General features: G+C 49.2%; 1 protein-coding gene across 3 annotated transcripts; it reads right to left on the bottom strand.

Moving 5' to 3' along the window:
* Positions 1 to 69,681: 69,681 nt before the first annotated feature.
* Positions 69,682 to 252,952, bottom strand: LOC146869446 (E3 ubiquitin-protein ligase TRIM39-like). Of its 3 annotated transcripts, XM_085599843.1 has the most exons (11): positions 252,497 to 252,944; positions 208,256 to 208,351; positions 195,995 to 196,225; positions 185,759 to 185,781; positions 181,458 to 181,642; positions 177,076 to 177,102; positions 134,350 to 134,531; positions 76,518 to 76,603; positions 74,564 to 74,706; positions 73,845 to 73,896; positions 69,682 to 70,601 (listed from the first exon to the last, which is right to left on the bottom strand). In XM_085599843.1, the coding sequence occupies exons 1-11, from the start codon at positions 252,908 to 252,910 to the stop codon at positions 70,454 to 70,456; spliced, it is 1,587 nt and encodes a 528-aa protein (XP_085455969.1). In that variant the 5' UTR covers positions 252,911 to 252,944; the 3' UTR covers positions 69,682 to 70,453. The 3 variants fall into 3 exon arrangements, with proteins under 3 accessions (XP_085455969.1, XP_085455972.1, XP_085455971.1); XM_085599846.1 differs by lacking the exon at positions 195,995 to 196,225 and having other exon boundaries at positions 252,497 to 252,952; XM_085599845.1 differs by lacking the exons at positions 69,682 to 70,601; positions 73,845 to 73,896; positions 74,564 to 74,706; positions 76,518 to 76,603 and having other exon boundaries at positions 132,376 to 134,531.
* Positions 252,953 to 288,358: the final 35,406 nt, after the last annotated feature.

Here is a 288,358-nt window from a genome sequence, read left to right as displayed (position 1 = left end):
TTTGACGCGGCATTACAGACACAGGAGTTCTTGGAATATGAATTCGTTCATCCTGCTCCTCTGACTTTGCGCCCGCTCAAGGATTACCATTGTGTCATTTACACGGACGGGTCTGCGCAACCCGCTACTGGATCAAAGCACGCCTATTCAGCGGCCTGCGCAATTGTAGTCGGTACTTTCGTGAATGGCGAGTTCCAATCTGATGTCGTGCATACGCAGTCATTGGGTGATTGTACCGCACAGTTAGCAGAGCTTCGGGCTCTGGTGCTTGCACTGGAGTTTGCTGATCCTCGGGTCACTACTCTTATAGTGAGTGACTCGTTCTATTGTGTTCAAACATACAACGACAATCTACATTTTTGGACTCAAAATGACTGTCGTGATTCCAAAGGTAGCACAGTAAAGCATAAAACGCTTTGGGTTCGAGTGGCAGAACTTAAAGAACGTCTGCCCCTCGTGAATGTAATTCACACTCTTGGTCACCAACGTGTTGGTGTCCATGCTGTCGGTAACAGTCTGGCTGACGAGGCAGCAAAAACCGCAGTGGCGACATACTTAGTAGCAGCAGTTACAAGATCCAAAAGTAAGATCGATGATGACATCTTGGCAGCTATTGCTGCTACGGAGACAGGGAAAAACTTCCCAAGAGGTTTCCCTTCTCGCTACCATTATCGCTTAAGTCCTGATAATGTCCCATTAGTGAGGATTAACGACGCTGGTGACAGATTGATTCCCAACGCGGACTGCAGACCATCTCTGATATCAGCGGCCCACGAGGCCATGGCGTCCGCGCATGCCGGCGTTGCGACTACTGTATCTTTATTACAGCAACGTTACTGGTGGTACGGCTTATACAAACAAGCGCGCACATATGTTCTTAATTGTGACATTTGCCAGCAGATAAAACCTTCATCTGCAGCGCGTCCACCACAAACGCAGATGTATATATCTAATAAACCACTTGCGTGCGTTTATTTAGATCATTGCGGTCCTTTTACCTCTGATACTGCGTACAAGTACATCTTGGTTGCAGTGGATTCGTGCACACGTTTTCTGTGGGTGTGGCCACAAAGGAGTGCTGATGCCCGTACTGTCCTCAAGGATTTGCGTGTCTTTATTGGAAGTTTTGCATGTGGTACCCTTCATTCTGACCAGGGCCCTGCGTTTGCCTCTAAGGCGTACAAAGAAGCCATGAGAAGATTGGGGGTCCAAGTCAAATTTTCGTCTCCATACCGGCCTGAGGGCAACAGTGTTGTGGAGCGAATGAACTGTGACTTAAAGCAATCTTTGACAGCTAGGGTTTTAGGTACTGGCCGGAACTGGCTAGCCCACTTGTATGACGTGCAACGTACACTTAATAATCTCCCTAGAAGGTCTCTGGGTGGGCGGACCCCGTACATGATGCTCTTTGGCATACGAATATTTGTCCCGGACCTTGATGGTCTAGACATGGCGGCAGCCGCCGCGCCTTTTGACCTAGATGATCACTGGGCTGTATTGCAGACTCTTCAAGAAGCCATAGACACTCTAGCAAAGGAACACGTACCCTCTACTTCTGAAGCTGCACTCCAGATTCCGGTAGTCGGCTGGCTACCTCGAGTTGGTGATCTGGTCCGTGAGAAGGTGGAGAACCGTATAGATCAGCTTAGTGGAATCACATACAGGATCGAACTTTTCACTTACCTTATATGGACTTACAGTTCATGCCCTTGGTTCCGTTCTATCTGACTTGAACTCTGCGTTCTTGACAATGCGCCCCTAGTGGTTAGTGGTCCGATCAAGCGGGGGTGTAGTGATGATTGATATCTTCCTATGTACAATGCTAAGTTAGCACAACCGCGTCAGCTGTTAGAAAGCCATCTTGCCGCTTCTGTTGCTTTTGCACGCGACACTGTTGTTACATGTCATTCATTTGAGAAATGCTTACTCGACTTTGCTTCACATTAGAACTATCTGTTGTTTAACATCCTTAACAGTGAGCAGTGACCTTGGTCTGTACATTGTGTAAAGAGCTAGTCTGGGTCACTAGACGGTGCGTGTTGTTGTGTGCAGGTTGATCGTCCCACTATGTAGTCATAACATGCACGCAGCTGCAGATACCTGAAAGACGAGTGCCTTTAATATCACAGTGCAGCATGTTTTAGAGTCATTCGGAAGAAGACCTGTTGCAGGAGAGAGCCTAGCTGATTCTGTGATGTGATTCCACTAAGCTGATCTATACGGTATGGGGTCCCCCATTCAAGCCTAGAGACCTTCTATTAGTCTAATAATAGCCTATTAGTTTACTAGAGAAAGGAGGGTGGCTGATTTCCACTGTCATTTTATTATGATTGCTCCTTTCATTTTCTATGGTATTGTAACAATGCTGATGGTTCTGATCTTGACCATTTGTCTGCTTATGTTAGCCAAAGTGCTGCATCTTAGGACGCGAGGTTTATAAAATAAACTCTTTAAACTTTACCGTGTCTTTGTTATTCTGTTGTGGACTGATATAAGAATACGAACAGGTATTTCTGATTCCCACCAATCCTGTGAATATCCTAAGTCGCTTGTTCTGGGTTGTGTATACATTGGGACCGCCGAGCTAAATCTCGGATAACGAATGGGACATTGATGCTGGTCTGAATAAGGGGTTCTGGGTTCTGAGGGGAGTTTTTGGTACACCACAATTCTCTGAGGTCCTGGTTTCCTGTGCATAGTTCTGTGCATAAGCAGAATCCCTGCAACAATATATCCCATCGCACCCAACCCTTTCTGTGTTGTGACTGTCTAGTGAGTATGCACAGAGAGTAGCTGTCACCCAGCCCAGACATGTATTGAAGTAAGGCTGCAGGCACACAGAGTAAAGCTAAGTGTAGAGAAATGTCCACTTTCTAAAAGTGGCATTTCTAGAATGGTAATGTTAAATCCAACGTTATCACTAAAGAGGACTTATCACCACCATTCCATAGAAATTAAACATGAAGTAGCTACTCATTTCCAATCAGGAATTACAGATTTAAAGGTATTTTAAGGAATCCCCAATTCTAGTCTATGGCAGGAGTAGGCCTCACAGCAGTGAAAACAAATATACCTGTAAAACTTATAAGTATGTGTCATGCCCATTTAGTTACACAGCACCGTGCCCTCGGGATCACTTAGTGCCTACCCTAGGTGTGACTTATCTGTCATTAAATGGAAGCTTGGCAAGTGGTTTTAATTGCAAAGTCTAAGTGGCTGTAAACTGCACACACAGGCCCTACAATGGCAGGCATGAGACTGGTTTCATAGGCTACTTGGGTGGCTGGTACAATAGTGCTGCAGGCCCACTAGTAACATTTAGGTTACAGGCCTTGGGTACATGGGGTACAGCTTTAGAGGGACTGGCAGGTCAGCTAAATAGGTCAATCAGGCATACACCAATGTCACCATGTACAGGGGAGAAGCAAATGCACTTTAGCCCTGTTCAGCAGTGGTAAAGTGCTCAGAGTCCTAAGGCCAAAAAAAGATACAGCAACAAGTGGGAGGCAAAAGGCAAAAAGTTGGAGAAAATACCCTAAGGATGTCAGGCCTAACAAATGTTGTTTGACATGATGTGTGGGATGTGTATATTTTGTGCCACTCTATAGGCATATCCAGTTTACAGAAGTTAATGTTCTAGGTGTCTTCTGTTGATCTTTTAGATACCAGCCTTGTAGCTACTGTCTAGGTGTGAGGATTTAGTTAGATGTTCCGTAGCAAACCTGCAGGCTGACCTAGATGCCAGTAAACATGTGTGTTGGTGATTGGTCAGGTGAATGATGTACATTCTCGCAGATGTCTACTGAAGGGTAGATAAGTTAAGTAGTTTGAAAAACTCTCATAATGCCAGGTGTGTGTTCTTTAGATGGCCTCACATGGAGAGGATCCTACCAGACAACAACCGAGATACCCAGGACATCTAAGAACTGGGCTGGAGAGCACCAGGTGTGTGTGAAGCCCTGGTGGTCTTGCCACTTGTAGGCAGATGTGATGAAATTGTTAAGCCATCTCATTGGAGTTTACCACATGGGACCCGAGCTGCAAGGGTTGCAAGAGGCACTGTTGAGGAGTGTGATAGGTTGTGGAGGAGACTTTAAAGGAGAAAGTGACAAGGCGGGGTATTTGCCAGAGGATGAAAGATCACATGCATGGATCATATCATCCCTCATTATTCCTCCATTTGCCTCTGTCTATCTTTATATTCATTCTATATCAATCTGTAGTTCTAACGTTTTCCTTTGCTTTACCTTAGAACCTCACTTTCACACCTTTGAAGTTGAAAATTTCCCTGAGACGCCCATATTCATGTTATACAATTACAATGACAACACCCAAATATTACTCACATTCAGTTATGCTAAAGACACCCATATCAAATATCTCCCTTAGTAATGCTATGTTCTGCCAAGCATAACCCCTGTATGGTTGTTGTAAATGCCTTGAACGCCTGAGTATGCAGCGAAACCCAACCTTAGCAAAACCTTAGATCTTAGAGACTGGAGCACACAGCCAAACTCATGAAGAACTAGCGCACTGTTTTGAGATCCACTCTCAAGTATCTCTAAGCAGTAAAGGCGCTGTCACTGCTGGAGCTCCCTTCACAGCACCCAAGCGGGTGCCATATTTAAAGTTCCCACTCTGCAAACTTTTTTTATTTAAAGTAAACAAACTCTCAAAGCAGGAGCATGCTTTCTCTAATCCAAAAATAAATGGTTTGATGTACAGGAAGATATCTAGCTATAGGTGGAGGCCATTCTAAATTTTTGTGTCCACCATGTCTTACGCCACCAACATGGGCAGGGCATGAGCGATGTTCAGCCTGTCTTCACTAGGGTAGGATGACTATCAATGTGATGTTGAGGGCCACTTGTCGGTCAGGCCACAAGATCAAAGGTTTTCACCTCCAGAGCAAGAGGAGACCCAAGAGTGGGAGAACACTGATCCTCCGTGACCTCTCAGCAGCTTTCAAACACCCTGTTCCACTACACCATCCTAGTGGATTACATCCTTCCTTACAAGAAGAACCCAGAGCATCCGCTTTCCACCCTAGACATCGGGCCCCAAGGACATCACCTGCAGCATCCCCAAAGGGTCCTCACTCAGCCTTACTCTGTCCAACACGTATATAACCCCACTGGCCATCTTGGTCAAGACCTATGAAATGAACCTCATATCTTATGCTGATGAAACTCAGCTCATTCTCTCTCTTTCTGCAGACCCCGCCACCCCAAGGCCAACTGCCACCTGTGCATGACCAGCATTGCCCAGTGGATGCAAAAGTTAGTAAAAAGTGTAGAAAGCCTGCTAATACCAAAGTGACTTGGCGTTAAGCAGAAACCTCCAAAAAAGGCGGTACAGACCAAGTACTACTCTAGTTTGGATCAGAAAAGCCTGGTCTTAAGTTGTTTCCTAAAAGTCAGCAAGTTTGGCTGTACTCTTAGGGCCAGAGTGAGGGAGTTCCAAAGTTTACCTCCCAGATGTTGAACTCTCCTTCCACCCCACTTAGTTCTCCTTATCCTAGGAATTATCACCAAGTGGGCAGTTTTCGACTGTAACATCCGTTTTGGGCAATATCTACGGAAAATGGTCTGATGATACTACAGGCCTTTTCCATGCAAGGCATTGTGAATGATACACAGTGTTTAAAACCTAATCCTGTCCACTACTGGTAGCCAATGCAGGTCCTGTATGCATTTGGTGACAGCAAACTTTGGGCACCTTCAGCAGGAGCTGCGCCTTTGTATTTTGTGGCACCTTTCGTATCGCCTAATAACAAGGCGTTACAATAATCTAGCCTAGAAAGGATGAGTGTGACTATGACCGTTTTTGAAGATCTTGTGCAATAAAAGGAAACACTTTTTTCAGTAGCCTAATAATACAATAGCATGTGGAGGTGGTATGAGTAATTTGCTCAGTAAAACTAAGTTGGTCATCAGAGATCACCCCAAGACTTTTATCTTTGAGGCCGGGGTAGAGGATGGGCCAAAATCAGTCGGCCACCAGGTAGGATTCCAAAAGTTGGTATAAGAGGATCACCTCAGTTTTTTCAGCATTCAGTTTTAAAAAATGATTACGCATCCAAGTTACTACTTGGGTTAGACAGCTTCTGAGCTTTAAGGATGTCTGACCATCTTCTTTCAAAATGGCCACAGTAATGTGTGTGTCGTCGGCGTAACAAGCCGCCAACAGACCACAAGCCTGAATGAGTTTTAGCAGAGGCGCTATGTAGATGTTAAAGATAGTCGGAGGTAAAGACGACCCCTGCGGAAAATCTCAAGGCAAAGAGAGCGGTTCATATTTAAATCCATTTGCTTCCACTCCCTGGAATCTCTGTATTTAAAAATTAACTGAGAAGGGACAGAGCGACGCCATCAATCCGATACTTTTCAGTCGCACGATAAGGACCTCGTGGTTGACCGTAGCAAAAGCGGCTGAGAGGTCGGGAAGAATTAACGCCACACTACCCCCCTCATCTACCAAGGCCGATTCTGAGGAGTGCTGAGCTCTGAAACCATTTTGAACCTGATTAAGAATTTTATTTGTTTCCAAAAAGATTGTGAACTACTTATTCAAAGATTTTTCAAGGATTTCAGTCAGGAAAGGCAATCAAGAGATCGGTCGATAATTCTTAGTGTCGGTTGGATCCAGATTGGGTTATTCAGAATAGGCAAAACTGATGCTGACTTCCAAGCTGTTGGGAAAATTCCTGCTTCTAAAATCTGGTTCAGGAGTTTTGTAAGATGTAACCCCAGTATATTAGGTACCAGATGCTAAATGCACCGGGGGCATGGATCATTCGGCAAACCCGATTTTGTGGTCCTGAAGATTCTCAACCGTCTCCCCCAATATCGGGGAGAAATTATACAGCTGTTCCTGATTACATACAGCCACTGCAGCAGTATCATCCGAATTGACCGCCCCAGACCGATTTACGGTAAAGTTGGAGCATCCCTGCCCCAATTCCGAAGGGATTGTCTCAATTTCATCATATATCTGTTGTATTTTATTTTGAAAGAAGTCTGCCATCCTGTCACAGATGCCCTGGTGTAAACTGTAGGGGGTAGGGTGGGTCCTGTTTGAAATTTGTCAGAGATTTTATTGTTTTTTAATAGTTCTGAAGATTAGTTTTTTGCTGATTTTGTTTTAGCAGAAAAGAATACAGTTTTTGTGCTGTATAATACTCCTTAGTGGTCCTAGCCTAGTTGTGTTTTGCTGCTTGGTTATACTCCTTTCTCCATAATAGTTCTGCTAGTCGACATTTTTGCTTAAGGCATTTTAGGTCAGAAGTATAGTAGCTTATGGTGGGTAGCCACCGGTTTTTCAGGTGCTGACTGTTTCACTGTCGAATCCATCCAATTGAAAAAATTATTAGAGGCAGTTTTAATATCAGGATGTCTGTTGTGGGCAGTTTTCGCTCAAGATGGTCTCTAGATCTTCTTTCACCACCTTGCGCCACGGGCGATAGGTAGTGGAAGAACGATCCAGGATTTGATCGAACCTCTGCCCAAAACCTGTTAGGGTAAAAAATACCACCTTGTGGTCATACCATATCAGAGGAAGACATGTTCCTATTCTTAGCCGGGAATCTTTTGTGTGTGGCCCGCCCTATGGGTAGGCTCTGCTACTAAAACTAACACACACATGAATCAGCTTTATAGTGTCTGGGGTTGCTGCTGCCTCTAAGTGAAAGTTAAAATCACCCAGAACTGTGAAAACAACTGCTCCAAACTCCACACCGACAAAACGGAAGCATTTATCTTCGGTAGCAGCACAACCCCGGTGGGACGACTGCTGGGGGCCAGCAGAACTCAAACCCTAACCCACAACCACAGAACACGCCAAGAACCTAGGGATCATACTGGACAGCAAACTCACCATGAAAAACCAGATCAATGCAGTATCCTCAGCCTGATTCCTCACTCTCCGCACACTCAGAAAAATCTTCAAGTGGCTCCCTTGTAGCAACACACTCGCCGTCACCCAGCCCCTCATCACCAGCCGACTGGACTACGGCAACACCATCTATGTAGGAATCACCTCAAACCTGCTAACGACACTACAGACCATTCAAAACTCAGCCGCTAGACTGATCCTCGACCCCCCAAGATGGGCCCACATCACCCCTCACCTTACACATTAACCACGGGTGAACTTCAACCAGCCCCCGGACAACTGCACTTTGCCTCCCTCTCCCTCACCCAGAATTTCGTCATCCGCAGTACCAAGAGCAGCAGCCGCTCCTCCTACCTGGAACAGTCCTGGAACGGCCTCCCCATCACCCATCGAACCTCCCCCTCACTGCAGGAATTCAGAAAGGGTCTAAAGACCCGGCTGTTTGACTGACTACACCCCGCAGCAGAAACCCCCAGTGCCTGGATACCCTCACAGGTGAAAAGCAGCGCTATACAAATCCCATTTGATTGATAGTTTGTCACAGCAAACGCACCACCAATATACGTCTGTGCTCGCACGAGGGCCCTAGGGCTGTTTTTGATTGTAAAAAAAGAATGTTAGGCCCTGGATCTTCCTGTGCAGGTCTATATCAGCATGAGCAGTCTGCAGCTACAGCTAGTATGGAGTCCTGCAAAAAGTAACCCTTTACCACATTTTTCCATTAATAAATGCAGTTATCATAAAATAGCATCACTTACAACAATGGATATTGCAAAACCATTTCTATGTAGGACGTGCCACCATGTCTCAAGATGGCAAGTCTACAGTGATCGGGTGTAATGTGTAATCGATGGGGCATATTATCAAGCACTGCGTTAAAATTATCGCCGCTTTAGCGGCAGTTAAAGCGGCGATAATGGGCTTGATAATATTCTGCAGAGAATTCCCATAGAAGCACATGATTTTAACGCCGTTTCTTGATAATATGCCCCCATGATCTTTTGTGATATGACATGTGCTCTGTTTGAGGGTCGTGAGCGCCTCATCTATTTTAAATCGACGCCTGCTCTATTCTACATGATTCGTCTGTTCCCGGCGCTCCTATATATTTCCTCTGAATCTTTTGTCTCACATACCCATCCATGTTCTATTGGCTAGGCGGTTTATTTATGTGCACTATTTGATGTCATTTTACATATTTTTATGTACACAAAGGCCCCGTTATTTTCATGTTAGGATATTTGTTATATACTAATTAGGTTTTGAGAATTGGCTAACTGATTCATTATCTATATAGATTTCGAGTTGGGATTTAATTTGAATATATACCACTATCCTCGGGTGACCATCATGGTGACGACCCTGCGGTTCTCTTGAAAAACTGTGTGAACACGCTGTTTAATATATGAAGGTGAGGCTGCGTTTATAATAGGCATGGTGACAGGAAATGGCGTATGTCTCTGGTTCATTTTGTATCACATATCACTAGATGTTTAAATAATTATCCCTCCTTTAATTTAATTTTCTTTTCCTTTCTTACGTTTTTTAAACTAGCAAGCATTATATCTAATATTGGGTACTACAGCTTTATAGAATGCTGCTATGAATATATTGTTGTGCACTTCTTCATGGTTTTTTCACATATCTTTTCTTAAATCTTTTTTAATTTTGTCTCGATTTTCTCTTTATGTCTTCTTGATTCATTATTTGTATGTATATGTTTTGTGGGCTGTCTATTTACAAACTATGTTTATTGAGATTTGTCTAAATGTAGTATGTCATGTTCATTATTTTTGGTTCTTAAGAGTGTGATCCCTAAGGGACAGACAGGAATTAGTCAGTTGTATGCATGCATATATGTAAATATGTGATGTCTTTTTATATGTTTTTATGTGTTTTGATTTATACTGTGTTTTATGTGATTGTTCCAGCACTGATGAAGTTCCTTTGTGACAGGAACGAAACGCGTTGGTTGATGGCAGATTTGAATTCATATCCACTATTTATGATCAATAAAAAGAAGATGATGGACTCAAACTTGTGATCTTGACTTCAATTCTGGTGCACCTTCCATTTCAAAGTTTATCGTTCTCTATGGCAAGTCTACAGTAACTGGGCTGACAGAAGCAATACTTTTCAGTGGTGATCCTACTAACACATTGTGGAAACTTTGTGCCACATTTATTTTAACGACAAGCACTTAATTAAACAGTGCTGCAGTTGGAGGAGGTGAAATGCACTTGGGCAGGTTGAGGAGGAGAGTGCAGGAACAGAAGGAGTACCCCACAAGAAAAGCCAACCACTGCATGGCGAACACCAGCTTTGAGTGTGTGTCTGAGTTTGCCCCGCGGTGAAATGTCCACAAATCCTTTATTGCATCTGGGAGAGTACTAGCAGTATTGTAACACACGTCCAGACCAGGACCTTTTATGCATGAGCAGGTTTTATTACCATTTTAGTGACCTCAATCAGTCCTTATCTAAGAAGCAGCGCCCCTGACATCGGGGCAGGTCGTGGCGTCACTGGCGGTGTCGCTGATGGCATTGGAGTTGTTTTTCATGCTTTCTTTCAGTTTCTTACTGCTCCCAACAGCAGGAACAACCTCCAGAGGCCCAAAAATGGAACAGACACCTCCTTGCAGGTCAGAACTCCCAGAAGTGGAGTTCAGGGGAGCCGGTGGTGAAGTCTTAATGTCCCTAAGACCTGCAGTGGGCGCCATAAACAAAGGGTGGTGAGTTGGGTGGGGTCGCACGGGGGATTAGAAATACAATATATATATATTGTTTTAAGTACCTTTTGCTGCTGGCCGCCTCCAGCGTTGCATTACGTTTGCCGCCTCTCCTCTTCCTGGGTCCCAGGAGCCCCTAGGACAGACTCCTATGCAATGCCCGCACTGAGGCGGCCAGCCAAACACACATGAGCACTTAGGGGTTGGAGTGCACGGAGCACTCCTCCTCCCCCCACCCATGCCTTGGTCCAGCCCCTCCCAACACCGATGTCTTAGAGCCGACAAATGCAAAGTAAAACAATGTAAGAACATTGTTTTCTTTCACATTTGCTGGCTCTGAGCCAGGCAGTGAGGCAACGCTCCTCCGCCATTGCGGAGCAGCTGCCACTGCCTGAGACTTCGGAACAGGAGGCCAGCACACACAAGCCCTTGGAGATTCTTCTTCAAGCAGGTTCTCAACAAAGTTCCAGTCTTTTGTCATTTGGCACTCCAAAACCAGACAGTCATTACCAAACCAGACAGACTATACACAGCAGAGGCACATAGAATGGTTAATTAAGGAAATGCCTACTTTCCAAAAGTGACATTTTCAAACACACAATTTAAAAACACTCTCACTAAAAAAGATGTATTAAATTCTGAGTTTCGGAGAGCCTAAAGTCCACTTCTCCATCTTGTCTCAATGGAAAGTTATACTTGTAAGATGTTACAAAGTAACTCCCATGTTAGTCTATGGGACGGGTAGACTTTCAATAGTTAAAAACGAAACACACAGTATTTCACTATCAAGGCACGTCACACACATCAGTTCATGTCCTACCTTTCACATACACTGCGACCTGCCCAAGGGGGTACCATGGGCTTTCCTGAGGGGTGCCTTACATGTAAGAGAAGGGAAGGTAAGGGCCTGGCAAACAAGTAGGGGGCACTTGTCAGGTTGGCATGGCAGTTTAGAACTGCACGCAGACACTGCAGTGGCAAGTCTGCGACACCTTTGAAAAGCTAATTGTGTGGGTGGCACAATCAGTGCTGCAGGCCCACTAGTAGCATTTGATTTGCAAGGCCTAGGTACACACAGTGCACTGTACTAGGGATGTATCAGTAAACCAAATATGCCAATCATGGCTAACCAATTACAATCATAATTTACACAGAGAGCACATGCATTTTAGCACTGATTAGCAGTGGTAAAGTGCCCAGAGTCCTAAAGCCAACAAAAACAAGTCAGGAAAAATAGGAGGAAGAAGCAAAAGGTTTGGGTATAACCCTGCAAAAATTGCCATTTCTAACACCCTTGTACGCACTCCGGATCTGGAACAACAGCCTGTAGCCATCAGGTACTCCCAGGCCTCAAATATAGAAAAGAGCTGAAGACACACCTCTTAAAAGAACACTACATTACAGTTCATTAACAGCCTACTGCTGCTCTCAGAACACAGCTACCTTATTATGTTATCAACAATTAGTCCAGAACGCAGCGGCCAGACTTCTGTGTCAAAGCCCAATGAAGGAATCAGTGAGTACACATCGAAGAAACTTACACTGGTTCCCGATCGAGGCGAGAATCAAGTTTAAAGCACTCTGCCTAACCCACAGAACCATAAATAACAAAGGGCCCAGTAAGATCAGAAATCTGGTGTGCTTATACCTTCCCAACAGATGTCTGAGCACCTGTTAAAAACCACCAGAAACACCATCACCGCGGAGGAGCCTTTTCCCAGCTGGCGCCCAAACCATGGAATTCAGAAACAAACTGAAAATTTGGCTGTTTAACAAATGTGACTAACCTCCTTCCTCTCTCGGTTCACCATGTCTCATGCCTAGCGCTGGGAAGCCTTTGGGTAGCCATGCGCCCTATAAATCCACAAAACAAACAAACCTCTCCCATCACTTGTTGACTGTACATTGGTCTTTGGTCCTGTACAATGCTCTGCTCCCTTTTGGCTACGTTTGTGCCACTCTAGTCTACTCTTTACCACTGTACTCTATGCTACTGCACTGTATGTCAATGTATTTTACACCACTCTACTCTACACCACTGCAGGCTATGACACTGCAACACTGCACTCTCCCCAATGCACTCGCTGCCAATGAACTTTATCTCACTGTATTTTGCACCACTGCTGTCTATGCCACCCTATGCCACTCTATGCCTATGCCAGTGCACTCCATGCCACTATGTCTTACACCACTCTATTGTGCATCACTCCACTCTATGCCACTGCACTTTATGCCACTGTACTCTGTCAATACTCTGCAGCACTCTATTATGCACCACTCTAATTTATGCCACTGCATTCTAAACCACTGCATTTTACAATGCTGCATTGTAACCTGCTGCAGTCTAAAGCCCTGTAATCTACACCACTGTACTCTACACCACTCCACTCTATGGCAATGTACTCTATGCCCCTCTAATGTACAACACTTTATGCCAATGCACTATGTGTCAGTCAACCCTACTCTACGCCATTCCACTGCACGCAACTTGAGGCGACTCCACTCTATGTCACTCAGCTAAACACCACTCTTGGCATTCCACTCTATGCCACTCCACACCACACAGTGGCACTCTATGCCACTCTATGCCACTCTACCCCACTCAACACAATGCCATTTTACTCTTTGATATTTTACTCTATGCCATTGTACTCTACTCTGTACCACTCCAATCTATGCCAGTCCACTCACTCTACACCACTCTACTCTATGCCACTCCACTCTATCCTGCACCACTCCACTCCACTCTACACCACTGCACTCTACTCTGAATCAAACTTCTCTACTCCACTGCACTCTATGCCACTGCACTGTACACCACTGCACTCTATGTCACACTACTCTACACTACTGCGCTCTATGGCACTGCACTCTACAGCATTGCACCTCTCAATGCAATGCATTCTATGCCACTGCATTCTACACCAATCTGCTGTGCACTATTTCACTCTACAACACTATACTCTGCAACACTACTCTACACCACTGCACTATAAAACACTCCACTCTAGGGCACTCTACTGTACTCTGCACGACTCTACTCTATGCCACTACACTCTACGCCGCTGCACTCTAGTCTGCACCCCTCTACTCTATGCCACTCCACTCTAATCAACTCTACGCCACTCCACTCCACTCCATGCCACTCTACTTTATTCTTTACCACTCTGTTTTACACTGCTGTAGTCTACGCTGCTGAATTCTTGGCCTCTTCATTCTATGTCACTCTATGCAGCTGCACTCTAGACCCCGGCACTCTAAGCTACTCTATTCTACAGCACTCTACGCTACACCAGTGCACTCTACGCCATCTCACTCCACTGTATGCCACTTCACTCCACTGTAGGCCACTCCACATGACTCCATACAATGCCTTTCCAATCACTGTAGGCCACTCTATGAGACTCCACTCTATGCCACTCCGCTCCACTCAGTGCCCCTCTGTATGCCACTCTACCCCACTGTACTCCACACAATCCACTCTATGCCACTCCACTTGGCATGTCGCTCTACTCTGCTCCGCTCTAAGCCACTCCACTCAAATCACCTCAATATCACCTTACTCTACACCACACCATTCTAGTCTACTCCACTCCACTGTGAGCCACTCTATGCCATTCCAATCTTTGCCACTCAACTCTATGCCACTCCACTCTATGCCACTCTCATCAACATCACTCTACAACACTTTACTCTACGTCACTCAATTCTGTTCTACTCCACTCCATGCCACTCCACTCCACACCACTTCACTGTACACCACTCTATGTCACCCCACTCTATGACATTCCACTCTACGCCTCTCCACTCTACACCACTCCAGCCTATGACACTCTACAACACTTTAAACCACTCTTTGCCATGCTATGCCACTCCACTTCATTACACTTTATTCCACTCTACACTACACCACTCCACTCTGCTCCACTCTAGGCTCTCCACTTTGGGGCACTCCCCTCTAATCCACTCTACAATGCTTTACTAAACTCTGCAACACTTTACTCCACTCTATGCTATGCCACTCTGAGCCCCTCCACAAAACAACACTCAACTCCACTCTATGCTCCTCCACTCTATGCCCCTCAACTTTATGCCCCTCAACTCTAGTACACAAGACTCTACTTCACTCTGTATCACTCTGTTTCTCCCTGTGGTATAACACTCTACTACACTCCACTTTATGACGATCTACGACACTCCACTCTACAACTTTACTCTACCCTACCACATTCTACTTTATGCCACCGCACTCCACTGTAGGCTACTCCACACGACTCAAATCCATGCCACTCCACTCCATACAGCACCCCTCTACGTCACTGTGCCCCACTGTCTATGCCACTTTACTTCACACAACTTCACTCTACTCTACGCCACTTGAAGCCACTGCGCTCTACGCCATGTCACTCTGCTCTACTCTGCCCCACTCCACTCTACGCCACTCTACATCAACTTACTCAATGCCACTCAATTCTACTCCACTCTAGTCTACTCAAGGCCACTCCACTGTAAGCCATCCTATGCCATTCCACTCTATGCCACTCCATTCTATGTCATTCCACTCTGCGCCACTCTAGGCACTACACTTATGGCATTCCACTCTAATCCACTCTACAATACTTTACTTAACTCTGCAACACCTTACTCCACTCTATGCTATGCCACTCTACGTCTCTGAACTATTCGTCACTCCACTCTATAGCACTGTACTCCACTCTATGCCACTCAATACCATGCCACCTTGTTCCTTTCTACAGTACAACACTCAACTCCACGTCACTCTATGACACTCTACCCCACTCTACGACACTCCACTCTATGACCCTCCGGGAAACAACCTTTACAACGCAGTCATTACATCGCACTACATTTACAACACAGTCATTACATCACAACATCCTTTACAACGCATGTCACTACAACGCATCCATTACATTGAATGTCATTACAACGCATGACACTACGTCGCATGTCACTACAACGTAGGCATTACATTGTATGTCATTACAACGCATACCATTACAACGCATAGTTCCCTTGCTCTATCCAACACTTACCCTACTGTTGCACTTCCTGGAGTTAGAATAATAATTTTACCCTTACACTATCCAACACTTACCCTACTGTTGCACCCCCTGGAGTTAGAATAGTAATTTTTACCCCTACACTATCCAACACTTACCCTACTGTTGCATCCCCTGGAGTTAGAATAGTAATATTTACCCCTACACTATCCAACACTTACCTTAAATGCAATGTAATGGTATACGTTGCAATGGTATGCATTGTAAAGGTATAATGCGATGTAATGGAATACGTTGTAAGTGTAGTTTAAAAAAATGTGTTGTAGTGGTATGCGATGTAAATGTATGCATTGTAAAGGATGTTGTGATGTAAAAACTGCATTGTAAAGATATGCATTGTAAATGTATGCGTTGTAACATCATACATTCATGTCCCTCCACTACACTTTGCTCCACTCCAATAAACTCTACTCTATGCCAGGCCACTCTATGCCACTCAATGACACCCTACACTGCTCCACTCTGCTCGTCACCACTCTACTCTATGTTACTCTACTCCACTCTACGACACTCTACGCAACTCCACTCTGACACTTTACTTCACTCTATGCGACGACACTCTATGCCCCTCTACTCCACGTATGCCCCTTCCCTCAATGTCTCTCCACTCTATGCCCCTCCACTCTACGCCACTCTACATCACTCCACTCCTCTCCACAACACTCCATTCCACTCTGATCCACATCACTCCACTTCATTCTACGACACTCCTCTTGCATAGGCAAGGCCTATTGGCTTTGCCATTGATTGTTTAATATGAAATGAAATGAAATGAAATGAAAAGTGGATTTATAAAGCGCAATTGCTGCCCGTAGGCGTCCAAGCGCTACTTGAAGAATAAAGTGAGGGGAGCCGGAACACTTCAAGAGGTTAATCTTGAAGAGTAAAGAGAAAGGTCTTTAAGTGTTTGCGAAATGAAGAAAGGTTGGAGTTGGATCTGAGTTGAGAGGGCAGGAGGTTCCACAGCTTGGCGACATTATACGAAAACATCCTGCCGCCGGCTCGCGTTCTCCTAACCCTGGGTACTGTTGCTAAAAAAGCCTGGCTGGAGCGGAGGTACTTTGTAGGATGGTAATGGGTCATAAGATTTCGGCAAATTGCCGGGCCTGTGCCCCAGAAGGCCTGATGGACAATGCACAGTGCTTTAAAAGAGATTCTTTGGCGGACCGGGAGCCAATGCAGTCTCCTCAGTCCAGGTTGCGCTGAAATTTTCCGTGGCAGTTGTAATAATGTGCGGGCGGCACAGTTTTGCACAGTCTGCAACTTACGGAGGGTATAGTCAGGAGCACCTAAGTATAGGGAGTTGCTAAAGTCGAGTCGAGACTGTATCAAACCCTGTACAGCGACTTGCTTGGCCTCCATGGATAATAATGGGAGCACTTTCCTAAGCATCCTAAGTAGGCCAAAACAGGTTGCAGACAGCTTTGTGGCCTGGGTGTTGAATGTTAGGGCCTTGTCCAGCCATATACCCAAGCTTTTTATATTATCCTTGGGTACCGGCGGAGTACCAAGGCAGGGGGGCCAAAGAGAGTCAAAAGATGTGGGGGCAGCAGGCCCCAAAAACATCAGCTCCGTTTTGTCGCCATTAAGTTTGAGGAAGGATCTCATCATCCACACTTTCACAGCCTCCAAGCAATCCCTTAGTCCTCTTTGCAAGGGGCCGCTGTGCCAGGGATACCACTAGCTGAGTATCGTCCACGTAGGAAACTATCTTAACACCAAATGGGCGGACGATCTCAGCTAGTGGTCGCATATAGACGTTAAACAATGCAGGGCTCAACGATGAGCCCTGCGGGACCCCACAGCTAAGAGATTTACTGGTGGAGACAATGTCTCCCTCAAAAACCTGAAAAGATCTGTTACTTAAGAAGGATCTGAACCAGCATAAAGCCTTGCCGGAGATTCCTATTTCAGAGAGACGGCAGAGAAGCACATCGTGACTAACCGTGTCAAAAGCTGTGCTTAGATCAAGGAGGATCACTGCCACTGATTCTCCCTGATCCATCATCCTCCTGGCTTCTTCGGTTACTGCCAATAAGGCAGTCTCCGTCCCATGTTTTGGTCGGAAACCAGTTTGGGTGATGTCCAGCAGCTGATTTGACTCCAGAAAAGCCATGAGATGGATATTGATGTGCTTCTCCAAGATCTTACCTATCCAGGGGAAATGGGGCGATAATTACTAAGATCACCAGGGTCCAAATTGTTTTTTTTAACAAGGCACGAACCATGGCCTGCTTCCAATGTGCTGGGACTATGCCGGCAGCGAGAGAAGCGTTGAGAAGGTCCTTGATGGTGGGAAGGACCGTCTGGATGACCGAAACCATGGCCTTAGGAGGTGCAGGGTCACAAGGAGATCCAGATTTCACCTGCCGTGCTAATAACTCCACGGCGTCCTGTTCCAATATAGGGAAACATTCCAGGTTAGCCATGGGTTGGGAAGGAAATTCCGCATAGCAGGGCCATGTAGTGCCCTCTAGTGAGTCTGATTAAATCATTCGGCATCTCGGTTATCAACTATGCCGATGATACACAGCTCATTTTTTCCATCGAGGGCAAGGATGCGGTGCCTCTGTAGATTTTCCATCAGTGTATGGCGTCAACTGCGGAATGGTTGAGGCAGAACTCTCTGCAGTTCAATGGCTCCAAAACAGAGGTACTACACTGCTCGCTGGATCGGGTCCCTCGGCCACTGCCTTCTGACTTTTGGCCCACTTCTTTTTCGGATGCTCCTTTGGCAGCGGCCTCCGCCAGAAATCTGGGCGTAGTGCTTGGGCCCAATCTTCAACTGGACCTCTTTGTAAATAAAACTGTGGCCACTTGCATGATGCTGCTTCGTATGCTGTGGAAGATTCTTCCGCTGCTGCCGGCCCACGTTCGGCCAGAAATAGTGCGTGGCACCATATTGAGTAGGCTGGATTACTGCAAAGCACTACTACTGCTGGGAGCCTCCTGCTAATTTGGTGGCTAAGCTGCAACGTGTGCAGAATATGGCGGCCAAGTTGGCTTTGTCCCGGCGCCGTTCCGACTCTTCTTCTATGGCACTAGTTGATCTTCATTGGTTACCTGTCCCGCAACGAGTCATCTTTAAAGCACTTTGTTTAGTGTTTAGAGGACTTCATGGACAAGGACCTGTTCCGTTGCAGGAATTGTTCCAGTGGTATGTGCCCACTCGCTCCCTTCGGTCTCTTTCAGCACATCTTGTGGTAATTCCTAAGGTAATGAGGGCTCGGATGGGCGGGCGAGCTTTTGGATTTGTGGCAGCTAAACATTGGAATACTCTTCCCTTGTCGCTGAGAAGCTCCGGGGACTTTTCCTCCTTTAGGAAGGAACTCAAAACATTTCTCTTTCCTAGGTCTGATTAATTTTTTTTGACTGCTCTGTGTGGTGTTGGTATAATTGTCTGAAGCGCCAGGATACCCTTCGGGTGACAGTCTGCGCTATACAAATACGCCATACATAAATACATACATACATACATGTTTGAGAAACCAGATGAGAGCCAGTAGCAGAGAAGGAGGAGTATATTTGGAGAATTTTTTGATGCAGAAACACTGCCAAATTGTTACAATGCATTAGTGTATTATCCGGTAGTGTGGAAGGCAGAGGAGATTTGATGAGGCTCTTTACTACTTGAAAAATTTCCTTGGATTTGGATTTGGCCCGCAAGATTTGAGTGGAAAAATAAGTAGCTTGAGCGAATTTAACCTCATTTTTATAGGCTCTAATTGCCTTTCTGTACAGAGCTTTGTCACTTGAGAGAAAGTCAAGTCGCCAACGTCTCTCAATTTTCCTGCAATCCCTCTTTTTTTTCCTAAGTTCCTCAGAGAACCAAGGAGCAGATTTTTTAAGATGTTTTGTGGTGATTTTTTGAAGGGGGAGGATAGTCTCAAGAGAGTGAGAGATCCACTCTTCATACTCCTGATTGGCTGCATTAAGATCCATATTGAGGGAAGGGCGTGAGCTGGCAAGGCTGTTGGACCAATATTCTACAAAGAGTTTTGACCAGTTTCTAAAATTCTTCTCGCAGTGAGTTGACAGGGGAGAAGTATAGGTGGACCATAGAAGAGGGACAAGCAGGTGATCTGTCCATGGCAGAGCAATGGGGCATCCCGCCTTAAGGTCAGAGCAATTACTGAACACTGGATCTAACAAATGGCCCTTAGAGTGAGTGGCAGAATTAACCAGCTGCTCCAATTGTAGAGCCGCTAGGTCATTCACTAGCTCGCTAGCGATATGGTCATGGGCGGCATCGAAATGAAAATTAAGGTCGCCCAGCATTGTATAGTTTGAAAATGTAGTGACATCTTCAGCTAGAATCGAGGACAAGACCTTGTGGAACTGCCTACAGGGGCCTGGGGGTCTATAGACCAAGGTGCCTGAAAAGCAGATATTTGGGGAAAAGTTAATACTGAAAGCAAGGCTTTCACAGTCGGGGATAATGCTGGCCATACTTCGACAGGAATATTGTTCTTTATATACAATTGCCAGGCCACCTCCTCTCCCACCCGATCGGTCCTTACGTAGAATCTGACAGCCCAAAGGTAAGGCAGATACGACATCTGGGTCAGAATCTGGCGTCAGCCAGGATTCTGTTAGGAAGGTTACATCGGGTTTATATTCCTCCAACATCAACTTAATTTCAGTCTTGTGCTTCGGTAGTGTTCTACAGTTTAGGAGCAACAAATTAAAATCCTGTTTGTTTGAAGGAGACAGAGTGCTATGAAACACATGTTTGCATAGAGGACAGACCTCAGGGAGATCTAAAACATTAAAAAGATGCAGGCAGTCTGTATTCATAGTGACGCGTAGATTTAGTAGATCATCAGCGCTATAGGGCTTTATTTGGTGAGACCGGGGGGCAGGGGATATAGCCCCTGGTCCCGAACGGTCGCAGACGGGCTTGCCTTAGGACTTTGCCTTAGGACTATGCATCAAAACCCATGGGTGATTGCATGGTAACACACATGTAGCCAGTGCTTTAAAGGAGCAGGTAATCTTAGATACGGAGTATGTGCACTTCTTTAATTTGAAAGGGAGAGTACCTGCACTTCTCAGCACTGCTGCAATAAATTTAGTGGAAGAGTACCAGAGCTTCTCAGGATCACACAGGTACTTTGAATAGTGAGTACCTGCACTTATATATTTGCATTTAAATCACTGCATGTGCCACTCATGGAACGCCCCCTTGTCACATAGTAGAAAACTGTGGTACATGGTGCTATTTTCTGTTACTTTAGACAACTTTTCATTGTAAATCAGCACTTCCATGAAAGTAATCCTAGCACATCGCTTTGCCCTTTTGTGAAGCAGACCAGACACAAATCGCTAGCAAATGTCCCCCTACATGCATACATTCTTAAATGATTCTGTGTTCAAACCTACTGAGTGATGTTACCTTGCACCCCAGGGCAAAGGACAGACAGATGCTCCCACTGACTTGCCTCATACAGTATTAGGTACCAGTGCATCAGTGTGGTAACCAGAGAGAGCTCAGGGATGCTAGGGGTGAATAAACTGAGACAGAGAAATGGTTGGGTCACCACAGCAGTGACGTGTGAGCCGCAATGTAGGTCAAAGTGCTGCCAAAGGAAATCAAAAGAAGAAGTGGTCTAATCCGACAGGAAGTGAGCCCCAGCTGCAAGAGGCCCCTCTGTTAAGGGTGACGAGGTTTCCGGTTCCTCTTCCAAGACAACAGAATGTATTCCTGTTTGTTGATGTTGAGTGTATTTAACAACGTCCACATTTTGTTTGCCTCCCTAAATATGTTCTGGACTGTGTACATACATGCCGACAGATCCCATTCAGTTGGACGGCTTCCAATTTTGGAAGCAAAAAAAGGCGTATGTTTTAGCTGTCTCCAGCCTAAGCTACCTTCAGCTTCAGTCAATGGGGAAAGTACAGCCCCCCCCCGATCATTTGTCAAAATCTCCCACTTTCCGGTTTTGGAATGTTGGCATGTGTGCATTGATTGGATTGGGCGCTGCTCTTCAGCTTCCTGTTTCCCATCCAATCAGTCAGTGAAGGGGGCGTAGTCCTTCTCTTCCCGCTGCTTCCGAGATTGAAAGGAGCAGGAGATGTGAATACTTCCAAACATAAAGTCAAATCTCCATAATAAAGGTGGTGTGGGCCCTTCACAGCTCTGGGCTGCGGTGCCACTGCACCTACTGCACTATTCATCGCTATAACCATCATGGCAAGGCAGCGCACCCGGTAATAGAGAAAATACATATTTGCTCACTCCCTCTTTCTTTCTCTTCCCTCTCTCTCCCCATCTTCATTTCTCCCCCCTCTCTCTCCCCATCTTCCTTTCTCTTCCCCCTCTCTCCCCATCTTCCTTTCTCTTCCCTCTCTCTCCCCATCTTCCTTTCTCTTCCCTCTCTCTCTCCCCATCTTCCTTTCTCTTCCCTCTCTCTCCCCATCTTCCTTTCTCTTCCCTCTCTCTCCCCATCTTCCTTTCTCTTCCCTCTCTCTCTCCCCATCTTCCTTTCTCTTCCCTCTCTCTCCCCATCTTCCTTTCTCTTACCTCTCTCTCCCCATCTTCCTTTCTCTTCCCTCTCCCCATCTTCATTTCTCCCCCCTCTCTCTCCCCATCTTCCTTTCTCTTCCCTCTCTCTCCCCATCTTTCTTTCTCACTCCATCTTCCTTTCTCTTACCTCTCTCTCCCCATCTTCCTTTCTCTTCCGTCTCTCTCCCCATCTTTCTTTCTCTTCCCTCTCCCCCATCTTTCTTTCTCTTCCCTCTCTTCTCTCTCTCCCCCATCTAACACCGCGGTACACAAAGCAGAAAGTCCACAACAGTTGGGTCTCAGAGGAGCAGAGCTGTGCTCAAAACCCTTCTTCCCAATCCCTTCTGGCAGTGACTTTACATGGCAAAGCACATCAAGAACTCCGCAAAGAACGCCTTCCTCAACTTGAAAGTAAAACCCTTCATCCCACCCAAGGACCTCAAGCAAGCGACTCAATCACTGGTGGTGTCTAGACTCGATTACGGTAACTCAGTCCTCACAGGCACAGCAAAAACCCACTTCGCTCCCCTCAGAACAACCCTCAACACAGCAGCCAGAATCGTTTTGTGTCATCTGGCGACTGACTCTCCTTCCCTCAGTGTTTATGAGGGAAGGAGACCCTCGGGCAACAGAAGTCAGTCTCTGTAGGAGCAGGTTTGTTGTTTCTTCCTCAGCTGCTCCCTGCAGGGCACATACACTGAGTTTGTGTTTGCAGTTCTATATGGCGCTAACACGAATGAGCACCAGTTCCATTACACAGCGCTCCTTTCCCTGGTTACAGCGCTCTCTCACCTGCGCTGCAGACACTCTCTCACACTTGTCCTGTCACCGGCAGGACCCGCAACACCCCCGAATTCCTCCCTCCATCATTGACTCCTGGACAGAAGAAGGGCCGCAGGGTGGGGGGGAAGGAGGCCTCGGAGAAGGTGAAGAGACTTCAACGTATCCAGAACGCCTCCGCCCGACTCATCCTGGACGTCCCCCGACGCAGCCACATCTCGAGCCACCTAAGAGACCTGCACTGGCTCCCTGTCAACAAGAGGATCATGTTTAGACTCCTCACCCACACACACAAATCCCTCCACGACCTAGGCCCAAGATACCTCAACGACCGACTGACCTTCTACACGCCCACCCGCCAGCTACAATCCGCGAACCTCGCCCTCGCCGTCGTCCCTCGCATCCAGAGAACCACCGCCGGAGGAAGATCCTTCTCCTACCTGGCGGCGAAGACATGGAACTCCTTGCCCGTCCACCTGCGACTGACCCGGGACCACCTCGCCTTCAGGAGACAGCAGTAGCAGCCCCCCTCCCCCAAGCGCCTTGAGACCCTTCCGGGTGAGTAGTGCGCGATATAAATTTCATGATTGATTGATTGATTGATTGATTGAAGAGCAGAGACCGGGCAGTCACATTGTACACCGAGAGCCTGCCCGCCTCATAGTCCAGGAAGAGACCCACAGCCCTGGGGGGCACACGGGGGGCCAGGATGGTGGGAGGGGAGGGGAGAGCTTTGTATTTACTATCTCTGAGACACACTGTCCAGAATCCATCCTCATCTGATGCTGTGAAGTGCGCCTGCGCTAACGGCAGCAACAGTGGCCTCGTCTTGACCCTAACCAGACTGTACCCACCAAGGTCGCCCTGGGAAGCCAGCCAGTTTCCTGGGAACAATGGATTGTCTTTAAAAACCGGAACCAGCAAGTGTGATGATCTAATGGACAAACTTCATGAAAACTCTGTAGGACAATCTCTGATTATCTGAAATGCTGTAAATGGTGGTATTTGGTTTTAGGTAAAGGCGCCACAGGGAAAATTCACATATATTATTTGTCCTGAACTCAGTGATTGACGGTGCTACAAGGTGAGAACTTGCTGTAACCTCTCTTTTTGTACCGTAAGGCAACAGCATGTAATTCTTTATTACATGCAAGCAGTGCACATCCCTTTCACCAAATACGCTCAATCCCATACGGAGAGCTAACTAGAACTAGACGCAATTGCAGCAGGGATGATGAATTCCAAACTCATAAAAAAGGAGTACTGACTAGATTTAAAAAGAGGGGTTACAGCAAGTCATTATTGACCAGAGCTGAACAGAGAATAGACAAAGTCACACAGATTGAAACCCTAAGAGATAAACCTAAACATAGGGAGCAAGACCAAAAAATCAGACTAATCACTGGCTATAACAACTGGGCAGTAATCCTGAGGAAGAGCCTTAACAGGCACTGGCATCTACTCAGGGCGGACAATACTCTCAGGGAGTTTATCACAGATAAACCTAACATCACATTCAGGAGAGGGGTCTCACTGAGGAACTTACTCAGCCCAAGTTACCCAAAACCAATAACTAAAACAAATTGGCTAAGTCAACACACAGAGGGCTTCTATATATGTGGTCACTGTAGTTCTTGCAAATAGGCAGATGACTGTAAGACTGACTTCGCAGGGCCAGGAGGCAGAAGATACAAAATACACACTAACATTAATTGTCTAACCAAATTTGTGGTGTACATAATTGAGTGCAAATGTAAAAAACAATATATTGGCAGTACAATCAGACCATTACGTGAACGCATAGGGGAACACACAAGGGCAGTCAAACAGGGGGACATGAGATACCCGCTTGCAGCACACATGTCAATCTGTCCTGCCCAGTCACCCAATCGCGCTTTCAAATTCTACGGAATTGAACATGTCCCAAGAAACCCGAGGGGGGGAACAGGGAACTCACATTAAGACAGAAAGAGGCACACTGGATTTTAAAAATGCACAGTGTGGAACAGGGTCTTAACATTGACCATGAACTATACTAATTTTTGGGTAAATAATACCTCATCTGTCAATTCTGAAGGACTTTGTCAGATTGGATAACACATAAGCTCCCTATTGATTATATCCAATCTTACAGTAGCACAAATCAACAACCCCAACTAGGCACATCACTACCTGCAGTAACTCCGGTTAGTAAGAATAGAATTTTAGCTAATATTATTGACGGTTTCGAATGGGTTTACACCATAAATGTATAAGATATGACTGTTTTTCTATTGAGCAACCTTCGCTTTAACTCTCAGTTGAATTACACTTGTTTTTGCCTTTTTATGCTTATGTGACATATAGACTTTTCTGTTAAATTGTTTTAAACAGAGAATAATTGTTGTTCTAATGCCAAGATATACCTTATGGAATGGATATGTACTGAGTCTAATAGATGGAGAGAACAGTAGGCTCTAAAGTTTTGCCGATGTTCACAAAGCACAAGAAAGGTCCACGTCTTCAATGTCACCTTTTACGCTGAAAAACATAAGAGTTACTGACAACCTGGCATGTCTCAAAATGGCCGCCGGATTAGTCAGACATTCGTAGTCCTTCTTTTATTCACCCAATGAGATTTGGGACGAGACCGAGTCACACACGGGAACACGCCTCCCCAGCCTCCCAACTTCAATAAACAGAAGGGAAACCACTTGCATGCACGCACTCGAGACCAGAATATAAGGGACGGGCGTCACGTCTGAATCACTTCACAGTCGAATAAGGTAAGCTTTGCTAAGCGCGTTTTAAGTTCGTATTAAGGAATGCACAAACGAGTCATTGAAATAGGTTAACCTCGCCGGTTGTATTCCAAACGAGTGTGAGCCCCTTCCTGCACGAGTAGAGTAAAGAAACAGAGCACTTCATACGGAACTTTGTTCCCATTGTATTAAAAAAGTTATTAAGATTATTTCAAGATTATTTCAACAGTCAAGCTGGGATGGAGACTTGACGAAGGTTATAAGCAATAGGGGATGTTTTGAAATTAGATTGCCTTCCGTAAGATATACGCTAGTTTGAAGGTTGTTAGCTTGTTACATTGGTACTGATCGAGTATTCACATTAGTGAAACGGTTACTCTAGCGATAGCGATTTCAATGATCAACAAAATTTAAAGGTTTAAATTGTGATCAGGACACGACTGCTTCAAAACTTTGTGGATGTTTTGAAAATTTGTTTTCACGCACGTGATACACACGCTGGCTCTGTGGTATCGGTACGTGCTTATTCCCCCGTTATACTATTACTCTACCACCTTACTATTTACAATGGGACATATTTGGAATAGTGTTGCATTAATATTATGCTTCATTAAGATTGTAATTACGGATTATATTACTGAACAGCTTTCTGTAGCTGCACAGGCTGATAACCCTGGGCTATGATTTAACTTGGACTTCACTTGTTATTCACAGTACTGAAAGGGAAACAGGATTTTACTAAGGATTGCAGTGTCCTATTACAACAAGTGACGCCACCGCATCAGAAACCATAGGCGGTTTGGAACTATCCCCGCTTACTAAGTAGGTCTCTTATTTATGATATATTTACCTTCATTTTTCAACTCTTAAGACCATTTTCCTATTTGACTTCAGTCTGATATTTATGATATTATTCTTTCCAGATACGTTAACCAAGCCGGAAATAGGTAGCTATGATTAGACGCACTATGTTCAACTCACAGGTCTTGCACCAATGTACAGCACGAGTGTTTCACTCATCCTAAATTCGCTAACTCACACTCCCTAGAACCTATGAACACCGAGTACATCCACCTCACTTCCTTCTGATATTTCCAACGCTTGTGTGTTGTTCACAAATAGGACTCGACTAGTATTTACCGAATCGTTTCACCAAAAGCACATTTAGCAGCTCTCTCCATCTGCTCATTTTCACAAATTCACACTGTATTGTTACTTTGTTAATTGGTCGTAAAGTTATTTATTCAATTGGATAAAGGCTTCACCCACACCCCGTTTGGGTTCTAGTTCCACTACCGTGATGTTGTGATATTATCAATGAGTACAACATGCTTTTCTTCAGGATAGATACATTAGTTCTTTTAATCTTTTCTGTAAACACAGCCTTGAAAAAGTCACGGGACTACATTCCCTTGTAGCGACGAAACACGTGTTGGCTGTTATGAACCACTGAGAAGACTGGCAACTAATAAAAGTGAAGTACTGGGTATTTTAAGCCCAGCGGTGCAGGGGAACACACCCTATGACTTCGGGGTTCTTCCTGTTTCAGACCTACAGAAACACAGAGTCTTCTGGGTGAAGTCAAAGATCAGTTTATTGGCTGCAGACCAATTACAGGCGTCCTAGAAGTACAACAGCGTGTATGTTCTCAGGAGACTGCTAAAAAATCACAGAAACGGGCTTCTTCTTAAATACCGAATATCCTGCTTCAGGCATACATTCCTAAGTTTACGATATGGCTATTACATATATACGTTACAAACGAAAAGGCAGAGTCATGATGACCATCCCACATTCCAGTTAAACAAGCCCGTAATTATTTACACAGCAAAGCTCAGATCCTACATCAGATATCGATAGGCCCCAATAAACATGAGCATCTCCTGTTTTGGGAAACAAGCCATAAAGCAGGAACAGCCAGGTGTGAAAGAGATTAGCTGGAGGCTTGTGTAGGATGAAAAGACTTTATGGTGTGTCATACCCTGATGCTAATCACAGGTGGCCAGAGGACGGGGAACTCGTGAGACCAGTTTGACCTGGGGTGGTGGAGCCAAGCTGCCCAGGTCACAGAAAAGTCAAGGAAAGGCACATGTGCTCTAAAAGGCCCGTTTTAGCTTCATACTATATAGCCTATGTGAGGGCAACCATAAGATGGCCACCGTTACAAAATGGAACCCACGTAGTGATGTGAGATAGCGTATACACAGTGCATCCATAGCTAAAACGTTACAGAAAGCACTTGTTCATACCGCATTAACCATTCGCGGTTCACTACTACCGAGATAGACAGGGGTAGGGCCCTATCTCCTACGCGGTCCCAAATTCTAAAGTACGACAGACCCTCCTTTTGCCCTTACATAGGCAATAACTATGCTCACTTCAATCCGAGTCTAAGTCAATATTCACGAAGTCATGGAGATGTTGCTGTAGCATCATCCTATTACTTAGCTCGTCTCTCGATACAGGTTTCCTTACACATAATGTAGCACAGAGGCCACATATCGCGGGAGCACACTGTATGCACAGACAGAACAGGAAAAGGATGGCTAAGATCATTCCAATGACCATCAGAACTTTCCAACCCCAGGCAGATATCAGTTCCCAGAACCATCCCACCAGTGACCAATCTCCTTTATCCACGTGTATGGACTCAGATATTTTATGCAGTTTGTAGATGGCTTGATAGACTGTTGGAGCGTTGTCTGGTATGAAAATGCAACAACTGGATTGGATAACCTTACATACCCCACCGCGGTCTGCAAGTATGACGTCTAGAACCATGCGGTTCTGCAAAGTCATGAGGCGATCCGCTTGGAGCTCAGCTGTCAAATTACCAAGGGCACCAGCCGTAACATTAACAGTGGATTCAACCACACGAGTCAGCTGTCTCAGGTTCCTACTATTGACCATAGGTCCCCAGAACGGCAGGAAACCCAAAAAGAAATCTCCCGCTTCCTGACCGGCAGTATCCTCCTTACTAATCACGCCTCTCACAACTCTGGTCTTGTGATAGTCAGAGGCGGCAGTAAATGTTGGCGGTAGCAGATTTGCAATATAACATGTGCCCGAGAAATCAGGGGGCAACCATGTATATGCTCGGTCATTGCAGATAAAATATGTACCCTTGGCAGCCAAAAACGCTGGGGAAAACTGTGACGGAAAAGTGTACGTTTCAGTACAGTCACTTCTTCCCAGTTGAGCTCTAGGATTCTGACCATTACCTTGCAAACAGAACCGACCTATGTGGGGTACGACCCAGATTGGGGATGAGATTTTCCGCTGTCTTTCACCTAGACTAATACTATACCCCGTCGCGTTCCACCCTACATAAGCTCTAAACTCTTCTTTGGGAATGGATGAGTATGCATCGATATCTCTACTCATATCGGCAATTCCTTTCACTAAAGCTTTGTTATTGGTGCTAGGTCTGATGGAATGCGGTTGTTGCGGGGAGTACGCTTCTAGTGCATAGAGAAACATGGTCTGGAATGCCCATGACGATCCATTGTAACTATACGGCAGCACCAGATAGGGAATACCCTTATTAATGGTATGTGGCATTAAACCACACACCCAACAATTGGTTGTATTCATGACTAGTTGGTGTTGGTGCAGGAGCTGGATAAACGAGTTATTCACAAACTCTGATCGTCTAGCTTGTTCATGCTCAGGCAGAGGGTGAAAAGAGTGTGAGGAGATAGTAGGAGGAGATATAGGCTGTACAGTGGGGGCAATAGGCTCTTGAGAGGAGAAGAATACAAATCCTACAGTAAACATGATCATACTACATAATACAAACAGGCATAATAATACAAAATGTTTGCGTGTCATGATTTTACACATTCTTGTTTTAAAGTTCGTTTCCTCAGTGAGTCTCTCCATCTTACAAAACTCCATCCTCTAATCGTGCCGCTCGCGGCGGGTGAGTATCTTCTGCTAAGGAGTACGCCTGTCAGTCCAGGGAACGCCCTAGACCAACCAGAACCGTCGACCTAACGTCTTCGGCCTGTACCCCAAAGTCTTGGCACCGCGACCCTGCGGCTGAACCCGGATGGTGGTTCGAAAAACAAAAATCAAGAATGTCCTTCAGATGGGAGAGCTCTGGTTATCAGAAAATAAAAAGGTAAAAGAAAAAGAATATTTATTTGTCCGTGGGCCTTGGCCTCAGATTGTAACGAAAACGGCCAGGCACTGTTTGATCTTGAAACAAGAGTTCAGGCTCTGTAGTGTCCAATCGAGCTGACGGTGGCACAGCTTCTTGCAAAATAACGTCACTTTCCTGCGCTGAGGCTGTGCCTTTTATGCGTGCATCACTGAACGGCACAAAACGAGGTACAGTGTCTGTTTCAGAGTCTGCGATACCCTCCTGGACCCACTGGTCATACGGCAGAGGCAAAGGGATCCTTTTCACGCGGGCGCCGTGGATCCAGTTTTTCTTCCCCTTTACTCGAACCGCTGATCTCGTAGATAGGAGCACGAGATGAGGGCCGATCCACCGAGGCTCATCGTTGCTCTTGCGCTGAAAAGTTTTCACCAAGATCCACGTGCCCGGGTCAATAGGGTGTCCTGGAGCCTCAGAAGCCGGGGGGAGAGTATCATGCACCTGTTGGTGTAAAACACGCAGTTTAGCTGTCAATTCGTGCAAGTAATCAAGTAACACTGGATGCTCGATCTCACTGAATTTCGTCGGTCTTGGCACACCCCATACATTGGCCGGCGGCCAAAAACGACCTCGTAGGGACTAAGTCCCACCCGTGAGTTTACGGTCATTCTGGTGGACAGGAGTGCTAGAGGCAGAGCGTCAGGCCATTTAAGACCTGAGCTCGCTTGGATTTTGGCCAGCTTGAGTTTTAGAGCGCCATTGTAGCGTTCTACTAATCCGGCTAATTGGGGGTGATTTGCAGCGTGAAACTTCTGCCTTATACCTAATCCCTCACACACATTCTTCATCACTTTACCCACAAACTCACTTCCATTATCACTCCACACCATTCTTGGCATTCCAAACCTAGGGAAAAATTCCTTCACAAGGGCTTTGGCTGTGGATAGAGCAGTGTTATCTTTTAGAGGGTAGGCCTCTATCCATTTTGAGAAAGCGCAAACAACCACCAATACATATTTCAGGTTGTTGCACCTTTCCATGTGGATAAAATCCAACTGCAAAACTTCAAATGGATATGATGGAGGAGCAAAATGACCAGCTGGAGTTGGGGTTCCCCTACCAGGGTTGTACTTCAAACATACCATACAATTCTTGACCACATTCTCTGCACACTTAGGAATTCCAGCATTCTGCCATACTGGAGCCAACAACTTACAGATTCCTTTCGTACTGATGTGTGCCATTTCATGTGCCATAGTAACCACTGGAAGCACATATGCATCAGGTAACAACCATCGCCTATGTTCTGACAAATCAATCCAACAACCATTCTCATCCAACTTACCCATACTTTCTCTCCACTTGCTTAACTCTTTCTCTGTGGCTTCAGCTTGAAGGGACTTTACACTTTCTATTGTGTTTTCACACATTCCAACATCACCAACCCATCTGGCAGGGCCTACAACATACATTCGAGTCTTTACATCTTTTGCTGTTTCTTTCGCGACTTCATCAGCAAACGCATTACCACGACCAACATCATCAGTGATTTTCTTGTGCGCACTGCATTTCATAATCGCAACTTGTAACGGTAGGGTCAGTGACTCAAGGAGATCATTCACCAACTTGCCATTCTGAATCTTAGCTCCATGCGAAGTCAGGAACCCACGTTCCTTCCACAATCGCACAAAACTATGAGCCACGCCAAAGGCGTACTGGCTGTCTGTATATATATTCACTCTCATTCCTTCAGACAACACGCATGCTTTCGTAAGAGCAATCAATTCTGCTGCTTGAGCCGAATTTTGTGGCACACGTGCAGTTTCCACAATCGTGTGCAAAGTCGTGATAGCATATGCAGCAGTCGTATCACCATTCGGAAGCTTAAAACACGAACCATCCACCCATAAAGTACCATCACACCCAGTCAGGGGAGTATCTTGGAGATCTACTCTTCCTTTCGTCTCTTCTTCTGTTCTGAACAGACAATCATGTTGCTCAATCTCATCTAGGTCTGCTGGAATTGGTAATAGTGTAGCTGGATTCAACGTGTTGCATCTCTTTATGTGTATGTGATTTGCTAACAGTTTCAGCTCATAGCCAGATAATCGCGCACTAGTTAAGTGCTGCGTCTTGGTCCTGTTTAACAATGTGTCCACAGCATGTGGAACCATGACAATCAATGTATTATCCATCACTAGTCCAGCAGACTGTCGAATAGACATAGCTGCAGCGGCTGTGGCTCTCAAACAACTTGGCAATGCCCTCGCTACAGGGTCCAAGGTTGACGAAAAATACGCGCATGGACGCGGTCTGTCGCCAAAAGGCTGTGTTAACACTGATAATGCACAACCATCTTTCTCGTGAACATACAATGTAAAAGGCTTGCTGTAGTCAGGGGTACCCAACACAGGAGCTGAACACAATGCATTACGCAATTCCCAAAAACTTTTCTGACACTCTTCAGACCATGGGATAGGATTCGGTGTGTCCTTACATGTCAATGCTAACAAAGGTTTTGCCAACAAGGAAAAATTAGGAATCCAATGCCTAAGGTATGAAGTAATGCCCAAGAAAGCACGCACTTCTCTCTGTGTTCTTGGCACACTCAACTGTGCAATGGCTTGAATTCTTTCTGGGGTCAGTTTCCTTCCCTCCTTCGATAAGAGATGACCTAAATAGGTCACCTCTTGTCGACAATATTGCAGCTTTGAGAGAGACACTTTGTGATGGAAGGCAAACAAATGACGCAACAATGACAAGGTAGCGTTTTTGCAAATCTTTTCAGTATCCGCGGCGATTAGTAAATCGTCGACGTACTGAATGAGGATAGCGCCACTGGGTAAAACAAGTGCATCAAGCTGCGCTTTTAAAGCCTGACTGTATATTGATGGACTCTCACAGTAGCCCTGGGGAGCGCGTTTAAAGCGGAAGCTGCGACCTCCTAAACTGAAGCCAAAAATGTCTCTGCTCTCCTCTGCAATTGGGATGCTAAAGAAAGCATTCTTTAGATCGATCACTGAGAACCATGCAGCGGAGGCTGGAATCATGGTTAACAAGGCAGTTATATCAGGGACAACTGGAAACTGTGGTACAACAATCTTATTAACCTCTCTAAGATCAATCACAAATCTGTAAACAGGTGGCTGTGAAGGGTCCGTTCGTTTTAAGACGGGTAAAACAGGACTATTGCAAACGTTGCCTCTTGTCTCTTCAATCACACCCTTCTTAATCAAATCACTGACAATTGCTAACAATGCTTTCTGACCTTCATTGGAGATCTTATACTGGGGAATACGTGGCAATCTGACATTGGCTTTTAAAGTGACCACATATGGCGGTATTTCCAAAAGACCCACATCATTGGGACCAGTGGCCCAAAGGGCATCCGGAAGGGATGACAATTCAGGTGGCATTGTATTTTTAGACAAATACATTGGGGAAATCACTTTCTTGCCTAATGTAAGTTGTACTCCTGAAGGAGAACAATATAGCGTGGCATGCAATCTTTTTAGCAAATCTAAGCCTAGCAAATTTTCACCACAACCTGTCGTTAGAATGAGGGGTGCTTTTAGCTCGCAAGGTCCAACAGAAAGTGACATAGGGCTAGAAATCGGGTTCCTAACTGGGGCGCCAGAAAAGCCTACTGAGACATTTATTTCGCCAGACAAAGGCGCGCCAGGGAGTTTTGAATGCATGATTGAACTCTTTGCAGCACCAGTATCCAGCAGAAAGGGCTCCGTTACATTTGCTGTAGTTACTTTAACATAAGGTCCGCTCTGATCCACTGGCACTGAAACAACTCCCTCTCTCTGTCTACAGCTGTCCTAGTAATCATTACCTTCCACATTGTCGTCTTCTGCATAATAATCGTTACTGTAGTACTGAGCTGTATTACCAGTCGCGTTGGCTTGCTGATCAAAGCTATTTATGGTATTTTGAGGCGGAAGAGGACGCGCGTTCTGGAGAACATTTCCACGCCCTCTGCCTCTAGGAGCTTGCTGACCACCTCTACCTCTTGCGCCATACGCATTACTGTTACGCTGCATCAATTTAGGGCAACTATATTTAAAATGACCTTCCTCTTTGCAATATGAACATTGGTTGGGACCTACAGGGATTCGTGGTTGATAATACCCGTTCATTTGCTGACTATTCTGAAACTGTTGGGGTTGGTGATAAATACCTTGTGTTTGCCTATAATTATTCTGTCCTCCACGTGGCGGATAGGCCTGCTGCAAGAGGACCTTTGTCTTTAGTTCTTTCGTTTTCTTATCTGTTCTATCCTTCTCATCTTTGTCTCTATTCTCATAATACTGTGCAGTAGCCAGTATTTGCGCTGAAGAGGAAACAGCCCAAGAACTTTCTGAGTCTTTAAGTTTCTTACACAACTCGGGGAGTAGATTCTGCACAAATTTATCAACGAATAACCGTTGGCCACCTTCAGTACTCATGTCTTGACCACTGTGGTCGATAAACGTTTCCTCAAACCTGGTAAAGAAATCTGACACTGTTTCATCTTTCTTCTGCTTACATGCGGACAGTTTGTCCCAATTTACGCGCATCGCAGGCATTATAGTTTTCATGTAGGTAATAATTCTACCAGGGAGCGCTGCTATGAGGGGCTCAGGTTTTGCACCACCAACTTGTCTAGCGTCTGCAGCAACGATATTAGCCCATGTGTCACCTAGTTCTGCAGCGTGATCTACATTACGAATGGATCCCCATAAAGGCTGTGGAACCACATTCCCAAACAGCATATCTATGTCGGCTAGATTCATTACACATGATTCTGCAGTTTGTGACAACTCCTTATAATATCCTGCAGGGTTTTTACGGGGTTCAGGCAATGTCTGCTTAAGTGCTAACACCTCAGATCGCTTCCACGGGACATGTACCCAAACACGCTGAAAATATGGCTGAACAGGTGGGTTAGCAGCTAGATCACCAGGTCTCCAAACTGGAGGAACCTCGCGCATCGGATATTGGCGCGCTTTTACCTCCTTCCCTACAGGGAAATCCTGATCAAACAATGATTGCTGACAATCGCCATTTCTGAGGAACAGTAAAGTCGCAACTGCTTTATCTACATTGGGGCCCACAATTACACCTGTTCCGAAATCAAATCGCACTCGACACAATTCTGTGGGTTTGAGTTTGCACCCTTATCCTCCAATTCCTCACAGAGGAATTCACACATTTTATCAAAAACATACCTCTGTTTTGGGGCATCCCATTGATGAAAAACATTAACAACCGATTCCACATCATAGCATGAAGGGAAACCAATCCACCTACGCGCCAGATGATCTAACACCTCTTTCTCGTCAGAATCAGGCAGTTGACTGCGCAATTGCTTACGCTGTAAGGCAGGAGTCGTACTAGATGACCCAAAGAGAGGCGACATTAAACTAGTAACTACATTAGCCAGTCGTTGTCACGCTGAAGGAGAAGTTGAGGCGAAAACAGGGGGATAGACAGAGGGAAGAAAAACAGATTCAGATACAGGTACCGGGGTAGTGTAAGAAAGAGCGCCAGGGGAAGCCGCTGGCGCGCTAGGCAAAGTCGCAGGAAGCGTGGGGGTAACAGGTAGCAAAACTGGCGGCCCTTGAGAGGGCTGCACTGCAGGGATAGGAGCCAGCTGAAGAGGAGCTGGCAGCTGCGGGAAGGCTTGCGGCATATTTACTAGAGGCTGCGCATGTACAAGCTGTGGAGGTGCGGTGGCATTTTGCGCATATGGGGGTGGCGAACTTAACAAATGGGACATTAGGGAATCTTTCTCATTCTCTTTTGTCTCATCTTGCACAAGGGGTGACAAAACAGGGTAACATTTATCAATCCCTAGTTTGCGCTGTCTATGCAACTGTTCCTTCATTTGTTCCTCCTCATTATCTTTAAATTGCATAGCTGCTTGCATCACTGACATACCTCTCTCTCTCTTATCCCTTTTCGCTAGCTTTATTTCCTTCTGTTTGGCTTCCTTTCGCCATAGGCGGAAAGAATCAAACATCGCCGGCCGGGCTTTCTTTTTAAACAATTTTACTTCCAAATTATCTAAGATATCTGTATCGAAACTACCATTTTGGGGCCATTTTAAAACACCGTCCTTTCTGGTGTATCGGATCCATATTTCATTATATGCAATGGGGCCCACACCATGTTTTACATAAAGCTCATAAGTTGGAGTTCCAATTGGAGGAACCGGACATGAATCCTCTAACTGGAAATCCCTTCCACAACCCAAACAAAACAATCTACAAAATACACTAGAACCAGGCATCTTCGCTCACTAGTCTAGTTTCAAACGTCAAAGGATTATCGAATACGATAGTCTCGTGAATACACGAGTCCTCTGGCTTTGGGACTTGCAAGCACCAAATCGAAATGATCCCGAAGGATACCAAATTCAAACTGGGAGACGCTCCACTTATACTTAACTGAATATTGATGATCGATGGCGTCACCAGAAGACTCTCTCGATTGTTTCGCTCTACCAAAATCGTCAAGGGTCCAAAACAGGGCGATTAATCAGGGCAGCAGTCCTTCGTAGCCGTCGGGACGCGGAGAACCTCGCAGAAAAGACTTTCGGACCACGTCGACATGCAGGGGTCGATGAAGTGGCGGCCTTCCTCCAGAATTTCCACACGAAGCTCCTCACGAACCTCTGGCTTGGACCGGTACCGCTGAAATCGCGCCGAGTTGGGCGCCAACTGAAGTACTGGGTATTTTAAGCCCAGCGGTGCAGGGGAACACACCCTATGACTTCGGGGTTCTTCCTGTTTCAGACCTACAGAAACACAGAGTCTTCTGGGTGAAGTCAAAGATCAGTTTATTGGCTGCAGACCAATTACAGGCGTCCTAGAAGTACAACAGCGTGTATGTTCTCAGGAGACTGCTAAAAAATCACAGAAACGGGCTTCTTCTTAAATACAGAATATCCTGCTTCAGGCATACATTCCTAAGTTTACGATATGGCTATTACATATATACATTACAAACGAAAAGGCAGAGTCATGATGACCATCCCACATTCCAGTTAAACAAGCCCGTAATTATTTACACAGCAAAGCTCAGATCCCACATCAGATATCGATAGGCCCCAATAAACATGAGCATCTCCTGTTTTGGGAAACAAGCCATAAAGCAGGAACAGCCAGGTGTGAAAGAGATTAGCTGGAGGCTTGTGTAGGGTGAAAAGACTTTATGGTGTGTCATGCCCTGATGCTAATCACAGGTGGCCAGAGGACGGGGAACTCGTGAGACCAGTTTGACCTGGGGTGGTGGAGCCAAGCTGCCCAGGTCACAGAAAAGTCAAGGAAAGGCACATGTGCTCTAAAAGGCCCGTTTTAGCTTCATACTATATAGCCTATGTGAGGGCAACCATAAGATGGCCACTGTTACAAAATGGAACCCACGTAGTGATGTGAGATAGCGTATACACAGTGCATCCATAGCTAAAACGTTACAGAAAGCACTTGTTCATACCGCATTAACCATTCGCGGTTCACTACTACCGAGATAGACAGGGGTAGGGCCCTATCTCCTACGCGGTCCCAAATTCTAAAGTACGACAAAATAACGACCAAGAAGAGAAAAAGACTAATTCATTTGTTTTCCAATCTCTGATTATCCAATCAGCAAACCCGAAAACCAATATTTGTTACTTTTTGACAGTGATTTTACTATAAATTATGGTAGAATAGTGAGGTTAGGTAGACCCTTCGAAGCTCGTTCTTTGGTTCCTGACGTTATGCTGATGGAGAGGACGGTGACTGTGGAAATGTGGATTTTCCTGATCAGTTATGTCCCCTATCTTGGACCCCAACGGTTCTATATGCATGTTACAAGTACATGTATGTTCTCTCCAGTTCCAGTTTCTAAGACGCAAACATATGTGTGTCTACCGTCGACATGTTCTCTGTCAGATCCGCCATCACAGGGCTGGATATTCGATTCCTAAGTATGAAAGGCCACCGACTTTATATGGCTAAGTTACTTCATTTTTACAGTTCAGGCAAGTAGGCCCGATTCTGTCCTCAAAGCCTTTCCCTGCTCTCTGTCTCTGACAGCTTCAGCTTGAGCTCGCATCTGTATCCATGAACTTTGTCCTACTCCCTGTGCAGCTAACGGTGCCTGCCTCGGCCAGTTTTCGCCTGTCTGCCAAGAAGTTGTATTTCACCTTCGAATTATCTATTTTGCTCTCCAGCCGATGCATTCCTGTCCAGTGATTTAGGTAAACATTTCCTTTAGCTCACAAGCAAGGGACTCAGCCTTTCCGTCCTCCTGCAAGTGATTCATAGCCCTGTTGCCATGGAAAGTTTTCTGCCCCTCGCATCTCATATAGACACTTAGACGCTTGTACACGCACATAGTCAGTATAGAATAGATTCTGTCCGAGAGTCTCTTCCTTGTGGATAACATAGTTCTTTAAACATAGGATGTTAGATATGATTTGGGATTAGGATGACTTGACCCCAGACTTCTCGTCTCCACATGTAGAGCTAAATGTCAAGTCCCCTTCACCCCCTAGTTGCACGTCAATTACACGTCATGCTGCCGCGCGCGCATCTATGCCAAGTATTATCTTATAGATCCACCTATGTCTGATAATTCTAACCAATCATGTTTCTTTTATTCCTTATTACGCCTAGTTTCGATTATGTCACTGTTTTGTCACTTTTCTTATCAAATGTTACGCCTTCTACATTCGTTTCATTGTAATGTACTTATTATAAAAATACATGTCTGTTAATGAATTATTGTACTTCACTTCCTGAACCTTCGTGGTGACGGAACCTGAGGGCCGCGACTCGAGTCGGCCATTTTGAATGGAATAAAGCCCATTAGAAAACCTCTTATACCACGGATTCTGCCTCTTGTTATTTTGAGCTATTTACTTTAATTTAAGATTCCGCATGAAATTCAGTCCGGTAATATTTATTTTATTTACCACATAATGGCGCCCGAATAGGGACACTTTCTCATCTCACGCGCCGGCGGTGCGTTGCAGGCCCGGTCTCCTGCCACAGCTGGACGGACCATAAACGCGTACCAGCAGGATTTCCTGTAAGCTCCCTCCGGTCAAGCGGGGGCGACTGAGGCTGCGATCAACCCAGACGAGGCGGTGAGAAGTGCGAAGTATCTCGACCAGAGCCTAGCTGAGAGAGCAAGATCCGAGGTATACAGAGGCCCACCAGGTTTTCCGAAATCCCGACGTGCAGAGGGTCCGATGTCCGCAGTTATCGAGTCCTGTCCATTCTCTGAGGCCTTCCGTTTCAAGGAGCTACTCGGTGAGTACCATCGCCGGGGAGGCGTGTTGACGCGCACATAGGTTGTGCCGGTCAAGACGGATTTGGGTACACAAATCCGGTCTGCACTGTTTAGCAGTGTATATGTACTGTTTAGCAGTATATCAAGTATTCCGAAGCATTCAGTTATTGTCAAGAATTCAGCGTGGTGATTAGTTAGGCAGACTGTCATCATTGTCGATCATTGTTATAATGTTTAATGTTTAATGTTTAAAGTATTCAGAAAATGTCTTGCATATTGTGGTATGAATGACTGTTCATTGTTCACTGTTCATTATTGTGTTTCTCGTATTAAGCAAGTTCAAGAGTAAGTATCAGATCAGTTGTCAATATGCCGCTCTTCTCGAAGTTAAGACAGATTACCACCAGAAAAGGGGTGCTTGAAGAAGCAGTTCCTATTCCTCCTAGAGACACTCCAGGACATTTCATGTACCATAAACATGGCTTAGATGCCATATTGTTTCTTGATCTATGGGTAGATTATACCAAAGGATTACCGGAAAGTCAAAGGTGGCCCATAGCGGGAACCTGGGATGCAGAGTGCATCATGAAAGTGGAGGAAGAGTTATGGAAAAGAAAGGTCAGACAGTCACAGAAAGACGCTGTTGAGTTATGGCGTAAAGAATCTCATAGACGAACAGAAAAAGCACGTAGACAAGAAGAGAGGAGTAAAGAAAGTTCAAATAAAGTTCAAGAAAATGTATTAATTGAGGAAGGTATCCGAGTGAGATCAGAACAAGTAAATAGACAAAGAAATGCTCTTATGAATGGTATGTATCCCCTTCTAGCCGAAGGACTACCTAAGGCTGTTACGGAGGTGCCAAAAGACTTGCCACCCCCATTATTTCCAATTAAGGTACATCCAAAGGGGCATCCCAGAACCGCAGAAGATGTTTTTCTTTCCTCATATCTAGACGATGCAGCCCCCGAGTATGCTAACGCCTCACCACATAGACCGTCTGGCGGAGGGGTTCAACGTCAGGATCAGGTATCTGTCCCCGTGCAACAGCAAGTCCCGATACAAGCTTCGGCAAGCACATCTGTTTCCGCATCTGTCTCCGCAGTCGACTCTACAGAGGTATCAACACCCATAGTTGCTGTGTCACGTTCGACGAACCCATTCACACCCGACGCCCCAGATGGGGCCACGGGAGGTGCTAGCAGTACTTTTACACCACCTAGAATAAATAAACTTGTTTTTCAAGAGTCAGCACATTCACGTACACCTAAGTTCGTAAATGAACGTACGCTTAAGGAACTCCTTGTAAATTGTAGATATGACCCAGTGGTTGGTAAAGAGGACGAAATGGTCCTGGCATCATTACGTATCAGGCGAGCCGCAGAGTATTTAGCAAGGTTACCAGGAATGACTACGCATCTAGATAACATATACCATTTTGTTCAAACAGGACGAGATCCAGGATGTATTAACAGAGCTATGGAATTCCAGAAAGTAGAGATACAGGGGGAACTGTTACGTTTCCTCATAAACTGTGTAATCAGAAATCAAGATCGTCCGGGGGTAGACCCGAATGCAATGCTTATTCTTACAAGATGGAGTCAGAATATATCAGAAGGGAGACACGATAAGCAAAATTGTATAATAGCCATGTGCCGAAAAATACGTAAAGAAATAGAGCGTATTCATGAAGAGAGATTGGGAACAGACGAGTTTGAGCAAGATGAAGTGTCCGAATCAGGGAATTCCGCGAGACAGTCAGAGACCATAGCCTATGTAGGCAGAGGAAGATCTTGTGAAAATACTAGATGTTTTTCTGATCCAATACACTCTGTATGTCCAAATAATAGCAGAACGTATCCGACGCCTGTAATAAATCTGAAATCTCCTGAACATTCGTTTCAAGCCGCAGATAAAATACTACGAGAACGAAGAGGTTACCACCTCCTCGATTCCATGGATGAGCAAGAGTTAGCCAGATCAGCCGTTCACTGGATTGTTAGTCCTGAAAAATACGGTGATGAGACCGTAGCACACACGTTTCTCAACCTCAGTACAGATGAACAACGTTTAGCTGGAATCTATATGATTCAGCAACTCCTCATATTATATAAGAGCCAACATGCTGACCCTGGTCCTTTACCTGATATATTAACGGAACTACTCACGAACAGATGGAGAGGTTCTAGTAACAAGCTAATTAAAGAGATATTAGTGTCACGTAAGCAGTATGTCCTTTTTGTAAGTCCGGATTCTCTCTCCTTGCCCCCCAGAGAAAGAGCACCGTACTACATGGATAGACAAAATCCTTTACGGGAAGTGCACCCAATAAAAGGCGAAGACAATGAGTTTCACCGTGTATTTGTTTACACACCCATATCAAAAATGGAATTATTAGAAATGAAAAAAGTAGTACCTAGTCATGACAAAGACCCAGCGGGTTTCCACCGAGAAATTAAAGACATGTTACTGATGGGAGAGTACACCTTTCCTGATATTATGACGATATTAAAGGTGCTTTTGCCTGCTGGCATTTATGAAAAACTGAAAGAAAAAGAGTGGGAAGTGGGAGACCAAAAGATAGACTGGACAGCATTAGCAGAGGAAGAAAAGGGCCGAGCTGCAGGTTCAGGGCTCGGGGATAAAGTTAAACTATTACCAGGTTTACTAGTACAGGTACTGCCACGTTTATTAACTACAAAGAAGGAAGATTGGGGTGCAATCACAGCCTGTAAACAAAAGCAAGATGAAGACACAAGCGATTATTATGCTCGATTTGAAAAATGTTTTGGTATAAATAGTGGTATAAAAGCAAGTAGTGACTCATATCCACATCTATTTGTGACAAAATTAGTGGAAAATGCATTGCCTCCAGTGAAGAATAGAATATTGAAATTCGAGAGTACCTGGCAAAGTAACACTCCGTCGCAAATGCTACAAATGTTACAGTATCATCACAATAGAATTAGGGATGAACAAGAACACGAGCATAGACGCATGAAGGATACAAAAATGAAAATGCTAGTTTCTCAGACAGTACCAGCAGATGGTCACAAAAAGGGTGTGACACATTCTGGTGATTCTGCAGTTCCTGTAAAAGGAACCTGCAATTACTGTAAACAACTAGGCCATTATGTACATGATTGTCAAGTCCTGAAACGTAATATAGCTACAGGTATTGCAAAAGAGAGACCACGATTAGTTAGACAAGATCAGAATGAAAAAGGAGCTATGCAGCATGGACAGTCCGTGCCAGTTCAGCAACAGTCTATGCCAGCCTCACAGCAACCCATACAGTTTGTGCCAGCTGCACCACCGTTGCCTGCTACTGCCACACAAACCACAACACAACAAATGTATCAGACTGCACAGTATGAATACCCTGAGTATCAGCGTTACGCATGAACCAGCCTAGAGAGGGAAGTTGACTTACCGCTTATCGAGATTCCGGTAGATCAAGAAGGACCTTATGTACATAGTGAATTATTAGGTCAAGATAGAAAATTCTTACTCGATACAGGGGCAAGTCGAACAACCATAAAACGTAGTGAAGTTCCAGGGGCACCCCTCTCAGGCTCTCAAAATGTTTCCCTTGGTTTTTCAGGAAAACCTATTGTTAATGAAGTATCACAGCCTCTACCACTTACGATAGGACCTTTGACACGAACTACAGATTTATTGCTTACTAAATCATGCCCAGAAAATTTGTTAGGAATTAAAACTCTGAAAGCACTAGGAGCCATAATATGTTGTTCTCCGGAAGGAGTAAGGTTGTTTTTGCGTGATTTTAAAGGTCACTATGTGTCTAGAGACATGGATCCCCGACTACAGACTTTACCAGTACATCTATGGGCACAAGGCCCTACGGATGTTGGCTGCATGAACATTACACCCTATCGAGTTACATTGAAAGTAGGAGTGGTACTACCACGAATGCGACAATACAAGTTACCGCATGATGCTGTAGTGGCTTTGTTGAAAATCATTGATGAGCTAATTGCCCAGGGAGTAGTTGTAGAAACAGACTCCAATGTATGTAATTCACCGATAATTCCGATTCTTAAACGAACTGATCCTACTGCTCCACCAGTGTACCGATTGGTTATTGATTTGCGAGAACTAAACAAGTGTATTGTACCACAATTCCCTGTGGTCCCTGATATATCATCATTGTTGACAGCAATTGATTCCGAAGCAACATTTTTTACTGTAATTGATCTCAAGAATGCCTTTTTCAGCGTCCCAATAGATCCGGAAAGCCAATACTTGTTCGGATTCAGTTTAAATGGGCGCAGCTTTAAATTCTCACGCGCTCCCCAAGGATTTACAGAAAGCCCCAGCATCTACAGCCAAGCACTGAAACGAGAACTTGACAGTATACACATGCCAGTCAATACTGCACTGCTTCAATATGTCGATGATCTGCTGATCACCGCGAGAAGCGAGCCAGAATGTGAAAAAGCTTCTCTGACAGTTTTACATTTCCTAGCCGACAAGGGGCACAAGGTGTCCCCTTCTAAGCTGCAATTCTGTGTTCAGCGAGTTATTTATCTTGGTCACTCGCTGTCCAAGGAGGGAAGGCAGCTTACACCAGATCGCATCCAGTTAATTGCTAACATGTCAATACCCCAGACACAAAAGGAAGTGCGGGCTTTCATAGGCCTCACTTCATATTGTAGGCAGTGGATCCCTCAGTACGCATTTCTAGCAAAACCACTCATTCAGTTAACCACACAGGAGGCAGCCACATCGACTGTTCTCCCTTGGACTCAGGAACATACACAAGCTTTTGAAAGTCTAAAGGAAGCTTTATGTCAAGCACCTGTTTTAGCAACACCATGTTATAGCAAACCTTTTACACTCTTTGTTACAGAACGCGAAGGTACTGCCTTGTCAGTACTCACTCAGGATCAAGCAGGATCACGCAAGCCATGTGCTTATTTTTCCAGTACATTAGATCCCGTAGCTCAGGCTTTGCCTGCATGTCTGAAATCAGTGGCAGCGACAGCTTTAGCAATCAGACAAAGCGATGCCATAGTATTAGGACACCCATTGACAGTTCAAGTACCGCATGCAGTAGAGGTTCTTGTGAACCGAACACAAACACAACACTTGACCATAGCAAGACTTACCGGTTATGAACTGACATTGTTTCAACCACACATAGAGATCCGACGGTGTAATACATTGAATCCTGCTACACTATTACCTGTAATTGGAACAGACCCACTAGCTCATGATTGTGTTGAAATCATTGAAATGAAGACGAAACCTAGACAAGACTTGACAGACGTTCCATTGTTAGATCCAGACCTGACGTTGTATGTAGACGGATCATGCATGAGAGCAAGTACAGGAGATTTAGTGGCCGCGTATGCAGTCACAACAGACACTGAAGTTATTGAGACACATTGTATAGATACTCTGTCAGCCCAAGCAGCAGAACTTATTGCTCTAACGCAAGCCTGTATTCAAGCCACAAATAAGAAAGTTAATATATACACTGACTCACGTTATGCATTCGGAGTTGTACACGACTTCGGTGTGCTGTGGCGAGAGAGAGGTTATCTAACGTCCCATGGTGCCCACATTCAGCACGGACCCCTCATTCATGCTTTGTTAGACGCAATACATCTACCCACTGCTATATCGATTATGAAATGTAAAGCACACACGAAGGTTACTGATACCATTTCTCAAGGCAATGATTTAGCTGACAGAACAGCTAAACAGACTGCTCAGAATCGCACATTAGACATGACAAAGCCAATAGTTCAGACACCAACACAGTGTATGACAATTAAGGATCCCACACTTGACGTAATTGACATACAGACACATGCCACAGCAGAAGAAATAAAGAAATGGACTGAACTAGGAGGGATCCAGACAGATCAAGGATGGATGACGAAGGAGAAATCTGTATGGTTTCTCCCTGATTCCATGGTTCAAGCCATTATAGCTACAGTTCACAGTCCAGCACATTTAGGAGAGAAGGCTATGCTAGACAGCATTCAGCACATTTGGTTCAACAAACATTTACGAGCAGCAGCTAAACAAAAAGTTCGTACCTGTATGATATGTTGTCAGTTTAATCCAGGAAAGAGTGTTCCCGTAGAGCAGGGTGGATTTCAGCCTCCTGACCATCCTTTTGAAGTCCTCCAGATGGATTATATTCAGATGGAACGTTGTCGAGGATTCAAATATGTCCTCGTAGTTGTCTGCGCTCTCTCCCGTTGGACAGAGGCGTATCCCGTATCAGATTACACTGCTCCGACTACTGCCAAACAGCTAGTTCGAGAATTCTTCCCACGGTACGGTTTACCACGTGTTGTATATTCAGATAATGGTCAGCCTTTCTCATCCGAATTAATGAAACATGTCTCACTCTTGTTGGGATATCAGTGGAAATTCCACTGTGTCCGACACCCCGAGGCAGCAGGTCTCGTAGAAAGACATAACCAGACACTGAAAATCAGACTGTCCAAAATATGTAGAGAGAAAGGTGTCGACTGGATAGTAGCATTACCAGTTGCACTCTTTTACATGAGAATGGTAGCACACTCTAGAACAGGGCTATCCCCGTATGAGGTGATCTTCGGTAGACCACCGAATATGTGGGGGACGCCTATACCACGTAAAATAACTGATATTGACTGTAATATGCTGACAGATTACTTGGCTTCCTTGATGTCTGCACTACAATCTTCTCGTTCACAGGTAGCTGCAGCCTTTCCCGACAACACTGAGGCGAAACCCCATGACGTTGTTCCGGGTAATCTTGTCTTTGTGAGAAACTTCGACAGGAAAAGTCAATTGGAGCCCAGGTGGAAAGCACCCAAGTTGGTCCTGTTGACCACAAGAACAGCCGTGAAGATCGAGGGACGAAAAGGGTGGATTCATTCGAGTCACGTCAAAAAATTTCATGGACTTCCTCCTGACACAGACAGTACTGCCCGTGTGCCTTCCCCCATTGACTCAAAGCTACCTTTGGCTGAGGCCAGTAGCACCGAACTCTATAAACAGAAACTCAGGTCCAGATCTAAACTGTCGGACGATTTGATTGTTTAAGTCCTCTCCAAGGTGAAGCGGTTGAATCTGTCCCGACATGTATCCCTTAGGTCTGAATCATGTAGAGTCCAGAATCATAATGAAACGACATGCTTATTGTAAATTACTGCGTAACCACTGTATTGTGACTTTATTAATTTTGTCTTCCTTGAGTTTTTTAATAGTTACTGCAAGTATATTGTTGCATATGTATTATCCTGTTTCTAAACGTGTTTTCAATATAACTGATGAACATTCTTTTAGTGACCTACCGCCACATGAATTATCTTATAGACTTGCGCTGCGCAATAACACATTCATTAGTATGTTACATCATTCCCATCAGACTAGTAATGCGACCAATTGTTGGGTGTGTGGCCGACTCCCTCCCTATCAGAATAACAAAGGAGTCCTGCCTTTCTTTCCACATCCATTCACACTCAATGGCTCCTGTGGAGCATGGTTTAGTTTATTAAATTCCATAGACCCAGACACAGCAGTTTATCAACAACATTGGATATGGGGAAATCTGAATCTAGTTTTATTCAAAGTCTGTCACCCTAATAAGGAGGGTCACCTCAGTAGAACAGGAACTGATTTAGAAAATGAAGTGTATAAATTAGGTAATTTTACGCCTAATCTTATGATTCTGAATGTCAAATCCGAAGTTGAACTAATTTTGCCCACTATGTCTGTATTTCCAGTTAAGGGTGAATTATGTGTAAGAAAAGTTGGTTCCATACACATGGGCCATAGCCAATGCGTTACTACAGTAGAATATAGTGATCAAGGTAAATCTTCATTTAGAGCTTCTCGCCATTCTTACTTCATATGTGGTCAGACGGCATATATGCGTCTGCCTCTAGATTGGGATGGTACCTGTTACATCGCATTCCTTTTGCCACCTGTTTTCCTAGCTCCTCCTGATTATTATCGAAATGTTCATTTAGTACACAATAGAGAGCAAAGAGATCTCCCAGTTGTCGATTATACTGAGACAGCATGGGACAAGTATGTAGATTTCAATAAAGGTATCTTTCCCTATATAGGTACTATATCAAATAGCAAGCTGATACGCAGACTCACCAAGACTCTTGAAGCTGTAGTAAACGAGACTATAGCCGCCCTAGGCAATCTGACAGAGGAACAATCAGTGATGAGAATTGTTGTTCTCCAGAATCGTCTTGTCCTTGACGTCATCCTGGCCGATAGGGGCGGAGCTTGCAGGGTCATCGGATCCAGCTGCTGTATATTCATACCAGAAAATTCGCCATCTGTATATAAAGCTATAACACGCCTTCATAAGATTGTAAGCCAGATACACGAGAATCCAGGCACTTGGACGTGGTCCGGGTGGTTTTGGAGTGTGATATCAGCCTGGGGATGGAGAGTTCTATCCTTCCTAGGTATTGGCCTTCTTATGCTCTTCAGTTGTTGTTTATGCCTACAATGTGGACCAGCGATTTGTGGTCTGTGTGCCACATCATGCATTCCACATCAAGGTTTTCGCTCAAGATCCCGGAAGAAGAAAGAAGAAGAAATGATGCTCCATGAGCAAATCAATGGAATGATGAAGATTGATGTCTCGTGAAGGGCAAGAAGGGGACAAGGAGGGAATGTGGAAATGTGGATTTTCCTGATCAGTTATGTCCCCTATCTTGGACCCCAACGGTTCTATATGCATGTTACAAGTACATGTATGTTCTCTCCAGTTCCAGTTTCTAAGACGCAAACATATGTGTGTCTACCGTCGACATGTTCTCTGTCAGATCCGCCATCACAGGGCTGGATATTCGATTCCTAAGTATGAAAGGCCACCGACTTTATATGGCTAAGTTACTTCATTTTTACAGTTCAGGCAAGTAGGCCCGATTCTGTCCTCAAAGCCTTTCCCTGCTCTCTGTCTCTGACAGCTTCAGCTTGAGCTCGCATCTGTATCCATGAACTTTGTCCTACTCCCTGTGCAGCTAACGGTGCCTGCCTCGGCCAGTTTTCGCCTGTCTGCCAAGAAGTTGTATTTCACCTTCGAATTATCTATTTTGCTCTCCAGCCGATGCATTCCTGTCCAGTGATTTAGGTAAACATTTCCTTTAGCTCACAAGCAAGGGACTCAGCCTTTCCGTCCTCCTGCAAGTGATTCATAGCCCTGTTGCCATGGAAAGTTTTCTGCCCCTCGCATCTCATATAGACACTTAGACGCTTGTACACGCACATAGTCAGTATAGAATAGATTCTGTCCGAGAGTCTCTTCCTTGTGGATAACATAGTTCTTTAAACATAGGATGTTAGATATGATTTGGGATTAGGATGACTTGACCCCAGACTTCTCGTCTCCACATGTAGAGCTAAATGTCAAGTCCCCTTCACCCCCTAGTTGCACGTCAATTACACGTCATGCTGCCGCGCGCGCATCTATGCCAAGTATTATCTTATAGATCCACCTATGTCTGATAATTCTAACCAATCATGTTTCTTTTATTCCTTATTACGCCTAGTTTCGATTATGTCACTGTTTTGTCACTTTTCTTATCAAATGTTACGCCTTCTACATTCGTTTCATTGTAATGTACTTATTATAAAAATACATGTCTGTTAATGAATTATTGTACTTCACTTCCTGAACCTTCGTGGTGACGGAACCTGAGGGCCGCGACTCGAGTCGGCCATTTTGAATGGAATAAAGCCCATTAGAAAACCTCTTATACCACGGATTCTGCCTCTTGTTATTTTGAGCTATTTACTTTAATTTAAGATTCCGCATGAAATTCAGTCCGGTAATATTTATTTTATTTACCACATGACACTGCAGGACAGCTGTTTCCCTGAATCTTTGACAGACTGAACTGATGCTCAAATTTTGACTTAGAGGGCGACAATTAGCCAGAATAGGTAAATATGATGATTGACGGCTTGAATAACAAATGATTTAATTTGCATTAATTAGATAAAGATTGATTTGATCAAATTATTAAATGAGTTGGGTTGTTTATTCATAGAAAATGTATTAATTGAAAGTGAATGGAGAATTAGAGATTACCTAACCAGCAACTAACTGATTCATCACCAATCTATGAGAGGAATACCAAAGGTGGAATTTAGGGCCGAATGAGCTGAAAAGAAGGTTAGGTAGATTTATTGCTCATTTGGGTCGAGAGGTATTTCTTTTCATGTCAGCGTTTGGAACAGTCATCTCCCGAGAAATACAGACTGATGATGAGTGAATGTTGGTGTTATGGGCCCCACCAGCGAATGTATTGATTGAGTGTGTTCGTGAGATCTTTGGTCTGTGACGAAGGGAGGGATTTTGTATTCCACGCTGCAGCAGTAACACACGACGATGTTACCAAATCGAACCCAGACAATGCGTCGTGCAACTTCAATCGTCACACGTTTTCCCCGTGTACTTACAGGGCACAATAATTCCGTCTTTCCCGAGAGCAGCGCTTACCTCTGCACTACCACGGAATCATTACAAACTTCCGACTTCCTACATCCCAGAAGTCGTCAAAACAACATGGAATGCAACGCAACTCAACATAAAGTGTTAATACATAAAACAATACTTATCCAACATCTATAATCAATAATCAATATAAAAATCAATAAGCAATAATCAATTTACAAGCAATAGTCTCCAAACCAAAGCAATAAAGCCATCATTCTGCTACCAGGAAAACTGTTGCAGCGTCGAGACCAAAGGGTGAGAAAAAGCGGGGGAAAAACTATATTTACACAACTATCCTCCCTGCGTCGCAGACCCAACGTCACGCTAGCTCATCCACACAAGCAGTCATTGGTGGGGCCCATAACACCAACACTCACACTTTACCACTCACGAGTCTGCACACAGGAGGGATGATGGTCTCACGCTGGACATGTGGGGGGTACCTTATAACCTATAGGGAAGAAACGTTATTTTACAGAATATACATTAACATTCGTCACCTATAAATTCCTAATCCCAAACATCAAGGCACTCCACCCACTTGATCGACGGACCAAATAGTTGGATTGGTTGATGGTGATTTAGAACCAGCTAAAACACATTTAAGACTCAGAATCCTTTATTCTCTTTAGCGAAAAAACCACAAACTCATAATTTCTATTAATCAATACTTGTTTTTCTAGAATTTCATTTAAAAAATATTAGCGTTTGTTTCATCAAAAGTTTACAATTTTCTAGAGCAATATATTTAAATCACAGAACATTATATTTACCTATTCTGGCTATCTGAGGTTTCTCTAATTCATTGGCTCTGCATAACCGAATTAGCCGTTAATTGTCCAAATAAGCAGGCCAAAGCTTAAGGTCCAAGAGTTCTTTGTTCAGCACGTCACAGTCCCAAAGATCGTCAAAGGACCATAAGTCGTGCAAGCATCAGTCATCGCCTGTGTGGTCAAAGAGGGTAGGCAATCGCCGAATGTCATCTACTGCCTCCGAAAATCCTCTCAAACCGAACGAACCAGCACGGAACAGAACAAAACGGGACGCCCCTCCCTATTCTACTACTCTTTTATAATAAATTTCGTGATAACATGAAACATTTTTGGGCGGAGATTGTCTTGTGATTGGCTAATTGAAAACGTTCGATTTTTGTCAGTCAGGTTTCACATGGATTGCTCTGAGTGGTCTCCAGAGATGACCTAATCTTTAATGTTTCAAACTTTTTGGTTTTTACTTCTATAATCCAATTGTTCACTTAAACCAGTTTTTAACAGTTTGTGCTTTTGGCAGTCCACCAAGATCCTATCCTTGACCGGGGACAGTATGATAGAGGTTACGTGGAGATTCACGGAGCCATCCGAGTCTGCGCAGTAGAGTTTGCGCTCACGAGATGGTGGCCACTTCTCAACTCCATGTCGGGTGCCATCTTTAGGTAGGCCCAAATGTCAACTTAAGCAAAACAAACACAAAAGAATAATTAATACAAAGAAATGAAGATTCTAATGTTATACCCTCACTAATCCCATTATATATTAGTATTTTCATAGCATATAGCAACATTTAAAGCAATTATATTTACCTTATGGTCCTCCACGATGACACAAACGTCACTAAAGCAACATATAATATGCATGTGCTTATTGCCACATAGACTGTAATTAATATGCGTACAGATTTTAGTTATCAGAGTTATTTTGCCATGCAAATAGCGGTTTCCCACGTGTAGTTGGTGTATGTAAAGGTTGGTTTAGTTCCACACAGCATACCATTAGCGAAATTACAATTAGTAGGTTATATGGTTAATCTTTATCATGCAAATAGAGGAGGTATACAGAATTTTGTTCTACCTGCTCCATCATCTGCTTCCCATACTTCCTCATTTCCAAGGACGACACTTCCCTCAGACCAATCCTCGACCTCTGTCCTCTCAACAGATACATCCTGATAGTACATTTTTCGCATGGTCACCTTACTGGGTGTCATAACCCAGCTGCAGCAAGTCGACCTATTCGCCACACTATACTTGCAGGATACCTACTTTCATATTCCAATCCATCCAGCTCTACGTCGTTACCTCCGCTTCATGGTAAGTAGTCAGCACGACCAGTTCAAGCTACTACCCTATGGTGCCACCATGGCACCAGGGGTCTTTATCAAGTATTTAATGGTGATCGCTGCTCACCTCAGGAGGAGAACTCACATCTTCCCTTACCATGACGATTGGCTGATCAAGAGCTCAAGCAGACAGGAATGCCTAACCCACACCCTGGCCACAATCTCACTGCTGCCCAGGCCTGGGGTTTACAGTGAATGCCATCAAATCACACTTGGAGCTGCTTCAAATTCAACGTCTTTTAGGGTCAGTATTCAACCCTGTAGTGGGCACACCTTTCCCAGTGCCCAAAGGGTGCAAGCATTCCAAAGCTTTTCCCTCTTTTTCAGCCACTCTGTCCACGTCAAGTTTGCACAATAATGTGCCTTCTGGGAATGATGGCTTCATGCATTGATACAGTGTGCCATGCCAGACTGCATATTCATAAATACACTTAAGCAGGTTGTCACAAGTGTAGGGTCAGTTGGAAGATCTAGTGTTGGTAAGGGCCAGTACCCATTGCCCTCTGCAGTGGTGGAACAGCTACAATATGTTGCAGGGCAGGCCCTTTGCAGACCCAATTCCGCAAGTGACCATTGCCACAGGCGCATCTCTAGTAGGCTGTGGGGCATATCTCAGTGCAGGGTCTGTGGCCGCCTCATCAAAGGGGTCTCCACATCAGCTGCTTGAAACTGTTAGCCATTCATTTAGCTTTCAAAGCCTTTCTTCAGCAGATTCAAGGTAAGGTAGTCCTAATACACACAGACAACATGACCAACATGTTCTACCTTCAAAAGCAAGGAGGCACGCTCTCCCCTCGGCTGTCAGCCCTAGTGCAGCGAATCTGGTGCTGGGCCATCCATCACCAAGTTCCTTTCCTGGCAGAGTATCTTCTAGGAGTGGACGATGGCTTGAAAGACAAACTGAGCAGGACTTTCTAACAAGTCCATGAGTGGGAACTCATCCCTCAAGCCCTAATCCCTTAATTTCAGAGGTGAGCCCCAAACATGGACCTTTTTGCCATACATTAAAACGGAAAATGCCCAATCTTCGCTTCCAGGTTAACACACTCAGTTCATGAGCAGTGATCTGTGGATGAATTGATCTTTGCATACGCTTTTCCTCCTAACTCACTGATTCCTCACATGGTCAGGAAGTCCATGCAAACATCCCTCACCCTCATACTGGTGGCTCCAACATGAGTCAAACAACCATGGTTCTCAACCTTTCTAGAAATGTCCATCGCCCCCCATCAGAAACTCCCCTGCAGGCTGGACCTTATCACACAAAACCACGGCAAAGTCACCCGGACCCCAGAAATCTCAACCTGACTATATTGCTCCTGAGGTCCTAGAGTTTGGTTACCTTGAACTACCTCAAGAGTGCGTGACATAGTCTGGGAAGCCAGTAGGCTCACTACACGCACTTGCTATTCTGCTAAGTGGAAGTGCTTTGTCCAATTGCACTCCAAACCACATAAACCCTCTTACGCCTATCGTGCAAGACATTATTTGCTACCGTCTACATTTACAAAAATCAGGTTTAGTTTACACATCAATCTGGCTACTTTTAGCTGCTATTGCTGCATATATGCAAAACAGGAAATACTCTTCCCTCTTCAAAATTCCTGTAATTAATGGTTTTATGGTGGGCCTTAAGCATCTCATCCCACCAAGGGTACCTCCAATAACAATCTGGAATCTCAATGCTGTCCTCACCAAACTTACGGGGCCCTTCCTTTGAGCCTCTACATTCATGCCCTTTGAAGTTTCTCTCTTGGAAGGTTGCCTTCCTGGTAGCTATAACGTCTTTGAGACCGATTACTGAACTACAGACCCTCACATTGCAGGAACCTTTCTTCCAGGCACACCAGGACAGAGTGGTTTTTAGAAGTAATGCAAAATTCTTACCCAATGTGGCCTCCTCATTTCACCGTAATCTGAGCCTTGAGCTCCCAGTCTTCTTTCTACATCCAGACTCAGTATCTGAAAGGGCACTTCACAGATCTGACCTCAGGCATGTTCTTATGTACTACATTGATGGAATCAAATCCATTTGCAAAACACAACAACTGTTTATGACCTTTTCACAGCCTCATAAAGGTCATGCCATTTCTAAACCAGGGATTGCTAGGTGCTTTGTGAAATGCTATGCTAAACAAACCCTACCTTCCCACCCCAAGCCAAAATCCACCCGCACACTGGGTGCTGCCATGGCCTTTCTATGTGATATACCCATAACAGATATTTGTAAAGCTGCCACATAGTTGAATGATAGTCTAAAAGAACCCTACCTTCCCACCCCAAGCCAAACTCCACCCGCACACTGGGTGCTGCCATGGCCTTTCTATGAGATATACCCATAACAGATATTTGTAAAGTTGCCGCATAGTTGAATGCTAGTCTAAAAGAACCCTACCTTCCCACCCCAAGCCAAACTCCACCCGCACACTGGGTGCTGCCATGGCCTTTCTATGTGATATACCCATAACAGATATTTGTAAAGCTGCCACATAGTTGAATGCTAGTCTAAAAGAACCCGACCTTCCCACCCCAAGCCAAACTCCACCCGCACACTGGGTGCTGCCATGGCCTTTCTATGAGATATACCCATAACAGATATTTGTAAAGTTGCCGCATAGTTGAATGCTAGTCTAAAAGAACCCGACCTTCCCACCCCAAGCCGAACTCCACCCGCACACTGGGTGCTGCCATGGACTTTCTATGGGATATACCCATCACAGATATTGGTAAAGCTGCCACATAGTTGAATGCTAGTCTAAAAGAACCCTACCTTCCGACCCCAAGCCAAACTACACCCGCACACTGGGTGCTGCCATGGCCTTTCTATGGGATATACCCATCACAGATATTTGTAAAGCTTCCACATAGTTGAATGCTAGTCTAAAAGAACCCTACCTTCTCACCCCAAGCCAAACTCCACCCGCACACTGGGTGCTGCCATGGCCTTTCTATGTGATATACCCATAACAGATATTTGTAAAGCTTCCACATAGTTGAATGCTAGGCTACAAGAACCCTACCTTCCCACCCCAAGCCAAACTCCACCCGCACACTGGGTGCTACCATGGCCTTTCTATGTGATATACCCATAACAGATATTTGTAAAGCTTCCACATAGTTGAATGCTAGGCTACAAGAACCCTACCTTCCCACCCCAAGCCAAACTCCACCCGCACACTGGGTGCTATGTGATATACCCATAAAAGATATTTGTAAAGCTGCCACATAGTTGAATGCTAGGCTACAAGAACCCTACCTTCCCACCCCAAGCCAAACTCCACCCGCACACTGGGTGCTGCCATGGCCTTTCTATGTGATATACCCATAAAAGATATTTGTAAAGCTGCCACATAGTTGAATGCTAGTCTAAAAGAACCCTACCTTCCCACCCCAAGCCAAACTCCACCCGCACACTGGGTGCTGCCATGGCCTTTCTATGGGATAGACCCATCACAGATATTTGTAAAGCTGCCACATGGTTCAATCCATACACTTTCACAAAGCATTGTTGTGTGGATATTCTTGCTAAGCATCAAGCTAGAGTTGGCCAAACTGTCCTCTGGACTCTTTTTTCAATCCTCGGCACCATCCACTGACTAGCCCCTACTTAGGGGAGCACTGCTTTACAGTCGATGTAGAGCTTGTGTATCTACAGCCCCACATGCTACAAACTGGTTTTGTTACCCTGTAAGTACCGGTTTGTTGCATGTAGTGCTGCAAATCTGCATGCGTCCACTCTCCTCCGTGGAAGCCATTATTTGTTACAGGTTAATACGCTTACGGTTTCACTTAATACGCACGGACACTGTTCTTTTCTGCTCACTACTCCATTCCTTTTATCGCCCATTTGGCAACAAATAATCTTAACAATGGAGTCTGTGCACCTGCGCATCTGCCACCAGAGGATGAAGCACAGACCTTGTGGCTCGAAAGGCTTTTTCAAAGAAATCAATCGTGTGAGCTCAACACTAGATGGCAAAAGTATGCAGAGCATTTGAATCTACAGCACTACGTGCCACAAACGGATGCCTACAGGGTAAGTCACCTGATCCTCCCACGAATCATCTAACGCCTAGAGCACCTTGGCTTCCTATGGCACTCACGGACATGTGCAAAGCTTTCACAAAACATCACTGTGTGGGCATCAATGCCACAGGTTCTGCAGGTAGCTATTTCAAACATCTTACTCATCCGATCGCAAGCCACCACTTTTTTGGGAGTGTACTGCTTTTTAGTCTATGCACGGCATGTGATCTACGGCTACAGATTCCATAACCTGAATTTTTTATTTACCTTATAACTATCTGTAACTGGTAGTTGTGTTGATTAACCTGCGCCCATCCTTCCGGGTACGAACAAAAGCTGCAGCTGCCTTAGGCCCCCCACAGACGGTTTCCTCCACAATGCTCTGGCGTGCATTTCTGGTTCCGCTTCAACTCACTCCACTCACTTTCACTAACCTGTTTGGAAGGGGTGTGGCAACACAACCTGTATTTCTCTTGCAATGATTTGTTGCATTGCCAAGTAATGTGGTCACACCCAGCAGATTTCCCTTGGTCCACAGTTAGTACAGGTTACCACCTTTGCCATCTGGAGCAGGGGAAATGGACAGTTGTTACTTGAAACGTTTCCATAACTTACCTGGAAAATGACCTACTTTGGGAACAGAGAACACCTGCCATACACGACAGATACTTTTTATTACTCTCCTCACCCTGTCCCCCAAGACAGCACGCGCACACACAATATTATGTACGAGTAGTATTAGAGGCTTTTATTAGATTAGTAACCAAACTAGTGTACAACACACGCAGAAGCAAATATCACAGTTCTTGTAGCAGCCCAGAATGAGCTGTATGCGATTAATGTGAACAGCTGTAGCATTGTGTTTGTCGCATGTGTTGCTGTAGATGTAAATACTCAGGGGCAGATTTATGAGGCCCTTGCGCCTCATTTACGCCGCCGTTGCGTCACTTTTGTGACACAGCAGCAGCGCAAATCCTGCACCATGCTGCGGGGTATTTACAACGTGACGCATCTGGGAGATGCGTCACGTTGTAAAGCCCTGCGCCAGCAGTAGGCGTACCTGTGCAGGGGGGGGGGGCGTTCCATCGCAGGAATGCCTCCTAAAAGTGGCTGAGTGAAATCTACAAGATTTCACTTAGTCACTTTAGAGCCCATGCTGCGTCAAAACCCTGCGCCTGCTTGAAGCAGGCGTAAGGATTGATGCAGCATTGTGAAGATAGGTCCCCCCAAAGCATTGCTGGAGCTGCGTCGCGCTTGCGACGCAACTCCAGCAATGCGCCACTTTTACGGCACAGATGCGTCACGCATCTGTGCCGTTTTTGCCCCATGGTGCGCCGCATTGTAAATGCGGCGCATCCATGGTGGCGGAGCTGTGGCGCACAATAACTGGCGCATCCCTGCTGATATGCAGGGATGCGCCAGTAATTATAAATCTGCCTCTCAGCATTTATTGTTGGACTTGGACATTTGCAATTTGTTTTCCTTCAAAGAAGTATTCAAAGTCTGAAGGAATACGGTGACTACGCCTTTAGTTGACTGTGCATGCACACTGACCCCATATCAAATTGCTGTTTTTGCCTTTGGTTTTTGCCTTTTTCTGAGGGGATACAGACTTGACGACTTATCTCACTTTCTGTTTGGTTGTTTCAAACTTCTGTAGAAAGACCTCTCTGTGCCTACTGCTGGTTCCCGAACAACAGCCTATAATTTGCACCTATCCGGCAGGGTCTCGGGCCCGTCTCGGACTGTGTGGCGATCTTCTGGAGGACTGCTCTCCGGGAATGCACGAGAGTGATGGAAATGACGTCTTTCCAGTATTGTCCTTTGTACCAAACCAAATTCCTATGGCACGACCGCCAAGAGGTGTGCAATCTCAGCCTCTTTCCTGACCATGACCACACAACGTGCGAGGCCTGCCTCACCTTCTGGTCTCAAAAGAACTCTCTGATACTGATGGTGGAGACTGTGGGCCCCCAGAGTATGCAGCAGCTGCCTCATAGCTTCAGGGTACATCCCTTGCCTGACACGGAGGGAGAAGAACCCGGCCCTTTAGGCAATCCGCCCCATTATCTGTCACCCAGTCCAGAGGCGGCCTTCTCTTTCGACTCTGCCCCAGAGGAAGACGAGCTAGAGGCTCCTACCTCTTTGCAGCCTTTGACACGATATCACACCGCGCCCTCAGAAGTCAAGGACATGAGATTGGCATGCAAAGTACTGCCACCGCTGTATCTGCTATTTCCTGGCAGGAAGAACACAGACAGTCAACCTGGCGTCATACTTCTCAGAAGCCAGAGAACTTAAACGCCTACATGACACTTTGGGCGATCATCATCTGCACCTCTCCTATGCTGACGACATGCAACTCAAACTGTACCTCTAGGACAAAACACCCAACTGGAGGGACAAGTTCCCCGCTTACATGTCAGAAGTAGCTGCCTGGGTGAAGTCCAACCATCTCAAACTTTAACACTGACAAGACAGAGGTAGGTATCTCAAGAAATAACACATCTTTGTGGGTCTCCACCTGGTGGCCCGTAAACCACAGACGCACTCCCACCCCCAAAGCACATCCCAGAAACCTCTGAATCGCCAATGACAAGCTGAAAATGCCAGCTCAGGTCGACACCATTATCTCATCCTACTTCCTCACCCTGAAGATGCTGAGAAAAAATGTCTAAACCTATCTATTCTGGTACCTGGATGATGCTGCTGTCTGAAGTCCTACTGTCTCTTGAGCAGATGGACAGATTAAGCTCCTCCTTACCTATAAGTCCAGCACTGCCTCAGATCCAGTTGCCCCGTGAGTGCTGCTTGTGCAGCTAAAAGGAAAGAAAATAATGATCTGCCTACAGAGTCTAAAGAGGCAGAAGAAGAGCGAAGTGTTGTATTGGAAGATTATTTTCAGGAAGGATAGTAACAAAACCAATAGCATGATGGCTGTAGTCCCAGAAGACTGCTCCAAATCTTGAAGATATTTCAAAAAGGGAACGGAAACAAGTGATACCATCACCTGTTTCTATTGACTCTTAGAAATTGTTTCAAAATTCTTTAACGTGTCTATGAATTTGAAAGAGAAACCGTGGTTTCTCCAAGAACAGTCATGACACCTGGTTAATTCCACTCCTGGATGCCATAAGAGGGCACCTGCTTTTAAAACACCAGCCCCATATCCAACATAGACCGCAACTCGAGAAGAAATACTGAGTCTCGGATACAACAATAGCATATCTCTTCGGACAGCAGAGTCCTGATCCAGTCACATCTGCGGCAGCTGAATGCCATTCTAGAAACCTCATTCTTGTGCACCACCCCGAACTGTGGGACGGTGGAGGATTGGATGCCTAATGTCACCGTAAAAGCAGCAGGCGTTTCAGTCCATCTCAATTTAATCCTGAGGTACAAGAACATGTCGAGCACAATTTGAGGCAGCTGGCAGATGCCCTTGTTCTTTGCAGACACTACCAGCTCAGGAGGTGGCGGCTAGAGGTAGATTCTGGTTATCCTTTCCAGGAGTTTAAGACTGAGACTGAAACTGTCTTGGATTTAATCCTCTTGTGGCTCCATAGCCAAATTTCAAGCTCACTACCAAGGCGATGACCAGTAGATGCAGCATCTGTCACAAGGATTCTAATCACACAGGCCGGCTGCAGAGAGCATCTTGTACATATGACCATTCTAGATGCTGTGGGCCCTTACATTCTGTCCCACTATACAGCCAAAAGGATCTAAGTCAATATTTCGTGCAACACCATCTTGGCTGAGTAAAGACCTGCTGACCTTTAGGAGACAGCTCAAGACCTGGCTCTTCGACCAATAGCAGCAGCTCCCCCCCCCCCCCCCCCCCAGCGCCTTGAAACCCTCACGGGTATGTAGTGCGCTTTAAAATTACATGATTGATTGATTGATAGTTTTGAAGGTGGTGTGGGCTGTCAAGGAGGCCAATGGATTACCACTAGGATGGGGTGATGTGATCATATTCCTTCATGCCCTGGATGAGACATGCTGCAGCAAGTTGGGTGCCCTTAAAGGGGTGCCAGTTTTGAGTGTGGTAGGCCACGTTACAGGGTTTTACCACCATGGGAAAGTTGAAGGGCTTGAACAGCTGTTCTGAAGTCGTTTTGTGGAAGAAACAGTATCACTCTGTCACTTTTTTCTTTTTTAAATGGATCTTTTTTTCATGTATTCGTTGAGATTGAGTTTGGGTGACAGAGATGGGACAGTCTGTTTTATTACGCCCACCCCATACACCCTGGCCATGATAGATCGGGAGGGATCGGAAAACGTGGGAAAATATGAAAAGAGGACACCGGTGAATTGAAAACTCAGATTAGAAGATTGAAGTCCTCATGCAATTAGGACAGAAATTCACTTAGTGTAGTGGAATCCAGTTAATGAGGAAAGAAAGGAAAGCATGACGTTTGTAAAGCATACACTTCTATCACATTTTCAACGTTCTTAGTAATGTTACAATAATGTAATTGGAATTGTCAAACCTCGTGAACTTGTTAAAGTTATTCAAGTTGCTCAAACACTTAAAAAAATGCAGGAAGAGACTCTATGCATGCAGTATCATAGGAGCAATAGAGAAAGTGCTTAAGAATCAAGGGAGGTAAAACTAGTATCCCTTCTGCAGTACTGTAAAACAACTGAAGGCTGGAGCTCTTTTATATATTTATTGTAGCCTATCAGATGCCTGCGGTAGCACCCCTGCTGTGTGGTAGCCCCCGCCCCAATGTCATTTGACTGCTGAAGGACAAATACATGATCACCATGGACCTACGCAGTGCCTGTTTTATTCGCACCACAGACGTCCAGTACCCCACAAAAACCCATATTTCATTGTTAATAATTCAGGGTTCTACCTTTCAAGTGCTTATCAACCAGTGGCTCCCTAGGAAGCGCAAACAACTCTTTCTACACCTTGAAAAGAAGTTTCCGAAGCTTCATCTGCTAACAGTCAGGTTCATGAAGGAGAGTACTCATGGCCTGTTTGCTCACACATAGCTGACTTAGGGCTGCTGTTGTCCTCCCTCCATCTATACTGCCACCTTGATATCAGACAGATCCTGCAAAAACTGGACAATGGAAGGAGCTCGACAGCACATGGAAAGACAAGTTACACCAAACAACAGAAATGGCTCAGCACACAACTCGAGTACATGTATTATAGACAAAATTATATGTCAAAGTCAATAAACAAACAGGTATGTGGTATATCCCAAACGATTCACGATAAACTTCAGTCTCTTGATGATGAATTTTTTCTTTATTTTGTTGTTCAAATTTTTCTGATTTAAAAGTACAGCATACAATTCATAGCCGACGCTATAAGGAATATTATTTGTCCCAGCTATGTGAAACCATTTGAAATTTGTCAACAAACTTGGTTACCTGAAAAACCTTGTGGTTTTTTTATATGTGGTAATTGTAATATATATTCTGTACCGAGGGAGGAGTTCTGCAGGGAGCAGAACGAGTGCCCTACGCTGGAGGGTCTGCGGCGGCAGGCTGCAGACCAGGCAGCTGGTAATCAGTCCAGGTCACATCTGATCTACTGGGAGAATGGTCTCCTATACAGTGAGCCTAAGGTTGCTGAGCCTGGGTCAGCCCGTGTGCTGGTGGTACCCCAGCGCTTCAGGACCTTCCTACTGGGTCTGGCTCATGACGTGCCTTTGGTAGGACATTTGGGGCAGGACAAGACCTTTGACAGGCTTGTCACCCACTTCTTTTGTCCCCAAATGCAAAGGCAGTCAGATGCACACTGTAGGTCTTGCCAAACTTGCCAGGCAAGTGGTAAGAGTGGGAGGAAGGTCAAAGCTCCTCTCCAACCTTTTCCTGTTGTTGGTACACCCTTTGAAAGGGTAGGAATGGACATTGTGGGGCCACTGGATCCCAAGACAGCCATGGGCAACAGGTACATCCTGGCCTTGGTGGACCATGCCAAGGCCAGGATGTACCCTGGCAATCCCTCTCCGGACAACGACGGGTCCAGTGGTGGGCCGGGCGTTAATGGGGATCTTTTCCCGTGTGGGATTCCCCAGAGAGGTGGTTTTTGATAGGGGGACCAATTTCATATCCAAGTATATGACATCCCTGTGGAAGGAGTGTGGTGTAACCTACAAATTCACCACTTCTTACCACCCCCAAGGAAACGGTCTGGTGGAGAGATTCAACCAGACCTTGAAGGGCATGATCAAGGGTCTAACCGAACCCATGAGGCGTAAGTGGGACGTCCTCTTGCCAGGCCTGCTCTTTGCTTACAGGGAGGTGCCTCAGAAGTCTCTTGGGCACAGCCCCTTTGAGCTCCTGTATGGCCACCCTGTCAGAGGACCTCTCAGTTTGGTAAAGGAAGGCTGGGAGGCAGCTCCCAGGAAAACTCCCCAGGATGTGTTTAGTTACATGCTGGCCTTTAGAAATCAAACTGCCCGCCTCTGGAAACTCGCTCAGGCGAACCTAGAAGCAAGCCAGGAAGAAATGAAGAAGTGGTATGACCAGAATGCCACTCTGGTTGAATTTCAACCTGGGCAAAAAGTGTGGGTGATGGCCCCAGTGGAACCTTGTGCCTCGCAGGACAATCTGATGTAACTTTATATTCAGGCTCCCTTGAGCCGGTGGAGTCGACGGACTCATGGTTACGCACCTGCGCGCTAAGAGAGGTACTAGACCTGATTATGTTTTTAGCAGCTTACACAGCAACCCCACTCTCATTTTCCTACTCCCTGCTGACGAGAGGCAACTACCTCGAAACACGTGTCCAGGGATGGCACACGCCACGCATACTTGCACACACTCTTGAGCATAGGTGTATCCGCCGACGCTGACCTTCAGGGACCATTTTCATTGGGGGAACACGACTGGTAGGTGTAGCAGTGTGCGACCAATCTGATGTAACTTTATATTCAGGCTCCCTTGAGCCGGTGGAGTCGACGGACTCATGGTTACGCACCTGCGCGCTAAGAGAGGTACTAGACCTGATTATGTTTTTAGCAGCTTACACAGCAACCCCACTCTCATTTTCCTACTCCCTGCTGACGAGAGGCAACTACCTCGAAACACGTGTCCAGGGATGGCACACGCCACGCATACTTGCACGCACTCTTGAGCATAGGTGTATCCGCCGACGCTGACCTTCAGGGACCATTTTCATTGGGGGAACACGACTGGTAGGTGTAGCAGTGTGCGACCAATCTGATGTGGCCTCACAATCAAGGCCTGTAAGTGCCAGATCGGGCAGGGTTCTGTGGTGTACTTGGGACACCAGGTAGGAAGCGGCCAGATGGCGCTCCTACAACCCAAGATTGACACCATTCTGGCTTCGGAACCCCCCAAGACCCAGAGGTGAGAGCCTTTTTAGGACTCACCGGCTACTATAGGAGATTTGTTAAGGGGTATGGCACCAATGTTGCCCCCTTTACAGAGCTGACTTCCAAGAAGCAGCCCAGGAAGGTGATCTGGACTGAGTCTTGCCAGAAAGCTTTTGATGCCCTGAAGGCAGCCATGTGCACGGTGCCGGTGCTCAAGGCACCTGACTTCTCCAAGGAATTTGCCGTGCAGACTGACGCATAAGAGCATGGTGTGGGGGCAGTTCTCTCACAACTGAACGAAGAGGGCCTGGATCAACCTGTAGTCTTCCTTAGCAGGAGACTACTTCCCAGGGAACAGATGTGGAGTGCCATAGAAAGGGAAGCTTTTGCTGTGGTCTGGGCACTGAAGAAGCTGAGGCCATACCTGTTTGGGACACACTTCTGGGTTCAGACAGACCACAGGCCCCTCAGATGGTTGGTGCAAATGAGGGGTGAGAATCCAAAACTGCTGAGGTGGGCCATCTCCCTACAGGAAATGGACTTTACGGTGGAACTCTGCCCTGGTACAGAACACGCCAACGCAGATGGTCTGTCCAGGGTCTTCCGCCTTAGTGAAGAGAACTCCAATGGGGTTGGGTAGTTCTCCCTACTTTCAGCTGGAGGGGACATATGTTAGACTTGGCATCTTTTGGCGTGTTTCCCCTGACTTTTTGGCTTTCTGACCTCCCGTTTTTGACTCTGTTTTTGCTGGTGTAATGATTCTGCGCACTTTCCTCACTGCTGTCCAGTGGGAAAGTGAAAGTGCTCTTGTATAAAATGTGTATGGATTGGTATTTCCATGATTGGCCTATTTGATCTATGTGTCAGTCCCTAGTAAAGTGCACTGCGAGTGCCAGGGCCTATAGATCAAATGCTGTTGGTGGGCTGTAGCACTGGATTGTGCCACCCACGCAAACAGCCCTTAAAGTGTAACTCTGGCCTGCCATTGCAGAGCCTGTGTGCAGCCTGGGGCTGCCATGTCGACTTGGCAAGTGCACACACTTGCAAGTCCCTAAACCTTCACTTTCCTACACGTTAGTCACCCCTAAGGTAGGCCCAAGGTACCCCTGTGGGCAGGGTGCATTGTATGTGAAAGGTAGGACATGCCCTGGTGTGTGTGGCATGTCCTGATAGTGAATTACAGCCTACTTCGTTTTTCACTATTGCAAGGCTATCAGTGCCCCATAGGCCAGAATGGGCAGTTGAATTATTACATCCTATAATCCTAACTGACCCAGGGAACATGGTGGAAATTCGAGTTTAGTATGCCTGAACTCAGAATGATAAAATACCTCTTTTAGTGAAGTTGGTTTTAACATTCTGAGTTTGAAAATACCACTTTTTGAAAGTAGGTATTTTCTTGTCTGACCATCCAAACCTGCCTCTGCTAGGTTGTGTATTCCTTGTCTGGAGTTTGAGTGACAGGGGCTGGGGAATTCCCTAGGACTTCGAGGCCAAAGCATGCTTTGGTAATCTGTGACATTAATCTTAACTGAAGAGATACTTAGCGAGTGTGCACATCGGAATGTGGGTGGCACTCAGAATTTGTGGGTACGTTGGCTGCTCTCTGAATGATGAATACAAAATCATTGTAACTCAATATTGGAAAATTGGAATGTTGGAAGCTTCATTGAGGCCAATAGAGTGACAGAGGGGCTGGAATGGCTGGAATGGACTTCTGCTCTAATGTCGCAATGTTCGTCTTTCTGTTTACTTTCAAACATTTTACCTTGTTTTAATAGCATTGAAACCCTTCTGCCTCGGGTCCCATTTACCCTCTAAGGCCCTTTTTTTGCTTGTTATAGGACATTTAATAATCTATACCGACCTGAGCGGTGGGTGGCCATGGTAAATTTTTATTTAACTGAGGCACACAACCTTGAGGTAATCCCCAAAGACATTCTGTATACAAGCATTGAAAATGCAATAAGTCTCGCTTTTGATTAAGTTAAAGCCATTTGCTTTGCTAATGGTATTGTATAGCAAAGCAAATGGCTTTAACTTAATGAAAGGCGAGACCTATTGCATTTTTAATGCTTGTTTCCTTTGCTTAAAGTTAATCAGGAAATTGGCACGGGTGTTCTTTCGTGCGAATACCTTTCATTTAAATTGCCAATGGGCGAGTATTTACAAGCCTTTTAAGCAAATTGCATGCTGGAGAGTTGTATCGCCATGAGCCAAACGGGCCTCAGCCCCGCCCGTTAGGTTTTAGTCACCTTTCTGCCCCCACTAAGATAAAGAAAACACCCAGCAGCAAACCCCTTCTCTCAGGACTCCCACAGCAGCGCACGTCCTGGAGTCAAGAGATGCTGCTCCCTCTGGGCCTCCGCCCTGTTTCAAAGGCTCGTTTTAAGCACCGCAGAAGGTGCTGCGAGGGAGGGTTCATGGCACAGCAGCACCTGCATCGAAGCTCGGCCCGTGAGTGCCGATACTCTCCGGTACTCTAGGGTAGAACATGAGAAAGAGCCGGCCCGGTGGGCACAATACAGCAGGATGCAAAACAGTATTCAGGAGCCAAAATCAAATACAGGTGCCTAAAAACAATTTGCTTAGGGTGTGCAAAATGTGTGTAATTAGCCTCCGCGCAATTACCCAAAGTTGCTCGCTATTACGGGATGTTTACGCGTAAGTGCGTAATCGCATTACGCTGCAAAATCCCTATTGGTCTGAAACCACCAGGAGCTTAGAGATACTATCAGGAGCACAAATTAAATTTGAGAGCAAAAATAGTCAGGAGCAAATTCACATTGTGGCTCAGAAGTATTATTGGTGGAGCATGCACAGGGTATGGAAAGAACACTACAACATTGAAGCGCACCGATGCAGTGCTTCACAGCATGCGCACCACAATGGGAGGCGCCCTTTGGGCAGGGGGGCTAACACGTCAAGCAGTCAGAGGCTTAAATACCTCCTTCTCTAATGTGCACAGCACCACGTGAGCCGGGCCCCACAATTGTGAACAACACTGTCCTGTAAAAATTGCAAAGGAAGCGGCCTCGGAGGAACGAATGGCTGAAGCTGCAGCCTCGATGTGAATGACCTGCGACCTGGTGGCAGCTTTTTTTTAAATGTAGATTTATGTAGCGCAAACTCGACCCGAAGGTATTGGAGCACTTTGCACGAGAGATTTGCCCAGAATCACAGGATGTGGACGCCACCCTGAGGATCGAACCTTGGTTTCCAGCACCAAAGTCGCAATTTAGCCGTCAGACCACTTCTACTATGTGCAGATCGAGCCGGACCTATGGATTTCACCGAGTCTCTCCTCCTCACCACACACAAAGATACTGCAAGTCTGGAGGCGTCTCCCCGCTGACAAACAAAAAACAAGACTGAGATACACTTTCTGTATTTGTGAAAACCCTACACAATTCCATTCCAAAGTGCGTTCGTATTGTCAGCTTAGCATCGACGCTTATTGGCCTGTTGTTACTCATATTCCCAGTGAGAGGCCGCCTGCTCGTCTTGCGCCTTCCCGTAAAGCATTGGCAGAGTGTGCCTCGCGGACAACAAGCCTGTGCAGAGGAGGCGCAGTTAACAGCTCTCGTTATGAAATAATGCCATGAGACCTCGCTGGCCCCGCAGCCCGCGCCGCCACACTGATCTCTTGGTGAGGGTCCAAGTGGTTAAAACAGACACGAGCATTAGGAACACCAGGGTCGGGAGGAATTCCTGCAGGAAATACGGTGGGAGAGCTGGGAAGATAAAGTGACAAGCGCTCATCATTGCGGGAAGGCAGCCCCTGTTTATTTTTGTATCGCGCTTTCACTTCACGATGCAAAAATAAACACGCAGTGCCCTGTCTCCTTTTGGGACGGCCCATCCAGACTGGATCTCATGGCTTGTTTACATAACACGCATCCTTGAGATAAGAAATTGCTTCACGACAGCCGTGAAGCAGGCGATCCAGTCCGAATGGGCCGGACCAAAAGGCCAAAGGGAGGCAACCCAAAAAGCTCATTTCCAATGGCAGGCCACCGTTTAGCATAAGCGGTGACGCCAGCCAATGGAAATGAGAGGCGGGGATTAAAGCCCTTTTCTGAAAATCCTCGTTCACAATAAATCCCGCCGAGGCGAGCAGCGCTTTGCGCTGCAACGCCACGCGAGAACTAAAAAGGGAACAACTTCTTAGTCATTTGCAAGATCTCCTTTTACCACCTTCAGACCAATGGACTAGTTGAGCAACTCAAAAAGACCCCTTCAAAATCCTTCTGAGGACAAAGCTGGACGTCATCTGTGCATGCTTACTTTCAGATTACAGGGAAGTGGGTTGTGTGAAGGAAAGATGGGAGAAGATTCATCAGTTTTTCTCTAGTGACATAGTTGACTATGTATTCCTCCTTTAGTAGAAGATGGCCCAGTGCATGCAAAAAAGCTAAAGGCTATGTACAAAAAAAACTGAATAAATCGAGGAGTGATACAATTGGAAGGCCATTTTAAATGAGTACCTGGATGAAGCAGACTACGTTTGTGAATCCCAGGACAGTACAGTGATCTGAATAAGATCAAAGATGACAATTATTTAGCTAATATAGAGCCACTGTTTTTTCTCTCCCCAAACGCTATTGAATTTTTCTCGCTTTCCAAGAGATGCGCTAGTATGGCTGTACTCCTTTTAGTCTCAAATGTAAACAAGAAAAAGGAGAACCTCTTTGACATGCTCAAAAACAGGCAGACCAGTGGAGAAAGCACAAGTGTTCAGTACATCCCATCAGCTTGGACAGGGTTAGAGCTTGTTGGCCAAAAACTACCATCTGTTGGGTCAGGTCTAGGAATCCATCAACTTGGAAATCACCAAAAATGCTGGACCTTTTGCTATTGAGTCCAGTGATTCATATGACTAAATTGGGTTGAAGAGGGAGGACCTCTTGAGTGTGGTTTCAGAGGATTCAATGTCATCATTACAACCTAAGCCGATCCTATACCCAGAGCTAACACGTTAATTGATGTATTTGAGGGTGCTAATTTCTTTTAATACCTTTGGCCAAAGGGTGCTAGCATAAGTAGTTTAACATTAGCCCACACAGCTTCATGCGGCCCCTCCAGCACTGTGCACAGGTGGCAGGCCCCTGGCCTGAAGGCTCCTGACTGGGTCCCAGGGCTCGAGAGCTCCATATACTTTGCAGAGGGTTCCCTCCCCTCAAGTTTCGTTACACCACTTCCTGGCATGGCAGTGGTGTAGCTTGGCCTCCTCGCGGCGGCTGCAGTGAAGAGCAGGAGGGGGGTGCTGGCGAGAGTTTTGTCCATTTGCCCCACCCTCCTCCCACGTGGCAAACACATTATTAATTAACACATTAAGGAGCTATTGCTGCCCCGAGATGCAGGTAAGAGATGGGGGAGGCCGCCGCACCCAAAACTCATGCCGCCCGGGGCGTGCCGCACCTCCTTAGCTACGCCAGTGTGCCATGGTTTTGCCCCTGCACTTGGTCTGACACAAAATACTCTGTTTTCAACCCTAGGAGGCCTTCTTCATTTTTGAGTTATGCCTTTTTGGATGAAAATCTATTTCCCACCTTCCAGAGCATGATGGATAATATCCTAAGTGACATGCTTACCATTGTTGAACTTTACCTAGCATTTGGGCACACCACTGAAGGTGTTTAAAGGCATTATTAGGAGATAAGCTAATAATCAAGGCAACCAAGTGCCAGATGGGTGGAGCTCAGTGGTGAATCTTGGGCAACAGGTAAGTGACAGAAAGGTAGAGCCTCTTAAGGCAAAGATCCATGTCAACATAGATTGGCTAACCTTCACCACCATGACCCATGTACAGACATTTTTGTGCATAGTTTGTTGCTATCAGACCTTTGAGAATCACTATGGGTTTCTGTTGACACTCAAAAGCTAGCCAAAAAAGTAAATTGGACTGAGGATTCCTATTGCAGATCATTTTATCCCAATTTGGATGGAATGTTCCTGTAGCCGGAATTAGAAAACCTAATCACTTCTCCCCATGAAGCAGCGGCTTTGAAGGTGCTGGACTTAGGTTCAGAGTGAGGCCTCTGATGGTGGGATTATTGCCATCCTAACTCAAATTAAAGAGTCTGAGAATATTTCAGGCCACTCCCGTTGATGCTTAAGGTTGACGTCTGGGCTGCATCCATAAAAAGATCATTTCTAATTGTTCTGGCATTAAAGATGGTCCATCCTAACTTTTTAGCCAACCTTTATCAATCAGACCGATGACAAACAATGACATGGCGGATGGCCATCAATGGGGAGAATCCCAAGCTGCCCTTGTCGTCCACTTAAATTCAAGGGTCTGGACTTCCCCGTACCAAACAAGATCGGAAGCTCCAACTGAAGGCAGGTGGAAGGCTTAGTCAAGTGAGACCTTTGGTGGAGGTTAGTCCTCTATTCAAAGCATATCTAACCTGGGAGGAGTTTCTACATCTGCTTGTGTTAGTAGGCAACATAGACAGTCATACAGTTGATATCGCTAGATGGCCCCTTAACATGGAAGGATCTAGGAAAAGGCCAATTGAATACTTCTAGAGGGTCTTTGGCAGCTCGTTATTTAGAGGACAGCAGGCCAAAATGAAGGCTTTTCCCAGATACTTCATTCAGCATCCCCAACTATATAGAACAGAAACGCGTCTTCATTCTACCTGCAATTCTGTGATTTTTATTCATTTATTTATTCCGAAAGGTAATGAAGCTGCAGTACGTATAAAAGGAAGTATCCATATGCCCCACTGGTGCTCTACAGCAAGTCTAAGTTTGTGTTATTTACAAATGAGTGTGCCAACAGTGCACAAAGAAGTAAAAAAATATGCAATTGCTTTGATATCAAAAGGAAGGCTATAATGTGTCTTTCGGGTCAGCTGCGATTATAGACTTGTCACATGGATGCCCACTGCTGTATACAGAGGCCAGTGAGGCTAATACACTACATTTATCACGTGGCACATTCAGATCAATTTCCATATCTCCTGCTCCCAACCAAAAGAGACAGATTAGTATGCAGTTCCTAAATAGTCTATTAAGTGACCGTTGGCAGGTGCTCTAACTGAGACCTCCTCTACCTCACTGCCAACAAAAAATTGCCACCCAGTTCAGCATTCCTCTGTCCCCACCCTGACCCGAGTGGCGAGTACCTGCATCTTTAGAACGGGTTACGCACCGCCACTTTAGTCCTTGATTGTCAACATGTTTGTAGGAGAGATCCTGAGGAGTTCTAGCATTGAAAGTGTCCTCCCTGAGGGCCAGAGGCGGCTCAGGGAAACAGCCCTGCTGTCCCCAAAAGCCTCATAATGATATCCTATCCCACCCCCTCTTCCCACAAGCCTCCATTGCTCCATCAGGGCTTCTTGGGGTTTAGCTCAACATAGTGACCTTGCTGGGATGCTTCACCCCAGCAGGGATTGGGTTTCTTCAGAGAAGGTCGTCCTCTCCTCGCTTCTTTTCAGTGTCTTTTTCTCGCCGGCTGACCACTCTCTTCTCTAAGTGCCAGTTTGTTGATGTTTGAAGGCCGTGGAATAGAGTTGTCGCAGAATGAGGTGGAATCCTTCTGCATTTTGCACTGTGAGGAACAAAGATAAGTTTGGTTACTGCTGGGTTCTTGCTAAGAGATGACAAATACATACATGGTGATGCCAAATGAGGCCTGCCAGAATGGCCAGTTCATCTACTGAGAAAGGCCACCAGGCTGACAGCCACCAGGCACATCCTGTCTGCCCATAACTATACAGGTAAAAAATACCCAACACATCCTGTTGGCTCACTTCAATACAGAACACGAAAAAGGTCCATTTTATCTGCTCAATTACATACAGAATATGAACACATTTGCCCTTTTCCATACCTATATTTACACTGAACCCATCCAGAGTGCTTATCTCCCTGGTGATACTAACCGCTGAGCAAATCTCGACTGCCTTTTACCATGGCGGTAACAACCAGTGGACCCATACGTCTTCCAGGCATTAACAGATCAGCTAGTTATTGTTGGCATAGATCCATCCAGAAACAGACCACCAAGCACCATTTTCTTATGCCCAGACCCCTATAGCATATGACTTCGGACCCCATTTAGTCTGCCCCTTTTCATAGAGAAAATACCCACCAAGCCCATCCATTCTGCCTGTTGCCTTACAACTGCCAATCACTACTGCCACAGTGTAGCCTATACATGCTCTACACTCAGATTTACTCTTTTAAGTAATTTATTTTACAAACACTGCCAACTTAATCACCCTTAGGTCTATTCTTGATTCCAATGGTAAAGGCTGTTTGGCCCCTGACTGCTGTTAAATGAGGAGAGTGTTGATTGGCTGCCTGGTGAGAAGGAGGCCATACTGTGTTGTCTGGTGATAGTTCTGTCAAGACTTTAAATAGAGTGTTGAGCTGTAATCTGGATATGGACAGATGGAAAACATTTATGAAGCGTTGCCTACATTTGGCACCAGCACTTTGTGTTCTGTTTGCCAGAGGGTAGAGAATTGCCCATCAGGAATCCAACCTAGTATGCTGTGTTTGGTCCTGGCTTGAAGTGCTTGACCAGATGCATTCTGGTCCTTTTTAACTGGCTTCCAAGTTCATGTTAAAATACACAGGTATTGATGTTTAATACCCGGTGAACAATTGATGACTGTGACTTAAGCTATTTTCTGACCACACATCAAAATGAGAAGGATGCTGTGGTTCAGAAAGGCTGCAGCACAGTTCTTAAGGATGCTTCTGAGATACTTGTGATGGATGAATATTGCTTCATTGGCTGTTTAATTGTAATTATAACCTTAGCACCAAAGGTGGAGGCTAAGTTCTACATTTTGTTGGAAATGCTGATGGGGTTCTAATGAGGCTGTGTGTGTGCCATGGGCGATGGGAAATGAGATTCTCTGCGGGTGTCTGCGGAGGCTGTAGTGGTGTTACACCGCACCATTTCATTAAATATTTTGACACACAACATGACAATATGTCTTCAGTAACTTGTACCAGAAGGTAATGCCCAAACATACTATGGATATTGTGTTCGAAGATGAGCTCTTTTAACTTTCTATGCCATGCCAGGGAACATACTCATGGGAATATTATGGCACACAGTGTGTGGATATATTTGTTGATTCTTTTCAGTTCCTGTGTCCCTGGGTAATCGTATCAGATGATTTGCCTAGCCATTACCAGAACAGTGTACACACATTATACTCCCATAATGTAAGGGGGTGCTCCACAAACCATGTGCATCTGATCTCCTGGTTGCCTCAGAATATGGTTGCCAGGTCTGCTCACTTCAGACTCATTTTTGTTACTCCGCATTATTACTTTGTCTCATGATTTACTACACTTAAGGGTGCTTTGTGGTGCCCTGGTTATCTGCGAAGTGCGACTCATGCAAAGGTCCACCTTTTTATTGTCTTTTCCGTGTTAAGCAATGTTTTACTATGCCTGATTTTTATTTTCAGTTTACCACTTCTGGCAACATTTCTAGCTTATGTTAAGCTGAGCCTTGGCGACTCTTTGCCCCGTGTGTATGAAGGTGGCATTTCTTTGCTCCGCTGTGCTTTGCTTTCTAGCTATGATTTTGATTGCTTTATATCGCTCTGGTTAATTACCAGGATCCATGGCTTTGAGCTAGATGAATTATCTGTTGTGCTTTAATATATAAGTCTTGCTCAGCTGGGCAATGCTTGTTTTTTGGTCTCATTTGCAGGTATTTGTGTTTTAAACAGGCTTTGACCATTGACTGTGCCTTGGATGTACCTTGCTTTTTACCAAGAACTTGGTATTGCTAACTGCTATCATGGCATATATTCCTTTCACATGTGGGCTCTGGTTGGCACACTGCTAGATCAACATTTCATATTAGATATCTGATTGATTTCTGTTTGATATCACATGGTGGTAAGTTTAGCTCCTTCGCCGCACTGGTGGTGGAAACTCTGCTGCATTTAGAGCTCTCTTTCATGGCAGTGGAGGTTGTAACACAAAAGAAGTAGTCTCAACCCCAGAAAAAAACACTTTGTGGGGACTCATCTGGTAGAAAATCCACCTCTGTGTATTGCACTATTTTTATAGTACTTTACTAACTCTTGTTGAGGCTCCAGAGCAAGATGATCCCGTGAGTAGAATACTGCTTCATTAGTGCATGGTTAGATGAAGAGAGCCATGTGGTGGCATTATCACTACTCACTGTGGGCTCTGGAAATGTGGACTGTTGTACACTGTTAGTGCCCCATATTTGGGTCTCTTTTTATATTGCTTGGAATTCAAAACGCAAGTTCTATTCAAAGTCTACCACCTTTTCTATGGTGGACTTTCACAGAGTTAATCCTTCCACGAATAGTGGCGCTTCAGCCTCTCTAGATGGCACCATTTCTGGCAGAGTTTACATTCAACCTTGGAAAAACCGATGACCGAGCCAGAGGTGCCTTTACTGGTTTGATGGTCACCATACAAGGTTCTCCAAATAGGTGCAGAACCATAGGAGGTGCAGACAGGGAATATGCTCTTCTCTAAATCAGCCCACTAGTCTCCTTCTCCGCCACCCTTGTACTGCCATTTGAACTCGTTGATGCAAACCGTATCAATTTCTTTGATTTTATCCATTCTAGTTCGATGGTTCTGTATTTTCTTTGCTTGACCCGGTCTCTCATCTGAGGTAGAACCCTGGTGATAGGCACAGTCCCATGCCATAAGTGGCAGCTAAATTATTTGCACCCAGCCCAGTTCCATTGTTATGCTTTGAAATATTACCCCTCACCCCCTTACAAAGTGAGCAATAGAGAGCCCTCTCGCTATTTGTTGTTGTGGAGAAGACGCATACCTTTCTGGAGAGCGACCTGAAACGAGGATCCATCTGGTAGATTTCTGATCATCTGTAGGCAATAAAAAATGAAGTCACGCTATTGATTCGAAGCAAAGATATTAGTGAAAGGAGGCACTGCATAACCTCAAAACATTCTGAAGTCAAACAGTTTAAGACTACAGCTTGAAGCAGAGAAATAGTGTTTCAGAAACCAGAGAGACAAGTCTTTCAGAATCAGCATCGGAAGGCACAAAATATCTTCCAGAAACCTCAAGAAAGAGAAGGCGTAACAGATCCAGCAGGACAACTAACAGTTTAGGGTGTTTTTTTGCTGGAAACACCTGAAGAAGGGACAGGGTGAGTGTTTGGTTGGAATTTCCTGAAAGGTTAAAGGGCTCTGCAGAAAATTGCAGAGTAGGAGTGTTGGATCAATTTTCAATGTTCTGAGACAAAAAAGGGATAGGAGTTGTGCAGGAAACTGGCAAAGCAGGAACATGTGTTTGTGCCCCAAGAAACGTACAAGGAAGCTAGGTAGAGATGAAGATTCTGTAGGAAACATTGAGAGAAAGCAACAAAAGCAATAGGATTTCCTTAGAGTGATCATTCTGGAGCAAAAGAATGGTCCAAGAATCCACGGATCTGGATAAAAGCATCAGCGGAAGACATAGAAAAATCATGTTTCTAGAGTGACCAGCAGAGTTGATTATGAGCAAATGGTGCTTTTGACGTGTCTGTACCAGGTCGGTGACGAGGATGCGTATCCCGGTGGGTCCCTGCTTGCACAGCGGATGCACCTGACCGGTGGGAATGCTGAAGCGTTCTGCCAGTCGATGGGTTAGTTCCCTGGTCGTGAGCTCCTCTAGATACAGCTCTTGGTACACTGCAGGAGACAGAGAGTATCTGTGGTTAGAGTGAAGACACCAGTGTGTGCCCAGCAGTTAACAGAAGATCCTGCTACCCTTCTTACTATCTCTCCAATCTCATCCAGCAAAGAACACACTTATAACTATGAAAGCAGTGCTGCTTCTAGGCACAGGCTGGACATAAGACAACACAAGCTGACAGTAAAGAAAGCAAATGAGGAAGAAAGAACTGAAAACCACATATGGACCTGGCTTTGAAGAGGCTGCTGCTCCCTGTTATATACCACATACCCAGCACAAAAACTGACACTTGGGAGGGTAGCGTCTCCCCCTGGTTTGGCACTGACATACACTGAGAATTGCCCACCAACGGCACTGTGCATTCTGGAACTATGTGCAGATGCATATACAGATAAGCCCTTTCGGGAAAAGCCTCTTACCCCCTTGAAATGTGACCAATGTCATCCAAATTGTCTGAACCCTTATTACACTTCCAATGATCTCTGGTCTGAGTCTAAAGCCCGGCTCAGTTCCCCTTCCTGGTCCCATCATTGCCCTTTGACCCATCAGTAGAGGCCCTGTGCTCCAGCTGACACTTCAAGCAGAGGAGAATTCAGTCCACCTGGGGCTGCATTACACATAGTGACCTCGGAGAGCTACAAGTGTATGCACCCACTCTTTGTGCCCCTGTATTATGGACGTCGGCATAGAGGCAAACATGTCCTCAAAAGGCGCACTGCCAGCTGCCCTCCTTCAGCCCAGCCCTCTGGTGGTGTGGACGGGGGTCTCATGGATTTCCAGAAAGTCCCTTGCAGGCAGGTGCAGTCACTCACTAGGGAAACCTCGCTCGACTCTTTAGCATGCCTGCAGCGTCCCACCTGCACTGTCAAACACTGAGTGACTTGTTAACAGCTACTCCGTATCTCACTGAATGCACGGCCCCAAGTCAGGCACGGGATCCCCGACACACTTGCTTAAAGATGCGTCAGGGCACAAACAAGGATAGTACACCGCATCTGTGATACGGGCCCTGGTCCCCTGAAGTGCCTAATATGTAAATAAATGATAAATAAACAGCTCACACATAAGTGCAAAGAACTAGTGTTTCTCTTAGGAGCCTACTCTGCACTAATAAACGCTGGTTCTGGGCAAGCCAATGGGAGGAAGACGTATGGCGTAGCGGCCAGAGCAGCTGACTCCGGAGCACTGGACTTGAGGTTCGATCCCGGCAGCAGCTCAGCTCAGCATCATGTGACTCTAGGCAATAGCCCACTTCATCCCCCGATGGCCCCAAGTGCCTGGAGAACCTTAGAGGTGATAAGTCGGGCTTTATGAATCCGGAATTATAAATGTTGCCTGTTTTTGATTTCACCTCCATAACCGGACTGGAAAGTAACCAAAATCAACATTGGCAAGAATGTTCAAGCCAGCCGCAAACTCCAGGAGACCGTAGTCTCCTTAATAGAAAGGGGCTATTGATGGGTGAAGGCATACCAGCCCACTCTGAAAGGAGCCTCCTAGCCTGCAGCCTACTTGGGAAATGCCAGAAGGCCAGACTGCCCTGTTCAACTCATGCCTCTTTCCTCCACCACCCTCCACTTCTTGTTTCTTAAAGTAACTCTCGCAGGTTCATCCCTAATTTCTCTCCTTGTCATTATTTTCATATATTTTTCTTACTCTCCTTTCTCTCATATCTGACTTTCTCCCTCGGATGTCAAAATCTGATGATGACAAATAAGTCCTGGTCTCCAAAAATGAATGCCTGTGCCCACCACCTGCAACCACCTTCACAAATTAAGCACTGGCCTCCAGGCCCTAGACTTCCTACCTGGGAGTGGGGCCTCCTCTTGCTTCTCGGTCTCCTCCTCTGTTGTCTCTCTGGCGATGTACAGTGTGAGGCGTGGCTGGATGCTTCTGAGGAAAAAAGCAAAATTACTGCTTACAGTTGGGTGCAGTTAAACTCCTACAAATGAGGTGCAAGCTGGGACAGATGTGTGACCGCCTCTGTGCCAGAAGATCCTGCACTCAGGAAAGTCAGCAGTTTTTAGGTCTCGCTGAGTCAGCGCGCATGCGCTTCTCAGAGAGACATTTAGTAGGTGAGTTTTCAAAGTGCTGCTGGCTGGCTTAGCACTTGCGTTCACGCGAGCGTGCAAGCGCGAACCGCCAGCCTTCAGCGCCATCTGTCTTTCCTCTCGCTTGCTCCCTGCCTCCGCCCCTCCCCTGCCTTTGTGCTTACAAGCGTTCGGGATTCTCCCACTATTTTATCTTCATACACGCTGACAAGAAGTATTTGCGAAGCCAATAGATCTGGGTTTCATTTACTAACGCATGCAAATATAGGCATTGTGGATTAATAAATAGGGACCAGACATAGAAGGTGCAAAAAAGGAAGACTGCACATGGTGTGTGAACATGTGCAAAACATATATTAACCAGCAGAAAAGCTCAATGCGAAATTGCAAACCAGTAAACAGCCAGTTCTAAGCGCTATATAAATAACTCCGGCAATAGTAAACCCCACTCAGCTTTTAATGGTTTTTTTTTACCCGTGCACTCTGAAAACGCTAGTCCAGTAGGCCTAATTAACATACCTAAGAGTCAATGGCTACCGTGAGCAGGCCTCTTTTACTTGCAGAGCACAAACTGCAGGCAAGATTGCTAGCATTTCCCGAGGGCCTCCAAACAGCTGGTGTGCCGCCATAAAACCGCAGGCAGCAACCGGACACGCACACCTGCCCCCAGCCCTCAGCTGTGCGCCGCCATAAAACCGCAGACAGCAACCGGACACACACACCTGCCCCAGCCCTCAGGCTCATCAACACAATCACAAACATTTGTAATTGAGGTTTCCTCAAATGTAACCATTCGCAGCAAGCCGGATACAGTGCTGTATCCATAAAACACGTGCAAGGAGGCCAGCTAGGGGGAGCAAGGGGCTGGCGGCTAGAGGCAAAGGGAAGCATTGAAAGCAGCTGACACGATCACGACCGGATGCTTTTTTTTAGGTCTCGCCTTGCTATCGCGTAAGCGATCGCAAAGCGAGACTATTGTGAGCGGGTTTTAAAAGTGCTCCCAAAAAGCGGATTGCATGGCTAGCACGCGCACAATCACGCGCATCGTGCCGCCATGCAATCTGCTTTTTGGGAGCACTTCAAAGGGTCCGCTCCCCCGCCTGGAAGGTGCTCCCCCGCCCACAAGCACGCGCGCGCCACGCTCCGCCAAACTTGTTTTTTTTGTGTGTTTTTTTAACTTTAAGCGCGAGGCGCGCGTGCGTCCAATGCTTGTTCTCCTTCGCACTGCCATTGTGTCTAGAAAGAACAACGGAAAATGTAAACACAGAAGAAAAACTGCAGCGCGGAAAATAGTGTACTGCATTACACCATTTATACAGCATTCCATAGCCTGAGGCGGCCATGAAGCGCATTTGGCATGACTGGGTTCTACGAATGTGAAAACTATCTTGCTATGAGAATAACAAAACTTTGCACAGAGAAAACCCAAAAAGCAATGCAACATTTGCAAAGGTCAAAAATCGGACTCCTCGCAAAACTCCCCACTCGAAACAAAATCTTTACACGCCTCTAGCATCTGATTTGCTTCTAAAGGGTACCCCCTTTCTCCGAATGTTGGGGTATTTTCACCTAAAATGCAAATCTTGGATCCCTCGCCCCCTCTTTCAACCTGCTATCAGAATTTCTAAAAGAGGTATGGTAGGTTTCAAAAGCATGTATTTAACGTAAATGTTTTTTTTTTCTTTTCACCATTGCTGTTGACTCTGTTGTCATTTAATATTCCGGCTTTGTTTAACGGCTATGTTATCAATCCACAGCCTTCTCAGAATAGACATGTCTGCAGGTACAACGGCCAATGCTGGGTCTAACTTAGAATGCTCCTCTCCTAAAGCGCGAGGCCCCACAGCTCTACTATCTGGTTTTGCATAAGACCCATGTGCCACGCTACCTTTTGGAGACGTTTGGTACCTTATCACACTCCTTATGTGGCCTGGGATTTGTTGCAGAAAAGACGTATACGTGTTTTCTCTTCTTGAGTCTGCCCATTTCTGTGCGGGAGGGGGCTTGTCTCACCAGCTCTTCTGCATTGCCGTTCCTCCCTCCTGCAGTACCATGCAGGCAAGCGGGAGGCTTGTCTTCTCTCTGTTTCCAACTTCATTCTTTTCTCTCTTGTTCCAACTTCAGTGATTTCTTCCAGAGTCCCTGCTCCCACATGCAAGGAGCACTTTTCACTACTGCATTTTGGGCACCCCGTTGAGGTGTCTCCCGCTCATTCAGATGGGAACCCCCTCACTGTTGCCTTTTCAGATTTCCCCACCTCTGGGGTCCTATGTGGCCCTACACGGAACATTTCCTACTCTTGAGGTTCTTTGACTGTCGCCCTCTGATGCAGTATGTTGGTATTTCTCTTGCCCATTTCCTAGTCTCCCTCACCGTCGGGCCCATGCTCATTCTTGCAGAAAGCCCTTCTGGTTTCTGTGTGCCTCAGCCCTTCTCCTCTCGCCCCTGCCTCTGTTCTTTCATGCTGGGTGCACTTGCTTCTGCATTTTTATTTCTCGCTCCTGAATTGAACATGTTGCTGCAGCACGAGTTTCTCTCTTCTGCAGTTCATTCTTTTTATTTTTTTGCAGTTTTTATATGGCGCGAACTCGACCCGAAGGTACTGGAATGCTTTACGTGAAAACCTGTTACATTACACAAGGACGCAATCATTTGGTGGGGGGTGGGGCACGGCAAGGAGAGATACAGTGATTTGTTCAGAACCACATGCTCTCGAGCTGACGCCGAGACTCAAACCTGGTTCTAAACTCGGCATCTCTAGCCGTTACGCCACACCATCGCCATCCAAATTCTCATCTTCCCTTTTAAAATCGCCTGAAAGGGCCACTGCTCTTTCCTGCAAAGTGCCCTTCTCCCTCTCTCTGCATTTCCCTACTCCTCTTTCCTGCAGTGACTGGTACCCGAGCCACGGTCTTCATAAGCGGCAGTAGTTAGGACCCAGAAGAAAGCGTTCTGCCCTCTGTCGGCTTCTCCCTTGGCATCATATTATCCAGGCAGATTCGCTCTGAAGCATATACATTGGTCTCGCGCGGCCAATCAGAATACTTCATGCTAAAAAAAACAAGCATTTACAATGCAATGGTCTCGGCAATATTATAGGTAGAGCTATTGGTATTGCTCATTATTTTTTTATCATTTTTGTATCCCTAAATAAATGGCATTGTCATTTCTATTGCCATTAGCTTTTTTTTGCATATGTGATACCTATTGCATTAGCAGAGAGAGAGTGAGGTAGTGAAATAGAGAGTGAGGTAGTGAGAGAGAGTGAGGTAGACAGAGAGGGAGGTAGTGAGATAGAGAGTGAGGTAGTGAGATAGAGAGTGAGGTAGATAGAGAGAGAGTGAGGTAGTGAGATAGAGAGAGTGAGGTAGTGAAAGAGTGAGGTAGTGAGGGAGAGGGATGTTGTGAGGTAGTGATATATAACCACAGAGTGATGTTGTGATGTAGTGAGATAGAGAGAGAGGTAGTGAAAGAGAGAGTGAAAGTGAGTGGAGTAGTGAGGTAGAGAGAGTTATGTAGTGAGAGAGAGTGAGGTAGTGGCGGCAAAGGCAGCGGAATGCGCCTTTAATTTACCTAGGCAGGGTTGCGCACGTAGGGCTGGGGAGAGCGGCGAGAATGTCGGTGCCTTTCCATACTACCGTTACCGCATAAAAGATGGTGGGGGCTGCGCCTGTGGTAGAATTATACGCCAGTGTGCCAGAATGGCGGCAAAACACGGTGGAATGCGCCTTTATTTTACTAAGGCTGTTGTTGCGCACGTAGGGAACAGCGAACGGCAGGAGTGTTAGGGCGTTTTCATAATATCGTTACCGCATAATAAGGTGGTGGGCGGGGCGACAGAGCGGCAACTTTACAGGCCTAATGGTACGGGCGGGTGAGTTATGCTCCCGCTTGATTTACACAAGTTGACCCATTTAAAGGCTATCGTTTTCTGCAGCATTCACAAAGGTGAAGTTTCCTTTAAAGAAAATAATGACGAAACCCACAATTTCTGTGCAGTATGGGTCAATAGTTAATAGCATCCCCAGTTATTCATGTGCAGACACATGTCACCATAATATACTGGGCCAGGATTCCAGAAGAAATCTTCGCAGCACGAAGGGAGGAAGGGGGGGACACAGGCGGCTTCCTCCCCTCCTCATGGAAGCCTGGCTTGGTGGAGTCTAGCCGTGAAAGCGGTAGCCTTCCGCCGGAATAGGGAGGGTTGTCATGTCGGCGTACATGTCTTCGGTGCCTTGCAATGAGCTTTAGATAGGTGGCAAAAGAGAAGAAGTTAGGAGGGTAATGCAGCACCTTGGGGGCAGGGGGAGACCGAAGAGGCGCACACTGCCGAAAGATAGTCAGTGAATGCTGCACTGCTAGCTCCGCCACTCTGCATAAGAGCTGTAACAACTTGCGGACGACCCCGTCTTGGTGCACGCATAAATAGAATGCCTTACTTAGAACCCCCACATTCTGCCCCAATAAAAAGCACTACTCCTTTTAATTTACACTCACAACAGCAAGAAGATCCTCATGGCCACGGACATAGAGGCGCTCGGCGGGGCCGCCATTTTCTCCCTACTCAAGCCGTCCAGGAAGAGGATGCCGCGCGCCGCTACCAACTTCCGGTCCGCAGAAACCGTGCACGCGCATGCGACACCCTGTAGCGTGACTGTAGGGGGCGCTCGCAGGACTGCAGCCCCCAACTTGAGGTAAACGGCGAATATTGTGGGACAAATTACCAGTGGCCGTTTAAAAAAATCATAACGCAACAATACCCGTGCCTAAATTAAAAGAAACGATTTTTAATAGTGAAACCGATCGTAGGTAAGTAAAACAATCAAATGGTTCGATATGTTCTGTGCCTAAACTCATCTAAAAATATGTTGGCGAAACACAACCGTAATAATTGTCGTTCGAAGGACTTAAATAAAATAGTCGCATTTCTTCAGCCTATCTTTCGTGATCTTCGCGTACATGCAAAGTCTTTGCTAAGTTTCAAGATGGCCGTCGGTGTTGTGTGAAACGGTCAATATTTCTTGTATCGAACCGACGACCATGTTTGGAATGAAAGTCGCCCTTTCCCTGCAGTGCAATGTAAGCGCAGCTCTTCCAGCATCTTTCCATACTCCACTGCCACATTGCATCTTAGAACAAGCATTAACAAGAAACACAACAGAATCAGAGAGAGACAACTGCCTTTCTCCGAGGCGAGGCAGAAATGCCTCGGAGAGAGGCAGCGGCGTTTCCGGATTCGGGGGCGTGTTTTGCTTTTCTCTCCTCTTGCCATTGGCTGGAGGAGATAATGAGAAAAGTAGCAAAAAACACGCCCCCGAATCCGAAAAGGACAGGGCCTGTTCGGGAGACAAACCTCTTCTCCAATGGCTGGCCAGCATTCAAGAGGCCAGCCAATGGAGAAGAGGGGAGAAGAGGGGCGGGTTCAAGCCCCTCTTCTCCAAGTCATTAAATCTCGGAGCGAGACTGTGCAAATGCAGCCCTCGAGCCGAGACCTAAAAATGACTCAGAATTATAAAATGCGATAGCTGAGCCTTTCTCCTCTCCCTTGTGTGCAATGCACTGGCCTAGATGCAGCGCGAGAGAGCTGTGGTGCCCGTACCCCGGGGCACAGCTCCCAGTATGTTACTCGGGTTTTAGACAAGGCCAGTGGCATGAAAGTCGGATTCATGTAGGGCTAGCTACAGTACGTCGCAGTAACTTGGTAGAGACGTCACGTGCCATGGTTGAGTGTTCTGGGGCGGTGTAACCAGAACAACTGCTTTGGTCTGTTCGACATCTCCAGTGGGTAATTGCGTTAGTAACCCCAAATTTCTTTTGGAGAAGAGTTGGGAGTCACAGAATATAGCAGGTGGCACGTTTCTAAGGTGTGTGAGAATGCGTTGCACGTGTGAAAAACAAAGTCCATCACTGGAATTATGACTCTAAGGGCCCATTAAAAGGAACTATTTTATGACATTTCAACACGGTCATTAGAGGCAATATTGTGGATGGTTTTAATACAGATGTCCGAAACCATCGTGCTGAGAGGTAAATTAGACACGGTTCATCGAAGGGTATAAATAGGGCTTGAGGGTTATAAATGATGGAGTAAGGTAAAATGCCCAGTTCTGTAGTTAGCCATGAATAACTGTAGTCTGTTGACTATAAAACACAGCGTGTCACTGCTGATTTACCAACAATCTTAAAAAGTAGCAGCAAACATACAGCAGCAAGCAAATGTGCCCATCAACACATTTCCATAAGAGTTGCAAAATGTAATATAGGTCCCATCTTTCTTTTGCCCAAGGCAGCTTTTTTCAATGTTCATTGTGAGCGGGACTTTCCGAAATTCTGTTTCTTAGATGCCCCTCTGTCTTGCCCACTGGTACAAACAGTGCAATATTCCTCCTTCCATTAGGGTGACCAACTGGCATTGGTACAAATTCAGGACGGTGAGTGTAAAAATTCAGGACAAAGGGTCAAAATTCAAGACAAATCTTCAGGACAATAGATAAGTTTTACAGACACATCAGAGGAGGTCGCGCAATAGTATAAGTAAGCCCACATATTCATCCATTTGCAAACCTATCCATCATGTATCCTTCTATCTATCATTTCACTCATCCATCCCTTCATCCATCCTTTCACTCATCCATCCATCATCCATCCACCCTAACCATCTGTGCACTCGTCCATCCACTCTTCTACCCATCCATCCGTTCACTCATCCATCCAGCCATTTACCCTTTTACCCATCCAGCCATCCTTTCACTTACTCATCCAGTGACCCAGTCACTCATCCTTTCACCCACCCATCCACCCTTTCAGTCATCCATCCATCCTCCCTTTCTCTCTCCATCGACCCTTTCACTTAGCCATCCTTTCTTCCTTCCTTCCTTCCATCCATCCACCCACCCATCCATCTACTCATCCACTCATGAATCCATCCATTGACCCTATCACTCATCCATCCTTTCTCTCATCCATCTATCCTTTCACTCCTTCACTCATCATTTTGTCCATCTACCCTCCCTTTCACTCACTCATCCATCCTTACATCCACCCTTTCACTCATCCGTCCATCCATTCACCCTTGCACTTATCAATTCATCAATCCATACATCATTTCAAACATCCATCCACTCACTCATCATCCATCCTTTCACTCATCCATCCTTTCACTCATCCATCCACCCTTTTACCCATCCAGCTACCCTTCCACCCATACATCCAGCTATTTACCTTTTCTCTCATCCATCCTTCCACTCACTCATCAATCCATCCATCCATCCATCCTCTCTCATTCTCCATCTATTCAATCTTTAATTCACCCATTCACCCTTTCACTAATTCATCCAGCCATCCACCCATCCCTTCACTTACTCACTCGCCCACCTTTCCATATTAATTTTGAGCTGATCCTTTTTGAGAAGAGGCCCATCAAGAACTTCACCCTCGCTGCAAGAGCCATTCCAGGACTGGGGCAGAAGCCACCCAGGGTGGAGACCGGATCCATCACAGGGGGGGGAGGGACAGGAGCCATCACTGGGGGGGGGGGGCAGGAGCCATCACAAGAGGGGGAACAGGATCCACCAGGGTGGGCACAGGGGTGGGCATGCAGTATTCAGGTATCATCTTGGCCCTTCCAGGGTGGGGGTAGGGCTCCCTCCTGGACAAGACAAGGAGAAGACAGGCTCTCTTTCTAAAATGTTAGTTTTGCCACCCCACACTGATGTACAGTACTTAAAGGAGATCCTCCAAGAGAACTGATTTAACTGATTGTCCTCCATACTTTGTTAATCAGTGTGGGTGCAATTGTGCCATTTCTTTATTTTATTACATTATAGACTGCATGTTTGAAGAACCGAGGTTTGCTTACAATTTAGTGACAGTAATTAAGCTCTGTGAAGAGAACCACGTGCTGCCTCGGTGCAATCAGGGCCGGTTCTAGGATGTTTAAAGGCCTGGGCAGAAAGGGAATGTGTGAGGCCCCTCTAACTTGCAGAGACATGACGCATTCAGGGCTGTTTGCATCTGAATAGATGCCCCTGCTCCTGAAGTTGCAGCCCCTCCCTCTCAGTCACCTTCAAACACCTCTTAACAGCTCATCAAGGGCTGAAGGTGTGAGGGTTGCCATCCCGCTGTGCCTCTCCAATGCTGCTGAGTATCTGAGCTTTGGTACAGTCAAGAAGGGAGGTGGGTGGAAGCTGTGCCGCTTTAGGGTGGTGCGACCGGTGCCCGGTTAGAATTACGGACAAATGGCGTCCGTTAAAGAATCCTTCACGGACAACGGACAGATGGCCGAAATTACGGACTGTCCGTGAAATTTACGGAAGGTTGGTCACCCTACCTTCCATCTGCATTTTTCCTACAGAGCCCTAATCCAACCAAGCACGAAAATAAATTGACAAGAGGCCATGCCTTAGTTTCATGGAGCAGAATTATACACTATTTGGCTGATGGAGATGTGCGCACTGCGGCCCGACAACTTACCCTGCTTCCAGCCGCTCAGCTGGAGATAGCAGTCGAGGGGGAAGACTGGCTTTTCCCGTTTTCAAGGGTTCGTGTAAGTAATTAGATGTCCTTGGAATTCGATGAGTTGCAGCTTTCCCTCCAAAACCTGCACATTACACTACAAGCTGAATAACACATAAATACGTCGAGGTCTACGTAGTATTTATTAACTTCTAGGAGCCAGCAAGCACAGTTAGAACTGTTCGGGTTGTCACACCGACGTGGAACTAACTGTGGCCAGTACGGCGGTGACGTGGAAGGGTGGGAATGCTAATTGAAATGTTTTCGACAAGATGTAGAAAGAAAACAAGACAAGCCCGGCGGAGCGTGGCGCACGCGCTTGGGGGCGGGGGAGCGCATTCCAGGCGGGGGAGCGGACCCTTTGAAGTGCTCCCAAAAAGCGGATTGCATGGCTAGCACGCACACAATCATGCGCATCGTGCCGCCATGCAATCCGTTTGGCATCGCACTTCAAAGGGTCCGCTCCCCCGCCCCCAAGCGCGCGCACGCCACGCTCCGCCGGGCTTGTCTTGTTGATAAGCAAGGAGAGATTAGTGATTTGCCCACAATCACAGGGTGTTGAGCCGACGCCGAGACTCGAACCTGGTTCCCAAGTTCCAAAGTCGGCAGTCCTTTGCATATTGGATTAGGTGTCTCCTCTGGGCACTTTAATGTTGGGTGTTTCCGCCTCACAGCGGCGCTATAAAGCCTAGAGCACAATTCTGCATTTAATAAGAAAAAAACTAGAACTTCTTTCCGTAGTTTAAGCAATTTGCAATGCAATATGTCTCGCATTTACGCGCGTTTGAGCTATTGACATTGCAAATGACAATGCATTTATCTGTTTTTAAAAATTAAATAGAAGGCAGTCATTTGCAATGTCAATAGCTCAAACTCGCGTAAATGCGAGACCTATTGCATTGCAAATGCTTGTCTTCTTTTCTGTTTATTATCTCAAGTCATCTCCCTGAGGAGGGTACGGTATAGCCATCAGGACAAAACACAATACAAGATTTCTGCAAGCAGGGTCGGCTCAGTGACTTCGCATCCATGGAGTTCTTATTTTTAGGTCTCGACCTTGCTATCGCGTAAGCGATCGCAAAGCGAAACTATAGAAAGCGGGTTTGAAAAGTGCTCCCAAAAAGCGGATTGCATGGCTAGCACGCGCACAATCACGCGCATCATGCCGCCATGCAATCCGCCTTTTGGGAGCACTTCAAAGGGTCCGCTCCCCCGCCCCCAAGCGCGTGCACGCCACGCTCCGCCGGGCTTGTCTTGTTTTCTTTTTTTTTTAACTGTAAGCGCGAGGCGCGCGTGCGGCCAATGCTTGTTACACCTACCTACGAGTATCGACGTTCACCAAATACGTGTTACACCTACCTACGAGTATCGACGTTCACCAAATGCGTGTTTTATTGTCCGGAGCACCTCTAAGATATTCATGGAATCTTGTCCCAATTAGGGACGGTAGTATAGGTTAATAGGCGGGTAAACATACCAGCCAAGGGACTTGCTTCAGTCACTGGGCCATAAAGGGTTAAGCGAGCTTCCTTAGCATTATTCTGCATTTGTCTGCCATCTCGGGAGGGTCGAGGGCACCGTTAACAGAGGTTTATGGAGGCAATCGGTGACGTCAGCAGCACTGGTATGTGTTTCTCCTGGATGGAGGGAGTTACTTGTGTTTTCTTTAGTGGTAATTAGGGGCCACTTGGGCCATATGCTGTAGTGTGGCTTCATTTGTACAAACAGACTGCAGCATTAGTAAGCCTCTGCTCTGCCTTGTACACCACATGGCCCCAGCCAGGCTGCCTTCTTCCTTTGCAGTACAGCAAATAAGGTTACCAGAGGAACCGACGCAATGCTGGGCCTTTTTTACCCATCGACTGGATAAACCAAGCTGACCCAAGACTACAAACCACAGAATACATTTGGCATAGTCAGTCTGGTAACCGTACAGTGGAGGTTGCCTCATCACCATACCTGTCTTTGCCCTTAGACGCCATTACTGTATCCCATGTATTTTCGAGTCCTTTTCCTGATTTTGTCCTTTGTCACTCTTAACTATTTCCGTGTACGTAGGTAGTTCCGTATATTTACAAAACTTTCTCGCGGGAACAATTTTATCTTACTTCTCAGCCTCGTACCATTCCACGTTTTATCCCTGGCCCTCTTATTCCATTCTATTCGGTATACTGGACATCTTTGGAAATCTCTAGCCTGTCTCTGTTGAGAGTACCCGAGTTGCCTTCCTCGCGACGCCCATTTCTTACACTCAGCATCGTGTGACTCTATATATATATTTTTTTTTTGCATTTATATAGCGCAAACTCGACCCGAGGGTATTGGAGCGCTTTACATGAGCGCCAGCTACTTTACTCAAGGATACATTGATTTTTTGGAAGGCACGGGGAGATTAAGGGCCTCATGTAGGTAGCATACCAGTTACCACTTCTAAAATACCGAACGATACCGAATCGGTATTTTAGAAGTGGTAACTCGTATGTAGGTAATGAGTCGGTATTTTTTACCGATTCGTTACAATTCGGTAATTACCGAATCGGTATTTACCGATTCGGTAATGAGGCATACCTTCCCATTGAGGGGAAGGTATGCCTCATTACCGAATCGGTAAATACCGATTCGGTAATGGTGGAGAAAATGCAAGGGTGGCAGGGTGTCACATTGACACCCTGTTGCACCCCTGATTCGGCCATGTGTGCACATGTGGCACACATACATGCCCTAAGGGCATGTATGTATGCCACATTGCACACTGCTACGCGTTTCCAAATGCATACACCCATACATTAATTATTTACCACCAACTAAAAGTTGGTGGTAAATACCGACTCATAAACACACACACACACTCCCCCTACATATCATTTCTGAAATCGGAATTTACCGATTCGGTAAAATTACCGAATCGGTAAAATTACCACATCGGTAACGTTACCGAATCGGTAATTTTACCGATTCGGTAGTTTTACCGATTTGGTAAATTCCGATTTCAGAAATTGACCCCCTACATACCAATAGCCAATATACCGGTCGGTAACGGTATAATTACCGAAAATCGGCCGTTACCGACCGGTATATGGCTACCTACATGAGGCCCTAAGTGATTTGCCCAGAATCACAGGCTGTTGAGGTGAGCAAGACTCGAACCTGCCTCCCCAGTTCCAAAGTCAGCAGCTATGATCGTTGGGCCAAATCCTCTATTACAATATATGAAATCGACGCTGCCCCTTTCTTGCCATAGTCTGTGTGAGACCGGACTCGTGGCGTTGGCCCTCCCGACCAGCAAGCCACCCTGCAACCGCACCAATCCCCGATGTCACAGACTTCCGGCCACCATGGCCCAACATCCCGATGGCCGGCCAGACCCTAACACGCATGCCCGGCCGAGGGAGAGGGAAACCCCCCCAAGCCAGACCGGGAGGCGCCGTCCCTGTCACAGCTCTGGTCTCTTCCCCAAGGAAGGTTTCGAGCGGCCACCAGGCCCCCGGTGAGCGGGCGCCTCGCCTGCTGGGTGTCTGGAGTCCCTCCCGGACCCACCTGAACAGATCAAAGGGCCGAGCGACAGGAAGTCCCGACACACCGCCCCCAGGCACCAAGACCCCTCTCGGCGAGGACTCCGGACTTCAAAGAGGAGGGGGAGTATAACAAGGGGTGCTGAAGGGACGGGAGGCAGAGAAGACCTGGACTGATGAGAGCCTGCTGACCTGGTCGCAGCTCGATCGCTCCCCGAACCGAAGAACGCTACCCGAACTCTGAACCATCTGAGCCCTGCTGACGCTGTTGCAGCTCCCCGAACTCTGAACCATCTGAGCCCTGCTGACGCTGTCGCGGCTCCCTGAACTCTGAACCATCTGAGCCCTGCTGACGCTGTCGCGGCTCCCCGAACTCTGAACCATCTGAGCCCTGCTGACGCTGTCGCGGCTCCCCGAACTCTGAACCGTCTGAGCCCTGCTGACGCTGTCGCGGCTCCCCGAACTCTGAACCGTCTGAGCCCTGCTGACGCTGTCGCGGCTCCCCGAACTCCGAACCACCTGTGCCTGCTGAGTGACTCGCGGCACCCTCCTCCATGGGAATCGGCAGAGATTGCCGAGAGAAGCAACATCCCCCCAGCTCGAGGATTGAGAGCTGTGCGCAGGATACTCCGCAGAGACACTCACTCAAAGACTGTCCCGCTACCCCCATACCCCCATCACGAGATCGCCGCTGATTGTGGCCCTGTTTCCATACCAGCATTTCGGATCATAAAGATCCCTTACGTCCACGATAAAGTATACTGTCTTACGAAGAACTACCGTGTGGTGTCCCTCTGTCAGAGAGTGCAAGCGCAGTGTGTGCGATCCTAGGTACGAGCCCCTTCCAGGAAGGGCCTCCCCGCCCTTGCTCGGCCTAACTCTGGGAGAGGTGGGTCAACGGGTGGTCAGGAACGTATTCCGAAACCCCCCCGGAGAACGCCTTCCAACATTTGGTGGCAGACGACGGGATCCGAGCCGACACCTAGAGATCGTGCAGTAAACGACTGACGCACTACCGGAAAGAAATGGAAGGAGAAACCTCCCTAGGTGCCGCAGGTACCAACACAAGCACGACATTCCGAGAGGACCAATTGGAATATTATACGCACCGAGAACTAAAACAATTCTGCAAAGACCTTGGAATCGCTACCACCGGATTAAGCACGAAAGAGGATTTCCAGGGAGCATTGAAGACCTGGGTCGAGGCCGGAGCTTCCCGGGCACAAACAGAAGGAGAGCCGCCAAACGAACCACGAAGCATCCCGGGGAGGAGCAGCACCCCAGAGGGGGGCCTATCCCCGGAGGAGCTAGCGGACCGAAAAAGGGGCCGCAACCACGAACTAGAGCTAGCAAAACTAAAAATCGAGGGAGAACTAAAGCTGGCCGAGAAGAAACTGGCAGTAGAACAATTACGCCTACAAGGAGAACTCGAGGAAAAGAAGCGACAGAGAGAGCACGAAGAAAGAAAACTCCAGCTAGAACACGAATGCAGCCTGAAAGAGATCGAGCTCAAGGCTAACAGTGAGGAGGCCAGACCCTCGGGAACTCAACCCCTCTCCTCCGTCGTGGAACCAAAGGTCCACATCCCCAAGGATGTGGTGAAAGAATATTACAAGAACGACGACATCCAGCAATGGTTCAAGGCCTACGAAGTTGCCATGACCTCCCACCGAGTCCCGCAGAAAGACCGGGGGCCTGGGTTGTGGGGCCGGTTCCTGAGCGAGGGGAGAGATACCCTGCTAGACCTGCCCTCCACGGTGCTGAACTCCTACAGTCCCATGAAAGAGGCCCTAGTAGCCAGGTATGGGCTCACCCCCGAAATGTACCGGCAACGGTTTTGAGACTGCAAAAAGATACCTGGTACAACATGGGTGGAGTACGTGAACTTTTACAGCCGGGCCCTGGACGGGTGGATCAAGGGCAGCAAGGTCTCCACCTTTGAGGAGCTGTTTGACCTAATCGCGTGGGAACACTTGTCCGCCAATTGCTTTGTGGAGTTACGCCAGCACCTCCTGGACAGCAAGCTCACTGACCCTCGAAAACTGGCCGTCGAGGCTGACCGATGGGTGAACACCCGGGCCTCACGGGATCCTGTGGGAGACTACGGTCGCCACAGTCAGGGACACCCCCACCAGAGGGGCAGAGGGAATCAAGGCCGACCAAAAGAATTCCCGGGGGGCTCCCAGCACAGTCCCCCCAGAGGACAACCTCCGCACTTTCCAGCCCCACCTCCGGCCAGCACCGGGCCACCGGGGAGGTCGGGACCCCGAGTGAGGATCACCTGTTTCCGCTGCCAACAGACTGGACACTATGCCAGTGACCCTCAGTGTCCCATGTACCAACGACCCGCCACGACAACCCCTCCGGCTCGACAAATGGCCTCCGTAGCCCTGGGAGAAGAGATGGAAGACTCCGAAGAATGGGAGCCAGCCGCCATGGCCCTGGTCTCCCTAGGGGACCGAGAGATGGTCCCCGGAACACCCCTGCCCGCCAACACGAAGAAGTACCGACAGCAGGTGATGGTCAACGGTCACCGCGTCGAGGGCCTCCGCGACACTGGGGCGAGTGTCACAGCGGTCCACTGCCACCTGGTCTCCGAAGACCAGATCCTGCCCGACGCATTTTGTCCAGTCATATCGTCGGACAATTCCGAGAGCCTATGCCGATGGCCCTGGTCCCCTTCGAATGGGGGGGAGTCACCGGCAAGTTGAGGGTGGCAGTCCGAACCTCCCAGCCCGTAGACTGCCTCCTGGGCAACGACCTTGAGAGTTCCCCGTGGTGACAAGTGGAACGAAGAGCCCATCTAGAAATGATGGGCCTACCCGAATGGGTATGCGCCACCACGCGCTCTATGACTCTCAGATTGCCTTCCTCCGAGGGAGGTGAGGCCACCCCGCTGAACACAGTCGCCGTCCCCGAGGTCCGGGACGCACTACCCGAGCCCGACGACCCTCTTCCGGAAGAAGCAACCATTCCCGATGACGGGTCGGTGCATCCAGATCCCGAACCACTGACCGAGCTCGGGGACCTGACCGAGATGGCCCAGTGGCACTGCGAGGGAGGTCCCTCCCGAGAAGAATTCTGCCAGGAACAAGCCACCTGCCCTTCCCTCATTGGACCCCGACAGCAGGCCGAAGCCCAAGCAGCGGGCGACCAGTCCAGAACCCACTGGGTATACTGGGAAAACGGCCTCCTGTACAGCGAACATTAGTCGGCCGAGTTGGGATCGGCCCGAGTACTGGTGGTACCCCTGCGCTTCCGAAGTCTCCTCCTGGGCCTGGCCCATGATGTACCCCTGGCCGGACACTTAGGCCAAGATAAGACCTACCAGTGAGTCGTTACCCACTTCTATTGGCCCAAGATGCGAGCGAATGTGGAGGCCCACTGCAATTCATGCCTCACGTGCCAGGCAAGCGGAAAGAGTGGGGGGAAGCGCAAGGCTCCGCTACAACCCTTCCCCGTTGTTAGTACCCCTTTTGAGCGGGTGGGAATCGACATCGTGGGACCCCTAGATCCCAAGACCGCCCAGGGCCACCGGTTCATCCTCGTCCTGGTGGACCATGCCACCCGCTACCCCGAAGCCATTCCCCTCCGCACAGTGACGGCCCCCGTGGTAGGCCGGGCCTTGATGGGGATCTTCTCCCGTGTGGGGTTCCCTCGCGAAGTCGTGAGTGATCGTGGCACGAACTTTATCTCCAAATACATGAGGTCCCTATGGCAGCAGTGCGGGGTATCATACAAGTTCACCACCCCATACCACCCCCAAGGGAATGGCCTAGTCGAGCGATTTAACAGGACCCTGAAAGGGATGATCATGGGCCTCGAAGAACCCCTACGCCGGAGATGGGACGTCCTCCTCCCTTGCCTCCTGTTCGCCTACCGAGAGGTTCCCCAAAAATCTCTGGGGTTCAGCCCGTTCGAACTACTGTACGGACACCCCGTCCGGGGACCCCTGAGCCTGGTCAAGGAGGGTTGGGAAACGACTCTCCGGGGGACCCCTCCTGATGTGTTCCGATACATCCTGGCGCTCCGCAACCAGACCCGGAAATTCCGAGAACTTGCAGAGACAAACCTCGAGGCTAGCCAGGAAGAGATGAAGCGCTGGTATGACCAGAATGCCACGCTGGTCGAGTTTCAGCCGGGCCAACAAGTCTGGGTCATGGCCCCGGTGAAACCCTGCGCCCTCCAAGACAAATGGACTGGTCCCTTCAAGGTGGTCGAGCGGAAGAGCCAAGTCACCTATCTAGTCGATGTGCAATCCCCGCGGAACGCCCTCCGGGTCCTCCTCGTGAACCGCCTCAAACCCCACTTTGTGAGGACGGAGTTGAGCTTGCTCCTGGCCACCGACGATGGGACTGAAGAAGACACCGAACCCCTTCCAGACCCCCTGGGTGCTAAAGAGACCGATGGCTCCGTGGAGGGGGTGAGACTGTCAACCACCCTCACCTCCCAACAGTCCGACGACTGCCGACGGCTACTAAGGCAGTTCACGGACCTCTTCTCCCTAACCCCTGGGGTCACCGACTGGTGTGTCCACGACGTAGACACCGGCGACAGCCCGCCAGTGAGACACCGAGCCTACCGGGTCCCTGATCGGGTCCGAACCTGCATCCATTCGAGGTAGCTAAGATGATGGCCCTCGGGGTGATTGAACCCTCCGACAGCCCCTGGGCCAGCCCGGTAGTCCTGGTCCCGAAAGCGGCTCTCCCTGGTGTCGCCCCGAGCTGAGGTTTTGTGTGGACTACCGAGGACTCAATGCGGTCACCCGAGCGGACGCTCACCCTATCCCCCGCGCCGACGAGCTCATCGACCGCCTCGGGGCCGCTCGCTACCTCAGCACCTTCGACCTAACCTGCGGATACTGGCAAATTGCACTCACTGAGGGAGCCAAGGAGCGCTCCGCCTTCTCCACCCCGGATGGGCACTACCGCTTTAGGGTGATGCCGTTTGGAATGAAGAATGCCCCGGCCACCTTCCAGCGGCTGGTGAACAGGGTCCAGGCCGGACTAGAGGGGTTCAGCGCAGCGTACCTAGACGACATAGCCGTATTCAGCTCCCAATGGACCGAGCACCTCCAGCACCTCCGACAAGTCCTGCTGGCTCTGCGCCAGGCCGGCCTCACCATCAAAGCCATCAAATGTCAAATTGGACAAGGCTCCGTAATCTATCTGGGGCACCAGGTGGGAAGCGGGCAGGTCGCCCCCCTCCAGCAGAAGATCGACGCCACCCTGTCCTGGGAACCCCCAACGACCCAAACGGAAGTCCGGGCCTTCCTGGGCCTCACCGGTTACTACCGGAGGTTTATTAAGAACTATGGCAGTATCGCAGGCCCCCTCACAGAGCTAACCTCCAAGAAACACCCGAAGAAAATACAATGGAACCCCCCGTGCCAAAAAGCGTTCGACGCCTTGAAGGCCGCTATATGTACTGCTCCGGTACTCAAGGCCCCCGACTACTCTCAGGAGTTTGTGGTCCAGACGGACGCCTCGGAACACGGCATCGGGGCAGTCCTCTCACAGTTCAACGACAAAGGCGTAGATCAGCCCATAGCCTTCATCAGCCGAAGGTTGCTACCTCGAGAACAGCGGTGGAGCACCATTGAAAGAGAGACCTTCGCAGTAGTCTGGGCCCTCAAAAAGCTACGGCCCTACTTGTTCGGAACACACTTCCGAGTTCAAACAGATCACCGACCCTTGCGGTGGTTGATGCAGATGCGAGGAGAAAACCCCAAGCTGCTACGCTGGTCAATCTCCCTCCAGGGGATGGATTTCACTGTGGAGCATCGCCCCGGGACGGACACGCCAACGCGGACGGCCTGTCCCGATTCTTCCGCTTCAGCGAGGAGAACCCCCAAGTGGATGGGTAGTTCTCCCCGCCTTTCAGCTGGGGGGGGCACGTGTGAGACCGGCCTCGTGGCGTGGGCCCTCCCGACCAGCAAGCCACCCTGCAACCGCACCGATCCCCGATGTCACAGACTTCCGGCCACCATGGCCCAACATCCCGATGGCCGGCCAGACCCTAACACGCATGCCCGGCCGAGGGAGAGGGAAACCCCCCCAAGCCAGACCGGGAGGCGCCGTCCCTGTCACACCTCTGGTCTCTTCCCCAAGGAAGGTTTCGATCGGCCACCAGGCCCCCGGTGAGCGGGCGCCTCGCCTGCTGGGTGTCTGGAGTCCCTCCCGGACCCACCTGAACAGATCAAAGGGCCGAGCGACAGGAAGTCCCGACACACCGCCCCCAGGCACCAAGACCCCTCTCGGCGAGGACTCCAGACTTCAAAGAGGAGAAAGAGTATAACAAGGGGTGCTGAAGGGACGGGAGGCAGAGAAGACCTGGACTTACGAGAGCCTGCTGACCTGGTCGCGGCTCGATCGCTCCCCGAACCGAAGAACGCTACCCGAACTCTGAACCATCTGAGCCCTGCTGACGCTGTCGCGGCTCCCCGAACTCTGAACCATCTGAGCCCTGCTGACGCTGTTGCGGCTCCCCGAACTCTGAACCGTCTGAGCCCTGCTGACGCTGTCGCGGCTCCCCGAACTCTGAACCGTCTGAGCCCTGCTGACGCTGTCGCGGCTCCCCGAACTCCGAACCACCTGTGCCTGCTGAGTGACTCGCGGCACCCTCCTCCAAGGGAATTGGCAGAGATTGCCAAGAGAAGCAACATCCCCCCAGCTCGAGGATTGAGAGCTGTGCTCAGGATACTCCGCAGAGACACTGACTCAGAGACTATCCCGCTACCCCCATACCCCCATCACGAGATCGCCGCTGATTGTGGCCCTGTTTCCATACCAGCATTTCGGATCATTAGGATCCCTTATGTCCACTATAAAGTATACTGTCTTACGAAGAACTACCGTGTGGTGTCCCTCTGTCAGAGAGTGCAAGCGCAGTGTGCGATCCTAGGTACGAGAGCCTTCCAGGAAGGGCCTCCCCGCCCTTGCTCGGCCTAACTCTGGGAGAGGTGGGTCAACGGGTGGTCAGGAACGTATTCCGAAGCCCCCCCGGAGAACGCCTTCCAACAGTCTGTTACCTTGTGAATTGTTGCTCTACACTCCTATTCCATCTGCCTCGCCACCTCCTCTTTAGCCTCCTGCTCCATTTCCTGGAGCTCTGGGTGTCCTAGGTGTCTGCGTTCCAAAACTCTGAGAGTCTTGTCTCCCTCCTCAACTTCCTTGAGGAGTGTACGCCTGACCCCTGCAGCTTCTGCTATACAATGACCTCTCAATATTACCTTAAAGACGTCCTTCGCTACCTGTGGGGAAGAGGCTGTCCCTACATTCTCAGTGAAGTAGTGAGCTAAACTGTCCCCAATCCCTTCTCGAAATACTTGGGTGCCGATCACGATCCGGTAAAAAAATTCCCCGTACGACTCGTATCCGGTCTTTCTACCGTACGAATCATACACGTGCCGAACAAACTGCCAATCACGATTCGCATGGTAAAAAATACGAACCGCATTGGGAATTATTCCCCACACGTCCTCGGGTCGGAAAATGTGTCCGACACGTCCTCGGACGATTTACCGTACAAATGTGAAAAGTGAAGTCCGACCGCGGAATTACGATCCATCCCGTGCGTCCGATGTTACAACCGTATGGAAAAAACACCGTCCGCACCGAACTCCCATAGCAACCATGGAGACATGTGCCCACATACGTGGCCAACACCCCCCCAGCCCTCCTATGTACGAGTCGAATCCCCACCCGTGTATGTACACCCGTGTATGTACGAGACGTACCCCCACCCGTGAATGTATGGAGCGTACCCCCACCCCAACCGTGTATGTACGACCCGTACCCTCACCCACGTATGCATGGAGTGTACTCCCACCCCAACCGTGTATGTACGACCCGTACCCTCACCCTCGTATGCATGGAGCGTACCCCCACCCCAACCGTGTATGTACGACCCGTACCCTCACCCGCGTATGCATGGAGCGTACCCCCACCCCAACCGTGTATGTACGACCGGTCCCCCCACCCCAACCGTGTATGTACGATCCGTACCCTCACCCGCGTACGTATGGAGCGTACCCCTACCCCAACCGTGTATGTACGACCCGTACCCTCACCCGCGTATGCATGGAGCGTACCCCAACCGTGTATGTACGACCCGTACCCTCACCCGCGTATGCATGGAGCGTACCCCCACCCCAACCGTGTATGTACGACCGGTCCCCCCACCCCAACCGTGTATCTACGATCCGTACCCTCACCCGCGTACGTATGGAGCGTACCCCCACCCCAACCGTGTATGTACGACCCGTACCCCCACCCCAACCATGTATGTACGACCCGTACCCTCACCCGCGTGCGTATGGAGCGTACCCCCACCCCAACCGTGTATGTATGACCGGTCCCCCCACCCCAGCCGTGTATGTACGATCCGTACCCTCACCCGCGTACGTATGGAGTGTACCCCTACCCCAACCGTGTATGTACGACCCGTACCCCCACCCCAACCTTGTATGTACGACCCGTACCCTCACCCGCGTACGTATGGAGCGTACCCCCACCCCAACCGTGTATGTACGACCCGTACCCTCACCCGCGTACGTATGGAGCGTACCCCCACCCCAACCGTGTATGTACGACCCGTACCCTCACCCGCATATGCATGGAGCGTACCCCCCAACCGTGTATGTACGACCCGTACCCTCACCCGCGTATGCATGGAGCGTACCCCCGCCCCAACCGTGTATGTACGACCGGTCCCCCACCCCAACCGTGTATGTACGACCCGTACCCCCACCCCAACCGTGTATGTACGATCCGTACCCTCACCCGCGTACGTATGGAGCGTTCCCCCACCCCAACCGTGTATGTACGACCCGTACCCCCTACCCAACCGTGTATGTACGACCCGTACCCTCACCCGCGTACGTATGGACCGTACCCCCACCCCAACCGTGTATGTACGACCCGTACCCCCACCCCAACCGTGTATGTACGATCCGTACCCTCACCCGCGTACGTATGGAGCGTACCCCCACCCCAACCGTGTATGTACGACCCGTACCCCCACCCCAACCGTGTATGTACGACCCGTATCCTCACCCGCGTACGTATGGAGCGTACCCCCACCCCAACCGTGTATGTACGACCCGTACCCTCACCCACGTACGTATGGAGCGTACCCCCAACCCAACCGTGTATGTACGACCCGTACCCTCACCCGCGTATGCATGGAGCGTACCCCCACCCCAACCGTGTATGTACGACCCGTACCCTCACCCGCGTATGCATGGAGCGTACCCCCACCCCAACCGTGTATGTACGACCGGTCCCCCACCCCAACCGTGTATGTACGATCCGTACCCTCACCCGCGTACGTATGGAGCGTACCCCCACCCCAACCGTGTATGTACGACCCGTACCCCCACCCCAACCGTGTATGTACGACCCGTACCCTCACCCGCGTACGTATGGACCGTACCCCCACCCCAACCGTGTATGTATGACCCGTACCCCCACCCCAACAGTGTATGTATGACCCGTACCCTCACCCGCGTACGTATGGAGCATACCCCCACCCCAACCGTGTATGTACGACCCGTACCCTCACCCGCGTACGTATGGAGCGTACCCCCACCCCAACCGAGTATGTACGACCCGTACCCTCACCCGCGTATGCATGGAGCGTACCCCACCCCAACCGTATATGTACGACCGGTCCCCCCACCCCAACCGTGTATGTACGACCCGTACCCTCACCCGCGTACGTATGGAGCGTACCCCCACCCCAACCGTGTATGTACGACCCGTACCCCCACCCCAACAGTGTATGTATGACCCGTACCCTCACCCGCGTACGTATAGAGCATACCCCCACCCCAACCGTGTATGTACGACCCGTACCCTCACCCGCGTACGTATGGAGCGTACCCCCACCCCAACCGAGTATGTACGACCCGTACCCTCACCCGCGTATGCATGGAGCGTACCCCCACCCCAACCGTGTATGTACGACCGGTCCCCCCACCCCAACCGTGTATGTACGACCCGTACCCTCACCCGCGTACGTATGGACCGTACCCCCACCCCAACCGTGTATGTACGACCCGTACCCTCACCCGCGTACGTATGCAGAAAAATAGATCTCCTTCCTCCAATGCTATGTCTGCACAGCAATGTGAGGATCTTGCCTCTTTCTTTGTGAACAAAGTACAAAACATCTACAAATCCTTTCCACGCCATTCTGCTATAACCCCTAGCTTCCCTCCTCCCATTATTAAATGCACCAAGATGGAGCTTATACCTGAAATCTCTTGTGATGACCTAGCTGTACTTTGCAGGAAGGTCAAATCCGGTTCCCCTGCAGACCCCATGAGACCGTCCCACTTCGTAGAATCCCTGGACTTTTTTTTACCCTCTCTAGCATCCATATTAAATTTGTCCTTTTCCTCGGCCACTGTCCCGACTGTCTGGAAGCAAGCTTGGGTCTCTCCCATCATTAAAAAATCGACCCTCGATCCCTCCAAACCGGAGAACTATAGACCTATTTCGTTGCTTCCATGGATTTCCAAACTCGCAGAAGCTCACGTCAACATCATCCTGACCAAACACATGGATCTACATAACATCTTAGATCCTTCCCAAAATGGGTTTAGGCCACACCATAGCACTGAATCTGCCCTCTTAGCTACGTCTGATCATCTTCGGACGATACTTGATGCCGGCCATTTCGAATGGCACAAAGCCACAAAACATGTCCAGCAAGCACAAAAACAACACATTCACTGACCTGCAACTGCCACAATCCCAAACAGAGGCCCAAAACACAACCACTCCTTATAACACACCCAGCCAAACTTCAAACACAGCCACACCCACCAATGGACCAATAAAAGGGGCCCACACACACAAACCATGAGCCTTTGCAACAGACTCACTGCTGCCAGACCCCACAGACAACCTACAGCACCATACTGGAACCTTTACTACACCTTACACTTGCACACCTTCACACACACACCTTCACAAACACCCCCTCATCACATTCACACACACACCTGCACAACCACACCCACACACCCACAACCATCTAAACACACCCCCCCCCCACCATCCACACCCACACCCCTCACCATGCCCACTAACAAGAATCCAAAGTTCACTAGCCGAGAGTTGGAGGTCCTTGTCGATTAAATCCTCAGAGTCGAGCCACACCTCTTTGGAACATTGGTCAGACAGACCAGCATTTCAGAAAAAACAGCCATGTGGCAGACGATTGTCGATGCTGTGAATGCTGTTGCGGACACCAGAAGGACCAGGCATGAATGCCAAGCCAGGTGGTACGATCTGCGGAGGAGGGTCCGAGCCAAAATGACTGACGAACACAACCAGGCCAACGTCACTGGAGGAGGGCCGCCCCGCAGACGCGTAGAATACCTTCCCTGGGAGGAGAGGGTGATGGCCATACTGCCGGTGGTGGCAGTGGACGGATTAGAAGGACTCCGAGACCCGGGTGAGTACACAAACAACTCAACTCACATGGGGGGAACGTCATCCACAACCAAACTCACAAACAGGCACGCAACCACCCCAAGCTATCGCATGACTCAACCACACTCCATGAACACGCACATGCCACTGGCGCCACCATGCCCCATGCACCCAGCTGGACAATGCCAAGTCACAGGCCACAGAAAACACCAACACAAGACACGGTAAGCCGGATGGCGGGAGTGTGGGCCCCAAAAATCACATAGTGCAACTCAGAAGCAGACAACAATGCCCCCTGCCCATATGGCCTAGGTCACAGCCAGACAAACATTGTGTCCCCACACAGGAAAGATTTGCTCGCCACACCTGCCCCATCCACTGCTGACTGCAGTCACAATTGACGCAGAAAGTAAGACTGTGCCACACATAGGTAAAGTCGCAAAAGCTGTGGCCAAGGGACATACCCATGTACAAGTGCAGTGTGAGTGGAATGCCACACATATCCAAATTCCCAGAGGAAATGTTCCAACTTAGAAACCAATGAAACATGGAACAAAATTAACATTGTCTCTCTCACACACAGGTCAACGTCGTGGATCACCCCCCAACACTGGGGGGGAAGACTCACAGGACCCGGCTCGGCGGGATGACGGAGCCACCGGCAGCGACGACTCTCACCACTCTGTGGACGAACCCGACCCCGACCAACCTGGCCCCTCTGGTGTCCAACGACCTGCAGCACCTGCGTCAGGTACAACTGGGCCAACCACCACCCCCACTCCTGCCACATCCCAGGAGACACCCAGGATCCCTGCCCCACCACCACAATGCAGCCAGGCTGGCCAGGAGGGACACGGTGTACCGGGCACCCAGGAGGAGGCAGGCGACAACGCCAATGCCACCCCTCAGGGGTCCCGGAGACCCGATGTGCCCTCAAGGGCAGGCCAGGTGCAAGTGGGCAGGGGTGGTGGGAGTGGAGGACGGCGGAGGTGCGAGCCTGACCAGTTGGCTGCGGAACCGGTATATTCCCATGTCCGAAACATCCTGGACACATACCGGCAGGACACCACGGGCATGGCCCAGGTTGTGTCCACCCTCAACGAGATGAAGGGGACCCTCGATGAGATCAAGACCCAGCAGGCCCAGCAACATGCGGAGCAACATGCCTGTCTACTGCGACACCAAGGGCGGATGGAGGACAGACAGGCTGAGCTCGTAACGGTGTTCACGGGAATTCACAGTACACTACGTCGGATAGCCGACAACATGGGCAACCCTCCCTGTGCCATCAGGCGTAGAACATCACCACCCACAGGGAGGGATCAGGAGGAGGAGGAGGAGACATCCGACGGAGCATCCCAAACATCGTCACGGCCTGCTTCTGAGGGTCCCCGCAGGAGGGCGGGTCGTCCACGGAAAAGACCGTGAGGGTCGGCGCAACAGCACCATCTCCCAGGACACCTGGCCTGGCACCTGGCCCACTGGAGCAACAGCAGCACAGCAGCAAAAGACATTCTCTGCTACATGGACTTGCTGGTCACTGTCTGACCAATGTTGACAAAGACTGTGCATGGACTCTGAGTATTTCAAATGGCAAGGACACCAACTCCCCTAGTGAACTTTGGATTCCACACACCCGGAAAGCCCCTCATGTCAAACCCCTCCCCCCCCCCCCTACCCCAACCAAAATAAAAAGTCACACCATAAAGAGAAGATGCCTACTTTTTGCATTATTACCTTACATGTGTCTTGTAAAGTCTAACCATGCCTGAGTTCTCATTTGACTTCAACCATCCACACCCTGGGGCCTGAGTCTGGCACAAGACACACATGGGTCACATTGTATTAGGCAAGACAGACATGGAGCACCATACACACCCGTGATGGGCCCAACCAGCTGAGGGGGTGGCCGCACAACCGTGCCGACAGACATTTTGAGTACAGCGACAGCCATGCGCAGAGGTCAGGGATCATGTGGAGTGTCCTGGGGGGCACCCAGGTATGTGTGGACAGGTGGCAGAACCATGTCCTGCAAGCTTGAGTCAGGTGGATGCAGAGAATGGTGGCCTGGCCAACGTTGGATGCATGGGGATGGCACATGTCACAATACCCACACAGTCATGGACATCATGCACAATACACAGTCTAATCCCACACAAACAGCTTGCATCTTGCTACTCTACACATAGACACATAGCCACTATCACGGAAAACCATGCCAGACATGCCGGATGCACCGTGGCAACACACCAGCATTGACTGAGAAGAGGCACCTTGGAGGCATAGGGACACCTTTATTAGTCATGTATTCGGGATTGCAGAGGCAACTAGGAGTACACATGAACGGGTCATGTGGAGTAACATGTGGGTCCAACACTGGAACCCCCCTTCTGCAGCACAAATGCGTGATAGCCATGGAACTGGCACACAAGTGTCGGCTAACAGCTAAACACCCCCTGCTGCTCACGGAGAGACTGCCATACACCATTGATCCGCTGATGTGGAAGTCCCACACCATGTCAAGCCAATGCAAACCGTATGTGTCCGAGGGCAGTGTAACACACATTGATGCCATCATCACATTCCACAATCCCATCACTGATGACTGTCAACAAGTCTGACCATCTATTCAGGTGTACCCAGCGGCATGTCATGTGTACCATGGTGATGCGACATGTCTGCAGAGGAACCAAACATCGACAGGGGCAGTGTGCATACATCGTAAACAACTGCCACACCCAATACACCCCAGATGCATCCCTTACCCTAAGGAGACTTCCAAACTTGTCCGTGCGTGTAACGCTGAGTCAGCACACGATGACGTATCCATGAGGAATAGCAGTGCCACAACAATGCAAGCAGCAGACGGCATGTGCAAGTACCGGGGGAAGAGAGACACACAAGAAGTCAGCCACAAAAAGCACAGCCACTTGCATGTGCATGTACTCGACACATGCAAGGATGACAACATGCTAGGTCACAATTATGACTGGGGAAATACACATCACTGGCACCATCACTCCAGTGACACATCCACACACACCTCTGACTCACGTGCCATACATGCAGATGGACACACACATCGCAACACATGCCACACGGGGACCAATGCGTGCACACACAGACACTGATACTCACCACTAAGCAAAGAAGTCGCGTATGAGCCGAGTCCGGATGTCCTCTTGCGGAACCACATCCTCCACATCACTAGCCCCATTGCCAAGACCTTGGTCCTCCACGGGTGGATGGTCCTGATCATCTTGATCCAGGATGAGTGGCACAGCTTTCTCAACTGCCATGTTGTGCAGCATGCAGCAGACCATGAAGATTTTGCAGACCTGCGCCGGGGCATATGGGAGGGCGCCGCCGGTCTTGTGGAGGCATCGGAATCGGCTCTTCAGGAGGCCAAATGTCCTCTCTATCACTCGCCTTGTCCGGCCATGGGCGGTGTTGTAGCGGAGCTGGGCCGGCGTGATGGGGTTGCGGAGAGGTGTGATCAGCCATGGCATGTTGGGATAGCCAGCGTCCCCTACATGGAAAGCACATGGACATAAGTAGGACAGGAGAAGCGGTCGTGCTGGAAGTCTACGCAAAATACAGGACAGACAGAGTGTACCCACCAACAACACATGCTCGTTCGTTGCGCAGCTGCGTCATCATTTCAGGCACCCTGCTACGCCTCATGATGTAGGCATCGTGTGCTGATCCTGGAAAACGAGCACAGACATGTGAAATCACCATGTTGGACAGACACACCACAAGGGCATTGATGGAGTGGTAGTGTTTGCGATTCCTGTACGCTACCTCCTGTGCCTGTGGTGGTTACAAAGCCACATGTGTCCCATCTATGGACCCAATGACATGGGGCATCCCTCCCAGGGCATAGAATCTACGCTTGACCCCAGTCAACATTTCAGGGGTTGGGAAATGGATGAACTCATCCAGGTGAAGCAACATGGCCTCTAAGAAATCATGCAGCACACGGCAGAACATGCTCTGGGACATGCCACCAACATGAGCAATGGTATTTTGAAAGGTACCCGTGGCAAGAAAATGTAGGGCTGCCATTACCTTCAGCTTGGGTGTCAGTGCCGTAGGATACCTGTGCAGCGGTTGCAGGTGTGGTGCCAGCCTCGCCGTCAACTCCAGAATCAACGGTTGGGGGAAGCGGTAGCACCGGATACAGTCATTCTCCCGCATGTCAGCCAAGTCCGGAATTGCTCGGGGAAGAGGCGGCGCTCTGCAGTAATTTGGAAGTGACAAGGAAGAGTGAGTGCACTACTACAACAATTTTTGGGTGCTGAGCACATGTTAATCTGTCAATACACATATGCGACATACGGAGTGAGGTATGTGCCACATGCCCTGGACACGCATGGCTGCCAGGTGACACTCCTACCAAGACCCAGCTACACACGGAGATTGTGAACCTCCACATGCCATGGCATGGGATTAGCTGTGTCCCAGTGTAAGTGAACAGCCAGACACAACACAGGAGTGACATACATCAACACATCAGCAGAAGTAGGATGTCGATTGCAGAGACTGGTAGCGGAACACTAGAGCCACAGGTCACATGACATTACACTAGGACAGCCCACACACCTTGCCAATAAGGTGTACATGTAATGACTCACCACACATTCATAGAGAGGATGCAGACATGTCCTTGTTACGTTACTCCGTGTCCCATGCATACATACGCACCTCACATCCGATACCACATGTGGCCTGGTGTGCGGAACAGTGTGCCATGTCCATCTACACACAAACACATGTTGGTTGCTGCAACAGCTGATACTTTTGAGGGAGCTCCAACATCAAGCAAATGGGCACCCCCACACATACATGACATAGTCACATCGTGCACCGTGGGTAGTCACTTGTCTGGTGTGGTAACCCCAGTAGCGGGCATCAGGGGACACTTGCGTGTGTTGTTGACTGTGCCATGCCAATGACGCTCATCCCAAGTGTGCAGTACGACATGCACACATGTGAAAGGAGTTAAGGGCATGCCTGGCACACATTGCACCGTCACACATAACATCTGTACACATCTCATCATACATCTGGTGCCTTCTCCACTCAGGAGTAATGTGCCACATCACAGCCTTTCACACCTGTGCCCCACACATGTAGTACTGCCCAGACAATGCCTTGATGTCCATCCATGGACAAGTATGTCAGCCCTATTCCTTCCTGTGTGCTGCCTGTCACCACTGTGATGTGTGAAAGGCACCGTACTTTCGCTCAGAGGGCCTGTGTACGTTCCCTATCACTATGGGAGTGCTGCCGTATGTGCACCCATAGTGATAGTGAGCATACAGGCGTGTGTACGGCCCGTACCACTATGAGTACGCATACGCGAGAACACCCATAGTGATAGTGAGCGTACAGGCGTGTGTACGGTCCGTACCACTATGAGTACGCATACGCGAGAACACCCATAGTGATAGTGAGCGTACAGGCGTGTGTACGGTCCGTATCACTATGGGTGTGCTTGCGTATGCGTACCCATAGTGAAAGTGAGCGTACGCACGCGTGTACGGTCCGTACCACTATGGGTACACATACGCGAGAACACCCATAGTGATAGTGAGCGTACAGGCGTGTGTACGGTCCATACCACTATGAGTACGCATAAGCGAGAACACCCATAGTGATAGTGAGCGTACAGCCATGTGTACGGTCCGTACCACTATGAGTACGCATACGCGAGCACACCCATAGTGATAGTGAGCGTACAGGCGTGTGTACGGTCCGTACCACTAGGAGTACGCATACGCGAGAACACCCATAGTGATAGTGAGCGTACAGGCGTGTGTACGGTCCGTACCACTATGAGTACGCATACGCAATAACTCCCATAGTGGTACGGACCGTACACACGCCTGTACGCTCACTATCACTATGGGTGTTCTCGCGTATGCGTACTCATAGTGGTACGGACCGTACACAAGCCTGTACGCTCACTATCACGATGGGTGTTCTCGCGTATGCGTACTCATAGTGGTACGGACCGTACACACGCCTGTACGCTCACTATCACTATGGGTGTTCTCGCGTATGTGTACCCATAGTGGTACGGACTGTACACGCGTGCGTACGCTCACTTTCACTATGGGTACGCATACGCAAGCACACCCATAGTGATACGGACCGTACACACGCCTGTACGGGCCGTTGCTATGCATTTGTGGTGCCCTAGGGCCCCGGGACGCACCGTACCTGTGTGTGAAACTCCAAATTACATAGGGGACACATGAGGGACAAGTATAAAGGCCTACATGCATGCTGGTTGTCATGGAGACCAAGTTTAAACTTTGATTTTTTTCAAGCAGGTGCACAGCAGTAGGCAGTTTGAATGAATCTACTTTGTTGCAATGTGGTTCTGGAGTTGACATCATGCTCAAGAAAAAAACACAATAAGAACCCACTGACTGTGCTAGGTTTGAAGGGATTGGAGGAAACATAGGATGCAAATGTGAGTGACCAATCACTCTGTACTCCTGTGCATGAAACAGGCCAGCAAGGCAGATATAAGGCAGCCAGGTCCCATGAGGGAGCACTTGCCTGCACATCTTTGGATTCGACGACCCAGCTGCTGCTACTGATTCCCTGGAACCATGTCAAGGTCTGTGGAGAGGTCACAGCCTTTCACCCTGGAGGAGAACCTGGCTTTGCTGGATGTGATCCTCCCACAGTACCCCCTCCTGTATGGGCGACCAGGGTATCAGGTGAGTGCAGAGTCTACTAGCACAGACTGTGTCCCTTGTTTGTGACTGTGACTTCTGGCATTGTGTCCAGGTGTGACACACATGCTATTTACTATAAGGGGGGCCCCAGGGGGGGGGGAATGCCTGATGTCTCCCAGCCAGTGCATGCTGTGGTGCATGTCTGCCGTCCTCACTTGCATTGTGTTTACTGTGACAATCACTGCATGGTGCATGCCAAATTCTGCCTGTCTTGTCCTCCTGGGAATGTAGCCTCTACAGTCCTCATTTTATGATGTGGTCAGCCCAGTGTGACAGGTGACTGTACCCACAGATGTGTGTTAGTTCGGTGTACCGGTGCTGAGAGTGTCCACATGATGTGTTCGTACCCTGGACATCGGTGTGTGTGTAAGTCCCCTATCATGTGGGTGGGTGCATATGTGGAGTGTGGCACCCGGGCTGCATGAGGGATGGATGTACCCTGCCCATGTGATGTGAGCAGGGAGCAGTGCTGTGTGTCTGACGTGCAGAGCCAGCCCCACACCTGTGAGCCCCTCCCCGTCTAGTGGCACATGTGCAGAGTGAGATTTGTCGCTGCATTTAGCAATGGCAGGTGAATGTCATGTGCCTGTGTGTGTCTGTGTACTCTGCTGCGGTAGCGTCAGTGGCCTGTGGCATGTGACTGCTTAGAGGTGCTGCACATTATCCTGGTGTAGCTTGTGATGCACAGTGTGAGCCTGGATCATTGATTGTGTCGTTGCCCTCATTCCACCTGTGTCCTTTCAATGGCACGTACTGCTTTTGCCCTTCCCCAGAGGATCATGTACCTATGACAAAGGTGCAATGCATTGGATGCATACTATGCCTTGTTGTGAACAGCAAATTTGTTCTAATATGTGTCTCTGTGACATGTGCCTGGTGTATTGATGTAGTGTCACTTGTTCATCCTCACAGGTAGGCGCCTCTGCCAAGAAGCAGATATGGATGAACGCCGTCAGTGCCGTGAGGAGGACGGAGGGTCGCAAGCGGCGCCTGGCCCAGGTGAGGAAACGCTGGCAGGATATCCGGTGCTGGACACGGAGGATCGCACGGGTCCTGCTGGGGGACTCACCTGAGACCCATAAGAACAGCGGGCGCCGCCGTCTGACCCACATCCACAAGCGTGTGCTGGCGGTGGTATTTCCAGACTTGGACAGGCGCTTACAGGAGAAGCAGCAGCAGGAAGGGGGTAGGTACATGTGTGTTTGTTGTGTGTCACCAGCATTTGTAAGTGCACTGTTGCATGGATACACTGCCAGGGTTTAAAGGTGCTGTGCAGATCCAGTTAACCACAGTATAGCGGTGCTCTCCTGCCTCCCTTCCCCTCCTTGCAATGTGTACCCTGGTCTGTGTGTAGTCACTCCTTCACAAGGTTATATAGGCTGGCGCTTTCTCCACGTGAACTATGCCTGTAGCATCATGTGTGGGGGTGGTGTGTAACAGGTTTTGGGACCTTGCCTGTGCCCTGTCCAGTTCAGTACATGTGGGTTCCATGTCAGTTGGCACTGATGCTGAGTCCAGACATGGGAGTTAGTCTCTAAAGTACCATGCCTCACAGCACGCATGTCCTATGTTGTGGCCTGTGACATGATGTGCATGAGTGTGCGATACGCATAGTGCAGGGATGGTGGCGTGTGTTGCAGTCAGTCCCATTCAGGACCATGGAGTTGTGTGGCCACTACTGTCCCATGGGGCATATTTTCCTAGGTGTCATGTGTGTCATCACAAAACGTGGACACTCTCAGTGTCTACAGCATAGGTTGTGCTCTGTGCCATTGTCCCCTGGCACCATGTATATTGACGTAAAATGTAGTACAAGTGTCCACTGTACAGCCTGACCTGATTTTCCTTGTCCATACTCACGGTGGCCAGTGCCTGTGTGTCTTGTTACAATCATCTGATGATGACCATTTGTACATGATTATTTGGACAGGCGCACCTTGGGTATTTGGCGTCCAATCTTGCATTTATGCAGCCCCTGTGTATTTCACCCAGACTAAGAGATGTAAGTGCTTCCTGTGTCTCAACAAATTGTCTCATGTAGGGGGTGGTTGGTGCGGGCAAAGCCTACATGTCCAAACCTGAAATCTCCTTGCTAGGTGTGGCCAGTGTGTGATGTTTGTCTGGACATACACTCAAGGTGCAGTGAGTCAGTCATGGTGGGCATGTTTTCAGTATTACCTATGCAGCATGTGCCTCAAGTTCATGGATATGGTCCCTGCTCATCCCTATTTTCAGCAACGCTGTGTGTTGTGCAGATGCAGTGCTGGATTGTCCCCAGGGCCTGGCTCCTCTGTCAAACTCCATTTCATGTCATTTGCTATTGTGTTATGCTCTCCATGGTTTTTCAGTGGCATGGTGGGTCAACCAACTGTGTGTTGCATGCCCTACATCTGTACCTTGTTTTGTAGATGTTACTGATCTTTCTTTTCAGGCTATGCACTGTAACCTATGTAGATTGGACTCATGTGACATATGTATGCAGGTGTATGATTAATTGCTGTCTCTTCACCTTGCCCACAGCATCGTCGGGGGACACGGAGGGAGACATGAGCACAGATGGAGCGGAGGGACCGAGCACCAGTGCCAGCGTTGACATCGTGGCTGGCACATCGAGTGGAACTGAGGCGGAGGAGAGTGAGGCCGAGGACCTGTCCACTGGCACGACAGAATATGAAGCTGACGGGTCCGAGGATGATCTCTCCGAGTGGGCAGAGGCTGCACCAGCAGCTGACAGCGGCACAACATCTCAGCCCGCCCCCTCCATTGCCATCAGCCGCCTCCCACTTGCTCGTGTCCCTTCCCAGCGTGCCCGGTCACCACATGTCTCCTTCCTGCCAGGCACCGCACCCCCTGCCCCTGTCTCCACTGCTGCCGCCAATGCCGAGTCAGTGGACATCCAGCGCAGTTGCAGGTTGGTCAGGCTGCGATTCTTAATGTCCTCCATGGCCACACCCAAGTGCTGAACAACATGGAGGCATACTTGGAGGGCATTCACTCATCGCAGGCTGACCAACGCAACTTGCTGAGGTCCATTGACTCGACACTGACTGCAGCAGTGGGTCTCCTGCAGCGCTACGTCCAACCCCCTACCCCTGACACATCCACACTTCCCACTCCCATGCCTGTCCCACGTACGCCCAGACGTCAGCATGCACCCACCACAACAGACACAGGCACCACACCAGCAGGGAAGGTCATACGCACACCTCCTGGCACGCACACACAGGGTGAAGTAGGCACACCCACTGGGTCGGGGGGCAAACGTAAGCCACGCAGCCAGAGTGGGAGTCCGCATTCCACCAAGTCCACTCCCTCCAAATCCCCTCCCCTCAGCTCTCCTGGCCACATATCCGGCAAAGACTCCTTCATGGCCGCTCTGTCCCTGAGCCTCACTGTGACACCACCCCGCAAGCGGTCAAGGGAGTCCCCGGTCAGGGTGGTTGAGTCCCCCCCCCTGTCCACGCCCTCTCCCTGTGGCGCTGCGACCCATCCCTCCACCCCCCCCCCCCCCTCCTTGGGGCCTGTGGTTCCTTCGGGTGCAGGGGAGTCGCTGGAGGACCTTGCAAAGGTGTACAGCGCCATCCTGGCCTCCGCCTTTGGCCCTGACCCACCCCCTGTGGTGGAGTCCTCCATCCCTGCACCCACGACGCCTACCCTTCGCCCTCATGTCCCTGCAGTGCCTGGTCCTTCCCCCCCACATGATGCCCTCCCCGCTCTGGAAGACGAAGGAGTCTGACTGTGCAGGCAAGCTAGGGGACACGCGTCCCACTGTGTCCCCCATCCAGCTGTGACTCATGGACTGCCCTATGGGCTTTGTAAATATTGAACTTTCTCCACAAATACTATTTTTGCTAATGCTGAATAAAGCCTTTTTTTTTTCTTAGAACCCTACTGCTTTTGTGGTATTGCTGTTGGTGGGGCTGCTCCATGATTTTGGGTGGTGATCATGTGTTGGGTGTGTGGGAAATGTAGTAGTGTGCTGGTCATAGGGGGGACCCTGGTATCTGTGTGCCATCACAAGGTGTTAGCTAAGTTTCCTTGTTCATGTAGGCTGTTACTGCATGGTGAAATTGTCCCAAGGTGTGTTCCTTCCTCTGTGTACCCTGACATCTTCCCTGCAGGGTGTTTCCAATGTGTTGTGCTGAGCTGTGTCTACATTAGCTGGGTGTGTGACGGACCCCTTCAACTTTGGCCATGCATGCAGAGCGATGTCTCCACCTGCATCATTCGTGGCATCCTTGGTGATAACTGTACTTGTGTATGTAGTCTGTTGACATGACTTCATGTGGACATGTTCCCTTTTAGGCAGTATGCATGTGTGTACTCCCAGCCTCGCACACGTGTTACATGTACTGCAGGGTCTTTGTGCACCTGACTGACAATTGTGGCCATTGGATCTGTGGGTACTCCACCCTTTTTCTTTCCATGGGCACTGCTGGGGGCCTCTGCACCCACCCCTCCTGTCTCTGGGCACTGCTGGGAGGACTCTGCACCCACCCCTCCTGTGTCTGGGCACTGCTGGGAGGACTCTGCACCCACCCCTCCTGTGTCTGGGCACTGCTGGGAGGACTCTGCACACAACCCTCCTGTGTCTGGGCACTGCTGGGAGGACTCTGCACCCACCCCTCCTGTCTCTGGGCACTGCTGGGAGGACTCTGCACCCACCCCTCCTGTGTCTGGGCACTGCTGGGAGGACTCTGCACCCACCTCTCCTGTGACTGGGCACTGCTGGGAGGACTCTGCACCCACCCCTCCTGCGTCTGGGCACTGCTGGGAGGACTCTGCACACACCCCTCCTGCGTCTGGGCACTGCTGGGAGTGATAGGCACACACCCCTCCTGTGTCTGGGCACTGCTGGGAGGACTCTGCACACACCACTCTTGTGTCTGGGCACTGCTGGGAGGACTCTGCACTCAGCCCTCCTGCGTCTGGGCACTGCTGGGAGGACTCTACACCCACCCCTCCTGTCTCTGGGCACTGCTGGGAGTGATAGGCACACACCCCTCCTGTGTCTGGGCACTGCTGGGAGGACTCTGCACACACCACTCTTGTGACTGGGCACTGCTGGGAGGACTCTGCACCCACCCCTCCTGCGTCTGGGCACTGCTGGGAGGACTCTGCACACACCCCTCCTGCATCTGGGCACTGCTGGGAGGACTCTACACCCACTCCTCCTGTCTCTGGGCACAGCTGGGAGTGATAGGCACACACCCCTCCTGTGTCTGGGCACTGCTGGGAGGACTCTGCACACACCACGTTTGTGACTGGGCACTGCTGGGAGGACTCTGCACCCACCCCTCCTGCGTCTGGGCACTGCTGGGAGGACTCTGCACCCACCCCTCCTGTCTCTGGGCACTGCTGGGAGTGATAGGCACACACCCCTCCTGTGTCTGGGCACTGCTGGGAGGACTCTGCACACACCACTCCTGTGTCTGGGCACTGCTGGGAGGACTCTGCACCCACCCCTCCTGCGTCTGGGCACTGCTGGGAGGACTCTACACCCACCCCTCCTGTCTCTGGGCACTGCTGGGAGTGATAGGCACACACCCCTCCTGTGTCTGGGCACTGCTGGGAGGACTCTGCACACACCACTCTTGTGACTGGGCACTGCTGGGAGGACTCTGCACCCACCCCTCCTGCGTCTGGGCACTGCTGGGAGGACTCTGCACCCACCCCTCCTGTCTCTGGGCACTGCTGGGAGTGATAGGCACACACCCCTCCTGTGTCTGGGCACTGCTGGGAGGACTCTGCACACACCACTCTTGTGTCTGGGCACTGCTGGGAGGACTCTGCACTCACCCCTCCTGCGTCTAGGCACTGCTGGGAGGACTCTACACCCACCCCTCCTGTCTCTGGGCACTGCTGGGAGTGATAGGCACACACCCCTCCTGTGTCTGGGCACTGCTGGGAGGACTCTGCACACACCACTCTTGTGACTGGGCACTGCTGGGAGGGCTCTGCACCCACCCCTCCTGCGTCTGGGCACTGCTGGGAGGACTCTGCACACACCCCTCCTGCGTCTGGGCACTGCTGGGAGGACTCTACACCCACCCCTCCTGTCTCTGGGCGCTGCTGGGAGTGATAGGCACACACCCCTCCTGTGTCTGGGCACTGCTGGGAGGACTCTGCACACACCACTCTTGTGACTGGGCACTGCTGGGAGGACTCTGCACCCACCCCGCCTGTCTCTGGGCACTGCTGGGAGGGCTCTGCACCCACCCCTCCTGCGTCTGGGCACTGCTGGGAGGACTCTGCACCCACCCCTCCTGCGTCTGGGCACTGCTGGGAGGACTCTGCACACACCCCTCCTGCGTCTGGGCACTGCTGGGAGGACTCTACACCCACCCCTCCTGTCTCTGGGCACTGCTGGGAGTGATAGGCACACACCCCTTCTGTGTCTGGGCACTGCTGGGAGGACTCTGCACACACCCCTCTTGTGACTGGGCACTGCTGGGAGGACTCTGCACCCACCCCTCCTGTCTCTGGGCACTGCTGGGAGGACTCTGCACCCACCCCTCTGTGGAAATGTGGATTTTCCTGATCAGTTATGTCCCCTATCTTGGACCCCAACGGTTCTATATGCATGTTACAAATACATGTATGTTCCCTCCAGTTCCAGTTTCTAAGACGCAAACATATGTGTGTCTACCGTCGACATGTTCTCTGTCAGATCCGCCATCAATGGGCTGGATATTCGATTCCTAAGTATGAAAGGCCACCGACTTTATATGGCTAAGTTACTCCATTTTTACAGTTCAGGCAAGTAGGCCCGATTCTGTCCTCAAAGCCTTTCCCTGCTCTCTGTCTTTGACAGCTTCAGCTTGAGCTCGCATCTGTATCCATGAACTTTGTCCTACTCCCTGTGCAGCTAACGGTGCCTGCCTCGGCCAGTTTTCGCCTGCCTGCCAAGAAGCCGTATTTCACCTTCGAATTATCTATTTTGCTCTTCAGCCGATGCATTCCTGTCTAGTGATTTAGGTAAACATTTCCTTTAGCTCACAAGCAAAGGACTCAGCCTTTCCGTCCTCCTGCAAGTGATTCATAGCCCTGCTGCCATGGAAAGTTTTCTGCCTCTCGCATCTCATATAGACACTTAGGCGTTTGTGCACGCACACAGTCAGTATAGACTAGATTCTGTCCGAGAGTCCTTCCTTGTGGATAACATAGTTCTTTAAACATAGGATGTTAGATATGATTTGGGATTAGGTTGACTTGACCCCCCAGACTTCTCGTCTCCACATGTAGAGCTAAATGTCAAGTCCCTTCACCCCCTAGTTGCACGTCACTCACACGTCATGCTGCTGCGCGCGCATCTATGCCAAGTATTATCTTATAGATCCACCTATGTCTGATAATCCTAACCAATCATGTTTCTTTTATTCCTTATTACGCCTAGTTTCGATTACGTACCTGTTATGTCACTTTTCTTATCAAATGTTACGCCTTCTACATTCGTTTCATTGTAATGTACTTATTATAAAAATGCATGTCTGTCAATAAAGTATTGTACTTCACTTCCTGAACCCTCGTGGTGACGGAACCTGAAGGCCGCGACTCGAGTCGGCCATTTTTGATGGAATAAAGCCCATTTAGAAAACCTCTTATACCACGGATTCTGCCTCTTGTTATTTTGAGCTATTTTACTTTATTTTAAGATTCCGTATGAAATTCAGTCCGGTAAAGAAGATTTTATTTACCACATAATGGCGCCCGAACAGGGACACTTTCTCATCTCACGCGCCGGCGGTGCGTTGCAGGCCCGGTCTCCTGCCACAGCTGGACGGACCATAAACGCGTACCAGCAGGATTTCCTGTAAGCTCCCTCCGGTCAAGCGGGGGCGACTGAGGCTGCGATCAACCCAGACGAGGCGGTGAGAAGTGCGAAGTATCCCGACCAGAGCCTAGCTGAGAGAGCAAGATCCGAGGTATACAGAGGCCCACCAGATATTTCAAAATCCCGATGTCCAGAGGGTCCGCTGTCCGCAGTCATCGAGTCCTGTCCATTCTCTGAGGCCTTCCGTTTCAAGGAGCTACTCGGTGAGTACCATCGCCGGGGAGGCGTGTTGACGCGCACATAGGTTGTGCCGGTCAAGACGGATTTGGGTACACAAATCCGGTCTGCACTGTTTAGCAGTGTATATGTACTGTTTAGCAGTATATCAAGTATTCCGAAGTATGCAGTTATTGTCAAGAATTCAGCGTGGTGATTAGTTAGGCAGACTGTCATCATTGTCGGTCATTGTTAAATGTTTAATGTTTAATGTTTTCAGAAATGTCTTGCATATTGTGGTATGAATGAGTGTTCATTGTTCACTGTTCATTATTGTGTTTTTCGTATTAAGTGAGTTCAAGAGTAAGTATCAGATCAGTTGTCAATATGCCGCTCTTCTCGAAGTTAAGACAGATTACTACCAGAAAAGGGGTGCTTGAAGAAGCAGTTCCTATTCCTCCTAGGGACACTCCAGGGCATTTTATGTACCATAAGCATGGCTTAGATGCCATATTGTTTCTTGATCTATGGGTAGATTATACCAAGGGATTGCCGGAAAGTCAAAGGTGGCCCGTAGCGGGAACCTGGGATGCAGAATGCATCATGAAAGTGGAGGAAGAGTTATGGAAAAGAAAGGTCAGACAGTCACAGAAAGACGCTGTTGAGTTATGGCGTAAAGAATCTCATAGACGAACAGAAAAAGCACGTAGACAAGAAGAGAGGAGTAAAGAAAGTTCAAATAAAGTTCAAGAAAATCTATTAATTGAGGAAGGTATCCGAGTGAAATCAGAACAAATAAATAGACAAAGAAATGCTCTTATGAATGGTATGTATCCCCTTCTAGCCGAAGGACTACCTAAGGCTGCTCCAGAGATGCCAAAAGACTTGCCACCCCCATTATTTCCAATTAAGGTACATCCAAAAGGGCATCCCAGAACCGCAGAAGATGTTTTTCTTTCCTCATATCTAGACGACGCAGCTCCCGAGTATGCTAACGCCGCACCACATAGACCGTCTGGTGTAGGGGTTCAACGTCAGGATCAGGTATCTGTCCCCGTGCAACAGCAAGTCCCGACACAAGCTTCGGCAAGCACATCTGTTTCCGCATCTGTCTCCGCAGTCGACTCTACAGAGGTATCGACACCCATAGTTGCTGTGTCACGTTCAACGAACCCATTCACACCCGACGCCCCAGATGGGGCCACGGGAGGTGCTAGCAGTACCTTTACACCACCCAGAATAAATAAACTTGTTTTTCAAGAGTCAGCGCATTCACGTACACCTAAATTCGTAAGTGAACGTACGCTTAAGGAACTCCTTGTAAATTGTAGATATGACCCAGTGGCTGGTAAGGAGGACGAAATGGTCCTGGCATCATTACGTATCAGGCGAGCCGCAGAGTATTTAGCAAGGTTACCAGGAATGACTACGCATCTAGATAACATATATCATTTTGTTCAAACAGGACGAGATCCAGGATGTATTAACAGAGCTATGGAATTCCAGAAAGTAGAAATACAGGGGGAACTGTTACGTTTCCTCATAAACTGTGTGATCAGAAATCAAGACCGTCCGGGGGTAGACCCGAATGCAATGCTTATTCTTACAAGATGGAGTCAGAATATATCAGAAGGGAGACACGATAAGCAAAATTGTATAATAGCCATGTGCCGAAAAAATCCGTAAAGAAATAGAGCGTATTCATGAAGAAAGATTGGGAACAGACGAGTTTGAGCAAGATAAAGTGTCCGAATCAGGGAATTCCGCAAGACAGTCAGAGACCATAGCCTATGTAGGCAGAGGAGGATCCTGTGATAATGCTAGATGTTTTTCTGATCCCATACACTCAGTATGCCCAAATAATAGCAGAACGTATCCGACGCCTATAATAAATCTGAAGTCTCCTGAACATTCGTTTCAAGCCGCAGATAAAATACTACGAGAACGAAGGGGTTACCACCTCCTCGATTCCATGGATGAGCAAGAATTAGCCAGATCAGCCGTTCACTGGATTGACAGTCCTGAACAATACGGTGATGAGACCGTAGCACACACGTTTTTTAATCTCAGTACAGATGAACAACGTTTAGCTGGAATATATATGATTCAGCAACTCCTCATATTATATAAGAGCCAACATGCTGACCCTGGTCCTTTACCTGATATATTAACGGAACTACTCACGAACAGATGGAGAGGTTCTAGTAACAAGCTAATTAAAGAGATATTAGTGTCACGTAAGCAGTATGTCCTTTTTGTAAGTCCGGATTCTCTCTCGCTGCCCCGCAGAGAAAGAGCGCCGTACTATATGGATAGACAAAATCCCCTACGAGAAGTGCACCCAATAAAAGGCGAAGACAATGAGTTTCACCGTGTATTTGTTTACACACCCATATCAAAAATGGAATTATTAGAAATGAAAAAAGTAGTACCTAGTCATGACAAAGACCCAGCGGGTTTCCACCGAGAAATTAAAGACATGTTACTGATGGGAGAGTACACCTTTCCTGATATTATGACGATATTAAAGGTGCTTTTGCCTGCTGGCATTTATGAAAAATTGAAAGAAAAAGAGTGGGAAGTGGGAGACCAAAAGATAGACTGGACAGCATTAGCAGAGGAAGAAAGGGGCCGAACTGCAGGTTCAGGGCTCGGGGATAAAGTTAAACTGTTACCAGGTTTACTAGTACAGGTACTGCCACGTTTATTAACTACAAAAAAGGAAGATTGGGGTGCAATCACAGCCTGCAAACAAAAGCAAGATGAAGACACAAGCGATTATTATGCTCGATTTGAAAAATGTTTTGGTATAAATAGTGGTATAAAAGCAAGTAGTGACTCATATCCACATTTATTTGTGACAAAATTAGTGGAAAATGCATTGCCTCCAGTAAAGAATAGAATATTGAAATTCGAGAGTACCTGGCAAAGTAACACTCCGTCGCAAATGCTACAAATGTTACAGTATCATCACAATAGAATTAGGGATGAACAAGAACACGAGCATAGGCGCATGAAGGATACAAAAATGAAAATGCTAGTTTCTCAGACAGTACCAGCAGATGGTCACAAAAAGGGTGTGACACATTCTGGTGATTCTGCAGTTCCTGTAAAGGGAACCTGCAATTACTGTAAACAACTGGGCCATTATGTACACGATTGTCCAGTCCTGAAACGTAATATAGCTACAGGTATTGCAAAGGAGAGACCACGATTAGTTAGACAAGATCAGAATGAACAAGGAGCTATGCAGCATGGACAGTCCATGCCAGTTCAACAACAGTCCATGCCAGCCTCACAGCAACCCATACAGTTTGTGCCAGCTGCACCACCGTTGCCTGCTACTGCCACACAAACCACAACACGACAAATGTATCAGACTGCACAGTATGAATACCCTGAGTATCAGCGTTACGCATGAACCAGCCTAGAGAGGGAAGTTGACTTACCGCTTATCGAGATTCCTGTAGATCAAGAAGGACCTTATGTACATAGTGAATTATTAGGTCAAGATAGAAAATTCTTACTCGATACAGGGGCAAGTCGAACAACCATAAAACGTAGTGAAGTTCCAGGGGCACCCCTCTCAGGCTCTCAAAATGTTTCCCTTGGTTTTTCGGGAAAACCTATTGTTAATGAAGTATCACAGCCTCTACCACTTACGATAGGACCTTTGACACGAACTACAGATTTATTGCTTACTAAATCATGCCCAGAAAATCTGTTAGGAATTAAAACTCTGAAAGCACTAGGAGCCATAATATGTTGTTCTCCGGAAGGAGTAAGGTTGTTTTTGCGTGATTTTAAAGGTCACTATGTGTCTAGAGACATGGATCCCCGACTACAGACTTTACCAGTACATCTATGGGCACAAGGCCCTACGGATGTTGGCTGCATGAACATTACACCCTATCGAGTCACACTGAAAGCAGGAGTGGTACTACCACGAATGCGACAATACAAGTTACCGCATGATGCTGTAGTGGCTTTGCTGAAAATCATTGATGAGCTGATTGTCCAGGGAGTAGTTGTAGAAACAGACTCCAATGTATGTAATTCACCGATAATTCCGATTCTTAAACGAACTGATCCTACTGCCCCACCAGTGTACCGATTGGTTATTGATTTGCGTGAACTAAACAAGTGCATTGTACCACAATTCCCTGTGGTCCCTGATATATCATCATTGTTGACAGCAATTGATTCCGAAGCAACATTCTTTACTGTAATCGATCTCAAGAATGCCTTTTTCAGCGTCCCAATAGATCCGGAAAGCCAATATTTGTTCGGATTCAGTTTAAATGGGCGCAGCTTTAAATTCTCACGCGCTCCCCAAGGATTCACAGAAAGCCCCAGCATCTACAGCCAAGCACTGAAACGAGAACTTGACAGTATCCACATGCCAGTCAATACTGCACTGCTTCAATATGTCGATGATCTGCTGATCACAGCGAGAAGCGAGCCAGAATGTGAAAAAGCTTCTCTGACAGTTTTACATTTCCTAGCCGACAAGGGGCACAAGGTGTCTCCTTCTAAGCTGCAATTCTGTGTCCAGCGAGTTATTTATCTTGGTCACTCGCTGTCCAAGGAGGGAAGGCAGCTTACACCAGATCGCATCCAGTTAATTGCTAACATGTCAATACCCCAGACACAAAAGGAGGTGCGAGCTTTCATAGGCCTCACTTCATATTGTAGGCAGTGGATCCCTCAGTACGCATTTCTAGCAAAACCACTCATTCAGTTAACCACACAGGAGGCAGCCACATCGACTGTTCTCCCTTGGACTCAGGAACATACACAAGCTTTTGAAAGCCTAAAGGAAGCTTTATGTCAAGCACCTGTTTTAGCAACACCATGTTATAGCAAACATTTTACACTCTTTGTTACAGAACGCGAAGGTACTGCCTTGTCAGTACTCACTCAGGATCAAGCAGGATCACGCAAGCCATGTGCTTATTTTTCCAGTACATTAGATCCCGTAGCTCAGGCTTTGCCTGCATGCCTGAAATCAGTGGCAGCGACAGCTTTAGCAATCAGACAAAGCGATGCCATAGTATTAGGACACCCATTGACAGTACAAGTACCACATGCAGTAGAGGTTCTTGTGAACCGAACACAAACACAACACTTGACCATAGCAAGACTTACCGGTTATGAACTGACATTGTTTCAACCACACATAGAGATCCGACGGTGTAATACATTGAATCCTGCTACACTATTACCTGTAATTGGAACAGACCCACTAGCTCATGATTGTGTTGAAATCATTGAAATAAAGACGAAACCTAGACAAGACTTGACAGACGTTCCATTGTTAGATCCAGACCTGACGTTGTATGTAGACGGATCGTGCATGAGAACAAATACAGGAGATTTAGTGACCGCGTATGCAGTCACAACAGACACTGAAGTTATTGAGACAAATTGTATAGATACTTTGTCAGCCCAAGCAGCAGAACTTATTGCTCTAACACAAGCCTGTATTCAAGCCACAAATAAGAAAGTTAATGTATACACTGACTCACGTTATGCATTCGGAGTTGTACACGACTTCGGCGTGCTATGGCGGGAGAGAGGTTATTTAACCTCCCATGGTGCCCACATTCAGCACGGACCCCTCATTCATGCGTTGTTAGACGCAATACATCTACCCACTGCTATATCGATTATGAAATGTAAAGCACACACGAAGGTTACTGATACCATTTCTCAAGGCAATGATTTAGCTGACAGAACAGCTAAACAGACTGCTCAGAATCGCACATTAGACATGACAAAGCCAATAGTTCAGACACCAACACAGTGTATGACAATTAAGGATCCCGCACTTGACGTAATTGACATACAGACACATGCCACAGCAGAAGAAATAAAGAAGTGGACTGAACTAGGAGGGATCCAGACAGATCAAGGATGGATGACGAAGGAGAAATCTGTATGGTTTCTCCCTGATTCCATGGTTCAAGCCATTATAGCTACAGTTCACAGTCCAGCACATTTAGGAGAGAAGGCTATGCTAGACAGCATTCAGCACATTTGGTTCAACAAACATTTACGAGCAGCAGCTAAACAAAAAGTTCGTACCTGTATGATATGTTGTCAGTTTAATCCAGGAAAGAGTGTTCCCGTAGAGCAGGGTGGATTTCAGCCTCCTGACCATCCTTTTGAAGTCCTCCAGATGGATTATATTCAGATGGAACGTTGTCGAGGATTCAAATATGTTCTCGTAGTTGTCTGCGCTCTCTCCCGTTGGACAGAGGCGTATCCCGTATCAGATTACACTGCCCCGACTACTGCCAAGCAGCTAGTTCGAGAATTCTTCCCACGGTACGGTTTACCACGTGTTGTATATTCAGATAACGGCCAGCCTTTCTCATCCGAATTAATGAAACATGTCTCACTTTTGTTGGGATATCAGTGGAAATTCCACTGTGTCCGACACCCCGAGGCAGCAGGTCTCGTGGAACGACATAATCAACTTTTAAAAATCAGATTGTCTAAAATATGTCAGGAAAAAGGTGTGGACTGGATAGTAGCCTTACCAGTTGCGCTATTTTACATGAGAATGGTAGTACACTCTCGAACAGGGCTATCCCCTTATGAGGTGATCTTTGGTAGACCACCGAATATGTGGGGGACGCCTATACCGCGTAAAATAACTGATGTTGACTGTAATATGCTGACAGATTACCTGGCTTCCTTGATGTCTGCACTACAATCTTGTCGTTCACAGGTAGTCGCAGCTTTTCCCGACAACACCGAGGTGAAACCTCATGATGTAATTCCCGGCGATTATGTTCTCGTCAGGAATTTTGATCGGAAAACCCAACTGGAGCCAAGGTGGAGGCTTCCTGAGTTGGTCCTGCTGACAACCAGAACAGCTGTGAAGATCGAAGGGAGAAAAGGCTGGGTGCATTCCAGCCATATCAAGAAATTTCATGGACTTCCTCCTGACACAAACAGTACTCCCCGTGTATCTTCCCCCATTGACTCAAAGCTACCTTTGGCTGAAGCCAGTAGCACCGAACTCTATAAGCAGAAACTCAGGTCCAGATCCAAACTGTCGGACGATTTGATTGTTTAAGTCCTCTCCAAGGTGAAGCGGTTGAATCTGTCCCGACATGTATCCCTTAGGTCTGAATGATGTAGAGTCCAGAATCATAATGAAACGACATGCTTATTGTAAATTACTGCGTAGCCACTGTATTGTGACTTTATTAATTTTGTTTTTCTTGAGTTTTTTTATAGTTACTGCAGGTATATTGTTGCATATGTATTATTCTGTTTCTAAACGTGCTTTCAATATAACTGATGAACATTCTTTTAGTGACCTACCCCCACATGAGTTGTCCTATAGACTTGCGCTGCGCAACAACACCTTCATTAGTATGTTACATCATTCCCATCAGACTAGTAATGCCACCAATTGTTGGGTGTGTGGCCGACTCCCTCCCTATCAGAATAACAAAGGAGTTCTGCCTTTCTTTCCACATCCGTTCACACACAATGGCTCCTGTGGAGCATGGTTTAGTTTATTAAATTCCATAGACCCAGACACAGCAGTTTATCAACAACATTGGATATGGGGAAATCTGAATCTAGTTTTATTCAAAGTCTGTCACCCTAATAAGGAGGGTCACCCCAGTAGAACAGGAACTGACTTAGAAAATGAAGTGTATAAATTAGGTAATTTTACGCCTAATCTTATGATTTTGAATGTCAAAACCGAAGTTGAACTAATTCTGCCCACTATGTCAGTATTTCCAGTTAAGGGTGAATTATGTGTGAGAAAAGTTGGTTCCATACATATGGGCCATAGCCAATGCGTTACTACAGTAGAATATAGTGATCAAGGTAAATCTTCATTTAGAGCTTCTCGCCATTCTTACTTTATATGTGGTCAGACTGCATATATGCGTCTGCCTCTAGATTGGGATGGTACCTGTTACATAGCATTCCTTTTGCCACCTGTTTTCCTAGCTCCCCCTGATTATTATCGAAATGTTCATTTAGTACACAAAAGAGAGCGTAGAGATCTCCCAGTTGTCGATTATACTGAGACGGCATGGGACAAGTATGTAGATTTCAATAAAGGTATCTTTCCCTATATAGGTACCATATCAAATAGTAAGCTGATACGCAGACTCACCAAGACTCTTGAAGCTGTAGTAAACGAGACTATAGCCGCCCTAGGCAATCTGACAGAAGAACAATCAGTGATGAGAATTGATGTTCTCCAGAATCGTCTTGTCCTTGACGTCATCCTGGCCGATAGGGGCGGAGCTTGCAGGGTCATCGGATCCAGCTGCTGCATATTTATACCAGAAAATTCGCCATCTGTATATAAAGCTATAACACGCCTTCATAAGATTGTGAGCCAGATACACGAGAATCCAGGCACTTGGACGTGGTCCGGGTGGTTTTGGAGTGTGATATCAGCCTGGGGATGGAGAGTTCTATCCTTCCTAGGTATTGGCCTTCTTATGCTTTTCAGTTGTTGTTTATGCCTGCAATGTGGACCAGCGATTTGTGGTCTGTGTGCCACATCATGCATTCCATATCACAGTTCTCGTTCAAAATACCGGAAGAAGAAGGAAGAAGAAATGATGCTCCATGAGCAAATCGATGGAATGATGAAGATTGATATCTCTTGAAGGGCAAGTAGGGGACAAGGAGGGAATGTGGAAATGTGGATTTTCCTGATCAGTTATGTCCCCTATCTTGGACCCCAACGGTTCTATATGCATGTTACAAATACATGTATGTTCCCTCCAGTTCCAGTTTCTAAGACGCAAACATATGTGTGTCTACCGTCGACATGTTCTCTGTCAGATCCGCCATCAATGGGCTGGATATTCGATTCCTAAGTATGAAAGGCCACCGACTTTATATGGCTAAGTTACTCCATTTTTACAGTTCAGGCAAGTAGGCCCGATTCTGTCCTCAAAGCCTTTCCCTGCTCTCTGTCTTTGACAGCTTCAGCTTGAGCTCGCATCTGTATCCATGAACTTTGTCCTACTCCCTGTGCAGCTAACGGTGCCTGCCTCGGCCAGTTTTCGCCTGCCTGCCAAGAAGCCGTATTTCACCTTCGAATTATCTATTTTGCTCTTCAGCCGATGCATTCCTGTCTAGTGATTTAGGTAAACATTTCCTTTAGCTCACAAGCAAAGGACTCAGCCTTTCCGTCCTCCTGCAAGTGATTCATAGCCCTGCTGCCATGGAAAGTTTTCTGCCTCTCGCATCTCATATAGACACTTAGGCGTTTGTGCACGCACACAGTCAGTATAGACTAGATTCTGTCCGAGAGTCCTTCCTTGTGGATAACATAGTTCTTTAAACATAGGATGTTAGATATGATTTGGGATTAGGTTGACTTGACCCCCCAGACTTCTCGTCTCCACATGTAGAGCTAAATGTCAAGTCCCTTCACCCCCTAGTTGCACGTCACTCACACGTCATGCTGCTGCGCGCGCATCTATGCCAAGTATTATCTTATAGATCCACCTATGTCTGATAATCCTAACCAATCATGTTTCTTTTATTCCTTATTACGCCTAGTTTCGATTACGTACCTGTTATGTCACTTTTCTTATCAAATGTTACGCCTTCTACATTCGTTTCATTGTAATGTACTTATTATAAAAATGCATGTCTGTCAATAAAGTATTGTACTTCACTTCCTGAACCCTCGTGGTGACGGAACCTGAAGGCCGCGACTCGAGTCGGCCATTTTTGATGGAATAAAGCCCATTTAGAAAACCTCTTATACCACGGATTCTGCCTCTTGTTATTTTGAGCTATTTTACTTTATTTTAAGATTCCGTATGAAATTCAGTCCGGTAAAGAAGATTTTATTTACCACACCTCCTGCGTCTGGGCACTGCTGGGAGGACTCTGCACCCACCCCTCCTGCGTCTGGGCACTGCTGGGAGGACTCTGCACACACCCCTCCTGCGTCTGGGCACTGCTGGGAGGACTCTACACCCACCCCTCCTGTCTCTGGGCACTGCTGGGAGTGATAGGCACACACCCCTCCTGTGTCTGGGCACTGCTGGGAGGACTCTGCACACACCACTCTTGTGACTGGGCACTGCTGGGAGGACTCTGCACCCACCCCTCCTGTCTCTGGGCACTGCTGGGAGGACTCTGCACCCACCCCTCCTGTCTCTGGGCACTGCTGGGAGGACTCTGAACACACCCCTCCTATTTCAGGATATGTACGCTTAGAACATACACGGGTGTGGGTTCGCTCCATGCATACGAGGTGGGGGTACGGGTCGTACTTACACTGTTGGGGTGGGGGTATGCTCCATACGTACGCGGGTGAGGCTACGGGTCGTACTTACACTGTTGGGGTGGGGGTACGCTCCATACGTACGCGGGTGAGGGTACGGGTCGTACTTACACGGTTGGGGTGGGGGTACGCTCCATACATACGCGGGCGAGGTTACGGGTTGTACTTACACGGTTGGGGTGGGGGTACGCTCCATGCATACGAGGTGGGGGTACGGGTCGTACTTACACTGTTGGGGTGGGGGTACGCTCCATACGTATGCGGGTGAGGGTACGGGTCGTACTTACACTGTTGGGGTGGGGGTACGCTCCATACGTACGCGGGTGAGGGTACGGGTCGTACTTACACGGTTGGGGTGGGGGTACGCTCCATACGTACGCGGGTGAGGGTACGGATCGTACTTACACGGTTGGGGTGGGGGTACGCTCCATACGTACGCGGGTGAGGGTACGGGTCGTACTTGCACTGTTGGGGTTGGGGGTGCGCACCATGCATACGGGGGTGGGGGTACGGTCCGTACATATCCGTCCCCACGCTATGTGATGCTTGTGCGGGCCGTACCCAGGCCTTTGCCACGTGGGTACAGCTGTCCCGCCATTGTTGGGATGACGTAGGTGTGGGCGTGGTACGACTCGTACCCACGCTCTTCAGGCGTGGGTACGGGACGTACCTGTATTGTTTTGTTGCTGGTTCGCGTCGTCAAGCACTTCCGTTGTGGCGGACGCTGGCTTTGCTGGACACGCCCCCACCCCCGCGTAGTGACCAGGGCCTGGGGGTCAGGTATGTCCAGGGCATGTGTGCTGTGTGACTTTGGTGGGGGTTTAGTGGCCTGCCCCTGGTCCTGCCCCCCCCTTTTCCCCCTCCCTTTGTTGTTCTGACCTTCTGCAGCGTCTGCGTCGTAACCTGTAGAGGAGGTCGACTGCTATGAGGGCCGGGATGACACGTAGGTTCGGGTCCATGTCTGTCCGTCGCGTGCAGGTACTCCCTGTTCGCGTCGTCCTGATTTCCCGGCAGTTTTTGGCTGCCGGGTAAATATTCACCGTGCGGGATGACGTCGGTGCGAATCGTAATTCCTGGTTCGTGAATGGCAGGCTGCGTGCGTCCCGACGTCACGTCGGCGCTTTCCCGGATCACATTTGTATGTTTATTTTCGTCGGTCGGGGTTTTGTACAATTCGTACGGAAATGGTATTTCCGTGCGAATCGTAATTCCATGTTTGTATATTTTTTCGGCCGGGTACGCGTCGGAAGGGGAATATGCTCCGTCCGACGGTTCGTACCCGGTTTTTACCGGATCGTGATCGGCACCTTGGTCTTCTAGGGTGTCTGGGCAGAGTCTCCAGGTGGGAATCGCAGATCTAGAGCGTGCCCAATTAAAACTTATTGGCTCTGGATTGTGGTCTGAGATTGTACGTGACAAATATTCTGCAGTGTGTACTAAGCTCTGTACATCTGCCGTGCATAGCAGTGCGTCTAATCTCATGTGTAGCTAGTGTACTGCAGAGTAGTAAGAGTAATTCCTGTCCCTAGGGTGAAGGGTTCTCCCTTAGTCCAGCAGTCCCCATCGATGTCGCAAGTTATTAAATGCCTGTGATGCGTGCACTGTCAGGGAATCCCGCAGTGAGAGATGGGACCTATCTAGATGGATGACACCCACACTGTTAAAGTCTCCCCCCACGATTGTAGAGCCAGTCAGGTATGGAGCCAGGATATGGTTTCGTTGGTTAAAGAAAGCAGGTTGGTCAGTTTTGGGGGCATTAACACTCACTATGCTCATCGCGACCCTCCAGCCGTCCTCATATGGCCACGAAGCAGCACTCTGGGTCTACTAGGGAGTCTATGAGTTGGAAGGGGACCCCTGCCTGGATCCATATCATAGCCCCTCGAGCATAAGCAGAGTATTTGGTAAGTTAGTCTTGCCCCCTCCAGCGGCATTGCCTCGCTATCCCCTTTTTGCGTGAGGTGCGTTTCTTGAAGCAGGGATATTTTAACGCCCCATCTTCGGAGGTAGGAAAATACCTTATATCTCTTTGCCATTGTATGCATCCCTCTAATTTTCCAAGTCATGCATTTGTATGGTTGTGTGCCTGTCATCAGGTGTCATATTAAGAATGGGGGGTAGGCATCCCTGTCATTCCCCCTGTCTGTCACCTCAACCGGCTTGGGCTCTCTTTTCTGCAGCAGGTTCTGTAAATGGTGCAACTCAAGTCCTTCCCTTTGTATAAACTGTAAACAATTCCCCCAACTCCCACTCCCCAGGACAAGTAGGTAAACGCCTCCCATCCAAACTACTAACTTAGTCCAGCAAGTGGTTGCTTGAAGATTGTGTAGTCCGAGGGGGGTGGTCTATTGTTCCATCAGCCCTTATGGCCGCCACCCAGCTTGCTCACATCAGAAAGTCCTCGCCAAGCTGCCCCATAGCAAACCCAGTACCTTGTCTCTGGGCCAACGGCATCAAATGTCCCCCAGAGTCTCTTCTCGGCTACCGCATCCGTTTAGCTCTCAAATAACGTCATCAGCAGTCTGCGGTGTCGCCTCTGCGAGTACTGTGCTCTGGGCCTCAGACTCGCAGGCGCCCGGTTCGGAGTCTGTCTTCATCATTGCATCGCCGTCGTCTGATTTCACTTTCCCCCCTCTCCTTCCCGCTTATCAATGCTACCACCTCCATCACCTTTTTTCTTTCTATTCGCGCCTCTTCCTGCGTGGGGCCAATGCGTCTCTCTTAGTTCTGCTTGGGCGGGGTCTTTGTCTACTTGACTAGGGTGCCTCGTGGGCCGGTCCTGTTCCCTCTCGTGCCTTCAGCCATTCCCAGGTCTCTTGCGGGGTTCGGAAGAACTTAGCTCCATCTGGCATGGTCACTCGCAATTGGGCCAGATAGAGCATTATATATTTATAGTTCAGCTGGCGGGGTTTTTGCTTTACGCTCTGAAAGGAGCCTCGTTGCCTCTGTACTTCTCTCGAGAAATCCGGAAAGTCTTAATGATGCATTATTCACCTTGATAGCCCCCTTTTGCTGCGCCTAGGCTAATATATGGTCCCTGTCTTTGTAGTGCAGCAGCTTTGCCATCACTACTCGTGGAGGGGCTCCGGGTATAGGCGGTCTCGCCGGTACTCACTGGGCTCTCTCTAATACATAGAACTCTGATAGTCTTCCGGCGCTACCTCTGTGCGTATACAGTTAATCTAACATGTTGGCGCCATCTACTTTCTTAGGTACTCCCCTATTCTAATGTTATTTCTGCGAGACCTCTTTTCGGCGACCTTCGCTCACAATTCAAGTGTCTGCACTTTTGTTTCGAGGGTAGCCAACTGTTTTTTTCATAGATGCTATTTCTGGAGAGGCTTGTGCCAGCCGGGGCTCGTTCGATGACACTCTGTCAGTCAATGATCTTCTGTGAGTATGCCCAGATACACACCTATGGAGTCTATCTTGGCCTCTAATCGGTAACTGGAGAAAGTTATGGCCTGTAGTAGGATCCTTGTTCTCCTCTATCGTTCTTTCAGAGGAGGCTCCATCTTTGGGGCTTTCCCCATCTTTCCCTCCAGATATGTATTATTCTTTATGCCCCTGTTAGTTTGTGCCTTTTGACCAGGGTTCTCCACTCTTCGAAGGATATGCGCTGTTAACTGTTGCACCCTGCCAGCCCTACTTGCCTGCTCAGAAGTTTGCTGTGTCGTGCCTGGGTGACGTATGTCGCTATTTGCACAGTTCACGGCTTAATCTGTATGGGGAGTGCCTCTCAAGGCTCCTGGGCCTGCCAGCGCTTTACTCTGTGTGCAGCAGAGTCCTACGGCGCCACCTGACTGCTCCTGTTTTGGGGGTCTATCGTCAAGTACCTCAGAGGTATCCCTTCTCTTTGGCGCGGTTTCCTATCTTGTAGGCTGCATCGCCTCAGGACTGCTCCGCTGATGCTCTTTCTTCACCCCAACCAGGCTGTCTCATCTCCTGGGGTTGCATCAGCACAGTGTCTCGCTTCTCTCTTGCACCTGTCTCGCTTCTCCAATCTATGCCCCCTCGGCTTCACCTTTATGGTGGCACCAGTCAGGGGAGGGGGGGTCTCATGCTCTAATGCCAGTGGTCGGGCCCCTTCCAGAGTCTCATTCTGTTCAGGGGGTCGCACTCACAGTCTGCCCCGTCAGCGGCACCCTCTTCTCCGCTGGACTCACCGCTGCTCTGTCCCTCTGCATTGGGGCTCCTCTTCTTGCCGTGTTTCCCACTTCTCAGGCCCGCAGTGCTCAGGTCAGATATCTTGATTATGGTCAGTCCTCTGTCTGGGTCCATGGGTTCTGGGCCAGCCTGGGCCTCGCCTGCCGTCGCTCACGCTATCCGTTCTGTGCAGGACAGGCCTACCTCAGCTCAGGAACATGGCCGATGGGACGCCTGTCATTTCTCCATGAATGTGCCTGCTCCCCTGTTTCAGTTCCTCTGTGCAACTCTCTTCAGTAGCTCCGTTGTACCTCAGGGAGGGGGGGGCCTCTTCGCTGCATTGCGAGCGCACCTCAGGACCGCCGTCCCAGGCGGATCGTTTTCGTCCTGTGGGGGCTCCACTTGCAGCCAGGGTGTCGGCCGTTGCCTGGCGTGCTGCTCGCCTAACACAGGGCTGTCTCGCCTCTCAGCGTCTTAGGAGCGCAGCCTGGAATATGGCAGTCTCTTTGTCCCGCTCCGGGCCGCCATTTGAGTGCCGGGGGTTCCTCACCATCTTACCCCTCTCATCCAGCGTTGCCAAGCGGTCGCTGTTGTACCGCTGTAGGGGGGGGGGGGTCGCCATCAGCGTGAGGGACTCTGCTCGTAGCTGCCTCCGTTCTGGCCAGCAGCTCCATGAGCCGCTCGACCCTCGGCTCTTTGCTCTTTCCTCAGGGCACTGCCATCTTGGGGGTCTCAAGGATGTAGCGCATCAAGTCTAAACTTCGCTTTCTTCCGTCGCTCGTTTCGGCGCTTCGTCGTCTCTGTGAATCCTCTTTGTGTCTGGCAGCTTGGGGACTGCTCTCCGGGGCAGAATGTCAGTCGGGATCCATAAGGATGGAGCTGGATGGCAGCCAGCCAATCGGAGCTCTCAGGCTGTGCTGCTCACTCCATCGGCGCCAGGCCATGCCCCCTTGAGAATGAATTAATCTGTTACACTGTCTCAACATATATTACACGTGTTATTGCCAGAAGACAACAATTAACAGAACCGGATGATTTGGAATTTGAAGATTAGAGTTTACAGTACCTTGAACCCGAAGAACTTTGGTACAACTGTTCTTAAGAAATGGATTTTATTGGTATTTTAGAATTTTCTCTTATATATTTATGTACAGTGTAATATCGAGCACAAACAAATGTATTTATGTGGAGTTTTCTATGCAAAGTATTTTTAAATTTGCTTTTATGGATAAATAATTATTCGAATAAAGATCTTGATGAGGATGAATATGTATTAGTGATGTGGGATTCATATTATTTTTGTGATGTTTTGAGATCACTGCACACCTGTCCCAATAAAGTGGCCTTTACTCCTACTCTTCGGTCTTTCTTGCGTGCAGTCCCACCCGAAGATAGAAATAGGTTCTGAGGTTTCTTTTTATCAAAAGACCAATTTAAATCATAAAATAAAGAAAACAGGATAAACATAGACCGTCCGTCACAGCTGGTAATGGCTGCTGCTGCTTTGGAATGCAGTCTTGTGCCTTGATCTTCAGCAAGGAAATAAAAAAGACATTTCTTCACTCTGAACATTTAGTTAGGAATGGAATAATGTTTTGGATTGAGAGAAAATACTGTATCCAATGCTCAGAAATCCTGGCCATGAACTTCACTTTTACTTTTTTTCTAAATTCTGAGATTTTCAAGAGGTTTTTGTTTTTCAATTCACGCTTACATATTACAGGTCAAATTAATGTGACAGGAGTACATATTCATGGAGCAAGCACACTATGCATTTGTTAATTTAATCAAATAGTCCTTAGGCCTACAGACAATGCTGTCTAGGATGCGTCTTGGCGCCCGGATACCCTCACGGGTGATAAGCGGCGCTCTACAAATCCACCTTCCATTTCATGACACGGCATTGGGCTGAAGAGCCGGTTGCGGCCTGAATCCCTCCCAATTCCGTCCCATCGATTGGCTTGAAATCAGTAACTGAATCGACCAATCTGTGATCAGGATAAACAGGTCCAGGAGCTTCACACCATCCCTAACACCATTAAAGTCTCTGAGTCGCTAAGCTAGCCTTTATGTGAAGACAACGTCTTAGATTACACGCGAGGCTGTTTGAAACATCTCAGTGACATTTGTGGAATTCCTAATCACATGAGAATATTAGGCTAACAATAATAATTCACATTACTACACGAGACGGAGACGGGTGTGCTTGAAGGCCCGGAAGGTTTGGTGTCTATCAGACCATTATCGTTTTCTATTTGTCTCTTTTGATCCGACATACATGGTAAGAGCGCTCCTGCTACTGGGTCTGTAGAAGTGTTTTTTAATGGTTGTCTCAATAAGTTATCCCTTGTGCTTAGAATGGTTTCTCAACAACAGCTACTTTGCCTTAATGCAGCTCTGTACTATGCTTGCAGCACCTTCTCCATTGTACTTTACTGTTTCGATAGCCGCCTCACGTCTGTATCTATATCGGTCCCACACAGTAGCTGCCGTCAGAGCCGGTCACTACTATGGCATTGCGGGCACTTTGAGACTGAGAAATATTTTTACTTTTATCCAGTGTTTTTATTAATGACCAAGAATCAGCAGCAACCCCAACAGTAACGTTTCTGCAATAAACATGACAAAACAAACATTCACAAAGCCACAAGGCCGGCAGCCAGCATTGTACCTATGGGCTTTCCCAATGCTTGTTCTCGATTGCTTCTGTAGTCCCCTCTTAACTGGCCTTCGTGCATGATTTTAAGTCTTGCAGAGATGGCTGTACCTGTCTTGCAGCCTCTTGTATTCAAGCAATATACAAGTAAAGAATACATATAGATGGTGAAAATCTTCATCAATTGGTCTATTTTTCTCTCATTCATATCTTGCTGCTGCTACATCATAGAGCATAGTGGAATCGGTCGGCCCACTTCAGCCTCTCAACGGCCTAATATGAAGCATTCACACGGTTCTATTGTGGTCGTTCCTTTGAAAATGAAACTTTATTGCTATAATTCAGGCGTCCTGGTTAGGCAGCTGCATGTTTTTTTATGTTACTTTTTTTATTGGCAGCAAATGCCACAAAAATAAGAAACAAAAGATAAAAACGCATGCGTTTATCAAAACTTTACATGGCAAAGCACATCAAGAACTCCGCAAACAGCGCCTTCCTCAACTTGAAAATAAAACCCTTCATCACACCCAAGGACCTCAAGCAAGCGACTCAATCACTGGTGGTGTCTAGACTCGACTTCGGTAACGCAGTCCTCACCGGCACAGCAAAATCCCACTTCGCTCCCCTCAGAACAACCCTCAACGCAGCAGCCAGAATGGTCACCGGAATTAAGAAATAAGATCACATCTCCACCGCACTCCGAGAACTAAAATGGCTCCCAGTTGAAATGCGTGCCAGCTTCAGAACTGCCTGCCTCACGCACAATGCCCTGCACACAGGGAAACCAGACTACCTGGCCTCCAAACTCAAAAACGCCAGCCAGACAAGGAACCTCAGGAGCACCAACACGCTACTCCTCATCCCTCTGAAATCACTCAGAGAAAAAAACGCAGCCCGGTCCTTCGCTGGAAATGTACCCAAAATCTGGAACTCCATTCCTGTCCATATCAGGACTACCCCCTCCTTTGTAAGATTCAAAAGACAGCTCAAAGACCTCTTCCTCGATCTCTCTCTCCCGTACCGACAGCTACCTTCCGCAAGCCAAAGCACACCGCAGGGCACTATTAGTGGGACATTAAGTCTTCTACCTCCTACGCCTCCACGACCCCTGAGTTTATCCCGCCTCACCGTAGAAGCCTGAGTCAAAGTCAACAGGCACACAACGGGAATACTACCAGACGCCCATGCAATAAGGATCTACCTCGCGCGAAGACTGTCAAAACGCCCTGAGCCAGCATATATACTTTTTGCCAGATGGTATGACTTTAACGTGACAAATGTTGTAAAGCGCTCCGATACCGTCAGGTCTGGCTAGCGCTATAAAAAACTCCTAAAATAAATAAATCAATGTAAGAACTATTGGCTTTGCCTATGCTTGTTTTTCCATAGCTGCTAAGTGACACCGTGTCATATGCGACACCTTCAGCCAATGATGATGTATTACCCAATATCACTTCGTGTGCTCTTTTCTTTGAGCCTGTAAGAGGAAACTACATGTCCCATAATGCAATTTGCTGGTAGGTTCTGCATAAAACCAAAGACTTCCCAGCAATGTTAGACGAGGCTTTTTGCAGCTGTGTTCTTGTTTCAGTCATGCACGTTTGCTGGCTCTTCGCCCCTCCTTCCTAAATAAGTAACATTACGTCACAGCGCCAATCGTTTTGTGTCATGCGGGCGACTGACTCACTCCTTCCCTCAGTGTTTATGAGGGAAGGAGACCCTTGGGCAACAGAAGTCAGTCTCTGTAGGAGCAGGGTTGTTGTCTCTTCCTCAGCTGCTCCCTGCAGGGCACATACGCTGAGTTTGTGTTTGCAGTTCTATATGGCGCCAACACGAATGAGCACCAGTTCCATTACACAGCGCTCCTTTCCCTGGTTACAGCGCTCTCTCACCGGCGCTGCAGACACTCTCTCACTCTTGACCTGTCACCGACAGGACCCGCAGCGCCCCCACATTCATCCCTCCATCATTGAGACCTGGATTGAAGAACGGCCGCAGGGTGGGGGGGAAGGAGACCCCGGAGAAGGTGAAGAGCAGAGACCGGTCAGTCACATTGTACACCGAGAGCCTGCACGCCTCATAGTCCAGGAAGAGACCCACAGCCCTGGGGGGCACACGGGGGCTCAGGAGGGTGGAGGGAGAGGTGAGAGCTTCGTATTCACCATCTCTGAGCCACACTGCCCAGTATCCCTTCTCAGGTGATGCTGTGATCCCCCCCTTCCTGCTCGCATTCTCGTCACACACCCCCAGGTCCCAGTCCGTCTTGTCCCCCACCTCCACCTCCCAGTAATGCCTCCCGGAGCTCAGCCTCTCCCTCCCCAGGACATTGATGCATTCATCGAATCTCTGGTCCGTGTGGGGCCGACCCTGGTCTGTGCCTCCGTCCCTCACGCTCCTTCCGTCCTCGGACAGGATGAGCTCCGAATTAGCGGTGTCCGGATCCAGGGTCACCGCAGCTGCAGGAGAGACAAACAGAGGTCAGAGGTCATCAACCACTCATAGTAGTAACAACAACTCACCCAACCACGGAGAACCCACGGGCAGGTACTCACAACCAGTGCTAAGTGCCAGGATTGTCACTAAGGGTGGGCGTAGTTCGCGAAGTAGCACTTCGCGAAGCTACGCAAAGTGAAGTTCGCACTACGCGAGCTACGCGTAGCACTTCGCGAACTGCGTAGTAACATGTTCGCACTGTGCAAGATGTTGTTTTCAATGATTGCACAGTGCGGACAAGCAACCGGCACTGTGCAATCATTGAAAATGGCATCTTGCACAGTGCGAGCTGTAGTTTTCTGCTGCTCGAGTAGATTTTTACTCGAGCGGCAGCTTTCTCAACGCGAACTGGTAGTTTCTCATCGCGAGCGGTCGCGAGCATACGCGACCCCTCGCAATGAGAAACCTGACCTCCTCGCGTTGGGAATCTCGCCGGGAGGTTTATTTTCCATGTTCACGATCGCCAACTTGATGATGCTGATCGCGAACAAGGAAAAAGTCTCGCCGGGATGTCATTTTGCTTGCTCGCGGTCGCCAACTTGACGTTGAGGACCGCGAGCAAGCAAAAAATGACCGCAGCCCTACGCTACGCTACGCGTGTTCGCACTGTGTTACGTGCAGTTCGCGTAGTGCGAAGTAGCGCGAACTTCGCAAACTACGCGAGCATAGCGTAGTGCTTCGCCCAGGCTTAATTGTCACCAGGCGGGCACTGGAGCTGGCGCCACACACTGCCCCTGGCAGCGCCGTCACGGACAGGAACAACACCACTACAACCATCACACGCCTACAAGCACCACTACAACCATCCCACGCCTACAAACACCACTACAACCATCACACGCCTACAAACACCACTACAACCATCCCACGCCTACAAGTGTGACAAACCGGATTATACCAGGCCTAAGAGTGCTAGGGCGGCAGGCGATAGTCATTTTATAATGTATATTGAATGAATAATTGGCTGCTGTGGTGGTCATCTCGAAATTAGCCAGACCGCATGCGTAAACTGTCACAAGTGCCGGTGTGCCGGTGCCGAGCACCGGAAACCACACGCTCAAATTAAGCACTCTACCAATAAATCAGGCCTATCCGGATGGCTTCTTTACCATAAATAATTCCAATACTGAATAAAGTAAAGACACAACAAGCCAGCTCTGGAGCGGAGCCCAAATAGCAGGGTCTGTGGCTCTGCACTGCCGGGCTCTGAAGCATCCAGTGCCTGGTTCTAGAGCACCCAGTGCCTGGTTCTAGACTGCCGGGCTCTGAAGCACCCAGTGCCTGGTTCTAGACTGCCGGGCTCTGAAGCACCCAGTGCATGGTTCTAGACTGCCGGGCTCTGAAGCACCCAATGCCTGGTTCTAGACTGCCAGGCTCTGAAGCACCCAGTGCCTGGTTCTGAAGCACCCAGTGCCTGGTTCTAGACTGCCGGTTCTAGGCTCCAGCATTGCTGGAATACTGAAAACAGAAAAGACACAAGCCAGCTCTGGAGAGGAGTCCGAATAGCCGTGGCTCTGCATTGCCGGGCTCTGAAGCACCCAGTGCCTGGTTCTAGACTGCCAGGCCCTGAAGCACCCAGTGCCTGGTTCTAGACTGCCGGGCTCTGAAGCACCCAGTGTCTGGTTCTAGACTGCCAGGCTCTGAAGCACCCAGTGCCTGGTTCTAGACTGCGGGTTCTAGGCTCTAGTATTGCTGGAATACTGAAAACAGAAAAGACACAAGCCAGCTCTGGAGAGGAGTCCGAATGGCAGGGTCTCTGTTCTGCACTGCCGGGTTCTGAAGCACCCAGTGCCTGGTTCAAGACTGCCAGTTCTAGGCTCTAGCATTGCTGGAATACTGAAAACAGAAAAGACACAAGCCAGCTCTGTAGAGGAGTCCGAATAGCAGTGGCACTGCACTGCCAGGCTCAGAAGCACCCAGTGCCTTGTTCTAGACTGCCGGGCTCTGAAGCACCCAGTGCCTAGTTCTAGACTGCCGGTTCCAGGCTCTAGCATTGCTGCAATACTGAAAACATAAAAGACACAAGCCAGCTCTGGAGAGGAGCCGAATAGCAGTGGCTCTGCACTGCCGGGCTCTAAAGCTCCCAGTGCCTGGTTCTAGACTGCCACGCTCTGAAGCACCCAATGCCTGGTTCTAGACTGCCGGGCTCTAAAGCAGCCAGTGCCTGGTTCTAGACTGCCTGGCTCTGAAGCACCCAATGCCTGGTTCTAGACTAACAGGCTCTGAAGCAGCCAGTGCCTGGTTCTAGACTGCCGGGCTGGTTCTAGACTGCCAGGCTCTGAAGCACCCAATGCCTGGTTCTAGACTGCCGGGCTCTGAAGCAGCCAGTGCCTGGTTCTAGACTGCCGGGCTGGTTCTAGACTGCCGGGCTCTGAAGCACCCAATGCCTGGTTCTAGACTGCCGGGCTCTGAAGCTCCCAGTGCCTGGTTCTAGACTGCCGGGCTCTGAAGCACCCAGTGCCTGGTTCAAGTCTGCCGGCCTCTGAGGCACCCAGTGCCTGGTTCTAGTCTGCCGGGCTCTGAAGCACCCAGTGCCTGGTTCAAGACTGCCGGACTCTGAAGCACCCAGTGCCTGGTTCTAGACTGCCGGGCTCTGAAGCACCCAGTGCCTGGTTCTAGACTGCCGGCCTCTGCAGCACCCAGTGCCTGGTTCTAGACTGCCGGTTCTAGGCTCTAGCATTGCTGGAATACTGAAAACAGAAAAGACACAAGCCAGCTCTGGAGAGGAGTCCGAATAGCAGTGGCTCTGCACTGCCGGGCTCTGAAGCACCCAGTGCCTGGTTCTAGACTGCCAGGCCATGAAGCACCCAGTGCCTGGTTCTAGACTGCCGGGCTCTGAAGCACCCAGTGCCTGGTTCTAGACTGCCGGGCTCTGAAGCACCCTGTGCCTGGTTCTAGACTGCCGGTTCTAGGCTCTAGTATTGCTGGAATACTGAAAACAGAAAAAAGACACAAGCCAGCTCTGGAGAGGAGTCCGAATGGCAGGGTCTCTGGCTCTGCACTGCCGGGTTCTGAAGCACCCCGTGCCTGGTTCTAGACTGCCGGGCTCTGAAGCACCCAGTGCCTAGTTCTAGACTGCCAGTTCTAGGCTCTAGCATTGCTGGAATACTGAAAACAGAAAAGACACAAGCCAGCTCTGGAGAGGAGTCTGAATAGCAGTGGCACTGCACTGCCGGGCTCCGAAGCACCCAATATCTGGTTCTAGACTGCCGGGCTCTGAAGCACCCAGTGCCTGGTTCTAGACTGCCGGTTCCAGGCTCTAGCATTGCTGCAATACTGAAAACAGAAAAGACACAAGCCAGCTCTGGAGAGGAGTCCGAATAGCAGTGGCTCTGCACTGCCGGGCTCTGAAGCACCCAGTGCCTAGTTCTAGACTGCCGGGCTCTGAAGCTCCCAATGGCTGGTTCTAGACTGCCGGGCTCTGAAGCAGCCAGTGCCTGGTTCTAGACTGCCGCGCTCTGAAGCACCCAATGCCTGGTTCTAGACTGCCGGGCTCTAAAGCAGCAAGTGCCTGGTTCTAGACTGCCTGGCTCTGAAGCACCCAATGCCTGGTTCTAGACTACCGGGCTCTGAAGCAGCCAGTGCCTGGTTCTAGACTGCCGGGCTGGTTCTAGACTGCCAGGCTCTGAAGCACCCAATGCCTGGTTCTAGACTCCCGGGCTCTGAAGCAGCCAGTGCCTGGTTCTAGACTGCCGGGCTGGTTCTAGATTGCCGGGCTCTGAAGCACCCAGTGCCTGGTTCTAGACTGCCGGGCTCTGAAGCAGCCAGTGCCTGGCTCTAGTCTGCCAGGCTCTGAAGCACCCATTGCCTGGTTGTAGACTGCCGGGCTCTGAAGCACCCAATGCCTGGTTCTAGACTGCCAGGCTCTGAAGCTCCTAGTGCCTGGTTCTAGACTGCCGGGCTCTGAAGCACCCAGTGCCTGGTTCAAGACTGCCGGCCTCTGAAGCACCCAGTGCCTCGTTCTAGACTGCCGGGCTCTGAAGCACCCATTGCCTAGTTCGACTGCCGGGCTCTGAAGCACCCAGTGCCTGGTTCTAGACTGCCGGGCTCTGAAGCACCCAGTGCCTGGTTCTAGACTGCCGGTTCTAGGCTCTAGTATTGCTGGAATACTGAAAACAGAAAAGACACAAGCCAGCTCTGGAGAGGAGTCCGAATGGCAGTCTCTGGCTCTGCACTGCCGGGTTCTGAAGCACCCAGTGCCTGGTTCTAGACTGCCAGGCTCTGAAGCACCTAGTGCCTGGTTCTATACTGCCGGTTCTAGGCTCTAGCATTGCTGGAATACTGAAAACAGAAAAGACACAAGCCGGCTCTGGAGAGGAGTCCGAATGGCAGGGTCTGTGGCTCTGCACTGCCGGGCTCTGAAGCACCCAGTGCCTGGTTCTAGACTGCCAGTTCTAGGCTCTAGCATTGCTGGAATACTGAAAACAGAAAAGATACAAGCCAGCTCTGGAGAGGAGTCCGAATAGCAGTGGCACTGCACTGCCGGGCTCTGAAGCACCCAGTGCCTGGTTCTAGACTGCCGGGCTCTGAAGCACCCAGTGCCTGGTTCTAGACTGCCGGTTCCAGGCTCTAGCATTGCTGCAATACTGAAAACAGAAAAGACACAAGCCAGCTCTGGAGAGGAGTCCGAATAGCAGTGGCTCTGCACTGCCGGGCTCTGAAGCACCCAGTGCCTGGTTCTAGACTGCCGGGCTCTGAAGCACCAAATGCCTGGTTCTAGACTGCCGGGCTCTGAAGCAGCCAGTGCCTGGTTCTAGACTGCCACGCTCTGAAGCACCCAATGCCTGGTTCTAGACTGCCGGGCTCTAAAGCAGCCAGTGCCTGGTTCTAGACTGCCTGGCTCTGAAGCACCCAATGCCTGGTTCTAGACTACCGGGCTCTGAAGCAGCCAGTGCCTGGTTCTAGACTGCTGGGCTGGTTCTAGACTGCCAGGCTCTGAAGCACCCAATGCCTGGTTCTAGACTGCCGGGCTCTGAAGCAGCCAGTGCCTGGTTCTAGACTGCCGGGCTGGTTCTAGACTGCCGGGCTCTGAAGCACCCAGTGCCTGGTTCTAGACTGCCGGGCTCTGAAGCAGTCAGTGCCTGGTTCTAGACTGCCAGGCTCTGAAGCACCCAGTGCCTGGTTCTGGACTGCCGGGCTCTGAAGCACCCAGTGCCTGGTTGTAGACTGCCGGTTCTAGGCTCTAGCATTGCTGGAAATCGTTACATACCACAAGAATAACTGCATACAAAATGTAAGTAAAGAGGTTCTCAATATAAACAGCATAAGTAACTAATTTAAATTAATGTAAGTGTATGCCACTAATTATATGATAGCTATTTACAAAGAGTTCAAGAAGAATGGGGACCCCTCAGCGCCCCCAACCTCTCGTCTTCACACCACTATTCTACCCATCATCCCCTCGTTTCCTGATGCTGTGCAGAGCGTGGAGGGCAGTGCAGACTTTGGAGGGCTGTGTGGAGGGCTGTGCAGAGTGTGGAGGGCTGTGCAGAGTGTGGAGGAATGAGTGTGGAGGGCTGAGTGCAGAGGGCAGTGCGCAGGGCAGTACAGAGAGTGGAGGGCTATGCAGAGAGTGGAGGGCTATGCAGAGAGTGGAGGGCTGTGCAGAGAGTGGAGGGCAGTGCAGAGAGTGGAGGGCGGTGCAGAGTGTGTAGGGCAGGGCTGAGTGTGGAGGGCTGAGTGGAGGTGAGTGCAGAGTGCAGAGGGCAGTGCGGAGGGCAGTGCGGAGGGCAGTGCAGAGTGCGGAGGGCAGTGCAGAGTGCGGAGGGCAGTGCAGAGTGTGGAGGGCAGTGCAGAGTGTGGAGGGCTGTGTGGAGGGCTGTATGGAGGGTAGTGCAGAGTGTGGAGGGCTGTGCAGAGTGTGGAGGGCAGTGCAGAGTGTGGAGGGCAGTGCAGAGTGTGGAGGGCAGTGCAGAGTGTGGAGGGCAGTGCAGAGTATGGAGGGCTGTGCAGAGTATGGAGGGCTGTGTGGAGGGCTGTGTGGAGGGTAGTGCAGAGTGTGGAGGGCTGTGCAGAGTGTGGAGGGCTGTGCAGAGTGTGGAGGGCAGTGCAGAGTGTGGAGGGCCGTGCAGAGTGTGGAGGGCCGTGCAGAGTGTGGAGGGCCATGTGGAGGGCCGTGTGGAGGCCCGTGCAGAGTGTGGAGGGCCGTGCAGAGTGTGGAGGGCCGTGCAGAGTGTGGAGGGCCGTGCAGAGTGTGAAGGGCTGTGTGGAGGGCTGTGTGGAGGGCTGTGCAGAGTGTGGAGGGCTGTGCAGAGAGTGGAGGGCTGTGCAGAGTGTGGAGGGCTGTGCAGAGTGTGGAGGGCCGTGCAGAGTGTGGAAGGCCGTGGGAGGGCCGTGCAGAGTGTGGAGGGCCGTGCAGAGTGTGGAGGGCCATGTGGAGGGCTGTGTGGAGGGCTGTGTGGAGGGCTGTGCAGAGTGTGGAGGGCTGTGCAGAGTGTGGAGGGCTGTGCAGAGTGTGGAGGGCTGTGAAGAGTGTGGAGGGCTGTGCAGAGAGTGGAGGGCTGTGCAGAGTGTGGAGGGCAGTGCAGAGTGTGGAGGGCCGTGCAGAGTGTGGAAGGCCGTGGGAGGGCCGTGCAGAGTGTGGCGGGCCGTGCAGAGTGTGGAGGGCTGTGCAGAGAGTGGAGGGCCGTGCAGAGGGCCGCGCAGAGTGCGGAGGGCAGTGCATAGTGTGGAGGGCCGCGCAGAGTGCGGAGAGCCGCGCAGAGTGCAGTGCAGAGTGTGGAGGGCAGTGCATAGTGTGGAGGGCAGTGCATAGTGTGGAGGGCTGTGCAGAGTGTGGAGGGAAGTGCAGAGTGTGGAGGGAAGTGCAGAGTGTGGCGGGAAGTGCAGAGTGTGGCGGGAAGTGCAGAGTGTGGCGGGAAGTGCAGAGTGTGGCGGGAAGTGCAGAGTGTGGCGGGCTGTGCAGAGTGTGGAGGGCTGTGCAGAGAGTGGAGGGCTGTGCAGAGAGTGGAGGGCTGTGCAGAGAGTGGAGGGCTGTGCAGAGAGTGGAGGGCTGTGCAGAGAGTGGAGGGCCGCGCAGAGTGTGGAGGGCCGCGCAGAGTGTGGAGGGCCACGCAGAGTGTGGAGGGCTGCGCAGAGTGTGGAGGGCCGCGCAGAGTGTGAAGGGCCGTGCAGAGTGTGGAGGGCTGCGTGGAGGGCTACGTGGAGGGCTGCGTGGAGGGCTGCGTGGAGGGCTGTGCAGAGTGTGGAGGGCCGTGCAGAGTGCGGAGTGCCGCGCAGAGTGCGGAGGGCCACGCAGAGTGCGGAGGGCCACGCAGAGTGCGGAGGGCCGTGCAGAGTGTGGAGGGCCGTGCAGAGTGTGGAGGGCCGTGCAGAGTGTGGAGGGCCGTGCAGAGTGTGGAGGGCCGCACAGAGTGCAGTGCAGAGTGTGGAGGGCTGTGCAGAGTGTGGAGGGCCGTGCAGAGTTTGGAGGGCCGTGCAGAGTGTGGAGGGCCGTGCAGAGTGTGGAGGGCCGTGCAGAGTGTGGAGGGCCGTGCAGAGAATGGAGGGCTGTGCAGAGAGTGGAGGGCAGCGCAGAGTGTGGAGGGCAGCGCAGAGTGTGGAGGGCAGCGCAGAGTGTGGAGGGCAGCGCAGAGTGTGGAGGGCAGTGCAGAGTATGGAGGGAAGTGCAGTGTGGAGGGCTGTTGGACTTGGCCCTTCTGGCAAGTTCACCCCTAGAACTTTCTGCATTTTCCTAGCCTTTTTCCTGTGTTGTACTAGTGGTTTTAGGCCTCTAGGCGCTTGCACACTGTGTCCCAGTGGAAAGCGCGTGCGCTCTGGGTTACATTGAGTGAGACTGACCTGCCCTCCCATAGGAATGCATGGGGGATCTGAGTGACCATGTTTGTTCCTGATGCGTGGGGAGTGCAGGGCCGAATTTGGTATGTGCGGACTCGTGTGATGAAATGCTGTGCGATGATGTGTGTGCGTCAATGTACCTAGTGTGGAAGTGCCACTTCTAGAAGTGGGCATTTCTGTGTGCAGTGTGAGATGAGTGCCTTGTCTGGCAATTGGCTGCCTGAGGTCATGTGACGGGCTAGGGAATCCCCAGGGTCAGGAGGAGTCACCCAGTGGTGAATGGGGAGATCAGCAGCCAGATGGGTGGGAGGAGTACACCTGTGACCTGAATAGGGCTGGGCTTTCCCCACACAATGCTGGCTCCGCCCCCTGTGGTGCGACTGATGACCCTGGCCTGTTCTGTGAATAGGGAGAGGGGCTGAGCAAAACAAAGTGCTCAAGAACCAGTTGTATCTGGTTCGCCCCTTCCCTGCACCTTGAGACAAAGGATTTGGTGTATAAAATTGGGGCTGTGACCCCATGAAAATGTTCTTGTTTTGTGGACTTGAATCTGCCAGGGGCGTGCTGCTGCTGGGGCCCAGGGGAAGGCTTGCCTCCCTGGGCCCTGCCCAGCCCCTGGCTACCTGGAAGACCTCTGGGACATTTTTGGATTTATTTTCTTCATCTCCAGGACCTTTGCAGCACTCTTCTGCGCACTGTGGGCGCTATGCTGTATTTATTTGTTTCCCCCAAGGAAAGGGGAATACGTGGGATCTGTGCAGCGCTGAGCTGCCGTCTTTGGTTCCCGAGGGAATCCCCAGCGTGGGGATTCCCCTGTCCTACCTTTAGCGGGAGGCCACCCCGCGCTTGTGCCTCTTTAATTGATTAATACTGAATGCGGGAGCCCATCCCGCCTATTGCGCTCTAATTAAGCGGGTGCCCACCCCGCATTGCCGCCGATAAAGAAGAATCACCGCCGCGACCCAGAAGTCAGGCACGTCTGCCTGAGACATGGGCGGGGCCGCAGGACACGAGTAGAGGAAGTCCCGCGGCCGCCGCCGCATCCGCATGAGAAGTCCCAGTTCCAGGAGAGGGACCGGGTGAAGGAGCTGCGGTGGAGAATCCAGGTGGGGCTCCTGTGTGTAAGACGGAGCCCCGCGTGTTGCTGCCCTGCCGAGACCAGGAGAATGGAGGCCGGTCCCGCAGCAGAGCAGAGTCATCCCCGTGAGAGGCGCCTCTGAGAGAGAGCCGGTCAGTGAGGGCTCTAAGGGGGTCCGGGCCGCATTTCGCTCCCGCCGAGGAGGGAGCCGATAACCGGTGAAGGCACTGAGTGTAGAGTCCTGGGGCGGCCCAGTCTGATAGCGGGCCGCTCCAATGGGGGCATAGTTGTTTACAGAGCCCTGTGAGGATCTAACGTGTGGAACATTGTTGGTTAAAGGGCCAGAGGGGCCGTGAGCATTTTCAGTGCCCCTGTTTGGTGCTGATTTTCACAGCGGCGCCGCAGTTGCGGGCCGCTGCAACAGCTGGGGCATGATTACTTTTAGAGCCCAGTGGCGCTCCAACGAAGGGGCCATTACTATTGTTCTGAGCCCCAGAGGGGACTCCAACGCCGGTCCATATTGATAGTTAGAGCCTGAGTGGCTCCAACACGTGGGGGGGCCTTACTCATGTTTGAGAGCCCTATGAGGCTCCAACGTTTGGGGACACATTCCATTGCAGCACCAGTGTGCTCCACAGTACTGGGGGACATGGTGTGTGTAGAGCCTAGGTGGATCCAACGTTCTTGGATACTATTTGCCTTCCACAGCTGCGCAGCACTTAGTGCCAGCTGCAGCGTTTAGGCCCTGTTCTTGTCCCCAGCTGCCCAGCAAGTAGTGGGCAGCTGTTACGTTTAGGTTTTGGCGCAACGTGGACCCTAATTGAATTTAGGTGTTATTGTGATTTATGTGCTAACGGGATTGGGTGTTAGGAAATGTACTGTGTATAGCATGTTTTGCACACCCTGTGTTTTATACCTCTAAATGTGGTCATTTCTGCCTAGGAGGGTGTTTTACCTGTTTAGGTTGGTGTTAGGGAGATTGTACTTCCCTGTGTGATGTACGCCCTAGTGTAGTTATACTTAGGTGGTTAGGTCTAATGCGTTAGACTAATGAGAAATTGCATAATGTGTTTATGCCCCTGTGATGGATACAGGATAGATTTTATACCTGATGCTAGTGTGATGACGCTGAGGTCATTATTGCGCCAGTAGTTTCTGGTTGTGCTCTACAGTGCTAATTTGTGCTACAGTTAGTATATGTTCTACATGTACAAATTGGTGATTTGTGCTGATTCTGACACTGGTCCCTGTGGCCCTGTCCCGTGTAAATAGTCCCTTGTAAAATTCTGCCCAGTGCCAGTTGGCAGAGTGTAAATTGTGTGAATATTATCTAATGTGTTTTGGTATAATACAAAGGCTATTTTTATATATAACCTTGTGTGGAGTTTCCTTTGTGGTGGGCCTTGGGTGTTGTTGCTGGGTGCGCGCGCAAACGCTTTACACATTGCCTCCGGGATAAGCCTGACTGCTCGTGCCAAGCTACCAAGGGGGTGAGCAGGGGTTATCTTTGGCGTGTAACTCCCCAGCCCTGACTAGAGTGGTGGTTTCTGCCTGGCTTTGGCGCAAGCCCTAGCCAACCAGAAATCCCATTTCTAACATTGGTGATCAGCGGTGGGATTAGGACTTGCATTTGCGCAGTACCACAGCGACAGATGGCTGCACTACAAAACTCTGCATTTAGATAGTCACATGGAAAGGGATTATTGTTCTAAATTTGTTTTTAAGTGCCATTTCTGTGGAAATGTGTTTCTGGATTCACCAGTAAGGGTGGGATCCAGTGGTGGCATCAGATGTGTGTCCAGTGCATGTATTCCCATTCCCAGTTCCCAGGGTAATGGTACCTGTGTCACGTGGTGGTCAGGTTGAGAAATCAGGGGTGGTAGAAACTGTCTTACCAGTCTTGGGAGGGGTGGGTGTTAGAAGGGCCAGCCTCAGGGAAGGACAGAATATGTACCTGACCACCCTGCGACCCACCTTTCCCGGGAGAGGTAGCCGAGCACTGGCAGGAGACCCCCTCAGGGCTGGGTCCCGTACCTAAGATCGTACACGCTGATTTAGCACCATGCAACACAGACACCACACCGTAGATTCTGAAGTACGTATTCTTTATCTAGAAATATCAGGACCTTTCTGATCCGCAGAGGCGTCTGTACAAGTAGAGCAATGGCTCACAAAGTCTCAGTTGGGGTAGGGGTAGCGGGACAGTCTTAGGATCTGGGTCAATGCGGGTGCGTATCCGGCGCACGGGTCTCAATCCTCGAGCCGGGGGATACGATACGATCTTTGGGGTCCAGCCGGACCAGAATGTCTCTTGAGTTGCGACCAAGTCTGCAGGGCTCGAGTAAGGGTGTTGGAGGCCGGACAATCTTCAAGGAGCCGCGAGTCGGTCAGCAGGGCTCAGAGTTCTCAAGGATGCAAGGGGAGCCGCGACCACGTCAGCAGGGCTCGGATGTTTTAGGCAGAAGTCCGTCTCTGCCAGGTGGAGCCGCGACGCTGTCTGCAGGGCTCACCGAGGTTCCAAGAGTTCCGTCGGACTTTGGGAGGATGTTCTTTCAGCCGCGACCACGTCAGCAGGGCTCGTTTCGTTCCAGGATTCAACTGCTGAGGGTCCCAGAGCGCCCCTTGTTATAGGTCGACTCCTCTTTGATGTCCAGAGTCCTCACGGCAGGGGTCTTAGCGCCTGGGGGTCGTTTGTTGGGGGTTCCTGCCACGCAGCCCTTTGATCCTTTCAAGGCGGGGTCGGGAGGGATCCCAGACACGCAGCAGGCGTGGAGCCAGCCCTCAGGGTGACCGGAGGGGCGATCGAAACTATCTCTTGAGAGGAGGCCAGGTGTGAGTGAAACTACTCCTCCCTCTCCTGCTCACCAGGAGCTCTCTCTCCCCCCAGCCGGCATGGCGCGACTAGGCCTGGGTTGTGCTTGGGTTGAGGGCGGCCATCTGGGGTGCGGGGCCGGGTCACTGGATGCCGCGAGGCCGATGGAGGGGGAAGGGTGACCGGTGTCGGGAAGATGGAGGGAAGGACGTGGGTAGCCCCGGGTTCTGTGGGGGACCAGGTGGGGACTGGGTCGGGTAGTCTACGTTAATCAGGGTCGTGTGGGGTGTAGAGGTCAGTCTGGTGTCGCTATGGGTCTGGATGGGCCACGCCACGAGGCCGGGTCCAACAGTGGGGATGAATGTGTAATGTGCTGGAGGAATGTGAACGTCCCATTCCCAGTTCCCAGAGTAATGGTACCTGTGTCACGGGGTGGTCAGGTTGAGAAATCAGGGGTGGTAGAAACTGTCTTACCAGTCTGGGGAGTGTGTGTGTGGATGAATGGTGTGAGTTCTCTGAAATAAGGAGCTTGCTGAATACTTTGGTATGAGTTCTCTGAAATAAGGAGCTTGCTGAATACTTTGGTGTGAGTTCTCTGAAATAAGGAGATTGCTGGTTGATTGAGTGTGGGTTCTCTGGGATAGGGAGCTTGCATTGGGGAGTGATTCCAAAAGTAGTGGCTGAGGTGTCTTCCAGCCCAGCGTGGTGGAAGAGGTTCAGAGTAGCCCAGCTAGGTCTCGGTGTAGGGACTCACGTCCTGTCTCTGCGGAGAAGGAGTGGGTGGGACTGCGTGTCTCCAGGTGCCCGAAACCCAGTCTCAGGGCCTGGATGGTTTCTTTAGGGAACATCAGGTCGGGGGCCTAGGCTGTACCAATAGGTCATTTGAGGAGGATCTCCCAGTGTCTAGAGGACGTCGAGTGTCTGTAATCAGAGCTCCAGTAGTCCTGGTGTCTGGCGGTACCGCTCCAGTTGGGAGGGTGCGGAAGTCCAGAGGGAGGGGTGAGATGGGGAGGGATTCCCCAGTGGGAACCAGTAGGTCAGGGACCAGCCGGGAGGGCTGAGTCGCCACTGAGTGACCGTGGTGTCGCCACTTCTGTCCTGGGGGGTCTGCACGCACTGTCAGATGGACAGGAGGTTGTGAGATCAGCGCCAGGCAGACTGTCACACGACCCATTAGTTATGTGTCACCCTCGTTAAGTCCTGGTTCGCCAGGCATCTGACCAAAGGGTACGTCCCTCGGTTGGGGAGCCAGTAGTCTGTGTTTTCGGATCTGGACGTAAGGGCAGCTGTAGTCCTGAGGGCAGGGGAGGCTCATCTTGGGTGAAGAGACCCTGCTCTACAGTGGAAGGGGGTGCAGAGGGAGGGAGTCCTCGCCTCTGACCCCCGTGGATCCCAGGTTGTACACCAGTTGGTGGAGAGAGGTCCTGAACTGGTGGGAGAGTTGTGTTCTGGTGGGTGCTTCCCTGGGAGGCTGCGGAACCCCAGAAGTAGAGGTAGGGTGGGGCATTCTTGCCCATGACCTCTGGTCAGCCTGAGGGTGCGGACCCTAGGTTGAAGGATCAGTGGTAGTTGGGAACTACACTGAGAGGGAGAGTGGAGAATGGCTTGTATGCCAGGGGTTACTACCCCCCACTCGGGGTTTGGCAAGCACCAGTGGTATCTGGGTGGCCTAGGGCCTGGTCCTGGCCGTGGACAACTAGGTAGTACCAGTGGGGTAGCCTTATTGGGCCTGAGTTTATTTTTCGGTTGTTTTTTATGGAACCATGTTGATTCAGAATGGCAAAGAACCGGAGGGTGTCCCTGCAGTGCGGGCCTGCGTCCGTGTTTTATCGCCCCAAGCAGGGAAGACCATCACGGTGGTGATTGGTCTACCCTGCGTTTTGGCTGGAAGGGGGTTGTGTTGGACTTGGCCCTTCTGGCAAGTTCACCCCTAGAACTTTTTGCATTATCCTAGCCTTTTTCCTGTGTTGTACTAGTGGTTTTAGGCCTCTAGGCGCTTGCACACTGTGTCCCAGTGGAAAGCGCGTGCGCTCTGGGTTACATTGAGTGAGACTGACCTGTCCTCCCATAGGAATGCATGGGGGATCTGAGTGACAATGTTAGTTTCTGATGCGTGGGGAGTTCAGGGCCGAGTTTGGTATGTGCGGACTCGTGTGATGAAATGCTGCGCGATGATGTGTGTGGCGTCAATGTACCTAGTGTGGAAGTGCCACTTCTAGAAGTGGGCATTTCTGTGTGAGATGAGTGCCTTGTCTGGCGATTGGCTGCCTGAGGTCATGTGACGGGCTAGGGAATCCCCAGGGTCAGGAGGAGTCACCCAGTGGTGAATGGGGAGATCAGCAGCCAGATGGGTGGGAGGAGTACACCTGTGACCTGAATAGGGCTGGGCTTTCCCCACACAATGCTGGCTCCGCCCCCTGTGGTGCGACTGATGACCCTGGCCTGTTCTGTGAATAGGGAGAGGGGCTGAGCAAAACAAAGTGCTCAAGAACCAGTTGTATCTGGTTCGCCCCTTCCCTGCACCTTGAGACAAAGGATTTGGTGTATAAAAGAGGGGCTGTGAACCCATGAAAATGTTCTTGTTTTGTGGACTTGAATCTGCCAGGGGCGTGCTGCTGCTGGGGCCCAGGGGAAGGCTTGCTTCCCTGGGCCCTGCCCAGCCCCTGGATGCCTGAGGGACTCCTGGGACCTGCTTGGATCTATCTTCTTGGCCCCAGGACCTTTGCACACTTCTAGCGCCTGGTGAGCGCTTCCTTGCTTCTTCTAGCGCCCTGGGAGCACTATAATGATTTACTTCAGGCCAGAGGAGAGCTGGAGCTTCGCAGCATGGAGGGAAGTGCAGTGTGGAGGGCTGTGCAGTGTGGAGGGCTGTGCAGTGTGGAGGGCTGTGCAGAGTGTGGAGGGCTGTGTGGAGGGCTGTGTGGAGGGCTGTGCGGAGGGTAGTGCAGAGAGTGGAGGGCTGTGCAGAGAGTGGAGGGCCACGCAGAGTGTGGAGGGCCGCGCAGAGTGTGGAGGGCCGCGCAGAGTGTGGAGGGCCGCGCAGAGTGTGGAGGGCCGTGCAGAGTGTGGAGGGCTGTGCAGAGTGTGGCGGGCTGTGCAGAGTGTGGCGGGCTGTGCAGAGTGTGGAGGGCCGTGCAGAGTGTGGAGGGCCGTGCAGAGTGTGGAGGGCTGTGCAGAGTGTGGAGGGCTGTGCAGAGTGTGGAGGGCTGTGCAGAGTGTGGAGCGCTGTGCAGAGTGTGGAGGGCTGTGCAGAGTGTGGAGGGCTGTGCAGAGTGTGGAGGGCTGTGCAGAGTGTGGAGGACTGTGCAGAGTGTGGAGGGCTGTGCAGAGTGTGGAGGGCTGTGCAGAGTGTGGAGGGCTGTGCAGAGTGTGGAGGGCTGAGGGCTGTGCAGAGTGTGGAGGGCTGTGCAGAGTGTGGAGGGCTGTGCAGAGTGTGGAGGGCTGTGCAGAGTGTGGAGGGCTGTGCAGAGTGTGGAGGGCTGTGCAGTGTGTGGAGGGCTGTGCAGAGAGTGGAGGGCTGTGCAGAGAGTGGAGGGCAGTGCAGAGCGTGGAGGGCAGTGCAGAGCGTGGAGGGCAGTGGAGAGCGTGGAGGGCAGTGCAGAGTGTGGAGGGCAGTGCTGAGGGCTGAGTGTGGAGGGCCGCGCAGAGTGTGGAGGGGCGTGCAGTGTGTGGAGGGGCGTGCAGTGTGTGGAGGGGCGTGCAGTGTGTGGAGCGCTGCGCAGAGTGTGGAGGGCCGCGCAGAGTGTGGAGGGCCGCACAAAGAGTGGAGGGCCACGCAGAGAGTGGAGGGCCGTGCAGAGCGTGGAGGGCCGTGCAGAGCGTGGAGGGCCGCGCAGAGCACGGAGGGCCGCGCAGAGCACGGAGGGCCGCGCAGAGCATGGAGGGAAGTGCAGTGTGGAGGGCTGTGCAGTGTGGAGGGCTGTGCAGTGTGGAGGGCTGTGCAGAGTGTGGAGGGCTGTGTGGAGGGCTGTGCAGAGGGTAGTGCAGAGAGTGGAGGGCTGTGCAGAGAGTGGAGGGTAGTGCAGAGAGTGGAGGGCTGTGCAGAGAGTGGAGGGCTGTGCAGAGAGTGGAGGGCTGTGCAGAGTGTGGAGGGCCGCGCAGAGTGTGGAGGGCCGCGCAGAGTGTGGAGGGCCGCGCAGAGTGTGGAGGGCTGTGCAGAGTGTGGAGGGCTGTGCAGAGTGTGGAGGGCTGTGCAGAGTGTGGAGGGCTGTGCAGAGTGTGGAAGGCTGTGCAGAGGGTGGAAGGCTGTGCAGAGAGTGGAAGGCTGTGCAGAGAGTGGAAGGCTGTGCAGAGAGTGGAAGGCTGTACAGAGAGTGGAGGGCTGTGCAGAGCGTGGAGGGCAGTGCAGAGCGTGGAGGGCAGTGCAGAGCATGGAGGGCAGTGCAGAGCGTGGAGGGCCGCGCAGAGTGTGGAGGGCCGCGCAGAGTGTGGAGGGCCGGGCAGAGTGTGGAGGGCCGGGCAGAGTGTGGAGGGCCGGGCAGAGTGCAGTGCAGAGCAGAGTGTGGAGGGCTGTCCAGTGTGGAGGGCAGTGCAGAGAGTGGAGGGCAGTGCAGAGAGTGGAGGGCAGTGCAGAGAGTGGAGGGCAGTGCAGAGAGTGGAGGGCTGTGCAGAGAGTGGAGGGCAGTGCAGAGTGTGGAGGGCAGTGCAGAGTGTGGAGGGCCGTGCAGAGTGTGGAGGGCCGTGCAGAGTGTGGAGGGCCGTGCAGAGTGTGGAGGGCAGTGCAGAGTGTGGAGGGCAGTGCAGTATGGAGGGAAGTGCAGTGTGGAGGACTGTGCAGTGTGGAGGGCTGTGCAGAGTGTGGAGGGCTGTGTGGAGGGTAGTGCAGAGAGTGGAGGGCTGTGCAGAGAGTGGAAGGCTGTGCAGAGAGTGGAGGGCTGTGCAGAGAGTGGAGGGCTGTATGGAGGGTAGTGCAGAGAGTGGAGGGCTGTGCAGAGAGTGGAGGGCAGTGCAGAGAGTGGAGGGCTGTGTGGAGGGTAGTGCAGAGAGTGGAGGGCTGTGCAGAGAGTGGAGGGCAGTGCAGAGAGTGGAGGGCAGTGCAGAGAGTGGAGGGCCGCGCAGAGTGTGGAGGGCAATGCAGTGTGTGGAGGGCCGCGCAGTGTGTGGAGGGCAGTGCAGAGAGTGGAGGGCAGTGCAGAGAGTGGAGGGCCGCTCAGAGTGTGGAGGGCCGCGCAGTGTGTGGAGGACCGCGCAGTGTGTGGAGGCCAGTGCAGAGTGTGGAGGCCAGTGCAGAGTGTGGAGGTCTGTGCAGAGTGTGGAGGGCAGTGCAGAGTGTGGAGGGCAGTGCAGAGTGTGGAGGGCAGTGCAGAGTGTGGAGGGCAGTGCAGAGTGTGGAGGGCAGTGCAGAGTGTGGAGGGCAGTGCAGAGTGTGGAGGGCAGTGCAGAGTGTGGAGGGCAGTGCAGAGTGTGGAGGGCTGTGCAGAGTGTGGAGGGCTGTGTGGAGGGTAGTGCAGAGAGTGGAGGGCTGTGCAGAGAGTGGAGGGCTGTGGGGCCCGGCCTCGTGGCGTGGGCCTCCTTGATCATTAGCCCCCAAACCCAACCCATACACCACCCCTGGTCCCTGGTTATAGCCACCCGTCCTCCACACCCCGTAGCCACCGAAGACCCCTGGCCACAATGTCCCGAGGTCCCAATGGCCGGCCCGGGGCCCCAGCGAAACCTAGACCCTAAACACGCCATGCCCGGCCAAGGGAGAGGGAACCCCCCCCAAGCAAGACAGGGAGGAGTAGTCTCTGTCACACCTCTGACCTCCTCTCAACAGAGGGTTTCGATCGCCCTCCAGACCCCCAGGGAGCTGGCTCCCCGCATGCTGGGTTTCTGGAGTCCCTCCCAGGCCAACCTGAAAGGATCAAAGAGCCGAGCGGCAGGAAATCCCAACACCGCCCCCAGAAACCAAGACCCCTCTCTGTGTGGACGCCGGACTTCAAAGAGAATGAGGCGTATAACAGGGGGTGCTGAGGGGACTGGGTTAGAGAAGACCTGGAACTAAGAGAGCCCTGCGGACCTGGTCGCGGCTCGATGAAACTGCAAAGAAGGACGCTACCCGATCCTTGGAAACCATCTGAGCCCTGCTGACGTCGTCGCGGCTCCCGAGAACACTACGAACCATCGGGGCCTGCTGAGAGACTCGCGGCTCCCCCCACTCTAAGACCAGCTGAGCCTGCCGAGTGAATCGCGGCTGCCCGAAGATCTCCCGATTGACAGTTCCTTCCTCCTGGAGCCCTGCGGAAGTGGTCGCGGCTCGAGAATACACTGGTCCGGCTGGACCCAAGACTGTACCGTGTCCCCCGGCTCGAGGATTGAGAGCTGTGCGAAGGATACTCGGCATTGACTCTGAACCTAGAACTGTCCCGCTATCCCAACCCCCTTTGTCAAAGAATTACCACGCTTGTTGTATTGACCAAAGACTATATCACAAAAGAGGGGGGACCGGGAGCGTAGTTAGAAAATAGGTCCAGTACCCGTGCTCCCTCAGAATAACTAGTATATTACGAGAGGGTAACTGTTCCTGAGGAATTATGGTTGTGTTTGTTCTCTCAAAGTGGTGTGGGGAATTTCTCCTTTTGTATATAGTGCCCTCACACACCCTTTCGGGTGTCTTGCTTCATCATAGGGCGTTGCTCCTCGTGGGGGTGGCGCTGCAGTCCCCCACGGGCCCCGCAAGAGGGCTCTTTGGCGGAGATCTTTTGATTGGAGACGCCGCAGTTGTGCATGGGTGTGTGTGGGCCTAATGGAAAACAAGTGGGTGGTGCGGTTTAAAAATTGCTGGGTAGAGTTTCAGACCTTTATTCACTGCCCTACCTGGCAAATGATTAAAAATGGTTATCCTGGAGCTACTCTTAATGAAAAAAATATTAAAAGAGGGCAGATCCTGGAAAGTAACTGCTGCTCTCAGGAATGTGAGTGGGGAGCCTACTGGTGAATGGTCAACATGTTTCGCGCTTACGAATGGGTCCTTAAGGGATCCCAGATGCGCTTCGTCAGGACCTAAAAAAATAATTAAATAGTGAGTGAAAGTGTTTGTGAGTGAAATAGAATGACAGGTTTCAGTGAGGTGTGATACTGTAGACCTGTTGAACCTCAATAGTAAGGTTAATCCAGCGTCTTTGCGCTGAGAGGTTTACCTGTCTTTTCTGGAAACCTCAACCCAACCTAGATTGGTAGGGAAAAAAAGGGGGGGGAGAGACAAACACAGGGACAGCAGAGACAAATAACATCAAGGTAAGTACTGGTACATTTATCTCACGAATGTCAAACAAGCGACATAAGATAATAACACTGCACGCCATGCTTCTAAAGTAAACATAACATGCGTATCAGACGGTCGTGATGACTATGATCCCAAAATATCTTGAATCCGTTTCTGTGCAGTGAGAATATCATTGCATCCGTGTGTATTCACTTGGCCAGCTATTCGTGTGAGGCAGTGAAACTTGCCCCGTGGGAACTGTAGCTAGCTATATCGTGGCTGTTTAACGATAACGAGCAATATCTGTACCGTGGTGTGTTCGTGTGTATCAATAACACAACTAACGTTATCCGTGAAACTAAGGTGAGGATCAAGGATCGGCGACTAGATTAGTCATTAAGGCCTACCCTAAAGTTGTAGGGATAAGGGCCCCATCAGCGTAGTGGAGTTGGCACTAAGGAGAAACTGAAGGACGGGGAGACAGAGAGAGGTTTTTTGAGAATCGGGAAATAAATCAGACTCTAAAGTTGTGCGGCTCGGCTCACCTCTTTCGTAGGGAAATACTCACTCGTGCTCCTTCGCCCGGGACGTGGTAACCTACCCCCTCTCCATCTATCGCTGGAACGGATAGTCAAGGAGCGAACAATTACCGCTTATATCCGATCTTTCCGCTGCACTATTCTGATTGGGGACGTGTCGGTGGGCGCAGACAGATGACGTCACTACGTTGCGTGACTTGGTTACTACGGTAACAAGTAGGACGTTGTTACAGACGCGGTAGCGTCTTTCCGCTGCACTACTCTGATTGGGGACGTGTTGGTGGGCGCAGACCGAAGACGTCACTACATTGCGTGACTTGGTTACTACGGTAACAAGTAGGACGTTGTTACAGACGCGGTAGCGTCTGGAAAACGATCGCCAGTCTAGTTGTTTCATGAGTAATTGTCATGATAATTCTGGCAATAGATAAAAGTATGTATGATGTAATAAAAGGGATCGTTGTACAGAATGCAGTTTATGTTTGTTAAGGTGTGCCCTGCATGAAGGAGGCGTAGCTTCATTTTTCGGGGATCTGTTGCCAATATGTCATGTTTAGGTCACCCCCCGCATTGATGAGGAAGTTGTTCGTATGTATAATGTTGTGTCAATAAAGTTACTTGAATGTAAAAACCATTGATCGTAACTAATGGGGATGTGGCGGTTTTTTTATTATGGGAAAATTCGTGACAGTAGCATCCCCTGAGTAGATTAAAGTTCTTAAAACCGATCTGGTTTTCCATTCACTAAAGATTGGTGCAAATATACCACACGTAATGTTGGATGAATGGGGGGTCTGTTTCTATGCCTGTAATCAGACTGGTACAGAGTGGCTACTGTTTTCGCTGATAAACATATCGAAGCTATTCTGATAGTATTGTTGAGGCAGAGCAAAATAACAATAGTCTGATCACGTAGTAAGGGTGGATATGTGGCTATTATGTCAGCTCCACCCATGGAATTTCGTCGTTCAGACCTATTGTATCGCTTTTCAGTCTATGGACCCATCTTTGTTCTTGTCTGAACAGGGACTGTTTAGTCCAATGTGGATTGGAATCGATGACGGTCCATCTCAAACTGTTAGCGGCGTGCCCTTCCTCTGAAAAGTGTGTCAAAAGTTTAGTATTGGTTTTACCTCGTCTGATGGTGCTCTTATGTTCCCCTATGCGGACCTTAACTGCTCTAGTAGTCATTCCTACATATCTCTTGTTGCATGGGCATATAATGGTATAGACACAATTGGTAGTGTTGCAGTTGGTGTGTCTTAGTTGGCGCCACGGTGTGTTGAGGCCCAGGTCGATTTCTTTGGAAACCGTGGTCTCTGCACAGCTCGAGCAGGAGCCGCAAGGGTAGTGGCCTACTACAGGTGGTAGAGACCAAAGTGTCGTTTGTTGTGTGGTTGGGGGTTTGGGCCTGGTGTGTACTAGGTGGTCTTTCAGATTCATTGTGCGTTTAAAAGCGAACAGGGGTGGTGGTCCTGGTTCAAATGAACCGGAATTTAGTATGGACCAATGTTTTCTGATTGCTCTTTGCACATTATTCGAGTTCGGGGTGAATGTAGTGACACAGGTCATTGTGTCTAGTACTGGTTTGGCTTTGGTTTCGAGCAGTGCAGCCCTAGTGCTGTTCTTTGCCCTCTTGTGTGCCTGACGAATGATGCCCTTCGGATAGTGCCGTTTCTCCAGATTGTCTCTGAGGAGATCTGACTGTGTTTCAAATTCTTTTATGGTGTCACAGTTTCTTCGGAGGCGTAGAAATTGGCCAACCGGTAGGTTGTTTCTAAGTGCTCTGGGGTGGTGACTATCATAGATAAGGAGATTATTCCTATCCGTGGGTTTTTTATAATTGGTGGTATGTAGACACCCATTGTCCAAGGAAATGAGAAGGTCCAGAAATGGAATGGATTGACGTGACCTGGTGCTGGTAAATTTCAAGTACGGATTCAGGGTGTTAACCCAGTTGCAGAATTCCGTACATTGGTCTTCAGTACCTTGCCAGAATACGATTACATCGTCTATATAACGACGCCATAGCAGAATGTGCTCTTTATATGGGTTGTTGTCTCCCAAAATGTGTCCCTCTTCAAAATGAGCCATGTAAAGGCAGGCCAGACTCGGCGCGAATGTGCTTCCCATGCTCGTGCCTTGTATCTGATGGTAGAGGTGGTTTTTAAAGGCAAAGAAGTTTTCTTTGAGAGCCAGGGAAGCACAGTCGCAAATGAAGGAGATCGGTGTCATGTAGGGCCATGGTGTGATTTTCCGGAGAGTGTCTTCTAGGACTTCCAATGTGGCATCCTGCGGGATATTCGTATACAGGGCTTCAACGTCCATGGTCACCAGAAAGTCTATACGGTTGGCGTCGGGGAATTGATCAATGAGATTTAGGACTTCTGTGGTGTCTCTCAGGTAAGTGGGCGTCTGGCTCACCAAAGGGCGTAGGTAAAAATCACAAAATTTGCTCAGTGGCTCCAACACAGAGTTAATGCCAGAGACAATCGGTCTGCCGGGAGGGGGGGTGACCCCTTTGTGGATCTTGGGGAGAGTGTAAAAGTATGGGGTCCGTGGTTCATCTGTCGTTAGGAAGTTGGCTTCTTGTTGTGAAATCCAGCCTTCAATGGACGCCTCGTTGACCATACTCTTAATCCTCGTGGACAGACGTTGGGTGGGGTCTTCTGTAATCACTTCATAGTAGGTAGTGTTGTTCAGTTGTCGAGTGCATTCTCTGTCATAAGAATCTTGATCCTGGATGACGATGGCACCTCCCTTGTCTGCTGGTTTCAGTATTATCTCCCGATCATCTGTAATGGTACGTAGGATGTGTCTCTCCTCCTTTGACAAATTGTCGTATGGTTGCCTCCTGTCAAGAGTCCCTATGTCTTTCAAGACCGCTTGTTCGTAAGTAAGGACCTCGTGGGGTGTCATAGCCACGGTCGGAGTGAATTTTGACGGTTTTTTCAGACCCGTCTCCGTAGGAGGATTATCAGGTTTCCCTTGGAAGAAAGCCTTAAGTCTAACTTTGCGGAAGAACTGGTGAAGTTCTTGATGTAACTTGAAAGAGTCCTCTTTCGGTGTGGGAACAAATCCTAAACCCTTTTCAAGTAGCATGGTCTCTTCTTCTGTAAGTGGTCTGGAAGACAGGTTCACCACTAGGGTCTCTGGCCTCTCGCTTGGCTCCGTAGTGTCATCGGTTCCTGATCTTGCCACTGTACCTTCTTGTAGTTTCCTCTTCTTCTGCCTCTTCCTTTGCCCCTCCCTCTGTTGTGAAAAGGTGGGTTCTGGAATTGCTGGAATTGTGTAGGCAGAAGATGATGAGTTGGAGGTACGTGCCACATGGGTGGAGGGCCCATCCATTGTCCCGGATAGTTCGGTTGTTGGAACGATGGGTGTGTGAAAAGGGGTGGTGGTGGAGGGTTCTGAAATAAGGGGGGGCGTCCTTGTTGATGAGCCCCTCTGGTGTACTGTGTGTACCGCTGTCCCTCATAACTAGAATCACTGCCAAATGACCCTGTCCTACTAGACCGGGTGCTGCTTCCTTCATCCGAGGACGTGTCATGATTCTGAAAAACATAATCTTCCTTTGTGTAAGGGTATACCTTTTCTTTATTGAACCGTTTTAGATCTTTTTGAAGTTTTGTGATTTTTTGTTGAGTCAGGAAGTCTTTATGTTCGTTCATTTCCTCGTTGATTTCCGCGAGTCTTGACTTGTACGAAGAAATAGAGATGCCTGTTTTTAAACCATTTTCTGCTATAGTGATCTGGATGAGGAGCTCATCTGAGAGACGTTTAGCCGTGTTGATTATTAGCACGAGCCAATCTCGTGTACATTTCCATGCTATTTGTGACCATTCCGTCCGGAATGTCAGGTCTTCTAAAAAAATTCTAGGGGGTAAGGTGACTAGGAGGCCGTTAGGTGCAACGTTTGCTCTCAGATATTCCGTCATCATTAATCCATGTAGGGCTGTCTTGATCTGTAGTTTCCTAAGTGCCTGTAGAGATTTCCAGTCGTCTGCTTTGCTGCCTGTAGCAGCGCTGCCATCCTCTCCTAGTAGTGAGGGTGCCCGAAGTATCTCAGCTATTGTGTCATCATCAAAGCTGAGGCCAACGGTGTCCATAGTGAGTGTAAGTGCTCAGGACAGAACAATGGGCTGTCTAGAGTTTAGGAAAAGAGGAAATGAAGATAGATAGGTCCCGCGGCTGGCTGCCGTACGTTAATTATATCACAAAAGAGGGGGGACCGGGAGCGTAGTTAGAAAATAGGTCCAGTACCCGTGCTCCCTCAGAATAACTAGTATATTACGAGAGGGTAACTGTTCCTGAGGAATTATGGTTGTGTTTGTTCTCTCAAAGTGGTGTGGGGAATTTCTCCTTTTGTATATAGTGCCCTCACACACCCTTTCGGGTGTCTTGCTTCATCATAGGGCGTTGCTCCTCGTGGGGGTGGCGCTGCAGTCCCCCACGGGCCCCGCAAGAGGGCTCTTTGGCGGAGATCTTTTGATTGGAGACGCCGCAGTTGTGCATGGGTGTGTGTGGGCCTAATGGAAAACAAGTGGGTGGTGCGGTTTAAAAATTGCTGGGTAGAGTTTCAGACCTTTATTCACTGCCCTACCTGGCAAATGATTAAAAATGGTTATCCTGGAGCTACTCTTAATGAAAAAAATATTAAAAGAGGGCAGATCCTGGAAAGTAACTGCTGCTCTCAGGAATGTGAGTGGGGAGCCTACTGGTGAATGGTCAACATGTTTCGCGCTTACGAATGGGTCCTTAAGGGATCCCAGATGCGCTTCGTCAGGACCTAAAAAAATAATTAAATAGTGAGTGAAAGTGTTTGTGAGTGAAATAGAATGACAGGTTTCAGTGAGGTGTGATACTGTAGACCTGTTGAACCTCAATAGTAAGGTTAATCCAGCGTCTTTGCGCTGAGAGGTTTACCTGTCTTTTCTGGAAACCTCAACCCAACCTAGATTGGTAGGGAAAAAAAGGGGGGGGAGAGACAAACACAGGGACAGCAGAGACAAATAACATCAAGGTAAGTACTGGTACATTTATCTCACGAATGTCAAACAAGCGACATAAGATAATAACACTGCACGCCATGCTTCTAAAGTAAACATAACATGCGTATCAGACGGTCGTGATGACTATGATCCCAAAATATCTTGAATCCGTTTCTGTGCAGTGAGAATATCATTGCATCCGTGTGTATTCACTTGGCCAGCTATTCGTGTGAGGCAGTGAAACTTGCCCCGTGGGAACTGTAGCTAGCTATATCGTGGCTGTTTAACGATAACGAGCAATATCTGTACCGTGGTGTGTTCGTGTGTATCAATAACACAACTAACGTTATCCGTGAAACTAAGGTGAGGATCAAGGATCGGCGACTAGATTAGTCATTAAGGCCTACCCTAAAGTTGTAGGGATAAGGGCCCCATCAGCGTAGTGGAGTTGGCACTAAGGAGAAACTGAAGGACGGGGAGACAGAGAGAGGTTTTTTGAGAATCGGGAAATAAATCAGACTCTAAAGTTGTGCGGCTCGGCTCACCTCTTTCGTAGGGAAATACTCACTCGTGCTCCTTCGCCCGGGACGTGGTAACCTACCCCCTCTCCATCTATCGCTGGAACGGATAGTCAAGGAGCGAACAATTACCGCTTATATCCGATCTTTCCGCTGCACTATTCTGATTGGGGACGTGTCGGTGGGCGCAGACAGATGACGTCACTACGTTGCGTGACTTGGTTACTACGGTAACAAGTAGGACGTTGTTACAGACGCGGTAGCGTCTTTCCGCTGCACTACTCTGATTGGGGACGTGTTGGTGGGCGCAGACCGAAGACGTCACTACATTGCGTGACTTGGTTACTACGGTAACAAGTAGGACGTTGTTACAGACGCGGTAGCGTCTGGAAAACGATCGCCAGTCTAGTTGTTTCATGAGTAATTGTCATGATAATTCTGGCAATAGATAAAAGTATGTATGATGTAATAAAAGGGATCGTTGTACAGAATGCAGTTTATGTTTGTTAAGGTGTGCCCTGCATGAAGGAGGCGTAGCTTCATTTTTCGGGGATCTGTTGCCAATATGTCATGTTTAGGTCACCCCCCGCATTGATGAGGAAGTTGTTCGTATGTATAATGTTGTGTCAATAAAGTTACTTGAATGTAAAAACCATTGATCGTAACTAATGGGGATGTGGCGGTTTTTTTATTATGGGAAAATTCGTGACAGTAGCATCCCCTGAGTAGATTAAAGTTCTTAAAACCGATCTGGTTTTCCATTCACTAAAGATTGGTGCAAATATACCACACGTAATGTTGGATGAATGGGGGGTCTGTTTCTATGCCTGTAATCAGACTGGTACAGAGTGGCTACTGTTTTCGCTGATAAACATATCGAAGCTATTCTGATAGTATTGTTGAGGCAGAGCAAAATAACAATAGTCTGATCACGTAGTAAGGGTGGATATGTGGCTATTATGTCAGCTCCACCCATGGAATTTCGTCGTTCAGACCTATTGTATCGCTTTTCAGTCTATGGACCCATCTTTGTTCTTGTCTGAACAGGGACTGTTTAGTCCAATGTGGATTGGAATCGATGACGGTCCATCTCAAACTGTTAGCGGCGTGCCCTTCCTCTGAAAAGTGTGTCAAAAGTTTAGTATTGGTTTTACCTCGTCTGATGGTGCTCTTATGTTCCCCTATGCGGACCTTAACTGCTCTAGTAGTCATTCCTACATATCTCTTGTTGCATGGGCATATAATGGTATAGACACAATTGGTAGTGTTGCAGTTGGTGTGTCTTAGTTGGCGCCACGGTGTGTTGAGGCCCAGGTCGATTTCTTTGGAAACCGTGGTCTCTGCACAGCTCGAGCAGGAGCCGCAAGGGTAGTGGCCTACTACAGGTGGTAGAGACCAAAACTACCTGTAGTAGGCCACTACCCTTGCGGCTCCTGCTCGAGCTGTGCAGAGACCACGGTTTCCAAAGAAATCGACCTGGGCCTCAACACACCGTGGCGCCAACTAAGACACACCAACTGCAACACTACCAATTGTGTCTATACCATTATATGCCCATGCAACAAGAGATATGTAGGAATGACTACTAGAGCAGTTAAGGTCCGCATAGGGGAACATAAGAGCACCATCAGACGAGGTAAAACCAATACTAAACTTTTGACACACTTTTCAGAGGAAGGGCACGCCGCTAACAGTTTGAGATGGACCGTCATCGATTCCAATCCACATTGGACTAAACAGTCCCTGTTCAGACAAGAACAAAGATGGGTCCATAGACTGAAAAGCGATACAATAGGTCTGAACGACGAAATTCCATGGGTGGAGCTGACATAATAGCCACATATCCACCCTTACTACGTGATCAGACTATTGTTATTTTGCTCTGCCTCAACAATACTATCAGAATAGCTTCGATATGTTTATCAGCGAAAACAGTAGCCACTCTGTACCAGTCTGATTACAGGCATAGAAACAGACCCCCCATTCATCCAACATTACGTGTGGTATATTTGCACCAATCTTTAGTGAATGGAAAACCAGATCGGTTTTAAGAACTTTAATCTACTCAGGGGATGCTACTGTCACGAATTTTCCCATAATAAAAAAACCGCCACATCCCCATTAGTTACGATCAATGGTTTTTACATTCAAGTAACTTTATTGACACAACATTATACATACGAACAACTTCCTCATCAATGCGGGGGGTGACCTAAACATGACATATTGGCAACAGATCCCCGAAAAATGAAGCTACGCCTCCTTCATGCAGGGCACACCTTAACAAACATAAACTGCATTCTGTACAACGATCCCTTTTATTACATCATACATACTTTTATCTATTGCCAGAATTATCATGACAATTACTCATGAAACAACTAGACTGGCGATCGTTTTCCAGACGCTACCGCGTCTGTAACAACGTCCTACTTGTTACCGTAGTAACCAAGTCACGCAATGTAGTGACGTCTTCGGTCTGCGCCCACCAACACGTCCCCAATCAGAGTAGTGCAGCGGAAAGACGCTACCGCGTCTGTAACAACGTCCTACTTGTTACCGTAGTAACCAAGTCACGCAACGTAGTGACGTCATCTGTCTGCGCCCACCGACACGTCCCCAATCAGAATAGTGCAGCGGAAAGATCGGATATAAGCGGTAATTGTTCGCTCCTTGACTATCCGTTCCAGCGATAGATGGAGAGGGGGTAGGTTACCACGTCCCGGGCGAAGGAGCACGAGTGAGTATTTCCCTACGAAAGAGGTGAGCCGAGCCGCACAACTTTAGAGTCTGATTTATTTCCCGATTCTCAAAAAACCTCTCTCTGTCTCCCCGTCCTTCAGTTTCTCCTTAGTGCCAACTCCACTACGCTGATGGGGCCCTTATCCCTACAACTTTAGGGTAGGCCTTAATGACTAATCTAGTCGCCGATCCTTGATCCTCACCTTAGTTTCACGGATAACGTTAGTTGTGTTATTGATACACACGAACACACCACGGTACAGATATTGCTCGTTATCGTTAAACAGCCACGATATAGCTAGCTACAGTTCCCACGGGGCAAGTTTCACTGCCTCACACGAATAGCTGGCCAAGTGAATACACACGGATGCAATGATATTCTCACTGCACAGAAACGGATTCAAGATATTTTGGGATCATAGTCATCACGACCGTCTGATACGCATGTTATGTTTACTTTAGAAGCATGGCGTGCAGTGTTATTATCTTATGTCGCTTGTTTGACATTCGTGAGATAAATGTACCAGTACTTACCTTGATGTTATTTGTCTCTGCTGTCCCTGTGTTTGTCTCTCCCCCCCCTTTTTTTCCCTACCAATCTAGGTTGGGTTGAGGTTTCCAGAAAAGACAGGTAAACCTCTCAGCGCAAAGACGCTGGATTAACCTTACTATTGAGGTTCAACAGGTCTACAGTATCACACCTCACTGAAACCTGTCATTCTATTTCACTCACAAACACTTTCACTCACTATTTAATTATTTTTTTAGGTCCTGACGAAGCGCATCTGGGATCCCTTAAGGACCCATTCGTAAGCGCGAAACATGTTGACCATTCACCAGTAGGCTCCCCACTCACATTCCTGAGAGCAGCAGTTACTTTCCAGGATCTGCCCTCTTTTAATATTTTTTTCATTAAGAGTAGCTCCAGGATAACCATTTTTAATCATTTGCCAGGTAGGGCAGTGAATAAAGGTCTGAAACTCTACCCAGCAATTTTTAAACCGCACCACCCACTTGTTTTCCATTAGGCCCACACACACCCATGCACAACTGCGGCGTCTCCAATCAAAAGATCTCCGCCAAAGAGCCCTCTTGCGGGGCCCGTGGGGGACTGCAGCGCCACCCCCACGAGGAGCAACGCCCTATGATGAAGCAAGACACCCGAAAGGGTGTGTGAGGGCACTATATACAAAAGGAGAAATTCCCCACACCACTTTGAGAGAACAAACACAACCATAATTCCTCAGGAACAGTTACCCTCTCGTAATATACTAGTTATTCTGAGGGAGCACGGGTACTGGACCTATTTTCTAACTACGCTCCCGGTCCCCCCTCTTTTGTGATATAATTAACGTACGGCAGCCAGCCGCGGGACCTATCTATCTTCATTTCCTCTTTTCCTAAACTCTAGACAGCCCATTGTTCTGTCCTGAGCACTTACACTCACTATGGACACCGTTGGCCTCAGCTTTGATGATGACACAATAGCTGAGATACTTCGGGCACCCTCACTACTAGGAGAGGATGGCAGCGCTGCTACAGGCAGCAAAGCAGACGACTGGAAATCTCTACAGGCACTTAGGAAACTACAGATCAAGACAGCCCTACATGGATTAATGATGACGGAATATCTGAGAGCAAACGTTGCACCTAACGGCCTCCTAGTCACCTTACCCCCTAGAATTTTTTTAGAAGACCTGACATTCCGGACGGAATGGTCACAAATAGCATGGAAATGTACACGAGATTGGCTCGTGCTAATAATCAACACGGCTAAACGTCTCTCAGATGAGCTCCTCATCCAGATCACTATAGCAGAAAATGGTTTAAAAACAGGCATCTCTATTTCTTCGTACAAGTCAAGACTCGCGGAAATCAACGAGGAAATGAACGAACATAAAGACTTCCTGACTCAACAAAAAATCACAAAACTTCAAAAAGATCTAAAACGGTTCAATAAAGAAAAGGTATACCCTTACACAAAGGAAGATTATGTTTTTCAGAATCATGACACGTCCTCGGATGAAGGAAGCAGCACCCGGTCTAGTAGGACAGGGTCATTTGGCAGTGATTCTAGTTATGAGGGACAGCGGTACACACAGTACACCAGAGGGGCTCATCAACAAGGACGCCCCCCCTTATTTCAGAACCCTCCACCACCACCCCTTTTCACACACCCATCGTTCCAACAACCGAACTATCCGGGACAATGGATGGGCCCTCCACCCATGTGGCACGTACCTCCAACTCATCATCTTCTGCCTACACAATTCCAGCAATTCCAGAACCCACCTTTTCACAACAGAGGGAGGGGCAAAGGAAGAGGCAGAAGAAGAGGAAACTACAAGAAGGTACAGTGGCAAGATCAGGAACCGATGACACTACGGAGCCAAGCGAGAGGCCAGAGACCCTAGTGGTGAACCTGTCTTCCAGACCACTTACAGAAGAAGAGACCATGCTACTTGAAAAGGGTTTAGGATTTGTTCCCACACCGAAAGAGGACTCTTTCAAGTTACATCAAGAACTTCACCAGTTCTTCCGCAAAGTTAGACTTAAGGCTTTCTTCCAAGGGAAACCTGATAATCCTCCTACGGAGACGGGTCTGAAAAAACCGTCAAAATTCACTCCGACCGTGGCTATGACACCCCACGAGGTCCTTACTTACGAACAAGCGGTCTTGAAAGACATAGGGACTCTTGACAGGAGGCAACCATACGACAATTTGTCAAAGGAGGAGAGACACATCCTACGTACCATTACAGATGATCGGGAGATAATACTGAAACCAGCAGACAAGGGAGGTGCCATCGTCATCCAGGATCAAGATTCTTATGACAGAGAATGCACTCGACAACTGAACAACACTACCTACTATGAAGTGATTACAGAAGACCCCACCCAACGTCTGTCCACGAGGATTAAGAGTATGGTCAACGAGGCGTCCATTGAAGGCTGGATTTCACAACAAGAAGCCAACTTCCTAACGACAGATGAACCACGGACCCCATACTTTTACACTCTCCCCAAGATCCACAAAGGGGTCACCCCCCCTCCCGGCAGACCGATTGTCTCTGGCATTAACTCTGTGTTGGAGCCACTGAGCAAATTTTGTGATTTTTACCTACGCCCTTTGGTGAGCCAGACGCCCACTTACCTGAGAGACACCACAGAAGTCCTAAATCTCATTGATCAATTCCCCGACGCCAACCGTATAGACTTTCTGGTGACCATGGACGTTGAAGCCCTGTATACGAATATCCCGCAGGATGCCACATTGGAAGTCCTAGAAGACACTCTCCGGAAAATCACACCATGGCCCTACATGACACCGATCTCCTTCATTTGCGACTGTGCTTCCCTGGCTCTCAAAGAAAACTTCTTTGCCTTTAAAAACCACCTCTACCATCAGATACAAGGCACGAGCATGGGAAGCACATTCGCGCCGAGTCTGGCCTGCCTTTACATGGCTCATTTTGAAGAGGGACACATTTTGGGAGACAACAACCCATATAAAGAGCACATTCTGCTATGGCGTCGTTATATAGACGATGTAATCGTATTCTGGCAAGGTACTGAAGACCAATGTACGGAATTCTGCAACTGGGTTAACACCCTGAATCCGTACTTGAAATTTACCAGCACCAGGTCACGTCAATCCATTCCATTTCTGGACCTTCTCATTTCCTTGGACAATGGGTGTCTACATACCACCAATTATAAAAAACCCACGGATAGGAATAATCTCCTTATCTATGATAGTCACCACCCCAGAGCACTTAGAAACAACCTACCGGTTGGCCAATTTCTACGCCTCCGAAGAAACTGTGACACCATAAAAGAATTTGAAACACAGTCAGATCTCCTCAGAGACAATCTGGAGAAACGGCACTATCCGAAGGGCATCATTCGTCAGGCACACAAGAGGGCAAAGAACAGCACTAGGGCTGCACTGCTCGAAACCAAAGCCAAACCAGTACTAGACACAATGACCTGTGTCACTACATTCACCCCGAACTCGAATAATGTGCAAAGAGCAATCAGAAAACATTGGTCCATACTAAATTCCGGTTCATTTGAACCAGGACCACCACCCCTGTTCGCTTTTAAACGCACAATGAATCTGAAAGACCACCTAGTACACACCAGGCCCAAACCCCCAACCACACAACAAACGACACTTTGGTCTCTACCACCTGTAGTAGGCCACTACCCTTGCGGCTCCTGCTCGAGCTGTGCAGAGACCACGGTTTCCAAAGAAATCGACCTGGGCCTCAACACACCGTGGCGCCAACTAAGACACACCAACTGCAACACTACCAATTGTGTCTATACCATTATATGCCCATGCAACAAGAGATATGTAGGAATGACTACTAGAGCAGTTAAGGTCCGCATAGGGGAACATAAGAGCACCATCAGACGAGGTAAAACCAATACTAAACTTTTGACACACTTTTCAGAGGAAGGGCACGCCGCTAACAGTTTGAGATGGACCGTCATCGATTCCAATCCACATTGGACTAAACAGTCCCTGTTCAGACAAGAACAAAGATGGGTCCATAGACTGAAAAGCGATACAATAGGTCTGAACGACGAAATTCCATGGGTGGAGCTGACATAATAGCCACATATCCACCCTTACTACGTGATCAGACTATTGTTATTTTGCTCTGCCTCAACAATACTATCAGAATAGCTTCGATATGTTTATCAGCGAAAACAGTAGCCACTCTGTACCAGTCTGATTACAGGCATAGAAACAGACCCCCCATTCATCCAACATTACGTGTGGTATATTTGCACCAATCTTTAGTGAATGGAAAACCAGATCGGTTTTAAGAACTTTAATCTACTCAGGGGATGCTACTGTCACGAATTTTCCCATAATAAAAAAACCGCCACATCCCCATTAGTTACGATCAATGGTTTTTACATTCAAGTAACTTTATTGACACAACATTATACATACGAACAACTTCCTCATCAATGCGGGGGGTGACCTAAACATGACATATTGGCAACAGATCCCCGAAAAATGAAGCTACGCCTCCTTCATGCAGGGCACACCTTAACAAACATAAACTGCATTCTGTACAACGATCCCTTTTATTACATCATACATACTTTTATCTATTGCCAGAATTATCATGACAATTACTCATGAAACAACTAGACTGGCGATCGTTTTCCAGACGCTACCGCGTCTGTAACAACGTCCTACTTGTTACCGTAGTAACCAAGTCACGCAATGTAGTGACGTCTTCGGTCTGCGCCCACCAACACGTCCCCAATCAGAGTAGTGCAGCGGAAAGACGCTACCGCGTCTGTAACAACGTCCTACTTGTTACCGTAGTAACCAAGTCACGCAACGTAGTGACGTCATCTGTCTGCGCCCACCGACACGTCCCCAATCAGAATAGTGCAGCGGAAAGATCGGATATAAGCGGTAATTGTTCGCTCCTTGACTATCCGTTCCAGCGATAGATGGAGAGGGGGTAGGTTACCACGTCCCGGGCGAAGGAGCACGAGTGAGTATTTCCCTACGAAAGAGGTGAGCCGAGCCGCACAACTTTAGAGTCTGATTTATTTCCCGATTCTCAAAAAACCTCTCTCTGTCTCCCCGTCCTTCAGTTTCTCCTTAGTGCCAACTCCACTACGCTGATGGGGCCCTTATCCCTACAACTTTAGGGTAGGCCTTAATGACTAATCTAGTCGCCGATCCTTGATCCTCACCTTAGTTTCACGGATAACGTTAGTTGTGTTATTGATACACACGAACACACCACGGTACAGATATTGCTCGTTATCGTTAAACAGCCACGATATAGCTAGCTACAGTTCCCACGGGGCAAGTTTCACTGCCTCACACGAATAGCTGGCCAAGTGAATACACACGGATGCAATGATATTCTCACTGCACAGAAACGGATTCAAGATATTTTGGGATCATAGTCATCACGACCGTCTGATACGCATGTTATGTTTACTTTAGAAGCATGGCGTGCAGTGTTATTATCTTATGTCGCTTGTTTGACATTCGTGAGATAAATGTACCAGTACTTACCTTGATGTTATTTGTCTCTGCTGTCCCTGTGTTTGTCTCTCCCCCCCCTTTTTTTCCCTACCAATCTAGGTTGGGTTGAGGTTTCCAGAAAAGACAGGTAAACCTCTCAGCGCAAAGACGCTGGATTAACCTTACTATTGAGGTTCAACAGGTCTACAGTATCACACCTCACTGAAACCTGTCATTCTATTTCACTCACAAACACTTTCACTCACTATTTAATTATTTTTTTAGGTCCTGACGAAGCGCATCTGGGATCCCTTAAGGACCCATTCGTAAGCGCGAAACATGTTGACCATTCACCAGTAGGCTCCCCACTCACATTCCTGAGAGCAGCAGTTACTTTCCAGGATCTGCCCTCTTTTAATATTTTTTTCATTAAGAGTAGCTCCAGGATAACCATTTTTAATCATTTGCCAGGTAGGGCAGTGAATAAAGGTCTGAAACTCTACCCAGCAATTTTTAAACCGCACCACCCACTTGTTTTCCATTAGGCCCACACACACCCATGCACAACTGCGGCGTCTCCAATCAAAAGATCTCCGCCAAAGAGCCCTCTTGCGGGGCCCGTGGGGGACTGCAGCGCCACCCCCACGAGGAGCAACGCCCTATGATGAAGCAAGACACCCGAAAGGGTGTGTGAGGGCACTATATACAAAAGGAGAAATTCCCCACACCACTTTGAGAGAACAAACACAACCATAATTCCTCAGGAACAGTTACCCTCTCGTAATTGACCAAAGACTACCTTGCGGATCATAAAGATCCAAAGAATCTTAGATAAAGATCTCCGTTTATTGAAACCTACTGTGTGGTGTCCCTTTGTCAAGTAGTGCCAGCTCAGCGAGTGCGATCCTAAAGTACGAGACCCCTTCCTGGAAGGGCCTCCCCGCCGGTGCTCGGCCTGGTTCTGGGAGAGGTGGGTCACGGGGTGGTCAGGAACGTGTTCTGTAACCCCCCCGGAGATCGCCCCTTCCAACATTTGGTGGCAGGCGACGGGATCCGAGCCGACACCTAGAGATCGTACAGTAAACGGCTGACGCACTACCGAACAAAGATGGAAGAAGGAACCGCCATGAGTACCACAGGAACCAACGCGAGTTCTACGTTCCGAGAGGACCGGTTGGAAGAGTATACGCACCGAGAATTAAAACAGTTTTGCAAAGACCTTGGAATCGCTACTACCGGATTAAGCACCAAAGAAGATTTCCAGAAAGCATTGAAGGCCGCAGTAGAGTCCGGAGATTCCCTTCCCCAAACTGAAGGAGGCGGTCGACGGATGGAGCCGCCGAACGAGCTCCGAAGCACCCCGGTAAGGAGCAACGCCCCAGAGCGTGGCCTATCCCCAGAAGAACTAGCAGACCGGGAAAGGAGCCGCAGCCACAAACTAGAACTGGCCAAGCTAAAGATAGAGGGAGAGCTAAAATTGGCCGAGAAAAAGTTAGCTGTAGAACAATTACGCCTACAAGGGGAACTTGAAGAGAAGAAACGCCAGCGAGAGCACGAAGAAAAAAAACTTCAACTGGAACATGAGCGCAGCCTAAAAGAGATCGAGCTCAAGGCCAGGAAGGAGGAATCCAGACCCCTGGGTAATCAAAGGACCTCTTCCCCGGTGGAACCAAAGGTCCACATCCCAAAGGATGTGGTGAAAGAATATTACAAGATCGACGACATCCAGCAATGGTTCAAGGCCTACGAGGTCGCCATGACCTCCCATCGAGTCCCACAGAAGGATTGGGGGGCTGGCTTGTGGGGCCGGTTCCTGAGCGAGGGGAGAGACACCCTGCTGGACCTGCCCTCCACTGTGCTAAATTCTTACAGCCACATGAAAGAGGCCCTGTTAGCGAGATATGGACTCACCCCCGAGATGTACCGGCAAAGGTTCCGAGACTGCAAAAAGATACCCGGTGCTACGTGGGAGGAGTACGTGAACTTTTACAGCCGGGCCTTAGATGGGTGGATCAAGGGCAGCAAGGTCTCCACCTTTGAGGAGCTGTTCGACCTGATCACATGGGAACACTTGTCCACAAATTGCTTTGTAGAGTTACGCCAGCACCTCCTCGACAGCAAGCTGACAGATCCGCGGAAACTGGCTGTTGAAGCTGACCGCTGGGTGAACACCCGGGCCCCCCGGGGCCCCGTGGGAGACTACGGCCGCCACAGTCAGGGACCTCCCCGCCAGAGGGGTGGGGGGAACCAGGGAAGACAGCGGGAATTCCAGGCAGGCCCCCAGCATAGTCCCCCCAGAAACCAACCCCCACACTTTCCAGCACCACCTCCAGCCAGCGCGGGACCCCCGGGGAGGCAGGGACCCCGAGACAAGATCACATGTTACCGATGCCAACAGACTGGTCACTACGCCAGTGACCCCCAATGTCCCAGGTACCAACGGGCCGCAGCGACCGCTCCCCCAGCCCAACAGATGGCCACCGTGGCCCTAGGGGAGGAGATAGAGGACACTGAGGAGTGGGAGCCTGCAGCCATGGCCCTGGTCTCCCTAGGAGACCGAGAAATGGTTCCCGGAACTGCCTTACCCGCCAACACCAAGAAATACCGACAGCAGGTGACGGTCAACGTGCACCGAGTCGAGGCCCTCCGCGACACCGGGGCGAGTGTCACCGCGGTCCACTGCCACCTGGTAGCCGAAGACCAGATACTTCCCGACATCTTCTGTCCGGTTATATCCTCGGACAATTCCGAGAGCCTCTGCAGGATGGCCCTGGTCCCCTTCGAATGGGGGGGGGAGTAACCGGTAAATTGAGAGTGGCCGTCCGAACCTCCCAGCCCGTAGACTGCCTCCTGGGCAACGACCTAGAGAGCTCCCTGTGGGGACAGGTGGAACGAAGGGCCCACCTAGGAATGATGGGCCTACCCGAATGGGTGTGCGCCACCACGCGCTCCATGTCAGCCCGATTGCCTCCCCTCGAGGGAGGTGAGGCCCAAACCCTGAACCCAGTCGCTGGTGGTACCCCTGCGCTTCCGAGACTTCCTCCTGGGTCTAGCCCACGATGTACCCCTGGCGGGACACTTGGGTCAAGACAAAACCTATCATCGCTTAGTCACCCACTTCTATTGGCCCAAGATGCGAGCTAATGTCGAAGCCCACTGTAAGTCATGTCCCACGTGCCAGGCCAGCGGAAAAAGTGGCGGAAAGCGCAAGGCGCCACTACAACCCTTCCCCGTCGTTAGTACCGCCTTCGAGCGGGCGGGGATAGACATCGTGGGACCTCTGGACCCAAGGACCGCCCAAGGCCACCGGTTCATCCTCGTACTGGTGGACCATGCCACCCGCTACCCCGAGGCCATTCCCCTCCTAACCGTGACTGCCCCCGTGGTGGGACGGGCCTTGATGGGGATATTCTCCCGCGTGGGGTTCCCTCGCGAGGTCATGAGTGATCGCGGAACTAACTTTATCGCGAAGTACATGAAGTCCTTATGGCAGCAATGCGAGGTATCGTACAAATTTACCACCCCGTACCATCCCCAAGGCAATGGTCTAGTGGAACGGTTTAACTGGACCCTGAAGGGGATGATCATGGGCCTCGAAGAGCCCCTCCGTCGCAGGTGGGACGTTCTCCTCCTTTGCCTCCTGTTCGCATACCGGGAGGTTCCCCAAAAATCCCTGGGGTTCAGCCCATTCGAATTGCTCTACGGGCAGCTCAATGACTGTCAATGCACAGGAGCCAGGGCTGGTAGCAGGGGCAGAGCTGATGCCGAGCCCGGCCTATGCTGAACAGCACCACTGCTCCATGACTGTCAATGCACAGGAGCCAGGGCTGGTAGCAGGGGCAGAGCTGATGCCGAGCCGGGCCTATGCTGACCAGCACCACTGCTCAATGACTGTCAATGCACAGGAGCCAGGGCTGGTAGCAGGGGCATGTAGATTGCAATTCATACTAAGGTTTTGTTTTTATTTTTAGTATAATAAAAGTGTAAACTCCACTCCCTGATTCTTGCTAAAGACTATGGCATGAAATGTGTTTCACCAGTGTGAGCTTGGTAAAGACTAGACCTAGTTCAGTGGGTTAATGCACCTGCTGTGCAATGTCTCAAATGGAAGGAAACACCAAAAAATAGAAAAAACATAACATAGGATAAATAGAAACGGTAAGAATCTCAAGGGCTCGATATTACTGCCCAGTGCTAAATCAGGAGGTAAAAGCCACTAACGGACATCAACAAAAATGAGGCTTGACATACACTCGCACAGTACACAATTTCACACATTTCTAACTCCACATCACCTCCAGCCTGTGCAGATGTAATGCAGATGTTTGTGTGCTGTGTTGCAGCTTTACCCTGTAATCTGTGTGGGACAAATGTGTCATACAAGCGCTTTTATCTCTAAACTCACTGAGTAAAAACTGTAATGCTGCAGGAATAGGGTCTCTGCACACATTTCACGGAGGTCTAAGAAGAGGCAATGTGTATGATAAAAGATGAAAGGCATCACAAGTATTTTGAATTTGACTGAGCTATGTTATAGACAGTTTGGTAGAAACAAAATGTCTTGGCTAGCACTACAGCTACAAAAATGGTCAGAAGGTGCCTGTCAGACTCTTGACTTTCCTTGTGCTTTTTTGTAATGTTTTTTGTAAATCTTCATTACAATTTTATAAAGAGGGATGAATAGATAGAAAGAATCGAGAGGCTTGCAAAGGTAGAGAGAGAGAGTTGTTAGATAGACTGGCAGGCAGAGAAAGATAGAGACAAGACAGACAAATAGTCCGTTGCATAGAAAGAGAGCTCAAGAGAGAGGGAAGCAGACATATGGAGAGTTGCCTGAATAGATTGGTAGGTAGACAGACAGATATGGTTGCAAAGATAGAAGGGCGGATAGCTAGATGTATACGTAGATAGACTGAAAGATACATAGACAGATAGGTAGGTAGACAGACAGGTAGTGCTCCAAACCCCACAAACGCTGTAGGCCCCGAGCAGTGTAAAAGATCCCAGCAGCACTACAGATCCCAGCAGCACCTCAGATGCCAGCAATGCTACAGACTCCAGCATCAGTACAGATCCCAGGAGCACTACAGATCCCAGCAGCACCCCAGATGCCAGAAGTGCTAAAGATCCCAGTATCAGTACAGATCCCAGCAGCACTACAGATCCCAGCAGCACCTCAGATGCCAGCAATGCTACAGAACCCAGAAGTGCTATAGACCCCAGCAGCAGTACAGATCCCAGCAGCACTACACATCCCAGCAGCACCTCAGATGGCAGCAATGCTACAGAACCCAGCAGCACTACAGATACCAGCAGCAGTACAGATCCCAGCAGCACTACAGATCCCAGCAGCACCTCAGATGCCAGAAGTGCTACAGACCCCAACATCAGTACAGATCCCAGCAGCACTACAGATCCCAGCAGCACCTCAGATGCCAGCAGCACCTCAGATGCCAGCAATTCTACGGAACCCAGAAGTGCTACAGAACCCAGCAACAGTACAGATCCCAGCAGCACTACAGATCCCAGCAGCACTACAGATCCCAGCAGCACTACAGATGGCAGCAATGCTACAGAACCCAGAAGTGCTACAGATCCCAGCAGCACTACAGATACCAGCAGCACTACAGATCCCAGCAGCACTACAGATCCCAGCAGCACTACAGATGCCAGCAGCACCTCAGATGCCAGCAATGCTGCAGACCCCAGCAGCAGTAAAGAGCTCAGCACTGGTGCTGACCCCAGCCTTGGTGCAAAGTTCAGCAGCGCTGTAGACCCCAGCAGGCAGTGTCGGCTTCAGGGCAGTGCAACAGGTGCCGCCACACCACACACCAACCTCAAGTGGGCGCTTTTTGTATGACAGGCAGCAGCGAGATAAGAGTAGCTGCGGAGATCTTTCTGTGCATGGCATTTTTTCAGAGGATAATTACAACGTCCTGTTGGTTAATGCACTTGATGGAGGCCGTTTGTCTAGTCCTACTTTTGACTTGTGATAAGGTAGCATGTAGGGATAATGTTCCTGCTGCAAAGCTCAACGTGCAACATGCAGACCACAGATTACTATTTTATATCGATAACTCTTTGGGTTATTGCTCTTGTCACAGAGATCCTTTTGTTAGGTGGAGTTACAATCCTTCTACTATAGCACAGTGAGCTGCTTACAAATTGAAAGGCACAAGTTTAGGACCTTACTGTTATTTCTCTCAGTGTATTGTTATTTTACGGTTGTCTAAAAGGGTTTCTTTGAGTAGTAATACAATTTAATAAATAGAACACCTCCACTTATTGTGTTACATTTTAAATCCCGAATTTACAGGCAGATTTACTAACCCGTCCCCACCCGGTTTGCCTTAAAACAGGGATGCACACCTGGTGCAAAGTGCTGTTTTGGGTCTTACCTTCCAGTGCAAATCCTGAATAGCGTTGGATGGTGGCCTGAAAGTAACACAACGTAGTGCTATGCACTACTTTACATTAAGGATGTGTCCCATGAGGGGGGGGGGGGTTGATGGACGCTAATCCACCTCTACTAACTTTCGTAGAAAGGGATTTGCATCAGGAGCAGTGCAGACTCCAGCAAGAAGCGCACAGACTGCAGCAGGAGCACAGATACCAGCAGTACTGCAGACTCCAGTGAGAAGCGCACAGACTGCAGCAGCAGCACAGATACCAGCAGTGGTGCAGACTCCAGTGAGAAGCGCACAGACTGCAGCAGCAGCACAGACACCAGCAGTACTGCAGACTCCAGTGAGAAGCGCACAGACTGCAGCAGCAGCACAGACACCAGCAGTACTGCAGACTCCAGTGAGAAGCGCACAGACTGCAGCAGCAGCACAGATACCAGCAGCACTGCAGACCCCAGCAGTACTGCAGACCCCAGCAGCGGTACAGACTGCAGCAGCAGCACAGATACCAGCAGTACTGCAGACTCCAGCGAGAAGGGCACGGACTGCAGCAGCAGCACAGATACCAGCAGTACTGCAGACCCCAGCAGTACTGCAGACCCCAGCAGCGGCACAGACAACAGCAACACTACGAGTAGATCCCACCAGCAGCACAGATACCAGCAGTGGTGCAGACTCCAGCAAGAAGGGCACGGACTGCAGCAGCAGCACAGATACCAGCAGTACTGCAGACTCCAGCGAGAAGCGCACAGACCACAGCAGCACTACGAGTAGATACCACCATCAGTGCAGATACTAGCAGTACTGCAGACTCCAGCAAGAAGCGCACAGACTGCAGCAGCAGCAGCACAGATACCAGCAGTACTGCAGACCCCAGCAAGAAGGGCCCAGACTGCAGCAGCAGCACAGATACCAGCAGTACTGCAGACCCCAGCAGCGGCACAGATCACAGCAACACTACAAGTAGATCCCACAAGCAGCACAGATACCAGCAGTGGTGCAGACTCCAGCGAGAAGCGCACAGAGTGCAGCAGCAGCACAGATACCAGCAGTGGTGCAGACTCCAGTGAGAAGCGCACAGACTGCAGCAGCAGCACAGACACCAGCAGTACTGCAGACTCCAGTGAGAAGCGCACAGACTGCAGCAGCAGCACAGATACCAGCAGCACTGCAGACCCCAGCAGTACTGCAGACCCCAGCAGCGGTACAGACTGCAGCAGCAGCACAGATACCAGCAGTACTGCAGACTCCAGCGAGAAGGGCACGGACTGCAGCAGCAGCACAGATACCAGCAGTACTGCAGACCCCAGCAGTACTGCAGACCCCAGCAGCGGCACAGACAACAGCAACACTACGAGTAGATCCCACCAGCAGCACAGATACCAGCAGTGGTGCAGACTCCAGCAAGAAGGGCACGGACTGCAGCAGCAGCACAGATACCAGCAGTACTGCAGACTCCAGCGAGAAGCGCACAGACCACAGCAGCACTACGAGTAGATACCACCATCAGTGCAGATACTAGCAGTACTGCAGACTCCAGCAAGAAGCGCACAGACTGCAGCAGCAGCAGCACAGATACCAGCAGTACTGCAGACCCCAGCAAGAAGGGCCCAGACTGCAGCAGCAGCACAGATACCAGCAGTACTGCAGACCCCAGCAGCGGCACAGATCACAGCAACACTACAAGTAGATCCCACAAGCAGCACAGATACCAGCAGTGGTGCAGACTCCAGCGAGAAGCGCACAGAGTGCAGCAGCAGCACAGATACCAACAGCACTGCAGACCCCAGCAGTGGTGCAGATCCTTGAAGCAGTGAAGCCCCCAGAAGCGGCACAGACCCAAGCAGCACTACAGATCCCAATACCAGCCGTGCTGCAAATCCCAGAAGCGCTGAAGATCCTAGCAGTGCACAGACCACAGCAGCACTACTGATCCCAGCAGTAGAGTAGATCCCACCAGCAGTGCAGATTCCAACAGCAGTGCAGACCCCAGAAGCCGTGCAGACTCCAGGAGTGGCACAGACCGCAGCAGAATACAGACGCAACAGAGGAGTAATCCAAGCAGAGGTGCAGATCCCAAGAGTGGAGCAGATCCTAGAAGCAATGAAAACCCAGCAATGGCACAGACCACAGCAAAGTTACAGGCCCCTGCAGCAGAGTTACAGGCCCCTGCAGCAGTGCTCGTTGTCTGTTTTCTCCCGGAGAGCTGCGGTGGGCTCTGATGAGCTCTACTGCCAAAGCATGAATAATACCTAAGCAAGAAAGAAGAGTCCATCTAACCAACAGCAGAGACCCTTCGACATGCTGCACATTGTTAATAATTGATTGATATCAAATGAATGCACCGAGAGACTCTCAGATGCAACTCCTTGAAAACACTCACATAACACAGAGAAATGAAAGAGAATTAAGAAGTGAGGAAACCAAAGAAGGACAATCTGTAGTTACCTGCAAAGCGGCGGGCCCATCTCCACTCTACGAGACAAACACAGGAAATTAAAACAGTAATAAACACATATGGAAAATACACAAATTTGGATCTACAAACAGGGTTTACTATACAAAAATATAGTTTATGTGGAAGTGCTCTGAAATCTAATTCACTAAAAAAGGCAATTACCCTCACCAATGCTTCAATCCCAAACCCCAACTGCTCCCCATCCCATAGTGAAATCCCAATCCTAACTAATCAATAAACATACACTAGTCTAACTCTATTCCTGTCAGGCTTTTGCTCCATGTAAATAAATCTATGACAAGTAAGATCCCGATCAGCCAGAGGCTTGTTTAACTTTAGCAGGGTTCTTGGGTGTCCTGGGCTGAGTGACATAAAGCCACACACAGGGCTTCTTTCTGCAACACCCGAGGATACATCTAGGTGCTGCATTACTGCTTCCTTCCCTGCACCATCCACGGATGTGAAGGGCTGCATAATGTAAACCCAATCTGAGCTGAGGGACAAAGCCACACGCAGGGCTTCTCTCTGCAACGCCTGAGGATACATCTAGGTGCTGCATTGCTGCTTCCTCCCCTGCACCACCCACTGTTCTGAAGGGCTGCGCAATATAAGCCCAATCTGAGCTGAGTGACAAAGCCACACGCAGGGCTTCTCTCTGCAACGCCCGAGGATACATCTAGGTGCTGCATTGCTGCTCCCCTGCACCACCCACTGATCTGAAGGGCTGCCCAATATAAGATCAATCTGAGCGGAGTGACAAAGCCACACGCAGGGCTTCTCTCTGCAACGCCTGAGGATACATCTAGGTGCTGCATTGCTGCTTCCCAGCACCACCCACTGATGTGAAGGGCTGCATAATATAAGCCCAATCTGAGCGGAGTGACATAAAGCCACACGCAGGGCTTCTGTCTGCAACGCCCGAGGATACATCTAGGTGCTGCATTGCTGCTCCCCTGCACCACCCACTGATGTGAAGGGCTGCATAATATAAACCCAATCTGACCTGAGTGACAAAGCCACACGCAGGGCTTCTATCTGCAACGCCTGAGGATCCATCTAGGTGCTGCATTGCTGCTTCCTCCCTTGCACCACCCACTGATCTGAAAGGCTGCCCAATATAAGCCCAATCTGAGCAGAGTGACATAAAGCCACACGCAGGGCTTCTCTCTGCAATGCCCGAGGATACATCTAGGTGCTGCATTGCTGCTTCCCTGCACCACCCACTGATGTGAAGGGCTGCATAATATAAGCACAATCTGAGCTGAGTGACATACAGCCACACGCAGGGCTTCTCTCTGCAACGCCTGAGGATACATTTAGGTGCTGCATTGCTGCTTCCCTGCACCACCCACTGATGTGAAGGGCGGCATAATATAAGACAAATCTGAGCAGAGTGACATAAATCCACATGCAGGGCTTCTCTCTGCAACGCCCGAGGATACATCTAGGTGCTGCATTGCTGCTCCCCTGCACCACCCACTGATGTGAAGGGCTGCATAATATAAGCCCAATCTGAGCTGAGTGACATAAAGCCACACGCAGGGCTTCTCTCTGTAACGCCCGAGGATACATCTAGGTGCTGCATTGCTACTTGCTCCCCTGCACCACCCACTGATGTGAAGGGCTGCATAATATAAGCCCAATCTGTGCTGAGTGACATAAAGCCACACGCAGGGCTTCTCTCTGCAACGCCTGAGGATCCATCTAGGTGCTGCATTGCTGCTTCCCTGCACCTCCCACTGATGTGAAGGGCTGCCCAATATAAGCCCAATCTGTGCTGAGTGACAAAGCCACACGCAGAGCTTCTCTCTGCAACGCCCGAGGATACATCTAGGTGCTGCATTGCTGCTTCCCTGCACCTCCCACTGATGTGAAGGGCTGCCCAATATAAGCCCAATCTGAAAGAGGGAAATAATAGACTTAATTGATGAAATAGCAGTATTATGTGTTTAAAGGAGTTCTGATAACATTTGGGCTCTGTGCCACTGCACCTGCTGCACATTCAACTCACGGTCCTAGTGCCTGCAAGACTGCATTTGTGACTACCTGTTTAGTAGTAAAATATAGCAATATTTGCTGTTTAGAGGAGTTATGACAACCTTTAGCACTGGTGTCACTGCACCTGCTGAACCATTCAAATCTTGACTCTACTGCCTGTAAGGTAACTGCACTTGTGACTGCCTATTCAGTATTTAATTATTGTAATATATGGTATTTTGGAGAGTTCCTAGAGACTTTGGGCCCCAGCGTCACTGCACCTGCAGCACCATTGAAATCATGACCCTGGGGCCTGCAAGGTAACTGCACTTGTGGCTGCCTGTTTAGTAGTAACATTTAGCAATATTCTGTGTTTAGTCGGGTCCTTAGAACTTTTGGCCCTGGTGCCACTGCACCTGCTGCACCATCCAAATCAAGGTCCTTTTAACTGCAAGGTATTTGTGACTGCCTGTATGTAGTAAAATAGGGCAATATTAGGTGTTTGAAGGTGTTCTGACAACTTCTGGACCTGGTGCCACTGAAGCTGCTGCACCATTCAAATAATGACCTTGTCTTCTGCAAGATAACTGCATTTGTGACTTGCCGTTTAGTGGTAAAATATAGTAATAATCGGTGTTTAGTAGCCTGCCTGGAGCTTTTGGTCCCGGTGCCTCCACATTATTGAAATCATGAACCTAGTGCTTGCTAGATAACTGCCTCTTTGGGTGTGAAATATGGCAATATTAGGTGTTTAGATGAGTTCTGACAACTTTTGGACCCCGTGGCCCTGCACCTGCTGCACCATTCAAATAATGACCTTGTCGCCTGCAAGATATCTGCACTTGTGACTGCCTGTTTAGTATTAAAATATAACAATAATCAGCGTTTACTGGAGTGCCTAGAGCCTCTGATCCAAGTGCCACTGCACTTGCTGCACTATTGAAATCATGGCCCTAGTGCCTGCAGGATAGCTGCACTTATGATTGCTTGTTTAGAAGTAAAAGATAGCAATATTTGGTGTTTAGTGGGGTTATGACAACTTTTGGCTCCGGTGTCACTGCACCTGGTCCACCATTCAGAACAAGACCCTTTTAACTGCAATTGTGACTGCCTGTATAGTAGTAAAATCAATCCGATAATGCTACTAAGTGCAAAGAAAGGTACTGATGCATGAATAGGAAATGCCACAAATGTTCAAAACTTAATAAAAAAGCAAGCATTCCCGCATACTGTTACAAGCTGTCTGCCTTTTCCCTAGGAAGAGATCTTATCCTATGGTTTAACAGTCCCTGAAGTCTGGACAGTGGATGAGGCTTAAACCGTGTGAATAGCTTTAGTAGAAGGTAAGTATCAGAAATGAGTGACGCCAGGGGAGATAAGTATGTGTAAATAGTACGTGCTGTGCAGCCTTAATGTAAGAAAAACATTTTCATACACTAAAGCGGATTTGGATGAGTACTTTGGCCTTGGCAACTGATAAGAGAAGCCGCTTTTAAGATATATTAAATACAATATAACTCACACAAAACCTAAAAACCGATAATGGGGTTGCAAATTATGTGAGGAGGCGGAGCCCAGAAGTCCTTCTCAAGAAACCCCTACTATGGTATTGGGTGAATTATGCATCCTTTGCATCCTTTGTATGACTAATATTAATTTTTATTAAAGATTCCTGTCAATCAACTATGTTTTGCCGTAAGATGACAGCAGAGAGAGTTAAGTCAGTCACTGAACTATCTGTGCTCAAAAGGCCACAAGTCAAATCAAAGCAGGCCCACTCTGCCTCTTTTCCTTACGATGCTGAGCCCAGAACAGTGGATAGATAAATAAACAGGTATTTTACAAATATTAAAAAATGCCTGCATGTTTTATAAAGTCATCTTTAATTACTGCATTCATTTTATTATCAGCATTTAAGGTCTTTCATAGGTTGGGATTTAAGTGTCCATGGGGCATATGTATCAAGCCCTTTTCCAGTTCCCAAACAGGCCGAATCTCAAAATCGTCCCGTTTGCGAATGGGAAAACGCCTTTTGGGATGTATCATCCAAAAAGGCCCTCGCAATATAGGGAATCGCAAAATTTGCGATTCTCTCTTTTGCTAATGCAATTAAGGAATCGCAAATTGTGATTCCTTAAATGCAATGTAGGAAGCATCCAAGTTGTGAGATTTTGGCTTAAGAAATCGCAAATTACCACCAACTTCAGGTTGGTGGTAAATTGCGATTTCTTTGAATTTCTCTATTTGAGAATCGCAAAACCATTCTTTGATACTTATGCCCCATCTAACAACACATTTGCCAACTAAATATATTGGTAAGATGACAAATATAGACATTCAAAGTTTACTGGACATTTTTATAGTTAACACTAATGACAAGTTTGTGTTTTCTCACCCAACGATTCAATTATCTTCATCTGCAGATCCACCTCTTCCTCCTCCTCCTCCTCCATTGCCTCTGCCTCCTCCTCCTCCTCCTCCTCCTCCTCCTCCTCCTCCTCCTCTTCCTCTTCCTCCTCCTCCTCTTTGTTGTCCGTTAAGGTATCACCATCAGTTTGCGGAGGTTTCATATTTTTATACCTTGGAAACAGACCAATAGAGATGCTATGAAATTCCCATCTGCTCAGACGGTAAGGGTAGGAGAGAATTTATGCATTGAGCCAGTAAAAATATAAAGAAATATTAAAATAAAAAAGAGGTACTCAGTGAGTAGGGAGTATTTACTCAGAGAAAAATGAAGAATGGAACACCAAGCCAAATAAAAAAAGTATATAGTAGAAAACATTTTGAGCCAAAGGCCATAAAAGGACAAATACAGGACATAACACATACTCTTCACAGCAGATACAAATGCACAGCATAAAAGCCACAAAATAAAGCAGCAATAAAATATGAGAAGGTTGAGCACACAAAGTGCAATGAATAGGCAGAGGCAGGAAACAGTCAAGGTGCAGAGTGATAATGCACGGAAATCTCAAAGGGGATTCATTGCTCGAATTAGACTTCGATAATGAACGCACATCACACCGCACCTCCGGCTCCTATAATAAGTGACAGAAAAAAAATAAAAACTATCCTAACTAAATCAACCACAATACACTTAAAATGTACATAGAAAGTGGATTAAATGAGTACAACAATTAACAATTTAATTAAGTGCATTATAAAATGTGATCATGCTGCATCAGGGTTCCCAAAAGGGGTTCTAGATCCGAGTTGGAGAAAGTTTAAAGCATATACATCAAGACGCAAGCAAGTATCTACTAATAATAAACACTATAATCCCAGTGGAATCAGAGGTGATGATCCTCTGGGCAGTCCGGAATCTGTCTAGGCCCAGACTGAGACACAAAGGATAAATCCATTTGTGTCTAGGGCCGGCATAGTAAGGACAGAAAAAGAGGAAATGGTCAATGTCCTCAGATTTCTACTCGCATAGTTTGCACTCAGCCGAGGAAGGACAGCCTAGAGGCCATTTATTGGGAAGGGCTTTTAGAGGTAGAATGCCCACATGTAATTTAATATAAAGAATTTTAGCAAGGGGAGAGGCAATCTCATCAAGGAAAGCCTCTAATTTCGGAAATGGTTTATGGGAATTGGGAAGAAATAGATCCCAGGTTAGTAGAGTAGTGCCACTGGGCCATTGTAAAATCCCAGCCAGTTTTAACTAAAAGTACGTTTGAATTTGAATTATTAGACTCAGGGGAGGTGTAAATTGAATGGGACCAAACTTTGCAAACTATTCATTAAGGTGCAAGAACCCCTTCATCATATTCCCTGTTTCGAGATTCATGACTTCTAGAAGATCCCTTCTATATACATTCAATTTGCAATGGGACCAGAGCCTGACTCAGTGTAGAAGCAGTTTAAGGGCAGCAAGATGTTCAATAATTTTATGGGTAGTATGCAGGATGTTCAATACTTTTATGGGTAGTATGCAGGATGTTCAGTACTTTTATGGGTAGTATGCAGGATGTTCAATACTTTTATGGGTAGTATGCAGGATGTTCAGTACTTTTATGGGTAGTATGCAGGATGTTCAGTACTTTTATGGGTAGTATGTAGGATGTTCAATACTTCTATGGGCAGTATGCAGGATGTTCAGTACTTTTATGGGTAGTATGCAGGATGTTCAATGCTTTTATGGGTAGTATGCAGGATGTTCAATACTTTTATGGGTAGTTTGCAGGATGTTCAATGCTTTTATGGGTAGTATGCAGGATGTTCAATACTTTTATGGGTAGTATGCAGGATGTTCAATGCTTTTATGGGTAGTATGCAGGATGTTCAATACTTTTATGGAGAGTATCAATAATTATGCGTATGGACGTTGCAGACTGGGTCATTTGAGCAGTAATTTAACTACATCTCCTTGACCTTTAACGAGTTAAGGTTGGCAGGTCCCCATAATTGAGCTCCATAGAGAGCTGCTGATTGAGCTTTGGTCCTATAAACTTTCAAGGCAGGAGAAAGTGTCTGAAATTTGGAGGATTTATGCATTTTCAAGATGCCAGCAGAAATATGAGGGATGATCAAACTACTTTGAGGATCTGGGGGGACCACAAGAGGAAGTTAGTGATTCCAACCCTAAGATAGATGAACGTTTGTACCGTCTGTAGTGTGGTAGTGCCTAAAGTGAATTTATACTTGAGATGCTTATGGGATCTGAAAACTATTAATTTAGTCTTTTGCAAGTTAATTTCAAGCCCCCCAGATAGGTAGAAATCCTCAAATTTAGATAGGAGATTTTGTAAGCTGGACGTGGTCCTAGAAATGAGAACAGTATAGTCTGGGAAGACGAGCGCAGAGATCTTGAGTCCGCTCAACTTCGGGCTGTCAATTTTCCAGGTGTTAAGATGGTCAACAACCCCGTAAATGAAGAGAGAAAATAAGGGAGGCACTAGCATGCACCCCTGTAAAACGCTCCTACGTACAAGGATGGGCTATAAAGATGTATGTATGTAAGTTTATGGTATTTCTAAAGCACGATCAAAGCCAATAGGCAGGGGAGCGATGTACTTGGTCAAAGACCAGAATATAGTCAATGAGGAATAAGAGCATAGATAGGTTGTCCCAGATACTGGGTGCATATATGGAAACGGCTTTCTGCCTTGTTTTTTTTTTTACACTTCTTAATCTGCAGTCTGATGGTGTCCTGCTGGGGTTGTGCCGAGAACCACCATATATAATGACCTTCTCTGCAAGATAAGTGGGGTGTTGGTCGCGATGGTGGGATAAATAAGGATTATATGACCTCTGATTGCAAAGTAATGGAGAAGAAGTTCAACTAGGCCAATGGAATAAACAGAGGGATCTCCCAAAGGGAGGTGTTTGACTGGCAACTTATACTGTCAAATAAAGACATGAGGTGTAGCCAGAGAACTAGGCCCCACCCCCCACACCCACGCTAGAAACCCAGGCATCATCCTGGACACCAGATCCATCACCTCGGCAGGCTTTCACATACTCAGCATACTCTAAAAAAGAATCACATGGCCCCCATCTGACAGCAGAAAGACTGTCACCCAGGCTCTTCTAACAAGCAGACTGGCAATGCCCTCTACAATAGCATCTCTGCAAACCTGCTGCACAAGCTGCAAACCACACAAAACGCTGCAGCCAGACTAGTACTCAACCTTACTCGCCTCACGCACATCACACCTCACCTCCGACAAATTAACTGGCTCCCAGTCCTGAAATGGCGCAAGTTTAAGATGCTCACCCATGCTTACAAGGCACTACACAACCTGCGTCCAACCACCAACTACACTTTCCCCAACCAACCAGGAACCTCTACTCGGCATCACTCGTCCTCACACACACACACCCATATCCATAGAAGTAAGACAGAAGGCAGGTCGTTCTCTTGCTTGGCAGCCAAATCCTGAAACGACCTCGCCCAGCATATTAGGATATCCACGTCTCTTACAGAGTTTCACAAGAAACTGGAAACCTGGCTCTTTCACTGAACCATCTTGCACAGCCTGCACCTACTCAGTGCCTGGACACCAACATGGGTGACAAAGTCACGCTCTACCAATCCACGTTACATTACACTATATAACAAAGATGAGAATGGGACATAGAATGTATACGATGAGGAAAATCAAAGTGTCACTTGTACTGTACAACACTAACTAGGTTACTGAGTTATCTAATAATATTAAGTAAATGTGACTAAATTATATACCAATGCGCTGAAAGTGAAAAAGTATGTTAGAAAACTAATATTACTGTAAATAACTTGTCATTATATAGCACATCATATCACACTTCTACTGTTTCTAGGTGCTGTAAAAAATAGAATTATAAACTATTTCAATGTTATTTAATTGCTCAGTGCCAGAAGGAGGAAAGCCCGAGTCTGCGCATCTTTAGAATCCTGCATGGTTCAGCAGCAACCATTCAACCCAGTAAGCCATACAATGAATACTATAATACTGCTTTTATAATATAAAATACGCAAATTAAGATAAAAAAAACTTTATCCAAGAAGGGGATTTTACTGTAGATAAGAGAAAAACAGTAGAAACAGTTGAATAAAAAACAAAGGCAAAAGAAAGACTAGAAATGAGGTATTGAAAAATGAGGTCACACAAGGGGCAAAAACATGAAGAAGACTGCAGGGTGATAAAAGTAATTTTAATGACTCTTTAATTTTTTTATATGGTCAGCCGTCAAAGAAGGAAATCGTACCTGCTCAAAACGGTCTTCGCATCCTGGGGAGTGAAACACAAACAGATTAACACGTGACAATAGAGTTTATGTTCACAGTAAATTTAACATTTTTTAAAAGTTATTCACAAGTTGATTAATTACAAATAACTATATACAAATATGTTAATAATTAACATACATTTCTATTACTGACCTTCGCAGACCAAGCATCAAGTACAGATTTACTTTAACCCATGAATGCATTTAAACCAATGGAGCGCTAACAAAAGTCATAAATGGTCCTTTCCTGAAGAAAGGACTAGACCACATACATAAAGATGAGATGATTGTATGGGGCAGAGTCATTTCTAAATGATGCGTAATCAGTTTCTCAGCTTCTGCAGGACCTTTGGACTAAATAAGGAGCAGAACATCTGTGAGATCCTGGTACCAGCAGAAAGGATCACTCAAGGCAGGTTGTAGGTAGGAGTTGTAGTTTATTCCTTAGTAAGAAGATCCCATCCAGGTCCCAGCCACTGGATCCACCAACAGTCCCTCACCTCTTTCGAATCATCTTGAGGAAATCAATGCCACTGGTGGAGGGCAGTACAGAGGAGGAGTACCAGCAATGGGAAAACTGGACTGGCCAGTCGCTGGAGTCTTGTGCTCCTCTAAAAAAAGAGGTCTAACCAAAACACCCGGCCTAGGAACACCCCATGGTACAATAATCTCCTGCTTACACTAAAGAAGCAATGCAAGAGACTAGAAAGGGACTGGAGAAAGGAGTACGATCCAGTACTAAAAGATAAATATAAAACCGCCACCCAATCCTACCACAAAGAGCTAAAAACAGTGCAAGCAGATTTCCTTAAGGAAAAAAAATCACCCACTCTATGAACTCCCATAAGGAACTCTTTAGAATAGTTAGAATCCTGTCCTCACCCCGGGACGCTAATAGATCGATAAATCCCACCAATGATCAATGCAATGAAATAGCCTCCTTCTTTCACAAGAAAGTGTTAGATGTCTATAGTCTCTTCCAGAAGCCCCCTCAGCCAATGCAGGAGGAGGTATACATAGCCTGTGAACCGGCATCAGCCCAAAGTCTCTCACAATTCCCTCCACTAGAGGATGAGGCTATCTTCAAACTAATCCAGTCTACGAAATCAGGCTCCCCGCTCGACTCAGCACCCCTGCACGCCCTGCTCAAGGTGACTGAGACAATACTCCTTATACTGAGGAGTATCCTCAATAAATCTCTCGAGTCTGGCTCGGTCCCACAATCGTGGAAGCATGCTGTGATAAGACCTATCCTCAAAAAGCCCCATCTAGATCCTGAAACTTTCAGCAATTTGCGACCCATCTCGCTTCTTCCCCTTCTTAGCAAAATGTTAGAAAAGCATGTAAAACATATTTTAGTTAACTTCCTTGAAGAGAATAAATTACTCCATCCAGCACAGATGGGTTTTTGTGCCCTCCACATAGCACGGAGACAGCTCTTCTGGCAGTCACTGAGGAATTAAAAGCCTTATTAGATAACAGAGGAGCTGCAGCCATTGTCCTTCTGGATCTCAGTGTGGCCTTTGATACCGTCAATCATGCCATACTGAAAGATAAATTGAGGGAGATCGGTATCCGGGACAAAGCTTTGGATTGGCTCGGCTCTTACCTGGACGACTGATCCTTCCAAGTTGCAGGAGTTCGGCATTTCATATGTGTCATATGCCGACGACACGCAGCTGATCGGCTCTATGCCAAGCACTCCCAACCAAGACAATCTTCAATTGGGTCCATGTTTGACCAAATTATACCTCTGGATGTCAAACAATTACCCTAAATTGAACGGAGAAAAGACCAAACTCATGATTCTGGGGAATATGCCCATCCCCAGGTCACTGAATAACTGGCCTTCATGCTTGGGAAATCCACCTACTCCCAGATCAGTCGTAAAAAACCTAGTGATCTGGTTGGATAGTTCCCTTGCAATTAATCAAGAGGCTATTAAACTGGCTGGCACTTGTTTCGGGCTTCTAAGAATGCTCAGAAAGATACTGGATCTTATCCCAGAGCAGCTAAGGAAAACAGTCCTACAGGCCCTCGTAGTCTCTCGACTGGACTATGGGAATTCTCTTTACCTAGGATCTTCTAAGTACATGATTAAAAGGCTGCAGATGGTGCAGAACGCAGCCGCGAGGCTCCTGCTTAATCTTCCTAGGCACATCCCGGTAAGAGAGTTCCTTACACAGCTCCACTGGCTACCAATCAATGCTAGGGTAAAGTTTAAATCCCTATGCACTGCCCACAAGGTCTTGAATAATAAATGCCCGGACATACTCAAAACCCTGATAACCGCGCATGAGCCCACTAGACTACTGAGGTCGTCCCACCTGCACCTTCTACGTTCAACCAGAATTAAAAAATCTAGGTGGGGGTAGATCCTTCGCCCATCTGATTCCTAAATTGTGGAACGATCTTCCCCTTGAACTGAGAGTAATGCAAAATGAACTGGCCTTCAGAAAGAAGCTGAAGACCTGGCTGTTTCCCCACTCTCATTACGTGGACTACACTCCCACCACAGCACTTTTGGTCAGAGCGGGAAGCATTCGGGTAACCAGGCGCTCTATAAATCCCAAAATCAAAACATCAAATCAAACATTCCAACCCCTCATGTAACTAGGATACATTCCCTGGTTACCATGGCACTGCAGAACAGCAAGCTACAGAAGCCACACACCTCCCCTCTTTTACCCCCCCCCAAAAAAAACAGTGTATACAAAAGAAAGAAAGATAGAATCAAGAGTGAAGAGAGAATAAAAAAGGAGAGAAGAGAGAAAAGCAAACAAAAACAACAAAAACAAAAACACTTTGCACTTACAATCTATTGTACAAAGTCCTTCGCACTAACCATTTACTGTACAAAGTCCTTCAAAAAGGATGGTTTCTTGCTGACTCTAGAGGACAATCTGGGAATGACAAACAGACCATGGTTGTCGTTACCCTTTACAGAGGAATCAGAGAGAGACACAGGCCCATTTTATGGAACAACTCTTCCCAGGTTCCAAATGTGGTGATCTTGAGTCTTAATGGCATTCTTAAACACTTAGATTACTCAAATGGGTTTGGAAAACTTAGAACTGAATCCAGGCTGTTTTATGACCACCATGTCACCAACAGCAACCACAGTATCCTCGGTGGCCTTTCTAGAATCAAAATAGGATTTCCTTGCTAAGATTTTCCCAACCTCTCTTTCATGCCACTCAGTGCGTACTTTCTTAGTTGCAGACCCTTCCAAGTCTCTTACCCATAATGGCTCCACCAGAGTCCAAAGAGATCTGCCTCTAAACAAAACAAAAGGTTATTTCCCATTTACAATGTGAGAAGTCAACCTATAAATCTCCACCTTCTTCATGACTTCCTTCTTCCAATTGACTACCAAAGCAATGGCCTCTTTCAAAACTCTGTTAAACCTTTCCACCATGCCATTGGTTTCAGGATGATAGAGGGAACACTTCTTGTGCTTGATACCATGATTCTTTAAGAAAGTTTCCATTCTTTTTTTTTTATTTAGTTGAGTTTTATATAGCGCTGGCTAGACCCGGAGGTATCAGAGCGCTTTACATGAGGAGAGTTAATTAGGTTACAAATTACACATTGTTACAGAAGGTACAACAGTTACAAGTTGCATTCTTAGGTTAATGGCGAGTAGAGGGGTGAGGGGTGAGGGGAGGGAGAATTAAGAGGAGCATAGGCATAAGGTAGACAAAGCAGGCAGGTGGAGAGGAATTCAGGGGTGAGAGGAAGGGAAAAGGGGAGGTAGCCAAAGAATGAAGGAGGGAAGCAGAGGTGGAGGGGTTAGGGGACACAGCGTGGAGACGGTGAAGTAACTGAGTCTGATGTCCGGCTGGGTGGGACAGGGATCATTCTCAGTCCTCAGTTTTGTGTGATTCCCATTTCTACGGTGGACTCTCTCAGCAGGGTTGCTGAGACTCCAGGGCATAAGATGCTGGGTCCTTCCCCAACAAGGGGAGAGGAGTCCTTTGGTCTTAGGTACTCTCTGATGAATGAAGGAGGGAAGAGGTGGGGGAGGGGTAGGAAACCAAGCAGGAACACAGTGTCCGACGTCCGGCAGGGTAGGAGACGGCTCCCAGTGGTAAGTGGATCAGTCCCAGACCTCCACTATGTGTGACAGCCTTGTCACTGTGGACTCTCTCAGAGGGGTCTCTGAGACTCCAGGGCAACGATGCTGGATCCATCCCCAACAAGGGGAGTAGGAGTGCTTTGGACAAGGGCATAGTTATGGGGGCCATTTAAGGCCACAGGGGTGTAGGAGAAAAACAAACAAGGTTATGTAGGGTTGGACAGGGGAGTCATCCGCAGGATCATGTAGGGAAAGGGCGGGGGAGGGAAAGGAGACACAGCGGAGAGATGAGAAAAAACAATGTCCAATGTCTGGCTGGGTAGGTGACGGCTAAAGGGGTGAAACCAAAGTCAATCTCCTCTGTAGCTGCCAGTACAGCTCCACCAGGCAACGGCCATGTTGCTCGGGCATCCCGGTCGGTATAACATATAAGGTTTCTGCCAGAGGGCATCATCAAAGATTCCATCAGCCACACCAGGCTCAGGTGGTATTGGGGAACGCCGCCCGCCTCAACCTCCAGCTATCCGGTACTCATCTCTCGCCAGCTGGATGAAGATCACTCGGCGGGGGAGCACGCAGACTCTAGCCCCCATTTCAGCGGTATGGCAAAAACTCTGCAGGCCAGTCTACCAAGAAACTGGCAGTGTAGATGAAAGAGACTCCCTGCCTAGAGCAACAGAGAAGTGAAAACACCCGGTATCAATACCACAGCACCACCAGATGGCCACAGCCCTGATTGAAAGCGCCAAGAACAGACAGGCATCTCTCTCATAAAGATCGCCGTGGATGAGAAATCAGTCATTCGGTGAAGACCCTGATGTAAGCGCCGAAACCTCGCTCCGGGCGCCATTTTAGGGTCAGGCAATGACCCACCTTCAAGTAACTCTGCCAAATTGTCCTCCCAGGGAGAGACCCCGCTTGTGACTAACCCCAGGATCACCTCAGCTGGCCAGTAAAGTGGGCCCCAGAGCTTCGCTCACCTCCCGGTCGCGCTGACTGGGTCGGGGAGATCACACGTTGCGGCTTCGATCTCCGCGCGTCTTCGTCCCTGGCATCATTGGGGGAATTCATCATGAGCATGGGAGACTATACCCCGGCTATCTAACAGCTTCTGTGGAGATAGGGGAACTGCTTCCTTAGTTGCTGCAGACAAAGCAGTCTCCACGGGTCAGTGATGGTTGTAGGAATCCCACTGAATTAGACGTCCGCAGCGCCATCTTGTTCCTCCTGCAGTTCAGGCGGCAGATACTTCGGCGGTGCTCAATCGGAGGACGTGATCGGAGGAAAGCGAAAACAGGTCTCCAGGTGAGCCGCCCGCTTTTTCGGTTGCGAAAACTTGGTTAAGGGTGGGAAAACAGTGCGGTAGAACGCCGTAAAGGTGGCTGGAAAGCATTAGCACCGCGCGGCCATGATGGGAGCTGGCTCCTCCTCTCTACCTACCTTCCTTCCTTCCATCTCTTGTGAAACCAATTGAACACCATTGTCAGTTAAGATGGTGTTTGGGTAACCTTCCCTAGCCATGAGGTTCTCTAAAAACTCAATCACGTTTTTAGTTTCAATCCCACTCGTGAAGCAAACTTCAGGCCATCTCAAAAACATGTCTATGACAAACAGCTGTTGCCCTTCAGAATGAATGGGGCCAAGAATATCCAAGGGTATTTCCTTCCACGGTCCACGAGGTAATTCTCTGACCACCATGGGTAGTACTCTCACAACTTTTGACTTCCCGCACAATGCACATGCCAAACAATCTCTTACCAGACTTTCTACTTGCATGTCCATCCCAGGACACCAATAAGAGGAGCAAAGCCTCTCCTTTGTTTTGAACATCTCTAAATGAGAAATATGCGCCAAATCAATCATTTTATTGCGGAGCTTAAGAGGGGGTACCAATCTTGTCCCACAAACAAAAAGATTACTACACACACCCAACTCATCTTTCACACCCCAAAATTTCCCAACTTCCTCAGAGGCCTGCTTTTTGGAATGTCACCCTTTATTGACCAGAAGCAAAACTTCAGAAAGCACCGGATCAATCAATCAATCAATCAGGGGTTTATATAATGCGCTACTCACCCGTGAGGGTCTCAAGGCGCGCGGGGGGAGAGGGGAAGCTCCGGATCAGTCGAAGAGCCAGGTCTCGAGGTACTTCCTGAAGGTGTGCAGGGTTGGATAGCATCTGATGTTCACGGGGAGCTTGTTACAGGACTTGGCTGCGATGTAGGAAAAGTCTCTACTGCCTGTTCTACTTCTGCGGATGGGGGGGACTTCTGCCAGGGCGAGGTCGGCAGAGCGGAGGTTCCTCTTGGGTACATGTAAGGATAGTCTCTCGTTGAGGTATTTGGGCCCGATGTTGTTGAGGGATTTGTAGGCATGGGTGAGGAGTTTGAAGGTGACTCTTCTCGACAGGGAGCCAATGGAGGTCTCGTAGGTGTTGGGTCATGTGTTCGCGGTGTGGAGTCCCGAGGACGAGTCTGGCGGTGGCATTTTGGATGGTCTGGAGTCTGTGTGGGAGAGATCTGTTGATTCCGGAGTATAGGGCATTGTCGTAGTTCAGTCTGCTGGTTATGAGCGCGTGGTTGACGGTCTTTCTGCAGTCGGGGGGATCCATTTGAAGGTCTTGCGCAGGGTGCGCAGGAAGTTGAAGCTGGTGGAAGCGACGGCGTTGACCTGGCGGTTCATGGAGAGGGAAGAGTCGAGGATGATGCCGAGTTTGTGTGCGTGGTCTGTAGGAGTGGGAGGGTTCCCGAGGGCGGGGGGCCACCAGGACTTGTCCCAGGCGGAGTTGCAGGGTCCAAGGTAGAGAACCTCGGTTTTCTCTGAGTTGAGCTTAAGGCAGCCGTCGTTCATCCAGGTTGCCACGTTCTTCATTCCCTCCTGGAAGCAGAGTCTGGTGTCTTCGGGATTCTTCGTGAGTGAGAGGATGAGCTGGGTGTCGTCTGTGTATGCTGAGCCCATGCTGTCTGATGATGGCAGCGAGGGGGGCCATGTAGATGTTGAAGAGCGTGGGGCTTAGTGATGAGCAGTTGATGTTGGTGGGTGTGGAGAGGAGGGGAGGGAGTCTGATCCTCTAGGTTCTGAAGTTTGAAGTTTATTGGTTTACATAGCGCTGAATCACCCCAAGGGAGTATCTCTGTGCTGGGATGGTAGTCTAAACAGCCAGAACAGAGAGCTAGAAAAGGTGGGTTTTAAAAAGTTTCCTGAACTGAGAAAAGTTTGAACAGTTGCGAAGCTGAAGAGGTAGCTCATTCCAAAAAGCGGGGGCAAGATGAGTGAAAGCTTAGCCACCACTGCGCGCTTTTTTAATTCTGGGGGTGCATAGTAGGAGTTTAGAACCTGATCTGAGAGAACGTGATAGGAAGGGCCTAAGTCGTTTAGGGCCTTGAAGACAGTGCAGCCAATCTTGAATTTCACCCGCTTTCTCACGGGGAGCCAGTGGAGTTTTTTGAGAAGAGGAACAGAAGAAGTTCTAGGTGGGGCGCCTGCTACAAGGCGAGCGGCCGTGTTCTGCACTACTTGTAACTTGTTAAGGGAAGCTTCATTGGCCGATAGAAGCAAAGCGTTACAATAGTCCAGTCTACTTAGTATCAGGGCTTGCTTCAGCGTTTTTTTAGTGGAAGGGGGTAGCAGGGGAAAGATCCTTCTAAGAACACCTAGAATATAGTAGCAGGTGCCAGCAGTGGTGTTGGCATGAGCGTCTAGAGTGAGGTTCTGATCGATTCTGATACCTAGGTTCTTGACCACTTCCTTAGGTGACAGGGCATTACCCAGCTCCTCAGGCCACCAGCTGGGCGACCAGCATATGGCAGCTCCTCCAAACTGCCAGAGAGAAAGGATCGGATCCAGTCAAGGGCGGCTCCTTGTATCCCAGCGTCATGAAGTCTGGCTGCGAGGGTGCAATGGGAGACGGTGTCGAAGGCTGCAGAGAGGTCTAGAAGGATGAGGGCCGCGGTGTGTCTTGGTCGAGTACCAGGCGCATGTCGTCTGTGGCGGCGAGGAGAGCGGTCTCGGTGCAGTGGTTGCTGCGGAATCCGGACTGGGAGGCGTCTAGGATGGAGTTCTATTCGATGAAGGTGGTCAGCTGAGTATTCACAAGTCTCTCAGTGACTTTGGCTGCGGAAGGGAGGAGAGAGATGGGCCGGTAGTTTTTAAGGTCCGTTGGGTCGGCCGTGGGCTTCTTGAGGACGGGTTTAACCTCCGCCCACTTCCAGTTGTCTGGGAAGATGCCGGACGTGAAGGAGGCGTTGATGGTCCGTCTAAGTTCTGGTGCAATGGCTACAAGTCACAGTGTCCATATCCTGTATCTCTGTTTTATCTCTTATCCCAGTCCTCTTTCACTGGGTTTACTTCAGCCAGATACAATGAAAATGGTTCCCTTACAAAATCTTGGGAGGTTAAGCGAGGTGTGAGACAGGGATGTATTTTTGTCCCTCTCTTATTTACCTTATACATTAACAATCTGCGAGCTGCCCTGTCAACTGCTGGAAAAGACGTCCCTGGAGCAGGCTCTAAACTCATCCCTGCTCTCTTATATGCAGATGATGCAGTTTTACTTGCAAGGACACCAATGGGGCTGCAACGACTTGTAAATACTTTTATTGATTTTATGGTTTCACTTGACCTCTCTATTAACTTTTCTAAGTCCCATATAATGTCGACTGGTAACACAAAGCGTGACAAGAGTACGCTTATTTGTAAAGGTGGAGAACTGACAAACGTTGCTACATTTCCTTATTTGGGTATTCTGTTTGATGAAAAGGGGTCATGGGTGGCTCAGCGAATACTCAAGAAAAACACCCTGTCTAGAACAGCAGAAGCGACTATGGACTTTGTCAGGAGACTGGTGAGTAAACCATTACGACCACCATTGAAAGTCTATAACGAGAAACGAGGTCTATAACGAGGCCGGCGATCTGCAAGGGGCAAAAAATAAATATCCGCAGAAAACATTAGCTGTACCCCCAGCACCCCTTCTTTTATGGTGCACGAGGAACTAGGGCAGGGTTGCATTTCTGTCCGTGTAGCAGTCGCCCCCTTAATATGGTTGTTAAAAACAAGGTCTAGCCCCACTCCTTCTTTGGACCAATTCATTTTAGAAGATTGTATGAGGCGAGATAGAGCTGGTGACGTCCCCTGGCTAGGTTACATCTCTCAGCAGCTAGCGAAAATAGGGCGCCCTGAGCTCTTTACACATCCCAGACAAATGCACCCTGGAGAGCGGATAGATATTAAAAGGCAATTTCTAAACAGGAGGATGGTGGAAAGGGAAAATAGCGAACTTAATACACCCACGATAAGACAACATATAATATTAAGTCATAGGACCCTAGAACAACCCTTTTTGTCTTATATTAAAAATGTTCACTATCGTTTTCAGATTTAGGTTTAATGACATCCACTGCGGTCTCGCGGTCCCCGAGGGTTTGTCTAAGCCAGGGGCCCCAAAGCCATGCTCTTGTGATGACTTCTCAGACCAAGATCTTTTACATTTTGTGTTTCATTGTGGTTTTTAGAACGATCCCTGGATAAAACATATCCTACAACTTTTAAAACTTTGTCATTTTGCAGAAGTCAGACCAGCTCTGATGCATCTGCAAACGTTGCCCTCAGCTTTGATATGTTGTGGGGTTACGAGTTTTTTAGCAGGAGCCTTACGACGAAGGAAACTTTTGATCATGCACTGAACCGGGATTAGAAATGTCATGTTCTAGCGGGCATTGTTTTTAATTATGTGTTAGTACTGTATAAAATGTACTTTATCTAGGTCTATGACGGTGCAGCAGTCCTTATCTTGATAAGTCAAACATATATTAGGGCTTAGAAACCTATACATGGCAATTGTACATGAAATATTGGACCTGCCCTTTTATTATGTATTGCATAGTTTTTATCCTTTTTACTCTAGGTGTGTGTAAATGTGCTTTTATAGTCAAAAATGGCCAAATAAAGTTTTATTTGACTTGACACTGGGTTTACTTCTAACCAACACATTACTTTGCGTATGTTTTGTAGTGGGTTCAGAGAGTTGTGGAAGCATGCATCGCTCCCACTAGATCCGGCTTACAATGTTGGTACTTTCTTGCACTAATGAAGGTTTGCTGATCTTCATGGTCTCTAGATTTATAACCTTTTCTTACCTTCAATAACTCCACATCCTGCTGCTGACACTTGAGTTCAATCTCGGTAATCCAGCTTCTTAGGACAAATTGCTGTTTTTCTAATTTTGTTACTGTCTCCTTGATGCTCTGCAGACTTTTCTTCTCTTCCTCCTCCAGGTTGCTGAGGTGACGACATTTTTCCTGCTCCAAAAACTGCTGGAGCTTCTCAAACTCATTAGTGATTTGCTCTCTCTGGCTCTTGAACTTGGCCTTAAACATAAAAAGAAATCTTAGGTTTACAATGCTACCAAAGATGCAATGGGCTTATCGAGTGACTCTGGGGATGACATAGGTTTTCTTGTCATTCACCGGGTGATTAAGGGCCATCATATATGTCATAGGAGAGACAGGGGTGTCCGGTAGGACAGCAGAAGGCATAGAAGTAGTTTGTTTCCTGACATGGACATTCCCTGTACTACTATTTGATGTCTTTGTGGAGCAGAGGCAGAGCTGTGTTGTCTGAGAGAGAATGGAAGGACTGTATGTCAAGCTTCAACAGCAAGCTTTATGGGTAAGTTGTAATTGTACAAAGATGAAAGCGTTATCTCCCGTGGGAGTAGCGTCTCTTATTCAGCACTCCGTTATTTTACGATTTCAAATGATTGTACTGGAGCAGTTTGTATATTTGTAACTCTTTCTTTTATTATTCTTCTGGGACAACGTCCTTAAAGACATCAATACACAATTGGAAACCTACTCAAAAGAAATTAACGAACGAAAGATAAGAAAATTTAAACGAGACACCACGGATTATAGACTAGGAGAGGTTTACACATGGGCAGATATATATGCACGACACAGACAACAGAGACCAACAACCGGTAGATCTTCTGAAGACACCTCATCTTCGGATGAATTCCAACAAAGAAAACAGCCTCCACCGATGAATACCCATCCAAGAACAGACAAATCAGTTTCTTCTTTATCAAAAGATAACAAACCTTCTACATCTACGGATACGTCTTTTTTTAGAGAGAGGAACTGGCCAACAAGAAGACCAACGCTGGACACAATTGCCAAGAACACAAGAAGCCAGAAACCTTAGTAATGAACATATCAAAACAACCAATTTCAACGTTCCAGTTGCAAACATTACAAAAAGGAACTTCGTATGTGCCGACATACCATTCGAACATTGTTGAGACACAAATAAGTATATACAAATTTCTCCGGTCTTTAAGGTCAAGACACTTTTTTTCTAATGTCATTGAAACACCGGAGGAACCACCACAGGATAAATTACTGGGTCTAAGAAATAAAAGTAAATTCATTTCACCAGTCAGCCACAATGTACTTGACACATTTGAGAAACTCATTTCAAAAGAAGTCTACAACACATTCAAACAACCCAGACCAAAAGTCACCAACACAACTCAAAAAGAAAGACAAGCATTGAATCAACTAGCAATGAACAAAGATATAACTATCCGACAGGCTGACAAGGGAGGTGCTCTTGTCATCATGGACACAGAATTCTATTTGAAAAGTGTTGATGAACACGTTAATGACATTAACATTTATCTGAAACTTGATATGGATCCAACTAATGAATTTAAGCACATCCTCAGTTTAATCGTGGATACAGCAGTAGACCAAGGAATCATTGGTACTAAAGAGAAGGACTATTTGATCAAAGCTAACCCCGCAATTCCATATATTTACATGATTCCAAAGGTTCACAAAAACGCCACCACACCACCATTTCGTCCCATTGTTTCCACAATCAATTCTATTCATGAACCCGTAGGAAAGTTCCTGGACAAACATATTCAACCAATTGTTCAAAATATGAGTACCTATATTAAAGACACCACTCACTTTCTTAACATCTTGGAAACACATAAACCATCATTTACCAAGGATATGATACTATGTACAATTGATGTAAAATCTCTCTACACTTCAATACCCCACAACATGGGTTTAACAGCAGTGGAATCTTTCCTAATAATAAGCGACAAAGAGGAAATGTTCAAAGTGTTTTTGATGGAATTATTACATTTCACCTTGTATCACAGCTATTTCAAATGGGGCGAATATTTCTTCGTCCAATCATCAGGAACTTCAATGGGCAATTGTGCTGCTCCTGCATACGCGAATATCTTTATGCATAAATTTGAACTGGATCACATTTTGCAAAATGCTGACTGGAGCTCCAACCTCATCTTGTACAAACGTTATATAGATGATATCTTTGTACTATGGAAAGGCACGGAATCCGCATTGATGACATTGATTCAACAACTCAATTTAGTTGATGATAGAATTGGTTTCACATCCAACATCAGCAAAAAGGAAATACCATTTTTGGATGTACTTGTCATTAACAACGAGGGTCAACTAGATACCAGAGTATTCACCAAACCCACTGACAGAAACAATTTCCTACATTTTACCAGTTTTCATCAACCATCATTAAAACAACACCTACCTTTCTCTCAATTGCTTCGTATCAAAAGAATTTCTTCTACAGAAGATTACTACAACGAATCCAAAAGCATCCAACATCAACAAATTCAAACAGAGAGGATATTCCGAAGCCACCCTCAATGAAGCCATGGAAAGGGTCCAAAAACTCGAAAGGAAACAATTACTAATTCCGCAATACAAAGACGAAGCAAACAGATCAGTTTTCATCTCCAAATTTTCCACGAAAAGCTACAACATAAAAAGAATCATTCTCAAACATTGGCCATTACTTGCGCTTGAAGAAGATTTCAAAGGTATTTTTTCCAACACCCCAAGATTCGCTTATGAATGCACTCTCAATTTTAAGGAACTATTGCAACCGAAGGAAGATGTTTCCAGAGCTAAACATCGTGGTACTTTACCATGTTACAATTGAGGGCAACCAAATTCTACATCCCACAAAAGGATCCGTCATAAAGTTACGAGTCACAGGAACATGTGATAGCAGTAATGTGATCTATATGCTGAAATGTCCATGCGGTCAAGCTTACGTTGGAAAAACTCAGAGAAAAATTAAGACACGGATTGTTGAACACAAAAGTAACATCAGGTTAAAAAACACGAAATCAACAGTGGCGATGCATTTCAATCAACAGCATCACAATCCTAGTCAACTTCGTTTCTGCATATTAGAGAATGTACCTATTCTCCCAGGGAGAGACAACTCACAACATCTCCTACGAAGAGAGATATTTTGGATCACCCATCTCAATACCCTTCAGCCAAAAGGACTAAATGAACGTTTAGACTTTAATTGCTTTCTGTAATACCCAGCTACGCACAAATACTATGCTCGTTGACGCATTCATTTATGTACCACAGTCATTATTATGTTTTCATGATTATCTGTCGTAACCGTACACCCTATTTTTCATTTTCACCCATCTTAAATAACCATGAACCACACTTTGAGTATCTATTTTCTTCATATAACCTTTTTCTTAGATTATTACTATTTTCTTATTGGTTTCCCTTCATTTAACTCTATCGGAGCTAGTCTGTCTTTCACTTTTATTACCATGTGACCGAATCCCCGTCCTATTTCCTGTATCCGGGAAGTTGACTCTTTTGAACACGAACGCGGATTTGAACTTTTCAGCAGCAGTCACACACCGCGGTAAGCCTTCACGACACATCGACCGTCGATTTTGTAACATCTTAGTTTCAATTCATCGTGATAAATCTTCACGCTAAACTCGTTTCTGTTTAAGCTACAATACCAGCTCATTTTGAAACCATTTTAACAGTACCTACACTTGGTCACTTTCTTCCTTACAGAAAGTGTAGCTCTCAACGCCCCGCCATTCCTTTGATATAAAGTCATGGACAATTCCGGACCTTGGTGACACGTATTTAAAGGTCAGACTTTACAGTTTATTTCACACCGTTATTTTCTTTTACAGTCACTAAGATCCCGCATGAATCTCCTAGTCACTTTGACGACGTACTGTTTAGGTCACTTTAAATTCGCGCACGGTCGAATTACCGTTACACAAGAACACGTGATTGTTCAACACGTTTACACAGCTACGTTGAATATATGAGCACTTTTAAGAAACCTGAGCTCATCACAATTCTGTCGTTGATAGCATTGTATGATTGGCAGTTTGGCGCCCTTTCCATTTGCCTTCTCGTACTAATGAAAAATCAGTTATTACTTTTTTTGCCAGTACAACTTTATTGGTATTTGCTCCTTCAATGTATGAAACAATTGTCAGATATGTAAATGAGTGTTCCATTGTTTCATTTCAATATGTTTAATGCTTTCAGAACACAAGTCCCCTGATGAAGGGTTCGCCCGAAATGCATTGGGCAGAAATACGATACATGATAAAACGGTTTTGGAATACTATGAGTGAAATAGTATGAACATCTTATGAACATAACAGAAGAATAATAAAAGAAAGAGTTACAAATATACAAACAGCTCCAGTACAATGATTTGAAATCGTAAAATAACGGAGTGCTGAATAAGAGACGCTACTCCCACGGGAGATAACGCTTTCATCTTTGTTCAATTTCCGCCCTCTTGCCCAGGAGGGCGTTACTTACCAGGCACCCTAAATTAATTCAACTTGAGATTACCTACTCACAAGGTGTGCGAGAATCCACACCCCATTTGGATTACCTAAGTTGTAATTGTGCCACAGCACTGACCCTTTGTCTTGAGTTGCACTGTGGCAACACAGGGATCAGATGCTGATCTTAGGGTGCGGTACGTTGTCTATTTGGTGAAGAGGTTGAGATCATGGGAGATGCTGCAGCTTTGTAGCCAATAAAGGACCTTTAGCCTTAGCATCTGTTGATTGGAATACGGAAGACAGATGTGGTGCTAGGGCTGGAGACAGCAGATGTCTTTGCAGAGAAGGGTACTCCTTGTGTAACCTACAATGGCATGTTGTGGGAGCCCAAAGAACAATGGAGGAGAGATTTAACGAGACACTGCTTGGAAGTGGAGGAGGTGATAATATTTGTAGTGACTGTAGTTTAGAAAGGAAAGGTCTTATTCGATTGAAATCCCACGATTTGGCATCGAGCTAGAGCTGGGTCTGAAAGTCTGGAGAGAGATTTCCTACCCACAGAATGTATGAAGCAAAGGCAGTCTGGTTCATCCAACAAGAGTACGAATAATGGAAAAGGAAAGAGTCCTTTTAGGGAGAGGTACATTTGGCTTTCATCAACAGACATGATGCTCAGCAGTACTGCTCTTGATACACACTTTAGAGTACATGTTAAATGCAATACAAACTGACTCAAGAATGCAATTGGTTTCCTAAAAACCTCACAGCCTATGTATTTGCACAAAGCCATGCCTGGCAAAACCTCAGATCAAATAGTAAACAAAATATTTCTAACCACTTGGGCTACAAAATGAATCCCCTAAACATCCATCCACAAATCTATGTGACAGACAAACCTGAGCACTTGCTACTTGAGGCAGGAATGAAGAAGTCTAATAGGTCCTGCACTGTAAAAGAGGGTGTGTACTATTTGTTCATGCTCAGCTCACAATGAAGGCCTTCAGGTCCCATATCAAGCAGCTTAAATCACAGCAGGGAGGAGTCTCTTTATCATTTAGGTTAAGCACCCCACTCCTTCCTCGGCACCATCTAGAATCTTGCTCCTGCATGGAGCAGCGCAGGCAGTGCCGTGCCGACTCTATCCTCCACCACTCCCTGCTGCATTCAAAATGTCAGTAGAAGACACAAGAGAACTGTCATGTTTTATGCAGCTACTGCTTGCCGCAGTCCTTTGCCTGTACTGCTGGAATACAAAGTCTTCATGCGTAAAACTCCGAGACCTCTGTCAGTCTAACTTTCACAAATTCAGGGTGGCCTACAATACATCTGAAAGGGCTGGGCAGTGATCATGGGTCACTCAAGGTCTTATAGTTTGGAAAATATATTGTGGGAGTGGCCCTGATGGATCAACTATTATATCCACCCAAAGAGCAGCAGGTCAGGGTGCTGTGCCCCAGACGTGTAAACCTATCTAGACTGTGTGAAGTTTCTCAGAAGCCTGAAGACGTAAGGCCTTAAGCGGCAAATTCCACTTGCAATTCTCTGATCTGATACCACCTCTGGAGAATGTAAAGAGGTGAATCCAGCAATTGTGAAGCCCCTCTGATGCGTCCCTCGGTGGTACACCATGAAGAAATTTAGAAGCATTAACATTTTAATCAGAAATGTTTTACAAATCAGCAATAGCCATTTACCTATCAGTGAGAGGGGCCTGTTTATTATATTTTTGAGTAAACTAGACTGCCATCCCTTGTGTCATGCACAACCGGACTGAATTGCCAGTCTGGTTCCTTGAGTTGCAAGAGTTGTTTCTACTTGGCTACTGCAAAAGGGGCAGACACACTGGTGCCAAGTGTGACAATATAAATCGTAATTCCAAAAATACTCTTCACAGCTTGTTGTCCAAATGTAACTTCTTTAGACTTTTGATTCATTCAAGTAACCGTGAAATTGAAAGCATTCCAACTGTATCGATTTGTATAAATAGGACAGTGGACTCTCACAATTAATCACTCCCAATGCATTTCGGGCTGTTGCCCTTCTTCAGGGAATATATATCTCTGTAGATAAAGATCCAAGCATGTATTTTAAGCTTGCTGAGGTAACATGCTCGGTGTCGCATCCAGTGTCCAAGTTGTTTTCGGCGATTCAACAAATCTATAGACTGGTGCTGACGGAACCGTAAATGTATTATTCGTGTCCGCTACGAGGTGAAACTATGAGGTTATCACGTGCAACGTCTCCGTTAGTTCATCGACCTGTGTGAAAAATTATGTGGACATCATCTGTACGTGCACTGTGAGTAAGATGCAATCAATTATAGAGCAGTCCAGAGTATGTAAGTATCGGTAGAACATAGCAAATACAAGGAGATGATGGGCGGAGCACTAAAACCTTTCAGACACTCAACTCCAGTTTCAGATCTGGGTTGAATCCATCATCATTCTTTAGCTCACTTCGCCACCCCAGTTCAGACCAAACCATATGCAAATCAGTCATGACCCTGTTCCTCCTGCACGCCTTTTTTTTTAAAGCCCCCCCAGGTGGGCCATATCCCGGGGGCATGAAGGATGGGGGCTCTTGGGGCCCCCCTCGGACCACTACCTCCCCTGGGCTGTAAACAGCGGGGGACCTGCTTGGGGCCCTGAAGCCCAGCTCTTAAAATTAAAAAAAATATTTTAAAAAAGAAAGGCTGGGGGGGGGGAAGGGGTCCCTGGGGCCAAAATAATATAAAAAATAAACAAAAGGGGCTGGCTGTTATGTGAACAAGTTGTCCTTTGTCTTTGTTAAGGACAAGTTGTTATTGCCCCTTGCTCCCGCTTTGGAGTACAAATGTATTCTTGTGCTCCCGCTCAGGAGCACAAATCTATTCTTTTGAAGTATGGCTCCGGTTCCGTGTCCATGGCCTGGGTTTTCTGCTCAAACAGTTTCTGTTGGAGCAGTGACACCGGGGACATTGGAAGAGCGGTCGTTGGCTCATTACACTCACGCTTACTTAATGAAATAAACAAGTAACGTTTTACTCACTTGTGGCTTGAGATCTTATTTATTCTACCGCAACACAGGCCCTTGTGGATGAGGTCCCCGGGGCCCAATATGGTCCAGGGAAAGGGTGCCACATGGCCCCTCTTCCTAAAAAATTGAACTAGAAAAGAAAAAAAAGCCCCGTCTCCTTTCTCCACCACTCGGCAAACGCTACTCCTGGTGCGCTCATGGTTGGGGGTGAAGTCCCCTTGGCTGCTGAGGCTCCTTAGGGGTCAACCAGACCTCCAGTAAGCCCAACACAGTGGGATTGCTGAGAGGTGGTTGAAGGCCATGCCCCCTTTAGCCACGACTCCGCAAATGCACCTCTCGGAGGAGGAACAATCTGTTTCTTAAACAAATTTGATCTTCACAGGTGAGCTCTGAAGAGACCTACCCAAAGCCCTTAAGTTCATTATCCAGGCTTTTGAAAGGGGACCGCCCTTCCTTTATGAATTTCAACACTTTGTGCAACTCCACAGGAAGTTGCAATACTCCATTCTTCCTCGGTGATATATTGCTTTTATTCAGGAATTGCATCAATCACAGCCACCACACAGTCAAACAAATCCTGATCAGGGAAAGGTAAGCGAGAAAGGTAATCTGCCCTAAAGTTTTTTCCATCTTCAATATATTTAACGTGCATATCATATTCCTGTAGCAAACATACCAAACTTGCAGAAGCCTTGCCCAAGCCATTTCCACTCAAAATATAAACCAAAGGCTTATGATTCATAAACACATCAAGTGTTCTACCCCAAATGTACTTTTTAAACATCTGCTCCGCCCACACACAAGCCGAGGCTTCACGTTTGATAGTATTGCAGTCGACTTCTGCATCTTTGAGTGTTCTATACACAAAGGCAACTATCATTTCTCTTACATCCACAGTTTGCTTAAAAAACGCACCTATTCCCGTCAAACTCACATCCGCTGTAATAAAGGATCTTCCCGTGGGTACATATGGACTGGGTGTGGGTGCATTCACCACCAATTGCTTAATGTTTTCTAAAGCTTGGTCAGCCTGACCTGATCTAATTTTGCACCTTTCTGCAGAAGTGACTGCAATGGTTGCACAGTTAAAGCATACGCTTCGACAAAGCCAGCATAGTATTCACATTATCCCAGAAATGAGTGTAAAGAATCTTTATCACCAGGTGGTGTGCTTTCAGTATAGCTTCTAGATTGCAAAACCTTGGTTTAATACCTTCTTTTGAAATGGTATGTCCCAAATAATCAATCTGTTGAACCAGTAATTTACATTTTTCAGGTTTGACTGTCATCCTTCACTCCTCCAAGTTCCCCAACACCTGTTCAAGCATTACCATGTGCTCCTCCAGAGTTTGTGAAAACAAGAATATCATCTTGGAAAGTCTGCACCCCTTCCAGATCAAAAAATGAAACATCCATCACACGTTGGAATAAGCTGGCGGCTAATACTAAGCAAAACGGTAAACGCAAATACTTATAAGCACCAGTGTCACAAACATAGTCAGTTCTTGTGACTTCGTGCTCAAGGGAATATGATGGTATGCTTAATGCAGGTCTGTAGTGGAAAAATACTTAGCATCACCAACATTAGCTAACATCTCCTCAATACTTGGCAGAACGTGACATTCCACCAAGGAGTTCCGATTTAAAGATCTCAGATCCTCACGCATAATTCTCCTGTCCACTTACATGTCAAGACTACTGGGGATACCCATTCTGAGGAGTCAGTAGGTTTGATGACTCCTTCAGCGTATATTTTATCTAAAAGAATTTCTAAATCCATTTTCACACTTAACAGTACTGGTCTAACCTTATGTATATTTGGCACAGATTTCTCTTTCACCCTAATCTTGTGCTCAAAGCCTTTGATTGTACTAATTTCATACGTAAATACATCAGGATATTTAGACATCTCTCTGTGCACAACATCTTCATCAGTACTCACCACCAAAATGGGAATGTCTCCCAATACAATGGCATTCTCATGACCTGAAATGATACTTAACCATGCTAAATCTTTCCATCCCACAATGTAACAACCTCTCACAGCCACATACATCTTTGCCCAAATTGTTGTGCCCAAACATCCAAAGTTGTTTCAAAATACCCCAGCATATCATATCCTAATCTCCAAACTCTTTGCGGTTAACATCAGTAGATTAAAGCCATGACTTAGACCAAAACTGTAGTTTCAGACATAATGGTAACTGGTGCCCCAGACTCTGCCATAAATTACAGTAAACTTCCATCAACAGGTGCTTGACATAATGGTGCCTTAATGTTCTTACTTCTGCTAGAAGCTTTCACAGTATCCAATGTCAAAAGAACATTGTCAAATTTTCCTACATGCACCTGCGAATACGCACCCACACATTCTTCTCACAAGGTCACATTACCATTTTCACGTTGGTAGGTACATTTAAAGTGGCTCTACACACCGATTGGAAATGTCCAATCTTCCTCCAATGATTGCATTTCTTACCAACAGCAGGACAAAACCTACTGTTACCAATATGACTCCTAGAACCGCACCTATAACTACTGTTTTTGAATTTCCTATGCGTCCCAGTCTTAAGATTCCTTGCACAAACAGAATGTTCTGTAGAGATGCAACTGACGGGAGATAAACCACCTCGATTAGGCAAAGCTTACGATCAAACAATATACCTTTCTATGCTTCTGCTATGTCAATAACTTCTAACAGAGTAGGATTGCTTCAAGTCAACAGATGTTCCTGTGTTTTCTTATAATAACAGTTAAACACAAACAGTTCTCTTACAGAGATATCTTTGATGGTTTCAAATTCACAGGTAGAGGCTAAGACTTGTAAAGCAACAAAGCCTCCTCCCCCGATTCTTCACTTGACTGTTTCCATTTAAAGAAATGATGCCTCTCCAACAGTACACTGTACTCCTCCGAATATCGTTTCTTCACTCTCTCCTTTGCCTCAATGTAAACATTCCAAATACAATGTTCCTCCTTGAGAGCAGCTACTATCAGAAAATGATCAAGGATTGTTGGCCCACAATGCCCAAATGATTAAACAACAAGGCTAATTTCCTTGGAGGCTCATAACCCTTGCATCAATTGCCGTTAAGTAAAAGTTAAAAAAATATATACGTAGCCACTCCTTTCATTTAATTTCTGGCTTGCCAGCCCTCTGAAGAAAAAGTGGTGGCCCCTTGGTTGGATGCCATACATTTTTTTCACAAGTGCATTGATCACTGCTCCTTTTTCCACCAGTACGATGATCGCTACTCCCTCCCCCTCGAAAAAGTAGTTTGCCAGCAGGTGAGCTTGTTCCAAAATGCGTTGCCCAAATCAAAATGGCTACCATGTTTAACGTCCGATGCGCTGATGGCAGCCGGATCCAAAATTTCAGGCGCACGTTGGCTCCAACTAACAATGCCTGCTGGGATCGCTCACTTTGTGCCACACCACCATTCCCTTGTGACGCACTTGGAAAGTTAGCCTCCTGGTCGTTCGCGGAGTAGAATTCACATGTAGGGCGCTCACAGGTGAGTGGAATACAGTACCCACAAAGCACTCACCAGACTTCCTGAGAACACTGTCCGATGGCCACAGTTTCCAAAAATGTCCTTCACTCCTTTTGCCTCTGTGGCCCTCGAAGATTCTCACTCCTCCACGAAAACCTGCTTTTAAAATCACCCCACTCCTGGTAACTAATTATGTATCAGGTTTCTCCATTTAGTAAGTCAAGGTAAATAAACTCCAGATAAAACTCCAACTCATAAAAGAGGGAAGGTTTAATCTTCAATAAAAGGACCCATGAGCACAGACATCAACAGAGACCACGGAATTCACTGCACCTGACATTCCAAGGACACACACTCTGGAACCGCACCCCATTCCAAGAAAATAACCCCTCTTAACCCATCCAAGACACAAGCAAGCATTGGTAAATGAACAAAGCAGAGCAACAGAGTATATTACCATCATAAATCTCAAAAAACAACAGATTTGTCATATTTGACAATTTTATTGCCTCGACCCTCAATTCTAACATATGTTGATTTTATTTATTATAGAGTAATATACCTAAGAAGAGGATAATAGAGCGCCATGTTTAACTTTATTTACATTCTCAACTCCAAAATCTAGTTTTTTTGCAGATATATGTAGACATGGAGTTAAGGATACTAAATTTATACTTACTTACACCTACATAATTTCATGCTATTGTATTAATCAATATTCTCGATATATGTTGGTATGACAGGTGATCACTAGTAGTAATCTTGCAAGGTGCGGCCACTATGATGATGGCCTTTGATGTGGTCACTACTGTAACAAGGGCCAAAGCCATTTGCATCTTGGGAATATATCCACTGATCAGAAGTAGCTCTCGTTATAGCAAAGGATGGAGACCTCTGCCTTAGCAGGGAGTAATGCACTTTAATAATATCCTTGTTACCATCACCCCTTGGACTGTGGTCCCCTCTCCAGAGAAGACATCTAAGGACAAATCAGGATAACAGTTGCTCACCTTTATGCAACATCCACAAAAAACCTCTTGAAACCCCCGGGGTCTTAAAGTGACTTTATATGTGTGCACGCTGCAGGTGATCGTTTCAAAGTACAGTCAAGAAATCCCAAATCTAGCTATGGCAGACCCCCCCCCCCCACACATATTCTTTGGTCTTGCTGTTAACTTGTATAGCAAGACATTATTCAGAGTGCTTGCTCCAGCTACTGGTATATCAATTCGTTCTCTTACCTCCCGTTGTGTCACTTTCGTCTCTTCTTTGCGATGCAGCTCTAGCGTATCCTCCAGCTCTTTCTTCAAACAGTCTAGATAACTTTGAAACTTGTCCTAAAAGAAGAAAGTCTATATTTTCAAAACCATAAACATATTACGCAACTATCCTTCATAGGTTCTCCGGTGTAGGAAGTGGGTGCGGGCTGCCCAGGGTATCATCACTGAGGGGGGTGACAAAATGGCAAAAATATGTGTTTTAAAATAAAAAGCTCTCTCCACACCCATTCTCTAGCTCAGTCAACAAACGCAACAAAACGGGGCTGAACTCTAGACTGTGTAGTGGAGAGCCTATGGATAAGGAATGTGGGGGGTGCAATCGGGGGGCGGGTGTGACAAGAGATCTTCCACACTGGGTACCACCTGACCTTGCTACGCCACTGCATAGGTTTACATACATTATATTTGTCTTTTAATACAAGTATATGTTAGTGCCAAAAGGTACATGAAGATGCCTTTTGCACGGGATGTATGTCGTTACAACGCACACTTTTACAACGCATGCACTTACAACGCATTTTTTACAACGCAACATCCACTACAACGCATTCCATTACATAGCATGACACTACAACGCATGTTTAAAAACTACCTTTACAACGCATTCCATTACATTGCATACTACCTTTACAACGCATACCATTACAACCCATAGTATAGGGGTAAAAATTACTATTCTAACTCCAGGGGGTGCAACAGTAGGGTAAGTGTTGGATTGCGTTGTAATGGTATGCGTTGTAAAGGTAGTATGCGATGTAATGGAATGCGTTGTAAAGGTAGTTTTTAAACATGCGTTGTAGTGTTATGCTATGTAATGGAATGCGTTGTAGTGGATGTTGCGTTGTAAAAATTTCGTTGTAAGTGTAGTGTGTTGTAATAGTTTCGTTGTAAAGGTTGTTCACTTTTGCACGTTATCAGAGCAACACATCTAAAGGCATGCCAGAAAGGTACATTACCAGGGCAGTAACTTCTAAGGCATGTTATTTTGGCAGCACATCTGACATTTTATCTGGGTAGTAATCCTGTAAGCCTTACTCTCTGGCAAACACTTCTCTGAACATGCTCTCCTGGGCAAGGAGCTAATGATATTCATCAGGTAACATCCCACAGCATGATGGGCATTTTATAGGGCACATGACTTATCGGGACATGTTGGAAAAGGAATTTTGAGGATTAGTTCTCTACAGAAGTTAGGATGATTGAGGTGTTACCAGAGATCGTCTGCTGGACTGGACCTGTAAATACTGAGTGTAGGATTGCCCTCCCTCCAGGAGTCTGGCATTTGCTCGTTTTCCAAGACGCGATTATACATCAGCATCAATTTTGTTGGCCAGAATGTATGGTTTGTTTTAAAATAACTTGAGGAGTCCCATTGGGTCCTGGAGCTCCCTCTGCACAGCTTTTCAGTCTTATTTTTGTCAATTTTCTTTCTTTAGGAGCCATCAAGACGTTGTTATTCTGCTCTGTGCAGAAAATACTTCTTTTCGTTGACCTCGCTCCTAAGAAGGGCTACCTTTTCTGGAGAATGACACCGTTCGTCTTCTCTGCCAGCAAGAACATTGGTACCGCGCTACTCTGCAATGTATTGCGAGCTGAGGTAAGTTACCCCTGTAAAGATGTCAGAGCTGTTTGCAGTGAAACTTCCTCTTTCTATAGGGTTGATAGTTTTCCAAAATTCCTTCAAACATTTACTGTGGCTTGCGTATACAGCTCAAGCTGAATTGATCAGAACATTCCTTTTTTTTTACTGCCCAAACCTCTTTTTTGTTTTTTTGTCTTATCTTCTTGCGTTTCACCACTTGTGTTAGATCACATGGATTTTCCTTTATCACTCGTAATTCTCAGTTGATCTTTTTTTTCTCTATTTGAGGGCCTGAGTGATTCATTGAATTTCATTGTTTGTCGAACTAGTAAATGGCGCTTTGTTGGAAGTGGTGTTCGGATACAGCTGAAGATGTTTCTTGTTGAATTCCTCCCAATCTTGTCTAGGATTACCAGCAGAGGCGTGTCCTTTCTCTAGGAGTGTGCACTGCACCTGGATATCCTTTATCAGCAGACCATCCTATTTCAATCTTTACACAATTGCTGTGTATGAAGGAGGAATTAGATTCTTTGCTTGAGGATGGAGAAGAGTCCTAGTGGATACCAGTCACCTTGAGAACATGGTCAATATCCGGCAGCAAACAATTTTGAAAAATGAAATGTGTGTACACAAGGAAAGAATACTCACATGTAGTAAATTATGGAATTACTCTTAATGGAGATGTGTACCCTTGCAGGAGGTTTATCCTCAGGGTTTGTTCCATTTATAACTCGTAAACAGGTCAAGATGTATGTGGTCAAAATATTTCCTCAGATTTCATCTCGTCTCCTGCGTGGCGGTGCATCCCGGTTGGGTAAACGCCACATAAATTATTGGGCTGTCATTTTGTTCCTCTTCATGTGGTAGAGAAAACAGGTTTGCATTAAAGCCACCAACAAAAAGATGGCAGCCTTATTATGTTCTGCTTTGGGGTCTATCATACCAAATATAGTTTACTCACAATTTCCTGCGTGTCCGTGTGTGATGGATAAATGTAAATGTTAGCTATATCTAGGGGGAAATGCTGCTCCAAAGACCACCGCTTGATGTTTAATACTAAGATCCAGGATGCATTTGTTTGTATCGGAGTCACAGTCACATTACAATGAGTCAAGACAGAAACTGCCGTCCACCCTTTAGTCGCCCTTTTCATTTGTTTTTAAAAACAAAGTTATTAAGTTCAACGTATCCAATTAAAGGGCTTGGCTGTTGTGTCCCCGTCTCTTGCAGTAAGAAGAGATATTATTGTTTCCAGTATCATACATTCTTGCGGAACAGCGCAATACTTTGCTTCAAAGCAGCGGATCTCTGAGTCTGATCCATGCTTCAGCTCGTTGTTCGAGGAATTAATGCTGCTGGCAGCCACTTCAAACCCTTTTCAGGGTTTGAGCAGCTCGCCTGCTCGGTGCGTTGACCTCCATACTGCAGTATTGTAGATGATGGAACAAGCCGAGACCTATCTTTAATGTGGCCACAGTTATTCCTATTGCATTCCTCGGGATTGATTGTGGGGCCTCCCTGATTGATAATGGAGACTGAACTGTTAAATGTGAATGATTTTGAATCAAGACCGCCAGCTGAAATGGGTAGGTCTTCCTCGTATATTTAGAAATTTGTATTCACCAATTTCTGAATACATTTTCTTGGAATAAACCTGTGAAGGTACATCTAAGGAGACCCCACAAACTAAAGTTGCCTCATTTGTTTCGGTCCCTTATGGTGATAAGAATTCTATGGATACTATGTGTATGGGGTTTATATGGAACAAGGCTCGGAGACTCTGATAATTTGTCCATATTGTCCGATTAAGGATATTGCCGTGCCGCTTGGAGACCAATTCACATATTTGGGCCTTAATAACTTGGTGTTCATGTTGTAGCGTAACTCTTTTTCAAGGTTGTTTATCTAGGTTTGAATTAATTTGTTGCAACTGCTCTCAAATATTCTTGAGATACATGTTGTTGCAAATTTGCCTTAAACAACCCGTGTTTTGGTTCTTTGTGAGCTGGATTGTGTGAAATGGATCCTATCACAGGCTTGACGTTCATCACTAGTTGATGGATGTCGCTTCCCTTCTTAAGTTATCCTGGTTGTTCCCTGCCCCTCTGTTGGTGTTAGCTTGGCGTTCATCACTAGTTGATGTATGTCGCTTCCCTTCTTAAGTTATCTTGGTTGCTCCCTGCCCCTCTGTTTGTGTTAGCTTGGCGTTCATCACTAGTTGATGGATGTCGGTTCCCTTCTTAAGTTATCCTGGTTGTTCCCTGCCCCTCTGTTTGTGTTAGCTTGGCGTTCATCACTAGTTGATGGATGTCGCTTCTCTTCTTAAGTTATCCTGGTTGTTCCCTGCCCCTCCGTTTGTGTTAGCTTGGCGTTCATCACTAGTTGATGTATGTCGCTTCCCTTCTTAAGTTATCTTGGTTGCTCCCTGCCCCTCTGTTTGTGTTAGCTTGGCGTTCATCACTAGTTGATGGATGTCGGTTCCCTTCTTAAGTTATCCTGGTTGTTCCCTGCCCCTCTGTTTGTGTTAGCTTGGCGTTCATCACTAGTTGATGTATGTCGCTTCCCTTCTTAAGTTATCTTGGTTGCTCCCTGCCCCTCTGTTTGTGTTAGCTTGGCGTTCATCACTAGTTGATGTATGTCGCTTCCCTTCTTAAGTTATCCTGGTTGTTCCCTGCCCCTCTGTTTGTGTTAGCTTGGCGTTCATCACTAGTTGATGTATGTCGCTTCCCTTCTTAAGTTATCTTGGTTGTTCCCTGCCCCTCTGTTTGTGTTAGCTTGGCGTTCATCACTAGTTGATGGATGTCGCTTCTCTTCTTAAGTTATCCTGGTTGTTCCCTGCCCCTCTGTTTGTGTTAGCTTGGCGTTCATCACTAGTTGATGTATGTCGCTTCCCTTCTTAAGTTATCCTGGTTGTTCCCTGCCCCTCTGTTTGTGTTAGCTTGGCGTTCATCACTAGTTGATGGATGTCGCTTCCCTTCTTAAGTTATCCTGGTTGTTCCCTGCCCCTCCTGTTTGTGTTAGCTTGGCGTTCATCACTAGTTGATGTATGTCGCTTCCCTTCTTAAGTTATCCTGGTTGTTCCCTGCCCCTCTGTTTGTGTTAGCTAGACGTTCATCACTAGTTGATGGATGCCGCTTCCCTTCTTAAGTTATCCTAGTTGTTCCCTGCCCCTCTGTTTGTGTTAGCTTGAAGTTCATCACTAGTTGATGTATGTCGCTTCCCTTCTTAAGTTATCTTGGTTGCTCCCTGCCCCTCTGTTTGTGTTAGCTTGGCGTTCATCACTAGTTGATGGATGTCGGTTCCCTTCTTAAGTTATCCTGGTTGTTCCCTGCCCCTCTGTTGGTGTTAGCTTGGCGTTCATCACTAGTTGATGTATGTCGCTTCCCTTCTTAAGTTATCCTGGTTGTTCCCTGCCCCTCTGTTTGTGTTAGCTTGGCGTTCATCACTAGTTGATGGATGTCGCTTCCCTTCTTAAGTTATCCTGGGTGTTCCCTGCCCCTCTGTTTGTGTTCATCTTTACATTGGATATGTGAGTGGGATCAATGTTTGGAACACATGGATTTGGGGTGCTTCAAGTTTTAAAGGGTTATGGTCTGTTTTTCTACCTGTGCTAAGGTGGAGTTAGTACGCTGCTTGTAATAGGTATTTCTGCCTATGGTCCTCTCTTCATCATTTCTGAAGCCGTTTAAGTGACATTCCCTGGTTTACTACATTCTAATGAAATATTGGAAACAATGTCATGAAATTTGATATATTGGATGGAATGGCTTATGTGGTACCTGTCGTCAAGGGATTATTTCTTCTCTAACGCAATCTCTTTCCATTCACGCTAGGTTAGGGACTTAGTATTACTATTTCATATCAATTGTATTTCACCTTGGGCAGTGTCTGTTATACTGTCGGTTTTCTGAGTTGTAACAACCTTTTAATATGTGCCTTGATGTGGAAACACTATGTTTGACCGCGCCTCTGGTCTCTGATGGTTATATTTGCATAATTTTGACTGACTGATTAATGTCTAGTGTGCTTGGGGTTTTCAAAGCTGGTCTCTCCTTAGAATGTATGTGGCAGTGTAAGTCTGCCGGATTCTGAATTTGACCCTTTCACTGTGTTAAGTGGGTTTGTACTGCTTCCATTCCTTGTATATCTGTTGGTTTGGTTGGGTTAATCTCTGCAGCATCCAGGACAAGGCAGATGATGGCCCTGGGCAGTCACTTATTTTGAGTTGTAATTGTTTGTCTTCTACGCCGACACATTTGGGACGAAGGTCTCTGGTTTTTTTTAATCCCCGTATTAGGGAGCGTAGGATCTCTTGAAGTGGGTAACTTGGTCACACACTGGGGAGCAAGGACATGCATTAAAGTCTGTCTCCTTGTCCTTATTATAAGTTTGTTCAAATTTTAAAATTGATGTCACTCCCTGTTACTAAGATTGCCAGCATGTTTAGTAGGTTCACCTGGATATCCAGCTTATCTACTGTTGCTTGGAACATGTCCAGAAATCTATGGTTGTTGTCATGTTTGTGACTGTTATAAAAAGGATGCTTGGGTATTACATACCTCTTTACTTTGAAATTGTGAGCAATCATGGCTGGGTTCCTCTCTACTTTGAATTCAGATGCACTGCTTGCCTGTGTAGTTGAAATATTGTCATTCCAGTCCTCTAATGCTGTAGCCAGGTCCTCCAGTGCTGTAGCCAGGTCCTCCAGTGCTGTAGCCAGGTCCTCCAGTGCTGTAGCCAGGTCCTTTAATGCTGTAGCCAGGTCCTTTAATGCTGTAGCCGGGTCCTTTAATGCGGGGAACAACCTTTACAACGCAACTTTTACAACGCACTACATTTACAACGCATTTTTTACAACGCAAAATCCATTACAACGCACTACACTTACAACGCATGACACTACAACACATTTTTAAAAACTACCTTTACAACGCATTCCATTACAACGCCTACCATTACAACGCATAATATTACACTACACTATCCAACACTTACCCTACTGTTGCACCCCCTGGAGTTAGAATAGTAATTTTTACCCCTATACTATCCAACACTTACCCTACTGTTGCACCCCCTGGAGTTAGAATAGTAATTTTTACCCCTATACTATCCAACACTTACCCTACTGTTGCACCCCCTGGAGTTAGAATAGTAATTTTTACCCCTATACTATCCAACACTTACCCTACTGTTGCACCCCCTGGAGTTAGAATAGTAATTTTTACCCCTATACTATCCAACACTTACCCTACTGTTGCACCCCCTGGAGTTAGAATAGTAATTTTTACCCCTATACTATCCAACACTTACCCTACTGTTGCACCCCCTGGAGTTAGAATAGCAATTTTTACCCCTATACTATCCAACACTTACTCTACTGTTGCACCCCCTGGAGTTAGAATAGCAATTTTTACCCCTATACTATCCAACACTTACTCTACTGTTGCACCCCCTGGAGTTACAATAGCAATGTTTACCCCTATACTATCCAACACTTTCCCTACTGTTGCACCCCCTGGAGTTAGAATAGCAATTTTTACCCCTATACTATCCAACACTTACTCTACTGTTGCACCCCCTGGAGTTAGAATAGTAATTTTTACCCCTATACTATCCAACACTTACCCTACTGTTGCACCCCCTGGAGTTAGAATAGCAATTTTTACCCCTATACTATCCAACACTTACTCTACTGTTGCACCCCCTGGAGTTAGAATAGCAATTGTTACACCTATACTATCCAACACTTACTCTACTGTTGCACCCCCTGGAGTTAGAATAGCAATTTTTACCCCTATACTATCCAACACTTTCCCTACTGTTGCACCCCCTGGAGTTAGAATAGCAATTTTTACCCCTATACTATCCAACACTTACTCTACTGTTGCACCCCCTGGAGTTAGAATAGCAATTTTTACCCCTATACTATCCAACACTTACCCTACTGTTGCACCCCCTGGAGTTAGAATAGAAATTTTTACCCCTATACTATCCAACACTTACCCTACTGTTGCACCCCCTGGAGTTAGAATAGTAATTTTTACCCCTATACTATCCAACACTTACCCTACTGTTGCACCCCCTGGAGTTAGAAAAGTAATTTTTACCCCTATACTATCTAATACTTACCTTAAATGCAATTTACTATTATGCGTTGTAATGGTATGCGTTGTAAAGGTAGTTTTTAAAAATGCGTTGTAGTGTCATGCGTTGTAAGTGTAGTGCGTTGTAATGGATTTTGCGTTGTAAAAAATGCGTTGTAAGTGCATGCGTTGTAAAAGTGTGCGTTGTAACGACATACATCCCTTTAATGCTGTAGCCGGGTCCTTTAATGCTGTAGCTGGGTCTGGGTCCTCCGGTGCTGTAGCCAGGTCCCCCAATGCTGTAGCCAGGTCCCCCAATGCTGTAGCCAGGTCCTCCAATGCTGTAGCCAGGTCCCCCAATGCTGTAGCCAGGTCCCCCAATGCTGTAGCCAGGTCCCCCAATGCTGTAGCCAGGTCCCCCAATGCTGTAGCCAGGTCCCCCAATGCTGTAGCCAGGTCCTCCAATGCTGTAGCCAGGTCCTCCAATGCTGTAGCCAGGTCCTCCAATGCTGTAGCCAGGTCCTTTAATGCTGTAGCCGGGTCCCGCAGTGCTGTAACCAGGTCCCGCAGTGCTGTAGTCAAGTCCCCCAATGCTGTAGCCAGGTCCCCCAGTGCTGTAGCCAGGTCCTCCAATGCTGTAGCCAGGTCCTCCAATGCTGCAGCCAGGTCCTCCAATGCTGCAGCCAGGTCCTCCAATGCTGTAGCCAGGTCCTCCAATGCTGTAGCCAGGGCCTCCAATGCTGTAGCCAGGGCCTCCAATGCTGTAGCCAGGGCCTCCAATGCTGTAGCCAGGTCCTCCAATGCTGTAGCCAGGTCCTTTAATGCTGTAGCCGGGTCCCACAGTGCTGTAGCCAGGTCCCGCAGTGCTGTAGCCAGGTCCTCCAGTGCTGTAACCAGGTCCCCCAATGCTGTAGCCAGGTCCCGCAGTGCTGTAGCCAGGTCCTCCAATGCTGTAGCCAGGTCCTCCAATGCTGCAGCCAGGTCCTCCAATGCTGTAGCCAGGCCCTTCAATGCTGTAGCTGCGTCCTTTAATGCTGTAGCTGGGTCCTCCGGTGCTGTAGCCAGGTCCTCCAGTGCTGTAGCCAGGTCCTCCAGTGCTGTAGCCAGGTCCTACAATGCTGTAGCCAGGTCCCCCAATGCTGTAGCCAGGTCCCCCAATGCTGTAGCCAGGTCCCCCAATGCTGTAGCCAGGTCCTCCAATGCTGTAGCCAGGTCCTCCAATGCTGTAGCCAGGTCCTTTAATGCTGTAGCCGGGTACCACAGAGCTGTAGCCAGGTCCCCCAGTGCTGTAGCCAGGTCCCCCAGTGCTGTAGCCAGGTCCCCCAGTGCTGTAGCCAGGTCCTCCAGTGCTGTAACCAGGTCCCCCAATGCTGTAGCCAGGTCCCCCAGTGCTGTAGCCAGGTCCCCCAATGCTGTAGCCAGGTCCCCTAATGCTGTAGCCAGGTCCCCCAATGCTGTAGCCAGGTCCTCCAATGCTGTAGCCAGGTCCTCCAGTGCTGTAGCCAGGTCCCCCAGTGCTGTAGCCAGGTCCTCCAGTGCTGTAGCCAGGTCCTCCAGTGCTGTAGCCAGGTCCTCCAATGCTGTAGGCAGGTCCCCCAATGCTGTAGCCAGGTCCCCCAATGTGGTAGCCAGGTCCCCCAATGCTGTAGCCAGGCCCCCCAATGCTGTAGCCAGGTCCTCCAATGCTGTAGCCAGGTCCTTTAATGCTGTAGCCAGGTCCCCCAATGCTGTAGCCAGGTCCTCCAATGCTGTAGCCAGGTCCTCCAATGCTGTAGCCAGGTCCTTTAATGCTGTAGCCGGGTCCCACAGTGCTGTAGCCAGGTTCCCCAGTGCTGTAGCCAGGTCCCCCAGTGCTGTAGCCAGGTCCTCCAGTGCTGTAACCAGGTCCTCCAATGCTGTAGGCAGGTCCCCCAATGCTGTAGCCAGGTCCCCCAATGTGGTAGCCAGGCCCCCCCAATGCTGTAGCCAGGCCCCCCCAATGCTGTAGCCAGGTCCCCCAATGCTGTAGCCAGGTCCTCAAATGCTGTAGCCAGGTCCTCAAATGCTGTAGCCAGGTCCTCCAATGCTGTAGCCAGGTCCTCCAATGCTGTAGCCAAGTCCTTTAATGCTGTAGCCGGGTCTACCAGTGCTGTAGCCAGGTCCTCCAATGCTGTAGCCAGGTCCTCCAATGCTGTAGCCAGGTCCTCCAGTGCTGTAGCCAGGTCCCCCAGTGCTGTAGCCAGTTCCTCCAGTGCTGTAGCCAGGTCCTCCAGTGCTGTAGCCAGGTCCTCCAATGCTGTAGGCAGGTCCCCCAATGCTGTAGCCAGGTCCCCCAATGTGGTAGCCAGGCCCCCCCAATGCTGTAGCCAGGCCCCCCCAATGCTGTAGCCAGGTCCCCCAATGCTGTAGCCAGGTCCTCCAATGCTGTAGCCAGGTCCTTTAATGCTGTAGCCAGGTCCCCCAATGCTGTAGCCAGGTCCCCCAATGCTGTAGCCAGGTCCTCCAATGCTGTAGCCAGGTCCCCCAATGCTGTAGCCAGGTCCCCCAATGCTGTAGCCAGGTCCCCCAATGCTGTAGCCAGGTCCCCCAATGCTGTAGCCAGGTCCCCCAATGCTGTAGCCAGGTCCTCCAATGCTGTAGCCAGGTCCTTTAATGCTGTAGCCGGGTCCCGCAGTGCTGTAGCCAGGTCCCGCAGTGCTGTAGTCAAGTCCCCCAATGCTGTAGCCAGGTCCCCCAGTGCTGTAGCCAGGTCCTCCAATGCTGTAGCCAGGTCCTCCAATGCTGCAGCCAGGTCCTCCAATGCTGCAGCCAGGTCCTCCAATGCTGTAGCCAGGTCCTCCAATGCTGTAGCCAGGGCCTCCAATGCTGTAGCCAGGGCCTCCAATGCTGTAGCCAGGGCCTCCAATGCTGTAGCCAGGTCCTCCAATGCTGTAGCCAGGTCCTTTAATGCTGTAGCCGGGTCCCACAGTGCTGTAGCCAGGTCCCGCAGTGCTGTAGCCAGGTCCTCCAGTGCTGTAACCAGGTCCCCCAATGCTGTAGCCAGGTCCCGCAGTGCTGTAGCCAGGTCCTCCAATGCTGTAGCCAGGTCCTCCAATGCTGCAGCCAGGTCCTCCAATGCTGTAGCCAGGCCCTTCAATGCTGTAGCTGCGTCCTTTAATGCTGTAGCTGGGTCCTCCGGTGCTGTAGCCAGGTCCTCCAGTGCTGTAGCCAGGTCCTCCAGTGCTGTAGCCAGGTCCTACAATGCTGTAGCCAGGTCCCCCAATGCTGTAGCCAGGTCCCCCAATGCTGTAGCCAGGTCCTCCAATGCTGTAGCCAGGTCCTCCAATGCTGTAGCCGGGTACCACAGAGCTGTAGCCAGGTCCCCCAGTGCTGTAGCCAGGTCCCCCAGTGCTGTAGCCAGGTCCTCCAGTGCTGTAACCAGGTCCCCCAATGCTGTAGCCAGGTCCCCCAGTGCTGTAGCCAGGTCCCCCAATGCTGTAGCCAGGTCCCCTAATGCTGTAGCCAGGTCCCCCAATGCTGTAGCCAGGTCCTCCAATGCTGTAGCCAGGTCCTCCAGTGCTGTAGCCAGGTCCCCCAGTGCTGTAGCCAGGTCCTCCAGTGCTGTAGCCAGGTCCTCCAGTGCTGTAGCCAGGTCCTCCAATGCTGTAGGCAGGTCCCCCAATGCTGTAGCCAGGTCCCCCAATGTGGTAGCCAGGTCCCCCAATGCTGTAGCCAGGCCCCCCAATGCTGTAGCCAGGTCCTCCAATGCTGTAGCCAGGTCCTTTAATGCTGTAGCCAGGTCCCCCAATGCTGTAGCCAGGTCCTCCAATGCTGTAGCCAGGTCCTCCAATGCTGTAGCCAGGTCCTTTAATGCTGTAGCCGGGTCCCACAGTGCTATAGCCAGGTTCCCCAGTGCTGTAGCCAGGTCCCCCAGTGCTGTAGCCAGGTCCTCCAGTGCTGTAACCAGGTCCCCCAATGCTGTAGCCAAGTCCACCATTGCTGTAGCCAGGTCCTCCAATGCTGTAGCCAGGTCCTCCAATGCTGTAGCCAGGTCCTCCAATGCTGTAGCCAGGTCCTCCAATGCTGTAGCCAGGTCCCCCAGTGCTGTAGCCAGGTCCTCCAATGTTGTAGCCAGGTCCACCAGTGCTGTAGCCAGGTCCTCCAATGCTGTAGCCAGGTCCACCAATGCTGTAGCCAGGTCCCCCAGTGCTGTAGCCAGGTCCTCCAATGCTGTAGCCAGGTCCCCCAGTGCTGTAGCCAGGTCCTCCAATGCTGTAGCCAGGTCCCCCAATGCTGTAGCTAGGTCCCCCAATGCTGTAGCTAGGTCCCCCAATGCTGTAGCCAGGTCCCCCAATGCTGTAACCAGATCCTCCAATGCTGTAGCCAGGTCCTCCAATGCTGTAGCCAGGTCCTCAAATGCTGTAGCCAGGTCCTCAAATGCTGTAGCCAGGTCCTCCAATGCTGTAGCCAGGTCCTCCAATGCTGTAGCCAGGTCCTTTAATGCTGTAGCCGGGTCTACCAGTGCTGTAGCCAGGTCCTCCAATGCTGTAGCCAGGTCCTCCAATGCTGTAGCCAGGTCCTCCAGTGCTGTAGCCAGGTCCCCCAGTGCTGTAGCCAGTTCCTCCAGTGCTGTAGCCAGGTCCTCCAGTGCTGTAGCCAGGTCCTCCAATGCTGTAGGCAGGTCCCCCAATGCTGTAGCCAGGTCCCCCAATGTGGTAGCCAGGCCCCCCCAATGCTGTAGCCAGGCCCCCCCAATGCTGTAGCCAGGTCCCCCAATGCTGTAGCCAGGTCCTCCAATGCTGTAGCCAGGTCCTTTAATGCTGTAGCCAGGTCCCCCAATGCTGTAGCCAGGTCCTCCAATGCTGTAGCCAGGTCCTTTAATGCTGTAGCCGGGTCCCACAGTGCTGTAGCCAGGTTCCCCAGTGCTGTAGCCAGGTCCCCCAGTGCTGTAGCCAGGTCCTCCAGTGCTGTAACCAGGTCCCCCAATGCTGTAGCCAGGTCCACCATTGCTGTAGCCAGGTCCTCCAATGCTGTAGCCAGGTCCTCCAATGCTGTAGCCAGGTCCTACAATGCTGTAGCCAGGTCCCCCAGTGCTGTAGCCAGGTCCTCCAATGCTGTAGCCAGGTCCACCAGTGCTGTAGCCAGGTCCACCAGTGCTGTAGCCAGGTCCTCCAATGCTGTAGCCAGGTCCACCAATGCTGTAGCCAGGTCCCCCAGTGCTGTAGCCAGGTCCCCCAGTGCTGTAGCCAGGTCCTCCAATGCTGTAGCCAGGTCCCCCAGTGCTGTAGCCAGGTCCTCCAATGCTGTAGCTAGGTCCCCCAATGCTGTAGCCAGGTCCCCCAATGCTGTAGCCAGGTCCCCCAATGCTGTAACCAGGTCCCCCAATGCTGTAGCCAGATCCTCCAATGCTGTAGCCAGGTCCTCCAATGCTGTAGCCAGGTCCTCAAATGCTGTAGCCAGGTCCTCAAATGCTGTAGCCAGGTCCTCCAATGCTGTAGCCAGGTCCTTTAATGCTGTAGCCGGGTCCACCAGTGCTGTAGCCAGGTCCTCCAATGCTGTAGACAGGTCCACCAGTGCTGTAGATTGAATTCCAATATAGAGAAAATTGAAGTGTTCTAAACATGCACTTTATGGACTCGTGTCAGTCTTATAAGCCATATTTCTTCAGTTCTCTGTTCAAGCTGATAGTGTGTAGCATAAGCCTAGTAAAGACCGCAGCCACAAAGATGTCCCCTACGTAGTACATGTCAATAGACCGACTTCGGGAGGAGAATACTGATTTTTTAAGCAAACTTGCTTCAATGTGACTGTCTCCCATCTGCATTTGCCTCTGCTTCAACAGAAGCCAATGGGGGAAGACATTCTCCCAATTAATTTTCTAAAATCTCCCACTTTCCTTTACTACCTCCTTGGCATGCATGCCTGCGCGCCTCCTCCTCGACTCATTGCGAGGTCCAGCAATGGATGCGAGCGCCTGCCGGACATGGCCAAACCGGCCCCCAGGCCCACCCTCAATGGACTCACAGGAAGCCTTTGCTACTGCTCTGCCCACGGGATCAAAGCGGTAGGCCCGTCCTGGGGCTGCCACTCCATGGGTGACCCCCCAGCCTGGGGGCTCAGAGCTTCAGAGGGACACCCCACAGCCCGGTGGCTCAAAGATTCAGAGGGGCATCCCACAGTCCGGTGGCTCAGAGCTTCAGAGGGACACCCCCCAGCCCGGGGGCTCAGAGCTTCAGAGGGACACCCCCCAGCCCGGGGGCTCAGAGCTTCAGAGGGACACCCCCCAGCCCTGGGGCTCAGAGCTTCAGAGGGGCACCCCCCCCCCCCCCGCCCGGGGGCTCAGAGCTTCAGAGGGGCATCCCACAGCCCGGTGGCTCAAAGCTTCAGAGGGGCATCCCACAGTCCGGTGGCTCAGAGCTTCAGAGGGACACCCGCCAGCCCGGGGGCTCAGAGCTTCAGAGGGGCACTCCACAGCCCAGGGGCTCAGAGCTTTAGAGGGGCACCCCACAGACCGGGGGCTCAGAGCTTCAGAGGGGTACCCCACAGCCCCTCATGCACCCTCCCACTAACGCCCCCACAAAGCACCTACAACAGAAATACTACTACATCTGCCCCCACTGTCGGCTATCTAACAGTGGAGGTGGGGGTCTGGATGGAAGGCAAGCAGGAAGAACAAAGCTCAGATGGGGGAGCACAAACCCTCAACAAGACCCGCTTCTTCCTCAGCGTCTTGCGTCCAGCTGCACTCGGCAATCGGCTATCTGTGCTGGCAGCAGGAGACGACCATCAAGAGAAAGAACTGATCCGTACCTTATACATTTACTAAGGTTTATAGGCTGCCACAATGAGGTGCCGATCCAATGCAGGCGTTGATCCCATTCATCCATCTCAAACTGCCAACCCTTGGAAGTGGTAATGCGCCAATGAAGACTGAACAAGCCCGGAGAGTCATCCAGGAAGGCAATCTGATCCTGGTTCACTTCCAACACTCGGGTGCTGAGGAGACCCACTTACAGTAGGAACAAGTAATCACACCAAAGGGACTGTGACCAGAACAAGTGCAGCACGGCTACTCCTCACAATGTCAAACTGCAGCACTGCTACTCCTCACAATGTGAAGCTCCAGCACTGCTACTCCTCACAATGTGAAGCTGCAGCACTGCTACTCCTCACAATGTCAAATACAGCACTGCTACTCCTCACAATGTGAAGCTGCAGCACTGCTACTCCTCACAATGTGAAGCTGCAGCACTGCTACTCCTCACAATGTGAAGCTCCAGCACTGCTACTCCTCACAATGTGAAGCTGCAGCACTGCTACTCCTCACAATGTCAAACTGCAGCACTGCTACTCCTCACAATGTCAAACTGCAGCACTGCTACTCCTCACAATGTGAAGCTGCAGCACTGCTACTCCTCACAATGTGAAGCTCCAGCACTGCTACTCCTCACAATGTGAAGCTGCAGCACTGCTACTCCTCACAATGTCAAATACAGCACTGCTACTCCTCACAATGTGAAGCTGCAGCACTGCTACTCCTCACAATGTGAAGCTGCAGCACTGCTACTCCTCACAATGTGAAGCTCCAGCACTGCTACTCCTCACAATGTGAAGCTGCAGCACTGCTACTCCTCACAATGTCAAACTGCAGCACTGCTACTCCTCACAATGTCAAACTGCAGCACTGCTACTCCTCACAATGTGAAGCTGCAGCACTGCTACTCCTCACAATGTGAAGCTCCAGCACTGCTACTCCTCACAATGTGAAGCTGCAGCACTGCTACTCCTCACAATGTCAAACTGCAGCACTGCTACTCCTCACAATGTGAAGCTGCAGCACTGCTAATCCTCACAATGTGAAGCTGCAGCACTGCTACTCCTCACGATGTGAAACTGCAGCACTACTACTCCTCACAATGTGCCTCCCTTCAGAAAGGGTCAGGGGAAAAGATGTTCCAGGACAATTCCTGCAGTCCCAGGACATCTATAAGTCAGTGCGTGAAGGCTATGGTGATGCAGGGTCAGGTGAGAGAATCATCCTGCAGGCTCACATACACTTCTTGAGATTGATGGCACATTATAATGCTCTGCATAATTACGCAGTCAATAACCAAGGTGTGATTCGTTTTTATTAATGAATGTGTATTATTTACATAAATTGAAGTAGGTGACTGAACTTGGGTATTATAAGCAGAACTCGAGTTTTGCAAAATGATCAATTTATTTGACTTATGATAACTTTATTTGCTTGATTGCCAAATTTGAAAGAATCATAACTCAAGTTGACTGCTGAAAGGCCTGCACATTTCATGTCTTCCCATTGCAGCTGTTAAACCAGTGAATGCTATATTGTTTTGTATTATACAACTCACAGTGAGGTTCTCCATGTAGAGGATGTGCCTTGATGGGAGAATGAATCGTGAGAAGAACTGGCTGTACCCGACAACCTGTGCAGTGATACAACCATGGACACAGGAATGCATGGACAGTTCTGTACAGTGATACAACCATGGACACAGGAATGCATGGACCATTCTGTACAGCCTGTGCAGTGATACAACCAAGGACATAGGAATGCATGGACCGCTCTGTGCAGCCTGTGCAGTGATACAACCAAGGAAACAGGAATGCATGGACCGCTCTGTACAGCCTGTGCAGTGATACAACCAAGGACACAGGAATGCATGGACCGTTCTGTACAGTGATACAACCATGGACACAGGAATGCATGGACCATTCTGTACAGCCTGTGCAGTGATACAACCAAGGACACAGGAATGCATGGACCGCTCTGTACAGCCTGTGCAGTGATACAACCAAGGACACAGGAATGCATGGACCGTTCTGTACAGTCATACAACCATGGACACAGGAATGCATGGACCATTCTGTACAGCCTGTGCAGTGATACAACCAAGGACACAGGAATGCATGGACCGCTCTGTGCAGCCTGTGCAGTGATACAACCAAGGAAACAGGAATGCATGGACCGCTCTGTACAGCCTGTGCAGTGATACAACCAAGGACACAGGAATGCATGGACCGTTCTGTACAGCCTGTGCAGTGATACAACCAAGGACACAGGAATGCATGGATCGCTCTGTACAGCCTGTGCAGTGATACAACCAAGGACACAGGAATGCATGGACCGCTCTGTGCAGCCTGTGCAGTGATACAACCAAGGAAACAGGAATGCATGGACCGTTCTGTACAGCCTGTGCAGTGATACAACCAAGGACACAGGAATGCATGGACCGTTCTGTACAGCCTGTGCAGTGATACAACCAAGGACACAGGAATGCATGGACCGTTCTGTACAGCCTGTGCAGTGATACAACCAAGGAAACAGGAATGCATGGACCGTTCTGTACAGCCTGTGCAGTGATACAACCAAGGACACAGGAATGCATGGACCGTTCTGTACAGCCTGTGCAGTGATACAACCAAGGACACAGGAATGCATGGACCGTTCTGTACAGCCTGTGCAGGGATACAACCACGGACATAGGAATGCATGGGACGCTCTGTACAGCCTGTGCAGGGATACAACCAAGGACACAGGAATGCATGGACCGTTCTGTACAGTGATACAACCATGGACACAGGAATGCATGGACCATTCTGTACAGCCTGTGCAGTGATACAACCAAGGAAACAGGAATGCATGGACCGTTCTGTACAGCCTGTGCAGTGATACAACCAAGGACACAGGAATGCATGGACCGTTCTGTACAGCCTGTGCAGTGATACAACCAAGGAAACAGGAATGCATGGACCGTTCTGTACAGCCTGTGCAGTGATACAACCAAGGACACAGGAATGCATGGACCGTTCTGTACAGCCTGTGCAGGGATACAACCACGGACATAGGAATGCATGGGCCGCTCTGTACAGCCTGTGCAGGGATACAACCAAGGACACAGGAATGCATGGACCGTTCTGTACAGTGATACAACCATGGACACAGGAATGCATGGACCATTCTGTACAGCCTGTGCAGTGATACAACCAAGGAAACAGGAATGCATGGACCGTTCTGTACAGCCTGTGCAGTGATACAACCAAGGACACAGGAATGCATGGACCGTTCTGTACAGCCTGTGCAGTGATACAACCAAGGACACAGGAATGCATGGACCGTTCTGTACAGCCTGTGCAGGGATACAACCACGGACATAGGAATGCATGGACCGTTCTGTTGTCCTGGCACCATGAGGTTGAACACAGGCCCCTCCAGCGGATGCCTTCATCCACTGAGCCACCGGACCCGGCATACACACATCTCTCCCTATCTCCCTCTATCGCTCCCTATCTCTCCCTCTCTCTCTCCCTCTCTGTCTCCCTCTCTTTCTCTCTCTCTTTCTCTCTCTCTCTCTCTTCCTTCCTCCCTCCCTCTCTGTCTGTCTCCATCCCTCCCTCTCTCTCTCTGCCTCCCTCTGTCTCACTCACTCTGTCTGTTTCCCTCTCTCTCCGTGTCTCCCTCCCTCTCTCTGTCTCTCTCTGTCCATCTCAGTCTCTGTCTCCGTCTCTCTCTCTCTGTCTCCCTCTCTCCCAATCTCAATCTTTCTCCCTCTTTCTGTCTCCTTCTCTCTCTCTCTCTGTCTCCTTCTCTCCTTCTCTCTCTCTCTCTCTCTCTCTCTCTCTCTCTCTCTCTCTCTCTCTCTCTCTCTCCTCTCCCTCTCCCTCTCCCTCTCCCTCTCCCTCCCTCTGTCTCACTCCCTCTGTCTGTTTCCCTCTCTCTCCGTGTCTCCCTCCCTCTCTCTGTCTCTCTCTGTCAGTCTCACTGTCTCCGTCTCTCTCTCTCTGTCTCCCTCTCTCTCAATCTCAATCTTTCTCTCTCTCTCCCTCTCCCTCTCCCTCTCCCTCTCTCCCTCTCCCTCTCCCTCTCCCTCTCCCTCTCCCCTTCTGCCTCCCTCTCACTGTCTCCCTCCCTCTGTCTCCCTCCCTCTGTCTCCCCCTGACTCCCTCCCTCTGTCTCCCTCTCTCTCTGACTCCCTCTGTCTCCCTCCCTCTCCCTCCCTCTGTCACCCTCCCTTTCCTTCCCTCTCCGTCTCCCTCTCCATTTCTCTGTCTCTCTGCCTCTGTCTGTCTCTGTTTCTAGCTGTCTGTCCCTGTCCTTGCCTCTATCTGTCTGTCTGTCCCTGTCTCTGTCTGTCCCTGTCTCCCTCCCTCTGTCCCCCTTTCCGTCTCTGTCTATCTGTCTCTATCTGTCTGCCCTTGTCTCTGCCTCTATCTGTCTCTGTCCCTGTCTCTATGTCTGTCTGTCTCTGCCTCTATCTGTCCCTGCCTTTATCTCTGTCTCTGTCTGTCTCTCTCTCTCTGGCTCTCTCTCTGTCTATCGCTGTCTGTCCCTGTCTCTGCCTCTATCTAGCTCTATCTGTCTCTGCCTCTATCTGTCTCAGCCTCTGTCAGTCTGTCCCTGTCTCTGTCTATCTCTGTCTCTATCTCTATCTGTCTGTCTGTTTCTGTCTCTGTGCCTCGGGGAGTGCACACGTACTGCATCTACATGTCACTGTCACCAGAGACAGCACCCCCCTACTCCCCCTCTCCCTGTGTAATGTAAAAGCCAACTCGTTTTCTCTCTGAATTTGCTGTTTCGCGGGGATGTGTCCCACCACTGGGCCTGGGGTCACATCTGTCGCTGGCTTTAATTCTGACTCTCACCCCCGAGCTGTCAGATCAAAGCCCCCCTTTGGCGCCAGTCACCCGTCCGTGTAGGTATGCATGCATCAATTATATATAGCGCCAACCTGGCAGCGAGCATTTGTGCGCTGTGCTGCGAGAGCGGAGACCAGGCCTGAGCTCCCTGGCCTTGGCTCAACCCTCTAACTACAGGCTGGCGGGAAACATCACATCACGGGCTCTTAACACACACCTCACCCGGCTCTCACTCCCTGCTGCCCTCCGTCACCTCACCCGGCTCTCAGTCCCTGCTGCCCCCCGTCACCTCACCCGGCTCTCACTCCCTGCTGCCCTCCGTCACCTCACCCGGCTCTCACTCCCTGCTGCCCTCCGTCACCTCACCCGGCTCTCACTCCCTGCTGCCCTCCGTCACCTCACCCGGCTCTCACACCGTGCTGTCCTCCGTCACCTCACCCGGCTCTCACTCCCTGCTGCCCTCCGTCACCTCACCCGGCTCTCACTCCCTGCTGCCTTCCGTCACCTCACCCGGCTCTCAGTCCCTGCTGCCCTCCGTCACCTCACCCGGCTCTCACTCCCTGCTGCCCTCCGTCACCTCACCCGGCTCTCACACCCTGCTGCCCTCCGTCACCTCACCCGGCTCTCACTCCCTGCTGCCCTCCGTCACCTCACCCGGCTCTCACTCCCTGCTGCCCTCCGTCACCTCACCCGGCTCTCACTCCCTGCTGCCTTCCGTCACCTCACCCGGCTCTCACTCCCTGCTGCCCTCAGTCACCTCACCCGGCTCTCACACCGTGCTGTCCTCTGTCACCCTCTGTCACCTCACCCAGTGTGTGTGGCAGCCCGGGCTGAGGCAGCTTCCCGAGCACACACAGCCGCAACCGAGTACTTCACAGGTCTTTAAAAGACCATTTACTTGTTAATGAGGCTTTGTTGTATTTCCCTCTTCTTAGCTCCCCTGAAGCTCCTCAGACTATCGCTGGAATCGCCTGGCCCCCATAGAGCGGAGTCCGTGTTTGCTGGCACTCTTAAATTAAAAAAAAAAAAACACAGGTCCAATGTCTGCAAGGAACGCGGGCCGCCAAGGAAGGCTTGCCAGGCCGCTGGCGGCATGCGGGCCGTACTATGAGTACCCGTGATCTAGACTTTACCGGACCTTACCCTAGCCGAAATTTGCCCATGTCCTCAAAGTCCATGGCTCTACTTTGAAGGCTGATGGTGGCCTGTTGGTGCTGAAGGCACTTACAGTGGTGGAGGAGTGAGTATTTATAGTGTTGTGGGGTTCAATTGTTTATGTCAAGCTTGCAGTGTTGTGTTGAAGTTGTGTGCCATACATTGTGGGGATGCCTGTGGTTTAATGATGTGAATGTGTATGTGCTTAGTGCTCAGCAGTTGAATTTGTAATCGGACTCGTCAAAAGTCCAAGATCCCAGGATAGATAAGAGTATATTGTTGTTTGACTTGTCTGCTAAGGTTTGTGGAGTTGGGTTGTGAGCTCTCATTCACCAGACAATTGCGAGACCTATTGGCTATGCCAATGCTTGTTTCTGTTTATTACTGCTCTGTAGTAATGGCGGCACCCGTGCTTTAGCTTAAACATCTTAAGCTAAAGTCGGATGCCGAGATTGCTTCAAAAGTAAAGAGTTGTCTATTTCTTTACTTTTGAAGCAATCTCAGCACCCGACTTTAGCCTAAGATGTTTAAGCTAAAGCACAGGTGCCACCATTACTACAGAGAAGTAATAAACATAAGAAAAAAAAAGGAACTGGCTCACGAGAAGATAAAAGCGGCCGTGCAAGTGAAAGTAATCGCAATCATGTACTGTAGCTCTAGGCTGGCCATGGTAGCACTTTTTTGCGCCCTCACAAAAAGTCTCGCCAGACCAGCGCATGCGCTGGGTCAGGCGAGACCTAAAAAACAGTGTGTAGCTATGCGGATGCTAAGTGGCATGCGGAATAGCACGTGTGTACCAGAAAATCATCCATTCAATGAAACCTGCCAAACATTTAGACAATCCTATTTCCCTCCCCTACAGAAAGAGATCCACCAATCCGTCACGCCCTAATGAACGAAACTCATGAACACATCTCTCCAGCAAGGATCCATCGTGCCTGAAGACGGGCCAAGAACCTCCTCTACTATAAAAAGTTGGGCACTGAGCAGAATGACTTCCGACCAGTTTCCAGTCCGCCTTTCCTGGCTAATTGGTAGAAAAAAGCGCCCATGATGAGCTTTACGAACACATCAAGAATTTTGACCTACTTGACAAACGCCAATCCGGCATCAGGCCTGGACACAATACCGAGGTCGCCATTCTAAACATCCTAGATGATATACAAACATCACTAGACAAAAACAAATCCTATCTAATAATACTTCTAGATATATCAGCAGCATTTGACACCGTAAAACACAAATGACTCAGAGAAACTCTTGAACACAGAATGGGCCTATCAGGAGCGGTCCTTAAATGGTTCTTCTTGCAGAAGTGACAAAGAGTCAAAATCGGCACCAACCTACCCGAGGTGGCAGATATTGACCGGGGTGTTCCGCATGAATCTACAAAATTCCACCCATGCTCTATCTATACATGGAACCTTTCACTGAACCCCTTAAGCAATCAAAAATCCCTTACTGCATGTATGCTGATGATACTCAGCTCTACATCAAACTCTCAACTCAAGAAGATATCAGGAGACTGGATGACACCCTGTGGAAAAACCCAGGACTGGCCGGCACGCAACCAGCTAAAACTGAACCCAATGAAAACAAGGGCCATTCTTTTCTCCCCAGCCCTTAGATCCCTACAACCGCAGCCTTGGTCTTTTCAACTCAAATGACTAAACTGCATCCCAACCATCTTAGACTCTGTAAAATCAGTCAGCATCACACTTGACTCAAATCCAAACAAGCAAGCTCACATACAAGCAGCAACCAGAAGCGCCAACCTACATCTGCACCTTCTAAAACAAATTGAAACCATTCATACTGTTTGATGACCTTAAAATAGCAGCTCAATCTATAGTGCACTCAAGACTGGACTATCGAAATGCTACACGGATAGGTCTACCTCAATCCAGCCTAGCTCCGAGAGCAACAATAAATGCAGCAAGACTTGTAACGGGCATGTCGTTATGATCGCATTTCCCCTTCATTCAGGACCCTCAACTTGCTCCAGTTGAAGCTAGGGTCCAACTGAAGGTTTTAAAAACACACAAATAAAAGGCATTGTCAATTGCAATGCCAATAGCTCAAACTCTCACAAATGAGAGGCCTATTGCATTGCAAATGCTTGTTTCTCTTCTGACTACAAAGTCAGACGATTTTGTATAGTTCACTATGTGACAATCTTGCTGGTGTACAGGAAGTGTGAAAGGAAATACTGTAGGATGTCAATTTATTTTGTAACACACAACAAAATCCAAATACATGTAAGTTAACTGTGCAAATATTGAAAAAATAAATCAGCCATTCGGAAAGCACAAAGCACAAACTTGCGGTCTACATACTTTGTGCTCCAAAATGCACCACCAGCTACACACCACACGCTTACCACTCCCCTGCTGAAAGGGTGTGGCTAATTCGCTAGACTTGTTCTTTGTGTGAAGCTTGGCTTTTTCACAATCCCTATGACTTTAGTGATGAAACATTGATGGGAGAAACCCCACTCTGGAAACTGTTCCAGCACCACTGAAGGGAAGTACTGTGGGAGTAAGGGCGGGCGGTGAACCGCACTCCACCAGCAAAGTTTTCAGAGTTTTAGTAACACCGCACTCCGTTTGGAGTGCAAAGTTTTCCAAAACTCCACCTACGCAGTGGAGCGGAGTTCACCGTTGCAGTAGTGATAGACTTACCTTCATCCCAGATCAGTGTCCTCTGTCCTGCTCCTCACTGGAGCCTGGCCCCACTTCTGCTGCTCCGGGAGAATTACAGTTCTTCCTGCAATCCTCCCGGAGCAGTGTAATTCTCCCAGAGCAGCGGAAGTGGATCCAGGCCCAGCAGCAGGTGCAGGACAGAGGACACCGATCTGGGAGGAAGGTAAGTCTTCTTTAGTACCTTACTTAGACTATGCGGGATGGGGTTGGGGGCTGGGGCTTTACCTGGAGGGGGAGGTGGGTAACTCCGCCAGGCCACGGAACTCCACTGAGTTTTCTAGTAACTCTGTGAAACTCCGCGGAGTTCCACTTTGCAAGCTCCGCCCAACCTTATGTGTGAGGCGGCTCTACACCATCCCCAGATGTATTTTATACACATGGTGTGTGCTCCTCGGCAGCCTCTGGAATGGGGAGCACTGAGTATCCTTCCCCAGCCTCTGGCTCAGACTAGAAGCACACACTCCTTATACTCTTGTGCTCCAGTGGGGAGCGCTGCGTATCCTTCCCCGGCCTCTGGCTCAGACTAGAAGCACACATTCCTTTTACTCTTGTGCTCCAGTGGGAGCGCTGTGTATCCTTCCCCAGCCTCTGGCTCATACTATAAGCACACACTCCTTATACTCTTGGGCTCCAGTGGGGAGCGCTGTGTATCCTTTCCCAGCCTCTGCCTCAGACTAGAAGCACACACTCCTTATACTCTTGTGCTCCAGTGGGGAGCGCTGCGTATCCTTCCCCAGCCTCTGGCTCAGACTAGAAGCACACACTGCTTATACTCTTGTGCTCCAGTGGGGAGCGCTGCGTATCCTTCCCCAGCCTCTGGCTCAGACTAAAAGCACACACCTTGTACTCTTGGGCTCCAATGGGGAGCGCTGCGTATCCTTCCCCAGCCTCTGGCTCAGACTAGAAGCACACACTCCTTATACTCTTGTGCTCCAGTGGGGAGCGCTGCGTATCCTTCCCCAGCCTCTGGCTCAGACTAGAAGCACACACTCCTTATACTCTTGGGCTCCAGTGGGGAGCGCTGTGTATCCTTCCCCAGCCTCTGGCTCAGACTAGAAGCACACACTCCTTATACTTTTGGGCTCCAGTGGGGAGCGCTGTGTATCCTTTCCCAGCCTCTGCCTCAGACTAGAAGCACACACTCCTTATACTCTTGGGCTCCAGTGGGGAGCGCTGCGTATCCTCCCCCAGCCTCTCGCTCAGACTAGAAGCACACACTCCTTATACTCTTGTGCTCCAGTGGGGAGCGCTGTGTATCCTTCCCCAGCCTCTGGCTCAGACTAGAAGCACACACTCCGTATACTCTTGTGCTCCAGTGGGGAGCGCTGCGTATCCTTCCCCAGCCTCTGGCTCAGACTAGAAGCACACACTCCTTATACTCTTGTGCTCCAGTGGGAAGCGCTGCGTATCCTTCCCCAGCCTCTGGCTCAGACTAGAAGCACACACTCCTTATACTCTTGTGCTCCAGTGGGGAGCGCTGCGTATCCTTCCCTAGCATCTGGCTCAGACTAGAAGCACATACTCCTTATACTCTTGGGCTCCAGTGGGGAGCGCTGCGTATCCTTCCCCAGCCTCTGGCTCAGACTAGAAGCACACACACCTTATACTCTTGTGCTCCAGTGGGGAGCGCTGTGTATCCTTCCCCAGCCTCTGGCTCAGACTATAAGCACACTCCTTATACTCTTGTGCTCCAGTGTCGAGCACTGCATATCCTTCCCCAGCCTCTGGCTCAGACTAGAAGCACCCACTCCTTATACTCTTGGGCTCCAGTGGGGAGCGCTGTGTATCCTTTCCCAGCCTCTGCCTCAGACTAGAAGCACACACTCTTTATACTCTTGTGCTCCAGTGGGGAGCGCTGCGTATCCTTCCCCAGCCTCTGGCTCAGACTAGAAGCACACACTCCTTATACTCTTGTGCTCCAGTGGGGAGCGCTGCGTATCCTTCCCCAGCCTCTGGCTCAGACTAGAAGCACACACTCCTTATACTCTTGGGCTCCAGTGGGGAGCGCTGTGTATCCTTCTCCAGCCTCTGGCTCAGACTAGAAGCACACACTCCTTATACTTTTGGGCTCCAGTGGGGAGCGCTGTGTATCCTTTCCCAGCCTCTGCCTCAGACTAGAAGCACACACTCCTTATACTCTTGGGCTCCAGTGGGGAGCGCTGCGTATCCTCCCCCAGCCTCTCGCTCAGACTAGAAGCACACACTCCTTATACTCTTGTGCTCCAGTGGGGAGCGCTGTGTATCCTTCCCCAGCCTCTGGCTCAGACTAGAAGCACACACTCCTTATACTCTTGTGCTCCAGTGGGGAGCGCTGCGTATCCTTCCCCAGCCTCTGGCTCAGACTAAAAGCACACACTCCTTATACTCTTGTGCTCCAGTGGGAAGCGCTGCGTATCCTTCCCCAGCCTCTGGCTCAGACTAGAAGCACACACTCCTTATACTCTTGTGCTCCAGTGGGGAGCGCTGCGTATCCTTCCCTAGCATCTGGCTCAGACTAGAAGCACACACTCCTTATACTCTTGGGCTCCAGTGGGGAGCGCTGCATATCCTTCCCCAGCCTCTGTCTCAGACTAGAAGCACACACTCCTTATACTCTTGCGCTCCAGTGGGGAGCGCTGCGTATCCTTCCCCAGCCTCTGGCTCAGACTAGAAGCACACACTCCTTATACTCTTGGGCTCCAGTGGGGAGTGCTGCGTATCCTTCCCCAGCCTCTGGCTCAGACTAGAAGCACACACACCTTATACTCTTGTGCTCCAGTGGGGAGCGCTGTGTATCCTTCCCCAGCCTCTGGCTCAGACTATAAGCACACTCCTTATACTCTTGTGCTCCAGTGTCGAGCACTGCGTATCCTTCCCCAGCCTCTGGCTCAGACTAGAAGCACCCACTCCTTATACTCTTGGGCTCCAGTGGGGAGCGCTGTGTATCCTTTCCCAGCCTCTGCCTCAGACTAGAAGCACACACTCCTTATACTCTTGTGCTCCAGTGGGGAGCGCTGCGTATCCTTCCCCAGCCTCTGGCTCAGACTAGAAGCACACACTCCTTATACTCTTGTGCTCCAGTGGGGAGCGCTGCGTATCCTTCCCCAGCCTCTGGCTCAGACTAGAAGCACACACACCTTATACTCTTGCGTCCAGTGGGGAGCGCTGCGTATCCTTCCCCAGCCTCTGGCTCAGACTAGAAGCACACACTCCTTATACTCTTGTGCTCCAGTGGGGAGCGCTGTGTATCCTTCCCCAGCCTCTGGCTCAGACTAGAAGCACACACTCCTTATACTCTTGTGCTCCAGTGGGAAGCGCTGCGTATCCTTCCCCAGCCTCTGGCTCAGACTAGAAGCACACAACCCTTATACTCTTGTGCTCCAGTGGGGAGCGCTGTGTATCCTTCCCCAGCCTCTGGCTCAGACTATAAGCACACTCCTTATACTCTTGTGCTCCAGTGTCGAGCACTGCGTATCCTTCCCCAGCCTCTGGCTCAGACTAGAAGCACACACTCCTTATACTCTTGTATTCCAGTGGGGAGCGCTGCGTATCCGTCACCAGCCTCTGGCTCAGACTAGAAGCACACAATCCTTATACTCTTGTGCTCCAGTGGGGAGCGCTGCGTATCCTTCCCCAGCCTCTGGCTCAGACTAGAAGCACACACTCCTTATACACTTGGGCTCCAGTGGGGAGCGCTGCGTATCCTTCCCGAGCCTCTGGATCAGACTAGAAGCACACACTCCTTATACTCTTGGGCTCCAGTGGGGAGCGCTGCGTATCCTTCCCCAGCCTCTGGCTCAGACTAGAAGCGCACACTCCTTATACTCTTGGGCTCCAGTGGGGAGCGCTGCGTATCCTTCCCCAGCCTCTGGCTCAGACTAGAAGCACACACTCCTTATACTCTTGGGCTCCAGTGGGGAGCGCTGCGTATCCTTCCCCAGCCTCTGGATCAGACTAGAAGCACACACTCCTTATACTCTTGGGCTCCAGTGGGGAGCGCTGCGTATCCTTCCCCAGCCTCTAGCTCAGAGTAGAAGCACACACACCTTATACTCTTGTGCTCCAGTGGGGAGCGCTGCGTATCCTTTCCCAGCCTCTGGCTCAGACAAGAAGCACACACACCTTATACTCTTGTGCTCCAGTGGGGAGCACTGCGTATCCTTCCCCAGCCTCTGGCTCAGACTAGAAGCACACACTCCTTATACTCTTGTGCTCCAGTGGAGAGCGCTGAGTATCCTTCCCCAGGCTCTGGCTCAGACTAGAAGCACACACTCCTTATAATCTTGGGCTCCAGTGGGGAGCGCTGCGTATCCTTCCCCAGCCTCTGGCTCAGACTAGAAGCGCACACTCCTTATACTCTTGGGCTCCAGTGGGGAGGGCTGCGTATCCTTCCCCAGCCTCTGGATCAGACTAGAAGCACACACTCCTTATACTCTTGGGCTCCAGTGGGGAGCGCTGCGTATCCTTCCCCAGCCTCTAGCTCAGAGTAGAAGCACACACACCTTATACTCTTGTGCTCCAGTGGGGAGCGCTGCGTATCCTTTCCCAGCCTCTGGCTCAGACTAGAAGCACACACACCTTATACTCTTGTGCTCCAGTGGGGAGCACTGGGTATCCTTCCCCAGCCTCTGGCTCAGACTAGAAGCACACACTCCTTATACTCTTGTGCTCCAGCGGAGAGCGCTGAGTATCGTTCCCCAGCCTCTGGCTCAGACTAGAAGCACACACTCCTTATACTCTTGTGCTCCAGTGGGGAGCGCTGTGTATCCTTCCCCAGCCTCTAGCTCATACTATAAGCACACACTCCTTATACTCTTGGGCTCCAGTGGGGAGCGCTGTGTATCCTTTCCCAGCCTCTGCCTCAGACTAGAAGCACACACTCCTTATACTCTTGTGCTCCAGTGGGGAGCGCTGCGTATCCTTCCCCAGCCTCTGGCTCAGACTAGAAGCACACACTCCTTATACTCTTGTGCTCCAGTGGGGAGCGCTGCGTATCCTTCCCCAGCCTCTGGCTCACACTAGAAGCACACACTCCTTATACTCTTGTGCTCCAGTGGGGAGCGCTGCGTATCCTTCCCCAGCCTCTGGCTCAGACTAGAAGCACACACACCTTATACTCTTGTGCTCCAGTGGGGAGCACTGCGTATCCTTCCCCAGCCTCTGGCTCAGACTAGAAGCACACACTCCTTATACTCTTGTGCTCCAGTGGAGAGCGCTGAGTATCCTTCCCCAGGCTCTGGCTCAGACTAGAAGCACACACTCCTTATACTCTTGGGCTCCAGTGGGGAGTGCTGCGTATCCTTCCCCAGCCTCTGGCTCAGACTAGAAGCGCACACTCCTTATACTCTTGGGCTCCAGTGGGGAGCGCTGCGTATCCTTCCCCAGCCTCTGGATCAGACTAGAAGCACACACTCCTTATACTCTTGGGCTCCAGTGGGGAGCGCTGCGTATCCTTCCCCAGCCTCTAGCTCAGAGTAGAAGCACACACACCTTATACTCTTGTGCTCCAGTGGGGAGCGCTGCGTATCCTTTCCCAGCCTCTGGCTCAGACTAGAAGCACACACACCTTATACTCTTGTGCTCCAGTGGGGAGCACTGGGTATCCTTCCCCAGCCTCTGGCTCAGACTAGAAGCACACACTCCTTATACTCTTGTGCTCCAGTGGAGAGCGCTGAGTATCGTTCCCCAGCCTCTGGCTCAGACTAGAAGCACACACTCCTTATACTCTTGTGCTCCAGTGGGGAGCGCTGTGTATCCTTCCCCAGCCTCTAGCTCATACTATAAGCACACACTCCTTATACTCTTGGGCTCCAGTGGGGAGCGCTGTGTATCCTTTCCCAGCCTCTGCCTCAGACTAGAAGCACACACTCCTTATACTCTTGTGCTCCAGTGGGGAGCGCTGCGTATCCTTCCCCAGCCTCTGGCTCAGACTAGAAGCACACACTACTTATACTCTTGTGCTCCAGTGGGGAGCGCTGCGTATCCTTCCCCGGCCTCTGGCTCAGACTAGAAGCACACACTGCTTATACTCTTGTGCTCCAGTGGGGAGCGCTGCGTATCCTTCCCCAGCCTCTGGCTCAGACTAGAAGCACACACACCTTATACTCTTGTGCTCCAGTGGGGAGCGCTGCGTATCCTTTCCCAGCCTCTGGCTCAGACTAGAAGCACACACACCTTATACACTTGTGCTCCAGTGGGGAGCACTGCGTATCCTTCCCCAGCCTCTGGCTCAGACTAGAAGCACACACTCCTTATACTCTTGTGCTCCAGTGGGGAGCGCTGCGTATCCTTCCCCAGCCTCTGGCTCAGACTAGAAGCACACACACCTTATACTCTTGTGCTCCAGTGGGGAGCGCTGCGTATCCTTCCCCAGCCTCTGGCTCAGACTAGAAGCACACACTCCTTATACTCTTGTGCTCCAGTGGGGAGCGCTGTGTATCCTTCCCCAGCCTCTGGCTCAGACTAGAAGCACACACTCCTTATACTCTTGTGCTCCAGTGGGAAGCGCTGCGTATCCTTCCCCAGCCTCTGGCTCAGACTAGAAGCACACAACCCTTATACTCTTGTGCTCCAGTGGGGAGCGCTGTGTATCCTTCCCCAGCCTCTGGCTCAGACTATAAGCACACTCCTTATACTCTTGTGCTCCAGTGTCGAGCACTGCGTATCCTTCCCCAGCCTCTGGCTCAGACTAGAAGCACACACTCCTTATACTCTTGTATTCCAGTGGGGAGCGCTGCGTATCCGTCACCAGCCTCTGGCTCAGACTAGAAGCACACAATCCTTATACTCTTGTGCTCCAGTGGGGAGCGCTGCGTATCCTTCCCCAGCCTCTGGCTCAGACTAGAAGCACACACTCCTTATACACTTGGGCTCCAGTGGGGAGCGCTGCGTATCCTTCCCGAGCCTCTGGATCAGACTAGAAGCACACACTCCTTATACTCTTGGGCTCCAGTGGGGAGCGCTGCGTATCCTTCCCCAGCCTCTGGCTCAGACTAGAAGCGCACACTCCTTATACTCTTGGGCTCCAGTGGGGAGCGCTGCGTATCCTTCCCCAGCCTCTGGCTCAGACTAGAAGCACACACTCCTTATACTCTTGGGCTCCAGTGGGGAGCGCTGCGTATCCTTCCCCAGCCTCTGGATCAGACTAGAAGCACACACTCCTTATACTCTTGGGCTCCAGTGGGGAGCGCTGCGTATCCTTCCCCAGCCTCTAGCTCAGAGTAGAAGCACACACACCTTATACTCTTGTGCTCCAGTGGGGAGCGCTGCGTATCCTTTCCCAGCCTCTGGCTCAGACAAGAAGCACACACACCTTATACTCTTGTGCTCCAGTGGGGAGCACTGCGTATCCTTCCCCAGCCTCTGGCTCAGACTAGAAGCACACACTCCTTATACTCTTGTGCTCCAGTGGAGAGCGCTGAGTATCCTTCCCCAGGCTCTGGCTCAGACTAGAAGCACACACTCCTTATACTCTTGGGCTCCAGTGGGGAGCGCTGCGTATCCTTCCCCAGCCTCTGGCTCAGACTAGAAGCGCACACTCCTTATACTCTTGGGCTCCAGTGGGGAGGGCTGCGTATCCTTCCCCAGCCTCTGGATCAGACTAGAAGCACACACTCCTTATACTCTTGGGCTCCAGTGGGGAGCGCTGCGTATCCTTCCCCAGCCTCTAGCTCAGAGTAGAAGCACACACACCTTATACTCTTGTGCTCCAGTGGGGAGCGCTGCGTATCCTTTCCCAGCCTCTGGCTCAGACTAGAAGCACACACACCTTATACTCTTGTGCTCCAGTGGGGAGCACTGGGTATCCTTCCCCAGCCTCTGGCTCAGACTAGAAGCACACACTCCTTATACTCTTGTGCTCCAGCGGAGAGCGCTGAGTATCGTTCCCCAGCCTCTGGCTCAGACTAGAAGCACACACTCCTTATACTCTTGTGCTCCAGTGGGGAGCGCTGTGTATCCTTCCCCAGCCTCTAGCTCATACTATAAGCACACACTCCTTATACTCTTGGGCTCCAGTGGGGAGCGCTGTGTATCCTTTCCCAGCCTCTGCCTCAGACTAGAAGCACACACTCCTTATACTCTTGTGCTCCAGTGGGGAGCGCTGCGTATCCTTCCCCAGCCTCTGGCTCAGACTAGAAGCACACACTCCTTATACTCTTGTGCTCCAGTGGGGAGCGCTGCGTATCCTTCCCCAGCCTCTGGCTCAGACTAGAAGCACACACTCCTTATACTCTTGTACTCCAGTGGGGAGCGCTGCGTATCCTTCCCCAGCCTCTGGCTCAGACTAGAAGCACACACACCTTATACTCTTGTGCTCCAGTGGGGAGCACTGCGTATCCTTCCCCAGCCTCTGGCTCAGACTAGAAGCACACACTCCTTATACTCTTGTGCTCCAGTGGAGAGCGCTGAGTATCCTTCCCCAGGCTCTGGCTCAGACTAGAAGCACACACTCCTTATACTCTTGGGCTCCAGTGGGGAGTGCTGCGTATCCTTCCCCAGCCTCTGGCTCAGACTAGAAGCGCACACTCCTTATACTCTTGGGCTCCAGTGGGGAGCGCTGCGTATCCTTCCCCAGCCTCTGGATCAGACTAGAAGCACACACTCCTTATACTCTTGGGCTCCAGTGGGGAGCGCTGCGTATCCTTCCCCAGCCTCTAGCTCAGAGTAGAAGCACACACACCTTATACTCTTGTGCTCCAGTGGGGAGCGCTGCGTATCCTTTCCCAGCCTCTGGCTCAGACTAGAAGCACACACACCTTATACTCTTGTGCTCCAGTGGGGAGCACTGGGTATCCTTCCCCAGCCTCTGGCTCAGACTAGAAGCACACACTCCTTATACTCTTGTGCTCCAGTGGAGAGCGCTGAGTATCGTTCCCCAGCCTCTGGCTCAGACTAGAAGCACACACTCCTTATACTCTTGTGCTCCAGTGGGGAGCGCTGTGTATCCTTCCCCAGCCTCTAGCTCATACTATAAGCACACACTCCTTATACTCTTGGGCTCCAGTGGGGAGCGCTGTGTATCCTTTCCCAGCCTCTGCCTCAGACTAGAAGCACACACTCCTTATACTCTTGTGCTCCAGTGGGGAGCGCTGCGTATCCTTCCCCAGCCTCTGGCTCAGACTAGAAGCACACACTACTTATACTCTTGTGCTCCAGTGGGGAGCGCTGCGTATCCTTCCCCGGCCTCTGGCTCAGACTAGAAGCACACACTGCTTATACTCTTGTGCTCCAGTGGGGAGCGCTGCGTATCCTTCCCCAGCCTCTGGCTCAGACTAGAAGCACACACACCTTATACTCTTGTGCTCCAGTGGGGAGCGCTGCGTATCCTTTCCCAGCCTCTGGCTCAGACTAGAAGCACACACACCTTATACACTTGTGCTCCAGTGGGGAGCACTGCGTATCCTTCCCCAGCCTCTGGCTCAGACTAGAAGCACACACTCCTTATACTCTTGTGCTCCAGTGGGGAGCGCTGCGTATCCTTCCCCAGCCTCTGGCTCAGACTAGAAGCACACACTCCTTATACTCTTGTGCTCCAGTGGGGAGCGCTGTGTATCCTTCCCCAGCCTCTGGCTCAGACTAGAAGCACACACACCTTATACTCTTGTGCTGCAGTGGGGAGCGCTGCGTATCCTTCCCCAGCCTCTGGCTCAAGACTAGAAGCACACACTCCTTATACTCTTGTGCTCCAGTGGGGAGCGCTGCGTATCCTTCCCCAGCCTCTGGCTCAGACTAGAAGCACACACTCCTTATACTCTTGGGCTCCAGTGGGGAGCGCTGCGTATCCTTCCCCAGCCTCTGGCTCAGACTAGAAGCACACACTCCTTATACTCTTGGGCTCCAGTGGGGAGCGCTGCGTATCCTTCCCCAGCCTCTGGCTCAGACTAGAAGCGCACACTCATTATACTCTTGGGCTCCAGTGGGGAGCGCTGCGTATCCTTCCCCAGCCTCTGGATCAGACTAGAAGCACACACTCCTTATACTCTTGGGCTCCAGTGGGGAGCGCTGCGTATCCTTCCCCAGCCTCTAGCTCAGAGTAGAAGCACACACACCTTATACTCTTGTACTCCAGTGGGGAGCGCTGCGTATCCTTTCCCAGCCTCTGGCTCAGACTAGAAGCACACACTCCTTATACTCTTGGGCTCCAGTGGGGAGCGCTGTGTATCCTTCCCCAGCCTCTGGCTCAGACTAGAAGCACACACTCCTTATACTTTTGGGCTCCAGTGGGGAGCGCTGTGTATCCTTTCCCAGCCTCTGCCTCAGACTAGAAGCACACACTCCTTATACTCTTGGGCTCCAGTGGGGAGCGCTGCGTATCCTCCCCCAGCCTCTCGCTCAGACTAGAAGCACACACTCCTTATACTCTTGTGCTCCAGTGGGGAGCGCTGTGTATCCTTCCCCAGCCTCTGGCTCAGACTAGAAGCACACACTCCTTATACTCTTGTGCTCCAGTGGGGAGCGCTGCGTATCCTTCCCCAGCCTCTGGCTCAGACTAGAAGCACACACTCCTTATACTCTTGTGCTCCAGTGGGAAGCGCTGCGTATCCTTCCCCAGCCTCTGGCTCAGACTAGAAGCACACACTCCTTATACTCTTGTGCTCCAGTGGGGAGCGCTGCGTATCCTTCCCTAGCATCTGGCTCAGACTAGAAGCACACACTCCTTATACTCTTGGGCTCCAGTGGGGAGCGCTGCATATCCTTCCCCAGCCTCTGGCTCAGACTAGAAGCACACACTCCTTATACTCTTGTGCTCCAGTGGGGAGCGCTGCGTATCCTTCCCCAGCCTCTGGCTCAGACTAGAAGCACACACTCCTTATACTCTTGGGCTCCAGTGGGGAGCGCTGCGTATCCTTCCCCAGCCTCTGGCTCAGACTAGAAGCACACACACCTTATACTCTTGTGCTCCAGTGGGGAGCGCTGCGTATCCTTCCCCAGCCTCTGGCTCAGACTAGAAGCACACACTACTTATACTCTTGTGCTCCAGTGGGGAGCGCTGTGTATCCTTCCCCAGCCTCTGGCTCAGACTATAAGCACACTCCTTATACTCTTGTGCTCCAGTGTCGAGCACTGCGTATCCTTCCCCAGCCTCTGGCTCAGACTAGAAGCACACACTCCTTATACTCTTGTGCTCCAGTGGAGAGCGCTGAGTATCGTTCCCCAGCCTCTGGCTCAGACTAGAAGCACACACTCCTTATACTCTTGTGCTCCAGTGGGGAGCGCTGTGTATCCTTCCCCAGCCTCTAGCTCATACTATAAGCACACACTCCTTATACTCTTGGGCTCCAGTGGGGAGCGCTGTGTATCCTTTCCCAGCCTCTGCCTCAGACTAGAAGCACACACTCCTTATACTCTTGTGCTCCAGTGGGGAGCGCTGCGTATCCTTCCCCAGCCTCTGGCTCAGACTAGAAGCACACACTCCTTATACTCTTGTGCTGCAGTGGGGAGCGCTGCGTATCCTTCCCCAGCCTCTGGCTCAGACTAGAAGCGCACACACCTTATACTCTTGTGCTCCAGTGGGGAGCGCTGCGTATCCTTCCCCAGCCTCTGGCTCAGACTAGAAGCACACACTGCTTATACTCTTGTGCTCCAGTGGGGAGCGCTGCGTATCCTTCCCCAGCCTCTAGCTCAGAGTAGAAGCACACACACCTTATACTCTTGTGCTCCAGTGGGGAGCGCTGCGTATCCTTTCCCAGCCTCTGGCTCAGACTAGAAGCACACACACCTTATACTCTTGTGCTCCAGTGGGGAGCACTGGGTATCCTTTCCCAGCCTCTGGCTCAGACTAGAAGCACACACTCCTTATACTCTTGTGCTCCAGTGGAGAGCGCTGAGTATCGTTCCCCAGCCTCTGGCTCAGACTAGAAGCACACACTCCTTATACTCTTGTGCTCCAGTGGGGAGCGCTGTGTATCCTTCCCCAGCCTCTAGCTCATACTATAAGCACACACTCCTTATACTCTTGGGCTCCAGTGGGGAGCGCTGTGTATCCTTTCCCAGCCTCTGCCTCAGACTAGAAGCACACACTCCTTATACTCTTGTGCTCCAGTGGGGAGCGCTGCGTATCCTTCCCCAGCCTCTGGCTCAGACTAGAAGCACACACTACTTATACTCTTGTGCTCCAGTGGGGAGCGCTGCGTATCCTTCCCCGGCCTCTGGCTCAGACTAGAAGCACACACTGCTTATACTCTTGTGCTCCAGTGGGGAGCGCTGCGTATCCTTCCCCAGCCTCTGGCTCAGACTAGAAGCACACACACCTTATACTCTTGTGCTCCAGTGGGGAGCGCTGCGTATCCTTTCCCAGCCTCTGGCTCAGACTAGAAGCACACACACCTTATACACTTGTGCTCCAGTGGGGAGCACTGCGTATCCTTCCCCAGCCTCTGGCTCAGACTAGAAGCACACACTCCTTATACTCTTGTGCTCCAGTGGGGAGCGCTGCGTATCCTTCCCCAGCCTCTGGCTCAGACTAGAAGCACACACTCCTTATACTCTTGTGCTCCAGTGGGGAGCGCTGCGTATCCTTCCCCAGCCTCTGGCTCAGACTAGAAGCACACACACCTTATACTCTTGTGCTGCAGTGGGGAGCGCTGCGTATCCTTCCCCAGCCTCTGGCTCAAGACTAGAAGCACACACTCCTTATACTCTTGTGCTCCAGTGGGGAGCGCTGCGTATCCTTCCCCAGCCTCTGGCTCAGACTAGAAGCACACACTCCTTATACTCTTGGGCTCCAGTGGGGAGCGCTGCGTATCCTTCCCCAGCCTCTGGCTCAGACTAGAAGCACACACTCCTTATACTCTTGGGCTCCAGTGGGGAGCGCTGCGTATCCTTCCCCAGCCTCTGGCTCAGACTAGAAGCGCACACTCATTATACTCTTGGGCTCCAGTGGGGAGCGCTGCGTATCCTTCCCCAGCCTCTGGATCAGACTAGAAGCACACACTCCTTATACTCTTGGGCTCCAGTGGGGAGCGCTGCGTATCCTTCCCCAGCCTCTAGCTCAGAGTAGAAGCACACACACCTTATACTCTTGTGCTCCAGTGGGGAGCGCTGCGTATCCTTTCCCAGCCTCTGGCTCAGACTAGAAGCACACACACCTTATACTCTTGTGCTCCAGTGGGGAGCACTGCGTATCCTTCCCCAGCCTCTGGCTCAGACTAGAAGCACACACTCCTTATACTCTTGTGCTCCAGTGGAGAGCGCTGAGTATCGTTCCCCAGCCTCTGGCTCAGACTAGAAGCACACACTCCTTATACTCTTGTGCTCCAGTGGGGAGCGCTGTGTATCCTTCCCCAGCCTCTGGCTCATACTATAAGCACACACTCCTTATACTCTTGGGCTCCAGTGGGGAGCGCTGTGTATCCTTTCCCAGCCTCTGCCTCAGACTAGAAGCACACACTCCTTATACTCTTGTGCTCCAGTGGGGAGCGCTGCGTATCCTTCCCCAGCCTCTGGCTCAGACTAGACGCACACACTACTTATACTCTTGTGCTCCAGTGGGGAGCGCTGCGTATCCTTCCCCGGCCTCTGGCTCAGACTAGAAGCACACACTGCTTATACTCTTGTGCTCCAGTGGGGAGCGCTGCGTATCCTTCCCCAGCCTCTGGCTCAGACTAGAAGCACACACACCTTATACTCTTGTGCTCCAGTGGGGAGCGCTGCGTATCCTTTCCCAGCCTCTGGCTCAGACTAGAAGCACACACACCTTATACACTTGTGCTCCAGTGGGGAGCGCTGCGTATCCTTCCCCAGCCTCTGGCTCAGACTAGAAGCACACACTCCTTATACTCTTGTGCTCCAGTGGGGAGCGCTGCGTATCCTTCCCCAGCCTCTGGCTCAGACTAGAAGCACACACACCTTATACTCTTGTGCTCCAGTGGGGAGCGCTGCGTATCCTTTCCCAGCCTCTGGCTCAGACTAGAAGCACACACACCTTATACACTTGTGCTCCAGTGGGGATCGCTGCGTATCCTTCCCCAGCCTCTGGCTCAGACTAGAAGCACACACTCCTTATACTCTTGTGCTCCAGTGGGGAGCGCTGCGTATCCTTCCCCAGCCTCTGGCTCAGACTAGAAGCACACACACCTTATACTCTTGTGCTGCAGTGGGGAGCGCTGCGTATCCTTCCCCAGCCTCTGGCTCAAGACTAGAAGCACACACTCCTTATACTCTTGTGCTCCAGTGGGGAGCGCTGCGTATCCTTCCCCAGCCTCTGGCTCAGACTAGAAGCACACACTCCTTATACTCTTGGGCTCCAGTGGGGAGCGATGCGTATCCTTCCCCAGCCTCTGGCTCAGACTAGAAGCACACACTCCTTATACTCTTGGGCTCCAGTGGGGAGCGCTGCGTATCCTTCCCCAGCCTCTGGCTCAGACTAGAAGCGCACACTCATTATACTCTTGGGCTCCAGTGGGGAGCGCTGCGTATCCTTCCCCAGCCTCTGGATCAGACTAGAAGCACACACTCCTTATACTCTTGGGCTCCAGTGGGGAGCGCTGCGTATCCTTCCCCAGCCTCTAGCTCAGAGTAGAAGCACACACACCTTATACTCTTGTGCTCCAGTGGGGAGCGCTGCGTATCCTTTCCCAGCCTCTGGCTCAGACTAGAAGCACACACACCTTATACTCTTGTGCTCCAGTGGGGAGCACTGCGTATCCTTCCCCAGCCTCTGGCTCAGACTAGAAGCACACACTCCTTATACTCTTGTGCTCCAGTGGAGAGCGCTGAGTATCGTTCCCCAGCCTCTGGCTCAGACTAGAAGCACACACTCCTTATACTCTTGTGCTCCAGTGTGGAGCGCTGTGTATCCTTCCCCAGCCTCTGGCTCATACTATAAGCACACACTCCTTATACTCTCGGGCTCCAGTGGGGAGTGCTGTGTATCCTTTCCCAGCCTCTGCCTCAGACTAGAAGCACACACTCCTTATACTCTTGTGCTCCAGTGGGGAGCGCTGCATATCCTTCCCCAGCCTCTGGCTCAGACTAGAAGCACACACTACTTATACTCTTGTGCTCCAGTGGGGAGCGCTGCGTATCCTTCCCCAGCCTCTGGCTCAGACTAGAAGCACACACTGCTTATACTCTTGTGCTCCAGTGGGGAGCGCTGCGTATCCTTCCCCAGCCTCTGGCTCAGACTAGAAGCACACACACCTTATACTCTTGTGCTGCAGTGGGGAGCGCTGCGTATCCTTTCCCAGCCTCTGGCTCAGACTAGAAGCACACACACCTTATACTCTTGTGCTCCAGTGGGGAGCACTGCGTATCCTTCCCCAGCCTCTGGCTCAGACTAGAAGCACACACTCCTTATACTCTTGTGCTCCAGTGGGGAGCGCTGCATATCCTTCCCCAGCCTCTGGCTCAGACTAGAAGCACACACTCCTTATACTGTTGTGCTCCAGTGGGAGCGCTGCGTATACTTCCCCAGCCTCTGGCTCAGACTAGAAGCACACACTCCTTATACTCTTGGGCTCCAGTGGGGAGCGCTGCGTATCCTTCCCCAGCCTCTGGCTCACAGTGGCGGATGGTGACATTTGAAAGTGGTGGGGCGTAAACTTTCTGTGGGAGTGCACCGTGGCGAGCGAGCGCAGCGAGCGAGCTCGACCTCCTTAGAGGGGGTTCGGGGGGGTTTTTCCCCCCTTGAAAATTTTGAAAAAAAAGTGGTTAAAGGGTGCATTTTCAAGCAAATTTGAGAAGCACAGAGACTAGAGCTGCAAACACACATAGAGCCCACTGCAGAGGGTATGTTCTTAGGTGAAGTCCTGCTGAAACTAAAATGCATTAACATTATAATCTCAGTTTCCCCACTTAACAAAGAGTCATCCCCAGAAAATGAGTTCCCCATCCTGTTTCTTCATTACATTTTCAGACAAATTTAGGAACATTCATAGACCATCCACACATGCATTAAGCACATTGTAAAAACAAAAAAAAGAATCACGTACAATAAAGCACAAATACACACACACAGTCGCACATACAGACATACATACCATAACACACACATACAGACATACACAGGCACATCTTGAGACACACAAAAATCAACTCTTAATGCTGCGACTGCGAGGAAATATGCTGACACCCTGATCCAACCTTGCCTCATGTGAATATTGAAAGCAAAATCGCTGGCGTGACTGCTAACATGCTCTTGATCAACGAGCGTCTGTGTCCCTAAATCTGAACCATGATTCCATCTAGAGTCGCCGAATGGTACAAACTCCTCCCAACTCCCCCCTTGTGTAACGTAATTCCCGTTTCAGATCACTTTCCTTCTTGTCTGCATAAAATAAACCATTAAATATTTATTTTAACCGAAATCCACAAAATATGAAATCTGGCCTTTAACGGAATAAAGAACAACTCTTAAAATGAAAGAGACTAAAAGTTGTTTACTCCGAGGATGTTCCCATAAAAACGTGTTTGTATATTTTTGAAACAAGAGACGCCTAATCTGCGATAAAAAGAAAGGCTTGCCTTTGGGAAGGAAACCGCTTTGTCGGTGGTAGTAACAACTATATTAAAATGCAATTTCAATGACAAAGAAATACACACAAGTTCCAGGGGAGAAAGCCGTTCGCTAGAAACAAGAAAGAAGCCCAGTTCCAAACTATTTTCAAATTAAAAAAACAAAATCACAAACACATAGATGTATATGTATTTGAAATGGGAATTCCAGTACCACCTGTTTCAAAATGAGCAGAAATGTCCCATTTTTTAATTCTTCACTTTATGTGACTATATTTGGCAATGTTGCCCCCTCTAAGAGCCATGATATACAGTGCTGCAGTATGAGAGCTAGGGCATACCATACCGCTGTAGTATGAGCACAAGACACAGGACCACAATATGGGAACCATAACATTAAGTCCTGCAGCATGAGAGCCAGGACATATCGTGCCACAATAGTATCAGTACAAGACACAGGACCACAATATGAAAGCCATAATATACAGGTCTGCAGTATGAGAGCTCGGACATACCATGCCACCGCAGTATGGCCACAAGACACAGGACTAACATATAACAGCCATAATATACAGAGCAGCATTATGAGAGCTCAGCTAGGACATACTGTGCCAGAAGAGATTGAGCATAAGGCACAGAACTATGATATAAGAGCCATGATATACAGTGCTTCAGTGTGAGAGCTCGGACATACCATGCCGCTGTAATAGGAGTACATGACACAGGGCTACAATATGAGAGCCATAATATACAGTGCTGCAGTATGACAGCTCGGACAAATCGTGCCACCATAGTATGAGTGCAAGACATAGAAACACAATATTAGAGCCATAATATACAGAGCTGCAGTATGAGAGCTCAGCTAGCACATGCCACCAGAGATTGAGGATATGGCACAGGACTACAATATAAGAGCCACGATATACAGTGCTGCAGTTTGAGAGCTGGGACATACCATGCTGCTGTAGTATGAGCACAGGACCACAAATGAGAGCCATAATATACAGTGCTTCAGTGTGAGAGCTAGGATGCCACCAAGTGGACTTGGAAATGCTTTTGCCATATTAAAAATAAATACCATCCTGCTCACTGGAAATGTTGGAACACGTCACTTCTTACTAAAATGCCCCTGCAGCGGTGGGAGGCGGTGGAACCAGTCTGAGATTCTGTGTCCCCATGTTCTGGGGACATGCAAGAAGGTATTGCCGACCGCTCTCCCTGAATTAGGTCAGGAATAAACTGTTTGACATTTACGTTGTCCCATTTTAATCTCCTGCCAAAGTTGGATGAGAAAGTCAGTTCTCCCATGTCTTTTCCTCGTGACCTTTCTAAATCCAAATTCAATTGTAAAATCAATAAACTATGATCATTCAAGCAATTATTCCTGATAGAAAAATCACAGGTTCAAGGTCACTCGTGACTATATTAAAGTCAATTAAGTTAGTCTTGCCATTTACATGAAAGGTGGGTGGTAGTGAGCATGCTTTAAAAAAAGTATCCGAGGCGAAGAGCAAATTATGTTTGGTAATAATCTTATTTAAGGCCTTTCCATTGGAGTATGCAAAAGGGGAGTAATTATCACACCTTTTGGAGTGATTAAGCCACAAACCAGGGAATTACTAAAATTACAAAGCTTTAAGTTAAAATTCAACTGCCCAGATAACCGAAGTTTGACTATGTGCTTTTAAGAGTGTTTTGGAGAGACCTGTCCAAATGTTCACTCACCTCAGCGAGCGGCTATTATCAAAAACTGTAAAATCTGGAACCACACTGAATTATGTAACTTCCTTATCTTAATTGATGGAAATGTTACGTGACCAGAACTGCTAACCCCCCTTTCGTTCGGCCAGCAGGTGATGGAATCCGCTGGGGAGCAGTACGTGTGGAAGCCATCTAAATGAAAGAGGGACACCATCCATGTTTCCTGTAAGAAAACTAAATCGAATGTCCTGATTAAAGCTATGTTTTCCCCGCCATCCTGCCGTATTCTAGGAAGGTACAGTAATAGATGAAAACACACTAATGGGGTTACTACCCGGCGTTTTATTGCCGAAACCTATACTTTTTACAGAAGCTGGCTTACATATCTAATTTATCTGAGCACTCAGTAACGACCCCTGGGTGACCTCCTACCCTAGTCTGGTATTTCCTCAGGTATCATTGTGTCATTGGGGGGGGGGGGGGGGGGGGGGGGTGGGTGTCGCGCGGGGGTGTTTTTATAAAAAATAAAATCCTACCTGTCCTGAGCAGGTCCGGCCGGGTCCGCGCTGCCTCGCCTCAGGTCCGTTACTCAACTGCCGTTACTTCTGGCGCCGCCGCCTACACACTCACTCACTGGAACAGGCGCAGCCCATCTGACCCCTCTCAGCCAATCCTGAGCGGCTTAGAGCAGGCTTACGCTCCGCCCGCCTACCCATTACGAGACCGAGGTTTGAGCCTTGGCTCAACCTCGCTCTCCTAATGGGCATGCGCCAGACTCGGGAAACACTAGTGCGCATGACTGGGCACGGTGCAAAAATCGCCCTCCGTCCCCACTCATGCGCACTTGTGTGCTGCTGGCTGCCTGTCAGTCAACATGACGCCAGACCGCCCACCCCATTCAGACTCTGAAGGGGGTGGGCGGTCCAACGTCATACTGACTGACAGTTCTCCCTCACCGTCGTCACCGAGGAAGCTGCGGGCGCGAGGCGCGGGGGCGACGCCCCAACGCCCCAAATGGACGGACCGCCACTGCTGGCTCAGACTAGAAGCGCACACTCCTTATACTCTTGGGCTCCAGTGGGGAGCGCTGCGTATCCTTCCCCAGCCTCTGGCTCAGACTAGAAGCGCACACTCCTTATACTCTTGGGCTCCAGTGGGGAGCGCTGCGTATCCTTCCCCAGCCTCTGGCTCAGACTAGAAGCGCACACTCCTTATACTCTTGGGCTCCAGTGGGGAGCGCTGCGTATCCTTCCCAGCCTCTGGCTCAGACTAGAAGCGCACACTCCTTATACTCTTGTGCTCCAGTGGGGAGCACAGATAGGGTTGACACCTTTCCCAGAGAAAAATACCGGCCATTTGTTCACTTTTTAATAATCTGCAAAGGCCCACACACACCTTTATAGAAAATAGTCTGTGTTCAGGGCCTTTCTGCCTTTGTTTACTTTTATCATCAGTCAGGGATCATTACAGCAGCTGTGTGACATTTTAAAAGTGCTGTCTTCTTATGTTTACTGGTTAAAGTGTGTTCCGAGACGGGGTAAAACAAAAACACACACAGTAGTTATTTTCTCAAGTTCTGTACCGGCTGGGATAATAAACTATTGGTCATGCCAGTTTGCAACCGGAAGCACAGTATGAGGCTGGACTGCCCCATCTCTAGAACTAATGTATACTCACCTTGTGCTCCTGGGCAGCTTCTCGAATGGAGAGTAGCACGTAGCTTGTCCCGGCCTCTGACCAGGTGCACAACGCCCATAGGGCTCAAAGGGCTTCACCTACCCCCCATCGTGTGTGTCAGCCGGGCTGAGACAGCTTCACAGGCACACACACAGCCAGTCTTTTATGCTGGCAGCCGCACCCCAGTACTTCACAGGTCTTTAAAAGACCACTTGATAACCAGAGTTTGTTGTTTTTTCACCCCTTCTTAGAGCCCCTGCATCTCCACTCTGCCGATTGCTTGAAGAATTAACCCCACCCCCCCTGAAATTTGGCTCTAGTTGCGCATCTGCCTCTGACCCACCTCTAAAGAACACGTGGGGGCATATTAACAACGGCCCACAGCCAGTTTTTGATCTGGCAGCCGCACCCGAGTACTTCACAGGTCTTTAAAAGACCATTCACTTGATAACGAGGGTTTGTTGTTTTTTCACCCCTTCTTAGAGCCCCTGCACCTCCACTCTGCCGATTGCTTGAAGAATTATCCCCCCCCCTGAAATTTGGCTCTAGTTGCACATCTGCCTCTGACCCACCTCTAAAAAACACATGGGGGCATATTAACAACAGCCAACGATAATTATCGCTGGCTGTGCTTTGCGATAAATATATTATTGCAGGCTATCACTGGTATTTATCGCCCTGATAGCGCGTTATTAACAACGAGTTACTCCAGGGCGATAAAAATTCCAGAGATAGCGAGGTTATCGCCCTTTTGCAGGGAACATTGCTGGTTTTCCAGCGATGTTCCCTGCACAACGGCGATAACCTTGCTGAAGCGACCCACAGGGTCGTATCAGCATAATCCACCCCAATGTTGGGGATAGGTAAGTCTGCATTTTAGCAGACGTTAGCTGTTTTCTCCAAAAACTAACGTGTGCTAAAATGCTGGGGCAGCCTTGTAAATATCGCGATGTGAACATCAGCGATATTTACAAGGTTGCCCATCTGGGGTACGCCCAGTGACGGCCACTTTGCATCTCATTAGAGATGCAAAGGGAGGTGTTGGGTAAAAGGGTGCTAACATGAGATTATGCATGTTAGCACCCTCTTGTAAATAGGGTGATAGTTTTATCTCTGCTTTTTTGGCTTTTTAAGCCAAAAAAGCAGAGATAAAGCCCTTGGAAATATGCCCCATACTTCGTTCCCTTTGGCAGCCTCGTGGAGTGCCATGTGTACTGGTTTCACCCCTGACCCAGCTCTGTAGCACACATACCTTGTACTCCTGGGCAGCTTCACGAATAGGGAGCACCGTGTGGGGCTTGTGGTCACGTGACATGCTGCAGACCACACAGATGGGCACCTGGTCATCTTCACAGAACAGTTTCAGTTTCTCTTCGTGCTCTCGGCACAGATTCGCCTCCTGGGGGGTGGCACTCTGTAACTGAAGCTGTTTGGAGATTTCCACCACGTTCGCCAGGTGCCTGTTGGGCCGGAGGGTTTTACTATGAGATACTTCCCTGCACTGAGGACAGGGGAAGTCTGTCTGCAGCCCCTCCCAGCACCGAGTGATACAGGTCAGACAGAAGGTGTGTCCACACTCCACAAACACGGGGTCTGTGAAATATTCCAGACATATGGAGCAGGAGACCTCCTCCTTCAGGCTCTGGACAGGAGCCGCTGCAGCCATGTTCCTGTAAAAGAGGAAGTGGTGAAGTTAAGTTTCGTTTCTCCCAGCTTTTGAAGTGGGAGTGTCTGTCTCTTCTTCCTTACACGCCCTCCCTCTGTACAGAACAGCTGGGAGTGTCTGCAGAAGAAAAGGGAGTGTCTGTCTCGCCTTCCTTACACGCCCTCCCTCTGTACAGAACAGCTGGGAGTGTCTGCAGAAGAAAAGGGAGTGTCTGTCTCTCTTTCCTTACACGCCCTCCCTCTGTACATAACAGCTGGGGGTGTCTGCAGAAGAAAGGGGAGTGTCTGTCTCTCTTTCCTTACACGCCCTCCCTCTGTACAGAACAGCTGGGGGTGTCTGCAGCAGAAAAGGGAGTGTCAGTGGATAAACTGGGTCGCGTGCAGCAGAGTTGAACTGTCTGCCTTTAACCTAGGAGAGCAGGGAGCGTCTGCAGCGGAGCTGAGATTATCAATGTATGACCTCGGATTGTTTGTATCTCAGCTGCGATGGAGTGTCAACAGTTTACCTGGGAACATACGAAGCTGTACTGGGGGTGCCTGCAGGGGCGTAGGCCAGGCCACTGAGGTACAGGGGGCATCTTTTAGGAGCCACCCAAACTTTCCTAGGGGCCCCATTCAGTCCAATGCCTCTGAATATCCGTCAGGTATGGGAAACTCGGGGGCCCTCTTTACATTCGGCAAGTGGGGGGCATAATTATGTGTAATGCCACTGGATGTCAGCAGGTGACCCTACATTGTTTGAGCCTGTACTTGGGGTGTCTGCAGATAACCTTAGAAAGTTCGAGCCTGTACTTGGGGTGTCTAAGACAACCCTACATTGTTTGAGCCTGCACTTGGGGTGTCTACAGGAGACACACGAATGTCTGCGTCTGCACTGGGGGGTGGAGGCGTCTGCATCTTGGGGTGCCAGAGTGTGTGCTGTGACTGGAAAGGACTGGAACACATTTGTGAAAATGTAACGTTCACTCGAGGACACCTTGGCTACAGGGAATACAACTAACAACAGAGAAAACAGGCAACAGGAGGTGGAACCGAGTGCAGCAGAGCAAGGAGTGTCTGCCTGTGCGCCGGGAGTGTCTGATTGTTTGCAGAGAGCGCCACCATCGTGAGGTCAACATCAGCTCTGATTAGTGACACCTTTTCACAGTTTTGACCTTTTACTGAACTGTACCTTTCACGCTGGGATAGAATGTGGTAAAGCAAAACTACAAGTCCCAGAATGCAAAGCAATGTTAGCTAAAAGGTCAGGGCAGGCTGACAGTGTCATGCTTGGCATGGGGTCTCTTCTCAGTTCTGGTTCCGAGTATCTTCCCCTGCAGAGTGAGGGTGTCAGTGTCTGCAGTCTCTGCGCTGTGGTCAGAGTGTGTGCGACTGAGATGGGAGTTCCCGCTTTCAGCCTGCCTGCCTTCCCTACCTCTACCTGCACTCCAGCATCCAGCGGGCATTGCGGCAGGAGCCGCTAGAGTCATTTGAAAGTGCCTTTAGGCGCTATAAAAAGGAGCGCGGGCTCCCTCAGCGGGGGTCCCACTGTCAGCCTGCCTGCCTTCCCTGCCCCTACCTGCACTCCAGCATCCAGTGGGCATTGCGGCAGGAGCCGCTAGAGTCATCTGAAACCTGGAGGTGCTATAAAAAGGAGCGGGGGTCCCGCTTTCAGCCTGCCTGCCTTCCCTGCCTCTACCTGCACTCCAGCATCCAGCGGGCATTGCGGCAGGAGCCGCTAGAGTTTTCTGAAAGCGCCTGGAGGCGCTATAAAATCGAGCGCGGGCTCCCGCCGCGTGGGTCCCGCTTTCAGCCTGCCTGCCTTCCCTGCCCCTACCTGCACTCCTTGTTACACAAAGAGAGTGGGTCTGAACCTTATTATTTCAGTGAACGTATTTTAATTCACGTTTGGACAAACACATTGCTTTCTGTTTGAACTAGTATTTTATTTATACCTTTCACTTGAATTTATTTGATTCTTTTGGTGAATAGTCAAACACAAAGAAAGACAAAAAGTCTACATTAAACAATCCATATTTGCATTATTAATTCACAAACATTAAACTACGACAATTTGCTTAATTAAATACAATAAAAAACACATACATAAACAAACAAACATCCAATATTTAGGTATTCTTGTGGTAACGTCAGCAATGAACTCGAAGTGCTGATCCTTAACTATCTCAAAGAGCTTCTGCGTCAGGTATCAAAAAGAAAGGGGGGAAAACACAGGGAACATTTTTATGTCTAATACAGAGAACTTTCCTCAATACACAGACAAAATTTCAATTCATCATTCCTCTGCGTTACTATCGTGTGCCAACGCGTTTCGAATCCCGGGCATTAAGTACAGGGGCTCTCGTCAGGGCTCTTGAATTTAACAGCAGTGGTGTATTTCTTATGAAGGGGGGTCCTCTTTTCTACTTGTGCGCTTGTGTGGTGACCTTTTCTTGTGCTATAGCTGTGTCGTTTCTGTTGTTTTCCGTCTCTATTTGTATTACAGGATCCGTTCTGAATTCAGAGTGAGTTCCTTTAGCAGGTGCTTCTATTTCTGGCTGAGGGATCTGATAAGGACCGGTTACTCACCGGTAATATTCATTACTCCGAGTCGTAGCCCTCCCCGTCCCAGTCCTTACCCCATGAGCATAGCTCCTCCCACCAGAAACTCCCAAGCAACTAAAAACCCATCCTTTCCCTCCAGGCCACACCCACACCCTAAGGCATATAACCATGTGACCCGCCCATCCACATCCTGTACCACCAAGCACAAGAAGCCGAACAGGGAGGGAGGGATGGGAACCTGGACTGGGACGGGGAGGGCTACGACTCGGAGTAATGAATATTACCGGTGAGTAACCGGTCATTACCTCCTCGTCAGCCCTCCCCGTCCCAGTCCTTACCCCATGAGCAGATACTAAAGCAAAAATCGGCTTCACCCAGTAGTAAAAACAGACTTAAACAGCACAAGCCGCAAGTCGCACAACCTGAGCAGAACACAGCACCACGTCCCCAAACCCAGGAGACACAGATCCACTCACCACCCAATGAACATGGGACAGAAAAGAGCGAGGGGAACACCAAGCAGCTCTAATGCAGAACACGGCCAGGGAAGCCCCCCGGAAGCAAGCCCAGGACGCAGCCACCGCCGAGTCGAGCCACCCCGAAATGACCCAGGAGCCAACACCCCACAAGGCCAAACGCTGTCCCCACAGCCAAGACAGCCACTGACAGAGCATCCACAGAATGCCCCGGACCAAGAACAGTCAGCCCAAAGGAACAAAAAGGGAAACCACCCCGTGAAAACGGCACAGCAGGAAGGAAGCACCCTCCCAGAGCCTGCCCAACGGCCAAACAGAGCAGCCGTACCAAAACCCCAGAAAGAGGAACAGGACAGAAAAACAGGCCAAACCAGAAACTCCAACAAGGAGCAAGGGAACGAAAGACCGGACTCAGGAGGAAACAACTCCATAACCCCCCGGACACCAAGGAGCCCACCGGCACAAAGCCTGAACCCCGAAAGGCCCACACAGCCGCCCACAGAGCACCCAGGGAGGACACAGCCAGACCCAAGTCGAAGCCAACCACCCAGAATCCAAGACACGCACCGGGAACCAACGCAAAACTCCCTTGCGTCCCCCAGCAAACCAGCAAGGAAACCCCAATGACCTGCAAAGGACAGGAGAGTCGAAGGGCGCCTGGACCGAGGAAAAAACACAGCCACAGAAGGAGAACACCCCAAAGCCAATAGGGCCCGACACACCACAGCCCCAGGACACCCGAGGCGGCCCGACCCAGTCCGACCCGCAGCAGGACCCGTGGAGCCAGCGCAAACGGGGGAAAGCACACACCAGGCCTCCGCACAACCGAAGGACCCGGCAAACATGCTCCAGACAGCGCCGACCGAACCAGAGAACAACCGCACCCCAAGGCGAACCCAGGAGACGCAAAAGTGGGACCCTGAACCAGGTCAGCGACAGGCCCCATACGGACAGCGAGGGAAACACCCCGCGCAAGCGAGCCGCCCCTGATAACAAACCCCCGGCATACCTAAAGCCTAAAGGGACCACCAGGAAGAACCTGCCCCCACCCCCCGGCCGAACAGCAAAGCCGCCAAGGGAGCTAACCCCGCATGCCAACGGCGGAAGACAGCCCGACCAAACCACCATGAACCACAGGAGGACCCAAGGCAGAAAGAGGCCAGGCCAACCGAACCGACCACGGGACACGTAGAAAGCAGAGGCGGGATTCAAACCCATGACCAGAGCAAGCCAGCACCACCAGAGGCACAAGACTATCCAAGACAGGCCCAGGATTAACCGCTCCTCGGACACAAAAGGACAGCCCAGCAAGAGGATCGAACCCCCAGCCACCAGGGCAACCCGCGGCCGAAGGCCACACCCCCGGAAACAACAGCAGACAACCCAGGGATGGCAGAACCCAAAGCCCCAGAGCAAGACACACCAGGGGGAACAAGTGCCCAAAACCCCAGGAACAAACACCACAGCAGCAGACAACAGCCGCTGAAAAAGGAGCCGCCGGGGAGTAGTGGAAGACCGAGCCCCCAACAAACCCCGCAGTGCGCACACCAGAGCCGGCCCTCGGGGCACCGACAGGAATACCCCACCTGAGTGTTGCAAAGAGTGGAAACCGCCAAACGCAGAACCGCCCAAACCAACGCAGGAGCCCGCAAACATCCAGGGAAAGGGCCAAAGCCAGAAGGAAAAAGAGGACGAATCCACCAACCGCTCAAGGAAGGGAACACCCGGAGCCCCGGAGCAGGCAACAAAACCATCAAAGGCGCCAAAACGGCAGAAAACATACAAGGAGATGCAGACCGTCCAAAAGGCAACATTCAAAACTAATGAACACAACACACACCGAAACACAGGAACCCCCGCGAAGCCGCGTGTACCGGCACATGAAAGCAGACGTCCCAGAGAACCAGAGAAGCCCCCAGGAAGGGAAGAAACCACTGAAGAGACACCATCACGAAGGACCGAAGAGGAAGACACAAGTGTACAGTCGTCCTAATCAGGGCAGGACGGCAATCCCCACACGGTCCCCAGAACAGAACCAGGAATGAGTAAACGCCCCTACTGTGCCGACTCCACACAACACAGCCCCATCGGAAAAAGACCCAAACACAGGGTAATAGAACCCGACACAGTGTCAGAGAACATGGAAAAGGGGCAGCACAGAACACAGCCAGTAGCCCAGCACGACCAGGAGGGACCAGAAGAAGAGAAAGCACCCCGTCGACTCCAGGAGAAGAGGAAGGAAGGGACACCCAGGCCCCGAATCACACCACGAAAGGGTTGGGCCGCCAAATAGAACGAAATGCCGCCCAAAGGCCCGTACGCAATCCAACGGATCCCCAAACAGTATAGAGCCCGCGAAAGGAAGCACCAACACGGTATCCAAGGCAAAAGCCACAACTGCCACCGAGCAGCCAGAGGACCCAGCTTCCATCGCCGCTGAACTAAGGGAACCGTAGGACGAATTTGCCAGGAAACAACGGCAGTCCCAACCCGGAACAAATGACGGAGGGATCCACCCCCAGCCAGACTGAACAGAATAACCGGACAGACACATGAAGCGACTGAACCCGAAATCCTGGGCAAGCCGCAGCTCCGAACTGCAAGACCAGAGGCAGCAAAAAGCCTGCACCAAGGACCCCCATCCCGCATGACCATAGGAGAAGAAGGAACTGCAACCCCGGAAACCACCAGGCTCCGAGACTCCACACCAGCCAGCAGGGATCCACCAGCACTCCAGCCAGGATATCCCAGCGAACCACCGCAAAGGAAACCCCACAGCCAGAAACCGGGGAAAGGCATGTCTGACAACCTACCCCCACACCCCTTCCAACACAGCACTCACAGAGGAGGAGGAAAAGGGAGGCCTACAAGCCCCACCAACCGGCGAGCGGCTAAAAAATCCACTGACCAACCACCCACCAAGGGCCATGGAATCAAAAGCGCCCAGAACACAGAGCAGAACACCGTGAAGGCCTGTCCCCGGTCTCAACCGAAACCAAGCCCGGATCTATGCGGCAGAGGGATCCTGCCCATGAACAATGGAAGGAGCAGCGGAAGACCCAGCGACCACCACCACCCCAGTATTGTGGAGCATACTCACGCACAAACCACACATCTCCAAGATGTGAATAGCACAGAGAAACCAGCGCCCAACATCCATCCACAGACCAAGCAATGCAAGAACCAAAAGGGCAAATCAGGGAACGCCAAACCCCACAGCTAAAAAACAAAGATTAAACACCAGGTGTTAAAGAAAGAGTGCAAACACTAGTGAGAGAAACCCACAAACAGCGATGCACCGGAATCCGAACCCATAACTGTGGAGGAAGAGCCAGGAATCAAAACTACTTTTAAAGAAGAGATTGAAATAATGCCACCTAATGACACTTTGACCGCGTTCGCGGGACTCGAACCCTCGTCCCGTGAGAACCAATACAACCACAGGCACAAGCCTTACCATCGAGCCATTCGTCCTGGTATCAAGACCACAGAGACACCAAGTCCCGGAGGGACACATCAGAGACACACGTAACGACAAACAGAACGCACCCTCAAAGTACAGGCAGCCCTCAACATGAATGAAAGAGAGCAGCGTTCACCCTTAAAGAGATCGACCTGAACAGAATTATCAGGCCTTGAACCTGTAACCTCGAGAGTCGGAGTCTCAGACCTTAACCAATAGGTCACAGTGCCTCTGTTACATGACCTGCCTCAATATCGAGAAGGGGACACAAACACCTGAACCGGCCATAGTCAGCACACATTTACGGTAACTTGAGATACCACAACGGTTGCTGCCGGAAACAAAAGCAAACCCCTTCAAAAGGGGCAGGGAGCGGCCCGCGGCGCATGGTTTAGAGCGCGAACTCGACCTGAAGGCATCGGAGCGCGTTACATAGCACCGCAGTTAATTTACACAGACAGGCACGGGGAGACTAAGTGACAAGCACCAAATCACAGCTTCCAGTGGACGCGACCCCGAGGCTCGAACCCTGGGCCCTGCACCAAGTGTGCAGCGTATCTGATGTACCACGAAGCCGCGGCATAGAGTCCCGGCCACCCAAAGCACCGGCCCCGGGCCAGGGTCACGAGGTGCAGACCATCACCTTCACATAATTCCATCTCAGATAGCAAAGCAGAAATAAAAATAAAAAGGGAAACGCGGGCCCGAGACGAGCACAGAGCCCCTAAATATACCTCCGAGGAGGAGCCAAACCGCCACGCCCCAGGCGCGCAGAGAAGCCAGCCGCGCCCAACACACCTCCCCTCCCTCGCTAGGGCAGGGAACGTACCCGGAAGAGGGGAGGCCGCAGCAGGGAGCCACCACCCCACATCAGGCAGTCCGGACCCCCCAACCCCATGGTCCCGCTAAAGCAGGGACTCAAACGTACCCTAAACCACAGGTACCCAAGGGGAATAAAACGGTCGCCAAGCAGACCGTCACACACTTACCCGAAAGGAGGCCAGGACCGGCACCCCCCACGACGCAGCTACCAGGAAGTTAGTCCGCAGAAAAAACAAACAGGATGTGGATGGGCGGGTCACATGGTTATATGCCTTAGGGTGTGGGTGTGGCCTGGAGGGAAGGGATGGGTTTTTAGTTGCTTGGGAGTTTCTGGTGGGAGGAGCTATGCTCATGGGGTAAGGACTGGGACGGGGAGGGCTGACGAGGAGGTAATGGTTTTCCTTAAACGCTCTAAGTGCGTTTGCACGGCCGCGTCTTCTTTTCATTTACTGCCGGCTTGCATTCAAATTGTTCACGTTTCTCATCTTTCATGCGTTTGCTCCTATCACTTTCAGTTGCAAGCTCGACTGAGCAGAGCTGATTGTAGTGTCGCGATACTTGTTCCTGACGTGACACGCGATGGTGTTCACGTCAGGGCACGTTGGTTGTACGCAAAGTAATAAATATGACGTCACGCGGAACCGTCGGCAGAAGCGCCACGGCTGCGGAGACGGCAAGCAAGCACCACCAGTGTCCCGAGTCTTTATTTGAAGCACCACGTGTTAGGCCTACTCTAAGAGCCCATGTGCTAAGGCCCCCCAGCGACACAACAAGTTGGCGACGAGGGTGCGATCGTGCCCACGCTCCGAATCAGCGCGTCCGGTCGGTGTGGCGGCCGTCAGCGCTCCTCGCTTGCGGTGCTCGTGCCCCGCTGGAGCGCGCTGCAGTCCCCACGCTGAGAGCGTGCCTGGGACGTGCGCGGAAGCGCCGGAGCGTTCCGCTGTGTGTGGCTGCTCGCGCTGGGGCCGTCTCTGCCATCGGCGCCCCAGCGCGTCTCAAGGACATCACGTGCCCTGCCCTCCTGCCCTGGGGAGCGCGCAGCATCTGCCGTACCCAGCATCCCCACACCAGAAGCCAGACAGTGAAACACACAGCACGTTCTGCTCACCGGAGGCCCAGGAAGGTAGGGTCAAGCACCCCTAAGCCTGAATAAACCCTCAGCATCACAGGACAAGGGAGGGGCTGACACTCACGCCCCCTGGGGAATCTGAGCTGCCCAAGGGAGAAGGGGTCTCGCCTAGCGCCAGCAACACACGGGCCAGAAGGTCTCACCCAGGGGAATCTGAACTGCCCAAGGGAGAAGAGGTCTCGCATCGTGCCAGCCGCACACGTGCCAGAGGGTCTCGCCCAGCGTGAGAGCGCACGAGAGAGGGAGGCCCAACCTTGCGCAGGCCACGCACGCGCAACATGGCGACAATCCCGCCAATAGAGCCGTTCTCCGTCGAGGGGTCCCCATCGACAGTAGCAGCCCGGTGGAGAGACTGGGAGGACAGAGTGCGCATTTTCTTCGAGGCCACGAAGGTCAACAGAGATCAAAAGCGTGCAATGATAATTCACCTAGGTGGGAAAGAAATTCACAACATAGTGAAGACGCTCGCGGAAGCCACCCCCAAGACGCACACGACGCTCATAGCAGCTCTCAACGAATACTTTGAGCCAATGGCAAACCGTGACTATGAACGCTTCATATTTCGCCAAGCGCGCCAATCGCCGGAGGAGTCGCTCGACAGATTCTACGCTCGTCTAAAGAACTTAGCGGCCACCTGTGGGTTTCGAGACGAGACGGAGGAGATAAGAGGCCAGATAATACAAGGGTGTGCGTCCGCCAAGCTCAGGGAGAGAATCTTGGAGGAATCCGGTAAGCCCCTGGCGGACATCCTGACGATGGGCCGAACGAAAGAGCTGTCCAAGGCGCGCGCTGCGCACATGGAGGCGGCACTGCAAGTGCCAGTGAAGGTCGAGCCGGTCAATGCCGTGGCAGTCAAGCCGAAACAGAGGTGGCCCCGACGAAAGCCAGCCCCGGCTGCTCAAGAACAGCAAAAGTCCTGTGGGTATTGCGGTGGCTCACCCCACGGCCCGTCGGAGTGCCCAGCAAGGGGGACCAAATGCAGAGGGTGTGGACGTTTCAACCACTTTGAGAAAGTGTGCCGATCAAAGGGTTTCCGAAAGCCCCGCCAGGCCGTGCACACGGTCGAGGAAGGAGGTCCGGGAGCCAGTGATATGGACGACGATGAAGAGGAGGAAAAGGTCATACACCGGGTGCACATGATAGGCACAGCGGCCCGCCGGACTAGGAGACTGCCGCAATGCAACATCCGAGTAGGGTCAGAGGAAGTTACAACGGTGGTAGACACAGGAGCCAGCATCAACATCATGGCTGCCGCCATGCACAAGTCCATGCGTCCACAGCCCCCACTACAGCCCTCGACTATCACAGTGTTCGCCTATGGACAGGAAGAGCCGCTAAAGGTGCGAGGAAAGTTCAGGACGGTGTTGTCCCATGGGACAAGGTCCATCACGTCGAATGTTTACGTCACCGAAGATGGACAAGGCATGCTCCTGGGCTGTCGAGCGGCGGAAGATCTGGGAGTGGTAACCTTCGCGTTTGGGGTACACCAAGAGTCAGTACACCACACTCTGGAGGAGTTCGAGGAAATCTTTCAAGGAATAGGCAAGTTCCGGGGGAAAGAAGTCCACCTAGATATCGATCCCACGGTCCAGCCGATAGCACTCCGGCATCGCCGCATAGCATTCCACCTCAGGCCACTAGTGGAAGCGGAATTGAAGAAGCTTGAGGCAGCGGGGATCATTGAGAAAGTGTCCGGACCAACCCCGTGGGTGTCGCCAATTGTCGTGGCGAAGAAACCCAAGCAGCCAGGCGCTGTCCGTATATGTGTGGACATGAGGCTCCCGAACGTTGCCATCAAAAGGGAGCGACACATCACCCCGACCATCGATGACATCGTTGGGGAAATGGCCGGAGCCAGGTGGTTCTCAAAGCTGGACCTACGCTCGGGATATCACCAGTTGGTTCTCGATGAAGCGTCCCGGAACATAACCACGTTCTCCACCCATGTAGGTCTGAGGCGTTACACGAGGCTGAGCTTCGGGGTATCGAGCGCTGCGGAGGTATTCCAGAACGTAATACAAGAGCTGATCGCTGGAATCCCCGGGGCGCTCAACGTCAGCGATGACATCATGATACATGCCACGACGGTAGCGGAACACAACGAGAGGCTGGTGCAGGTGCTGCGACGGATACGAGACGCAGGCCTCACGCTACATCGGGAGAAGTGTGAATTCCTGTGCCGGAAGATACAGTTCTTCGGCTACATCTTCTCAGCTGATGGCGTCAACCCCGATCTGGACAAGGTCAAGGATATCAAGGAGGCAGCCGCTCCTGCAAACGTCACGGAGGTGAGGAGTTTTCTAGGAATGGTGAATTACTGTGGCAGGTTCATCAAGGATCTAGCAAACCTCACAGCGCCACTGAGAGAACTCACAAAAGAATCAACCCCCTGGACATGGAACAATGACCAGAGTAGAGCGTTTGAAGAAGTCAAACACGCACTCTCAGAAGCCACGACGCTGGCCTTCTTCGACCCGGCCAAGCTGACACAGATTGCCGTCGATGCCGGTCCAGTCGGGCTGGGTGCAGTCCTGCTGCAGCGGAAGACGGATGCCGAAGAATGGGCCCCGGTGGCTTTTGCAAGCCGGTCACTCACGGAGACGGAGCAGAGATACTCCCAAATAGAAAAGGAGGCGATCGCCATTCATTGGGGGTGTCGGCACTTCCACTTGTACGTCTATGGCAAACCCTTTGTTGTGACCACCGACCATAAGCCATTGGTCTCCCTGTTCGCCGGCACCTCAACGAAGCCGCCGCCAAGGATAGAGAAGTGGATGCTGCAACTGCAGGACTACAACTGCAAGATTGAGTATCAGCCGGGGGCGCGGAACCCGGCAGACTACCTATCTCGCCACCCCCGCACAGCAACTCCAAGAGAAATAAAAGAGGCGGCAGAAACAGAGGAGTACGTCCGGTGCATCACGGCGCGGTCATGCCCCCGACCAGTGTCCATGGCCAGCCTGTCCCAGGCAACCAGTGAAGACGAGTGCCTACAAAGAGCGAGAATGGCGGTCCGAGGTAACAGCTGGACTCGCGCCCGAGAGGAGTGGAAGAGCCTGACGCCTCAGGCGAGACAGATAATGGAGAGCTTGTACCACGTGAGGACAGAACTGACGGAAGACGAGACTGGATGCCTGCTGAGAGGCCACCGGCTGGTCATACCGATGTCCCTCACCCAGAGAGTGGTGGATCTAGCCCATATCGGTCACCAGGGCATGGTCAAGACTAAGTCACGGCTCCGAACCAAAGTATGGTTCCCTCTCATGGACGAAATTGTGGAGGCTACCGTTCGAGAGTGCCAGGCGTGTCAGCTAACCGGTGACATGCCCCGGCCGGCCCCCGTGGTGATGGAGCCTCGCCCGAGGAGGCCCTGGTCAAAGATCAGCGTCGATTTCGGCAGCCTGCCAGACGGACGGCACACTCTGGTGGCCATAGATGACCACTCCAAGTATCCGGAGGTTGAGATACTGACTGTTCTGAGTGCTCAGGAGGTTATCCCGAAGATCGAGAAAATCATGGCAACCCATGGCATTGTCAAAGAGATCAGAACCGATAATGGGTCACCGTTTCAGAGCCAAGACTTCGCGGTGTACCTACAGGCTCTTGGGATTCACCACCGGCGAATCACCCCCCGATGGCCTCAAGCGAACGGTGAGGCAGAACGCTTCATGAGGACCCTCAACAAAGTGATACGGATCGCCCACGAAAAGAACCAGTCTGTAGAACTTGCCATTTTCACATTCCTCCGTAGCTATCGCCAAACGCCCCATTCCGTTACGGGAGTGGCTCCCGCGCACTTGCTAATGGGGCGAGTGGTCACTGATTCAATTCCGCATCACCCAGAATGGCAGCCCGAAACTCCCAATGACAGTGCCATTGATGTGCAGCGACGTGGAGCGTTCGCCCAAACAGACGCCCGCCGGAGGGCGGTGTCCTCACCAATAGCCCCAGGTGACCATGTACTAATTCGCAATCGGGTGCCAGGGGGCAAATTTCGTCTGAACTTCGAACCTCAGCCCTGGATGGTGGAGAAAGTCCGAGGCACGTGTGTGACAGCTCGGAAGGGGACTGAAAGAATTACGAGGAACGTCTCATTCTTCAAGAAAATTCCCGTGCCCTCTGAAGGGGATGAACGATGCCAGGACAGGGTCATGAGGGACAGGCCGCGAGAGGAAGGACTCGCAGAACCCGAGGGCCAGGCGGGTGTGAGAGTAGAGCCCGCAGGTCAAGGACATGACACTACACAGCACCGGCCGGAGTCTTTGGGGCCTGGAGTAGCGGGCGTGCCCGAGGCTGAAGAGAACGACGCAGCAGATGACTCCGGGAGCGGAGGTCAAGAGGCTGCTGTGGAACGTGGCGGAGTGCGATACGACCTGAGGCCGCATCCCGCGCCTTCTTGCCGGCTACGAGACTACATAAAGTAAGACTGTTTAAGTTTTATTGTTGGGACTATAAGCTGCAGAGTAACAGACACTCTGATGCCGTTTCTCCATGCCTGGGGGTTGTAGCAGGTATGGTTTTTTGTTTTGTGTGTTGGGGAGGAATGTAGTGTCGCGATACTTGTTCCTGACGTGACACGCGATGGTGTTCACGTCAGGGCACGTTGGTTGTACGCAAAGTAATAAATATGACGTCACGCGGAACCGTCGGCAGAAGCGCCACGGCTGCGGAGACGGCAAGCAGGCACCACCAGTGTCCCGAGTCTTTATTTGAAGCACCACGTGTTAGGCCTACTCTAAGAGCCCATGTGCTAAGGCCCCCCAGCGACACAACAGCTGATGTAGCCTGGGATTTGAAACGCGTTGGCACACGATAGTAACGCAGAGGAATGATGAATTGAAATTTTGTCTGTGTATTGAGGAAAGTTCCCTGTATTAGACATAAAAATGTTCCCTGTGTTTTCCCCCCTTTCTTTTTGATACCTGACGCAGAAGCTCTTTGAGATAGTTAAGGATCAGCACTTCGAGTTCATTGCTAACGTTAGCACAAGAATACCTAAATATTGGATGTTTGTATGTTTATGTATGTGTTTTTTATTGTATTTAATTAAGCAAATTGTCGTAGTTTAATGTTTGTGAATTAATAATGCACATATGAATTGTTTAATGTAGACTTTTTGTCTTTCTTTGTGTTTGACTATTCACCAAAAGAATCAAATAAATTCAAGTGAAAGGTATAAATAAAATACTAGTTCAAACAGAAAGCAATGTGTTTGTCCAAACGTGAATTAAAATACGTTCACTGAAATAATAAGGTTCAGACCCAATCTCTTTGTGTAACAATTAATTACGGCCCTATCTGAACTTTGCCCCTTGGGCCTAACTCCCCTTGTTTCTACCTGCACTCCAGCATCCAGCGGGCATTGCGGCAGGAGCTGCTAGAGTCATCTGAAAGTGCCTGGAGGCGCTATAAAAACGAGCGCGGCCTCACGCAGCGCGGGTCCCGCTTTTAGCCTGCCTGCCTTCCCTGCCTCTACCTGCACTCCAGCATCCAGCGGGCATTGCGGCAGGAGCCGCTAGAGTCATCTGAAATCGCCTGGAGACGCTATAAAAACGAGCGTGGGCTCCCGCAGCGCGGTTCCCACTTTTAGCCTGCCTTCCCTGCCTCTACCTCCACTCCAGCATCCAGCGGGCATTGTGGCTGCGGGAGCCCGCTTTCAGCCTGCCTGCCTTCCCTGCCTCTACCTGCACTCTAGCATCCAGCGGGCATTGTTGCAGGAGCCGCTAGAGTCATCTGAAAGCGCCTGGAGGCGCTATAAAAATGAGCGCGGTCTCGTGCAGCGCGGGTCCCGCTTTCAGCCTGCCTGCCTTCCCTGCCTCTACCTGCACTCCAGCATCCAGCGGGCATTGCGGCAGGAGCCGCTAGAGTAATCTGAAAGCGCCTGGAGGTGCTATAAAAACGAGTGCGGGCTCCCGGAGCACAGGACGCGCATGGGCATGCCCAGGCAGCTCCCTGACAAAGCCGGGGCCAAGGGCGGGCCCGTCCACACCCGTCTGAACCCGAAGGAGGCTGGACTGGGCCTACCCATTAACAACAGGCCCCTTGTCACCACTCTCAGACTCAACTAACTCCAGGTGCAGCAGTGTTTCCTTACCTTCGGCCTGTGTGATCTGAGACTTGTAATTATTCACCTGGTGGTGACGCACATTGCTAATCCAATCATGAGTAACCCAGCAGTGAATAAATGTAAGCGAGCCAAGGGGACATTGGATGCCTTCATCACGAGGGCGGAAACATTACTTTGCCATGAGATTGAATTAACGGAGAGGCGGCTTTCCCTAGATCCTTTATCCTTGCAGAGGCGCTCCTCACTAGGTATGCGTATCCCGGCTTTCCCTAGATCCTTCATCCTCGCAGAGGCGCTCCTCACTAGGCATGCATATCCCGGCTTTCCCTAGATCCTTCACCCTTGCAGAGGCGCTCCTCACTAGGCATGCATATCCCAGCTTTCCCTAGATCCTTCATCCTCGCAGAGGCGCTCCTCACTAGGCATGCATATCCCGGCTTTCCCTAGATCCTTCATCCTCGCAGAGGTGCTCCTCACTAGGCATGCATATCCCGGCTTTCCCTAGATCCTTCATCCTTGCAGAGGTGCTCCTCACTAGGCATGCATATCCCGGGTTGTATAACCCAACATCAAACTTGTTCACTTCCCATGATTCAAGGGAGAGCACCGGTTACCCCGGATACTTCGGTCCCCGCACAGGATGAATTAATAGCATCACACATGGAAACTCCGAGTGGGTTTAGTATAGCCTCTAGGACCCGGACTTCCAATCTTCCCTTAGTGGGAACGAAGGCAAAGGAACCTGTGAGTCGCAAGAAGGGGGTGGGTCCCCAGAAGTCAAAACAACAAAAGGGGCCTCGGTGCAACCATGACCAGACTACGGACGTCCCCCCCTCGATGCCATTCTCTATTCGGGAGGATAAAACTGCTACCATTATTGCTGGTGTGACTGCCCTGGACACTGCTCTTGAATGGATCAAAGAATCGATAGACAAAAACTTTGCTCTATTGCATGGTCGCCTAGAGCACTTGGACAGTGCAATGATCAATTTGTCTGGACACATTGAGTCTCTTACTACCCCTGAGAACGCCAAGGCCTCGAGGGAGGGCCTAGGACCTGACAATCTCCCCAATCATCATAAGCCAGCCCTGGTTCCTCTAGAGAAATTGCTGGCTATGACATCTGTTATAGCGGACTTTTTGAGTAAAGTACAGGGTGTAAGCTCTAATAATACCTTGCAAAATTGCCCAGGAAGTGTACCAAACGACGGTAGGGTAGCTCAGTCCTCCCTGGCTGATATTTCACAACCAGTTCCTGGGGAATGTGTTGGTTCTAAGGGCATTCCCAATTTAAACCCTAAAAATGTGCCATCCCAAACAGGGCCTAGAGGCACTCTTAAGCTCACCGCCAGAGGCCACTCCCTACACAATAATATTGACGAATGTACCGCAACTTACTTTAAAGTCAATCAAATCCTGGGAGTCCTTAAGGAATAAGGCCCTTTGTTGGCTTGGATCTAAAACTAGCCTAACAGATGCCTAATTCCGGGAGTTTAAAATGGTGAGAAAAGTGGGATGGGTGGGGAAAAGAGAAAAAACACTTTCTGCAGATTGCGTTGTCCTTACATTTAGAATGCCAAGTTTGACACAAGAGATTCTGCGTAGACAAGGCTCCATTTATGTGACCAAACATGGAATAAATGTACTGCCTCCGGGCTATTTCTGTCCTCCAATAAATTACAACTCCAACGTAACACAGCAGAGTTATACTCACCCCATGAACCACTCCTAATTCAGTCTACCTCTGTCTAAAAGATTTGATATTCTTTCTTCTTTGGAGGATATTGATTGACTCGTAAATAGAAGCACCTATGTGGCCCAAACTCAAATTTCCAGAAATAATTCACCTGGCCTAACTTCGCTATGCTTAGTGCCTTTGGCTAATGTCCAACAAGTTGATGCTGAGATGGGAGATACTCCTGTTGACTCCAGTACCGAGAATGGAATATCCCAACAAATTATAAATACTTCCCACGCATGTCCATCTAATAGTTATGGTCATCATCTTAATGCTTCTATTGCTGACCTTCCCCATAACAATCGTGTTTCCCAGTGCGTGCCTAGGACTAACCAAATGGAAATTATTTTTTGGAACACGGCGGGCCTTAAGGCTAAATTGACCAACCCAGCTTGGCTGGAATTCATTCACAAATTTGATACTATATGTATTCAAGAAACCTGGGTAGACAATGTACAATACATAAATGAGTACAAAACTTTCTTTACCCCGGCAGTTCCCTCCAGTCAAGGGAGGAAAAAGGGTGGTTTATGTACCTACATCTCCTACAGGTTGAACGCATGTAAGATAGATCTCGTGGAGTTCAAAACATATTACCAGGTGCTTAAAATGTGTATAGATAACTCCCACTGTACAGTATTAATACATTTTTATAACAATATGCCAGTCGTGGATACTGAACAAATTCTAAAGCACTTACAGAAAGACCTGGATAATATTCAAAAGGGCACTAATAAAGATCTTTGCATAATCGGGGGAGGGGATTTTAACTCTGGTCCTTGTTTACACGCCGCAGGAGATGTCTGTGGTATAGCACTAGATGACGATAATGATTCATCTCATTTTTTGCATTCTGCTCTTGGTGATCACCTAAACCTGCTTAAATACACCTTGGACTTGGGTTTTGTAAATGACCTATGTCTACCACCAATGCCGTTTAGCAGTACTTTTAATGGCCGTGGTCTGTCTTCAGTTATAGATCACATTTTAGTATCAAATAGATACGCAGACAGAATACATTATTTTAAAATCCATCCTGTTGCTTTTAGTGACTATTACCCTATAAGTGTTTTTATGGATCTTCCTGCTAAGGTGTTAACTAGAAAAAGATTGGCTACCCAACCTGCAGAAGATATCGTTTTTAATAGATTGAATGGCTGTACAGTTAAGTGGGCAGGCGATGACTCGATACAATTATGTAAGTCTCTCCTAAGTAGCTGTAAAGATGACTTCATGGTTTGTCTCGATGAAACTGCCAAAAGTCTGATGTTCTTAGCTCTTTTAGAAACATATCTCAGTCCATACAAAACAAATTATTATCAAAAAGCAAAAATCGGGTAGATAGTAAGAAAGGCTGGTTCGACTCTAAATGCTCAAAAGCACATGCAGCCCTGATAACTGCCTTACACAAACCCATGAAAGACCCAGGAGCGATAAAAAGGGCAAGAGCAGCATATAAGCTATCCCTTAAAGAGCGTAAGATTGCCATAAAATTGGAGTTATGGCAAAATCTTAAGCAAGTCTCAGATCTGAAAGATGTGAAGGCTTCTGGAAGGCGGTGGATGCTCCATTTCTTGCCTCTAGGAAACTACCCAGCATTGAAATAACTATAGGGGAGAATCAATGGGTGACTCATTTCTCTAGTCTCTATTGTAATCTGGTAGATTTCCAAAATGAAGAGGACTCTATAATAAACCCTTCAAGTTATCTCCCAATTAAGATTGATATTAACGTCAACGAGGCGATCTTAGCTATAATTGCGAGCACGGGTGGCAAAGCCCCAGGCCCGGACAGTATACCTGTGGATTTATTTAAATCTTGTCCTGCGCTTTGGGGACCGTTGTTAGCTATGGTCCTAAAGGCTGGTTGTACCCAGAGATTTACAGCTACCTGGACGGAGTCCATACTTGTCCCCATTTATAAGAAAGGCAATCGTAATGACCCGGCCTGCTGCAGACCAATATCACTCCTGGACTCTCTCGCAAAAGTGGCTGGGCGTGTTGTCTTAAATCGACTACAGCTCTGGGTGGAGCAAAATGGTATACATTCAGAGTTACAGTATGGATTTCGCCGAGGTTTGGGTACTGTTGAACAGAGCCTGAACTTGAACCTCCTGCTTGGAAAATATCTACAGGTCAAAAGAGGGAGCTCCTATTTGTATTTTGTTGATTTGAGTTCAGCTTTTGATTGCGTCAATCACCAGAAGCTATGGAGTATACTAGAGACCATGGGGGTGGATCCACCAATTTTAAACTTTTTAAAGCAGTCCTATCTAGATGCTAGAGCCCGGGTGCGCTACGGAAGATGTGGCAACCTTAGCCACAGTTTTCTTGTTAAGAAGGGGGTGCGGCAGGGGTGTGGGCTAGCCCCCCTTCTGTTTACTCTTTATATTAATAGCTTGGGAGCAACATTGAGAAGGGACTGTCAGGACCTACCATGCATTGGAATACGGACAATCGGAGCATTGTTATATGCGGACGATGCTGTCCTTTTGGCTCGTACTCCCCTTGGTCTACAAAAAGTTATCTCAAGCTTTTCTGCCTATATGTTAAATCTTGACCTTAATGTAAATATTACCAAAACATTTACAATGAAATGCTGCAAGCCCAATGTTAAGTGCCGAGATTTCTATATTAACAACAGGAAACTCAATTTTACGAATCATTTTTAGGTCTCACCTGCCATTGGAGCGCAAAGCTCTGCACGCTCGGCGAGAGATTTTGTGAGAGAGCATATTTCAAAAGGTGTCTTGAAGCCCAGCCTCTCATTTTATGCTAAACGGTGGCCTGCCATTGGAAATGGGGTTTTGTAGCCGCTGCCCTTTCGCCTTTTTGTCTGGCCCATCCGGACTGTCTCGTCTGCTTTGCGGCTGTTGCAAAGCATTTTCTTATCTTTGCCGGTGGGAAGCGCCGCAGGGCGAAACGCCCTCAGGTCCCCGCCCCTTCCAAGAACAATGGGAGAAGGGGAGATATAAGGCGTCGCTCCCCCCTTTAGCAGCCCACTTGCATATCATGGGAGCTGGGGGAGCGGCGCCAACGGTTTTCGAATCACCGTCTTTTCTCCGTCGCGACCACAGGAGCCGCGAAGATGGGCCCCAGCCAGCAAGAGGGACCAAGGAGCCCAGTCACCGGGAGACGGAAGGCGGCACGGCCTCCAGCCGCCGCTGGGGCCTGGATGATCGTTGGGACGGAGGCGCGAGGCCGGAAGATGCAGGCATGACCCCCAGCTCCCCAGGCAGCAGTCGAAGACGCGTTTTTGCTGCCGAAAGCAGTGTCAGGGTAAGGACGCAAGGAGGGAGGAGTGATCACCCCATGAGTTAGCATAATCGTACGGCCCTGACTGTCATAGCGGGTGAATTGTTCAAACCCCAGCTGGGGTTACATAGATGATGTGCGAGATATGTGGAAGTATATCTTAGTAGCGACAATGGGACACCGGCGGGTGCCCTACCTCAATTTACCGCGTAACAAACCCTCCTTAGCGCCCAGGTCTGAGACCCCTGCAACCTGGTAAATAGTCCTTGGCCGGGCCATAGTCATAAGCTTGGCGGCCCGGGAGCATACCTGGCCTCTGTTCTGCTGCTTTGCTAGTTACCGGAGGCGTGGGTTTGCATAGTTATACGGCAATGGTGTTGTATTAGAGAGAGAGTCACTAAGGGGGCGAGGTTCAGGCAGAAGAAGGCCAGAGCAGCAGACCTTCCTGGGATACCGTTTCGGGCCTCACATCATGTGAATTCAAAAACAAAAAAAAACAACAAAAAAAACGGGCACTGTTGCAACGTAACTGCTGATTATGTACAGTGCATCAAAAGGCTGGGGCAAGTTTTCATGAACTATGGATGGGGCATTTAGTCATCTCTTGCCGTAATTGTCGCTCCTAATTAATGCCGTGCCAGTGAGGTAACTGCTCCTATGTACAGGGCATCAAAAGGCTGGGCCAGGTTTCATGAAATCTATTGATGGTGCATTTAGTCATCTCTTGCCGTAATTGTCGCTCCTAATTAATGCCGCGCCAGTGAGGTAACTGCTCCTATGTACAGGGCATCAAAAGGCTGGGCCAGGTTTCATGAAATCTATTGATGGTGCATTTAGTCATCCCTTGCCGTAATTGTCGCTCCTGAATTAACGCAGCGCCTTTTGTCCAGTTAAGCGGGGAATGCAGTGAGGATGATTCTGAGCCCCTCCTATGCAGTGGCGGGGTAAGGGCTTATACAGCGGGGGAGCGGATGCTGTCCGTCGGCTAGGCTGCCGACCTTGGTGCGGGAAACCAGAGTTCGACGCTCGGGGTCGCGCCCACATCTTGTGATTGAATGCGCTAACCGGCGCACATGTAAAGCGCGCCAATACCATCGGGCGAGTTCAAACAACTTTTTCTAATTTAACAAATAAATGGCAAAAGGGGAAAAGTTAGGGGAGATGGCGCTTACAAGTACTTTGCTAAAGCTGGCACCTATTACTGCTTAAAGTGCACCGGCATCATTCCGAGTGCCCCGATCGGAAAGGAGTTTCCCCCGAGCGGAATGCTAAAGGGGGCGCCATTAGTGCGGAGGGCGCAGGAGTCGGAGGTACAGATGGAAGCTGTGGCCTTAAAGCTTAGGCCCCTAATAAAATTTTAAAAAAAATTTAAAAAAATTGCCATGACTGGGGGCGGGCGTTTATTAACACATTGAAGTTAGGTTGGTGCTGCAGGCAGCTACGTTCCAGTCTTTCCAGGACAGTAAACTGAGTACTGTTGAAGAGAGTAATAGTAAAAAATATGGAAAATGGGGTACAGAGCTTCGAAACGGCAGAAGCACTTGGTAAATACACGTTATCGTGACAAAGAATCGACGATGGGACTAAGGCTTTGATACTTTAGGGGTGTCACGGGCTGATGGGTTAAGGCGTCCGACTTCGGACTAGAAGTTTGAAGGTTCGAACCCCTACAGATCGGGGCTTCTTAGATGTGGACAGTCCAACTTTGAATTCTCTCGTGCCTGATTGTGTAATGTGAATGCGGTGCTATGTAAAGCGCCCCAATACCTTCGGGTCGAGTTCACGCTATATAAATATGCAAAAAAAATAAAAAATAGATAAAAGGTTGTCAGAGGCAAACCGGTTAAGGCATTTAACCGTGCTCCAGAATCCGAGCAGAGACAGATTAGGGAGGAATACACTACAAATGTCTGCGGAAAAAGTACAAAAAAAAAAAAAAAGGTGATAAGATAGATTCAAGGGCGACCGGCTCTGTTAACGCCAGACTGGTTCTGTTAACTAGCCGTGGACGGGGCCGGAAGTGAGCCACGTGGCTCGCCAGGTACTTACACCAAAGAGCAACCCGCGTATCATGTGGGCGTCTATCAATGTATGTGATAAACACCATCAAGTAAAAAATTTTTTTTTTAAAAACACCATTCTGGGTGTCGAGTTTTGAAAGCTGTCTTGAAAACAAGAATATTATGTGGAAGAAGCTATATATTTAAAGCTGACATGCGCAAAAATGGTGTGTTCCCAGGAACCTCTTCCAGGGATATTTAGTCCATCAAAACTCAGAGAGCCATTTCCAGATAGAGCCTTTGCATGACCAGTATGTGTAAGGATCCCATCCCATTGCAGAGAACTATGGGGATTGCCAAAGACCCCCTAAGCGAGCTATCGCAACCAGTATAGGCTTAATCAAGGGGGCTGATGTAATAAACATCATCATTTTGTATTTAAAAAAAAAAAAATGGCTGTCGTTGCAGAGTTTAGCAGCCTGTGGGGCGAGGGAGTATTCCAAGCGCTTGCCCTCGCGAAAGAATGAACTGGTCTATGGAGGCCCTCTAATCGAGCCTTCGCGAGCAGGATAGTCTAAAGCAGAGAGGCTGACGCCATTACTAAAATATATATATATATATCTTAAACACACTGAATTCTGGTTCTGGGACCAGGGTGCATAGTACGCTAAAAGCTGGCAAGGTTTTAGGCCACTATTTATGGGCTTCCCAACCCCCCGGTGCCCTTGACAGAGTGAGGTTCCAGGAGTAGAAGTAAGCATGTGTGGGGTGCCTTCCAGCACCGTGCGTCCCAGCCGCTAGGTACCTGTAAAAGAGCGCTTTTCCGGTAGGCATGGATCAAGAACCAGACAGGGAGGGCTGGGCTGCAGTTACACAATCCTTGTGTTAGCATACCTGCTGCAAGTGCCGCCAGCTGTCATTCTGTGACTGTCGCAAAAGGGGTCGATGGGCGTTGAATTTGTTCTGGTGCAAGGAGCACCTCCAGCCATTGCGTGACACTGTAGATTCGGAGTTTGGGCTGGTCCAGAGCAAGCAATCGGTGCAACCGTACTGCCTACCTGTAAGGTGCAGCAGAGTGTGGGATGTCAGAGCTTTTAAAAAAAAAAAAAAAAAAAAGCAGAGCGATAGTTAAACACTGTCTGACAGGGGGCGCAATGGAGGATGTTGTGTGATGAAGGTATGCTGTATCACGCCTCCACCGAAGAAGGACACAGGTGTGCCAAAGCAGTAAGGGCGAAAATGGAGCAGGGCGCATCATTGCGTTTGTGGGAAGATTACCGTCGGAGCTGACCAGATGTGGGGGGAGCCGCAGGAAGACGGAAGCCTCCCTGGCGGCGTGGCGGAAACAACGAGTGTATTGGTCTGTATGGGAGCGCACCGACGGGGCGGTGTGTAGAAGGAGGGCCACTCACTTTGGGATGCCGCACGGCAGGGTGAGTGCGCCTGACAAAATCAGGGTAGCAAACGGAGACGGCACTCGCAGCCCAGCCCCCGCCAGAAGGTGGGGCACAAAAGAGACTAACAAGGTAGCGAGTTGGGGCCTAACTCCAGGGAAGAGGCTACCCCCCACAAGCAAAGGGGCATGGCTAACAACAAAGAACAATCTACGAGCTGTCAGGGTGATTTACGACCCTAGGAGTTGCAAATGAGCAAAAAGACAAACCAGTGATTTATGGCCAGCCGATGATTTATGGCTGATGATTTATGAGGCTCATGCAGAATGATTTATGACAGCGGAATGTGGACAGATTGTGACAGAATGATTTATGACATACCAATGATGTATGACCCATCATTTATGGCTGATGATTTATGATGCTCACGCAGAATGATTTATGACCACGAAATTCTGATGGCATGTGACAGCATGATTTATGACATACCGATGATTTATGACCCATGATTTATGGCTGCTGATTTATGGTGATCAGTCAGAGTGATTTATGGCAACAAAGGAAGGCCCAACAGAATGATTTATGATGAATAATGATTTATGGCCCATGATTTATGATGTCCAGCTGACAATGCGGGACATCGCATTTGTAATAATGTGTGACATGATTTATGACCCCGGCCTCCAAGGGGATGTCCGGGGGAATTTTACAAGTGTGACTATGTAATAAGTAATAAACTGCGGCCAACAATTACCACCACGTACGACGATTGTTGGCTGTGTTTTTTAGTAGTGCAGATGCACAAGTATGGTACGGTTCCTGGAATGGGCGCAGTGTGGCCGTTATGAAGACTTTGCCCTGCTCAGAAGGTGAAATGTGCACCCCGAGGCATCACTGTGAATACCTTAAGGACCGTGAGAGCAGTCCACGCGCAGAGGGAAGCCCAAAGCAGGGTGCGAATAGACTCTGTGCAGGTCTGTGGACCCTGTCCACACCAGCTCCTGCCCTCAGGAGGCAAAAGTGCTGTGAGGCCTCAGCAGGTCCGCCTTTCACCTGCACAGAGATCTCGACGCAGACAATGTTCACCTGGGCAGAGATCTTGATGCAGACACTGCAGGCCTCAGCAGCTCCACCGAAACTGCCGACCTCAGCAGCTCCGCCTTTCACCTGCGCAGAGATCTTGACGCAGACAATGTTCACCTGAGCAGCGATCTTGACACAGACAGTGCATGCCTCTGCAGCTCCGCCTTTCACCTGCGAAGAGATCTCGACGCAGACAATGTTCACCTGGGCAGAGACCTCAAGGCACACCGTGCAGGCCTCAGCAGCTCCGCTTTTTACCTCCCCCGAAATCTTGAGACTGAACTGTCCCTTTCTCAAACACCGCTCTCTTAGTCGGGGGACAGCAGAGCAAGGCCATTATACCGAACTAGTACCCAGGTAAGTTCAGCCTACAGCGTCGCAGGACATCATGATTTTACTCGAACGGGAACTGTGAAGCATTAAAATAAATACAAATAAAATCATATAATGTGAGCTGTTCATTTTTGGGTAAAATCCTAGTAATATAATGTGAGCAGTTCATTTTGTGGACGGAAACACACGTTCGAGCATTTCCACCTGTGTTTGCCTGAAGAAGGAAAGAGTGAGACACACCGTGTGAGAGTGTGCCCCTTCTCCGTGTGATCTCGGTTCCCCATGCATAGCTCTGCAGACACTGTCACACTGCTAGTCACTCACTGCCTGCCCGCGGAAGGAGTCCTGAAACGCAACACGCAACAGACCGTCTGAAGACTGTGCGCTGCTCTGAAGGTGAAATGTGCACCCCGAGGCATCACTGTGAATACCTTAAGGACCGTGAAAGCAGTCCACGCGCAGAGGGAAGCCCAAAGCAGGGTGCGAATATACTCTGTGCAGGTCTGTGAACCCTGTCCACACCAGCTCCTGCCCTCAGGAGGCAAAAGTGCTGTGAGGCCTCAGCAGATCTGCCTTTCACCTGGGCAGCGATCTCGATGCAGACAGTGCATGCCTCAGCAGCTCCGCCTTTCACCTGCTCAGCGATCTCGATGCAGACAGTGCATGCCTCAGCAGCTCCGCCTTTCACCTGCTCAGCGATCTCGATGCAGACAGTGCATGCCTCAGCAGCTCCGCCTTTCACCTGCTCAGCGATCTCGATGCAGACAGTGCATGCCTCTGCAGCTCTGCCTTTCACCTGCACAGAGATCTCGACGCAGACACTGCAGGACTCAGCAGCTCCGCCGACACTGCTGGCCTCAGCAGCTCCGGACGCAGACAGTGCAGGGCTCAGCAGCTCCGCGTATCACCTGCTCCGAGATCTCGACGCTGAACTGTCTCGTTCTCGAACACTCTCTTGGTCGCGGCCCAGCGCCTCTCCCTGTGTCACAGCGGAGCAAAGGCCATTATACCGAACTAGTACCCAGGTAAGTTCAGCCTACAGCGTCGCAGGACATCATGATTTTACTTGAACGGGAACTGTGAAGCATTAAAATAAATCCAAATAAAATCATATAACGTGAGCTGTTCATTTTTGGGTAAAATCCTAGTCATATAATGTGAGCAGTTCATTTTGTGGACGGAAACACACGTTCGAGCATTTCCACCTGTGTTTGCCTGAAGAAAGAAAGAGTGAGACACACCGTGTGAGCGTGTGCACCTTCTCCGTGTGATCTCGGTTCCCCATGCATAGCTGTGCAGACACTGTCACACTGCTAGTTGTAGTGTTTGGGCCTCAGGCCCACATGCATACAAATGATGGACACAGACACTTGCTGGATAGCTAGATAATTGGCCAGGAGCACGTGCGCTCGGCCCCTTTTATTCTCAGTGTCACCTGACTGGTGACGCCTGTGGTGGGTGTGTGTTTAGTGTGGGCTTACAACCATCAGGAACACTAGACTGTATCCAGCAGGATACTACAATAGTCACTCACTGCCTGCCCGCGGAAGGAGTCCTGAAACGCAACACGCAACAGACCGTCTGAAGACTGTGCGCTGCTCTGAAGGTGAAATGTGCACCCCGAGGCATCACTGTGAATACCTGAAGGACCGTGAGAGCAGTCCACGAGCAGAGGGAAGCCCAAAGCAGGGTGCGAATAGACTGTGTGCAGGTCTGTGGACCCTGTCCACACCAGCTCCTGTCCCGAGGATGCAGAAGTGCTGTGAGGCCTCAGCAGCTCCGCCTTTCACCTGCGCAGCGATCTCAACGCAGACAGTGCAGGCCTCAGCAGCTCCGCCTTTCACCTGCGCAGCTGTCTCAATGCAGACAGTGCATGCCTCAGCAGCTCCGCCTTTCACCTGCGCAGGAATCTCGACACAGACAATGTTTACCTGGGCAGAGATCTCGACGCACACACTGCAGGCCTCAGCAGCTCCGCCGACACTACAGGCCTCAGCAGCTCCGCCTTTCACCTGCACCGCGACCTCAACTCAGACAGTGCAGGGCTCAGCAGCTCCGCCTTTCACCTGCGTCCCGACCTCAACGCAGACTGTGCCAACCTCAGCAGCGTCGCCTTTCACCAGCACCGAGATCTCGACGCAGAAACTGCAGACGTCGGCAGCTCTGCCTTTCACCTCCACCGAGATCTCGACGCTGAACTGTCCCTTTCTCAAACACAGTTCTCTTGGTCGGGGCTCAGCGCCTCTCCCTGTGTCACAGCAGAGCAAAGGCCCAGTGGCGTAACGAAACTTGAGGGGGCCCCCCTGCAAAGCACATGGAGGGGGCCCTCCTCCCCCGGCGGCGCGGGCCACCATCTACCACTTTGCCCTACCACCCAGAAATCTAGCATATTTTGGTTTGAAACCTCCAACATTTAAATGAAATGCCTCTATATTGTCTTTCTCTAAGTTCTAATGAGAACACGGAAAACACTCTTAACATACAAGCTATGCCATTTGTAACAATACTGTCAAAAGCAGATTTAACTGAGGCAACAATGCCAAGGAGCCGCCCTATTGTCTCAGGAACTGCCTCTGGCTGAAGAACAAAGAACAACTATGAAGGGTCTGAAATAGAATTGACAATACCGTGAAACTTTGAAAGACCAACCCAAACCTGCAATTCCATAAAAACTCGACTGACAATAAACATGAGAAGTACACAAGCCATAACTCAATATCCTGCGAACGTCAAGAGAAATAGACTGGTGAATTATCTGCATGCCACACACTAGCGACTGTCAAGGGTTGTGCATGATAATAACGTGAACTGAGGAAGCAATTTCAATCATAATGTCTTTATTAGTAAGCATTGCAAAACAGGCAGGCAAACATGGAGTTTCTGTCATCAGCACTTCTCCTCCCTTTTTCCACAAGAGCAGTTGAAATGAAATGAAATGAAATAGCATTTATAAAGCGCATGGTTACCCGAAGGCATCCCAGCGCTAGGGCAGAAACCGCACAAAGCTGTGGCAATCAATTAGGGAAAAGCCGGGTTTTGAGCCTCCTGCGGAAGACGATGTGGTCTGGCTCTTTACGTAGCTGAAGCGGCAAGGAGTTCCAGAGTTTAGCGGCGTTGTAAGAGAAGAGCCGGCCGCCACTTCTGGACCTCTTGATTCTGGGAACAGACGCCAGCTGGAGGTCATTTGAACGTAACCGCCTGTTGGCTTGGTGGGGTGGACAAAGGAAGAAATGATAGCCGGTCCCACACCCCCTAGCATCTTATGGGTGGTGCAGAGGGCTTTAAAGTGGACTCTTTCCTGAATAGAAAGTCAATGTAAAGACCTAAGTGCAGCTTTGGCTGACTGGCGGCTTGGAGTACCCTCAAGAATCCTTGCGGCACAATTTTGCATGATTTGAAGTTTCTTAAAGACCGCACAGGGAGCACGGAGATAAAGAGCGTTGCCATAGTCCAGGCGGGTTAAGACAAGTGCCTGGACCACAAGCTTTCTTGCTTGAAGGGGTAGCAAAGGCAACACTTTACGCAGCAGTCTTAGAATACCGAAGTAGGAGGCAACAACTTTCCTTGCTTGGGTTTAAAAGCTAAGCTCAGAATCAAGCCAGAAACCTAAACTCTTTGTTTCGGATTTGGGGACAGGCACAGGGCCCATACATGCTGGCCAGATAGAGGAAACCTCGAAGGGGGAGGGATTACCGAGCAACATAAGCTCGGTCTTATCACCGTTCAGTTTTAGATGGGAATAGCACATCCACCTCATCACCTCCTCGAGGCATGGGCCAAGACAAGTAGGGGAACTGCTTTTGTAGTTAAATGCCACCACTAATTGAGTGTCGTCGGCATATGTAATTATATGCACCCCAAAGGGTAGAACAATGTCTGCGAGAGAAGCCATGTAAACATTAAAGAGAGTGGGACTCAGGGACGACCCCTGAGGCACCCCACAATAAAGGGGCCTAGGGCTTGAAATGGCCTCGCCCTCGAAGACCTGGAAGGATCTACCCTCGAGGAAAGAGCACAGCCAATTCAGGGCTGTTCCTGTCACACCCAGATCTTTGAGTAGATGCATTAGGATACAGTGATTAACCATATCAAATGCCGCGCCGAGATCTAACAATATCACGGCTAGAGAACCACCTGCATCAAGAATCCTTCTAGAGTCTTCCGCGACTGCCAGTAAGGCTCTTTCAGTCCCTTGAGAGGGACGAAACCCAGTTTGGGATGGATGCAGGAGTTTTCCAGCTTCAAGATGTCAAGAGTTCAAACATGAATGGCAAAATATCCTAGTTTGCAAATGTTTTCCACATAACTATGGCTTTGCCATATTTGCCATATAATACATCATCTGCTGCATAATCTGACGATTTTAACTAATTGTTTATAGCTCAAACACATCAAAAGTTATTTAAAAAATGTGACTTGTGCTGCTGTGAAGAGGTGGCCCTTTTGCAAAGGTTGACTGGTCACCTTTCTCATTGCTGAAGTTGTATGTTCCACTAGTACTAATAAGGAAAAATCTTTGCAGAGACTGTTAGCATGTGTAAAACTTTCAAAATAATAAAGTATCAGAAAATGTACAGCCCCACTAATACCAGTGTAGGGTATCAGAGCACTTTACCTCACACATATTACATTCATTCATATGTGTGTAAATCACTGTGTAGGAAATGTTACATAAGACAAAGGACTACAAGGTGTAGGAGTCACATGACAACCATACTAGTAGGCAGCATAGTTTAACGCCTTCCATGCTCAGGACGGCTCCCGGCCGTCATGAGTCACGGTAGTCGTGTGCTCATGACGGCCGGGAGCCGTCCGACCGTTGCCGCTCCGCCCGCGCGCGGCAAATTCCCCGCCTGTGCGGGCGAATTTATTAGTGGGCGGAGTTCGGACGGCTCCCGGCCGTCATGAGCACACGCCCACCGTGATTTATGACAGCCGGGGGCCGTCCTGAGCACCGGACCGCCACGCCCAGACCCGCCCCCCCTTGCACCGCGGCGGAATTTGCCGCGCAGCGAAGGGGTTAATAGTGATTGGTCTGCAGAAACACAAACTCAGAATTAAAAACATAATACCATGGTTAGGGGTTCTCTTTAATAATCAGAATTGATTTCTACCCAAATGAACCTTTTTTGCAACATTAGGATAATCGAAGACTGGGGAAAAAACATAACGCTCTAATTTATACCTTGGAGTTTGCATGAAGATCTTACATGACAGTTAATAGCTCACTGTTCTATGTTAGGATTTTAACTTATTAACTGCAAGTAACAATAGGGTCTCTCTGACAAAAGCAGTAACCCACTGACCTATTCACATTATGTGCCCTATGTGATTGCATGGCACATGTTCTTAGCAGCAGGCACATTACATCTCTGCCATTCCTTTTCATGAGTCAAACCTTCCACTAGACAAAACACCATCTCTCTCTACTAAGAACATCACTGGAGTTATCAAGACGTTTTTATTGTTGCCCAAAAATGTTGGCGGCCAGGAAGGAGGCAGCAAGTGCTTTTAAAACCATAATATACTTACAAACACAACGCCCCCACCTGAAGTTAGCACCCGGTGCGGTCGCACTGCCCTAGAGCCACCCTGCTCAAGGGTCCTGTGACCTCAGTGACAGAGTCACTGCCACTCTATGGTGTGCTGCTTCATAGGTCTGTCCCCAAGACTGGAGTGGAACTTCATGGATTGTGGTGGACTGGCCTTCAAGGTTAATCCACACTTGCCACCGCTAGGGTCCACCTGCTGGTGCTAAGACACCAGGGCTTTTAAGATCTTGCGGCGCCTTCTAAGGTGTAGCACAGGAATGTGCTCCCGCAGGAGAGTGGTCTGGGAGCCTGGTCATTAAGGCTGAACCTGGTTCACCAGTTCCACTTCAGCAGCTCTGACCATAGCGCCACATCCTTTCCCCCACTGAACACCATACTGCCCCACTTAGAGAAACTTGCACTGCACTGACCCGCTATAAACACCTGGATGTGACTCAATTCTAATTACGCACTAGACAAGAGCAATATGCTGCCTAAACATCCTAGAAAAAGCAAACACTCATAGGGAATGCAAGATTAAGTAAAGCAAGTGAAATGTAAGCAGGAACAACATGGTTACCTTTTTCCTTTTACACTCATTATTCTGAAATTAGTGAGTGCTTTTGGATGAAAAGGTACTACAGGGCCTGGAAGGGACCCGTTTCAGTGCCCATTGCTTATATTCTTTCGAAACATAGGCAGTATGGTTTAAAAAGACCACATTCCTAAACACACAGTCGCTGTACACATTTTGTTTTCCAATTCACCCATCAAGCAGGTGCACTTTCCCACACAGGGAAAACAATGTTGTTCAAAGAGAGAAGAGAAAACAAAAGTAGCGCTTCACTGGCAAACACTGTAAAGTGGCGCTAATGTGTTTAGGTGTAAATAAATCAATCTGGACATCTTGCAACAACTCTGTCTTGCTTTAATTAGATTATTTATTTTTCACATTTGGAATGTTTTATTTCTCTCCACCCCGAGGCTGCACTTGTGTCAGAGAAAGACAACGTTTCCAGCAAAAATGTTATTCTTTTTTGGATCCATTTCACAGGGGAGCAAATAAACGAAAGGAGGAAAGAGAGGGTAACACCCGTTTCTAGAAGTCTCGGTTTTCACTAAGTGAGGAGCGAGACAGAAAGAGAGGGAAGACTCGGAGGCCTAGAGGCCGTCACCGTGGCGTGTTTGCACAGTTTAATTTATGGGGACTCGGGGAGGCTGAAGAGGACAGTTTAATTTATGGGGACTTGGGGAGGCTGAAGAGGACAGTTTAATTTATGGGGACTTGGGGAGACTGAAGAGGCTTGCTTGCAGGCGCAGCCGTCTCCCTCCGCTGAGAGTGAGGGGGCCCCTGGAGCGTGGGGGCCCCCCACACCGCGGGGGCTGCGGGGGCCTGTTTTACGCCCCTGAGTCCTTGCTGGTGCCAGAGATGTCACTGCATCGGTATGAATGAATAGATGCCAAGGAGGCAGTCTCTGCCAGTGGAGAAGATGTCACTGCGCCGGTCTTAAGTGAAGAGACTCCAAGGAGGCAGTGTCTGCTGGTGTCACGGATATCACTGCGCCTCTTATAAGTGAAGAGACACCAAGAACGCAGTCTCTGCTGGTGTGAGAGATGTCACTGCGCTGGCCATACGTGAAGAGACGCCAAGCAGGCAGTCTCGGCTGGTGTCATGGATGTCACTGCGCCTCTTATAAGTGAAGAGACACCAAGAACGCAGTCTCTGCTGGTGTGAGAGATGTCACTGTTTCGATTATAAGTGAATAGATGCGAAGGAGGCAGTCGCTGCTGGTGTGAGAGAAGTCACTGTGCCAAGGAGGCAGTCTCTGCCAGTGTAGAAGATGTCACTGTGCCCAATATAAGTTTAGAGATGCCAATAAGGCAGTCTATGCTGGTGTCAGAGATGTCACTGCGCCTGTTATAAGTGAAGAGACACCAAGAAGGCTGTCTCTGCTGGTGTCAAAGATATCACTGCGCCCTTCATAAGGGAAGAGCCGCCAAGGAGGCAGTCTCGGCTGGTGTCATAGATGTCACTGCGTCTGTTATAAGTGAAAAGATACCATGAAGGCAGTCTCGGCTGGTGTCATAGATGTCACTGCGTCTGTTATAAGTGAAAAGATACCATGAAGGCAGTCTCGGCTGGTGTCATAGATGTCACTGCGTCTGTTATAAGTGAAAAGATACCATGAAGGCAGTCTCTGCTGGTGGGAGGGATGTCACTGCGTCGGTTATAAGTGAATAGATGCGAAGGAGGCAGTCTCTGCTTTTGTCAGAGATGTCACTGTGCCCGTTATAATTGAAGAGACGCCAAAGAGCATTCTCTGCTGGTGCTGGAGATGTCACTGCAACTGTTATAAATAAAGAGATGCAAAGGAGGCAGTCTCTGCTGGTGTCAGAGATGTCACTGCGTCTGTTATAAGTGAAGAGACGCCAAGGAAGCAGTCTCTGCTCGTGCCGGATATGTCACTGCAACTGTTATAAGTGAAGAGACGCCAAGGAAGCAGTCTCTCCTGGAGTGAGGGATGTCACTGAACCAGTTATAAGTGAATGGATAAAAAGGAGGCAGTCTCTGCTGGTGTTAAAGATGTCACTGCACCCTCAATAAGAGAAGAGGCGTATAGGAGGCAGTCTCTGCTGGTGTCAAAGATATCACTGCGCCTGTTATAAGTGAAGAAACGCCAACAGAGCTGTCTGTGCTGGTGTCAGAGATGAGATGACAAGAGGCAGTCTCTGCCAGTACAGAAGATGCCACTGCGCCTGTTACAAGTGAAGAGACGTCTAGGAGGCAGTCTCTGCTGGTGTGGACATGTCCCTACGCCGGTCATAAGTGAAGGGGTGCCAATGAGGCAGTGTCTGCCGGTGTCAGAGATGTCACTGTGCCCATTATAAGTGACGAGACACCAACGAGGCACTCTCTGCTGGTGTCAAAGATATCACTGCACCTGTTGTAAGTGAAGAGACGCCAATAAGCCCTCTCTGCTGTTGTCAGAGATGTCACTGTGCCCATTATAAGTGTGGCGACGCCAAGGAGGCAGACTCTGCTTTTGTCAAAGATATCACAGCGCCTGTTATAAGTGAAGAGACGCCATGGAGGCAGTCTCTGCTGGTGTCAAAGATATCACTGTGCCCGTTATAAGGGAAGAAATGCCAATAAGGCAGTCTCTGTTAGTGTCAGAGATGTCACTGTGCCGGTCATAAGTGAAGAGACACCAAGGAGGCAGTGTCTGCTGTTGTCAAAGATATCACTACACCCGTTATAAGTGAAGAGACGCCAAGGAGGCAGTCTCGGCTGGTGCCATAGATGTCACTGCGCCTGTTATAAGTAAAGAGACACCAAGAAGGCAGTCTCTGCTGGTGTGAGAGAAGTCACTGTGCCAAGGAGGAAGTCTCTGCTGGTGTGAGAGATGTCACTGCACCGGTTATAAGTGAGGAGACACCAAGGAGGCAGTGTCTGCAGGTGTCAAAGATATCACTGCACCCGTTATAAGTGAAGCGATGTCAAGGAGGCAGTCTCGGCTGGTGTTATAAATGTCACTGCTCCCGTTATAAGTGAAGAAACACCAACAAAGCTTTCTCTTCTGGTGTCAGAGATGAGATGTCAAGTAGGCAGTCTCTGCCAGTGCAAAAGATGTCAGTGCGCCTGTTATAAATGAAGAGACGTCTAGGTGGCAGTCTCTGCTGGTGTGAGAGATGTCACTGCGCCGGTCATAAGTAAAGGGGTGCCAATGAGGCAGTGTCTGCTGGTGTCAAAGATATCACTGTGCCCGTTATAAGGGAAGAAATGCCAATACGGCAGTCTCTGTTGGTGTCAGAGATGTCACTGCGCTGGTCATAAGTGAAGAGACATCTAGAAGGCAGTCTCTGCTGGTGTGAGAGAAGTCACTGTGCCAAGGAGGAAGTCTCTGCTGGTGTGAGAGAAGTCACTGTGCCAAGGAGGCAGTCTCTGCCAGTGCAAAAGATGTCACTGCGCCTGTTATAAGTGAAGAGACGTCTAGGAGGCAGTCTCTGCCAGTGCAAAAGATGTCAGTGTGCCTGTTATAAATGAAGCGACGTCTAGGTGGCAGTCTCTGCTGGTGTGAGAGATGTCACTGCGCCGGTCATAAGTAAAGGGGTGCCAATGAGGCAGTGTCTGCCGGTGTCAGAGATGTCACTGTGGCCATTATAAGTGAAGAGACGCCATGGAGGCAGTCTCTGTTGGTGTCAGAGATGTCACTGCGTTGGTCATAAGTGAAGAGACATCTAGAAGGCAGTCTCTGCTGGTGTGAGAGAAGTCACTGTGCCAAGGAGGCAGTCTCTGCCAGTGGAGAAGATGTCACTGCGCCGGTCATAAGTGAAGAGACTCCAAGGAGGCAGTCTTGGCTGGTGTCATAGATGTCACTGCGCCTCTTATAAGTGAAGAGACACCAAGAACGCAGTCTCTGCTGGTGTGAGAGATGTCTCTGTTTCGATTATAAGTGAATAGATGCGAAGGAGGCATTCGCTGCTGGTGTGAGAGAAGTCACTGTGCAAAGGAGGCAGTCTCTGCCAGTGGAGAAGATGTCACTGCGCCGGTCATAAGTGAAGAGACTCCAAGGAGGCAGTCTCTGCTGGTGCAAGAGATATCACTGCGCCCTTCATAAGGGAAGAGACGCCAAGGAGGCAGTCTCGGCTGGTGTCGGAGATGTCACTGCGCCTGTTATAAGTGAAGAGACACCAAGAAGGCAGTCTCTGCGGGTGTCACAGATGTCACTGCCGGTCATAAGTGAAGAGACGCCAAGGAGGCAGTCTCTACTGGTGTCAGAGATGTCACTGTGCCCGTTATAAGTGAAGAGATGCCAAGGAGGCAGTCTCTGCTTTTGTCAGAGAAGTCACTGCACCAGTTATAATTGAAGAGACGCCAAAGAGCATTCTCTTCTGGGGCTGGAGATGTCACTGCAACTGTTATAAATGAAGACACACCAAGGAGGCAGCCTCTGATGGTGTGAGATATGTCATTGCACGGTTATAAATAAAGAGATGCGAAGGAGGCAGTCTCTAGGGGTGTGAGTGATGTCACTGCACCCGTTGTAAGTGAATAGGCACCAAGGAGGCAGTCTCTGCCGGTGTCAGAGATGTCACTGCGTCTGTTATAAGTGAAGAGACGCCAAGGAAGCAGTCTCCGCTGGTGTCAGAGATATCACTGCGTCTGTTATAAGTGAAGAGACGCCAAGGAAGCAGTCTCTGCTGGAGCGGGATATGTCAATGCAACTGTTATAAGTGAAGAAACGCAAAGGAAGCAGTCTCTCCTGGAGTGAGGGATGTCACTGAACCAGTTATAAGTGAATGGATAAAAAGGAGGCAGCCTCTGCTGGTGATAGAGATGTTACTGCACCTGGAATAAGCGAATAGACGCCAAGGAGGCAGTCTCTGCTAGTGTCAGAAATGTCACTGCTCTGGTTATAAGTGAATATGTACCAAGGAGGCAGTCTCTACTGGTGTGAGAGATGTCATTCTGCCGGTCATAAATGAAGAGATGCCAAGGAGGCAGTCTCATTTGTTGTCAGAGATGTCACTGCACCTGTTATAAGTGAAGAGACACCAAGGAGGCAGTCTCTGCTGCTGTCAGGGATGGGATATCAAGAAGCAGTCTTTTCTGG

This window comes from Triturus cristatus, chromosome 1_1 (assembly GCF_964204655.1).
Source record: "Triturus cristatus chromosome 1_1, aTriCri1.1, whole genome shotgun sequence".
Classification (NCBI taxonomy): Eukaryota; Metazoa; Chordata; class Amphibia; order Caudata; family Salamandridae; genus Triturus; species Triturus cristatus.
This window is presented reverse-complemented; position numbering and strand designations above follow the sequence as displayed.

Coding starts and splice junctions, on each gene's coding strand:
- LOC146869446 (XM_085599843.1), bottom strand. CDS start 252,910: ATGGCTGCAGCGGCTCCTGTCCAGAGCCTGAAGGAGGAGGTCTCCTGC. Junction 196,226..208,255: donor CGAAAGTGACACAACGGGAG/GTAAGAGAACGA, acceptor TTTATGTTTAAG/GCCAAGTTCAAGAGCCAGAG. Junction 177,103..181,457: donor GAAGATAATTGAATCGTTGG/GTGAGAAAACAC, acceptor TTTGTCTCGTAG/AGTGGAGATGGGCCCGCCGC.